Source organism: Pristiophorus japonicus, chromosome 8, assembly GCF_044704955.1.
Source record: "Pristiophorus japonicus isolate sPriJap1 chromosome 8, sPriJap1.hap1, whole genome shotgun sequence".
Taxonomy (NCBI): Eukaryota; Metazoa; Chordata; class Chondrichthyes; family Pristiophoridae; genus Pristiophorus; species Pristiophorus japonicus.
In genome coordinates, this window is record NC_091984.1 from 237,678,721 (window position 1) to 237,900,974 (window position 222,254).

The 222,254-nt window shown below is 49.7% G+C and overlaps 2 protein-coding genes and 1 pseudogene across 5 annotated transcripts in view; all 3 read right to left on the minus strand.

Annotated features, from left to right (window-relative positions):
• ulk1b (unc-51 like autophagy activating kinase 1) overlaps positions 1-14,889 on the minus strand; it is a 133,993-nt gene extending 119,104 nt beyond the window's left edge. For all 4 annotated transcript variants that reach the window (XM_070888138.1, XM_070888136.1, XM_070888139.1 and 1 more), the window contains exons 1-3: positions 14,140-14,889; positions 13,004-13,096; positions 12,822-12,863 (exon numbers count right to left, since the gene is read on the minus strand). In XM_070888138.1, the coding sequence (XP_070744239.1) occupies positions 12,822-12,863; positions 13,004-13,096; positions 14,140-14,229 (225 nt within the window). In that variant the 5' untranslated portion in view covers positions 14,230-14,889. The remainder of the gene's footprint in view (positions 1-12,821; positions 12,864-13,003; positions 13,097-14,139) is intronic.
• Positions 14,890-41,445: 26,556 nt separating this feature from the next.
• Positions 41,446-41,647, minus strand: LOC139270042 (U2 spliceosomal RNA; annotated as a pseudogene).
• Positions 41,648-44,777: 3,130 nt separating this feature from the next.
• Positions 44,778-160,569, minus strand: mmp17a (matrix metallopeptidase 17a). The gene is made up of 10 exons (XM_070886411.1): positions 160,487-160,569; positions 112,149-112,281; positions 107,071-107,200; positions 94,424-94,707; positions 83,096-83,272; positions 79,213-79,312; positions 76,245-76,327; positions 60,712-60,864; positions 50,606-50,863; positions 44,778-47,327 (listed from the first exon to the last, which is right to left on the minus strand). The coding sequence occupies exons 1-10, from the start codon at positions 160,562-160,564 to the stop codon at positions 47,008-47,010; spliced, it is 1,716 nt and encodes a 571-aa protein (XP_070742512.1). The 5' UTR covers positions 160,565-160,569; the 3' UTR covers positions 44,778-47,007.
• Positions 160,570-222,254: the final 61,685 nt, after the last annotated feature.

Consider the following 222,254-nt stretch of genomic DNA (forward strand, 5'->3'; position numbering starts at 1 on the left):
CCCTCCCTATCCCTGATTATAATCGCTCAACCATCGGTGGCCGTGACTTCAGCTGCCTGGGCCCCAAGCTCTGGAACTCCCTCCCTAAACCTCTCCACCTCTCTACCTCTCTCTCCTTCAAGACACTCCTTAAAACCTACCTTACCTGTCAGAATTTCTACTTTTGCTGCTCGGTGTCAAATGTTTTGTCTTGTAACACTCCTGTGAAACGCCTTGGGACATTTTACTCCGTTAAAGGGGCTATATAAATGCAAGTTGTTGTTGTTATTGTTATTGTTGAGCGACATCTTCATTCAAACTGTATTATTCTTTAAACCTAGAGGGTCAGCACCAATGGCCCCCACAACTATTTTTCGGTGTGGGGCACCTTTACCCGGCTGCAAGGGACCTCCACACCACTGCACGGCCGCTCAACACCGAGAGTTCTGGACACGTGTGAATATTATTTTTGTCTGGTTTAAATCAGGCATTGTGTGAATCATTGAGGGAGTAGGTGACACATTCTAGAATCTATTAATATAGGTCTTTACCATTATGGAGGGGTTCGATAAGGCAGAGGTACAGAAGATATTTCCATTTGTGAGAGAGAGTTCAAAACTAACGGTTATTAATATAAGACAGTCACTAATAAACCCAATAGGAAATTCAGGAGGAACTACTTTACCCAGAGAGTGGTGAGAATGTGGAACTCGCTGCCACAGGGAGGGGTTGAGGCGAATAGTATCGATGCATTTAAGGGGAGGCTGGACAAGCATATGGGGAGAAGGGAATAGAAGGATATTCCATTGAATATTTGAAGCTGCACTCCTGGCTGGCCTCCCACATTCTACCCGACGTAAACTAGAGGTGATCCAAAACTCAGCTGCCCGTGTCCTAACTCGCACCGAGTCCCGCTCACCCATCACCCCCTGTGCTCGCTGACCTACATTGGCTCCCAGTCTGGCAATGCCTCGATTTCAAAAATTCTCATTCTTGTTTTCAAAATCCCTCCATGGCCCTCGCCCCTCCCTATCTCTGTAATCTCCTCCAGCCCCACAACCGCCCGAGATGTCTGCACTGCTCTAATTCTGCCCTCTTGAGCATCCCTGATTATAATCACTCCACCATCGGTGGCCGTGCCTTCTGTTGCCTGGGCCCCAAGCTCTGGAACTCCCTCCCTAAACCTCTCCGCCTCTCTACCTCTTTCTGCTCCTTTAAGATGCTCCTTAAAACCGACCTCTTTGTCCAAGCTTTTGGTCATCTGTCCTAATATCTCCTTATGTGGCTCGGTGTCAAATTTTGTCTGGTAATCGCTGCTGGGAAGCACCTTGGGATGTTTACTACAGGGGTCATAGTCTAAGGATAAGGGGCAGGCCATTTAGGACCGAGATGAGGAGAAACTTCTTCACTCAGAGAGTTGTTAACCTGTGAAATTCCCTGCCGCAGACAGTTGTTGAGGCCAGTTCATTGGATATATTCAAGAGGGAGTTAGATGTGGCCCTTACGGCTAAAGGGGTCAAGGGATATGGAGAGAAAGCAGGAAAGGGGTACTGAGGGAATGATCAGCCATGATCTGATTGAATGGTGGTGCAGGCTTGACGGGCCGAATGGCCTACTCCTGTACCTATTTTCTATGTTTCTATGTAAAGGCGCTATATAAATGCAAGTTGCTATTGTAGGTCCGCTGAGGGGGTGAGATGAAGAGGGGTCAGAGGGGGCTGGTGTGGAGCATAAACACCGGCACGGAGCCATGGGGCCAAATGACCTGTTTCTGTGCTGTATGTTCTATGTCATTTATTTGGGGCTTTTAATTAAAGCATAGTCCTCTGATACACTCATTTAATCTGCATCCAGGTGGCAAAGCATATCACAGCTTGCAGCAAGACAAATACCGTACACATTGATTCCGCTCGATCAGCAAGACAGAAGCTCTGCCACTCCTGGCATAAGCTCCGCACGTTAATCCCCCGCTCCACACCCCTCATCAGCTTCCCGGGAGTGCACAGATGCTGACTGATGATCTGATTGGGGCCTTTAAAATCAAGGGATTCAATAGGGTAGTTAGGGAGGTACTTCTCCAGGTAGGGTGTGTCCAAAATAAAGGGGACACAATCTTACAATGAGACCTGGGCCGTTCATCATCATCATCATCATCATCATCATAGGCAGTCCCTCGGAATCGAGGAAGACTTGCTTCCACTCTAAAAGTGAGTTCTCAGGTGACTGAACAGTCCAATACAGGAATTACAGTCTGTCACAGGTGGGACAGACAGTGGTTGAGGGAAAGGGTGGGTGGGGAGTCTGGTTTGCCGCACGCTCCTTCCGCTGTCTGCGCTTGGTTTCTGCATGCTCTCGGCGACGAGACTCGAGGTGCTCAGCGCCCTCCCGGATTATCTTCCTCCACTTAGGGCGGTCTTTGGCCAGGGACTCCCAGGTGTCGGTGGGAATGTTGCACTTTATCAGGGAGGCTTTGAGGGTGTCCTTGAAACGTTTCCTCTGCCCACCTGGGGCTCGCTTGCCGTGTAGGAGTTCCGAGTAGAGCGCTTGCTTTGGGAGTCTTGTGTCGGGCATGCGGGCAACGTGACCCGCTCAACTGAGCTGGTCGAGTGTGGTCAGTGCTCCGATGCTGGGGATGTTGGCCTGATTGAGGCAGGAGGCCGTTCACACACAGGGTAGTGGAAATCGTGAACTCTCTCTCTCTCTAAGGGCTGTGGATGCTGGTTCAATTGGAGCTTTCAAGACTGAGAGCAATAGATTGTTGTTGGGTAAAGGTATTGAGGTGTACAGAGCAAAGGCAGGTAAATGGTGCTGAGGTGCAGCTCAGCCGTGATCTCACTGAATGGCGGAGCGGGCTGGAGGGGCTTCTCCCTGTTCCTAACGTTCCGATGTAACTGCTGTTCCATTGTGAACAATACCAGAACCTGTTCGACCCTGCACTGAGCTGCAAATCCCACATTCTCACCAACACCAAGACCATCCAATTACACCTCTGGTAATACTGCCCGGCTTTTGTTTTTACTCATTCTTGGGATGTGGGCGTTGCTGGCAAGGCCGGCATTTATTGCCCGTCCCTAATTACCCCGAGACAGTGGTGATGCTCCTTCAACTTGCACCGCTGGTTTGATACAAACTGAGTGTGTCACTGGGTCACTTCACAGGGGTATTAAGTCAACCACGTTGGTGTGGGACTGGAGTCACGTATCCCTCTCTTCTCTCTCTCTTCAGCAGTCCCCCGGAGTCGAGGAAGACTTGCTTCCACACTAAGATGAGTTCCCAGGTGACTGATGAGACCAATGCGGGACCTACAATCTCTCTGTCACAGGTGGGGCAGACGGTGGTTGGAGGGACGGGTGGGTGGGGGGCTTGGGATGTTGTGCGCTCCTTCCGCTGTTTGTGCTTGGTCTCCGCGTGCTCCCGGCGAAGAGACTCGAGGCGTTCGGTGCCTTCCCGGATGCTTCTCCTCCACTTTGGGCGGTCTTGGGACAGGGATTCCCAGGTGTCGGTGGGGATGTTGCATTTTTCGAGGAGGGTGTCCTTGAAACGTTTTCTCGGCCCCCCCCCGCCCCCTGGGGTTCGCCTGCCGTGACGTAGTTTGGATTAGAGCGCTTGTTTTGGGAGTCTAGTATCGGGCATGCAGACAATGTGGCCTGCCCATCGGAGCTGGTCGGGTGTGGGCAATGCCTCGATGCTGAGAATGTTGGCCTGAGAGAGAACGCTGACTTTGGTGCGCCTATCCTGCCAATGGATTTGCGGAGGCAGCGTTGTCTACTGTACACAGTCCACCTTCAGTGCACTAGCGCAGCCTTCGGCCGCCTGAGGAAGAGAGTGTTTGAAGACCAGGACCTCAAACCTGACACCAAGCTCATGGGCTACAGGGCAGTGGTGATACCCGCCCTCTGATATGTTTCAGTCACATATAGGCCCAGACCGGCTACGGTCAGCAGCTTTCCTTCCCCAAAGGGACATCGGGGAACCAGTTGGGTTTTTACGACAATCCGACAGCTTCTTGGTCACTTTTACTGACACCAGCTTTTTGATTTTTTATACTGAATTAAAATTCTCAAACTGCCCTGGTGAGATTTGAACTCATGTTCTCACGATTATTAGTCCAGGCCCCTGGATTACGACCTCATCGGCTCTCCCGCTGAAACTGACAGACGCACGTTTGTCATCTCCCGACCCAGCAATTCCAGAACACTCTCTGCCAACACAATTCTTATCCTGTGTAAAGTACAACTAAGAAAGAAAGACTTGCATTTCTGTAGCGCCTTCCATGACCACCGGATGTCCCAAAGCGCTTTACAGCCAATGAAGTACTTTCGAAGTGAGTCACTGTTGTAATGTGGGAAACATGGCAGTCAATTTCTGCACAGCAAGCTCCCACAAACAGCAATGTGATAATGACCAGATAATCTGTTTCAGTGATGTTGATTGAGGGATAAATATGACCCAGGACACCGGGAATAACAGCCCTGCTCTTCTTCAAAATAGTGCCATGGGATCTTTTATGTCCACCTGAGAGAGCAGACGGGGCCTCGGTTTAACGTCTCACCTGAAAGACAGCACCCCCGACAGTGCAGCGCTGCCTCAGTATTGCCCCTCCGACAGTGCAGCACTCCCTCAGTACTGCCTCTCCGAAAGTGCGGCACTCCCTCAGTGCTGCCCCTCCGACAGTGCGGCACTGCCTCAGTACTGCCCCTCCGACAGTGCAGCGCTCCCTCAGTACTGCCCCTCCGACAGTGCGGCACTCCCTCAGTACTGCCCCTCCGGCAGTACGGCACTCCCTCAGTACTGCCCCTCCGACAGTGCGACACTCCCTCAGTACTGCCCCTCCGACAGTGCGGTACTCCCTCAGTACTGCCCCTCCGACAGTGCAGTGCTCCCTCAGTACTGCCCCTCTGACAGTGCAGCACTCCCTCAGTACGGCACTGGAGTGTCAGCCTAGATTTTTGTGCTCAAGACCCTGGAGTGGGACTTGAACTCACAACCTTCTGACTCAGAGGCGAAGGAATGCCACCCACTGAGCCACAGCTGACACTGTGATATAGAGAGCCCTATATAACTCTGAGAGGGTGAGCATTCTCACATTCATCACATAAGCTTTAAATAAGGTATGGTGCAAGCTATTAACAGAGCCTTCTAGCATCTACTTGGAGTTTTCAATTAAAGAAAATTGCTCTCATGCCCTCAGTTAATGTGCTGTGTGTAATAAACACTGGGGTAAGGTGTCGAGAGTTGAACATAAGAAATAGGAGCAGGAGTAGGCCATACGGCCCCTCGAGCCTGCTCCGCCATTTAATACCATCATGGCTGATCTGATCATGAACTCAGCTCCACTTCCCCACCCGCTCCCCATAACCCCTTATTCCCTTATCGGTTAAGAAACTGTCTCTCTCTATCTTAAATTTATTCAATGTCCCAGCTTCCACAGCTCTCTGAGGCAGCCAATTCCACAGATTTACAACCCTCTGAGAGAAGAAATTTCTCCTCACTTCTGTTTTAAATGGGCGGCCCCTTATTCTAAGATTATGCCCTCTAGTTCTAGTCTCCCCCACCAGTGGAAACATCCTCTCTGCATCCACCTTGTCAAGCCCCCTCATAATTTTATACGTTTCGATAAGATCACCTCTCATTCTTCTGAATTCCAATGAGTAGAGGCCCAACCTACTCAACCTTTCCTTATAAGTCAACCCCCTCATCCCCGGAATCAAGCTAGTAAACCTTCTCTGAACTGCTTCCAATGCAAGTATATCCTTTCGTAAATATGGAAACCAAAACTGCACGCAGTATTCCAGGTGTGGCCTCACCAATACCTTATATAACTGTAGCAAAACTTCCCTGCTTTTATACTCCATCCCCTTTGCAATAAAGGCCAAGATTCCATTGGCCTTCCTGATCACTTGCTGTACCTGCATACTAACCTTTTGTGTTTCATGCACAAGTACCCCCAGGTCCCGCTGTACTGCGGCACTTTGCAATCTTTCTCCATTTAAATAATAACTTTCTCTTTGATTATTTCTGCCAAAGTGCATGACCTCACACTTTCCAACATTATACTCCATCTGCTAAATTTTTGCCCATTCACTTAGCCTGTCTATGTCCTTTTGCAGATTATTTGTGTCCTCCTCACTCATTGCTTTTCCTCCCATCTTTGTATCGTCAGCAAATTTGACTACGTTACACTCAGTCCCTTCTTCCAAGTCGTTAATATAGATTGTAAATAGTTGGGGTCCCAGCACTGATCCCTGTGGCAGCCCACTAGTTACTGGTTTCCAACCAGAGAATGAACCATTTATCCCGACTCTCTGTTTTCTGTTAGTTAGCCAATCCTCTATCCATGCTAATATATTACCCCCAATCCTGTGAATTTTTATCTTGTGCAGTAACCTTTTATGTGGCACCTTGTCAAATGCCTTTTGGAAGTCCAAATACACCACATCCACTGGTTCCCCTTTATCCACCCTGTTTGTTACATCCTCAAAGAATTGCAGCAAATTTGTCAAACATGACTTCCCCTTCATAAATCCATGCTGACTCTGCCTGACTGAATTTTGCTTTTCCAAATGTCTTGCTACTGCTTGTTTAATAATGGACTCCAACATGTTCCCAACCACGGATGTTAGGCTAACTGGTCTATAGTTTCCTGCTTTTTATCTGCCTCCTTTTTTAAAGAGGCAGACAAGGAACCTCAAACAAACTGATAGTACCAGGCTGCACTCAGCACGGGCCCCGCTCTATTAACAGTTATTAATAACAATAACTTTCACGCTTCACAACTGTGTTACAGACAAACAGATAAATTTGACACCGAGCCACAGAAGAATTTAAGGCAGGTGACCAAAAGCTGGTTTAAAGAGGTAGGTTTTAACGAGCGTCTTAAAGGAGGAGAGGTAGAGAGGCGGAGAGGTTTAGGGAGGGAGTTCCAGAGCTTGGGGCCCAGGCAGCTGAAGGCACGGCCACCAATGGTGGAGCGATTATAATCAGGGATGTTAAAGAGGGCAGAATTTGAGGAGCGCAGACATTTTGTGGGATAGTGAGGCTGTAAAAGATTACAGCGATAGTGAGGGGCAAGTCCATGGAGTGATTTGTAAACACGGATGAGAATTTTGAAATTGAGGTGTTTTTTAATTGGGAGCTAATGTAGGTCAGAAAGCACGGGGGTGATGGGTGATCATGGCTTGGTGCGGGTTGGTACACAGGTTGCTAAGTTTTGGATGACTTCGAGTTTACGTCGTGTGGTATGTTGTAAAACATAAAAACAGATAGTAAAAGCTTTTACAGATATATAAAAAGGAAAAGAGTGACTAAAGTAAATGTTGGTCCTTTAGAAGATGAGAAGGGGGATTTAATAATGGGAAATGTGGAAATGGCTGAGACCTTAAACAATTATTTTGCTTCGGTCTTCACAGTGGAAGACACAAAAACCATGTCAAAAATTGCTGGAAAGGGAGGACCTTGAGTCAATCACTATCACGAGGGGGGTAGTGCTGGACAGGCTAATGGGACTCAAGGTAGACAAGTCCTCTGGTCCTGATGAAATGCATCCCAGGGTATTAAAAGAGATGGCGGAAGTTATAGCAGATGCATTCGTTATAATCTACCAAAATTCTCTGAACTCTGGGGAGGTACCAGCGGATTGGAAAGCAGCTAATGTAACGCCTCTGTTTAAAAAAGGGGCAGACAAAAGGCAGGTAACTATAGGCCGGTTAGTTTAACATCTGTAGTGGGGAAAATGCTTGAAGCTATCATTAAGGAAGAAATAGCAGGACATCTAGATAGGAATAGTGCAATCAAGCAGACACAACATGGATTCATGAAGGGGAAATCATGTTTAACTAATTTACTGGAATTCTTTGAGGATATAACGAGCATGGTGGATAGAGGTGTACCGATGGATGTGGTGTATTTAGATTTCCAAAAGGCATTCGATAAGGTGCCACACAAAAGGTTACTGCAGAAGATAAAGGTACGCGGAGTCAGAGGAAATGTATTAGCATGGATAGAGAATTGGCTGGCTAACAGAAAGAGAGAGTTGGGATAAATGGGTCCTTTTCAGGTTGGAAATCGGTGGTTAGTGGTGTGCCACAGGGATCGGTGCTGGGACCACAACTGTTTACAATATACATAGATGACCTGGAGGAGGGGACAAAGTGTAGTGTAACAAAATTTGCAGATGACACAAAGATTAGTGGGAAAGCGGGTTGTGTAGAGGACACAGAGAGGCTGCAAAGAGATTTAGATAGATTAAGCGAATGGGCTAAGGTTTGGCAGATGGAATACAATGTCGGAAAATGTGAGGTCATTCACCTTGGAAAATAAAACAGTAAAAGGGAATATTATTTGAATGGGAAGCAATTACAACATGCTGTGGTGCAGAGGGACCTGGGGGTCCTTGTGCATGAATCCCAAAAAGTTAGTTTGCAGGTGCAACAGGTAATCAGGAAGGCAAATGGAATGTTGGCCTTCATTGCGAGAGGGATGGAGTACAAAAGCAGGGAGGTCCTGCTGCAACTGTACAGGGTATTGGTGAGGCCGCACCTGGAGTACTGCGTGCAGTTTTGGTCACCTTACTTAAGGAAGGATATATTAGATTTGGAGGGGGTACAGAGACGATTCACTAGGCTGATTCCGGAGATGAGGGGGTTACCTTATGATGATAGATTGAGTAGACTGGGTCTTTACTCGTTGGAGTTCAGAAGGATGAGGGGTGATCTTATAGAAACATTTAAAATAATGAAAGGGATAGACAAGATAGGCAGAGAGGCTGTTTCCACTAGTCGGGGAGACTAGAACTAGGGGGCACAGCCTCAAAATACGGGGGAGCCAATTTAAAACCGAGTTGAGAAGGAATTTCTTCTCCCAGAGGGTTGTGAATCTGTGGAATTCTCTGCCCAAGGAAGCAATTGAGGCTAGCTCATTGAATGTATTCAAATCACAGTTAGATAGATTTTTAACCAATAAGGGAATTAGGGTTATGGGGAGCGGGCGGGTAAGTGGAGCTGAGTCCACGGCCAGATCAGCCATGATCTTTTTGAATGGCGGAGCAGGCTCGAGGGGCTAGATGGCCTACTCCTGTTCCTAATTCTTATGTTCTTATGAATGTGGAAGGCCGGCCAGGAGTGAGTTGGAGTAGTCAGGTCTCGAGGTAACAAAGGCATGAATGAGGGTTTCAGCAGCAGAAGAGTTGAGGCAAGGGCGGAGGCAGGCAATGTTTCTGAGGTGGGAAAAGGCAGTTTTAATCGCCAGTAATATTGGTTGTATGTTATTTTTTAGCGGGTTTTGACGTGTAGGAAGCTCATACAATGAATGTTCCAGGCACATATAAGATATGTGTGAATTGATATCTTTCATTGAAGTCCGGCCGAGTAGGGAGAAACGCGGTCATCGTCATAGCAAGTGTTCTGATCGGGAACGCACTGCCTGAAAGGTCGATGGAAGCAGATTCAATCGTAACTTTCAAACTGGGAATTGGAAAAGGAAAAATTATCATGGCTGTGGGGAAAGAGCGGGAGGAGTGGGACTGATTGGATCGCTCGCTCACAGAGCCGGCACAGGCACGATGGGCCGTATGGCCTCCTGATGTGTTATAAGTAGAAAGAAATGCTTTCTGGTTGTGTGAAACAGGCCTCAATGAGTCATTTTCCCCTTGAGGACCCTCCTGGAAAACTGACAGCTCATCTCTGACAAGTGGCATAAACATTGCGAATATTTGGTTGGAGCTGTGAGTGTTCGCAAATGAGACAACATCATCTGAATTGCAGAGACCAGCAAAAAATAGTCTCTTTACAGGCAATGACTATCTCCAACAAGCAAGAGTCTAACCACCGCCCCTTGACATCCAACGGCATTACCATCGCCGAATCCCCCACCATCAACATCCTGGGGGTCACCATTGACCAGAAACTTAACTGGACCAGCCACATAAATACTGTGGCTACAAGAGCGGGTCAGAGGCTGGGTATTCTGCGGCGAGTGTCTCTCCTCCTGACTCACCAAAGCCTTTCCACCATCTACAAGGCACAAGTCAGGAGTGTGATGGAACACTCCCCACTTGCCTGGATGAGTGCAGCTCCAACAACACTCAAGAAGCTCGACACCATCCAGGACAAAGCAGCCACTTGATCGGCCCCCCATCCCCCACCTTCAACATTCACTCCCTCCACCACCGGCACACCGTGGCTGCAGTGTGTACCATCTACAAGATGCACTGCAGCAACTCGCCAAGGCTTCTTCGGCAGCACCTCCCAAACCCGCGACCTCTACCACCTAGAAGGACAAGGGCAGCAGGTGCATGGGAGCACCATCACCTCCAAGATACACACTATCCTGACATGGAAATATATCGCCGTTCCTTCAGCATCACTGGGTTAAAATCCTGGACCTCCCTCCCTAACAGCACTGTGGGAGCACCTTCACCACACGGACTGCAGCGGTTCAAGAAGGCGGCTCACCACCACCTTCTCAAGGGGCAATTAGGGATGGGCAGTAAATGTTGGCCTTGCCAGCGACTCTCACAACCAATGAACGAATAAAAAAAAAAGTATTTACAGCACAGAACCGGACCATTCGGCCCAACTGGTCTACGTCGGTATTTATGCTTCACACGAGCCTCCTCAACCCTACTTCATCTCACTCTATCTAGGCTGACCCTCCCAGTGCAGTACTGAGGGAGTGCTGCATTGTCGGAGGGGCAGTACTGAGGGAGCGCTACACTGTTGGAGAGGAAGTACCGAGGGAGTGCTGCACTGTCGGAGGGGCAGCACTGAGGGAGCTGCACTGTCGGAGGGGCAGCACTGAGGGAGTGCTGCACTGTTGGAGAGGAAGTACCGAGGGAGTGCTGCACTGTCGGAGGGGCAGTACTGAGGGAGCTGCACTGTCGGAGGGGCAGCACTGAGGGAGTGCTGCACTGTCGGAGGGGCAGTATTGAGGGAGTGCTGCACTGTCGGAGGGGCAGTATTGAGGGAGTGCTGCACTGTCGGAGGGGCAGTACTGAGGGAGTGCTGCACTGTCGGAGGGGCGGTACTGAGGGAGTGCCGCACTGTCGGAGGTGCAGTACTGAGGGAGTGCTGCACTGTCGGAGGGGCAGTACTGAGAGAGTGTTTTCGGATGAGACATTCAACCAAGCTCCACGTGCCCTCTCAAGCGGATGTTATAAATCGCATGGGACTGTTTCGAAGAGAAGGGGTGTTTTCCCCTATGTGTCCTGGCCAATATTTATCCGTCAATCAACATCACTAAAACAGATTATCTGGTCAATATCGCAGTTTATGGGAGCTCGCTGTGCGCAAATTGGCTGCCATGCTTCCTTCATTACAACAGTGACTACACTCCAAAAGTACCGTCATTGGCTGTAAAGTGCTTTCCCTGAGGTCATGAAAGCTGCTATATGCAAGTTATTTTTTCCTATCACCATATCCTTCTATTCCTTTCTCCCTCATGTGTTTATCCAGCTTCCCCTGAAATATATCGATACTATTCACCTCAACCTCTCCCTGTGGCAGCGAGTTCCACATTCTCACCACTCTCTGGGTAAAGAAGTTTCTCCTGAATATTCCCCATTGGATTTATTAGGGACTATCATATTTATGGCTCTTTGCAGGTTCCTTGGCTCTGTCCCAGTAAAGGAGCATAATGAAACGTCTCCTTATCCTGTTCAGGAGGCTACAAGCACTCCATGCAACTGATGCTTATTTTTGGTACTCCTGCAATGGGTTACATTACTCATGTTTCCCGCAGCCTGTCACATCGGGAGACCCTGCTTTGCCCAATCAACCCTTGCCCTGCCTGCAACAGCCCATCTTACGCGCTGTCCCTGGGTCGCGCAAAGCCCCGCTGGGCGCTGTAGTTTTGCGGGGGCCGCGAATGCAGGCGGCGGACGGGGCGGCGGACTACAACTCCCAGCGGCCTCTGCGAGCGCCGGGGGCGCAGAGAAACAATGTCAACAGAGGCTGGCCGCGCATGCGCGGGACTCACCTAGGTCCAAACAGCAGGAGGCTCAGATTCCCAGAGCAAAGGGGATAATGCCAATAAAACCAGGGCCGTTTTGCGGGGGCCGCGAATGCAGGCGGCGGACGGGGCGGCGGACTACAACTCCCAGCGGCCTCTGCGAGCGCCGGGGGCGCAGAGAAACAATGTCAACAGAGGCTGGCCGCGCATGCGCGGGACTCACCTAGGTCCAAACAGCAGGAGGCTCAGATTCCCAGAGCAAAGGGGATAATGCCAATAAAACCAGGGCCAGGGGTGAATAATCCCAATAACACCAGGGTCAGGGGGGCAAATATCCCAATAACACCAGGGCTTGGGGGACAAATACCCCAATAACAGTAGGGCCGGGGGGGCAAATATCCCAATAACACCAAGGTCAGGGGGTAATAATCCCAATAACACCAGGGTCAGGGGGGCAAATATCCCAATAACACCAGGGTCAGGGGGGAATAATCCCAATAACACCAGGGTCAGGGGGGCAAATATCCCAATAACACCAAGGTCAGGGGGAATAATCCCAATAACACCAGGGCCAGGGGGAAATAATCCCAATAACACCAGGGCCAGGGGGATAATCCTTCCCGCAAAAAGCAGCCTCTCAAAATCAACCATTAAAAATAGACACATCAAAGGTGTATTTATTTCTCTATATATATTTTTTTCTCAGTTATAATTTAGTGACTAATATAGGTCATCCATTATGGTGAATGAATTCAAAGTTAAATCATCTGTATGTGTGAGGGCCTTAACCTGCAAAAATCCTTCAAGTCGTCAATGAGAATAGCAACATGTCCCTAAAATAAATAAGAAAACATCGGCAAAATGGATGAGGAACACCACCAGAATCATGCTGTTACCTGAAAGTCGTACAGCGCCACAATATTGACATGTTTTAGTTCCTGAAAAAGAGGAAATATTATCAGCGGTGATAAAACCACAGAATTGAAGAGCTGAAATCCACACTCACAATTAAAGATCTCTGCACTTCTTGTTTAAAAACCGAGGAAATGAGAAAGGTCAACTGAAGCAACGCTCTTACCTTCAGTATTTTGATCTCCTTTCCCAGTAGTGTTTGAGATTTTGCTAGATTTTTCTTGTTGATGCATTTAATCGCAACTTCCCAATCGTGTTTCTGGAACAACATTGGAAATTGCTTGTATCATTTTGGATGGTTTTAAAAAAATTTTACCTCACCATGTTGGGAGTTACACTTCGACCATTGCATGCACGTTCATGTTAAATTATTTGGAGCCTGGATAGAGTGGATAGGGAAGGACCTAGTTCCCCCAGCAGACAGGTCAATAACCAGGGGACAAAGGTTTAAAGTCATTGATAGAAGGATTAGAGGGGAGTTGAGGAGAACTTTCTTCACCCAGAGGGTGGTGGGGGTCTGGAACTCACTGCCTGAAAGGGTGGTAGAGGCAGAAACCCTCACCACATTTAAAAAGTACTTTGGCGTGCACTTGAAGTGCCGTAACCTGCAGGGCTACGGACCGAGAGCTGGAAAGTGGGATTAGGCTGGATAGCTCTTTGTCGGCCGGCACGGACACGATGGGCCGAATGGCCTCCTTCCGTGCCGTAAACTTCTAGGATTCTAAGAGCTGGAAAGTGGGATTAGGCCGGATCGCTCTTTTTCAGCCGGCACGGACACGATGGCCTGAATGGCCTCCTTCTGTGCCCTAAACCTCTGTCAGTTAGACCCAGTTTTATTAAACAATTTGACCTGGGGTGCACACAACAGCCAAAACACTGCGGATGCTGGAAATCTGAAATAAAAAAACAGAAATTACTCAGTGGGTCAGATAGTCTCTGTGTTGATTAATCTGAAACTTGCTGATTTAAAAGAAAATCTGACCAGGTTCAGCTACATAACTTGAAAAAAATGAGTGAGGCACCAATCCATTAAGGGGACTTGTCCTGACATGCCCCCCGCGCTATCATGGAGACAGGTTGCATTCAACTCATTGAATAATGTGATCGCTCTCACCCACCCTCCCAGCAGCTAACCTCCACCACAATTTGCAAGAAATATTTGTCAGAGATAGAAACATCCGGTGCAAATAAAGCAGATGACTGCAGGCTGTGGCAGAAATAACCAGAGGTGTATTGCGGATGCACGTGAACTTGCAGTAATTGCCCACCCCCAACACTGACACTGACCAGCCTGAAATGTACCTCGATATATCGACCCTTGAAGACGACGGCAAAGGCTCCATGCCCGATCAAATCTTTCCTGTTGAACTCGAATTTCCCCACGCTCTCCATGTTTTTCCTCCTCCTGTTCCTTTTGTTGTGATGGTCGTAATTATTTATTTGTAATTAATTTAATTTTTGGTTTAAAATTCCGCCCTAGAGAGAGAGAGAGAGGCTGCGATTAGGGTTTGCCCAGAGCTGGCAGGCAGGCGATAATGTCCAGGCTGCTGTTCCTGCAGAAACAATCTTGTACCCTTGCCATTTCCCTGGGCTGCCGGCCTGTGCTCGCCGATCCCTTTTCGTTCATGTTGGCGAGAGGAGCAGGGTTTTTTTTTTGTGTCCTTGTTGCTGCTGTTGTTCCGGAGGGTAGTGTGGCTGGCGTTGTTCAGAGCTCTCCCCCCATGGTGGAGTTGCTGGCGGGGCTGCCTTGGTCCAGGGAGGTCTCGGTGATCTCTGTGTGTTGTGTGTATCTGTGCAGTATCCTATTTGTGTACAAAGGAAAGTTGCCAGCGACAGAGGGAAACAAAAGCGCTACTTTCCTCGCAACTGTTGCAAAAAATAATTCTGCTGCAGATCCGCGGCCAGGGTCGCAATGCCTCCCCTCCCTCCGCCCACAGTCACACACTTTGTACACAACCTCCTCGTCCTCCCTGGGCTCAGCAAGACTCAGCCCCTCGCTCTGATCACGCACAAAGGAGCCTGTTTGTTTTCTTTCTGCAGTTTGGCTGTGTGTGCGTCTGGAAACGCGCAGGCGCATTATTCTCGGGATATTTTTATATCTATCTTTACGCCAGCCCCCGGCTTTGTGCTGATGAGCGGAAACCCGGGCGGCAGCGAATGGGCAGACAGGAGCAGGCTGTGCTGCAGCCCGGCCGCCTGATCTTAACCCTTTCGCTGCACGCCGCCCCGGCTGGTGCAGTGTCTTGTCTCAGCACTTGCAGTTATCCCAGGCAGCAGACAAGTACCTGTAGAGCAACTTGTGTTTGTATAGCCACAGCTTGGACCTCCCTTGTCCGGGACTCCCTTATCCGGCACCACCCCTCGTCCGGCATGGTTCCGGCGACACGGAGGCACGCGCGCGGATCGTGGCCGATCTCCACCCTGACTTAGGGGCCCGCCGGCACTCGGCCTCCCGACAATCCCCCCCGACACACGGCCCCCCAACAATCCCACCTGACAATCCCCCCGACAATCCCCCCGACAATCCCCCCGACAATCCCCCCGACACACGGCCCCCCAACAATCCCACCTGACAATCCCCCCGACCCTCGGCCCCCCGACAATCCCCCCCCCGACAATCCCCCCGACACTCGGCCCCCCGACACACGGCCCCCCAACAATCCCACCTGACAATCCCCCCGACCCTCGGCCCCCCGACAATCCCCCCCCCGACAATCACCCCGACACTCGGCCCCCCGACAATCCCCCCCGACACACGGCCCCCCAACAATCCCACCTGACAATCCCCCCGACCCTCGGCCCCCCGACAATCCCCCCCCCGACAATCCCCCCGACACTCGGCCCCCCGACACTCGGCCCCCCGACACACGGCCCCCCAACAATCCCCCCGACACTCGGCCCCCCGACACTCGGCCCCCCGACAATCCCCCCGACAATCCCCCCGACACTCGCCCCCCCAACAATCCCCCCGACACACGGCCCCCCAACAATCCCCCCCGACAATCCCCCCGACAATCCCCCCGACACACAGCCCCCCGACAATCCCCCCGACACACAGCCCCCCGACAATCCCCCCGACACACAGCCCCCCGACAATCCCCCCGACACACAGCCCCCCGACAATCCCCCCGACACACAGCCCCCCGACAATCCCCCCGACACACAGCCCCCCGACAATCCCCCCGACACACAGCCCCCCGACAATCCCCCCGACACTCAGCCCCCCGAAAATCCCCCCGACACTCAGCCCCCCGAAAATCCCCCCGACACTCAGCCCCCCGAAAATCCCCCCGACACACGGCCCCCCAACAATCCCCCCGACACACGGCCCCCCAACAATCCCCCCGACACACAGCCCCCCAACAATCCCCCCGACACACGGCCCCCCGACAATCCCCCCGACAATCCCCCCGACAATCCCCCCGACAATCCCCCCGACAATCCCCCCGACACACGGCCCCCCGACAATCCCCCCGACAATCCCCCCGACAATCCCCCCGACAATCCCCCCGACAATCCCCCCGACAATCCCCCCGACACACGGCCCCCCAACAATCCCCCCAACAATCCCCCCGACACACGGCCCCCCAACAATCCCCCCGACACACGGCCCCCCAACAATCCCCCCGACACACGGCCCCCCAACAATCCCCCCAACAATCCCCCCGACACACGGCCCCCCAACAATCCCCCCGACAATCCCCCCGACACTCGGCCCCCCAACAATCCCCCCGACAATCCCCCCGACACTCGGCCCCCCAACAATCCCCCCGACACACGGCCCCCCAACAATCCCCCCGACACACGGCCCCCCAACAATCCCCCCGACACACGGCCCCCCAACAATCCCCCCGACACACGGCCCCCCAACAATCCCCCCGACAATCCCCCCGACACACGGCCCCCCAACAATCCCCCCGACACACGGCCCCCCAACAATCCCCCCGACACACGGCCCCCCAACAATCCCCCCAACAATCCCCCCGACACACGGCCCCCCAACAATCCCCCCGACACACGGCCCCCCAACAATCCCCCCGACACACGGCCCCCCAACAATCCCCCCGACACACGGCCCCCCAACAATCCCCCCAACAATCCCCCCGACACACGGCCCCCCAACAATCCCCCCAACAATCCCCCCGACACACGGCCCCCCAACAATCCCCCCGACACACGGCCCCCCAACAATCCCCCCAACAATCCCCCCGACACACGGCCCCCCAACAATCCCCCCAACAATCCCCCCGACACACGGCCCCCCAACAATCCCCCCGACACACGGCCCCCCAACAATCCCCCCGACACACGGCCCCCCAACAATCCCCCCGACACACGGCCCCCCAACAATCCCCCCGACAATCCCCCCGACACACGGCCCCCCAACAATCCCCCCGACACACGGCCCCCCAACAATCCCCCCAACAATCCCCCCGACACACGGCCCCCCAACAATCCCCCCGACACACGGCCCCCCAACAATCCCCCCGACACACGGCCCCCCAACAATCCCCCCGACACACGGCCCCCCAACAATCCCCCCGACACTCGGCCCCCCGACAATCCCCCCCGACACACGGCCCCCCGACAATCCCCCCGACACACGGCCCCCCAACAATCCCACCTGACAATCCCCCCGACACTCGGACCCCCGACAATCCCTCCGACACACGGCCCCCCGACAATCCCCCCGACACACGGCCCCCCGACAATCCCACCTGACAATCCCCCCGACACTCGGACCCCCGACAATCCCTCCGACACTCGGCCCGCCCGACACTGACCCCCCCTGATACTTCGGGCCCGCCTGGAGCACCGACCTCCTTCCCCCACCCCCCCACTCCCTGACCTCGGGCCGCCTGCAGCCCCCACCCCCCACCCCTCCCCGCGGGCGTGACATTCCTTTATCTGTCAAAATCCCTTATCCGGCACAGGCCAGGTCCTGAGGGAGATTCAACCTGTATATAAAATAAAAACAGAGAATGCTGGAAATACTCGGCGGGTCAGGCAGCATCAGTGGAGAGAGAAACAGAGTTAATGTTTCAGGTCGATGACCCTTCGTCAGAACTGGCGAATGTTCAGAATGAACAGATTCTTAAGGAGCACTGAATGGGGGAGGGGAGGGAAGAACAAAAGGGAAGGTCTGTGATAGGGTGGAAGGCAGGAGAGATTAGAGAGACAAATGGGGATGATGGGCCGAATTGAGATGTTAATGGCAGGAGTTAGAGAAAGATAGAAACATAGAAAATAGGTGCAGGAGTAGGCCATTCGGCCCTTCGAGCCTGCACCACCATTCAATAAGATCATGGCTGATCATTCACCTCAGTACCCCTTTCCTGCTTTCTCTCCATACCCCTTGATCCCTTTAGCCGTAAGGGCCATGTATAACTCCCTCTTGAATATATCAAATGAACTGGCATCAACAACTGTCTGCGGCAGGGAATTCCACAGGTTAACAACTCTCTGAGTGAAGAAGTTTCTCCTCATCTCAGTCCTCAATGGCCTACCCTTTATCCTAAGACTATGTCCCCTGGTTCTGGACTTCCCCAACATCGGGAACATTCTTCCCGCATCTAACCTGTTCAGTCCCTTCAGAACCTTATATGTTTCTATGGGATTCCCTCTCATCCTTCTAAATTCCAGTGAATAAAGGCCCATTTGATCCAGTCTCTCCTCATATGACAGTCCCACCATCCCTGGGAATCAGTCTGGTGAACCTTCGCTGCACTCCCTCAATAGCAAGAACATCCTTCCTCAGATTAGGAGACCAAAACTGAACACAATATTCCAGGTGAGGCCTCACTAAGGCCCTGTACAACTGCAGTAAGACCTCCCTGCTCCTATACTCAAATCCCCTAGCTATGAAGGCCAACATACCATTTGCCTTCTTCACCGCCTGCTGTACCTGCATGCCAACTTTCAGTGACTGATGAACCATGACACCCAGGTCTCATTGCACCTCCCCTTTTCCTAATCTGCTGCCATTCAGATAATATTCTGCCTCCAAAATGGATAACCTCACATTTATCCACATCTGCCATGCATTTGCCCACTCACCTAACCTATCCAAGTCACCCTGCAGCCTCTTAGCTCCTCCTCACAGCTCAAACCCCACCCAGTTTAGTGTCATCCACAAACTTGGAGATATTACACTCAATTCCTTCATCTAAATCGTTAATGTATATTGTAAAGAGCTGGGGTCCCAGCACTGAGCCCTGCGGCACCCCACTAGTCACTGCCTGCCATTCTGAAAAGGGCCTATTTATCCCGACTCTCTGCTTTCTGTCTGACAAGACTAGATAAGGCTAGATAGAGTGTGACTGGTGGAATAATTACCAGCGCTCCCTCAGCACTGCACTGGAGTGTCGGCCTACATTTTGTGCTCAAGTCTCTGGAGTGGGACTTGAACGCACAATCTTCTGGCTTAGAGGCAAGAGTGCTGCCCACTGAGCCACGGCTGACACTGAAAATATATGCTCTAGGTGAGGCACAAACTCGGCATTATAGTTGCCCTCGAGAAGGTGATGGTGAGTCCCCTTCTTGAACCGCTGCAGTCTGTGTGGTGAAGGTGCTCCCACAGTACTGGTAGGGAGTTCCAGGATTCGGAGCCAGAAACAATGACGGAACCATCGATATATTTCCAAATGTGTGACTTGGAGAGGGATTTGGATGTGATGGTGTTCCCATGACATCGCAGATCTTTTTTCTTGTTGGTAGAAATCACTAGAGCATCCAGATCTAGCAACGTGTAAAGTTAACAATTCTCATCCTTATTTTCAAATCCCTCCATGGGCTCGCCCCTCTCTATCTCTGTCATCTCCACCAGCTCTATACCCCTCCCTATCTCTGTAACCTCCTCCAACCCTCCAAGATCTCTGCGCTCCTCCAATTCTGGCCTCTTGAGCATCCCCGATTATAATCACTCCACCATCGGTGGCTGTGCCTTCAGCTGCCTGGGCCCCAAGCTCTGGTTCTCTCCATAAACCTCTCCGCCTCTCTCTTTCTGCTCCTTTAAGATGCTCCTTAACATCTTTCTCTTTTGTCACCTGTCCTAATATTTCCTTATGTGGCTCGGTGTCAAATTTTGTTCGATAACTCTCCTGCGAAGCGCCTTGGGACATTTTACAATATTAAAGGCGCTATATAAATGCAAGTTGTTGTTCCTGGTAGTTCGGTTGAAGTAAAGAGTCACAGTGACAGGAGCAACAATCAACCAATTCTCTCTGTCCTGTGTGGTGTCGGGCTTCATTATTGTGGCTGTTGCCGAAACTATCCCGAAACAAGCACTCTACTCTGAGCTAGGTCACGGCAGGTGAGCCCCGGGAGGGCAGGGGAAACACTTCAAGGACACCCTCAAAGCCTCCTTAAAAAAATGCAACATCCCTACCGACACCTGGGAATCCCTGGCCCAAGACTGCTCAAAGTGGAGGAGAAGCATCCATGGAGGGCGCCGAACACCTCGAATCTCCTCGCCGGGAGCACGCAGGAGCCAAACGCAGGCAGCGGAAGGAGCGTACGGCAAGCCAAGCCCCCCCCCACCCACCTGTCCCTCCAACCACCGTCTGCCCCACCTGTGACAGAGAGTCTGTAATTCCCACATAGGACTCATCAGTCACCTGAGAACTCGTATTAGTGTGGAAGCAAGTCATCCTCGACTCCAGGGGACTGTCGGAGAAGAGAGAGAGTGGAGCTTCACCCACCAGGAGCAATCACAGGCACGATCTCCAGGATAGTCAGTCCCAGAAAAACTGGGGTGTATACCTGTGCTTTCCTAAATGCACTCCGAGGAGTGTGGCTCCACGCTGGGGCTACACATGCGGACAATCGTCCTTCGGGCGGAGTAGCCCCCCACCCACACCACACCTCGCGCGTTCAGTGAGGCTCGAGATGTGGCGTTAAACCGAGGCCCCGTCTGCTCTCTCAGGTGAACGTAAAAGATCCCCCAGCACTATTTCGAAGAAGATCAGGGGGAAGTTCTCCCCGATGTCCTGGGGCCCATATTTATCCCTCAACCAACATCACTAAAAACAGGTTTTATCTGGCGAGTAATCACATCGCTGTTTGTGGGAGCTTGCTGTGCGTGAATTGGCTGCCGCGTTTCCTACATGACAACAGTGACTCCAAAAAGTGCTTCATTGGCTGTAAAGCGCTTTGAGATGTCCTGAGGTGGTGACAGGCGCTATATAAATGCAAGTTCTTTTTTTCTTTTGTACAACAACAACAACAACAACAATTAGCACTTATATAGCGCCTCTAACATAGTAAACCGTCCACAGGAGCTTAACTTAAGGAGATTTTAGGGCAGGTGGGCAAAAGCTTTGCCAAAGGGGCAGCAAAGTCCTGTCAGAATCTCCCTCACTATCGCTCCTTTCTCAGGGCACCCCGCTGGTCTCTGGCCTGAACACTGACTCCCGCCTCCCTCGTGTACACGACTGGCTCCCCTGTCCGCCCTCCATTTAATTCCCTCCCAATGTGGAGCGTTATTTTATCCGCTCCCCCATTAGTTCTACCTCTTCACCACCCGATTGCAACAAATCAGGTGATCTTTGTGTACCATCAGCACATTTTCACCTTTTCTTTAAACAGAAGCCCAGTTGACAGCCACCCGTCCAGAGGCCATAAACTCCATTAACCGCTCCATTGTGTGGCTGGCTACTATACTTGACTCTTGACCCTTCCCGCTTGTTCTCTGCACTTCTCTTCATTTTCTTCAGCCGTGGACAAAGAAACTTGTTTATCTCATGTTTCCACCCATTAACACTAATCCGTCTTTTCTCTGTTCAGATGTTATCTGTCCAGCTCAGCACTTCCAGCACTTTCTCTTTGCATTTCAGATTTCCAACATTTGCAGTTCCGTCTTCTCTTCCTTGCAAAGCGGTTCTGGAATCGATGGGCGTGGCAATTTATTCTCTCGCCCCCTCTCTATCTCTGTAACCTCCTCCAGCCACGGCACCCCACTCCCCGGGGGTCCAGAGGCCCCCCCGTCTACCCAACAGTGCTCCGCGTCCCACAGCAGTAAGCCCAATATAGCTCGTGGGCGGTAAGCCCCATATAGCTCATGGGACGGTAAGCCCAATATAGCTCACGGGACGGTAAGCCCAATATAGCTCGCGGGGCGGTAAGCCCAATATAGCTCACAGGGCGGTAAGCCCAATATAGCTCGCGGGGCGGTAAGCCCAATATAGCTCGTGGGCGGTAAGCCCAATATAGCTCACAGGGCGGTAAGCCCAATATAGCTCGCGGGGCGGTAAGCCCAATATAGTTTGTGGGGCGGTAAGCCCAATATAGCTCACGGGACGGTAAGCCCAATATAGCTCGCGGGGCGGTAAGCCCAATATAGCTCACGGGGCGGTAAGCCCAATATAGCTCGCAGGGCGGTAAGCCCAATATAGTTCGTGGGGCGGTAAGCCCAATATAGCTTGCGGGGCGGGACCTCCGTGCCTGGCACAGGAACTCCCATCTTGTGGCTGTTATTGCCCCCAAACCAACTTTCACCCCCGTAGAACCACAGAACGGTTGCAGCACGGAAGAAGGCCATTCAGCCCGTCGAACCCGTGCCTGCTCTCTGCCAGTCCCCCTGCCCCGCCTTTTCCCTGTACTCCTGCAACATTTTTTCCTTCAGGTACTTATCCAATTCCCTTTTGAAAGCCACGATGGAGTCTGCCTCCACCACCCTCTCAGGCAGCGCATTCCAGATCCTAACCACTCGCTGCGTAAAAAGAGTTTTTTCTTCAATCGCCTTTGGTTCTTCTGTCAATCACCTTAAATCCGTGTCCTCTGGTTCCTGACCCTTCCACCAATGGGAACAGTTTCTCTCTCTATCTACTCTGTCCAGACCCATTATGATTTTGAATCCCTCGATTAAATCTCCTCTCAACCTTCTCTGCTCCAAGGAGAACAACCCCAGCTTCTCCAGTCTATCCCCGTCACTGAAGTCCCTCATCCCTGGAAATCTTTTTTGCTCCCTCTCTAAGGCCTTCACATCCTTCCTAAAGAGCGGTGCCCAGAATTGGGGCCGGACCAGTGTTTTACACAGGTTCATCATAACTTCCTTGCTTTTGTACTCTATGCCTCTATTTCTGAAGCCCCCGAATCCCGTAAGCCTTCTTAACTGCTTTCTCAACCTGTGCTGCCACCTTCAATAATATGTGCACACATACCCCCAGGTCTCTCTGTTCATGCAACCCCTTCAGGATTGTACCCTTTAGTTTATATGTTCTCTTCGCTTTCTTTCTACCAAAATGCATCACTTCCCACTTTTCTGCGTTAAATTTCATCTGCCCCGTGTCCGCCCATTTCACCAGCCTGTCTATGTCTTCCTGAAGTCTATTCAGTTACTGAAGCTCATACATCTAACGAACCTTCGCTGCTAGTTCTGGTTTCCTATTATCTTTGAATTATGGTTATATTGCCACCAAACTTAATTATTTATTTTATAAACAGAAAAGGCTGGAAATACTCAGCAGGTTAGGCAGCATCTGTGATCTGATGAAGGGTCATCGACCTGAAACGTTAACTCTGTTTCTCTCTCCACAGACGCTGCCTGACCCGCGGAGTATTTCCAGCATTCTCTGTTTTTATTTCAGATTCCAGCATCCGCAGTACTTTGTTTACTTATTTGCTTAACCTGCCTTTGTTACCTCTAGACTTGACTATTCCAACACACTCCTGGCCAGCCTCCCACATTCTACCCCCGAGATGTCTGCGCTCCTTTAATTCTGCCCTCGAGTATCCCTAATTATATTCGCTCCACCATCGGTGGCCGTGCCTTCTGTTGCCTGGGCCCCAAGCTCTGGAACTACCTCCCTAAACCTCTCCGCCTCTCTCTCCTCCTTTAAGAGGCTCCTTAAAACCTGCCTCTTTTCTGCCTTAATTTCTCCTTATATGGCTCGGTGTCAAATTTTGTTTGATAATCACTCCTGTGAAATGCCACGAGACGATTTACTACATTAAAGGCGCTATATAAATACAATAAGAACATAAGAAATAGGAGCAGGAGTTGGCCATTCGGCCCCTCGAGCCTGCTCCGCCATTCAATAAGATCATGGCTGATCTGACCTTGGCCTCAACTCCTCTTCCCTGCCCACTCCCCATAACCCTTGACTCCCCTATTGTTCAAAAATCAAAAATCAAGTTGTTGTTCAGAAAATGCTGATGACTGAATTCTGTATTTTGAAGCAATGACTTAAGGTGTGGCTAAGGAAGGACTTGTGGAAGCTTTTGTTTCAGTGGAAAGCAACCCTCCGGGAGACTGATCCTTCAAATCATGGTGAGGAAAATGAAGCAACGTACGCTCCCTTGTCAAAGATTCGCGAGAAACCTATTCTGTAATACGCCGCACAGCACTGCCCCCAGTCATCAAGATTCACGGCATGGCCCTGGACAACGTGGACCATTTCCCATACCTTGGGAGCCTCTTGTCAACAAAGGCAGACATTGATGAGGAGATTCAACATCGCCTCCTAGTGCACCAGTGCAGCCTTCGGTCGCCTGAGGAAAGAGTGTTCGAAGACCAGGCCCTCAAACCTACCACCAAGCTCATGGTCTACAGGGCTGTAGTAATACCCGCCCTCCTGTATGGAACACAGGCGTGGACCATGTACAGTAGACACCTCAAGTCGCTGGAGATATATCACCAACGATGTGTCCGCAAGATCCTGCAAATCCCCTGGGAGGACAGACGCACCAACATCAGTGTCCTCGCTCAGGCCAACATCCCCAGTATTGAAGCACTGACCACACTAGCTCAGCTTCACTGGGCAGGCCACATAGTTTGTATGCCAGACACAAGACTCCCTAAGCAATTGCTCTATGCGGAGCTCCTTCACGGCAAATGAGCCAAAAGTGGGCAGCAGAAATGTTATAAGGACACCCTCAAAGCCTCCCTGGTAAAGTGCGACATCACCACTGACACCTGGGAGACCCTGGCCGAAGACCGCCCGAGGTGGAGAAAGTGCATCCGGGAGGGCGTTGAGCTCTTCGAATCTCAACGCCGAGAGCGTAAAGAGGTCAGGCGCAGGCAGCGGAAGGAGCGTGCGGCAAACCAGCCCCACCGACCCCTTCCCCCGACGACTATCTGTCCCACCTGTGACAGGGTCTGTGGCTCTCGTATTGGACTCTTCAGCCACCAAAGGACTCACTTCAGGAGTGGAAGCAAGTCTTCCTCGATTTTGAGGAACTGCCTATGATGATGAATATGGCGAACACTGAAGTCCTCAGAACTCGTTGGGACCCAACTGGAGTATTGTGTCCAATTCTGGGCACCGTACTTTAGGAAGAATGTCAAGGCCTTGGAGAGGGTGTGGAGGGGATTTACCAGAATGGTTCCAGGGATGGGATTGTATTTACAACTTGTATTTATATAGAAATTGCTCCAACCTCTCAGGACTTTCCAAATCGCTTGACAAGTGAGGGACCTCAGTGAGGGAGTGCAACGAAGGTTCACCAGACTGATTCCTGGGATGGAGGTATTGTCCTATGAGCAGAGATTGAGCAGACCAGGCCTATATTCTCCAGAGTTTAGAAGAATGAGAGGTGATCTCATTGAAACATATAAAATTCTTATAGGGCTTGACAGGGTAGATGCAGGGAGGATGTTTCCCCCTGGCTGGGGAGTCTAGAACCAGGGGTGGGTATTTAAGGTGGAGGAGGAGATGGGTGTTTAAGGTGAAGGAGGAGGTGGGTATTTAAGGTGGAGAAGGAGGTGGGTGTTTAAGGTGGAGAAGGAGGTGGGTGTTTAAGGTGGAGAAGGGGTGGGTATTTAAGGTGGAGGAGGAGGTGGGTATTTAAGGTGGAGAAGGAGGTGGGTGTTTAAGGTGGAGAAGGGGTGGGTATTTAAGGTGGAGGAGGAGGTGGGTATTTAAGGTGGAGGAGGAGGTGGGTATTTAAGGTGGAGAAGGAGGTGGGTGTTTAAGGTGGAGGAGGGGTGGGTATTTAAGGTGGAGAAGGAGGTGGGAGTTTAAGGTGGAGAAGGAGGTGGGTGTTTAAGGTGGAGGAGGGGTGGGTATTTAAGGTGGAGAAGGAGGTGGGTGTTTAAGGTGGAGGAGGGGTGGGTGTTTAAGGTGGAGGTGGGGTGGGTGTTTAAGGTGGAGGAGTAGGTGGGTATTCCAGAATAGATTGAAAGAGCAAACCAAAAGTTGATGACATATGTGGATACCGAAACTGAGAGCAGTGTGGCGTGTGACCACACCCAATGTGACTCCAGCTGGGAGCCGCACACACCCAGGTACACCTGGAGTGCTGACAACGCACGGTTGCAGGAGTCAGTCTTTGCAGAAATAGACAGCGAGGCAAAACAGCATCGTACGCAGGCAGCAGCATTGAGGCACAGCCCCTCAAGGCATGGCGGTTAAAATATTCAACGAGATAAAATAAATAGAAGAGACAGGGCGAAAGGGGGGGGGGGGGGAGATTAAGAAACTGATAAAACAGGATCGAGCAAGGTTCCCCCAACAGAAACGATTTCGCACAAGAAAAATCAATTCTTCAAGGAAGTGATGTGTGACTTATTATGTAAGTCAAGTATTATACAAGCAGACACATAAAGCAGAGAAGCTGTTTTGCATGGTTACTAACAAAAGCAGACACCCGGCAACCAGGGATGAATGGGCAAGTGAAGCCAAGTTTAATAGAAAGCCTGTAATCTATTAATAAGGGTCGAGATCAGAACCCCTAAGGCAGGAGATCAGGGACTAAAAGATTTGTGGAAAAATTTAAATTCCCTCAGCTAGAAAATCACAAATATTCCACAGCCTGGGCACCAATTGGCACTGAATTACAATTTCATTTCCAGCAACTGTAAAATTCTTATCTATAAATCTCAGTTCACTTTCACCATGATGAAAAAATTACTTGTGTCAGCCGGGGCTCAGTGGGCAGCACACTTGACTCTGAGTCAGAAGGTTGTGGGTTCAAATCCCACTCCAGGGACTTGAGCACATAAATCTAGGCTGACACTCCCAGGGGAGTGTTGCACTGTTGGAGGGGCAGTACTGAGGGAGGGCTGCACTGTTGGAGGGGGAGTGCTGCACTGTTGGAGGGGCAGTACTGAGGGAGTGCTGCACTGTTGGAGGCGCAGTACTGAGGGAGTGAGGAAGTGCTGCACTGTTGGAGGGGCAGTCCTGAGGGAGTGTTGCACTGTTGGAGGGGCAGTACTGAGGGACTGTTGCACTGTCGGAGGTGCTGTCTTTCAGATGAGACGTTAAACTGAGGCCACGTGTTCTCTTTCAGGTGGACTTAAAAGATCCAATGGCACTATTTTGAAGAAGAGCAGGGGAGTTATCCCTGCTGCCCTGGGGCCAATATTTATCCCTCAATCAAAATAACAAAAAAACAGATTATCCAGTCATTATCACATTGCTGTTTGTGGGAGCTTGCTGTGCACAAATTTACTGCTGTATTTCCCACATTACAACAGTGACTACACTCCAAAAGTAATTCATTGGCTGTAAAGTGTTTTGGAACATCCTTAGACCATTAAAGGTGCTATTTAAATGCAGGTCATCCCTTTTTGCCATTCAAGGTGTCAGCCGTGCCTCAGTGGGAAGCACAACATCACTAAAACAGATGATCAGGTCAGTATCACAGTGCTGTTTGTGGGAGCTTGCTGTGCGCAAAGTGGCTGCCACGTTTCCCACATTACAACAGTGACTCCACTTCAAGAAAAAAGTATTTAATTGGCTGTAAAACACTTTGGGCCGTCCTGAGGTTGTGAAAGGCGCTATATAAATGCAGGTCCATTCGCTAAAGAAAGTTACATTTTTGGCAGTGCAGCAATTGTACAGATGCTTTAGCGAGACCACTCCCCTAATTCCATCTCATCTCTCACAGACATGCATTGCACAGGCAGCAACCTTGCCCTTGCAAAGCACTCAAGTGCTGACGGGTTATCTGACCTTGTGAAGCATCGCGTGCAAACCCAATCTACGATTCACTTGACGTCCAACTTGCACGTCTGTGCGTGGTGTGATGGTGGAAAGTCACAGGATAGTGATCGGGGACACAACCCCTGGCCGATTCTGTCCTCTTTTAAAGGCCATCAACTCTACACCCCCCCTGGATTTGTTTTCTTCATTATTTGTTCTTGAGATGTGGCCATACTCCCATCCTAGTTTTTAAAAAATCATTCACGGCAAGGCCAGCGTTTATTGCCCATCCGTAATTGCCCTTGAGAAGGTGATGGTGAGCCGTCTTCATAACAACATAAGAATTAGGAGCAGGAGTCGGCCATTCGGCCCCTCGAGCCTGCTCCACCATTCAGTAAGATCATGGCTGATCTTCGACCTCAACTCCACTTTCCCACCCGATCCCATATCCCTTGATTCCCTAAATATCCAAAGATCTATTGATCTCTGTCTTGAATATACTCAACGACTGAGCCTCCACAGTCCTCTGGGGTACAGAATTCCAAAGATTAGCCACCCTTTAAGTGAAGAAATTCCTCCTCATCTCAGTCCTTTTTGAACCGCTGCAGTCCGTGTGGTGAAGGTGCTCCCACAGTGCTGTTAGGGAGGGAGTTCCAGGATTGTGACCCAGCGACGATGAAGGAACGGCCGATATATTTCCAAGTCGGAGGGGAACGTGGAGGTGGTGGTGTTCCCATGCGCCTGCTGCCCTTGTCCTTCTAGGGGGTAGAGGTCGCGGGTTTTGGAGGTGCTGCCGAAGAAGCCTTGGCGAGTTGCTGCAGTGCGTCTTGTAGATGGTGCACACTGCAGCCACGGTGCACACAGTTACACAACGCTTCTTGTCCTGAGCGCATTGAGAGTAAACATTGTAGGCCGGAGTGAGTAGGGCTGTCGGTGTCCCTTCACTGAAGGGCATTTTTACATCGCGCCCCCCATCAGTTGTAGTGCTCAGTCTTGCTGGTGTCAGCTCACCAATATCCAGATATCCCTTCATCACTTGCGATGTAGTGATCGCAGTGTCAGCCATGGCTCAGTGGGCAGCACTCTCACCTCGGAGCCATGAAGGTTGTGGGTTCAAGTCCCACTCCAAGGATGTGAGCACGTAATCCAGGCTGGTGGATAGAGGTGTACCGATGGATGTGGTGTATTTAGATTTCCAAAAGGCATTCAATAAGGTGCCACACAAAAGGTTACTGCAGAAGATAGATGATATGTCCTTCCTACACAGTATAAATGCACATGAGGCCCATGCTTGAGAGAAGGTCAGTCTGTGACCTGTCCTTTATTCCTTAGCACTCAAGTGATGGAAGTGGGTGGAGCTTCCCCTTTTATACCTGAAGGTCCAGGTTAGGAGTGTCTCCCACAGTGGTCAGTGTTCTCACGGTGTACAACTTAGGTCAGTTTATACATGGGTTACAATGCTGGTTGAATACATGACATCACCTCCCCCCCTCAAAGTCTTATTGGGATCACAGGTTGAGTCTCTCTGGTGGTTTACGCTCCCTTGTAGAGCGCCTGAGTTGGGGCTCCAGTTGTTGGGCGCTGGCCTGAGTGTCTGCTGTTTGCGGTGCCTCAGGCCTGTCCGGACTGCCCACAGTGACTGGACTCTCCTCCCTTTGGTTCCGGTGTCCGGTCACCTGTGGTGGAGTGAACTCTATATCGTGTTCTTCCTCTGCTTCTTCTATGGGGTTGCTGAACCTCCTTTTTGTTTGATCCACATGTTTGTGGCAGATTTGTCCATTGGTAAGTTTAACTACCAGAATCCTATTTCCTTCTTTGGCAACCACAGTGCCTGCGAGCCATTTGGGCCCTGCAGCGTAGTTGAGGACAAAAACAGGGTCATTTACATCAATACATCGCGCCCTCGCATTCCTGTCATGGTAGTCATATTGTGACTGGCGCCTGCTCTCGACAATTTCTTTCATGGTGGGTGTATAAGGGATAATCGGGTTTTGAGCGTCCTTTTCATTAGCAGCTCTGCGGGTGGAACCCCTGTGAGCGAGTGTGGTCGGGATCTATAGGCCAACAGAGGCGTGATAAGCGGCTTTGTAGGGAACCCCCTTGGAATCTGAGCATCCCCTGTTTGATTATCTGCACTGCTCGTTCTGCCTGGCCGTTTGAGGCCGGCTTGAACGGTGCCGTTCTAACATGGCTAATTCCATTGCCTGCCATGAAGTCCTGGAATTCAGTGCTTGTGAAGCACGGGCCATTGTCGCTGACCAAGATATCCGGTAGACCGTGGGCAGCGAACAATGTCCGTAGACTTTCTACCGTGGCAGAGGATGTGCTTGAATTTAAAATGTCACACTCGATCCATTTGGAGTAGGCGTCTGCTACAACCAAAAACATTTTTCCCATGAAAGGACCTGCGTAGTCCACATGGATGCGTGACCAAGGCTTGGTGGGCCATGGCCAGGGGCTAAGGGGGGCTTCCCTGGGCGCATGGCCCAGCTGGGCACACGTGTTGCACCTGCGAACACAAAGTTCCAGATCTGCGTCTATCCCTGGCCACCAACGTGTGACCTGGCAATTGCCTTCATTGTGACAATGCCCAGGTGCCCATTGTGGAGTTCTCTGATGAACACCTCTCTGCCCATCTGGGGCATGACTACGCGGTTTCCCCACAGTAGGCAATCGGCCTGAATCGAGAGTTCATCCTTGCGCCTGTGAAATGGTTTAAATTTCTCAGGGCATGCCCTGTACGTGGCTGCCCAGTCCCCATTCAGGACACATTTCTTGACTAGAGACAATAGCGGGTCTCTATTTGTCCAGACTTTAATCTGACGGGCTGTCACGGGTGAGCCTTTGCTTCCGAAAGCTTCAACAGCCATGACCATCTCAGCACCATGCTCGGTAGCCCCCTCAGTGGTGGCTAGTGGGAGCCTGCTGAGTGCATCGGCGCAGTTTTCGGTGCCTGGTCTGTGCCGAATTGTATAGTCATAGGCGGCTAATGTGAGTGCCCACCTCTGTATGCGGGCCGATGCGTTTGCATTTATGGTCTTGTTGTCGGCCAAAAGGGACGTTAGGGGTTTGTGATCTGTCTCCAGCTCAAATTTCCTGCCAAATAGGTACTGGTGCATTTTCTTTACCGCATATACACATGCAAGTGCCTCCTTTTCTACCATCCCATAGCCCCTTTCTGCCTGGGACAGACTCCTGGAGGCATAAGCTACCGGCTGTAATTGACCCTTGGCATTGACATGCTGCAACACACACCCGACACCATAGGACGACGCATCGCACGTTAACACAAGTTTCTTACATGGGTCATATAGCGTTAACAGATTATTGGAACATAACAAATTGCGTGCTCTATTAAAAGCCCTTTCCTGGCTGTCCCCCCAGACCCATTCGCGACCTTTGCGTAGGAGCACGTGTAGCGGCTCTAGCAGCGTGCTCAATTTGGGAAGAAAGTTACCAAAATAGTTCAGGAGCCCCAGGAATGAACGCAGCTCCGTCGTGTTACGGGGTCTGGGTGCTCTCTGGATCGCTTCCATCTTGGACGCAGTAGGGCTGATCCCGTCTGCTGCTACCCTCATCCCCAGGAATTCTACCTCTGGAGCTAGGAAGACGCACTTCGCCTTTTTCAGTCGCAGACCTACCCGGTTCAGTCTGCGTAGCACCTCCTCCAGGTTGTGGAGGTGTTCTTCAGTATCGTAACCCGTAATGAGGATGTCGTCCTGAAAAACCACCGTCCCTGGAATCGACTTGAGGAGGCTTTCCATATTTCGTTGGAAGATCGCGGCGGCCGAGCGAATCCTGAACGGACATCTGTTGTACTCAAACAACCCCTTGTGTGTCGTGATGGTGGTCAGCTTCTTCGACTCACTCGCCAGCTCCTGGGTCATGTAAGCTGAGGTCAGGTCCAATTTTGAAAAAAGTTTGCCACCGGATAGCGTCGCAAAGAGGTCCTCCGCTCTCGGTAGCGGGTACTGGTCTTGGAGTGACACCCGATTGATGGTGGCCTTGTAATCGCCACATATCCTGACCGACCCATCCGCCATGAGCACCGGCACAATCGGGCTCGCCCAGTCACTGAATTCGACTGGCGAGATGATGCCTTCCCTCAGCAGGCGGTCCAATTCGCCTTCTATCTTTTCCCGCATCACGTACGGCACCGCTCTGGCCTTGTGGTGTACTGGTCTGGCGTCCGGGTTTATGTGAATCACTACCTTGGCCCCCATGAAAGTGCCAATGTCGGGTTGAAATAATGAGTCAAATTTGTCCAGGACCTGTGAGCATGATACTCGCTCCACAGAGGAAATTGCATTGACATCGCCCCATTTCCAGTTCATGACAGCAAGCCAACTCCTCCCCAGTAGTGCGGGACCGTACCCTGGGACAACCCAGAGTGGCAACCTGTTCTCCGAATCTTTGTGGGTCATGACTACCGTGGCGCTGCCTAGCACCGGAATGATCTGCTTTGTGTATGTCCGTAGCTGTGCGTCAATCGGCGATAATTTTGGCCTCCTGGCCTTGGATGCCCACAACATTTCGAACTGTTTGATACCCATCAGGGACTGGCTGCCACCCGTGTCTAACTCCATTGATACTGGGATGCCATTGAGGAGCACTTTCATCATTATCGGTGGCGTCCTGGTGTATGAACTGTATACGTGCTCCACATGAACTCGCTGAACTTTAGCTTCCAACGATTTCCCCCAGTGTCCATTTCTGCAATTTCTGCAGGTATTTTGCTCATCTCTGCAAACTCCGGCTGAGTGTGTGCCTCCACGCCTCCAACATGAGCTGCGGTTTGAAACAAAAGGTCCCTTGCCAGTCGATCGTCCCTGACTGCCCCTGTTATTGTCCTTGAGTGCGCCATTAACAGGTGTTGATGGCCCCATTACTGGCCGCATTGTCCCTTGCAATGGCGTGAATCGCTGTTCAGCTTGTCATTGTCTCTGTCGAACTCCCCCTCTGGGTTCGACTACATGTTGGGGCATGCCTGACTGCCCTTGTCTGCCTGGAGAACTGTGTGCTGCTTTAACAATGTTGAATCTCTGTCCCAACCATTCCTTAACACAGTACCTCTCGTCTGTTCTGCTCGTGGCCATGCTCGCGTGGTTTAAATCCCAGTTTCTTGTCGCCATTGATACGTCCTTACTATACAGTATAAATGCACAAGTGGCCCATGCTTGAGAGGTCAGTCTGTGACCTGTCCTTTATTCCTTAGCACTCAAGTGATGAAGGTGGGTGGAGCTTCCCCTTTTATACCTGAAGGTCCAGGTTAGGAGTGTCTCCCACCTAGTGGTCAGTGTTCTCACAGTGTACAACTTAGGTCAGTTTATACATGCGTTACAATGCTGGTTGAATACATGACAATAGAGGTACGCGGAGTCAGAGGAAATGTATTAGCATAGATAGAGAATTGGCTGGCGAACATAAAGCAGAGAATCGGGATAAATGGGTCCTTTTCCGGTTAGAAATCAGTGGTTAGTGGAGTGCCACAGGGATCGATGCTGGGACCACAACTGTTTACAATATACATAGATGACCTGGAAGAGGGGACAGAGTGTAGTGTAACAAAATTTGCAGATGACACAAAGATTAGTGGGAAAGCGGGTTGTGTAGAGGACACAGAGAGGCTGCAAAGAGATTTGGATAGGTTAAGCGAATGGGCTAAGGTTTGGCAGATGGAATACAATGTTGGAAAGGGTGAGGTCATCCACCTTGGGGAAAAAAAAACAGTAAAAGGGAATATTATTTGAATGGGGAGAAATTACAACATGCTGTGGTGCAGAGGGACCTGGGGGTCCTTGTGCATGAATCCCAAAAAGTTAGTTTGCAGGTGCAGCAGGTAATCAGGAAGGCGAATGGAATGTTGGCCTTCATTGCGAGAGGGATGGAGTACAAAAGCAGGGAGGTCCTGCTGCAACTGTATAGGGTATTGGTGAGGCCGCACCTGGAGTACTGCGTGCAGTTTTGGTCACCTTACTTAAGGAAGGATATACGAGCTTTGGAGGGGGTACAGAGACGATTCACTAGGCTGATTCCGGAGATGACGGGGTTACCTTATGATGATAGATTGAGTAGACTGCGTCTTTACTCGTTGGAGTTTAGAAGGATGAGGGGTGATCTTATAGAAACATTTAAAATAATGAAAGGGATAGACAAGATACAGGCAGAGAGGTTGTTTCCACTGGTCGGGGAGACTAGAACTAGGGGGCACAGCCTCAAAATACGGGGGAGCCAATTTAAAACTGAGTTGAGAAGGAATTTCTGCTCCCAGAGGGTTGTGAATCTGTGGAATTCTCTGCCCAAGGAAGCAGTTGAGGCTAGCTCATTGAATGTATTCAAGTCACAGATAGATAGATTTTTAACCAATAAGGAAATTAAGGGTTATGGGGAGCGGGCGGGTAAGTGGAGCTAAGTCCACGGCCAGATCAGCCATGATCTTATTGAATGTCGGAGCAGGCTCGAGGGGCTAGATGGCCTACTCCTGTTCCTAATTCTTATGTTCTTATGTTCTTATGACACTCCCAGTGTAGTGCTGAGGGAGCGCCGCACTGTCATAACACACGCAATAGGAGCAGGAGTCAGCCACCTGGCCCCTCGAGCCTGCTCCGCCATTCAATAATATCATGGCTGATCTGATCATGGACTCAGTTCCACTTCCTCGCCTGCTCACCATAACCCTTTATTCCCTTATCACTTAAAAATCTGTCTATCTCCACCTTACGTATATTCAATGACCCACCCAGCCGCCATAGCTCTCTGGGACAGAGAATTCCACAGATTTACAGCCCTCTGAGAGAAGAAATTCCTCCTCAACTCAGTTGGAGGGGCAGTACTGAGGGAGCGCTGCACTGTCCGAGGGGCAGTACTGAGGGAGTGCTGCACTGTCGGAGGGGCAGTACTGAGGGAGTGCTGCACTGTCGGAGGGGCAGTACTGAGGGAGCGCCACACTGTCGGAGGGGCAGTACTGAGGGAGTGCCGTACTGTCAGAGGTGCTGTCTTTCAGATGAGACGTTAAACCAAGGCCCCGTCTGCTCTCTCAGGTGGATGTAAAAGATCCCATGGCACTATTTTGAAGAAGAGCAGGGGAGTTCTCCCGGGTGTCCTGGGGCCAATATTTATCCCTCGATCAACATAACAAAAAAACAGATTATCTGGTCATTATCACATTGCTGTTTGTGGGAGCTTGCTGTGCGCAAATTGTCTGCTGCGTTTCCTACATTACAACAGTGACTACACTCCAAAGTACTTCATTGGCTGTAAAGTGCTTTGAGACATCCGGTGGTCATGAAAGGCGCTATATAAATACAAGTCTTTCTTTTTTATGTTGGGTTTTCAACTCTGACCTTTAGTGTTGGCTATTGCTCTGTTATAACCAGTAAACCTCTGCATCCTTCTCCAGATCATTTCATGGCGAACAGACCAAGGATTAATCCTGGGAATTTCTGGCCGAGTGCAGCCTCACTGACCTTTGGCAACTGAGCCACTGAGGGAGCTGAGGGACTGATTGCACAGCTCGAGGGGGAGTAATTTGTCCCGGTCCGATTCCCGACTGAGTCGGGGTGAGCCCGACCGCACCTGGTCACATGGGTGGGGCAAGACCAGCACATTGGTCGGGCAGGCCCCTCATTACAATTAAATATCCGGGCAGCCTGCTTTTATTGCAAAGGCCTTTATTGCAAAGGGAATGGAGTATAAAAGCAGGGAAGTCTTGCTACAGTTGTACAGGGTATTGGTGAGGCCACACCTGGAATACTGCGTGCAGTTGATGTTTCCATATTTACAAAAGGATATACTTGCTTAAGAGGCAGTTCAGAGAAGGTTCACTCGGTTGATTCCTGGGATGAGGGGGTTGACTTATGAGGAAAGGTTGAGTAGGTTGGGCCTCTACTCATTGGAATTCAGAAGAATGAGAGGTGATCTTATCGAAACGTATAAGATTATGACAAGGTGGATGCAGAGAGGATGTTTCCACTGATGGGGGAGACTAGAACTAGAGGGCATGATCTTAGAATAAGGGGCCGCCCATTTAAAACTGAGATGAGGAGGAATTTCTTCTCTCAGAGGGTTGTAAATCTGTGGAATTCGCTGCCTCAGAGAGCTGTGGAAGCTGGGTCATTGAATAAATTTAAGACAGAAATAGACAGTTTCTTAAACGATAAGGGGATAAGGGGTTATGGGGAGCGAGCGGGGAAGTGGAGCTGAGTCCATGATCGGATCAGCCATGATCGTGTTAAATGGCGGAGCAGGCTCGAGGTGCCTTATGGCCGACTCCTGCTCCTATTTCTTATGTTCTTATGTTAAACCCGCTGCTGGTTGGCTGCTCGCCTGGTCGGGCCCTTCAATTTCCGGCATTCCTGCCGCTGTTCAAAGGTGGCCTGCACCTCTTAAAGGCGGACCCCGAGCTTCCGGCCGCTGGCCTCCATCCCCGCCCCCCCCCACCCCCACCCACTACACGGTTCCCACGGAGCTCAGCACAAGCCCGAGGAACGGCTCCCCGCCTTCCCACTCAATGTGGGCCGGGTGTTCTGGTGTTTCTGGAGATGGGCGAGGAGAGTGAGTGGGTGTTGGAGCTGGGGTTGGGGTACCCCTGAGTGTGGACCCTCACTCTCCCAATCTCCAGAACACTATGCTGGCCGGGATGGTCTCGATGGAGACCTGCTTTATTGCCTGCTGGGCTATTGGGACCTGCTTCAGTTTCCCGGTTTTCCTACTTAGCCATTGCCCCTTTGGCCTCAAGGAAGTCTTGGATTTAAATAGCGCCTTTCACCACCTCAGAACATCCCAAAGCACTTTACAGTCAATGACATGCATTTTGGAGTGTATTCACTGTTGTAATAAGAAAGAAGACTCGCATTTATATAGCGCCTTTCACAACCACCAGACGTCTCTAGGCGCTTTACAGCCAATGAAATACTTTTGGAGTGTAGTCACTGTTGTAATGTAGGAAATGCGGCAGCCAACTTGCGCACAGCAAGCTCCCACGAACAGCAATGTGATAATGACCAGAACATCTGTTTCTTTTATTATGTTGATTGAGGGATAAATATTGTCCCCAGGACACTGAGGATAACTTCCCTGCTTTTCTTTAAAATAGTGCCGTGGGATCTTTTACGTCCACTTGAGAGATCAGACGGGGCCTCATCCGAAACACGGCAGCTCCAACAGTGCAGTGCTCCCTCGGCCCTGCACTGGAGCGTTGGCTTAGATTTATCGTGAACAAGTCCGTGGAGTGGGGCTTGAACCCACAACCGTTTGACTCCGAGGCAAGTGTGCTGCCCACTGAGCCACAGCTGCCAATGTAGGAAACGCGGCAGCCAATTTGCGCACAGCAAGCTCCCACGAGCAGTAATGAGCTAAATGACCAGTGATGTTGGTTGAGGACTTCCCCTAGTGGCCTGGGCAACCTTCCTACCTCAACCAATATCACTGATCAGGATTACCTGGTCATTTTTCTCATTTACAGTTGGTGGGCCTTGCTGCTTCTACATTGGCCGTTGCGTTTGGCAACATTACATCATGCTAGACTCAGAGGGTGGTAAGCCTTTGGAATTCTTGGCCCCAGAGGGCTATGGAGGCTCAGTCGTTGAGTATATTTAAGACAGAGATCGAGACCGGCACAGACACAATGGGCCGAACAATGTCCTTCTGTGCCGTAAATCTTTCTATGAATCTATGATAGATTTTTGGATATTAAGGGAATTGAGGGATATGGGGATCGGGCGGGAAAGTGGAGTTGAGGTCGATGATCAGCCGTGATCTTATTGAATGGTGGAGCAGGCTCGAGGGGCTGAACGGCCAACTACTGCTCCTAATTCTCATGCTCTTATGTTGAAAAATAATTCACCAGGATGTAATAAGTTGCTATATAAATGCAAGTTCTTTAGCTTTCTCTCTGGGTGGGGTCAAGTCTATGTTACACAATACAACAACAACAACTTGCATTTATATAGCGCCTTTAACATAGTAAAATGTCCCAAGGCGCTTCACGGGCGCTTTATAAGACAAAAAGTGTAGCACTAACCTACAAAAGAAGATATTAGGACAGGTGACCAAAAATGTGATCGAAGAGGTAAGTTTGAAGGAGCCTCTTAAAAGGAGGAGAGAGGCGGAGAGGTTTAGCGATGGAATACCAGAGTTAGGGCCTCGGCAGCTGAAGGCACGGCCGCCGATGGTGGGGCGAAGAGAGTGGGGTTGCTGAGGCCAAACAGATTTCACTTGCTCTGTGTGCGTGGAGCAGGCTCAATGGGTTGAAAGGCCTTTCTCTTCTCACACGGACATCATTCATCATCACAGGCAGTCGCTCGGAATCGAGGAAGACTTGCTTCCACTCTAAAAGTGAGTTCTCAGGTGACTGAACAGTCCAATACAGGAATTACAGTCTCTGTCACAGGTGGGACAGACAGTGGTTGAGGGAAGGGGAGGGTGGGGAGTCTGGTTTGCCGCACGCTCCTTGCGTGCGCTTGGTTTCTGCATGCTCTCGGCGACGAGACTCGAGGTGCTCAGCGCCCTCCCGGATGCACTTCCTCCACTTAGGGCGGTCTTTGGCCAGGGACTCCCAGGTGTCGGTGGGAATGTTGCACTTTACCAGGGAGGCTTTGAGGGTGTCCCTGAAACGTTTCCTCTGCCCACCTGGGGCTCGCTTGCCATGAAGGAGTTCAGAGTAGAGCGCTTGCTTTGGGAGTCTCGCGTCGGGCATGCGGACAATGTGGCCCCGCCCAGCGGAGCTGGTCAGTGCTTCGATGCTGGGGATGTTGGCCTGATCGAGAACGCTGAACGTTGGTGCGTCTGTCCTCCCGGGGGATTTGCGGGATCTTGCGGAGACATCGCTGGTGGTATTTCTCCAGCGACTTGAGGTGTCTACTGTACATGGTCCATGTCTCTGAGCCATACAGGAGGCGGGTATTACTACAGCCCTGTAGACCATGAGCTTGGTGCCAGATTTGAGGGTCTGATCGTCGAACACCCGGTTCCTCTGGTGGCCGACGGTTGCGCTGGCGCACTGGAGGCGGTGTTGCACGCCATTGCTGATAATAGGTTCCCGAGGTATGAGAAGTGGTCCACGTTGTCGAAGGCTGCGCCGTGAATCTTGATGACCAGGGTCAGGTTGGTGGAGGACCTTTGTCTTACGGATGTTTAGTGATTAGGGAGAGTTTGATCCCGAACGTCTTCAGTGCCACCTAGTGGTGACTGCGTCAAACAGCAATCGGAGGGAGCCCAGAAATTCAGCAGAAATCTTGGGGCTGAATTTTCGGTTGTCTATAGCCTCAGTTAGCGCCCAGAGGGGGCGGTAATTCGAGCGTTAGAGCTTAGTGAACGGGCGCACAGCTTTTAGCGCCCCGACTGAAAATTAGTTAGAGATTTAGCAGGGGTGCAAACCATTAGTGCCCGGCTGCTGACGATCGCTCCGATCCTAACGTAAGCCCACGCTTCTTCGAAATAGTGCCATGGGATCTTTTACATCCGCCTGAGAGAGCAGACAGGGTCTCGGTTTAACGTCTCATCCAAAATCCAGCCCCTCCGACAGTGCGGCGCTCCCTCAGTACTGCCCCTCCTACAGTGCAGCACTCCCTCAGTACTGCCCCTCCGACAGTGCAGCACTCCCTCAGTACTGCCCCTCCGACAGTGCAGCACTCCCTCAGTACTGCCCCTCCAACAGTGCGGCACTCCCTCAGTACTGCCCCTCCGACAGTGCGGCACTCCCTCAGTACTGCCCCTCCGACAATGCGGCACTCCCTCAGTACTGCCCCTCCGCCAGTGCAGTGCTCCCTCAGTACTGCCCCTCCGACAGTGCAGCGCTCCCTCAGTACCGCACTGGGTCAGCCTAGATTATGTGCTGAAGTCTCGGGAATGGGACTTGAACCCATGACCTTCTCACTCAGAGGTGAGCCAGGGCTGACACGTAATATGATGCACATATTAGTCCGCTGGGTCAGTACTGGGTGAATCTCTCGAAAGCAGTCCCTCGAAATCGAGGAAGACTTGCTTCCACTCTAAAAGTGAGTTCTCAGGTGACTGAACAGTCCAATATGGGAATTACAGTCTCTGTCACAGGTGGGACAGACAGTGGTTGAAGGAAAGGGAGGGTGGGACTGGTTTGCCGCACGCTCCTTCCGCTGCCTGCACTTGGTTTCTGCATGCTCTCGGCGACGAGACTCGAGGTGCTCAGCGCCCTCCCGGATGCTCTTCCTCCACTTAGGGTGATCTTTGGCCAGGGACTCCCAGGTATCGGTGGGGATGTTACATTTTATCAAGGAGGCTTTGAGGGTGTCCTTGAAACGTTTCCTCTGCCCACCTGGAGTTCCGTGTAGAGCTCTTGCTTTGGGTGTCTCGTGTCGGGCATGCGAACAATGTGGCCCGCCCAACGGAGCTGGTCGAGTGTGGTCAGTGCTTCGATGCTGGGGATGTTGGCCTGGTCGAGGACGCTAACGTTGGTGCGTCTGTCCTCCCAGGAGATTTGTAGGATCTTGCGGAGACATCGTTGGTGGTATTTCTCCAGCGGTTTGAGTTGTCTACTGTACATGGTCCATGTCTCTGAACCATACAGAAGGGCAGTTACCACTACAGCCCTGTAGAGCTGATGCCTTGCTCACTCTGCCCATAATCAGCCGGCACTCCAGGCAATGAGGCGCCCACAGATAATGTTTTACTGTGTTTCGGTGGGGCCGGGGGGCAGCGGGAGTGACCCATAGAACCAGCCTGGGGCGCTCAGGGGTCCCCATTTACTCCGGAGATCGGACTTTGCCTCCTCCCCACCTCTCTCCCTCCCCCCAACACTGACCTACCACCTTCCAGCTCGGGGTTGCCAACTCTGCTTGCGACGTATTCCTGGAGGTTCCATCACAAGACCTCCCACCTGCTCCGCCCCCACACACCCACCATTGGTCGCCTGACACACCCATCCTCGCGGAGCCCCACCTCCCCACGGCCAATCAGAAAGCGAACAGACGCTCCTTTAACCCGATTGGATGATTCTTGCCCGTCACTCAAACAGCCTTGCCCTCTCCAATATTTTTGTAACTCCCATATTACAACAGTGACTACACTCCAAAAAGCTCTTCATTTGTTGCAAAGCGCGTGAGACGGTGGTCGTGAAAGGCGCTATAGAAATGCAGATCTTTCTTTTAGTAAAAAAGTGTTCGAAGAAAATGTAAAAAAAATATACATTTTGTTTGAGCGCCCTGTGAGTTTTCTCCCGGGGCTTGTGCTCACAGCCGTGCTCCGGAAATGAATCTTCAATTCCTCGTGACTCCAGGCCATTCCTTAAGGGGTTGGCAACTCCACGTCCAGGCTGGGCGGTCTGATATTCGGAGCGGGGTGGGGTCCTCGTTCCGCCCTCACACCCTGCCGGCCCAATGCTCAGAGGTCCAGCCCTGGGTATGAGGAATAGCCGCAGGGGTGAGGTCCCAGAGGAGAATCTGTGCCCAGGGAATGTCATCATCATCATAGGCAGTCCCTCGAAATCGAGGAAGACTTGCTTCCACTCTAAAAGTGAGTTCTCAGGTGACTGAACAGTCCAATACGGGAATTACAGTCTCTGTCACAGGTGGGACAGACAGTGGTTGAAGGAAAGGGTGGGTGGGACTGGTTTGCCGCACGCTCCTTCCGCTGCCTGCGCTTGGTTCTGCATTTTTTTTTCTTTTTCGTTGCCAATCTTTCCAATTCTTTGTCAAATCACAAACGCCAGAGGTCACCTTGCACACATCAAGGATCACTCTGCGCCAATGCTCTTAGCCAAAAGGCCTAGAGCCACTGCACTGTTCCTGGAAGTACTGCAATACCAGGTTCGTGCCATGGAGGTGGATGGGTCAGGCCCCCCACACACCTCCTATTTCCAAAAAGCATAGGAGAATCACCTTCCTGATCCAGGGAGAACCACGTTGGGGTCATGGTTACTCCCCTGTCAGGTCAGTTACGCATGATCTTAGCCAAAAGTGACGAGACTCGAGGTGCTCAGCGCCCTCCCGGATGCACTTCCTCCACTTAGGGCGGTCTTTGGCCAGGGACTCCCAGGTGTCGGTGGGGATGTTGCACTTTATCAGGGAGGCTTTGAGGGTGTCCTTGAAACGTTTCCTCTGCCCACCTGGGGCTCGCTTGCCGTGTAGGAGTTCCGAGTAGAGCGCTTGCTTTGGGAGTCTCGTGTTGGGCATGCAGACAATGTGGCCCTGCCCAGTGACAGTCAGCGCCTTCAAAAAAAGGGAGAAAATTGAGCAGAAGGAAACAGGAAACGGTTTTCAGCCTCTGGCTCAGGTCCCTGCAATGTTTAGGAAACTGTTTTTGCATTCCTTGAGAAAGCTGAGCAAAATTTAATGCTCAACGGCACCAAGAATCCATCTGTTATAGGCTGCAGTGATTCTTTAATCAAACACTTCTTTTTAAAAGCTGTGTCGTTGTAACAAGCAATCAAAGCTTCCACCAATTTCACAGCGCAATAGCAATCATGCAAGTAGTTAGTAATTCATAGAATGATATAGTGCAAGGGGTGGCCATTCGGCCCATCGCCCTGTGTCGGCTCTGTGACAGAGCGATCCAATTAGTCCCACTCCCCCGCTCTTTACATAAGTAACATAAGAATTAGGAGCAGGAGTCGGCCATTCGGCCCCTCGAGCCTGCTCCGCCATTCAATGAGATCATGGCTGATCTTCGACCTCAACTCCACTTTCCCCCAACATTTAAAAGTTTCTCAGCATTTAAAAGACATCTTGTTTGTCTATTTTTCCTACCAAAGTGGATAAGCTCACATTTTCCCACATTATACGCCATCTGCCACCTCACTGCCCACTCACTCAGTCTATCTATATCCCTTTGCAGACACTTTGTGTTCTCCTCACAGCTTACCGTCCCACCGAGCCCCCAGCCCTGCAATTTTTTCCTTTTATTAATTAGTGAGAAGCTCAACGCTCCAGTAAATCTAAATACTCCGTGCACATGTCACATCAGATCACTATTGGTTTATTTTAAGGATTAAACCCAGGATCCACAGGGCATCTCACATTATGCAATTTCAAGCTCGCTTAGATTCAGATTTAGATTCCTTCAGGAGTGCTGCTCGACTGTTACAGGAATCGAATGCATGTGTTTGTTTATTTTTTTAACAATCCCAACAAGAAAAATATATATTTACATCTGTGCAAACTTCCTGTCAGTTTGTAAACTCCTATGTCTACAATTGCAATGGAATTTAGCTACGTAAACAGGTCACGCTGCAATTACACCCTCCTACCAGTAGAGGTGCTGCACCTCCACCGCTGGCAAGAGGCTGCAATTACTTTAAGCACCGCCGATTAGGCCGTCTATAGACCTGGCAATCCTGGTTCGTCTTCCAAAACAGGGTCCTTTTTAAGATATTCAAGGGGCCGAATGCCTGTTTTAGGCAGCCCCCAGGAACCCGTGTTCAGCACCCAAACCAACATAGTGTCAGACATGTCTCTGACAATGTTCTATGATGAGAGATTGTGTAGAATGGACCGATACTCTCTGGAGGTTAGAAGAATGAGAGGTGATCACATTGAAACACAAGATTCTGAGGGGGATTGACAGGGTAGATGCAGGGAGGATGTTCCCCCCGGGCTGGGGAGTCTAGAACCAGGGGTCACAGTCTCAGGATAAGGGGTCGGACATTTAGGACTGAGATGAGGAGGAATTTCTTCACTCAGAGGGTGGTGAATCTTTCGAATTCTCTGCCCCAGAGGGCTGTGGAGGCTCAGTCTCTGAGTATATTCAAGGCTGAGATCAATAGATTTTTGGACTCTGGGGGAATCGAGGGATTTGGGGATTGGGCGGGGAAGTGGAGTTAAGAAAGAAAGAAAGATTGGGATTTATATAGCGCCTTTCATGACCACCGGACGTCACAAAGCGCTTTACAGCCAATGAAGTACTTTTTGGAGAGTAGTAATGTGGGAAACGCGGCAGCCAATTTGCGCACAAGGTAGGAGATCAGCCATGATCTTAGTGAATGGCCGACTCCTGCTCGTAATTCTTATGTTCTTATGGAAGGCTTGGTCTCCTATATTGGACCACTTTGCACCTGTTTTCCGCCTGGAAAATGTAGTTACCGAGGTCCAATTTCACTCTCCAAAGGGTGGCCTAGAGGGATACTGTCACCCGTGGAACTCTAACCCAGCGACACTCATTGTCGTACAGTCCGACAGTCCAAGTCAATCAAGTCACAAGGAATTCAGACCCAACAAAAAAAAAGAAACATTTGCATTTATAAAGCTCTTTAATTACATCTCTCAGACACATTCTAAAGCACTTCACAGACAATGTATTACCCTGAAGTGCAGTCACTGCAGGTAAATGGCGTTTTGCACGCAGCAAATCCCGCACACAGCAATGCGTTCATCTGTTTCCGCTGTCGTTGGTTGGAACAGTGCTGCGGGATCCAGTAACAAGGAGCTGGGTCGAGAGACCAGGCCCAACCTCTCGCCCCGAAGGCTGCAGAGACCTGCCAGCCCCGCAGTGAAAGGTCCAAGCAAGGTTCGCTGGTCCGCTGATACTGCAACCGTTGCAAATCGAGAATCTCTGCGACGTTGTTGGGTGCAGGAGAGAACGAGCGGGCGGTTTAAACAATCTGCAAGGTCAACCAAGTTTAACTCTACAGCCTCTCTCCTGGTACTGTCCCAATAGTAACTGGCGTTAAACTGGAATCATAGACATTTACAGCACAGGAGGCCATTCGGCCCATCGTGTCCGTGCCGGTCGACAAAGAGCTATCCAGCCAAATCCCACTTTCCAGCTCTCGGTCCGTAGCCCTGAAGGTTACGGCACTTCAGGTGCACATCCAAGTACTTTTTAAATGTGGTGAGGGTTTCTGCCTCTACCACCCTTTCAGGCCGTGAGTTCCAGACCCCCACCACCCTCAGGGTGAAGAAATTTCCCCTCAAATCCCCTCTAAACCTCCTACCGATTAAATCTATGCCCTCTGGGTGTTGACCCCTCTGCTAAGGTCAGATGCAAGGAGAGCAGGAGAGGCAACGACTGAAGTACAGCACCATCCCCCCAAGCCCCCTTCCTCCCCCCCCCACCCACGCCCCCTCCCCCCCTCCAATTCTCCCTCCCCCACCCTCAGCCGGCCATTATATGGAACCGGGATTGGGCTGGATGAATGGACGGAATGAAGAACTGTTAGCGTTATGCCTTCAGTTAAGGACAGGGGACAGACAGGTCATAGAACCATAGAACGGTTACAGCATGGAAGGAGGCCATTCGGCCCATCGAGCCCGTGCCGTCTCTCAGCCAGTGCCACTCCCCCGCCCTTTCCGCATAGCCTGGTAATTTTTTTTCCTTCAGGTACTTATCCAACTCCCTTTTGAAAGCCACGATTGAGTCTGCCTCCATTACCCTCTCAGGCAGCGCATTCCAGATCCTAACCACTCGCTGCGTAGAAATGTTTTCCCTTATGTCGCCTATGGTTCTTTTGCCAATCGCCTTAAATCTGTCTCCTCTGGTTCTTGACCCTTCCACCAATGGGAACAGTTTCTCTCGATCTACTCTGTCTGGACTCCTCACAATTTTGAACACCTCGATCAAATAACAACATAAGAGCATACATAAGAAATAGGAGCAGGAGTAGGCCATTTGACTCCACTCAATAAGATCATGGTTGATCTGATCTTGGCCTCAACTCCATTTTCCTGCCCGCTCCCCATAACCCTCAACTCCCCTGTAGTTCAAAAATCTTTCTATCTCCGCCTTGAATATACTCAACGACTCAGCCTCCACAGCTCTCTGGGGTAGAGAATTCCAAAGATTCACAACCCTTTGAAAGAAGAAATTCCTCCTCATCTCTGTCGTAACTGGGCGGCCCCTTATTAAATCTCCTCTCCACCTTCTCTGCTCCAAGGAGAACAACCCCAGCTTCTCCAGTCTATCCACATCACTGAAGTCCCTCGTTCCTGGAACCATTCTCGTAAATCTCCCTCTGCACCCTCTCTAAGGCCTTCACATTCTTCCCAAATCACTTGGATCCAGCGAATTCTCAAAGCTCTACATTTACACGTCAAGCTGCACCATTTCTACTTTGCGCCCTCTTTGCAAGGTTTCTCCTCCACCCCCCTCCCCCTCCCCGTCTTTGTTCTACTAACATCAATGCTCCACAATCGCAGCCAGCGCACAGTAGTGTAGTGAAATTGCTGGACAAGTTAATCCAGTCAGAACGGAAGCTGAAATCCTGATAACGGGTGGTTTGAGAATTTGAATTCAGTTTGAAAAAAAAGCTGGAAATAAAAAGCTGCAGTCAGTAAAAGTGAGCAGGAGTTAAATTGTCGTTTTAAAACCCCACACGAATGTCCTTGAGAGAATGAAAGCCACTGACCTTACCCGCTCTGGCCTGTACGTGACTCCAGACCCACACTAATATGGTTGACACCTAACTATCCTCTAGCCAGTATCAGACTGCTACAAAGAATAAAACCAGATGGAGCAGCACACGGACTGCAGCGGTTCAAGAAGGCTCACCTCTCCCTTCTCAGGGCAGTGAGGATGGGCAATAAATGTCACGTCCTGAGAATTCATTATTTTTAAAGAAAGCTTCTTGGCAATTTTATCCAGGGTCTCACCTATTCCCCATTATACATTTTTGACCCATATCAGTAATAAACAGCAGTGACCACTGACCAGATCACACTATAAATCAGTTATTTCATAATGGTCAATTATAAAATCAAGGCGTTGCCAATGTAGGTCAGCGAGCACAGGGGGGAGAGGGGTGGTGGGGTGATGGGTGAGTGGGACTTGGTGCAAGTTAGGGCATTCATCAAAGCTTCCCGATGGTAAAATCTCCTCGCAACTCACTCTCGCCTCCGGGTCACTGTGGCGAGAGCATGTTTGGGGCTTGCTGATATACCCGACTCGAACAACATTGCCTGAAGTCAACCTCCATGTCAAGTACCCGACGGGAAAGTAATGTGTTGCCTAGCGAGTGAAATATATATCTCAGGGCGGGTGTTTCAGTGCCAGTGGGAACCATGGCATGACATGGTATTGGGTATCAGGAATGCCAATTCTTGGTCACAATGGTCCTCGGACTCGAGTCTCGTTTCGTACTAAAAACACAAATTGTCCGAACTTTCGTTGATGATAAAGAACACTTGCAATGAATTCCTTCATTTCTCTTTTTTTTTAAGAAAAGGTCTTTTCATTGTGAATCCATCCAGCGTTGAACACTCCAGTCAGACCTGGCATTGCTCTTCGCTTTGACATCCTGCGTTCTTTATCTTCAGACTCTTCCTCGCAGGGCAGTGAAGGTGTACTATCACGCGGCCATTGCTGCATTGCAAAGCTGTCGGGATAGCATCGCTCGCGCCCGTTAATCCCGCCCGAGCCACAGCGACACCACAAACACAAGGGCGAGGTCCATGTTCCGCCTCGACGCGGCAACCAGTCCGGACGCCTCGGCTGCCGATGTGCAAGAGCAGTTCCTGCGCTCGTCGCCCGACCTGGTCTCGTCGTGGTGGTCCTGCCCCGTTCGGGGTCTGGGGCGGGCTCGGTCCGAAATAGAGGAATCGGCCTGCATCTCGCTGCAGGCCAGCCAATCCCTGGCCACCGACCGCGGGTACCCCGGGTCCACCTCCATGTTACTGTGCGTCACTTTCCAGTAATCCTTCCCCCGGAAGAAATAGGCCGCTCCTGACGGGGTGGCGTAAAAGGTAAAAACAGAAAATAAACACTGGTTAGGCCACAGCTGGAGTACTGCGTGCAATTCTGGTCACCACATGACAGGAGAGATGTGATTGCACTGGAGAGGGTACAGAGGAGATTTACCAGGATGTTGCCTGGACTGGAGAATTTTAGCGATGAGGAAAGATTGGATAGGCTGGGGTTGTTTTCTTTGGAACAGAGGAGACTGAGGGGGGATTTAATTGAGGCCCAGGCTAACATCCCCAGTATTGAAGCACTGACCACACTCGATCAGCTTCGCTGGGCAGGCCACATCGTCCGCATGCCAGACACGAGACTCCCTAAGCAATTGCTTTATGCGGAGCTCCTTCATGGCAAACGAGCCAAAGGTGGGCAGCGGAAACGTTACAAGGACACCCTCAAAGCCTCCCTGGTAAAGTGCGACATCACCACTGACACCTGGGAGACCCTGGCCATAGACTGCCCTAAGTGGAAGAAGTGCATCCGGGAGGGCGCTGAGCACCTCGAGTCTCGTCGCCACAAGCGTGAAGAGGTCAAGGGCAGGCAGCGGAAGGAGAGCGCAGCAAACCAGTCCCACCCACCCCTTCCCCCGACGAATGTCTGTCCCACCTGTGACAGGGTCTGTGGCTTTCGTATTGGACTGTTCAGCCATCAAATAACTCTCTTTAGGAGTGGAAGCAAGTCTTCCTCGATTCCGAGGGACTGCCTATGATGATGATAAAATTATGAGGTGCCTAGAGAGTGGATAGGAAGGACCTATTTCCCTTAGCAGAGAGGTCAATAACCAGGGGACATAAATTGAAAGTAATTGGGGGGAGGTTTAGAGGTGATTTGAGGGAAAATGTTTTCACCCAGAGGGTGGTGGGGGTCTGGAACTCACGGCCTGAAAGGGTGGTAGAGGCAGAAACCCTCACCACATTTAAAAAGTACTTGGATGTGTACCTGAAGTGCCGTAACCTACAGGGCTACAGACCAAGAGCTGGAAAGTGGGATTAGGCTGGGTAGCTCTTGGTCAGCCAGCGTGGACACGATGGGCCGAATGGCCTCCTTCCGTGCTGTAAATTTCTATGATTCTAAACTTACATTACATTGCATCTTATGCATTTTATTCATGCTGGTTCTATATCCAATGCCGTGAGCGCAGGTATCTGTTATGCCTGAAATTGTCGCACTTGAAAGTGTCACATGTTATGCATTTTATTAATTTATCCCAGTTGCACACATAATCCAGGCTGACACTCCCAGGACAGTACTGAGGGAGTGCGGCACTGTCGGAGGGGCCGTCTTTCAGATGAGACGCTAAACCGAGGCCCCGTCTGCTATCTCAGGTGGACGTAAAAGATTCCATGGCACTATTTTGAAGAGGAGCGAGGGAGTTATCCCCGGAGTCCTGGGGCCAATCAACACCTAAAAACTGGACATTATCTCAGTGCCTTTTGCAGGATCTTGCTGTGTGAGAATTGGCTGCTGTGTTTCCGACATGACAACAGTGGCCGCACTTCAATAATGTTTAATGGGCTGTAGAGCGCTTTGGAACGTCCTGAGGTGAAAGGCGCTATAGAAATGCAAGTTCTTTCTTCATGTGTCACACTTGCAGCTGATTGGCTTACGCCATTGCTAAAACAACAACCAATCATGGCATTTTAAAATAAAGATTTAAAACAAAGAGAATGTGCAACAACCTGCCACCTGAACACTGGGATGTACAAGCAGCCGGCAACCAACAAAATCTATTTGTAGAAACAGCGATTTGCCTCCAATTGACTTCAGGGTCTGCCATTTTAGACAGGGAGTGTGCACACAGTGGCCAGGTTAAACACAGCTCACTAGCTAAGCATCATAACCATGCCCGAGACTGCAGACTACCTTGAGCGATGTTACAGGAGACCAGCCCGTACGAAGCAATGATCTCTTACGTTTCAATATTTACTGGAGTTTCACAACTTTATTTTTTCGCCCGACACCGAAGAATGGGGAGTGAGAGTTGCTGAGTAATCGAAGTAGAGAGGAAGAAAAGTGTGAGGGGAAGAATTTTCAACAACAACTTGCATTTCTATAGCGCCTTTAACGTCGTAAAACGTCCCGAAGGTGCGTAAATGTAAGTCACATAAGGAGATATGAGGGCAGGTGACCAAAAGCTGGGTCAAAACTGATTATGATGTTCAGCTAGTGAGCTGTGTTTAACCTGGCTTGCCCCTTTAGGACCACTGCGCGCACACTCCCTGTCTAAAGCAATACATCCTGAAGTCAATTAGCAGCTAATCACTGTTTCTGCAAATAGATTTTGTAGGTTAGCGGTTGCTTGTAAACCCCAATGTTCAGGTGGCAGCACTGAGTAAATAAATGTTTTAAGGAGCATCTTAAAAGGAGGAGAGGTTTAGGGAGGGAGTTCCAGAGCTTGGGGCCCAGGCAGCTGAAGGCACGGCCACCGATGGTGGAGCAATTATAATCAGGGATGCACAGGAGGCTAGAACTGGTGGAGCGCAGAGATCGTGGAGGGTTGTGGGACTAGAGGGGGTTACAAAGATAGGGAGGGGTGAGGGCCATGGAGGGATTTAAAAACAAGGATGGGTTTGAGAGACGATTTTGCGAGACTTTATACCACTGATGGAAACCTCATGTTGTGCATATGTGGGTCATACAATCAGAATGACGGGTCTCTCTCAATGGAATTAAGGGTTCTAAATGATAGAGGATTAATGTGCTCCTCCTGGCTCCTTGACTATAGCACTAAACTTTCAAAACCCTGAGCAGACTGGCACTAAATCAGGAAGAGGAAGAGGCCACTCAGCCCCTCGATCCTGCTCCACTATGCTATTAGATCACAGCATTTACCCGCCTTTGCTCCATATCCTTTGACACCCTTACCCAACAAAGTTCTGTTGATCTGGGTCTTGCAAGCTCCAAGTGTCGCCCAGCCTCAACAGCCTCATTGGGGTGAGAGAGCTCCAGATTTCTAATACGGATTGGCAGGGTCTGAGAGAGGTCGTCAGGGTGGGAAATTGAAAACGCCAAGGGTTATGGGGAGCGGGCAGCAAAGTGGAGCTGAGGCCAAGACCGGATCAGCCCCATGATCTTATTGAATGGCGGAGCAGGCTCAAGGAACCCAATGGCCGACTCCTGCTCCTATTTCTTAAGTTCTTCTGGTCCTGCTCCACCAGCTGGGGTTAAGGCACGTTATTGGGAGAGAGCGGACATGGATCATCGCTCCTTTCACACGCCTTGACTAACGCTGATGCTCATTCCCCACTGTGACACTGACGTACCATCAGACCATTTCATCGCATCATCAACCTGGCTGGGCAATCCTTTCCACAGGAGCGTGTCCTTTGGGTACTCTGGGTCCATTCTGCGCTGGCGGTCGTCATATCGCCAGTACTGATTGTCCTTAAAGAAATAGGTCTTGTCATTGTGGGGGCAGACAAAGGCTGCGTCAATACTCCTTACCGACAGGCCGAAATCGCTGATGGAGCGTGGGTAACTTTCCTCCACATTGTTATCCTTGAACACCCAGTACCGGTCTCCTGTCAAACAGATTGGAGAGATGTGTTAACACAGAGGAAGACTTCTATAGCCCCTTTCACAACCTCAGGTTGTCCCAAAGCGCATTACAGCCAATGAAGTACTTTTTGGAGTGTAGTCGCTGTTGTAATGTGGGAAACGCGGCAGCTCAATTTGCGCGCAGCAAGCTCCCACACACAGCAATGGGCTTAAAATTTTGGCCTTGCCGGGTCCGTACGGAGTGTGTATGGACCTGGGGAGGCATCGCAAAAGCTGGCTTTTGGCGCGCAATGCCCATGCGCTGAAAACCGGCTTTTCCGATCTGTCACGTTCTGGCTTGACAGATCCTCCGTCTCTCGAGGAGAAGGACATTCCCGCGGCCCAGATTGTGGTCTTTGCCCATCTCTTGCCCAGCAAATGTCCTTCAAACTCTTGCGCCTACTAAAAGCAGACTCATAGCCTAATTTTACCAGCGTAAGAGTTTTAAAACATAAAAAACATATGAAAATAAAATTAAAAAAAACACATTTTTCTGTTAAAAGCCCTGTCCACTGAGGTAAGTTTATTTTAAACCCTAATTACAAAACTTTAAAAAAATCCAAAAAATATATATTTTTTCCAACACATTTATTAACTTTAATTTAAATTAATGTTAAATAGGTGAGGTGTGTTTTTTATTTTTTATGTTGTGCTTAGTGTGTTTGGGTGCTTTGCTCATTAATAGCAATGAGAACGGGTAGATACGGAGTTCCCATTGCTATTAATGAGAAGCTGTGGAATACTGTACCTGATTGGCTGAGCAGTCACACGTGACTGCACCGTCTCCGTGGGAACCTGGAGGACGGGAGCGCGCTACACAGCGGGGGAAGAGAAGGCCCCCCCCCACCGGAATCCCACACTCCTCCCGGACCAATAGGTAACTTCATAAAAAATTCTCGGGTCGGACGCATTCGTCCCAAAGAAGCCTCCGATCGGAATTTCAGTCCCAATATGATAATGGCCAGATAATCTGTTTTAGTGAAGTTGATTCAGCGATTAATATTGGCCCCATCATCATCATCAAAATCGAGGAAGACTTGCTTCCACTCTAAAAGTGAGTTCTCAGGTGGCTGAACAGTCCAATACGGGAATTACAGTCTCTGTCACAGGTGGGACAGACAGTGGTTGAGGGAAAGGGTGGGTGGGACTGGTTTGCCGCACGCTCCTTGCGCTGCCTGCGCTTGGTTTCTGCATGCTCTCGGCGACGAGACTCGAGGTGCTCAGCGCCCTCCCGGATGCTCTTCCTCCACTTAGGGCGGTCTTTGGCCAGGGACTCCCAGGTGTTGTGGGGATGTTACACTTTATCAGGGAGGCTTTGAGGGTGTCCTTGAAACATTTCCTCTGCCCACCGGGGATAACTCCCCTGCTTCGAAGTCGTGCCATGGGACCTTTTACATCCACCTGAGAGAGCAGACGGGACCTCGGTTTAACGTCTCATCCGAAAATCGGCATCTCCGACAGTGCGACACTCCCTCAGTACTGCCCCTCCGACAGTGCGACACTCCCTCAGTACTGCCCCTCCGACAGTGTGACACTCCCTCAGTACTGCCCCTCCGACAGTGCGACACTCCCTCAGAATTGCCCCTCCGACAGTGCGACACTCCCTCAGTACTGCCCCTCCGACAGTGCAGCGCTCCCTCAGTACTGCCCCTCCGACAGTGCGACACTCCCTCAGTACTGCCCCTCCGACAGTGCGGCGCTCCCTCAGAGTTGCCCCTCCGACAGTGCAGCACTCCCTCAGTACTGCCCCTCCGACGTGCAGCGCTCCCTCAGAATTGCCCCTCCGACAGTGTGGCGCCCCCTCAGTACTGCCCCCTGATAGTGCAGCAGTTCCTCAGTACTGCCCCTCCGTCCGTGCAGCGTTCCCTCAGTAACGCCCCGCCAACAGTGCGGCACTCCCTCAGTACTGCACTGAAGAGTCAATCTAGAGATCTGTGCTGACATCTTTGGAGTGGGACTTGAACCCACGACCTTCTGACTCAGGCAAGAGTGCTACCTACTGAGCCACGGCTGACACATTAAGAGTTAATGTACGTGGCCTTTATTGCAAGGGGGATGGAGTATAAAAGCAGGGAAGTCCTGCTGCAACTGTACAGGGTATTGGTGAGGCCACACCTGGAGTACTGCGTACAGTTTTGGTCTCCGTATTTAAAGAAGGATATACTTGCATTGGAGGCTGTTCAGAGAAGGTTCACTAGGTTGATTCCGGAGATGAGGGGGTTGACTTATGAAGATAGGTTGAGCAGGTTGGGCCTATACTTACTGGAGTTTAGAAGAATGAGAGGTGATCTTATTGAAAAATATAAGATAATGAGGGGCCTCGACAAGGTGGATGCAGAGAGGATGTTTCCTCTCATGGGAGAATCTAGAATTCATGGACATAGTCTCAGAATAAGGGGTCGCCCGTTTAAAACTGAGATGAGGAGGAATTTCTTCTCTCAGAGGGTTGTAGATCTGTGGAATTCTCTGCCCCAGAGAGCTGTGGAGGCTGGGTCATTAAATATATTTCAGGTGGAGATAGACAGATTTTCGAGCGATAAGGGAGTCAAGGGTTATGGGGAGCGGGCAGGGAAGTGGAGCTGAGACTATGATCAGATCAGCCATGATCGTATTAAATGGTGGAGCAGTCTCGAGGGGCCAAATGGCCGACTCCTGCTCCTATTTCTTATGTTCTATGTGTATATGTAAACCGGCCCGTATCTTATATTTGGCTAAGTTACCATTTATGTTCCAATAAAGTTTTGGAGTCCCCCACAATCATGGAATGATACAGAACAGAGGAGTCATTCAGCCGATTGTGTCTGTGCCGGCAAGTGGGAATATTTTCCCGACGTCTGAACACTAACTAATTTTGGCGAGGGCATTTAAAACAGGTGTTCGGCCCCTCATTTACACATGTAAGGGGCCTAATGCCTGTTTTAGGTGGCTTACCAGAATGCCGGCAAAGGGAGTCTTTACCAAGATGGCGACGCCTGTAACACAGCGCAGATCGGGCACGGGATGTTTTCGCCCCGAAAGCTGTACCTTTGGGCCCCGTTTTCCGGCATTACTACAACAAGGAGCAGTTTCAGCCCCGACATCCGTTAACTAAAGGATGGGGCTGGGGCTCGTGTCTGTAGAACAGAGGTGGTCGAGGGGTGAGCTGATAGAGGGTTTTGAAGATTATGAAGGGGTTCGATAGGATAGGCGTCGAGAAGATGTTTCCACTTGTGCGGGAGACCAGAACTAGGGAGCCATCAATATAAGATAGTCACTAATAAACCCAATGGGGAATTCAGGAGAAACCTCTTTTCTCGGAGAGTGGTGAGAATGTGGTTGTTGTGATCTAGAATGGATTGCCCGAAAGGGTGGAGGAAGCAAATTCAGTACCTCCCTTAAATCCGGGACTCCCTTGTCCGACACCATTCCCGGCCACGGCAGAACTCCAACCCCCCCAACCCCCCCCCCCCCCCAAGGTTTCCCATTCCCTTTTTAGGCACAATGGTGATACCTTTCCTTTATGATTTAATTAAATCATTCGCCGAAACAGAAAATCCCCGCACTTACCAGAAGGCCGCTGACCTCCCTCCCGCCCCAGGCCAATGACCTCCCCTCATCTGGCAAAATCCCTCATCCGGAACAGGTCAGGTCCCCAGCTTGCTGGATAAGAGAAGTTCAACCTGCAGTAACTTTCAGAAGAGAATTGGATAAATACTTGAAGGGGAAACGTTTGCCGGGCTGTGGGGAATGAGCGGAGGGAGTGGGATTGATTGGATCGCTCTACCACAGAGCCGGCACAGGCTCGATGGGTCGAATGGCCTGTTTCTGTGCTGTAAAATGCGATGTAACTAAGCTTGGAGGCAAAAAATGGTTCTTTATACACACTCTTGAAGGTTTATTTTAGGAAAAATTGTTCTACATTAAGCACTTTTGTCAAACTTTTCAGGATCTTGTAGATTGAGATCCAAGGCTGTTAATCATGAAACAGGCAGTGTATTATCATCAATGAGCTCCAACCTTGCTCCTAGATTAACTGCTGCTCTTTCTTTGACTTCCTGGCGTGACATTGAAGACAAGCGCTGTAAGACCCAATATTTACACATCAATGGCTTCTGCAATCTGCATCACACATCTGGAAAGTTGCTGGATTCAATATTTCGAGAAATTCTACTTGAGACGTGAGCGGGTAATGTAGGCTGACACTCCCAGTGTAACACCAACTCAGCATAGGGAAAGGTGGGCCTCTCTGGGGCCTCAATCATCCTCTTCCCAGGCAGTGCCCCAGAGTCCAGGATGACTTGCTTCCACACTAAAATCAGTTCTAAGGTGACCGATGAGTCCAATGCGGGCCAGATCCCGAACTACATGTTGAAGGGTGGAAGATGCCTGTGGGTGGATTGTTTTTACGTGGGGTGGTCGTTGCACACCAGCCACCGCACGGGCTTGACAGAGCGAGGTCTTGGTCCAGTGGCAAGGGTTAACCAACACACACACACACCAACATACACACACTCCTACTGACCCCCTCCCTCCCTCCCTTGGGTACTCGCTCCCTGGTTTTCAGAGGTGGGTGAGTGCATTAATTCCACAACCCACTTACTCTAAATTCCATGGAATTTACAACACAGAAACAGGACGATCGATGCAGCCAGAGTTAGTAGTTGAAGCAGAGACCATAGGAAAGGGGATAAAGGGGTTAGGACGATTGTTCATGTGGAGGGGCTGCACTGCTCAATGTGGCGTGGGCCATCCTGTAACACCCAGCTCTTTACTTCCACATCTTTAAAGACACAGGAGGAGGCCATTCAGCCCCTCGAGCCTGTTCCACTATTCAATGAGATCATGGCTGATCTGCGACCTAACTCCATACGCTCTCCTTGGCTGCAGCTCCCTTAATATCATTGTCTAACAAAAAATCTACCGCTCTCAGGATTAACTGACCCAGAATCTACTGCTTTTTTTGGGAGAGAGTCCCTCACTTTTACCAGCCTTTACCAAACTTCTCTCCTGAATGGCCTGGCTCTGAGTTTAAGGTTATGTCCCCTTGCCCTAGAACTCACGTGTACTGGACAAATTACCAAGCGACCAGCGATAGCCACACAGCTGGCTAGGTGCGTCCCAAGGAGGATTCCTTTTCCCAGAGAGCACAGTCCCCACCGTTTCTCGCGGTCACACGTGATTTTCCCGCATCACGCGATGGCAGTATAACGGGCTACAGTGAGAAACCGGTGGTTTTAGTCGGGCGACTGTCATTACAGGTGTGACATCCAAAATCCGGAAACCTTGGGACCGAGGCCGTTCCGGATTGAGGGTATTTCCAGGTTTCGGAACGTCTTTGCCTGGGCCGAGGTAGGTGGGGTCGGCAGGGTCACGGGGGAGGGTTGGGCAGGGTCGGGGGGCGATCGGCAGGGTCAGGGAAGGTCGGGCAGGGTCGGTGGGGTCAAGGGGGGTTGGGGGGAGTTGGGCGGGGTCAGGGGGAGTCGGGCGGGGTCAGGGGGGGTCGGGCAGTGTCGGGGGGTCAGGGGAGGGTCGGGGGGTTGGGCAGGGTTGGGGGGGGTCGGGCAGGGTCAGGGGGGTCAGGCAGGGTCAGAGGGGGTCGGGCAGGGTCGGGGGGGTCGTGCAGGGTCGGGGGGTCAGGGGGGGGTCGGGCAGGCTCGAGGGGGTCGGGGGGGGTCAAGCGAGGTCGGGGAGAGGATTGTGGGGGGTGAAACAGCCGAGGTAAGGGGGAGGAGGTGAGGTTGGGCCGCCGAGGCGGGGGGAGTCTGGGTTCTGGAACATTCCGGATTTCGGAGGCTCAGCCTGTATTACTATAAATGCTGGGAGAGACAGATCATCATCGGGATCACCGACTGACACAGTCCATAATACAGGAGATTGCAGGAGTGCGCGGGGAGATAGTCAATCCCAAGCGAGACCCCCAGTGAATGGGATGTTTATGGGGAGATTTGATAGAGGTGTTCAAAATCTTGGAACGGTTTTGATAGAACAAGGAAGGAGAGACTGTTCCCAGTGGCGGAAGGGTGGGTAACCAGGGGGACACAGATTGACGATAATCGTCGATGGAACCAGAGGGGGAGATGAGGAGAATGTTTTTACGCAGCGAGTTGTTGTGATCGGGAACGCGCTGCCTGAAAGGGCGGTGGGAGCAGATTCAATAGTAACTTTTAAATGGGAATTGGATAAATACTTCAAAAGGGAAATGTGTCGGGCTGCGGGGAAAGAGCGGGGGGAGTGGGACTGATTGGATCACTCTGTCACAGAGCCGGCACAGATGGGCTGAATGGCCTCAACAACAACAACTTGTATTTATATAGCACCTTTAACAAGTGAAACGTCCCAAGGCGCTTCACAGGAGTGTTATGAGATTAAAAACATTCAGCCAAATAAGTAGAAATTAGTGCAGGTGACCAAAAGCTTGGTCAAAGAGGTCAGTTTTAAGGAGCGTCTTGAAGGAGGAAAGAGAGGTAGAGAGGCGGAGAGGTTTAGGAGGGAGTTCCAGAGCTTGGGGCCCAGGCAACAGAAGGCACGGACACTGATGGTGGAGCGATTATAATCAGGGATGCTCAAGAGGGCAGAATTAGAGGAGCGCAGACATCTCGGGGGGTTGTGGGACTGGAGGAGATTACAGAGATAGGGAGGGGCGAGGCCATGGAGTGATCTGATATTAAGGCGTTGCCAATGTAGGTCAGCGAGCACAAGGGTGATCCACTAGGATAGACACACCAACGTCAGTGTTCTTCATCAGGCCAACATCCCCAGCATCGAAGCACTGACCTCACTCGACCAGCTCCGCTGGGCAGGCCACATTGTTCGCATGCCCGACGCAAGACTCCCAAAGCAAGCGAGACCCAGGTGGGCAGAGGAAATGTTTCAAGGGCACCCTCAAAGCCTCCCTGATAAAATGCAACATCCCCACCTGGGAGTCCCTGGCCCAAGACCACCCTAAGTGGAGGAAGAGCATCCAGGAGGGCGCTGAGCACCTCGAGTCTCGTCGCCGAGAGCATGCAGAAACCAAGCGCAAGCAGCGGAAGGAGCGTGCGGCAAACCAGACTCCCCACCCACCCTTTCCCTCAACCACTGTCTGTCCCACCTGTGACAGAGACTGTAATTCCCATATTGGACTGTACAGTCACCTGAGAACTCGCTTTTAGAGTGGGAGCAAGTCTTCCTCAATTTTGAGGGACTGCCTATGATGATGATGGGTGAGCGGGACTCGGTGTGAGTTATGACACGGGGCAGCCAAGTTTTGGATTGCCTCTAGTTTACAAAGGGTAGAATGTGGGAGGCCAGCCAGGAGTGCGATGGAATAGTCAAGTTTAGAGGTAATAAAGGCATGGATGAGGGCTTCAGCAGCGGATGAGCTGAGGCAAGGGGGGAGACAAATGATGTTACGGAGGTGGAAATAGGCGGTCTGAGTTATGCTGCGGATATGTGGTCAAAAGCTAATTTCAGGGTCAAACATGACACCGAGGTTGGGAACAGTCTGGTTCAACCGCAGGCAAGTTGGGGAGAGGGATGGAGTCAGTGGCTAGGGAACGGAGTTTGTGGCGGGGACCGAAAACAATGGCTTCGGACTTCCCAGTATTCAATTGGAGAAAATTTCTGCTCATCCAGAACTGGATGTGGGACAAGCAGTCTGACAATGTAGAGACCGAGGAGGGGTCGAGAGAAGTGGGGGTGAGGTAGAGCTGGGTGCCATCAGCCTACATGTGGAAACTGACGCTGTGTTTTCCGGATGATGTCACCAGGGGGCAACATGTTGATGAGAAACAGGAGAGGGCCAAGGACAGATCCTCGGGGAACACCAGAGGTAACGATGCGGGGGCGGGAAGAGAAGTCATTGCAGGTGATTCTGTGCTGTATCATCCTATGATTCTATGAAGTCACCTCACGTCCTCATGACCTGTTTAATGTACAGTTGGTGACTACTGAAGGAACCAAACATGACTGCACGCAATGTGACCACAGTTGCTTTACTACAATCATTTACTTGTGGTGGCTCTTACACCAACACACCACTGAGGTACCAAGGGACACACAAGTACAGTTTGTTTCTGGACACGATCAACAGAGGGCTAAAGATGTTCTAACTAGCAACTTTCAAATGGTTAATGGTCCATTTTTGGCCAATATTTTATTTTATTCATTCAGCGTGGGTATTTATTGCCCATCCATTGCTCAAGATGATGGTGAGCCGCCTTATACAACTGAGTATTTCGCCGGGCCATTTCAGAGGGCGATTCAGCATCAACCACAGTGGGTCTGGAGTCACATATAGGCCCAGACCGGGTAAGGGCGGCAGATTTCATTCCCTACAGGGCATCAGGGAACCAGGTGGGTTTTTGCAACAATCCGGTAGTTTCATGGTCGCCATTACTGACACACTGGCTTTTTATTAAATTCCAGATTTATTTAATTGAATTTAAATTCCCCAGCTGCTGTGGTGGGATTTGAACTTGTGTCACCAGATCATTGGTCCAGGCCTCAAGATCACTGGTCCAGTAACATAACCACTGTGCTATCGGACCCCATAACCCTAACGATAAAAGCGGGGGCCCCACTTTAAAAGGCAGATAACATAAGAACATAAGAATTAGGAGCAGGAGTCGGCCATTCGGCCCCTCGAGCCTGCTCCGCCATTCAATAAGATCCTGGTTGATCTTCTACCTCAACTCCACTTCCCTGCACTGTCCCCATATCCCTTGATTCCCTTAATATCCAAAAATCTATCGATCTCAGCCTTGAATATACTCAAAGACTGAGCCTCCCCAACCCTCTGGGGCAGAGAATTCCAAAGATTCACCACCCGCTGAGTGAAGAAGTTTCTCCTCATCTCAGCCCTAAATGGCCGACCCCTTATTCTGAAACTGTGACCCCTGGGTCTAGACTCCCCAGCCAGGGGGAAACATCCTCCCTGCATCTACCCTGTCAAGCACTGTAAGAATTTTGTATGTTTCAATGCGATCACCTCTCATTCTTCTAAACTCTAGAAAATCTTGGCCTAGTCTACTCAACCTCTCCCCATAGGACAATCCCCCATTCCAGGGATCAGTCTGGTGAAGCCTCATTGCACTCCCTCTATGGTAAGTGAAGGGGTTAAAAATCATTAGTATTTCTAAAACGTTTGTGGCTAAGCTTAAGTTGAGTGTGGGACCATAACGTATAACTTTCGAGAAGGGAGTATTTGGCAGATGTCCTAGCATAGACAGAATTACACGAGGTAACGATAAACATCCTAGCTTTGTCTGTCTATTAACAGAAGATTTAGTCGCGGTCAAATAGGTCTGGGAAAATGTACTTTCACTGGAATTTCTTAACCATAGAAAAGTAATGATGTAGCACGTAACTGATCAGATAAAAGGTGCACAGGGGGTGTAACAAAGCTTGCTGTCAATATAATTGTATTAACTAATTAATATTTATCATAGTAGGTAGCCAAAACTTTGTGACGCAGCAGGGAAACAACAAATGGAAAGCTTCCGCGAGGAACTTCATGATTTTGTATGTATTTTGACTGTATAAAGACAGCAGCCCGACGAGGCGAAGGGATGGTTTGGGTCACCGAGTTACTGAACTCGTGTAGAAGAGATGTCTCTCCCTCGAGTACTTTATAATAAATGATTCTTTTCTCCAAAACAGATTTGTGTTGAGTATCTTTGTAATACTCCACAACAGTAAATATATCCTTCCTTAGGTAAGGAGACCAAAACTGTGTACAATACTCCAGGTGCGGTCTCACCAGGGCGCTATATAATCGCAGTAAGAGATGTTAAGTGACGGGACCCGGATGTTGGATGTATCGAGTGAGGCGAGCAAACCTGACACCCGCCGGTTGACGTGGCCCAACACTTACCTTTGAAAAATACTATTTTGTGGTCCGCAGTTCGTTCATACGCGGAGTCCACGCTGTCCATGTTGCTGGGCAACCCACGCCAGAATCGCTGGATCTCCGCTGGTTGAAAGGAGACCAAGTGCCTGTTACGGGCCAGCCGCCAGAAATACTTCCCTGTTGGAGACAATGCAACACGTTACTGAGGGAGCCGCGCGCCCGCGCAGAAAGCCGAGAGCACGGCTTCTTGTTACATGGTGGGGTGACTCACGTCCCTCCAGGGCCTCGCCCATCTCTACCTCTGTGACCGCCTCCATTCCCCCCCGCCCCCCCCACCCCGAGATCTCTGCGCTCCTCCAATTCTGGCCTCATGACCATCCCCAATTTCCATCGCTCCACCATCGGTGGCCGTGCCTTCAGCTGCCTGGGCTCCAAGCTCTCTGCCTCTCTCTCCTCCTTTAAGTTGCTCCTTAGCATAAACTAAGACTGCCTATTTCCACCTCTATAACATCGACCGTCTCCACCCCTGCCTCAGCTCATCCGCTGCTGAAGCCCTCATCCGTGCCTTTGTTACCTCCAGACTTGGCTATTCCAACACACTCCTGGCTGGCCTCCCACATTCTACTCAACGTAAACTACGTAGAAGTGATCCAAAACTCAGCTGCCCCCGTGTCCTAACTGGCACCAAGTCCCGCTCACTCATCACCCCCTGTGCTCGCTGACCTACATTGGCTCCTGGTTAAGCAATGCCTCGATTTCCAAATTCTCATCCTTGCTTTCAAATCCCTCCATGGCCCTCGCCCCTCCCTATCTCTGTAATCTCCTCCAATCCCCCGAGATGTCTGCGCTCCTCTAATTCTGTCCTCCTGAGCATCCCTGATTATAATCGCTCCACCATCGGTGGCTGTGCCTTCTGTTGCCTGGGCCCCAAGTTCTGGAACTCCCTCCTTAAACCTCTCCTCTGCCTCTCTACCTCTCTTTCCTCCTTTAAGATGCTCCTTAAAATTTACCTCTTTGACCAAGCATTTGGTCACCTGTCCTAATATCTCCTTATGTGACCGGATTTTGTCTGATTATCGCTCCCGTGAAGTGCTTTGGGGTGTTTTTATTACGTTAAACTTGTTGTTTATAAACCCCATGGCCTCTATCGTGATCTGCTCCCCACCAGACTTATCTCATGGTCAGGGCCGGCACAGCAGGTGGGCCAGGGCAAAATACCGCGGGTGCTGGAAATCTGAAATAGAACAAAGAATGCCGGAAACACTCAGCGGGTTATGCAACATCCATGGAGAGAGAAACCGAGTTCATGGTTCAGGTCGACGACCTTTCGTCAGAACTGGGAAAAGTTAGAGGTGTAACAGGTTCTTAAGCAAGTGTAAGGGCAGAGAAAGGGGGGAGGGGAAAGAACAAAAGGGAAGGTCTGTGATAGGGTGGGGGGGCAGGAGAGATTAAATGACAAAAGGGATGATGGTGCAAGGCAGAAGGAGACGGCACTTGGACAAGTGAAGAAACAATAGATGGGTCCAGAGAGGATGTAAATGGGAATGGGAGAGTCATCAACAGTTGCCGTGGGAGAGAACACGGAAAAAAAGATGGCCAGAGGTTACGGTCTGAAATTGTTGAACTCGATGTTGAGTCCAGAGGCTGTAAAGGGCCTAAACGAAAGATGGGGTGCTGTTCCTCGAGCTTGCGTTGAGCTTCATTAGAACAGAGCAGGAGACCGAGGACGGAGAGGTCAGAGTGGGAGTGGAGCGGGGAATTAAAGTGACAGGTGACCGGAAGCTCAGGGTCACCTTACGGACTGAATGGAGGTGTTCCGCAAAGCGGTCACCCAATCTACACTTGGTCTCCCCAATGTAGAGGAGACCGCATTGTGAGCAGTGAATACAGTATACTGCATTGCAAGCAGTACAAGTAAATCGCTGTTTCACCTGGAAGGAGTGTTTGGGGCCCTGGACAGTGGGAAGGGAGGGGGTAAAAGGGCAGGGGTTGCATCTCCTGTGCTTGCACGGGAAGGTGCCGCGGGAAGGGGAGGGTCTGCTGGGGATGACTGCGGAATGGACCAGGGTTTCGCGGAGGGAGCGTTCCCCCAGAATTGGATTGTACTGTCGGGTGAGCTGTCTGTCGGGCGACAGACCCCGGCACCTCAGAGCCATCATTTACACCAGTCCCAGGGTCCAATTTTTCGTGATCGTTAGCGTTTCAAAACCGACCCAAACAAATTTCTAGGACATTTCTAGCAAATCCAATTTTCAACGGGCCTGATCTACCCCAATGCTTTCTGAATATGGCTCCAAGCGAGAGAGTGCCTGATCCCAACCACCTCAAGCCTGCTGTCTCCATACTCCTTTAAAGAAAGACTTGCATTTCTATAGCACCTTTTATGACCACCGGACGTCTCAAAGTGCTGACAGCCAATGAAGTACTTTTGAAGTGTAGTCACTGTTGTAATGTGGGAAACGCAGCAGTCAATTTGCGCACAGCAAGCTCCCACACACAGCAATGTGATAATGACCAGGTAATCGGTTCTTTAGTGATGTTGGCTGAGGGATAAATATTGGCTCAGGACTCTGGAGAGAACTCTCCTGCTCTTCTTCCAAATAGTGCCATGGGATCTTTTATGTTCACGTGAGAGAGCAGACAGGGCCTCGGTTTAACGTCTCATCCGAGCGCTCCCTCAACACTGCCCCTCCGACAGTGCGACACTCCCTCAGTACTGCCCCTCCGACAGTGCAGCGCTCCCTCAGTGCTACCCTTCCGACAGTGTGGTGCTCCCTCAACACTGCCCCTTCGACAGTGCGACACTCCCTCAGTACTGCCCCTCCGACAGTGCGGCACTCCCTCAGTGCTGCCCTTCCGACAGTGTGGTGCTCCCTCAGTACTGCCCCTCCGACAGTGCGACACTCCCTCAGTACTGCCCCTCCGACAGTGCAGCGCTCCCTCAGTGCTGCCCTTCCGACAGTGCGGCACTCCCTCAGTACTGCCCCTCCGACAGTGCGAAACTCCCTCAGTACTGCCCCTCCGACAGTGCAGCGCTCCCTTAGTGCTGCCCTTCCGACAGTGTGGTGCTCCCTCAGTACTGCCCTTCCGACAGTGCGGCACTCCCTCAGTACTGCCCTTCCGACAGTGCAGCGCTTCCTCAGTACTGCCCTTCCGACAGTGCGGCACTCCCTCAGTACGGCCCCTCCGACAGTGCAGCACTTCCTCAGTACTGCCCTTCCGACAGTGCGGCACTCCCTCAGTACGGCCCCTCCAACAGTGCGGCACTCCCTAAGTACTGCCCTTCCGACAGTGCGGCACTCCCTCAGTACGGCCCCTCCAACAGTGCGGCATTCCCTCAGTACTTCCCCTCCGACAGTGCGGCACTCCCTCAGTACTGCATTGGGAGTGTCAGCCTAGATTTTTTGTGCTTAAGTTCCTGGAGTGGGACTTAAACCCACAACCTGGTGACTGAGAGGCGAGAGTATGCCCACTGAGCCACAGCTGACACCTAAGGTAGTGTGGGAGGAGGCTCGTGTGGACCAACACAGGCCAGTTGGGCCGAATAGCCGATTTCTGTGCTGTACATTCACGTAGAACGTATCTGCATCCAAAAAATGGTCTCCATCTCTGCGAGTAGAGCCACTTGATCCCTGCAGTGATTGTTGGTTGCACCAGAGGGCGCTACTGCACCTAACAGGGCCTCTGCAATTTGCTCAGGCAACGGCTGCACAACATTCACTGAACTGATATCACTGCTTCCAGCTCTCACCTGCTCCGTATAATAGCTTCTTATTCCAGCCATTTATCAGGTCTTTCAATAACATTGTTTCACCTCCAGGCTTATTTCTCTGGAATTTATGGTTAAAAACACTTGTCTTTTTACCTGGATGGCGGCAGATTAGGAAAAGGGGAGGTGCAACGAGACCTGGGGGTCATGGTTCATCAGTCACTGAAAGTGGGCATGCAGGTACAGCAGGCGGTGAAGAAGGCAAATGGTATGTTGGGCCTTCATAGCTAGGGGATTTGAGTATAGGAGCAGGGAGGTCTTACTGCAGTTGTACAGGGCCTTGGTGAGGCCTCACCTGGAATATTGTGTTCAGTTTTGGTCTCCTAACTTGAGGAAGGACGTTCTTGCTATTGAGGGAGTGCAGCGAAGGTTCACCAGACTGATTCCAGGGATGGCTGGACTGACGTATGAGGAGAGACTGGATCAACTGGGCCTTTATTCACTGGAGTTCAGAAGGTTGAGAGGGGAATCTCATAGAAACGTATAAGATTCTGACGGGACTGGACAGGTTAGATGTGGGAAGAATGTTCCCGATGTTGGGGAAGTCCAGAACCAGGGGACATAGTCTTAGGATAAGGGGTAGGCCAATTAGGATTGAGATGAGGAGAAACCTCTTCACTCAGAGTGTTGTTAACCTGTGGAATTCCCTGCCGCAGAGAGTTGTTGATGCCAGTTCATTGGATATATTCAAAAGGGAGTTAGATATGGCCCTTACGGCTAAAGGGATCAAGGGGTATGGAGAGAAAGCAGGAAAGGGGTACTGAGGGAATGAACTCATTGAATGGTGGTGCAGGCTCGAAGGGCCGAATGGCCTACTCCTGCACCTATTTTCTATGTTTCTATGTTTCTATGTTTCACGGGATATGATGTGCAATCCACTCACGAACAGCTATTTGGGAGCTCACCCTTGGCTGGTATGTGAAAGGGTTGAAAGAATAGGGACACACACAGGACGAGGAGTGGGCCCTTTGGCCCACAGGAGCCTGATCTGCCATTTTGTTAGCCATGAAATAGCCATAGCTATGATTTGGTGGCCATTACAGAAACGTGGTTGCAGGGTGGCCAAGACTGGGAATTAAACATACAGGGGTATCTAACAATTCGGAAAGATAGACAAGAAGGGAAAGGAGGTGGGGTAGCTCTGTGAATAAAGGATGATATCAGGGCAGTTGTGAGAGACGATATTGGCTCTAATGAACAAAATGTTGAATCATTGTGGGTGGAGATTAGAGATAGTAAGGGGAAAAAGTTACTGGTGGGCGTAGTTTATAGGCTCCCAAATAATAACTTCACGGTGGGGCGGACAATAATCAAGGGAATAATGGAGGCATGTGAAAAAGGAACGGCAGTAATCATGGGGGATTTTAACCTACATATCGATTGGTCAAATCAAATCGCACGGGGTAGCCTTGAGGAGGAATTCATAGAATGCATATGGGATTGTTTCTTAGAACAGTATGTTACAGAACCTACAAGGGAGCAAGCTATCTTAGATCTGGTCCTGTGTAATGAGACAGGAATAATAAACGATCTCCTAGTAAAAGATCCTCTCGGAATGAGTGATCACAGTATGGTTGAATTTGTAATACAGATTGAGGGTGAGGAAGTAGTGTCTCAAACGAGCGTACTATGCTTAAACAAAGGGGACTACAGTGGGATGAGGGCAGAGTTGGCTAAAGTAGACTGGAAACACAGACTAAACGGTGGCACAACTGAGGAACAGTGGAGGACTTTTAAGGAGCTCTTTCATAGTGCTCAACAAAAATATATTCCAGTGAAAAAGGGCGGTAAGAGAAGGGATAACCAGCTGTGGATAACCAAGGAAATAAAGGAGAGTATCAAATTAAAAACCAATGCGTATAATGTGGCCAAGGTTGGTGGGAAACTAGAAGATTGGGAAAATGTTAAACTACAGCAAAGAATGACTAAGAAATCAATAAAGAAAGGAAAGATAGATTACGAAAGTAAACTTGCGCAAAACATAAAAACAGATAGTAAAAGCTTTTACCGATCTATAAAACGGAAAAGAGTGACTAAAGTAAATGTTGGTCCCTTAGAAGATGAGAAGGGGGATTTAATAATGGGAACTGTGGAAATAGCTGAGATCTTAAACAATTATTTTGCTTCGGTCTTCACAGTAGAAGACACAAAAACCATGCCAAAAATGGCTGGTCACGGGAATGTGGGAAGGGAGGACCTTGAGATAATCACTATCACTAGGGGGGTAGTGCTGGATAGGCTAATGCTGGATAGGCTAATGGGACTCAAGGTAGACAAGTCCCCTGGTCCGGATGAAATGCATCCCAGGGTATTAAAAGAGATGGCGGAAGTTATAGCAGATGCATTCGTTATAATCTACCAAAATTCTCTGGACTCTGGGGAGGTACCAGCGGATTATAAAGCAGCTAATGTAACGCCTCTGTTTAAAAAAGGGGGGCAGACAAAAGGCAGGTAACTATAGGCTGGTTAGTTTAACATCTGTAGTGGGGAAAATGCTTGAAACTATCATTAAGGAAGAAATAGCGGGACATCGAGATAGGAATAGTGCAATCAAGCAGACGCAACATGGATTCATGAAGGGGAAATCATGTTTAACTAATTTACTGGAATTCTTTGAGGATATAACGAGCATGGTGGATAGAGGTGTACCGATGGATGTGGTGTATTTAGATTTCTAAAAGGCATTCGATAAGGTGCCACACAAAAGGTTACTGCAGAAGATAAAGGTACGCGGAGTCAGATGAAATGTATTAGCATGGATCGAGAATTGGCTGACTAACAGAAAGCAGAGAGTCGGGATAAATGGGTCCTTTTCGGGTTGGAAATCGGTGGTTAGTGGTGTGCCACAGGGATCGGTGCTGGGGCCACAACTGTTTACAATATACATAGATGACCTGGAAGAGGGGACAGAGTGTAACGTATCAAAATTTGCAGATGACACAAAGATTAGTGGGAAAGCGGGTTGTGTAGAGGACACAGAGAGGCTGCAAAGAGATTTAGATAGGTTAAGCGAATGGGCTAAGGTTTGGTAGATGGAATACAATGTCGGAAAATGTGAGGTCATCCAGCTTGGAAAAAAAAACAGTAAAAAGGAATATTATTTGAATGGGGAGAAATTACAACATGCTGCGGTGCAAAGGGACCTGGGGGTCCTTGTGCATGAGTCCCAAAAAGTTACAGCAGGTAATCAGGAAGGTGAATGGAATGTTGGCCTTCATTGCGAGAGGGATGGAGTACAAAACCAGGGAGGTCCTGCTGCAACTGTATAGGGTATTGGTGAGGCCGCACCTGGAGTACTGCGTGCAGTTTTGATCACCTTACTTAAGGAAGGATATACTAGTTTTGGAGGGGGTACAGAGACGATTCACTAGGCTGATTCCAGAGATGAGGGGGTTACCTTATGATGATAGATTGAGTAGACTGGGTCTTTACTCGTTGGAGTTCAGAAGGATGAGGGGTGATCTTATAGAAACATTTAAAATAATGAAAGGGATAGACAAGATAGAGGCAGAGAGGTTGTTTCCACTGGTAGGGGAGGCTAGAACTAGGGGGAACAGCCTCAAAGTTTGCAGATGACATTAAGCTGGGTGGCAGTGTGAGCTGCGAGGAGGATGCTATGAGGCTGCAGAGCGACTTGGATAGGTTAGGTGAGTGGGCAAATGCATGGCAGATGAAGTATAATGTGGATAAATGTGAGGTTATCCACTTTGGTGTTAAAAACAGAGAGACAGACTATTATCTGAATGGTGACAGATTAGGAAAAGGGGAGGTGCAACGAGACCTGGGTGTCATGGTACATCAGTCATTGAAGGTTGGCATGCAGGTACAGCAGGCGGTTAAGAAAGCAAATGGCATGTTGGCTTTCATAGCGAGGGGATTTGAGTACAGGGACAGGAAGGTGTTGCTACAGTTGTACAGGGCCTTGGTGAGGCCACACCTGGAGTATTGTGTACAGTTTTGGTCTCCTAACCTGAGGAAGGACATTCTTGCTATTGAGGGAGTGCAGCGAAGGTTCGCCAGACTGATTCCCGGGATGGCGGGACTGACCTATCAATAAAGACTGGATCAACTGGGCTTGTATTCACTGGAGTTCAGAAGAATGAGAGGGGACCTCATAGAAACGTTTAAAATTCTGATGGGTTTAGACAGGTTAGATGCAGGAAGAATGTTCCCAATGTTGGGGAAGTCCAGAACCAGGGGTCACAGTCTAAGGATAAGAGTTAAGCCATTTAGGACCGAGATGAGGAGAAACTTCTTCACCCAGAGAGTGGTGAACCTGTGGAATTCTCTACCACAGAAAGTTGTTGAGGCCAATTCACTAAATATATTCAAAAATGAGTTAGATGTAGTTCTGACTACTAGGGGGATCAAGGGGTATGGTGAGAAAGCAGGAATGGGGTGCTGAAGTTGCATGTTCAGCCATGAACTCATTGAATGGCGGTGCAGGCTAGAAGGGCCGAATGGCCTACTCCTGCACCTATTTTCTATGTTTCTATGTTTCTATGATGATAGATTGAGTAGACTGGGTCTTTATTCGTTGGAGTTCAGAAGGATGAGGGGTGATCTTATAGAAACATTTAAAATAATGAAAGGGATAGACAAGATAGAGGCAGAGAGGTTGTTTCCACTGGTCGGGGAGACTAGAACTAGGGGGCACAGCCTCAAAATACGGGGAAGCCAATTTAAAACCGAGTTGAGAAGGAATTTCTTCTCCCAGAGGGTTGTGAATCTGTGGAATTCTCTGCCCAAGGAAGCAGTTGATGCTAGCTCATTGAATGTATTCAAATCACAGATAGGCCAGCGGGAGTCGAGCAGTTCGAGCAGTCAGTCGAGGAGGCGGGAGCTCGGAGCAGCGCGAGTCCGGGGTCGGCGAGAGGCCTATAAAGGCCAGCGGGAGTCGAGCAGTTCGAGCAGTCGGTCGAGGAGGCGGGAGCTCGGAGCAGCGCGAGTCCGGGGTCGGCGAGAGGCCTATAAAGGCCAGCGGGAGTCGAGCAGTTCGAGCAGTCGGTCGAGGAGGCGGGAGCTCGGAGCAGCGCGAGTCCGGGGTCGGCGAGAGGCCTATAAAGGCCAGCGGGAGTCGAGCAGTTCGAGCAGTCGGTCGAGGAGGCGGGAGCTCGGAGCAGCGCGAGTCCGGGGTTGGCGAGAGGCCTATAAAGGCCAGCGGGAGTCGAGCAGTTCGAGCAGTCAGTCGAGGAGGCGGGAGCTCGGAGCAGCGCGAGTCCGGGGTTGGCGAGAGGCGTGTCGGTGCAGCTACAGGGAGAAGGCAAAGAAAGAAACAAAGGTGACGTCACAGCCTAGGGGGTAAGTGATTGGCTGGTGATTGGTGAGTAGTTTTTCTTTTTCTTCTTATATTAGTCAGTAACTTTTAACATTGTTGTTGCCAATTTAAGTGTATCTAAGGGTTAAGTCATGGCAGGAGAGCTCGGTCGGGTGTTATGCTCCTCCTGTACCATGTGGGAACTCAGGGACACTTCCGGTGTCCCTGACAACTACATGTGCAGGAAGTGTATCCACCTCCAGCTCCTGACTGTCCGTGTTGCGGAGTTGGAGCTGAGGGTGGATTCGCTCTGGAGCATCCACGATGCTGAGAATGACGTGAGTATCACGTGTAGTGAGTTGGTCTTACCGCAGGGAAAGGGTCCACAGCCAGATAGGGAATGGAAGACCAGCAGGAAGAGTAGTGCAAGGAAGGTAGTGCAGGGGTCCCCTGTGGTCATCCCCCTGCAAAACAGATACACCGCTTTGGGTACTGTTGAGGGGGATGACTCATCAGGGGAGGGCAGCAGCAGCCAAGTTCATGGCACCGTGGCTGGCTCTGCTGCACAGGAGGGCAAGAAAAAGAGTGGGACAGCGATAGTGATAGGGGATTCAATGGTGAGGGGAATAGATAGGCGTTTCTGCGGCCGCGACCGAGACTCCAGGATGGTATGTTGCCTCCCTGGTGCAAGGGTCAAGGATGTCTCGGAGCGGGTGTAGGACATTCTGAAATGGGAGGGAGAACAGCCAGTTGTCGTGGTGCACATTGGTACCAACGACATAGGTAAAAAAAGGGATGAGGTCCTACGAAACGAATTTAAGGAGCTAGGAGCTAAATTAAAAAGTAGGACCTCAAAAGTAGTAATCTCGGGATTGCTACCAGTGCCACATGATAGTCAGAGTAGGAATCGCAGGATAGCGCAGATGAATACGTGGCTTGAGCAGTGGTGCAGCAGGGAGGGATTCAAATTCCTGGGGCATTGGGACCGGTTCTGGGGGAGGTGGGACCAGTACAAACCGGACGGTCTGCACCTGGGCAGGACTGGAACCAATGTCCTAGGGGGAGTGTTTGCTAGTGCTGTTGGGGAGGATTTAAACTAATATGGCAGGGGGATGGGAACCAATGCAGGGAGACAGAGGGAAACAAAAAGGAGGCAAAAGCAAAAGACAGAAAGGAGATGAGGAAAAGTGGAGGGCGGAGAAACCCAAGGCAAAGAACAAAAAGGGCCACTGTACAGCAAAATTCTAAAAGGACAAAGGGTGTTAAAAAAACAAGCCTGAAGGCTTTGTGTCTTAATGCAAGGAGTATCCGCAATAAGATGGATGAATTAATTGTGCAAATAGATGTTAATAAATATGATGTGATTGGGATTACGGAGACGTGGCTCCAGGATGATCAGGGCAGGGAACTCAACATTCAGGGGTATTCAACATTCAGGAAGGATAGAATAAAAGGAAAAGGAGGTAGGGTAGCATTGTTGGTTAAAGAGGAGATTAATGCAATAGTTAGGAAAGACATTAGCTTGGATGATGTGGAATCTATATGGGTAGAGCTGCAGAACACCAAAGGGCAAAAAACGTTAGTAGGAGTTGTGTACAGACCTCCAAACAGTAATAGGGATGTTGGGGAGGGCATCAAACAGGAAATTAGGGGTGCATGCAATAAAGGTGTAGCAGTTATAATGGGTGACTTTAATATGCACATAGATTGGGCTAGCCAAACTGGAAGCAATACGGTGGAGGAGGATTTCCTGGAGTGCATAAGGGATGGTTTTCTAGATCAATATGTTGAGGAACCAACTAGGGGGGAGGCCATCTTAGACTGGGTGTTGTGTAATGAGAGAGGATTAATTAGCAATCTCATTGTGCGAGGCCCCTTGGGGAAGAGTGACCATAATATGGTGGATTTCTGCATTAGGATGGAGAATGAAACAGTAAATTCAGAGACCATGGTCCAGAACTTAAAGAAGGGTAACTTTGAAGGTATGAGGCGTGAATTGGCTGGGATAGATTGGCGAATGATACTTAGGGGGTTGACTGTGGATGGGCAATGGCAGACATTTAGAGACCGCATGGATGAATTACAACAATTGTACATTCCTGTCTGGCGTAAAAATAAAAAAGGGAAGGTGGCTCAACCGTGGCTATCTAGGGAAATCAGGGATAGTATTAAAGCCAAGGAAGTGGCATACAAATTGGCCAGAAATAGCAGCGAACCTGGGGACTGGGAGAAATTTAGAACTCAGCAGAGGAGGACAAAGGGTTTGATTAGGGCAGGGAAAATGGAGTACGAGAAGAAGCTTGCAGGGAACATTAAGGTGGATTGCAAAAGTTTCTATAGGTATGTAAAGAGAAAAAGGTTAGTAAAGACAAACGTAGGTCCCCTGCAGTCAGAATCAGGGGAAGTCATAACGGGGAACAAAGAAATGGCAGACCAATTGAACAAGTACTTTGGTTCGGTATTCACTAAGGAGGATACAAACAACCTTCCGGATATAAAAGGGGTCAGAGGGTCTAGTAAGGAGGGGGAACTGAGGGAAATCTTTATTAGTCTGGAAATTGTGTTGGGGAAATTGATGGGATTGAAGGCCGATAAATCCCCAGGGCCTGATGGACTGCATCCCAGAGTACTTAAGGAGGTGGCCTTGGAAATAGCGGATGCATTGACAGTCATTTTCCAACATTCCATTGACTCTGGATCAGTTCCTATGGAGTGGAGGGTAGCCAATGTAACCCCACTTTTTAAAAAAGGAGGGAGAGAGAAAACAGGGAATTATAGACCGGTCAGTCTGACCTCAGTAGTGGGTAAAATGATGGAATCAATTATTAAGGATGTCATAGCAGTGCATCTGGAAAATGGTGACATGATAGGTCCAAGTCAGCATGGATTTGTGAAAGGGAAATCATGCTTGACAAATCTTCTGGAATTTTTTGAGGATGTTTCCAGTAGAGTGGACAAAGGAGAACCAGTTGATGTGGTATATTTGGACTTTCAGAAGGCTTTCGACAAGGTCCCACACAAGAGATTAATGTGCAAAGTTAAAGCACATGGGATTGGGGGTAGTGTGCTGACGTGGATTGAGAACTGGCTGTCAGACAGGAAGCAAAGAGTAGGAGTAAACGGGTACTTTTCAGAATGGCAGGCAGTGACTAGTGGGGTGCCGCAAGGTTCTGTGCTGGGGCCCCAGCTGTTTACATTGTACATTAATGATTTAGACGAGGGGATTAAATGCAGTATCTCCAAATTTGTGGATGACACTAAGTTGGGTGGCAGTGTGAGCTGCGAGGAGGATGCTATTAGGCTGCAGAGTGACTTGGATAGGTTAGGTGAGTGGGCAAATGCATGGCAGATGAAGTATAATGTGGATAAATGTGAGGTCATCCACTTTGGTGGTAAAAACAGAGAGACAGACTATTATCTGAATGGTGACAGATTAGGAAAAGGGAAGGTGCAACGAGACCTGGGTGTCATGGTACATCAGTCATTGAAGGTTAGCATGCAGGTACAGCAGGCGGTTAAGAAAGCAAATGGCATGTTGGCCTGCATAGCGAGGGGATTTGAATACAGGGGCAGGGAGGTGTTGCTACAGTTGTACAGGGCCTTGGTGAGGCCACACCTGGAGTATTGTGTACAGTTTTGGTCTCCTAACTTGAGGAAGGACATTCTTGCTATTGAGGGAGTGCAGCGAAGATTCACCAGACTGATTCCCGGGATGGCGGGACTGACCTATCAAGAAAGACTGGATCAACTGGGCTTGTATTCACTGGAGTTCAGAAGAATGAGACGGGACCTCATAGAAACGTTTAAAATTCTGACGGGTTTAGACAGGTTAGATGCAGGAAGAATGTTCCCAATGTTGGGGAAGTCCAGAACCAGGGGTCACAGTCTGAGGATAAGGGGTAAGCCATTTAGGACCGAGATGAGGAGAAACTTCTTCACCCAGAGAGTGGTGAACCTGTGGAATTCTCTACCACAGAAAGTAGTTGAGGCCAATTCACTAAATATATTCAAAAGGGAGTTAGATGAAGTCCTTACTGCTCGGGGGATCAAGGGTTATGGTGAGAAAGCAGGAATGGGGTACTGAAGTTTCATGTTCAGCCATGAACTCATTGAATGGCGGTGCAGGCTAGAAGGGCTGAATGGCCTGCTCCTGCACCTATTTTCTATGTTTCTATGTTTCTATAGATAGATTTTTAACCAATAAGACAATTAAGGGTTATGGGGAGAGGGCGGGTAAGTGGAGCTGAGTCCACGGCCAGATCAGCCATGATCTTGTTGAATGCCGGAGCAGGCTCGAGGGGCTAGATGGCCTACTCCTGTTCCTAATTCTTACGTTCTTATGTTCTTATGAAAAATGTATCTTTTCATCCTCATCCCTTGCCTTTTATAAAGCGTTACATCGAATGTACAGCCCAGAAACAGGCCATTGGGTCCCACCGCTCCGTGCCGGGGTTTATGCTCCACACCAGCCCCCTCCCACCCCTCTCCCTCTCACCCCATCACCATATCCTTCTCTTCCTTTCTCCCTCGTGTGAAGCACTTTGAGACCTCCGGATGTCATGAACGGTGCTATATAATTGCAAGATTGAACTGGATGGGCTCGTTTCTCTCGAAAAGAGAAGGCTGAGGGGTGATCTGATTATGAAGGGGTTTAAGGTTATGAAGGAGTTTGAGAGGGTAGATGTAGAGAGGATGTTTCCACTTGTGGGGGAGACCAGAACTAGGGGCCATCAATATCAGACAGTCACTAATAAACCCAATGGGGAATTCAGGAGAAATTTCTTTACCCAGAGAGCGGTGAGAATGTGGGACTCACTGCCACAGGGAGGGGTTGAGGTGAATAGTATCGATGCATTTAAGGGGAAGCTGGATAAACACATGGGGGAGAGAGGAATAGAAGGATATGGTGATGGGGTGAGATGGAGAGGGGTGGGAGGGGGCTGGTGTGGAGCATAAACCCCGGCACGAAGCGTGGGACCCAATGGCCTGTTTCTGGGCTGTATATCCGGTGTAATCCTGTGTAATTTAATAGAGGCATACAAAATCTTGAAGGGTTTTGATAGAGTAAATAAGAAGAAACGGTTTGCAGGGGCAGGAGGGTCGGGTAACCAGGGGGATACAGATTGACGATAATCGGCGATGGAACCAGAGGGGGAGATGGGGAGAATGTTTTTACGCAGCGAGTTGTTGTGATCGGGAACGCGCTGCCTGAAAGGGCGGTGGGAGCAGATTCAATAGTGACTTTCAAACGGGAATTGGATAAATACTGGAAGGGGAGAAAATTAGCAGGGATCTGGGGAAAGAGCGGGGGGAGTGGGACTGATTGGATCGCTCTGTCACAGAGCCGGCACAGGAACGATGGGCCAAATGGGATCCTCATGTGCTGTGAGACTCTGTGAGGGAGTAAGTGAGAGGCATTCGTGACATTTATCATTTCTTTCTCTAAACAGAGGCTAACGTTTTAATTATATTTCAGCCTCCATCAGAGGAAATCCTTCAGCTATTAAGTTAGAAGTGTACTGAGGGTTGTGTCGTGTTGGGATCTGGTCTGTACAATCAATCCATGCCCAGCAAAGGTGATTTTATATAACTGCAGTCTGAATCACCCATTGTCAAAGTCCTGACCACTGGAGCAGCTCCCTGCATTGAACGCATTCACTACAAACACTCACATAAATAGACAGGGAACACTGGAGAGATGGCCATCAGCATTCAGACCTTGAAAAGGATTAAAATTATACTCGAGGGCCAACAGAACAAAGTGCTGGCAGCAGATCTCACCCTGAGCATTTATAAAGGTGCCGCAATGTTCGAACTGCAAATGACGTGGTTGAATGTGCTGGTAACAAGCCCGGACACGATGGGATATCACACGAGTTGAGGGCACCACACAGTGCAAGGCAGAATTAAGTTTCTTCCTGAATATCACTTCCTCTAGCTGTTCCTCAAATAATTCCAAGCCTTTGGCCTCCACTACTCGGCATCCAATGTGCTGATTCGCTCTTTGCAGATCAGGAAGGTCAATGGAATGTTGGTCTTTATTGCAAGGGGGATAGAGTATAAAAGCAGGGAAGTCCTGCTATAACTGTACAGGGTATTGGTGAGGCCACACCTGGAGTACTGCGTACAGTTTTGGTCTCCATATTTAAGGAGGGATATACTTGCATTGGAGGCTGTTCAGAGAAGGTTGATTCCTGAGATGAAGGGTTGTCTTATGAAGAAAGGATGAGCAGGTTGGGTCTATACTCATTGGAGTTTAGAAGAATGAGAGGTGATCTTATTGAAACGTATAAGATTCTGAGGGGGCTTGATGGGATAAATGCAGAGAGGATGTTTCCCCTCATGGGAGAATCTAGAACTAGGGGGCATAGTTTCAGAATAAGGGGTCCCCATTTAAAACGGAGATGAGGAGGAATTTCTTCTCTCAGACTGTCGTGAATCTTTGGAATTCTCTGCCCCAGAGAGTTGTGGAGGCTGGGTCATTGAATATATACAGCAAGAGGGATGTATCTATGGAATTACAAACTGTACCTTTGAAGAAGAAAGCTTCTCCTCTGATCTGAGCCACAGCATCGAAGTTGGTATTGCATCTGTCAGGAACATCTGTTCTGGGTCTACAGGAGAAAAAAAAAATCAGATCAGAAATATCTTTCTTTTATCATCATCATGGGCGGTCCCTCGTATCGAGGATGACTTGCTTTCACACAAAAAAGGGACGAGTTCACAGATGTTTCAATGAAGAATCTGATATTCCAAATCCCGAACGACATGTTGATGCCTGTGGGTGGATTTTTTTAACGTGTGGCCGTTGCACACCAGCCATCACACGGGCTTGACAGAGCGAGGTCTCGGTCCAGTGGCAAGGATTGACCAAGACGAGTGGACCCAGTGCGCACACACATATCGCACAGTGTGGGCTGGCGGCAGTGCGGCGAATGTTTATGGCAGAGGAGCAACGAGGGATCGTGGCGGAGGCAAATGAGGGTACGGGGCCCAGAAGAGCCGAGGGCCCTGGGGCAGCACGGGCCAGCCCACACTGCTTTCTTTTCTGTACATACGCCAATCTGTGGGGCGCAAGTTCGGAACAGATTAGCTGACACTTTGTTGTCTCTGTAATTAGTTCTGATCCGATGGAGTGGGCCCATCTGGCAGGCAGCAGCTTGGGACTGACTCAGTGAATGGACAGAGAGTACCCGAGGGAGAAACAGTCTGTTCAGCCTCATCAAATCTGTGTCCCAGCAGTGACGATCCTGCCTGATATGTGACTGTGTAAGGAAGGGTGTTTATGCTGAGGTGCAGGATGTGAGTGATTGGGGACGGAAATGTCTTTCCATTGCAGCAATGCCCACATCCCGAGAATTAATTTAAAATATTGAAAATATAGCAACTTTAATGTAGCATAGAGTGGATAGCAGAGGGGGTCAACAACCAGGGGGCATGGATTTAAAGTAATTGGGGGGAGGTTTAGAGGGGATTTGAGGGGAAATTTCTTCACCCAGAGGGTGGTGGGGGTCTGGAACTCACTGCCTGAAAGGGTGGTAGAGGCAGAAACCCTCACCACATTTAAAAAGTACCTGGATGTGTACCTGAAGTGCCGTAACCTGCAGGGCTACGGACCGAGAGCTGGAAAGTGGGATTAGGCTGGGTAGCTCTTTGTCGGCCGGCGTGGACACGATGGGCCGAATGGCCTCCTTCCGTGCTGTAAATTTCTATGATTCTAAAACGTCCCAAGGCAAAAATCCACACAAGGAGATGATAGGGCAGATGACCAACAGCTCGGTTAACGAAGTAGGTTTGAAGGAGCACGTTAGAGAATCATAGAATGAAGGGAGGAGGCCATTCAGCCCATTGAGCCCGTGCCGACTCTCAGTCAGTCCCCCTCCCCCACACCTTCCCCGTAGCCCTGCGGTTTTATTTCCTTCAGACACTTATCCAACTCCCTTTTGAAAGATAAGATTGAGTCCTCCTCCAACACCCTCTCAGGCAGCGCATTCCAGATCCTAACCACTCGCTGCGTAAAAAAGCTTTTGCTTAAGTCGCCTTTGGTTCTTCTGCCAATCACCTTAAATCCGTGTCCTCTGGTTCTCGACCCTTCTGCCAATAGGAACAGTTTCTCGAAGGAGGAAAGAAAGGTAGAGAGGTTTAGGGAGGGAATTCCAGAGCTCAAGGCCCAGGCAGCTGAAAGCACGGCCCTGCTAAATAGAAAGACTTGCATTTATATAGCGCCTTTCACGGCCACCGGACGTCTCAAAGCGCTTTACTGCCAATGAAGTACTTTTGGAGTGTAGTCACTGTTGTAATGTGGGAAACGCGGCAGCCAATTTGCGTACAGCAAGCTCCCACAAACAGCAATGTGGTAATGACCAGATAATCTGTTTGAGTTATCGTGATTGAGGGATAAATATTGGCTCCAGGACACTGGGGAGAATGCCCCTGCTCTTCTTCGAAATAGTGCCATGGGATCTTTTACATCTTTTACACCTGAGAAAGTAGACGGTGCCTCGGTTTAACATCTCATCCGAAAGACGGCACCTCCGACAGTGCAGCGCTCCCTCAGCACTACCCCTCCGACAGTACAGCGATCCCTCAGCACTGCCCCTCCGACAGTGCGGCACTCCCTCAGTACTGCCCCTCCGACAGTGCGGCACTCCCTCAGTACTGCCCCTCCGACAGTGCAGCGCTCCCTCAGTACTGCTCCTCCGACAGTGCGGCGCTCCCTCAGTACTGCCCCTCCGACAGTGCGGCGCTCCCTCAGTACTGCCCCTCCGACAGTACAGCGATCCCTCAGCACTGCCCCTCCAACAGTACAGCGATCCCTCAGCACTGCCCCTCCGACAGTGCGGCACTCCCTCAGTACTGCCCCTCCGACAGTGTGGTGCTCCATCAGTACAGCCCCTCCGACAGTGCAGCGCTCCCTCAGTACTGCTCCTCCGACAGTGCAGCGCTTCCTCAGTACTGCCCCTCCGACAGTACAGCGCTCCCTCAGTACTGCCCCTCCGACAGTGCAGCACTCCCTCAGTACTGCCCCTCCGACAGTACAGCGCTCCCTCAGTACTGCCCCTCCGACAGTGCAGCACTCCCTCAGTACTGCCCCTCCGACAGTGCGGCGCTCCCTCAGTACTGCCCCTCCGACAGTGCAGCGCTTCCTCAGTACTGCCCCTCCGACAGTACAGCGCTCCCTCAGTACTGCCCCTCCGACAGTGCAGCACTCCCTCAGTACTGCCCCTCCGACAGTACAGCGCTCCCTCAGTACTGCCCCTCCGACAGTGCAGCACTCCCTCAGTACTGCCCCTCCGACAGTGCGGCGCTCCCTCAGTACTGCTCCTCCGACATTGCAGCACTCCCTCAGCACTGCACTAGAGAGTCAGCCTGGATTTTATTTTTGCGCTCCAAGTTGAGTGATGTTGGTTTCACAGTCTTCTCTTCCTTTAATTGGCTACAACGAGGGGTGGTTGGGGGAGCGGGGCAGGGTGGAACCGCCAGTCCAACCGATACTCACTGAGCTGTTGGCCGTTTTCCTGGTGGTTCTGGGAGCATCGGAGGGTCCGATGAATTTTCCATTTTGGTTTGGCTGGTGGGAAACAGCAGCTCTTTCACACCTGAATGTGGAGAGAAAGGGAAAAACAGACACACACTGAAACCGAATTGAATAAAATAATCTAACCAAGTTTGAAAGTGTAGTCACGTAATGTCTCCTGTGAAAGGTGTTAATTCTATCGCCTTGTTATCCCTGGCTAATGCAAGTGCTTTCCAACAGAGGGTCTCCACACAGCCACAACGAAATTGCTTCATTCCCATTTAGATCGGAGCAGTCTTCTCCATTGTGCTCATGCATTAAATCAACGAGTGACACTTCGAATTAGCAACATCCTTTCCAGTTCACTGACTATCCCATTTACTCTTTTACACCCAGTTAGTCAGTCAGCTGAGTACTCGTCAGACAGGAGGAACAGTGAGGAAGATTTGATGAAAGTCGACTAAACTACTTTGAATTAATTTAAAGCACTCCTTTTGCCATCCATTGGAAAACACTTTAACCCTTTGACAGCCTTGCCTTTGTGAACCGTTCATCTCATTTGATTGCATTTGAGCCAGTCATCTGTCAAAAGGTCGTGGGTTCAAGTTCCACTCCGGGGACTTGAGCACAAACATCTAGGCTGACATTCCCAGTGTAGTACTGAGGGAGCGCCGCACTGTCGGAGGGGCAGTACTGAGGGAGTGCTGCACTGTCGGAGGGGCAGTGCTGAGGGAGTGCTGCACTGTCGGAGGGGCAGTACTGAGGGAGCTCCGCACTGTCGGAGGGGCAGTACTGAGGAAGCGCCGCACTGTCGGAGGGGCAATACTGAGGGAGCGCCGCACTGTCGGAGGGGCAGTGCTGAGGGAGCGCCGCACTGTCTGAGGGGCAGTACTGAGGGAGCGCCGCACTGTCGGAGGGGCAGTGCGGAGGGAGCGTCGCACTGTCAGAGGGGCAATACTGAGGAAGTGTTGCACTGTTGGAGGGGCAGTACTGAGGGAATGTTGCACTGTCGGAGGGGCAATACTGAGGGAGTGCCGCACTGTCGGATGGGCAGTGCTGAGGAGCGCCGCACTGTCGGAGGGGCAGTTGAGGGAGTGCTGCACTGTCGGAGGGGCAGCACTGAGGGAGCGCCGCACTGTCGGAGGGGCAGTACTGAGGGAGTGCTGCACTGTTGGAGGGGCAGTACTGAGGGAGCGCCGCACTGTCGGATGGGCAGTGCTGAGGAGCGCCGCACTGTCGGAGGGGCAGTTGAGGGAGTGCTGCACTGTCGGAGGCAGTACTGAGGGAGTGCTGCACTGTCGGAGGGGCAGTACTGAGGGAGTGCTGCACTGTCGGAGGGGCAGTACTGAGGGAGTGCTGCACTGTCGGAGGGGCAGTACTGAGGGAGCTCCGCACTGTCGGAGGGGCAGTACTGAGGAAGCGCCGCACTGTCGGAGGGGCAATACTGAGGGAGCGCCGCACTGTCGGAGGGGCAGTGCTGAGGGAGCGCCGCACTGTCTGAGGGGCAGTACTGAGGGAGCGCCGCACTGTCGGAGGGGCAGTGCGGAGGGAGCGTCGCACTGTCAGAGGGGCAATACTGAGGAAGTGTTGCACTGTTGGAGGGGCAGTACTGAGGGAATGTTGCACTGTCGGAGGGGCAATACTGAGGGAGTGCCGCACTGTCGGATGGGCAGTGCTGAGGAGCGCCGCACTGTCGGAGGGGCAGTTGAGGGAGTGCTGCACTGTCGGAGGGGCAGCACTGAGGGAGCGCCGCACTGTCGGAGGGGCAGTACTGAGGGAGTGCTGCACTGTTGGAGGGGCAGTACTGAGGGAGCGCCGAACTGTCGGAGGGGCAATACTGAGGGAGCGCCGCACTGTCGGAGGGGCAGTGCGGAGGGAGCGCCGCACTGTCAGAGGGGCAATACTGAGGGAGTGCTGCACTGTCGGAGGGGCAGTACTGAGGGAGTGCTGCACTGTCGGAGGGGCAGCACTGAGGGAGCGCCGCACTGTCGGAGGGGCATTACTGCACTGGGATAATTGGCCCTGATCTTGTGCTCAAGTCCCTGGAGTGGTTTGATCTTTGGGTTAACTTATTACCCAACAATTACCGGCGGTTTTCAACAACCCTCCCATTCCCTCACCCACCCCTGCAATCGACCCCCCTCCCCTCCACCATAATCCCCCTCACCCCTCACCTCCGCCCCCACAATCCGCCCTCCCTCTCCCTCACAGTCCCCCCCTCCCCTCCCCCACAAATCCCCCTCCACTCCCCCCACAATCCCTCCTCCCCTTCCCTCTCAAAGTCCCCCCTCTCCCCCCCCACACAATCCCCCCTTCCCCCCACAGTTCCCCCTCACAGTGCCCCCCTCCCCTCCCCCACAATCCGCCCTCCCCTCCCCCTCACAGTCCCCCCTCCCCTCCACCTCGCAGTCTCCCCTCCCCCTCGTAGTCCCCCCTCCCCTCCCCCTCACAGTCCCCCCATCCCCTCTCCCCACACAATCCCCCCTCCCCCTTGTAGTTCCCCCCCCCCCCGCAATACCCCCCACCCAAAAAAGTTAACATTTGCCCTTTAGTCTTTAATAAAAGATGATTAGCACCTCGTGTTGGTCGCAGGGCCCAGGCCTGTGGCCAGTATCTGTGCGTTATGCAGATAGATCAATGCACCAATCCCCTGCTCATTTCCTCTTCGCTCAAAACAATAAAAACGGTTTAAGTTTAAGCTGTGAATATCTGGGGCGGTCACACTAATACATTTCTGTGGGACACAAGTGAAGGTTGTTCCTCCTGACCCACAATGCAGCTGGAAGTCGGCTATATATCCCTCCAGACCCTTCGATTTTTATTAAATTCTCACACTGATTGATTGGCCCAGAAAATTCATAAATCCTTAAGTACTCAGCTGGTGGACAAACTCGAGTACATCAAATTCAGGCTGGGCGTGAAATAGATGGCAACAGGGACAGGAGGGGAATGGCATTGAGAATATTTTTAGCTGGAATTATAGATTGTTTTTTTTATTGAGGAATTTTTCTTGAGGTCTGCGTGTGAGCAGTGTAACTGAAACTAGGAACGCAGGAATTACTAGACGGAGCAAGACCCAGGTTCATCGAGTTCACCTTCCCCACGGTCCAATGATAATAGACTTGTTGACTAATCGCAGCGATTAATATCTTATAAGAACATAAGAAATAGGAGCAGGGGGCAACCATTTGGCCCCTCTGGCCTGCTCCGCCATTCAATAGGATCATGGCTGATCTGATCTTGGCCTCAACTCCACTTCCCCGCCCACTCCCCATAACCCTTTGCTCCCTTATCGCTCAAAATTCTGTCTCTCTCCACCTTAAATATATTCAATGACCCAGCCTCCACAGATTTCTGGGGCAGAGAATTCCACAGATTCACGACCCCCTGAGAGAAGAAATTCCTCCTCATTTTCATTTTAAATGGGCGACCCCTTATTCTGAAACTATGCCCCCTAGATCTCGATTCCCCCCACGAGGGGAAACATCTTCTCTGCATCTACCCTGTCAAGCCCCCTCAGAATCTTACACATTTCAATAAGATCACCTCTCATTCTTCTAAACTCCAATGAGTACAGGCCCAACCTGCTCAACCTTTCCTCATAAGACATCAACAACGGGTCTACAACAGACCCAGACACGAGGTGAGGAATACCCCCAGTGGGGGAAGAGCTTTGGGAACCAGAGGCCCAAAGTCCCCTGTTCCCCCCGCCCCAGCTCGCCACACGGCACAGCTCACATTGCTCACATACTGGATCCCACAGTGTTATTTCTGAAAGGAATTTCTCTAAGTTGCATGTCATTGAGACCACTTCCCACCATTTCCCGAGATAATAAATAGAAGAAAAAAATGCACTCGTCCAAACCGTATATCTGCCAGATTCTCAGCCGGTCATGGTAAGGCAGGTGATACTGGAGAGGGTCACCCACAGGGCCCTGGTAGTAAGGTCTCATTATGGAGTCATTGGCTGAGCAATGAGACAGGCCAATGGCATGCCCAAATTCATGGACCGCGACAGCAAACAGGTCCATCTTCCGGGGATCTGAAACAAACAAAGACAACTTCTGAAACTGGCTCATAGATTGGTCGTCACTCTTTTCACTTCAAATCCTTGTTTTCGAATCCCTTCCGTGGCCCCTTCGCCCCTCCCTATCTCTGTAATCTCCTCCAGTGTTCTCGCTCAAGCCAACATCCCCAGCATCGAAGCACTGACCACACTCGACCAGCTCCGTTGGGCGGGCCACATAGTCACATGCCCGACACGAGACTCCCAAAGCAAGCGCTCTACTCGGAACTCCTACACGGCAAGCGAGTCCCAGGTGGGCAGAGGAAACGTTTCAAGGACACCCTCAAAGCCTCCTTGATAAAATGCAACATCCCCACCGACACCTGGGAGTCCCCGGCCAAAGACCACCCTAAGTGGAGGAAGTGCATCCGGGAGGGTGCTGAGCATCTCGAGTCTCGTCGCCGAGAGCATGCAGAAACCAAGCGCAGGCAGCGGAAGGAGCGTGCGGCAAACCAGTCCCACCCACCCCTTCCCTCAACCCACCTGTGACAGAGACTGTAATTCCCGTATTGGACTGTTCAGTCAGCTGAGAACTCACTCTTAGAGTGGAAGCAAGTCTTCCTCGATTCCGAGGGACTGCCGATGATGATGATGATGAATTTCCTCCAGCAACTGCCCCCTCCCCTCCCTCCCTGAGATCTCTGCGCTCCTCCAATTCTGGCCTCTTGACCATCCCCCGGTTTCCATCGCTCCACCATCGGTGGCCGTGCCTTCAGTTGCCTGGGCCCCTGGAACTCTCTCCCTAAACCTCTCCGCCTCTCTCTCCTCCTTAAAAAATACCTCTTTGACCAAATTTTTAGTCATCTGACCTAATATCGCCTTATGGGCTCGGTGTCAATTTTTGTTTGATAATCGCCGCTGCGAAGGCCAGTTACACAGGAACAGGAGGAGGCCATTCAGCCCCTCGAGCCTGCTCCACCATTCAATCAGATCATGGCTGATCTCTATCTTAACTCCATCTACCCGCCTTGGCTCCATATTCTGTTGTCTAGAAAAAATCTATTGATCTGAAATTTAAAATGATTAATTGAGCCAGCAGCAACTGCTTTCTGTGGGAGAGAGTCCCACACTGCCACCGCCCTTTGTGTGAAGAAGCGTTTACGAACTTCTCTCCTGAACGGCCTGGCTCTGATTTTAAGGTTAACCCTTTGCCCTAGCCACCCACCCCCCCGGCAGAAATAGTTTCTCTCTGTCGACCTTATTAATTCCTTTCAAAATTCTAAAACAGCACAATCAAATCACTCCTTAATTTTCTATAAGCCAGAGACTACAACGCTCTCCTCACAATCTAACCCTTGGAGCCCGGTAACATTCTGGTGAAATCTGCGCTGCCTCCTTCCAAGGCCGATATATCCGGTGCACAGTGCTCCCGGTGAGGTCTAACCAGGGCTTTGTACAGCTGCAGTAAAACTTCCTCCCCATTACATTCCAGCCCTCTAGTTATAAAGACCAAGATTGACCCTTTTTACAGCCCAGTTTTTGCCCGGGGGGGGAGGGGGGAAATTGCCCGGGGATTAGCGGAGGCGTTGCCTTGCTCGCGGTTCGCGCCCCAGGCCGCCGCGCTTGCCGAACCCTCACCGTCCCGTTTCGACCCCTTGCCCCGCGAGACCGGCAGACATCCGCTCTCGGGGCGGCGCTTAAAGGGAGGGGGGGCGGGCGCCATCTTTCTTTGCGTGCCGACTCTCAGGTCGGCTCGACCACGGTGCAGCTCGGTACTCTGTCTTGGGTGCCTGGCAGCCGGCCGGGTCTCAATCTGCCCTGGGGGGAGGCGCCCTGGGGGGAGGCCGTGTGGAGCGCGCGGCGACCCCGCCCCCTTCAGCGAGGGGGGAGGGGCATTGAAGCGCGTCAGCGCCAGGCGGAGGCGCCCATGTAGCGTTTCCCTGGTTACCGCCCCCCCCCGGGCGTGCGAGATTGGGGTCCGCTTCCATTGAGGGGAGCTGAACACAATTCAGCGGTGGGGGTGTGTGTGTGTGTGTGTGTGGGGGGGGGGGGGGGAGGATGGTTACCGCCCCCATTCGGGGCGCGAGGGGGGAATTTCGACCCCTAATGATCCATCGGTCTTTTTGATTACGTTGTAGAGCCCCGCGCGCCTTGCCAAACCCAGGGGGGGACAGATCACAGTCCCCACATGCCCCATTCGCGTCGGGTGCTGGGGTTTATAATCGGCCCCCCCGACTACCGATTAATAATGTTACACAGGAGAATGATGCAAACTGATAAAGAAGGCAAAGGGATAATTGAACTGCAAATCACACTGTCAGCATGTGGCAATAGGACCCTGTTGAAACATCCATCTTCGTTTGGTCTGTTTAAATGCTCCCTTTAGCCCGGGGCGCTTGCAGACGGATTTTATGTGTGTCTAATGCTTTTTCTTATTTTCCTGGCAATGCCTTTTAACAAAAGAGAAGCCAGCACCTGTGCTGTGGTCAAAGCTCGCTCCTCCTTACACAGTCAATGCATCAATATATTTCTGGCAATTGGAATCATTTTATGTGTGAAAGGCTAGATATGAAGAACTACTCGAATACATGCCCTGCATCAACCGGTCTTTCTGACAAAAGAATCGAGGGGAGAGGAGACATTTTTCTTTACGCCGCGAGTTGTTGTGATCGGGAACGCGCTGCCTGAAAGGGCGGTGGGAGCAGATTCAATAGTAACTTTCAAACCGGGAATTGGATTAATAATTGAAAGGGAAGAATTTACAGGGCTGTGGGGAAAGAGAGGGGGGAGTGGGACACATAGCCGGCACAGGCTCGATGGGTCGAATGGCCTCCTGCTGTGCTTCAAGATTCTATGTGCTTAGGGACAGGCATTTTGACACAGTCCCTGTCCTGTAATGGGACAGTCAGTGAGACGAGTTTCACAATATGTTGGCCATTTTAAGGCAATGAGGTGTCAGCCGTGGCTCAGTGGGCAGCACTCTCACCTCTGAGTCAGAAGGTCATGGGTTCAACTCCCACTCCAGGGACTTGAGCACAAAATCTAGGCTGACACTCCCAGTGCAGTACTGAGGGAGCGCCGCACTGTTGGAGGGGCAGTACTGAGGAAGTGCCGCACTGTCGGAGGGGCAGTACTGAGGGAATGCCGCACTGTCGGAGGGGCAGTACTGAGGGAGCGCCGCACTGTCGGAGGGGCAGTACTGAGGGAGCGCCGCACTGTTGGAGGGGCAGTACTGAGGAAGTGCCACACTGTCGGAGGGGCAGTACTGAGGGAATGCCGCACTGTCGGAGGGGCAGTACTGAGGGAATGCCGCACTGTTGGAGGGGCAGTACTGAGGAAGTGCCACACTGTCAGAGGGGCAGTACTGAGGGAATGCCGCACTGTTGGAGGGGCAGTACTGAGGAAGTGCCACACTGTCAGAGGGGCAGTACTGAGGGAATGCCGCACTGTTGGAGGGGCAGTACTGAGGAAGTGCCACACTGTCGGAGGGGCAGTACTGAGGGAGTGCCGCACTGTCGGAGGGGCAGTACTGAGGGAGCGCCGCACTGTCGGAGGGGCAGTACTGAGGGAGTGCTGCACTGTGGGAGGGGCAGTACTGAGGGAGCGCCGCACTGTCGGAGGGGCAGTACTGAGGGAATGCCGCACTGTCGGAGGGGCAGTACTGAGGGAGGGCAGTACTGAGGGAATGCCGCACTGTCGGAGGGGCAGTACTGAGGGAATGCCGCACTGTCGGAGGGGCAGTACTGAGGGAGTGCCGCACTGTCGGAGGGGCAGTACTGAGGGAATGCCGCACTGTTGGAGGGGCAGTACTGAGGAAGTGCCACACTGTCAGAGGGGCAGTACTGAGGGAATGCCGCACTGTCGGAGGGGCAGTACTGAGGGAGGGCAGTACTGAGGGAATGCCGCACTGTCGGAGGGGCAGTACTGAGGGAATGCCGCACTGTCGGAGGGGCAGTACTGAGGGAGTGCCGCACTGTCGGAGGGGCAGTACTGAGGGAATGCCGCACTGTTGGAGGGGCAGTACTGAGGAAGTGCCACACTGTCAGAGGGGCAGTACTGAGGGAATGCCGCACTGTTGGAGGGGCAGTACTGAGGAAGTGCCACACTGTCAGAGGGGCAGTACTGAGGGAATGCCGCACTGTTGGAGGGGCAGTACTGAGGAAGTGCCACACTGTCGGAGGGGCAGTACTGAGGGAGTGCCGCACTGTCGGAGGGGCAGTACTGAGGGAGCGCCGCACTGTCGGAGGGGCAGTACTGAGGGAGTGCTGCACTGTGGGAGGGGCAGTACTGAGGGAGCGCCGCACTGTCGGAGGGGCAGTACTGAGGGAGCGCCGCACTGTCGGAGGGGCAGTACTGAGGGAATGCCGCACTGTCGGAGGGGCAGTACTGAGGGAGTGCCACACTGTCGGAGGGGCAGTACTGAGGGAGCGCCGCACTGTCGGAGGGGCAGTACTGAGGGAATGCCGCACTGTCGGAGGGGCAGTACTGAGGGAGTGCCACACTGTCGGAGGGGCAGTACTGAGGGAGCGCCGCACTGTCGGAGGGGCAGTACTGAGGGAGTGCCGCACTGTCGGAGGTGCCGTCTTTCGGATGAGACGTTAAACCGAGGCCCTGTCTGCTCTCTCAGGTGGACGTAAAAGATCCCATGGCACTATTTCGAAGAAGAGCAGGGGAGTTCTCCCCGGTGTTCTCGGCCAATATTTATTCCTCAATCAGCATAACAAAAAAACAGATTATCTGGTCATTATCACGTTGCTGTGTGTGGGAGCTTGCTGTGCACAAATTGGCTGCTGTGTTTCCCATATTGCAACAGTGACTACACTCCAAAAGTACTTCATTGGCTGTAAAGTGCTTTGAGATGTCTGGTGGTCATGAAAGGTGCTATATAAATGCAAGTCTTTCTTTCTTTTCTTATGATCTCTCAGTGTTCAGATGCTGCCGATAATTCCCTGAGGCTTATTTTCCAGAGGCTGACAGGATCTGAACCCCTTCATTAGATTATGGTCTAGACATTGCTCCAGACGCCCACTGCTGATGGCACTTTGATAACCAATGTTTGGTGCAGCACCTGTGTAGGTAACCTTCCACAGATGCAATGGTTCAACTTGCCAATATTAAAAAGCGGTGGTGAGTATGGTGGTTATAGAATCAGAATCTCACAGCACAGGAGGCCATTCGGCCCATCGAGCCTGTGACAGAGCGATCCAATCAGTCCCACTCCCCCCGCTCTTTCCCCATAGTTCTGCATAATTTCTCCCCTCTCAGTATTTATCCAATTCCCGGTTTGAAAGTTACTATTGAATCTGCTCCCACCGCCCTTTCAGGCAGCGCGTTCCCGATCACTGCAACTCGCTGCGTAAAAACATTCTCCCCGTCTCCCCCTCTGGTTCCATCGCCGATTATCGTCAATCTGTGTCCCCCTGGTTACCCACCCTCTGCCAATGGGAACAGTTTCTCTCTCTCCATTCTGTCCAGATCCCTTTTGAGCACCTTGATCAAATCTCCTCTCAACCTTCTCTGCTCCAAGGAGAACAACTCCAGCTTCCCCAGCCTATTCACGGAACTGAAGTCCCTCATCCCTGGAACCATTCTCGTAAATCTCCCTCTGCACCCTCTCTAAGGCCTTCACATCCTTCCTAAAGTGTGGTGCCCAGAATTGGACACAATATTCCAGCTGGGGCCGAACCAATGTTTTATGTCACTGGACTAGGAATCTACAGGCCTGGACTGATAGAGCCACCATTGACAGCTTGAGATTCTGAAGTCGGTTTAATACAATCTGGTGTCAATGATACTGATTTGTGCAGGAGGACAGCCCCATGGATATTGGCTTCACTCTGACTCCCCAGCGTGTTGTCACTGATTTCCACCTCCGTAACATCGCCCGTCTCTGCCCCTGCCTCAGCTCATCCGCTGCTGAAGCCCTCATCCGTGCCTTGGTTAGCTCTAGACTCGACTATTCCAATGCACTCCTGCTTGGCCTCCCACATTCTATCCTACGTAAACTTGAGGTGATCCAAAACTCGGCTGCCTGTGTCCTAACTCGCACCAAGTCTCGCTCACCCAGCACCCCCTGTGCTCACTGACCTACATTGGCTCCCGGTTAAGCAAGGCCTCAATTTCAAGATTCTCATCCTTGTTTTCAAATCCCTCCATGGCCCACGCCCCTCCCTATCTCTGTAATCCCCTCCAGCTCCACAACCACCCCCCCCCCCCCCCCGAGATGTCTGCACTCCTCTAATTCTACCCTCGAGCTTCCCTGATTATAATCGCTCCACCATTGGTGGCCGTGCCTTCTGCTGCCTGGGCCCCAAGCTCTGGAACTCCCTCCCTAAACCTCTCCACCTCTCTACCTCTCTCTCCTCCTTTAACATGCTCCTTAAAACCAACCTCTTCGACCAAGCTTTTGGTCACCTGCCCTAACTTCTCCTGATGTGGGCTCGGTGTCAAATCCTTCATCTCATAACACTCCCGTGAAGCGCCTTGCAACGTTTCACTACATTAAAGGCGCTATATAAACCCAAGTTATTGTTGTTGATTATTTGTGAATCCCAGCAGGTTTTTGATCACCTGGGGAAGGAGATGGGTTACCGGCAAGCCTGAAGCTGACACACAATTGCCACCAGGAGTTAGCGGATGGTGATCAGGAGCACGGATCAGGGCTCACTCTGTCCTCTCCATCCCGGAGAATTGGTGGAATCCGTCGACCATTTCCGTCTTCCGAGATGGTGCCTCCACCCAGAGCCGCGCATGTACCGAAAACCGTCAGAACTCACCACGGTCCAAAGATCAAGAGGGACTAGGTAGAGCCAAGCAGTTAGAAGAGAGATACAGAGGCAAAGCCAAACAATACTTTCATCCCATCAAGTTAGGTTGGATTTGAAACCAGGGCTCGGACGTCAATGGATTCAAAGAAAGAAAGACTTGCATTTATATAGCGCATTTCACAACCTCAGGACGTCCCAAAGCGCTTTACAGCCAATGAAGTATTTTTTGGAGTGTAGTCACTGTTGCAATGTAGGAAACGCGGCAGACAATCTGCGCACAGCAAGCTCCCACAAACAGCAATGTGATAATGACCAGATAATCTGTTTCAGTGATGTTGATTGAGGGATAAATATTGGCCCCAGGACTCCGGGGATAACTCCCCTGCTCTTCTTCAAAATAGTGCCATGGGATCTTTTACATCCACCTGAGAGGGCAGACGGGGCCTCGGTTTAACGTCTCATCCGAAAGACGGCATCTCCGACAGTGCGGCACTCCCTCAGTACTGCCCCTCCGACAGTGTGGCACTCCCTCAGTACTACTCCTCCGACAGTGCGGCACTCCCTAAGTACTGCCCCTCCGACAGTGCGGCGCTCCCTCAGCACTGGCACTGGGAAAGTGTCAGTCTAGATTTTGTGCTCGAGTCTGTGGACTTGAACCCACGACCCTTCAGACTTGGAGATGGCCTTGGAAATAGCGGATGCATTGACAGTCATTTTCCAACATTCCATAGACACTGGATCAGTTCCTATCGAGTGGAGGGTAGCCAATGTAACCCCACTTTTTAAAAAAGGAGGGAGAGAGAAAACGGAATGATAGACCGGTCAGCCTGACATCGGTAGTGGGTAAAATGATGGAATCAATTATTAAGGATGTCATAGCAGTGCATTTGGAAAGAGGTGACATGATAGGTCCAAGTCAGCATGGATTTGTGAAAGGGAAATCATGCTTGACAAATCTCCTGGAATTTTTTGAGGATTTTTCCAGTAGAGTGGACAAGGGAGAACAGTTGATGTGGTATATTTGGACTTTCAGAAGGCTTTCGACAAGGTCCCACACAAGAGATTAATGTGCAAAGTTAAAGCACATGGGATTGGGGGTAGTTTGCTGACATGGATTGAGAACCCCTTATTCCCTTATCGGTTAAGAAACTGTCTATCTCCGTCTTAAATTTATTCAATGTCCCAGCTTCCACAGCTTCCTGAGACAGCGAATTCCACAGATTTACAACCCTCTGAGAGAAGAAATTCCTCCTCATCTCTGTTTAAAATGGGCGGCCCCTTATTCTAAGATCATGCCCCCTAGTTCTAGTTCTAGTCTCCCTCATCAGTGGAAACATCCTCTCTGCATCCAAGCCCCCTCATAATCTTACACGTTTTGATAAGATCACTTCTCATTCTTCTGAATTCCAATGAGTAGAGGCCCAACCTCCTCAACCTTTCCGCATAAGTCAACCCCCTCATCCCCGGAATCAATCTAATGAACCTTCTCTGAACTGTCTCCAAAGCAAGTATATCCTTTCGTAAATATGGAAACCAAAACTGCACGCAGTGTTCCAGGTGTGGCCTCACCAATACCCTGTATAACAGTAGCAAGACTTCCCTGCTTTTATATTCCATCCCCTTTGCAATAAAGGCCAAGATACCATTGGCCTTCCTGATCACTTGCTGTACCTGCATTCTATCCTTTTGTGTTTCATGCACAAGTACCCCAGGTCCCGCTGTACTGCAGCACTTTGCAATCTTTCGCCATTTAAATAATAACTTGCTCTTTGATTTTTTTCTGCCAAAGTGCATGACCTCACACTTTCCAACATTATATGCCATCTGCCAAATTTTTGCCCACTCACTTAGCCTGTGTATGAACTTTTGCAAATTTTTTGTGTCCTCCTCACACATTGCTTTTCCTCCCATCTTTGTATCATCAGCAAATTTGGCTACGTTACATTCAGTCCCTTCTTCCAAGTCGTTAATATAGATTGTAAATAGTTGGGGTCCCAGCACTGATCCCTGTGGCACCCCACTAGTTACTGATTGCCAATCAGAGAATGAACCATTTATCCCGACTCTCTGTTAGTTAGCCAATTCTCTATCCATGCTAATATATTACCCTCAACCCCGTGAACTTTTATCTTGTGCAATAACCTTTTATGTGGCACCTTGTCAAATGCCTTCTGGAAGTCCAAATACACCACATCCACTGGTTCGCCTTTATCTACCCTGTTCGTTACATCCTCAAAGAATTCCAGCAAATTTCTTTTTAAGGGAAGGTGGCTAAACCGTGGCTATCAAGGGAAATCAGGGATAGCATTAAAGCCAAGGAAGTGGCATACAAATTGGCCAGAAATTGGCCAGAAATAGCAGCGAACCCGGGGACTGGGAGAAATTTAGAACTCAGCAGAGGAGGACAAAGGGTTTGATTAAGGCAGGGAAAATGGAGTACGAGAAGAAGCTTGCAGGGAACATTAAGACGGATTGCAAAAGTTTCTATAGATATGTAAAGAGAAAAAGGTTAGTAAAGACAAACGTAGGTCCCCTGCAGTCAGAATCAGGGGAAGTCATAACAGGGAACAAAGAAATGGCGGACCAATTGAACAAGTACTTTGGTTCGGTATTCACTGAGGAGGACACAAACAACCTTCCGGATATAAAAGGGGTTGGAGGGTCTAGTAAGGAGGAGGAACTGAGGGAAATCCTTATTAGTCAGGAAATTGTGTTGGGGAAATTGATGGGATTGAAGGCCGATAAATCTCCAGGGCCTGATGGACTGCATCCCAGAGTAGGAGGTGGCCTTGGAAATAGTGGATGCATTGACAGTCATTTTCCAACATTCCATTGACTCTGGATCAGTTCCTATGGAGTGGAGGGTAACCAATGTAACCCCACTTTTTAAAAAAGGAGGGAGAGAGAAAACAGGGAATTATAGACCGGTCAGCCTGACATCGGTAGTGGGTAAAATGATGGAATCAATTATTAAGGATGTCATAGCAGTGCATTTGGAAAGAGGTAATATGATAGGTCCAAGTCAGCATGGATTTGTGAAAGGGAAATCATGCTTGACAAATCTTCTGGAATTTTTTGAGGATGTTTCCAGTAGAGTGGACAAGGGAGAACAGTTGATGTGGTATATTTGGACTTTCAGAAGGCTTTCGACAAGGTCCCACACAAGAGATTAATGTGCAAAGTTAAAGCACATGGGATTGGGGGTAGTGTGCTGACATGGATTGAGAACTGGTTGTCAGACAGGAAGAAAGAGTAGGAGTAAATGGGGACTTTTCAGAATGGCAGGCAGTGACTAGTGGGGTACCGCAAGGTTCTGTGCTGGGGCCCCAGCTGTTTACACTGTACATCAATGATTTAGACGAGGGGATTAAATGTAGTATCTCCAAATTTGCGGATGACACTAAGTTGGGTGGCAGTGTGAGCTGCAAGGAGGATGCTATGAGGCTGCAGAGCAACTTGGATAGGTTAGGTGAGTGGGCAAATGCATGGCAGATGAAGTATAATGTGGATAAATGTGAGGTTATCCACTTTGGTGGTAAAAACAGAGAGACAGACTATTATCTGAATGGTGACAGATTAGGAAAAGGGGAGGTGCAACGAGACCTGGGTGTCATGGTACATCAGTTATTGAAGGCTGGCATGCAGGTACAGCAGGCGGTTAAGAAAGCAAATGGCATGTTGGCCTCCATAGCGAGGGGATTTGAGTACAGGGGCAGGGAGGTGTTGCTACAGTTGTACAGGGCCTTGGTGAGGGCACACCTGGAGTATTGTGTACAGTTTTGGTCTCCTAACTTGAGGAAGGACATTCTTGCTATTGAGGGAGTGCAGCGAAGGTTCACCAGACTGATTCCCGGGATGGCGGGACTGACATATCAAGAAAGACTGGATCAACTGGGCTTGTATTCACTGGAGTTCAGAAGAATGAGAGGGGATTTCAAAGAAACATTTAAAATTCTGACGGGTTTAGACAGGTTAGATGCAGGAAGAATGTTCCCAATGTTGGGGAAGTCCAGAACCAGGGGTCACAGTCTAAGGATAAGGGGTAAGCCATTTAGGACCGAGATGAGGAGAAACTTCTTCACCCAGAGAGTGGTGAACCTGTGGAATTCTCTACCACAGAAAGTTGTTGAGGCCAATTCACTAAATATATTCAAAAAGGAGTTAGATGTAGTTCTGACTACTAGGGGGATCAAGGGGTATGGTGAGAAAGCAGGAAGGGGATACTGAAGTTGCATGTTCAGCTATGAACTCAGTGAATGGCGGTGCAGGTTCGAAGGGCCAAATGGCCTACTCCTGCACCTATTTTCTATGCTTCTATGTTTCTATGACTCAGAGCTGAGAGTGCTAGCCACTGAGCCACGGGCTGGCGCTTTAAAATGATTTCCCTCCTCGTGCCAACAGCTCTCACGTTTGACCATACCTGAAGATCGGAAAGCCCAGGCCTCATCTTCGTCGAAGTGGGCGTCTCCAGCGATCGCGTTGTCCCCGGGGAAGAAGGCGTGGGCAACAGCGCCCCCTGGCCCATCGAAGGGGTAGTGGTCGTTGTGGTGGGACTTGGCGAAGTCGATCAGAATATCCGCGTCATTGCCCGCCACCTCGTGGAAGTTCAGCGGCGCGACATCACCCCACACCTTCAGGGCGTAGTACATGAGAGCCCGGATCGTGTCGTGGCCCAAGTGGGAGTCCCGTGGAAAGGTTCGGACTCTGCAGGTAGTCAATGCAAGCCGTGTGCCTCGTTACTAATTACTGACCAAGAGTGTAATGAATCACTTGTTAACGTTAATGGAAACACACTTCACCACTTTGGTCCATTAGGCTTCAGATGAAAAATGGCAGCACTTTCAGAAACCGACATTTGCATTCAGATTAAAACGGCAATAACAGGTTGTCGGCTTACATTGATTGGAACCAGACAAGCTAATATTAATCATCTATCGCCGCCCACAGTAACCAACACTAAGTAATAACAATGAGCCAGATTTTTAGAAAACAACATTCAAATTATCATCGCACTAATGGAGCAGCCCCTTCATGTAGTTTTTCTCCCAATTTATATATCTGCATAAAAAGCTTCAGAAGGGGCTTGGAGAAGGTGCAGAGGAGCTTTACCAGAACGGTACCAGGGATAAGGGTCTCCAGTTATGTGGAGAGACTAGAGAAGCTGGGGTTCTGCTCACAGCAGAGAAGGTTAAGGGGAGATTTGATCGAGGTATTTAAAATTATGAAGGGTTTTGACAGAGTAAATAAGGAGCAACAGTTTCCAGGGGCAGGAGGGTCGGGAACCAGAGGGACACGGATTGATGATAATCGGCAAAAGAACCAGAGAGGGGCGAGGAAGAGAATTATTTTACGCAGCGAGTTGTTGTGATCGGGAACACGCTGCCTGAAAGGGCGGTGGGAGCAGATTCAATAGTAACTTTCAAACGGAGAATTGGATAAATACTTGAAGGAGAGAGAATTTCAGGGTTACGGGGGAAAGCGGGAGGGTGGGACTAATTGTATCGCTCTTTCACAGAGCCAGCACAGGAACGATGGGCCGAATGGGATCCTCCTGTGCTGTGAGATTCGATAAAATGGCTCAGTGGATTCAAGCACCATTTGATGTGGTACAAACTGAGTCTTCTCTCTTGCCGGTGTAGAATTAGCCGACCTTAATCGGGGCAGCGACTGGTGTTGATGCCATGGTCTGTGGAGATGAGGGAAGTCTGTCAGTGAGCCCCAATAGAAGAGGTGCAGGTATGGACATCCAACAAGGACAGATTGTGCTTGGCTGTGATCCTGTGCTTCAGTAGCCTGCCATGGCACACTCGCGTGAAGATTGTGTCCTTGCATGAGGTTCCAGGGAGTTCCCAGCACTTGAGGGGACCATAGGGGCAAAACTGGAAATATCTTTCTTCATACTATCAGATTATATAAATTGAGCCATCTCCTGACAGAAAGATGCACAAGAGAGTGCTCCTTCAATATGGTAGATAGAGAGTGTAATATAGAGCTCCCGCTAGTGGGCCATTGTGGTAATGCAACTGCTGATGTATATAATAAAAGGATCATGTGACAAGGTCACATGACAAGTTTCTGTCGAGCCATTTTGTGTGTGATGTCGTAAAGAATATATCACAGAGAGGAACTATTTCTCCAGCTGCGGGGGGGGGGGGGGGGGGGGGAGTCCAGAATAAAGGGGGCACAATCTTCAAATTCGAGCCAGGCTGTGCAGGGGTGATGTGGGGAAACAACCTTCACACAAAGGCCAGTGGGACTCTGGAACTCTCTCCCCGAAAATGCCACTGACACTGGGGGTCAGTTGAAACTGAGTGAGATGGACAGATTGTTGCTGGGTAAGGGTATCGCGGGATTTAGAGCAACGGCAGGTGGATGGATTTGAGGTACAGATCTGGCATGGTCTGATGGAATGGTGGGACAGGCTTGAAGGGCCGAATTAGAACATAGAACATAAGAAATAGGAGCAGGAGTAGGCCATACGGCCCCTTGAGCCTGCTCCGCCATTTAATACGATCATGGCTGATCTGATCATGGACTCAGCTCCACTTCCCCGCCCACTCCCCATAACCCCTTATCCTCTTATCGGTTAAGAAACTGTCTATCTCCGTCTTAAATTTATTCAATGTTCCAGCTTCCACAGCTCTCTGAGGCAGCGAATTCCACAGATTTACAACCCTCTGAGAGAAGAAATTTCTCCTCATCTCTGTTTTAAATGGGTGGCCCATTATTCTAAGATCGTGCCCCCTAGTTCTAGTCTCCCTCATCAGTGGAAACATCCTCTCTCCATCCACCTTGTCAAGCCCCCTCATAATCTTATACCTTTCGATAAGATCACCTCGCATTCTTCTGAATTCCAATGAGTAGAGGCCCAACCTACTCAACCTTTCCTCATAAGTCAATCCCCTCATCTCTGGAATCAACCGAGTGAACCTTCTCTGAACTGCCTCCAAAGCAAGTATATCCTTTCGTAAATATGGAAACCAAAACTGCACGCAGTATTCCAGGTGTGGCCTCACCAATACCCTGTATAACTGTAGCAAGACTTCCCTGCTTTTATACTCCATCCCCTTTGCAATAAAGATACCATTGGCCTTCCTGATCACTTGCTGTACCTCCATACTATCCTTTTGTGTTTCATGCACAAGTACCCCAGGTCCCGCTGTACTGCGGCACTTTGCAATCTTTCTCCATTTAAATAATAACTTGCTCTTTGATATTTTTTCTGCCAAAGTGCATGACCTCACACTTTCCAACATTATACGCCATCTACCAATTTTTGCCCACTCACTTAGCCTGTGTATGAACTTTTGTAATTTTTTGTGTCCTCCTCACACATTGCTTTTCCTCCCATCTTTGCATCATCAGCAAATTTGGCTACGTTACACTCAGTCCCTTCTTCCAAGTCGTTAATATAGATTGTAAATAGTTGGGGTCCCAGCACTGATCCCTGTGGCACCCCACTTGTTACTGTTTGCCAACCAGAGAATGAACCATTTATCCTGACTCTCTGTTCTCTGTTAGTTAGCCAATCCTCTATCAATGCTAATATATTACCCCCAACCCCGTGAACTTTTATCTTGTGCAGTAACCTTTTATGTGGCACCTTATCAAATGCCTTCTGGAAGTCCAAATACACCACATCCACTGGTTCCCCCTTATCCACCCTGTTCGTTACATCCTCAAAGAATTCCAGCAAATTTGTCAAACATGACTTCCCCTTCATAAATCCGTGCTGACTCTGTCTGACCAAATTTTGCTTTTCCAAATGTCCTGCTACTGCTTCTTTAATAATGGACTCCAGCATTTTCCCAACCACAGATGTTAGGCTAACTGATCTATAGTTTCCTGCTTTTTGTCTGCCTCCTTTTTTAAATATGGGCGTTACATTTGCAGTTTTCCAATCTGCTGGGACCTCCCCAGAATCCAGGGAATTTTGGTAAATTACAACCAATGCATCCACAATCCCTGCCGCTACTTCTCTTAAGACCCTAGGATGCAAGCCATCAGGTCCAGGGGATCTATCTGCCTTTAGTCCCATTATCTTACTGAGTACCACCTCCTTAGTGATTGTGTTAAGTTCCTCTCCCCCTATAGCCCCTTGACTATCCACTGTTGGGATATTGTTAGTGTCCTCTACTGTAAAGACTGATACAAAATATTTGTTCAGAATTTCTGCCACCTACATGTTCCCCATTACTAATTCCCCTGTCTCATCCTCTAAGGGACCAACATTTACTTTCGCCATGCTTTGCCTTTTTATATACCTATAGAAACTCTTGCTATCTGTTTTTATATTTTGTGCTAGTTAATGGCCTCCTCCTGTTCCTATTGTGCTGGAAAACAAAATGCTAAACTTGGATCAAACTCCAAGCTACAGAGCGGGGAAGATTTAATTGCATCTTTCTTCATCCTTCAGTTCACTCCAACGTCTTGACAGACACAAAGGCGAATTAGTATCTTGTGATATATTCGCTGGAGGTTTAATCAGCGAAAAACTGCAATTGCTAAAAGGGAATTCCTTGTTTATGTGTTGTAAAGTGGCCACTTATCAATATCTGCATAGAAAGCTTCAGAAGGGGCTTGGAGAAGGTGCAGAGGAGCTTTACCAGAACGATACCAGGGATAAGGATCTCCAGTTATGTGGAGAGACTGGAGAAGCTGGGGTTCTGCTCACAGCAGAGAAGGTTAAGGGGAGATTTGATCGAGGTATTTAAAATTATGAAGGGTTTTGACAGCGTAAATAAGGAGAAACAGTTTCCAGGGGCAGGAGGGTCGGGAACCAGAGGGACACGGGATTGACGATAATCGGCAAACGAACCAGAGGGGGCGAGGAAGAGAATTATTTTACGCAGCGAGTTGTTGTGATCGGGAACGCGCTGTTTGAAAGGGCGGTGGGAGCTGATTCAATAGTAACTTTCAAACCGGGGAATTAGATAAATAGATAAAAAGGGAAAATGTGGAAAGAGCGGGGGGAGTGGGACTGATTGGATTGCTCTGTCACAGAGCCAGCACAGGCACGATGGGCCGAATGGGATCCTCCTGTGCTGTGAGATTCGATAAAATGGCTCAGTGGATTCAAGCACCATTTGACGTGGTACAAACTGAGTCTTCTCTCTTGCCGGTGTAGAATTAGCCGACCTCAATCGGGGCAGCGACTGGTGTTGATGCCATGGTCTGTGGAGGTGAGGGAAGTCTGTCAGTGAGCCCCAATAGAAGAGGTGCAGGTATGGACATCCAACAAGGACAGATTGTGCTTGGCTGTGATCCTGTGCTTCAGTAGCCTGCCATGGCACACTCGCGTGAAGATTGTGTCCTTGCATGAGGTTCCAGGGAGTTCCCAGCACTTGAGGGGACCATAGGGGCAAAACTGGAAATATCTTTCTTCATACTATCAGATTATATAAATTGAGCCATCCCCTGACAGAAAGATGCACAAGAGAGTGCTCCTTCAATATGGTAGATAGAGAGTGTAATATAGAGCTCCCGCTAGTGGGCCATTGTGGTAATGCAACTGCTGATGTATATAATAAAAGGATCATGTGACAAGGTCACATGACAAGTTTCTGTCGAGCCATTTTGTGTGTGATGTCGTAAAGAATATATCACAGAGAGGAACTATTTCTCCTGCTGCGGGTGGGATTCCAGAATAAAGGGGGCACAATCTTCAAATTCGAGCCAGGCTGTTCAGGGGCGATGTGGGGAAACAACCTTCACACAAAGGCCAGTGGGACTCTGGAACTCTCTCCCCGAAAATACCACTGACACTGGGGGTCAGTTGAAACTGAGTGAGACGGACAGATTGTTGCTGGGTAAGGGTAGCGCGGGATATGGAGCAAAGGCAGGTGGATAGATTTGAGGTACAGATCTGGCATGGTCTGATGGAATGGTGGGACAGGCTTGAAGGGCCGAATTAGAACATAGAACATAAGAAATAGGAGCAGGAGTGGGCCATACGGCCCTTCGAGCCTGCTCCACCATTTAATAAGATCATGGCTGATCTGATCATGGACTCAGCTCCACTTCCCCGCCCACTCCCCATAACCCCTTATTCCCTTATCGGTTAAGAAACTGTCTATCTCCGTCTTAAATTTATTCAATGTCCCAGCTTCCACAGCTCTCTGAGGCAGCGAATTCCACAGATTTACAACCCTCTGAGAGAAGAAATTCCTCCTCATCTCAGTTTTAAATGGGCGGCCCCTTATTCTAAGATTATGCCCTCTAGTTCTAGTCTCCCTCATCAGTGGAAACATCCTCTCTGCATCCACCTTGTCAAGCCCCCTCATAATCTTATACGTTTTGATAAGATCACTTCTCATTCTTCTGAATTCCAATGAGTAGAGGCCCAACCTACTCAACCTTTCCTCATAAGTCAATCCCCTCATCCCCGGAATCAATCTAATGAACCTTCTCTGAACTGTCTCCAAAGCAAGTATATCCTTTCGTAAATATGGAAACCAAAACTGCACGCAGTATTCCAGGTGTGGCCTCACCAATACCCTGTATAACAGTAGCAAGACTTCCCTGCTTTTATACTCCATCCCCTTTGCAATAAAGGCCAAGATACCATTGGCCTTCCTGATCACTTGCTTTACCTGCATACTCTCCTTTTGTGTTTCATGCACAAGTACCCCCAGGTCCCGCTGTACTGCAGCACTTTGCAATCTTTCTCCATTTAAATAATAACTTGCTCTTTGATTTTTTTCTGCCAAAGTGCATGACCTCACACTTTCCAACATTATACGCCATCTGCCAAATTTTTGCCCACTCACTTAGCCTGTGTATGAACTTTTGCAAATTTTTTGTGTCCTCCTCACACATTGCTTTTCCTCCCATCTTTGTATCATCAGCAAATTTGGCTACGTTACACTCAGTCCCTTCTTCCAAGTCGTTAATATAGATTGTAAATAGTTGGGGTCCCAGCACTGATCCCTGCGGCACCCCACTTGTTACTGATTGCCAATCAGAGAATGAACCATTTATCCCGACTCTCTGTTCTCTGTTAGTTAGCCAATTCTCTATCCATACTAATATATTACCCTCAACCCCGTGAACTGTTATCTTGTGCAATAACCTTTCATGTGGGACCTTGTCAAATGCCTTCTGGAAGTCCAAATACACCACATCCACTGGTTCCGCTTTATCTACCCTGTTCGTTACATCCTCAAAGAATTCCAGCAAATTTGTCAAACATGACTTCCCCTTCATAAATCCATGCTGACTCTGCCTGACCAAATTTTGCTTTTCCAAATGTCCTGCTACTGCTTCTTTAATAATGGACTCCAACATTTTCCCAACCACAGATGTTAGGCTAACTGGTCTATAGTTTCCTGCTTTTTATCTGCCTCCTTTTTTAAATATGGGCGTTACATTTGCAGTTTTCCAATCTGCTGGGACCTCCCCAGAATCCAGGGAATTTTGGTAAATTACAACCAATGCATCCACAATCCCTGCTACTACTTCTCTTAAGACCCTAGGATGCAAGCCATCAGGTCCAGGGGATTTATCTGCCTTTAGTCCCATTATCTTACTGAGTATCACCTCCTTAGTGATTGTGTTAAGTTCCTCTCCCCCTATAGCCCCTTGACTATCCACTGTCGGAATATTGTTAGTGTCCTCTACTGTAAAGACTGATACCAAATATTTGTTCAGAGTTTCTGCCATCTCCATGTTCCCCATCACTAATTCCCCGGTTTCGTCCTCTAAGGGACCAACATTTACTTTCGCCATGCTTTGCCTTTTTATATACCTATAGAAACTCTTGCTATCTGTTTTTATATTTTGTGCTAGTTAATGGCCTCCTCCTGTTCCTATTGTGCTGGAAAACAAAATGCTAAACTTGGCTCAAACTCCAAGCTACAGAGCGGGGAATATTTAATTGCATCTTTCTTCATCCTTCAGTTCACTCCAACGTCTTGACAGACACAAAGGCGAATTAGTATCTTGTGATATATTCGCTGGAGGTTTAATCAGCGAAAAACTGCAATTGACTAAAAGGCAATTCCTTGTTTATGTGTTGTAAAGTGGCCACTTAGCAATATTTGGTGTACTGGAGCTGGATGTACCTCATAGGGTGAAGTGTAGTGCACGATATGGCCAACAGCATCCTGTTCTCAGTCCACACATCTCATAATAACTTCCTTTCTTTCGGGGAAGATGATAATTGGTTGTGTGCTACATTCTACCAGAAATAAAATCGAAGGACAAGTTAATGGCAGCTAGGATATGAGTGGGATTGGGTTAAGAATAAGAACATAAGAATTAGGAGCTGGAGTTGGCCATTCGGCCCCTCGAGCCTGCTCCGCCATTCAATAGGATCACGGCTGATCTGATCATGGACTCAGCTCCACTTTCCTGCCTGTTCCCCATAACCCTTGACTCCCCTGTAGTTCAAGAATCTGTCCGTCTCTGCCTTGAATATATTCAATGACCCAGCCTCCACAGCTCTCCAGGGTAGAGAATTCCAAAGATTCACAACCCTCAGAGAAGAAATTCCTCCTCATCTCGGTCTTAAATGGGGACATCTTATTCTGAAACTATGACCCCTAGTTCTAGATTCCCCCATGAGGGGAAACATCTTCTCAGCACATACCCTGTCAAATCCCCTCAGAATCTCAAACCAGTGTCCTGATCTTAAATAAAGGCGATTACAAAGGTATGAAGGCAGAGTTGGCTAAAGTGGACTGGGAAATAGATTAAAGTGGAAGACAGTTGATAAGCAGTGGCAGACATTTAAGAAGATATTTCATAACTCTCAACAAAAATATATTCCAGTGAGAAAGAAAGAATTTAAGAGAAGGGAGACCCATCCATGGTTAACCAGGGAAATAAGGGATGGTAGCAAATTGAAAACAAGGGCATACAATGAGACCAAGACTAGTGGGAGGCCAGAGGATTGGGAAACTTTTAGAAACCAGCAAAGGACGACTAAAAAAAAAATAAAGAGAAGGAAGATAGATTATGAAAGTAAACTAGCGAGAAATATAAAAACAAATGGTAAGAGCTTCTACAAGTATATAAAAAGGAAAAGAGTGGCTAAAGTAAATGTTGGTCCGTTAGAGGATGGGACTGGAGAATTAATAATGGGAAACGGGGAAATGGCAGAGACGATGAACAAATATTTTATATCGGTCTTCATGGTAGAAGACACTAAAAACATCCCAATAATAGATAATCAAGGGGCTGTAGGGAGGGGGGAACGTAATACAATCACTATCACTAAAGAAAAACTACTAGGTAAAATAATGGGACTAAAGGTGGACAGATCCCCTGGACCTGATGGCCTGCATCCTAGGGTCTTAAAATATGTGATTGCAGAGATAGTGGATGCAATCTACCAAAATTCCCTGGATTCTGGAGAGGTCCCACCGGATTGGAAAGACGCAAATGTAACACCCCTATTTAAAAAAGGAGGGAGACAGAAAGCAGGAAACTATAGATCAGTTAGCCAAACATCTGTCTTTAAAGCCTAAGATCTATTATCTAAACTCCAATGAGTACAGGTCCAACCTGCTCAACCTTTCCTCATAAGACAACTCACCTCTGAGTCAGAAGGTTGTGGGTTCAAGCCACATTCCAGGGATTTGAGCACAAAAAAAATCTAGGCTGACACTCCAGTGCAGTGCTGAGGGAGTGCTGCACTGTCGGAGGGGCAGTACTGAGGGAGTGCTGCACTGTTGGAGCGGCAGTACTGAAGGAGCACTGCACTGTCGGAGCGGCAGTACTGAGGGAGTGCTGCACTGTCGGAGGGGCAGTACTGAGGGAGCGCTGCACTGTCGGAGGGGCAGTACTGAGGGAGCGCTGCACTGTCGGAGGGGCAATACTGGGAGTGCCGCACTGTCGGAGGGGCAGTACTGAGGGAGTGCTGCACTGTCGGAGGGGCAGTACTGAGGGAGTGCTGCACTGTCGGAGATACCGTCTTTCAGTTGAGATGTTAAACCGAGGCCCTGTCTGCTCTCTCAAGTGATGTAAAAGATTCCATGGCACTATTTTGAAGAAGAGCAGTGGAGTTAACCCGGTGTCCTGGCCAATATTTATCCCTTAACCAACATAACCAAAAAGCTGATCATCTGGTCATTATCACAGTGCTGTGTGGGAGCTTGCTGTGCACAAATTGGCTGCCGCGTTTCCCACATTACAACAGTGACCACACTCCAAAAGTACTTCATTGGCTGTAAAGTGCTTTGAGACGTCCGGTGGTTGTCAAAGGTGCTATATAAATGCAAGCCTTTCTTTCTGTGTCTGCTGTAACCATTCAATGATTGTAGAAGAGTTTTTACTGCTGGTGGGCAGTGTTGCAGTGACCACTCTTTAACGACCCTCGGAATGCTTGCGGGGGAAAGGTTGACCATCCGGATGTGGGCAACGCGGGGATCCGAACAAAGAAATTCCACACTCTACCAGGGCCCCACCTCTGGAGGGAGGACCTTAAACTGTTGCTTCCAAACAACCTAGGGTCCTAACAGAAGTGGCTGCAGAGATAGTGGATGCATTGGTTGTAATCTTCCAAAATTCTGGAAAGGTCCCAGCGGATTGGAAAACTGCAAATGTAACGCCCCTATGCAAGAAAGGAGGCAGACAGAAAGCAGGAAACTATAGACCAGTTAGCCTAACATCTGTTGTTGGGAAAATGCTGGAGTCCATTATTAAGGAAGCAATAGCAGGACATTTGGAAAAGCATAATTCAATCAAGCAGAGTCAGCATGGATTTATGAAAGGGAAATCATGTTTGACAAATTGGCTGGAGTTCTTTGAGGATGTAACGAGCAGGGTGGATAAGGGGGAACCAGTGGATGTGATGTATTTGGATTTCCAGAAGGCATTCGATATGTTGCCACATAAAAGGTTACTGCACAAGATAAAAGCTCATGGTGTTAGGGGTAATATATTAGCATGGATAGAGGGGTAGCTAACTAACAGAAAACAGAGAGTCAGGGTAAATGGGTCATTTTCAGGGTGGCAAACAGTAACTGGTGGGGTGCCACAGGGATCGGTGCTGGGGCCTCAACTATTTACAATCTATATGAATGACTTGGATGAAGGGACCGAGTGTAATGTAGCCAAGTTTGCTGATGATACAAAGATGGGTGGGAGAGCAAATTGTGAGGAGGACACAATAAATCTGCAAAGGGATATAGACAGACTAAGTGAGTGGGCAAAAATGTGGCAGATGGAGGATAATGTGGGAAAATGTGAGGTTATACACTTTGGTAGGAAGAATAGAAAAGAAAAATATTATTTAAAAGGCCAGAGACTACAAAGTGCTTCAGTACAGAGGGACCTGGGGGTCCTTGTGAATGAAACACAAAAAGTTAGTGTGCAGGTACAGCAAGTGATCAGGAAGGGAAATGGAATGTTGGCCTTTATTGCAAGGGGGATAGAGTATAAAAGCAGAGAAGTCCTGCTACAACTGTACAGGGTATTGGTGAGGCCACACCTAGGGGCCAAAATCCAGGCACGCCGGAAAGCGAGTGCACCCACGGTTTTTTACCTATTTTTACTGCTGGGTGCGATGATGTGGCTTTCCGAACGATTTTCTCCACTTTAAACTTTTTTCCCCATCGAACCGGAAGTCGGTTATAATGGGGGCGGAAGTGCAGCGGTAAGTCCTGGTGTGGGGCGGAAGTTGGGGCGGTACCCAGTGTCGGCTGCTGTCACTCAGCGGCGGAGCGGAGATGACACAACGGCGCGTGTGCGTCACTTAAAGGGGAGAGCGTTCGGCGTTTTTAAACTTTGGCCCACTGGGCCAGCAGGGCGGGTTTCGGCCAGGCCAGTGGCCTGCCACCCAAGAGGGGATGCCAGGCTTCCTGTTGGCGGCCCGGCCAAACCCGGGGGCAATAAATGGCCGGCCCGCCAGGAAGTCGGGCGTCAACAATTCAACATGGCGGCCGCAGCAGTGCGCGGCCTCCCCTTGAAAGGCCGCGGCGCCACCGGGCCGCACACAGTCAGGAGACGGTGCACCGACAGAAAAAGCTGTCGGGGGCATCATCCAGCAGCTCGTGGATTTTTTAAACTAAATTTATGGCAGATTAAAATGTATGTGCGAGATAGCAGTGGCACGCGCTTTGATGACGCTCTTGCGGCGGTCCGCGGCAACGGGGCGCAAATGGCAACAGGCCGAAAAATCCCCGACCTGAATTTGAGTCGGGTGGCCAATGGACTGCAACATGGCAGCCACTTGATTCCGCCGCATGGCCGCCCCAAAACGGGGGTAACGGGCCTTATCCGGACCCTGAATTTCGGTCCCCACTAGAGTACTGCGCACAGTTTGGGTCTCCGTATTTAAGGATATACTTGTATTGGAGGCTGTTCAGAGAAGGTTCATGAGGTTGATTCCTGAGATGAAGGGGTTGTCTTATGAAGAAAGGTTGCGCAGGTTGGGCCAGTACTCATTGGAGTTTAGAAGAATGAGAGGTGATCTTATTGAAACGTGTAAGATTCTGAGGGGGCTTGACAGGGTATTTGCAGAGAGGATGTTTCCCCTCGTGGGGAAATCTAGAACTAGGGGGCATAGTTTCAGAATAAGGGGTCGCCCATTTAAGATGGAGATGAGAAATCTCTTCACTCAGAAGACGGTGAATCTTTGGAATTCTCTGCCCCAGAGAGCTGTGGATGCTCAGTGGTTGGGTATATTCAAGGCGGAGATAGACAGATCCTTGAACTAGAGGGGAGTCAAGGGTTATGGGGAACAGGCGGGGAAGTGGAGTTGAGGCCAAGATCAGATCAGCCATGATCTTATTGAATGGCGGAGCAGGCTTGAGGGGCCGAATGTCCGACTCCTGCTCCTATTTCTTATGTTCTTATGACTTTGAGGGAAAAATAGATCTGGTCAAGTGGTATGAACAATGGAATAAAAACACAGGTGGCAACTTGAGAAGCATCATTTGTAATAAGTAAGAGTGAAGTTATTGACGGCACTTAAAATATTACATTTCTCCGATCAAGTAGCCTTGTCCTAAAGTGCTAATGCCAATACAGTTCACATCTGATTAAGTGAAGTAGCTTTCAACTTGTCAGGACTTTCCATTAATAACCACAACTGTAAGGATTCAATTATAGGTTGATGATTACCTCCAGGATATATTTCTTTTATTCCATTTAGTCCCAAGACGAACAGATCTCCTCCTTCTGATTAATTCTGGCTCGGCGATATCGGGCAGTGAGCAACGCGGTGTTTTCATTAACGTCAGCGTGGCCTGATCTACAAGTCAAACAAGTCACAGCAATGCAATAAATGAACAGGGTAAGTGCACCAGGTTCCTTCACAAAATGGTTTCAATCTCTACTTCTCCCCCAAAGTGTTCACTAACAGAGGGGAAGGGGAGCGATGGCACAGGCACGATGGGCCGAATGGCCTCCTGTGCTGTAAGAGTCTAAGATGAAAAGGATGAGAAAAATGGAGTGCGAATGTAATGTATTTGTTTCATGGGTTCTTTGCTTAAGAATTCACAGCAACACATTGCTATTAAGAACGAGTTGGTTTATTAGCAAAGGTTTAATAATCACACGACACATTACCGGCTCATCCACCAGGCTCACAACCACCTGCCCCTTCGTGGATCCACCGAACCCAACTGGCTGGGGTTTTATTGAGTCACGTGGCTGGCGAAGCCACTCCCAAGTCAAACAGCTCTACAACTATTTTGTGTAACTTTAAATCAAGTGCCCCCTTTTGCTAAGGGCACTAGAGCCCCAAAATTTCCAAATAAAACTTTAAAGGAAACTTGAATCAAGTTAAAATTTGGTTGCCGGGGGTGATGATGCACTCCAGTCCCTCCGGCACCCAGCTCTGACGGAAGGCCGCGAGCGTACCGGTGGACACCGCGTGCTCCGACTCCAGGGACACCCTGGTGCGAAGCAACAGCTCTACAAACCTGTGAACGTATTCACAGCTGCATACATTACAGGGAGGGAGACTAGGGAGAGGGAGAAGAGGAAGGGGAAAAGGGAGGGGGAATGGGCGACGTGGAAATTGGAATAAAAGGGGATAGAGAAAGGAAAGGAAAAGGAAATGGGGAAGGAAAGAGTTGGCGGGGGAAACAAGGTTTCTGAAATGTGCTAAAATGTGCTATTGATTTGCATTATAATAATTTAACATAGAGATTAAAAGCAGTGCTGGAAAATACCCTCCCAATAGAAAGACTTTGGTAGGCTTTGCAAGAGTATTGGAAACACGCAGTATCATCCGACCAAACGGACTGAGGGAACGGTTTAAAGTATTGTAAATACCGACACACAGATCTCTAGAACATCGCAGCTTCGGGTTCTGTGCAGTAATAAAGCGAAGACTTCAAACTTCACAAGATAGATACATACGATATACTGCCAGAAACACACTACGCGCCCAACCAGTCTGTGCCGGTGTTCATGCTCCACACCAGTCTCCTCACATTCCATCGGCCTCATCTCAGCCTTCCAGAGCGTCTCACAATTCTCGATTCGCTCACGTAATGCTCTAGTTTTCTTTTGAAAGCATCGATGCTATTCAAGAAAGAAAGACTTGCACTTATATAGCGCCTCTCACGACCACTGGACCTCTGAAAGCAGTTTACAGCCAATGAAGTACTTTTGGAGTGTAGTCACTGTTGTAATGTGGGAAATGCGGCAGCCAATTTGCGCACAGCAAGCTCCCACAAACAGCAATGTGATAATGACCCAGATAATCTTTTTTTTTTTGTTATGTTGATTGAGGGATAAATATTGGCCCCGGGACACTGGGGATAACTCCCCTGCTCTTCTTCAAAATAGTGCCATGGGATCTTTTACGCCCGCCTGAGAGAGCAGGTGGGGCCTCAGTTTAACGTCTCATCCAAAAGACGGCACCTCCGACAGTGCAGCACTCCCTCAGTACTGCCCCTCCGACAGTGCAGCACTCCCTCAGTACTGTCCCTCCGACAGTGCGGCGCTCCCTCAATACTGCCCCTCCGACAATGCAGCACTCCCTCAGTACTGCCCCTCCGACAGTGCGGCGCTCCCTCAGTACTGCCCCTCCGACAGTGCAGCACTCCCTCAGTACTGCCCCTCCGACAGTGCGGCACTCCCTCAGTACTGCCCCTCCGACAGTGCGGCACTCCCTCAGTACTGCCCCTCCGACAGTGCGGTGCTCCCTCAGTACTGCCCCTCCGACAGTGCGGCACTCCCTCAGTACTGCCCCTCCGACAGTGCGGCGCTCCCTCAATACTGCCCCTCCGACAATGCAGCACTCCCTCAGTACTGCCCCTCCGACAGTGCGGCACTCCCTCAGTACTGCCCCTCCGACAGTGCAGCACTCCCTCAGTACTGCCCCTCCGACAGTGCGGCACTCCCTCAGTACTGCCCCTCCGACAGTGCGGCACTCCCTCAGTACTGCCCTCTGACAGTGCAGCACTCCCTCAGTACTGCCCCTCCGACAGTGCAGCACTCCCTCAGTTCTGACCCTCTGACAGTGCAGCGCTCCCTCAGTACTGCCCCTCCGACAGTGCAGCGCTCCCTCAGTACTGCCCCTCCGACAGTGCAGCACTCCCTCAGTTCTGACCCTCTGACAGTGCAGCGCTCCGTCAGTACTGCACTGGGAGGGTCAGTCTAGATTTTTCTGCTCCAGTCCCTGGAGTGGGACTTGAACCCACAACTTTCTGACTCAGAGGCGAGAGTGCTGCTCACTGAGCCACAGCTGACACACTTAACCACGTCCTGTGGTAGCGTGTTCCACATTCTCACCATTCTGAGTAAAGAAATCTCTCCTCATTTCCCTGTTGAATGTATCTGTAACTATCCTGTATTTATGGCCCTAGTGTTAGATTATCCCGCAAGTGGAAATATTCTCTCCACATCTACCCCGTCCAAACCATTCACCATTTTAAAGACCGATATCAGCTCACCTCTAAGTCTTCTCTTTTCGAAAGTAAAAAGCCCCAACCTGTTGAATCTTTTCCGATAGCTGGAATCAGATGGAGATGAGCAAGATCATTTGGCGTATCCAAGCTCCTGCATCCAGAGAGACACTTCAGACCCCCGTTACGGCAGTCGACTGTACCTTGAATCATTCCAGGGCTTTGCCTCCAATACCCTTCCACGTGGTGATCGATCTCTGTCATTCAAATTTGTCTTTTACCAATTTGAATCCTTGGACTAGCAATCGCGTGGCACCCCGCTTTGAGCGATAACATTTTGCGGGAGGCGAGAATATCGGCGGGCGTTAGCTGATTGCAACGAACACGAACTTCCGGTTTAGCGCTCCCACAGGGAAGTGGAGAGCTCAGTCAAGCATTACAATGTCCCTTGGAGGGCTAAAGCAGGCAGGAGGGGCGGTAGCGGGGCAGTGCGGCCCAATGTCCCATGCCGTACTGCCGGGATCACAGGCTCCTTCCCTCCCTGAAAGAGAAGAGCCATCGCTACCGGCCCTGCAATAAATCGACTTCCCTGCTCAGCGACAGCACCAGTGATCCGGGACCACCAGCCCCAAGCTCTCCAACAGAGCGCAGGGCTCATCAATCGCGGCAGCACAAAATTGAAAAAAAAAAAATTGCACAGAGGGATGTTAAAAATCCCTTGAACTGTCGCACCCCGAGCGGAGGGCCAACCTCTCAGCACCGCCGGCAGCTCCCGGTGCAGGGCGTGGAGCCGAAGGTCGCACGCGGGGCGGTAACTGCGCGCCGCGTACCGGATGACGTCACGATCCGGACCGGGGCGCAGGAGACAGCAGCATTAAGGTTTACCGCCGGCGCTAACCTGCGACCAAAGTTCGCCGGTGCTGGTTCCCCTCGCCGCGCCCGGTTGGAAATCCGTGAGCGCCCCGCTATCACCCCCTGGAGGCTCGAACGGGAGACGCAAAGGTGGCCAATTGTATCTCAACCCCTTTTTCCTTCAAAGCTCCCCAATCTAACCTGGAACGTCGACACAGTTTCTGCCTCAAGCACTGACCCAGGAAGTGAATCCCGCAGACTCTCGGCTCTCTCGGCTCTCTCCGCCGATAAAGTCTCTCCTGCCCTCTGCTATAAATCTTTTACAGAGCTCTTCCTCTAGTTGTCTGGCAGTAATTGCCTCCTGTGTTTGCAGGCATGGTTTATGTCGGTTTTGCGAGCATTCTGAAATGATTAATGGCCCAAGGCTGACGGGGAGTTTTCAAAAGCACAGATTGAGTTCTACAAAATAAGTTACAAAAGAACTTGTAACCTCCTTCTGCGTTTGTTGGTAAAATGGCAAGAGTGTTTGCTGATCTTGGAGTGCTTTACTTCCTTGGTTGCTGAATGAGTGTCGATGTTTGATCAGCATCATCTACAAGATGCACTGCAGCAACTCGCCAAGGCTTCTTCGGCAGCACCTCCCAAACCCGCGACCTCTACCCCCTAGAAGGACAAGGGCAGCAGGCGCATGGGAACACCACCACCTCCACGTTCCCCTCCCAGTCACACACCATCCTGACTTGGGAATATATCGGCCGTTCCTTCATCGTCGCTGGGTCACAATCCTGGAACTCCCTCCCTAACAGCACTGTGGGAGCACCTTCACCACACGGACTGCAGCGGTTCAAGAAGGCGGCTCACCACCACCTTCTCAAGGGGCAATTAGGGATGGGCAATAAATGCCGGCCTTGCCAGCGACTCCCACATCCCCCAGGAATGTAAAATAAAGTAAATACATTTATATGTATCATGTGCGAGTCGTTTTCCATTAAGATTACTGCACGGGCTAAAATAGGGTCTTCACAGTCACACCTGTAGCTAGTCAATGATTTCTGTTGGACAAGCCTGGTTAAGACTAGCCTCCTTGATATATTGCAACATTCCCACCGACACCTGGGAATCCCTCAAAGTGGAGGAGAAGCATCCGGGGAAGGTGCTGAGCACCTCGAGTCTCGTCGCCGGGAGCACGCGGAAGTCAAGCGCAGACAGCGGAAGGAGCGCACGACAACCCAAGCCCCCCACCCACCCGTCCCTCCAACCACCGTCTGCCCCACCTGTGACAGAGACTGTAGGTCCCACATTGGTCTCATCAGTCACCTGGGAACTCAGTGTGGAAGCAAGTCATCCTCGACTCCGGGGGACTGCCCAAGAGAGAGACCAACACTGCTCATTGTGTGTTGCTGTGACTGGGTCCACATTGCTGGTTGAAAAAGTAAGTAAAAATATATTTTTTTGAAATGTTAATTTGGCATAAATAATGGCACATACCTATCACTCCATTAATTTCAAGTCCACCGAATTCTTGCATGGCTCTAATGGCTTTTGTTAACGCCTCTTGGGTCTGAAGTTGTCCAGTAACAGGGTCTGGGGGGGGCAGGTAACCAAACTTTGTCAACCATTCCTGTGGAATAAAAGAGGGCGACAATTCAATATAGTCAAGATCTGAAGATTCATTAACCTGAAGTTATGATTAGCAATACATCCAATACTTGCAAATGCTCAGACTCGGCTAAATCCCACGAGCAGTGGAGAGATGAAATGGCTCTTACAGTCCAAAGGTATCCTCTGGACGGACTAGCAATGAGACTGAAAGCGTTGGAAACACTGAATATCCGCATGGCCAACACCAGTGCGTGTCGTAATGGACCAGCTCCACGCGGCTAACTGGGGATCCAGACATGGCTAATCGCATTTCTGATTATTGTGTATTATTTACCAGACACTGCCGTTGGTCATGTGATCTCAATACACAGCGCACGGTCAACGTATGTGAACTTTAACCTATTTGTGCGTTTGTTGGTAAAATGGTGAGACAAAAAGCAGACAGCGTGGGTGTTTATGATTAAATTTTTTAATTTTTTAACACTCCTGTGAAGCACCTTGGGACGTTTCACTACTTTAAAGGCGCTATATAAATACAAGTTGTTGTTGTTGGGAGAGCTTTACTCCCTGGATCCCGCACGGCGGGAGAGGTTTGTTCAGTAAATATATTGGCCTGGATTGTGAGTGAGGTGTTTTCAACCAAAATCAGTCCATGTGGCTAATGCGGCGTCGCCATAGCAACACCTGTGGCTGGTCAGCGATTCCGATTGGACAACACTGATCTAGACCAACACAGCTCATTATGTTGAAAGAAAAAAGATAGATTTATATAGCGCCTTTCACGACCACGGGATGTCTCAAAGCGCTTTGCAGCCAATTAAGTACTTTTGGAGTGTAGTCACTGTTGTAATGTGGGAAATGCGGCAGCCAATTTGCACACAGCAAGCTCCCACAAACAGCAATGTGATAATGACCAGTTAATCTGTTTTACTGATGTTGATTGAGGGATAAATATTGGCCAGGAAGATTAGTAAAGACAAACGTAGGTCCCTTGCAGTCGGATTCAGGTGAATTTATAATGGGGAACAAAGAAATGGCAGACCAATTGAACCAATACTTTGGTTCTGTCTTCACGAAGGAAGATACAAATAATCTTCCGAAGGTACTAGGGGACAGTGGGTCTAGTGAGAAGGAGGAACTGAAGGATATCCTTATTAGGCGGGAAATTGTGTTAGGGAAATTGATGGGATTGAAAGCTGATAAATCCCCGGGGACTGATAGTCTGCATCCCAGAGTGCTTAAGGAAGTGGCCCTAGAAATAGTGGATGCATTGGTGATCATTTTCCAATAGTCTATCGACTCTGGATCAGTCCCTATGGACTGGAGGGTAGCTAATGTAACACCACTTTTTTTAAAAAGGAGGGAGAGAGAAAACGGGTAATTATAGACCGGTTAGCCTGACATCAGTAGTGGGGAAAATGTTGGAATCAATCATGAAGGACGAAATAGCAGCGCATTTGGAAAGCAGTGACAGGATCGGATCATGTCAGCATGGATTTATGAAAGGGAATTCATGCTTGACGAATCTTCTGGAATTTTTTGAGGATGTAACGAGCAGAGTGGACAAGGGAGAACCAGTGGATGTGGTGTATTTGGACTTTCAGAAGGCTTTTGACAAGGTCCCGCACAAGAGATTGGTGTGCAAAATCAAAGCGCATGGTATTGGGGGTAATGTACTGATGTGGATAGAGAACTGGTTGGCAGACAGGAAGCAGAGAGTCGGGATAAACGGGTCCTTTTCAGAATGGCAGACAGTGACTAGTGGAGTGCCGCAGGGCTCAGTGCTGGGACCCCAGCTCTTTACAATGTACATTAATGATTTGGATGAAGGAATAGAGTGTAATATCTTCAAGTTTGCAGATGACACTAAACTGGGTGGGGGTGTGAGCTGTGAGGAGGATGCTAAGAGGCTGCAGGGTGACTTGGACAGGTTAGGTGAGTGGGCAAATGCATGGCAGATGCAGTATAATGTGGATAAATATGAGGTTATCCATTTTGGGGGCAAAAACACGAAGGCAGAATATTATCTGAATGGCAGCAGACTAGGAAAAGGGGAGGTGCAACGAGACCTGGGTGTCATGGTTCATCAGTCACTGAAAGTGGGCATGCAGGTACAGCAGGCGGTGAAGAAGGCAAATGGCATGTTGGCCTTCATAGCTAGTGGATTTGAATATAGAAGCAGGGAGGTCCTTGTTGTACAGGGCCTTAGTGAGGTCTCACCTGGAATATTGTGTTCAGTTTTGGTCTCCTAATCTGAGGAAGGATGTTCTTGCTATTGAGGGAGTGCAGCGAAGGTTCACCAGACTGATTCCAGGGATGGCAGGACTAACATATGAGAAGAGACTGGATCAACTGGGCCGTTATTGACTGGGGTTTAGAAGGATGTGAGGGGATCTCATAGAAACATATAAGATTCTGAAGGGACTGGACAGGTTAGATGCGGAAAGAATGTTCCCGATGTTGGGGAAGTCCAGAACCAGGGGACACAGTCTAAGGATAAGGGGTAGGGCATTTAGGACTGAGATGAGGAGAAACTTCTTCACTCAGAGAGTTGTTAACCTGTGGAATTCCCTGCCGCAGAGAGTTGTTGATGCCAGTTCACTGGATATATTCAAGAGGGAGTTAGATATGGCCCTTTCGGCTAAAGAGATCAAGGGGTATGGAGAGAAAGCTGGAAAGGGGTACTGAAGGAATGATCAGCCATGATCTTATTGAATGGCGGTGCAGGCTCGAAGGGCCGAATGGCCTACTCCTGCACCTATTTTCTATGTTTCTATGTTTCTAGGACACCGGGGAGAACTACCCTACTCTTCTTCAAAATAGTGCCCCGAGATCTTTTATGCCCACCTCAGAGAGCAGACAGGGCCTCGGTTTAACGTCTCATCTGAAAGACAGCACCTCCGACAGTGCAGCGCTCCCTCAGTATTGCCCCTCCAACAGTGCAGCACTCCCTCAGTACTGCCCTCCGACAGTGCAGCAGTCCCTCAGTACTGCCCTTCCGACAGAGCGGCACCCCCTCAGTACTGCCCCTCCGATGGTGGAACACTCCCTCAGTACTGCCCCTCCGACTGTACAGGGCGCCCTCAGTACTGCCCCTCCGACAGTGCGGCGCTCCCTCAGCACTGCCCCTCCGACAGCGCGTCACTCCCTCAGTACTGCCCCTCCGGCAATGCATCACTCCCTTAGTACTGCACTGGGTGTGTCAGCCTGGATTTTTGTGCTCAAGTCCCTGGAGTGGGATTTGAACCCACGACCTTCTGACTCCGAGGGCGAGAGTGCTGCCCACTGAGCCACGGCTGACACTGACTGGAACTGATTGAAGAAAGATCAATGCTGGTAGATGCTGTCTTAAGGTATTTAGATCACCTGGGAGAAGCAGTAATGTGGTAAACTGGGCATGTCTGCTTGACAAAAGACACATTTACACTGAAAGTTTGGTACAGATGTCAATCGATTGCAGATTGATTTGCTGAGTGTTTCCAGCATTTTCCGTACCGAGTGCACAGCCTGCGAATTTCCTCGGAGCTGATCTCACTCCACGGGCAGGAGCGTGGGCGAGCGTGGCTCCACGGGTTCAAAAATATGTCTCTCTCCGCCTTAAATAAACAGATTTTTGAAGGATAAGGGAGTAAAGGATTATGGGGAGCGGGCAGGGAAGTGGAGCTGAGTCCATGATCAGATCAGCCATGATCTTATTGAATGGCGGAGCAGGCTCGAGGGGCTGAATAGCCCTGTTCCTATTTCTTATGTTCTTATGTCTCCAGTGTCCTCGGGCAATATTTATCCCTCAATCAACATCACTAAAGCAGATTATCTGGTCGTTATCACATTGCTGTTTGTGGGAGCTTGCTGTGCGCAAATAGGCTGCCGCGTTTCCCGCATAGTAGGCCATTCGGCCCCTCGAGCCTGCTCCGCCATTCAATAAGATCATGGCTGATCTGATCATGGACTCAGCTCCACTTCCCTGCCCGCTCCCCATAACCCCTTATTCCTTTATTTCCGTCTTAAATTTATTCAATGCCAGCCTCCACAGCTCTCTGAGGCAACGAATTTCACAGATTTACAACCCTCTGAGAAGAAATTCTTCCTCATCTCAGTTTTAAATGGGCGGCCCCCTATTCTGAGACTATGTCCCCTAGTTCTAAATTCGCCCACGAGAGGAAACATCCTCTTAGTATCTACCCTGTCAACCCCCTCATTATCTTATAAGAACATAAGAACATAAGAATTAGGAACAGGAGTAGGCCATCTAGCCCCTCGAGCCTGCTCCGCCATTCAATAAGATCATGGCTGATCTGGCCGTGGACTCAGCTCCACTTACCCGCCCGCTCCCCTTAACCCTTAATTCCCTTATTGGTTAAAAATCTATCTATATGTGACTTGAATACATTCAATGAGCTAGCCTCAACTGCTTCCTTGGGCAGAGAATTCCACAGATTCACAACCCTCTGGGAGAAGAAATTCCTTCTCAACTCGGTTTTAAATTGGCTCCCCCGTATTTTGAGGCTGTGCTCCCTAGTTCTAGTCTCCCCTACCAGTGGAAACAACCTCTCTGCCTCTATCCTGTCTATCCCTTTCATGATTTTAAATGTTTCTATAAGATCACCCCTCATCCTTCTGAACTCCAACCCAGTCTATCATCATAAGGTAACCCCCTCATCTCCGGAATCAGCCTAGTGAATCGTCTCTGTACCCCCTCCAAAGCTAGTATATCCTTCCTTAAGTAAGGTGACCAAAACTGCACGCAGTACTCCAGGTGTGGCCTTACCAATACCCTATACAGTTGCAGCAGGACCTCCCTGCTTTTGTACTCCATCCCTCTCGCAATGAAGGACAACATTCCATTCGCCTTCCTGATTACCTGCTGCACCTGCAAACTAACTTTTTGGGATTCATGCACAAGGACCCCCAGGTCCCTCTGCACCTCAGCATGTTGTAATTTCTCCTCATTCAAATAATATTCCCTTTTATTGGTTTTTTTCCCAAGGTGGATGACCTCACACTTTCCGACATTGTATTCCATCTGCCAAACCTTAGCGTATTCGCTTAACCTATCCAAATCTCTTTGCAGCCTCTCTGTGTCCTCTACACAACCCGCTTTCCCATTAATCTTAGTGTCACCTGCAAATTTTGTTACACTACACTCTGTCCCCTCTTTCAGGTCATCTATCTATATTGTAAACAGTTGTGGTCCCAGCACCGATCCCTGTGGCACACCACTAACCACCGATTTCCAACCCGAAAAGGACCCATTTATCCCGACTCTCTGCTTTCTGTTAGCCAGCCAATTCTCGATCCATGCTAATACATTTCCTCTGACTCCGCGTACCTCTATCTTCTGCAGTAACCTTTTGTGTGGCACTTTATCGAATGCCTTTTGGAAATCTAAATACACCACATCCATCGGTACACCTCTATCCACCATGCTCATTATATGTTTCAATAAGATCACCTCTCATTCTTCTAAACTCCAATGAGTACAGGCCCAACCTTTACTCATAAGACAACCCCTTCATCCCAGGAACCAACCCCGTGAATCTTTCCTGAACTGCCTCCAATGCAAGTATATCTCTCCTTAAATAAGGAAACCAAAACTGTATGCAGTATTCCCCTGCTCTTCCTATAGTGCCTGTGGGATCTTTTACATCCACCTGGGAGGGGAGGCGGGGCCTCGGTTTAATGCCTCAGTAATCCTCAGCAATATTATTTGATTTTTGCATAATTGTATGAAAAGCTGAAAGATAGGCAAAGCGTATTATTGATTTGATTGCAATCCCCCCTTGCATTCCTTGCAGTGTCGGAATCGTTGACGTCTGATTAAACCACCAGGACCAGCGGATCTGATGCGTTGGAATTTCTGCTATACTCCGACACCAGCCCTGGCCCCACGGAACAATCCCACAAACAACAGGCCCGAACGGCACTGCGGCAAAACTGAGGGTTTTTTTGCCAGTATCTCTTAAAAAAAAAGAGGCCAATTGTTGGAGGGTTGGAAATAAAATCTCTCCTTTCGTGTACCATTTCAAAACCAGTGCAGCATTGCAATTAACTGATTACATTTCACACAGAACATCCTACACACAGTAACAATGGGTGATGGAAATTCAGGACATAATCTTGTCAAGTTTCAGCTCGGCATCCAATTTAATTATTAATTGCATTGATGAATTTTGATCTTGTTCAGTTTGGCTGGAAACCTGATTACAAAAGCCTTTAGCTGACGATGAACAAGAACAGACAAATCTTCAGCTTTGAATACTCGGTTCTGAGCCAGCAGGTGGACTCTGATCTATGACTTACACCGCATGCATGATGATTGGATTCCAAATGACAGAAACGAGAGAGAGAGAGAGAGAGAGAGAGAGAGTGAGGGAGTGATAGGAGTAATAGAGAGTGAGAGTGAGACAAGATTGAGACAGAGTGATAGAGAGAGACAGACAGGCAGACAGATGTGAGACAGAGAGAGAGAGAGAGAGAGAGACAGAGATATGGAGAGAGAGAGAAAGGATAGAGTGAAAGAGAGAGCGACAGACAGACAGAGAGAGGATGAGATGGAAAGACAGACAAACAGATAGAGAGAGAGAGACAAACAGAGACAGAGGTAGAGAGGTAGATAGAAAGAGAGACAAAGAGAGTGAGAGACAGAGAGCAAGAGACGGAGGGAGAGACAGACAGTGAGAGAGAGAGAGAGCAAGAGACGGAGAGAGAGACAGAGAGTGAGAGACAGAGAGCAAGAGACAGAGTGAGAAAGAGAGAGACTAAGAGGGACAAAGAGAGCGTGAAACAGAGAGACAGAGCAAGAGAGAGAAAACAGAGACAGACAGACAGAAAGAGGGACAGGGAGAGAGAGAAAGATAGACAGAGAGATTACATAGGATTCCATAAGTTATACAGCACAGAAACAGGCCAGTCGGCCCAATGCCAGCATTTATGCTCCAGTCTCCTCCCCCTCCCTTATGTGTTGGAGTGTCTCCAACTCGCCCTCCAGCTCAATGACACTGAGCCGGAGAGATTGAAGATGGAGACATCTCCTGCAGACGTGTTTGCTCAGGACAGTCTCGCTGTCCACATACTGCCGTTCCGACACATAGTCCAGAGACAGAAGTAAAAAACATCGCTGCGAAATTATTAAGAATTCTTATTCAAACAAAGAGGGGCCGAAAATGCCCGATTTTTAAGAGCAGTTACCGGCGGTAACGGGGCGAACTCTCCGACGATTGGGACATTGCGGTCGTAATGTTTTGAGGTGGAGACGGTATCTGCCCCGCTCCTGTGCAAATGGCGGTAATGACGCCGTTAGTTAGCGCGCGCACCGCTGGTCAGTGCCCTGGACAGCTTCGCGCTGCAGGGGAGCACGCACCGCTGGGGCCGCCATTTTATTATAATCGTTGGCCGACTCTGCAATCGGCCCGACAATGGCAGCCGCGGGTTGGGCCGGGCCTCCAACAGGGTGCCCCACACACCCCCCCCCCCCCCCCCGCTTGGGTGCCGGGTCGCTGGTCCGGCCGAAGCCCTCCCTGGGTGGCCCGGTGAGCCTGGCAGTGTCTCGCTCCTTGAAGTGAAGCGGGAGGGGCGCAGCTCAGTGTCAGCGCGGCACTGATAACACCGCCCGCCTTCCGCCCCGCTCCCACCCCAAACGCCAGCCCCGATGATTTTTCAAAAGAGGATAATTTTCCCCCCGATGCCCCGCCCCAGCGAGTCGGGTGGTAATTCACCAAAGAGTTCCAATTACCTGCCCCGTTTGGGCAATTTTGGCCCCAGAACCTACACAGTAGTTCTGGAGAAGACATTTGAAAAGGTAAATCAGCTCACGGTGGACTTTATTCAGCGTCCAGCCTGTGGCTCAGTGGTAACCTCGGGGTCAGAAAGTTCGGGGTTCGAGTCCCGCTCCCGACGGAACCCGATGAGTGTTGACTAGAATATGGTCCCGAAACACCAGGCTGACAATCCCACGGGATACTCCAGTGTGAAGGGAGGAGTGAGCACTGGTTCAAGGGATTGTATTCCTGTCTGGGAGTTGAGGATCTCCCTCACTCAGAGAGTTGTGAACCTGTGGAATTCTCTACCACAGAGAGTTGTTGAGGCCAGTTCATCAGATATATTCAAGAGGGAGTTAGATATGACCCTTACGGCTAAAGGGATCAAGGGGTATGGAGAGAAAGCAGGAATGGGGTTCTGAAGTTGCATGATCAGCCATGATCATATTGAATGGTGGTGCAGGCTCGAAGGGCCGAATGGTCTACTCCTGCAGCTATTTTCTGTGTTTCTATGTTTCTAGCGCAGCATGACTGGTGTCCAGTGTCCGATAGGTGTGGGTGGTCCCCATCCCCCATGTTAAAAAGTAGGTGCGGCTCTTTAGACTTGGGGTGCAGCGCAGCTCGGAGAAAGTCCTCCAAAGATGGAAACCGTGAGGAAGGCAACAAGAAACCATCTCAGCTGCTCTTCCCAAAGAATGATCTTGCATTTCTATAACGTCTTACACGATCTCAGGTCGTCCCAAAGTGTTTTACAGTCAATGAAGTGCTTTTGAAGTGTTGTAATGTAAGAAATGCAGGAGACAATTGCAAAAGTCCCACAAACAGCATTGTGATAATGACTAGATAATCTGTTTCAGTGATATTGCCTGAGGGATAAATATTGGCCCCAGGACACCGGGGAGAACTCGTCTGGCTCTTCTTCCAATAGTGCCGTGGGATCTTTTACGTCCACCTGAGAGAGCAGTTTAACGTCTCATCCGAAAGACGGCATCTCCGCCAGTTCAGCACTCCCTCAGTACTGCCCCTCCGACAGTGCAGCACTCCCTCAGTACTGCCCCTCCGATAGTGCAGCATTCCCTCAGTACTGTCTCTCCGACAGTGCGGCACTCCCTCAGTACTGCCCCTCCGACAGTGCGGCACTCCCTCAGTACTGCCCCTCCGACAGTGCAGCACTCCCTCAGTACTGCCTCAGTACTGCACTGGGAGTCTCAGCCGAGATTATGTGCTCAAGTAAGAGGCTGATGAATCACACGAGAGATGTGAGGTACGACCTGCGCTGGGGACAGGATACCACAGGCAAAGACTTTATTCACACGTTGCACCATTGTAACAAAATTCTGTTATGCTTCTTTCTTTCTCCCATATAATTGGAAATAAGATTTGGTTAACGGCCTGAAAAAGCTCTGATGCAACCTATTTCCATATCAAATCATTTTGGACGCAGTGTCTCTCATTCCTCTCAAGGCCAGATTGCAGGAAAGGAAGACCTTCCGGATCAGGGGGAATAATGTTGATTTGCAGAACACAGAGGAGAGATTAATAGTTTGATAAAAGCACAGAATTATTCAATATCACAGTGAGTCCCTGATCAATATGCACTCGTTAAAGGAAATGGGAAAATGAAATAAGAGATGAATGAAATAAATAAAATGCTCAAATTAATTAAGTTCATCTGGTGAATGCAGACATATCAGCGAAATTACCAGTGTTTATTATACTCCATAATTCTTTATTAAGAACATGTGGGTCGGTGCAATGGACGGAGTTGGTGGCACCAATTCATTATTCCTGCGCAGTTGAGGAGCTTATGTAGAATCACAGAAAATGTACGGCACAGAATCAGGCCATTCGGCCCCACAAGTCCGTGCCGGAGTTTATGCTCCAGACGAGCCTCTACCCATTCCATCGGCCTCATCCTGGCCTTTCGGTGTATCTCTTAACTCAATGAGCAAAGCTATCATTTAAAAAACCTCATGACTTGCGAACGCAGAACTTCTGGATAGTTTTCCGGAATCCCAGGAAAACATGGGGAGCACGGAGGGGGGCCTGATAGAGGTCTTAAACATTCTGAATGGGTTGGGCAGAGGAGATGTGGAGATAATGTTTCCACTTGTGAAAGAATCCAAAACTAGGGGCCACAAATACAGGATTGTTAACGATGTCGGGAAATGAGGGGAAATGTCCTTACTCGGAGAGTGCCGAGAATGTGGAACTCGCTGCCACAGGGAGGGGCTGAGGGGACATTTGCCGAACCACCAGGGGCCACTTACAAAAAACACCCAGGAAAGCTTTCAAATGATTCTGGTGAGTCAAGGAGGAGCAGATAGAGAGAGACAGAGAAAGAGAGATAATGAGAGAGAGAGAGAGAGAGAGACAGAGAGAGAGACGGTGAGATACTGAGAGAGAGAGAGAGAGAGAGAGACAGAGAAAGAGAGACAGAGACAGTGAGATACTGAGAGAGAGAGAGAGAGAGAGAGCGAGACGGTGAAATACTGAGAGAGAGAGAGAGAGAGAGAGACAGTGAGATAATGAGAGAGAGAGAGAGAGAGAGACGGTGAGATACTGAGAGAGAGAGAGAGAGAGAGACAGAGACAGTGAGATAATGAGAGAGAGAGAGAGAGAGAGAGAGAGAGAGACGGTGAGATACTGAGAGAGAGAGAGAGAGAGACAGAGATGGTGAGATAATGAGAGAGAGAGAGAGAGAGAGAGAGAGAGAGAGAGACGGTGAGATACTGAGAGAGAGAGAGAGAGAGAGAGAGAGACGGTGAGATACTGAGAGAGAGAGAGACAGAGACAGTGAGATAAGTGAGAGAGAGAGAGAGAGAGAGAGAGAGAGAGATAATGAAAGAGACAGAGAGATAATGAGAGAGAGACAGAGAGATAATGTGTTATGTCTTTAGATGTTCTGATAATGACTCCATGAGGCAAAGTATTGTACTTGAACTGTAGTGACCTTAGTCCATTGAATATAATTCCATGGTGGAATCCCTTTTATACCTGGGTACCTGCGGTGTACAGGTGACCCCTGGGCCTCCACCAGTTGCACCCTCTGGTGGTGCCAGCATAGTGTACACAGTGTGAACCTTGTTTATGGTACCTCCGGTAAACAAGTCTCCATCTTATGCAACTATACAGTGACTACACAGAGAGTATATCTATAGTATACATATATAACATCACTCTCCCCCAAGTCTTTTGTGCCAATACCATTGCATTATGTGCTCTGGCTTAGCTCTCCACAGACTTAAGTGCCAATAGGCCTTGCACCTTGGCTGTGCTTTGGCTTGGCTCTCTCCCTGTTAACCCCCAAGTCCTTTTGCCACAACGTTGGGTAGTGGTTACCAGTTGGGATGGTTCGATGATGCAGTGGGCCTTCAGTGGGTTCTGGGTGTGATCCATGTGTGTGCCCATGGCTACATGCATCCATTTACCCCCCCACATGTAGATCACGCTGGTGGCTCATCACATTCATATACATTCAAGTCCAAAAAAGGAAATTTGCATTTACATCATTGCATTTGTGGTACAGTTGTGAGGCAAGTACATTTGACTGGTGAGGTACATACTTGATACATACTTGGCCTCAGTGCTGGGGTCAGCACCGGTGCGTGAGCACAAACTAGTACCAGAGCTGCTGGATGGTGTCCAGGTAGTCTGGTGACGGCGCGGTGCCCGGTGCTGGCAGTGGGAACCCGGTTGGCTCGAGCTGCCTGCTCTCGGGGCCTTTGCCGTTGCTCCTAGCGTCGGGCAGGTTCACAGATGCCTGTGACCTCCCTGCCCTCTCCTTGTGCCCCGGGTCACTGTTGTTCCCTGAGGGGCAGTCGTCTGGCAGGGCACAGGGAACTGCTGACTCACTTGCCTGGGCGTTATTTGGTTTGGGATCCTGGCTGGTCCCGGTCCCATTTGGGAGAACCATTGCGGGTGACCCTTCGTCCCCGGGTGTAGCCTTGGTGGCGATGGGGTCTGGGGGCTGCGCCTTAGCGCAGTTTGCTCTTTCAGGCTCATGGCGGTTGGTGCCATCGGGTGCCTGAGAGGTGGAGCCGATCAGGGGCAGGGTATCGATACCAGTGCCGTTGCCCTCCTGAGATCGCTTGCTCTGCAGCTTGTCTATATTAGCTGCTTGTGGCACATTCCGTGTGCATCACTCTGGTCCCAGGGGCTCAGGCTACAGCATTGGGTAGCTCGCTGGACCTGTGTGCTTCCGATGGGTGTTTTCCCGCTACATTTTAAGAATACAGTTGAAATCCTGCATCGCACAACGTTTCATTGCTTATTGTACATAAACTGTAGCTCTGATCGCCCGACTTTTCTTTGCTTATTACATGTATAAAACTCTGATCATCAATTACACGCTTTACATTTAACTCACAATTACTATTACATTGATTGAGAATGTGGACCTGTCCCTTTAAGTGTGGTGGATTGCTGGCCTCCTTTAAGAGAGCCTTGCTATCTTTACCCCAATCCTCCTCTTCGCTTGGTACCACGTGTTGCTCCATCAGCGCTGCACCTCGTGGTCTGGCCGCCGCCATCTTTTCCTTCAGCGCTGCACCTCGTGGTTTGTGCGCCATCTTTCCTCCATCCACGATGTCGACTGCTGTGATCCTCTTCTCCCTGGGCTGCCACTGAAACTGGGAAGTCGCCTTTGGATCCGATTTTCTTCCTCCGGAATCCTGCCACTGGAGCCTGGAAGGTGCATTCGGGTCGTCCCAGCTGGATCATCTCCACGCAGTCGTGCTGAGCGGTCTGTGCCTCGGGTGCTGTGCTGGTCTGCTCTCTGGTGCCGGATCCAACCTCAGGTGGGGGCTTGCTTTGTCTCTGAGCGAGGGGGACATCGATCGCTGGAGGGATGAAATCTTCCCAGCTCCAATGGATCTTCTCCATCCACCTTCTTCCGAGTAGCGTTGGTCCATCACCTGCAACAATCCACAGGGGTAACTTGTGCACCGCACCATCATGGAGTACCTTTACATCCGCACTACCAACGACCGGGATAAGTTCATTGGTGTAGGTGAGCAGCTTTGCCTGAACCGGGACCAACTTGGGTCGTTCAGTCTGATTGTCCCATAGCCTCCCAAAGGCTTCTTGATTCATTACTGACTGGCTCGCCCCCGTGTCCACTTCCATGAAGACTGGAACACCATTTATCTCGACTTCCATCCTCAACAGGGAACATTCTGCGGTGCAGGTAAACATACTATATACCTCATCGTGGGGCTCTTCATTATCCGCGCTGGATTTATGGCCCTCTGCAGACTCTTCATCGACACAGTGAGTCCTATTTCTTTTACACATTCGCTGGAGGTGGCCCTTTGTGCTGCAGCCTTTACACACACAGTCCTTAAAGCGGCACTGGTGAGCCCTGTGATTCCCTCCACAACGCCAGCATGGAGCTACTCGATTAGCCCCCCTCGGCGGACTGAGTTAAGGGACTCGGGAGCCTGTTCTCTCTCTCCTGAGGAGTTTCTCGTTCTACAGATCTGCCTTTAAAAGGTGCCAGTCTGTATACAGTACTTGCCGGGTTTGAGTCCTGAGGATGAGTCATCTGCCTAGAGCCGCAGGTCGAGGTCATGAATGCCTGGCTCATGCTGATGGCCTTCTGCAGTGTGACTGTGGTATCCGCAGGTAGTAGGCTGTGAAGAAGGCCCTTGTGGCCGATTCCGATGACAAAGATATCCCGCAGCGCTTTGGTGAGGTGGTTGCTGAAATCACACAGTGTCGCCAGCCTGAGGTTTGCAGCATATTTCGCGATTTCCTGGTCTTTGGGCCGTTGGTGGGTTTAAAACCGGTGTCTGGCTGTGAGGATGCTCTCTTGGGGCTTGAGTTGTTCTTGGATCAGCGTTACAAGCTCCTCGTACGTCTTGGTCGTTGTCTTCGCTGGTGCCAGCAAGTCCCTGACGAGGCCAGAGACAGTGGGCCCACAACTGGTGAACAGGATAGCTCTGCGCTTATCAGCCAGTGTGGCTGTATTATCATCTGCCAGGTCGTTTGCTGTGAAGAAATGGTCAAACCTCTCCATAAAGGCTTCCCAATCATCACCATCACCGAACTGCTGCAATATACCAAGGTTAGCCATTATCGCGTGAATCTCGTTGCCAATTGTTATGTTTTTGATGCTCTGATAATGACTCCACAAGGCAAAGTATTGTACTTGAACTGTAGTGACCTTAGTCCATTTAATATAACTCCAGAGTGAGGATACCACATGGTGGAGTCCCTTTTATACCTGGGTACCTGTGGTGTACAGGTGACCCATGGGCCTCTACCAGTTGCGCCCTCTGGTGGTGCCAGCATAGTGTATACAGTGTGAACCTTGTTGATGATACCTCCAGTAAACAAGTCTCCATCTTATACAACTATATAGTGAGTATATCTAAAGTATACATATATAACATAATGAGAGACAGAGAGATAGAGACAGCAAGATAGCGAGAGAAAGAGAGATAATGAGAGAAAGAGAGACACGAGATAGCGAGAGAGACAGCGAGATAATGAGAGAGACAGCGAGATAATGAGAGAGAGAGACAGAGAGATAATGAGAGAGAGATAATGAGAGAGAGAGAGAGACAGAGACAATAAGAGAGACAGAGACAGCGAGATAGCGAGAGAGACAGAGACAGACAGAGAATGAGAGAGAGCAAAAGAGACAGCGAGATAATGAGAGAAAGAGAGAGATAGAGACAATGAGATAATGAGAGAGAGAGACAGAGATAGAGAGATAATGAGCGAGATAGCAAGAGAGTGAGAGAATGTGAGAGCGAGAGGGGAATAGAAGGATAGAGACAAGGCAGACAGATACCCAGAGCAGGATGTACTGACGGCAGAGACAGGAGGGCTTGTGGTGAGTTAGCAGCACGAAGCAGACAATGCAGTATAACGGGAAGCGAGTGACTCTGCTATGGATCAAGGTCAAGATGACATCAGCTTCAAACGTCTGGCTTGCTACTGAGTGCGGATATGGGAATTCAGGCTCAAAATCCCAAGTCCAGAGTTTTCCCGAGATAGCAAGTAGACTGTGGGAGCTTGCTCTGCACACATTGGCTTCTGTGTCTGTTATATTAGAGCAGTGACTATACTTTAAAATTACTTAATTGGCTGTGAAGCTCAAATGGACTCCCGAAGGTTGTGATAAAGCACTCTATAAATGAATGTCTTTTATTGATTCCCATTAGCAAGTAAAATTAACATTAATATTTCTGGATCTACAAAGTGCCTTTAGTTTAACAGGTTGCTTTTCTTCAACATAGAATCAGTTTGAGTTTAGAAGATCTGATTGAGGTGTTTAAGATGTTCGAGCCAGGCCATTCAGGAGTGAAATCAGGAAACACGTTTTCACACAAAGGGTGATGAGAACCTGGAACTCTCTGCCCCCAAAAGGCTGTGGGTGCCAGGGGTCAATTGGATCTTTCAAGACGGAGATCGACAGATGTTTGTTGGGTCAGGGGATCGACGGATACGGAGCAAAGGCGGGTAAATGGAGCTGTGGTGCATGACAGCGGTGATCCGATTGATGGTGCTCCCACAGTACTGAAGATTGAATTGGGGTCTCCTGTACCCAGCAACAAAAATTGTACAAAATCTCGATTACAGGCTGTCCCACATCGCCCAGATACAACGGGTCATCATTTGCTGTGGCAAGGCTATCGGGAAAGATTGAACAAGTTGGGGCTTTTATCTTCAGGGGAAAAAAAGAGAATAGTGCTGAAATTCCGATGTCCCGGGTCGGTACGAAGTTTCTATGGACTCGGGAGGCATCGGAAAAGTCAGTTTTCGGCGCGCAAGGCGCATGTGCTAAAAAACCAGCTTTTCCGATCTGTCAAGTTTCTGGCTTGACAGATATCGCGCTTATCGGGAGCGAGGACATTTGTACGGGCAAGATTTGCGATATTTACGCATACAAATGTCCTCAAAAATCTTGCGCCTGAAAAAGCAGGCCTATAGCCTACTTTTACAGGCGCGAGTGTTTAAAAATACACAAACATTTAAAAATAAAATTATGAAAACATATTTTATTGCTAAAAATCCTCCCCACAACGGTAAGATTATTTTAAGGCTTAATTTAAAAAACTTTTTTTTTAAATCGGGAAAATATTTTTTTTTATAAGATATTAATAACTTTAATTTAAATGAATCTTAAATATGTAGTGTATATTTTCAATTTTTTTATTAGTGTTTTGGGTGTTTCTCATTCATAATAATGAGTGTTGGACTTACGAAACTCCTATTACTATGAATGAGAATATACTATACCTGATTGGCTGCCCAGAGCCATGTGACTCCAGCTCCAGGCCTGCGTACGTCCCGACGTGCACGCGCTGCGATGCGCAGCAAGAGGAAAGTAGAGCGGCGCAGCACCTTCAGGTAGGTGCGTATTTTTTCTCTAAAATCTAGTCGAACGCCCGCGGGAAGGAGAAAGCGGAATTTCTGGGCCAATATTTGACCCAGAAATGAGCTTTCAACCCCATATCCGCAGCATAACTAAGACCTCCGTAACATCGTCCATCTCCGCCCCCTGCCTCAGCTCATCTGCTGCTGAAGTCCTCATCCATGCCTTTGTTACCTCTAGACCTGACTACTCCAACGCACTCCTGGCTGGCATCCCACATCCTACCCTACGTAAACTAGAGGTGATCCAAAACTCGGCTGCCCCCCTGTCCTAACTCGCACCAAGTCCCGCTCACCCATCATAAGAACATAAGAACATAATTTTAGGAACAGGAGTAGGCCATCTAGACCCTCGAGCCTGCTCCGCCATTCAACAAGATCATGGCTGATCTGGCCGTGGACTCAGCTCCACTTACCCGCCCTCTCCCCGTAACCCTTAATTCCCTTATTGGTTAAAAATCTATCTATCTGTGACTTGAATACATTCAATGAGCTAGCCTCCCTGAGCATCCCTGGTTATAATCACCCCCTGTGCTCACTGCTCCGTGTCCTAACTCGCATTGAGTCCCGCTCACCCATCACCCTCTGTGCTCGCTGCTCTGTGTCCTAACTCGCACCAAGTCCCGCTCACCCATTGCCCCCTGTGCTCACTGCTCCGTGTCCTAACTCGCACCGAGTCCCGCTCACCCATCATAAGAACATAAGAATTAGGAACAGGAGTAGGCCATCTAGCCCCTCGAGCCTGCTCCGCCATTCAATAAGATCATGGCTGATCTGGCCGTGGACTCAGCTCCACTTACCCGCCCTCTCCCCGTAACCCTTAATTCCCTTATTGGTTAAAAATCTATCTATCTGTGACTTGAATACATTCAATGAGCAATCCTCCCTGAGCATCCCTGGTTATAATCACCCCCTGTGCTCACTGCTCCGTGTCCTAACTCGCACCAAGTCCCGCTCACCCATCACCCCCTGTGCTCGCTGCCCTGTGTCCTAACTCGCACCGAGTCCCGCTCACCCATCGCCTCCTGTGCTCACTGCCCCGTGTCCTAACTCACACCGAGTCCCGCTCACCCATTACCCCCTGTGCTCACTGCTCCGTGTCCTAACTCGCACCGAGTCCCGCTCACCCATCATAAGAACATAAGAACATAAGAATTAGGAACAGGAGTAGGCCATCTAGCCCCTCGAGCCTGCTCCGCCATTCAATAAGATCATGGCTGATCTGGCCGTGGACTCAGCTCCACTTACCCGCCCTCTCCCCGTAACCCTTAATTCCCTTATTGGTTAAAAATCTATCTATCTGTGACTTGAATACATTCAATGAGCAATCCTCCCTGAGCATCCCTGGTTATAATCATCCCCTGTGCTCGCTGCCCCGTGTCCTAACTCGCACCAAGTCCCGCTCACCCATCGCCTCCTGTGCTCACTGCCCCGTGTCCTAACTCACACCGAGTCCCGCTCACCCATTACCCCCTGTGCTCGCTGCCCCGTGTCCTAACTCGCACCGAGTCCCGCTCACCCATCACCCCCTGTGCTCACTGCCCCGTGTCCTACCTCGCACCGAGTCCTGCTCACCCATTACCCCCTGTGCTCACTGCCCCGTGTCCTAACTCGCACCGAGTCCCACTCACCCATCACCCCCTGTGCTCGCTGCCCCGTGTCCTAACTCACACCCAGTCCCGCTCACCCATCACCCCCTGTGCTCACTGCCCCGTGTCCTAACTCACACCCAGTCCCACTCACCCATCACCCCCTGTGCTCACTGCCCCGTGTCCTAACTCGCACCGAGTCCCACTCACCCATCACCCCCTGTGCTCACTGCCCCGTGTCCTAACTCACCCAGTCCCGCTCACCCATCACCCCCTGTGCTCACTGCCCCGTGTCCTAACTTACACCAAGTCCCGCTCACCCATCACCCCCTGTGCTCACTGACCTACATTGGCTCTCGGTTAAGCAACGCCTCAATTTCAAAATTCTCATCCTTGTTTTCAAATCCCTCCATGGCCTCGCCCCTCCCCATCTCTAATCTGTTCCAGCCCCACAAACTCCCGCCCACCCCCCCATCCGCATGTCCTCCCCCAACCCCCGTCCCATCCCCATCCCGTCCCCACCCCCCCATCCCCATGTCCTCCCACCCCCCTCGCACACCCACACCCCCCACCCCACACATCCCCCCCCCCCCCCCCCACCCCGAGGTATCTAATTCGGCCCTCTTGACCATCCCTGATTATAATCGCTCCACCATCGGTGGCCGTGCCTTCTGTTGCCTGGGCCCCAAGCTCTGGAACTCCCTCCCTAAACCTCTCCGCCTCTCTTTCCTCCTTCTAGACACTCCTTAAAATCTATCTCTTCGACCAAGCACTTGGTCGCCTGCACTAATGTCTCCTTATGCGGCTCGGTGTCAAATTATTTATCTCGCATAATACTCCTGTGAAGCGCCTTGGGATGTTTCACTACATGAAAGGCGTTATATAAACACAAGTTGTTGTTGTTGTGTCAGAGGTTGTTGTTGGACAGGGTCGATGTGGAGAGAATGTTTCCACTTGCGGGAGGATCTACACCGAGGGGCCAAAAATACAGGATCGTTACCGAGAAAGAATGTCTTTACTCAGAGTGGAACACAGTACCCCAGGAAGTGGTCGAGGCTTTCAAATGGAAAATAGACGAGAACATGAGAGAAAAGGGAATGGAGAGAGATGCTGCAAGGCTGAGATAAGATCAATAGAACACCAGCACAGACTAGTTGGACGCAATGGACTATTTCTGTGCTGTACATTCTCTGTAACATTGAACATCGCCCGTTAGTTAGACTTGGCCTTGGACATTTAAGTTGTTAAGCGTTTTGCGTGGCACGTTGGTGAAAGTTTGAGCTGATAGTGTCGCAGCGAGGGGGAAACGGGGCATCTGGGACCTGGGGGGACAGGGCAAACAACAGGGCATCTCCTTAACCAATCAGATTGAAGGATGGTGACATGAATAAAGCAAGGGCTTAGAAGGCAGTGTAAGTTAGAGCGAGTGAGTTCGATGTCAAATCAGGTACAGAAAGAGAAATAAAAAGAGAGGGAAAGACAGATTGGATTAAGAGAGAAACAGAAAGGAAAAGTGTTTTTAAAAAAATTTAAATTTAAAATTTGACATTTTTAAAAATCTCCAACAACAATTAAAACCTGAAGGAAAGAGACTCCAGAGAGAGTGACTGGTAGTAATTAACACTTATCACGCTGTTAAAATACTGGAAAAGAAAGATTTGCATTTATATAGCGCCTTTCACGACCACCGGACATCTCAAAGCGCTTTACAGCCAATGAAGTACTTTTGGAGTGTAGTCACTGTTGTAATGTAGGAAATGCAGCAGCCAATTTGCGCACAGCAAGCTCCCACAAACAGCAATGTGATAATGACCAGATAATCTGGGGTTTTTTTGTTACGGTGATTGAGGGATAAATATTGGCCCCAGGACACCAGGGAGGACTCCCCTGCTCTTCTTTGAAATAGTGCCATGGGATCTTTTACATCCACCCGAGGAGGCAGACGGGGTCCCGGTTTAACGGCTCATCCGAAATAGGGCACCTCCGACAGTGCAGCACTCCCTCTGCACTGCCCCTCCGACAGTGCAGCACTCCCTCTGCACTGCAGTGGCGTGTCAGCCTGGAGTTTTTTTGACCAAGAGGCGAGAGTTTTACCTACTGAGCCTTCTTCGCAAACAGTGGGCAACCATCGACCGCCTCAGAACCGATCACGGTCGATGCTGCCACCTTCTCCATGGGTGGGAGATTAAAGCATCTCCATCATGTGACTGTGGAGCTCCTAATCAGACCCTGGAGCACATCATTGAGCACTGCCCTCAGAGGGAATTCACAGGCAGCCAACAGCGGGAGCTTTGGCCTAGATATCCGACCTGGGATACTGACGTTTGATTTACTTCGCTAGTAACATACCAGAGAAGCAGACCGAGCCACAGCGGACACTATAAAATATTCTTTCTGTGGCGAGTTTAGTTGGTATCCCCCCGCACAAATACTACAACGTTACAACGTTCAGTGCCTTCCAATGACGGGGCTGTCGGGGAGAGGCACAGCTCACACAGCAACTTTGGGATTTCCGTCTCTAATCGCACATCTGCTCATCACCTGAAGTTGCTGTGGCATTAACGCATAAATAACACCAAGCACTGTTAGTTTGACAGCGCATTATGGCGTAATGACCCGTGACTAAGAGGTACTTTGCTTCAGATGAAAGATGTATTGTGAGGCAAGGAAGCACAGACCGTGGAGGCACCGGGGAGTGTGGAGAAACTGCCGAGGTGGTGTGCAAGATTTCCAACGCGGTATTTTAATATTAATGAGTATGTGTAAAGTTAATATGGTACTCGGACTTGCGATGAAATACGTCCGGGGGTCGGGGTAGGCTCGGGGTGTGTGCGAGCGAGCGAAGAGAAGAGGTGTAAATGAACCCCAAGATATTTGCAGATATTGCACAAAGCATCGGAAAGGTCGGAAGAAGATATGGGAAGCCGTGAAAATGCCAGTGGGAACGGGGCAGTTAAAGACACCAGGGTTATTCACCCGCTGCAAAGCCGCCCGGACTTGCCGTTGTGAAATATAACTTGCTGTCAGGGCACCCGCCCAATCCCTCGCTATATACGCTCACCGGGTCCCAATGGCATCATTTAGAAGGACGCTGCTCAAGACATCGCCACAAGTCTCAATTTGAGGATTCTGATCAACTCAATTCAGCTCCCGCTGTAACAGCGTGGATATTCTGTAGGCTGCCTGTGAATTCCCTCTGAGGGCAGTGCTTGATGATGTGCCCCAGAGTCTGATTCGGAGCTCCACAGTCGCACGATGGTGAGGCTTTAATCTCCCACCCATGGAGAAGGTGGCAGTATCGACCGTGACCGGTTCTGAGGCGGTCGATGGTTGCCCACTGTTTGCGAGGAAGGCTCAGTGGGTAACACTCGCGCCTGTGAGTCAAATAAACAGATTGCTCGCTTTTTAAAGCACTTTACGATGGGATAACAGCCTGCATCACTTGTGGGCTTTAGTAACAAAAAGAAAGACTTGCATTTATATAGTGCCTTTCACAACCACTGGACGTCTCAAAGCGCTTTACAGCCAATGAAGTACTTTTGGAATGTAGTCGCTGTTGTAATGTGGGAAACGCGGCAGCCAGTTTGCGCACAGCAAGCTCCCACAAACAGCAATGCAATCATGGCCGGATAATCTGCTTTTTAGTTGATGTTGATTGAGGGATAAATATTGGCCCCAGGACACCGGGGAGAACTCCCCTGCTCTTCTTCAAAATCTTCAATCGTGCTTCTTGCAACTTTTGCCTCTTGCTCAAACGTTGAATACTTTCAGAGACTTGATTCTTTGCGATATTCTTTACTCTGATGTCGGCAGCATTACTGGGTGGGCTGAGCGGGGGCAATGGCTGAGAGTTCCCCCGCGGGGGGAGGACATGGGATTGAGGGCCCGGGGCAAGGGAGCCCCCCCCCCCAACAGCTGGGTCAGTTTAACTTTCCTTGTGGGGTCAGGAGGAGCAGGGGTGCCCCGCTGGGCCCCGCAGAGAGAGCGGGATTCTCCCCTGCCCCAGGCACCCCCACCCTCGCCTGCTCACTACCCTCCCCTCCCGCCAGACAGCTCCTGAAGCCAATCCCGCTGCCTTCCTGGTGCCTCCGGGTGATTTCACAACGGCTGCCCGCCCATTCCCGACTGGATCTAAAATGGGGCCCTGGGGTTATAATATCCCGAGCCTGATTTCTGGAGCAGTGTGGGGGGGTTCCAAATACACCTCGCTACCCACTCACCTGCCCGGAGTTAAAATCGGACTTTAGCCCAGGACTGCAATCTGTCTAATCTTCAAAAGGAAATAATGGAAGGAAGGAAAAGAAGAAAAGGAAAGAAGCAAAGTGTTATATATGTGGACTTGTATTTACTCTGCACAGCCACCAGAGGGCTCATCCCCCGGAGTCCCAAGGGATCCCATAATCCCTTGGGAGCACAGGTATTTAAGGAGGCCTCACAGGTTGGAGAGGCACTCTGGAGACCTGCAATAAAAGACTAAGGTCACACTTTACTTTGAGCTCACAGTGTTCAGTCTGACTCTTTCTTCATACACTACAGAAAGAAAGAAAGAAAGAAAGAAAGAAAGAAAGAAAGAAAGAAAGAAAGAAAGAAAAAAAGAAAGAAAGAAAGAAAGAGCAAAATGCTGGAAAGACTTAGCAGGTCAGGCAGCATCTGAGGAGAGAGAAACAGAGTTAACGTTTCAGGTCGATGATGAAAGGTCATCGGTCTTTCATTTCCCAACACTGTCACTGAGAATTCCTGTGTCAGCCATGGCCCAATGGGTGGCTCTCTCTCAGTGGGAGGGGCTCGGAGTGAGCAGGTGCTGCTGATTACTGCAGGGAGTTAGTGAATTTGCAAAAAGTCGATGTTTTATTTTCAGGATTTAGGGCCTTTTTGGGCCACAAACAGCAGCCGGAGAGCCGGACCCCTCAGAGGACAATATTCCCAGGATGAATTTAATCAGGGGAGAAAATGTCGGGGGAAGGGAGAATAAAAGGCCCAAAGATTTGGGCCGGGACCCCAGGAGGTTAGTAAAGAAAACACGGTGGTGGTTCAGTGCCAGGATGAGGAGATGCGAGCTTGGGAGATTATCCGGGCCGTACATGAGGACTGCGGGGAGGGAAGTTGCTTTGCCTGCCGACCAAAGCCGAATGTTGGGTTCGAAGTGACGGTCAGTGGCCGAGAGGAGATGGAAAGACCTTTACTGAGTTTGAAGGTTGGTGATCAGTTCCTGGATGTATCTGTGCTGTATTCTGGTGGTCTCATTCTTAAACCTGTCAGCTTATATTGAGGACAAGGTGCTTATACAAAAGTTGGAGTCGTGGGACATTAAACTTTGCTCGGTAATAAAGAAGAGATACTATGCTGGAACGCGGGTAGCCGATGGAACCCTAGTGGGGTGAAGCCATTACCGTTCAGCATTACATTCGAGACAATGGAAGGAGTGCAGTACTTCCAGGTTCTGCATGATAACCAGGTGAAGGTTTGCTATTACTGCCTTGGACACAACCATCTAGTAAGAAGCTGTCCAGACCTGTACTGTTAGAACTGAGGCAAGTCTGGACACATCGCTCGGAGCTGCAAGGGCAGAGAGCTGTGGGGTGTGTCACAAAGGCCCCACCCGCTGTGAGTGTGAGGCAGAAGGAAGCTCCTTGAGTGACGAGGAGATGGGAGAAGGAGCAGGAGGTGGGAGTGGAGTGGCCGGAGGAGCGGAGCAGGAGGAGGACACAGCCGCCGAACGGAATGAGGAAAGAGCGCAAGAAGAGGCAGAAAATTGTGGAGCAGGGAACAGGATGGGGATGGTGGAAAACGCACCAAGTACGGTGGAAAGGGATAAAGTCAGCGGAGGGTAGCATGGGTCAGGGGCAGAGTCGAGCCATAATACGGCTCAACTCTCCCTAAAGAATCGAGTGTCCGTGGGCGGAGTGAAGGCAGGAGTGGGGTGTGGGGTAAGTACTCCAAAGAAAGATGGGGAGCAGGAGGGGGCAAGACAAGGAAAGGGTGCAAGAGGCAGGAGCCTTAAAGGGGGCAGCTGGACGGGAGCGGGGAGCCAAAGTCGCCAAAAGGGAGCAAGCTGGGAGGTGAAAAAGAGCCGGAGGCTGCAGGAGACAGCAACAGCTGCCCAAAAAGTTGGGAATGGGGCATGGGAGGAGGGAAGAGCCGGAGATTAAATGACGGGGGGATTATCAGGCACATTTCCTTTATTAGAAGCCACGATTACATTGGCCGCGATTAATGTGAACGGACTGAGGGGGAAGAAGAAATTGCAGCAATTGTTGCAGTGTGTTTTAAAGGCACTGACCTGTTGTGTCTGCAAGAAACCTTTTGGGATGAGGAGATCCTGGAAAGAGTTCAGGTTATGATCAATTTCTAATGCACAATAGATTAATATATGTTACGAAGACAAATTAAAGTTCAGGCTATGATAATGTGTGTTGGAGGAACGGCTGTGCAGAGGGGTGGACAGGATTTGTATGGTACAATGGAATGATCACGGTGCTGCAAATACCTTTAATGTTGAATACATTATATATATCTTTTTTTTTTAAGTGTGTAGCACGCTCACTTCTGAGTCACAAGACTGTGAGAGTTCACGTCCCAGCACAAAATCCAGGCCGACGATCCAATGCGGTGCTGAGAGTGTGCTGCACTGATAGAGCTGCCGTCTTTCTGATGAGACGTTAAATCAAGGCCCCACGGCATTATTATTACGAGCAGGAGAATACTCCGCAGTGTTCAGGAGCCGATATTTATCCCTCAACCAACTTCACCAAAACAGTACTGAGGGAGCACCGCACTGTCGGAGGGGCAGTGCTGAGGGAGCACCGCACTGTTGGAGGGTCAGTACTGAGGGAGCGCCGCACTGTCGGAGGGGCAGTACTGAGGGAGCGCCGCACTGTCGGAGGGGCAGTACTGAGGGAGCGCCGCAGTGTCGGAGGGGCAGTACTGAGGGAGTGCCGCACTGTCGGAGGGGCGGTCTTTCAGATGAGACATTAAACCGATGCCCCGTCTGCTCTTAGGTGAACATAAAAGATCCCATAGCACTATTTCGAAGAAGAGCAGGGGAGTTATCCTCGGTGACCTGGGGCCAATATTTATCCCTCAATCAATAAAACAAAAACAGATTATCTGGCCATTATCACATTGCTGTTGTGAGAGCTTGCTGTGCACAAATTGGCTGCTGCATTTTGTACATTACAACAGTGACTACACTCCAAAAAAAGTACTTCATTGGCTGCGAAGCGGTTAGGGACATCCTGAGGTAGTGAAAGGTGCTGGAGACATGCAAGTCCTTCTTCTGTAAAATTCAAGACTTACTAAAAAAGCTCCAATTATAATAAGAGCTTATTGCACAATGCTGTACAAAACTGTAAATTATTCTATCCTTCTCAACATCGCCAAGGTTTTAAAAGCAGCAAATGTTAATTCCCATGCGGAACTGATCAGTTTAGTCAAACTGTTCAGTTATTAGCATGAATATTTATGATTCCACTCTGGAGATTACTGGATAAACAACGCTCAAGAATGTCTATATGCACGTGGCAAAATGATGAACTGCAAAAGCTTTCTGGATTCCATTTGTACATTTAATTGTCCTTTGTAGTAAATCATTAGAGTTTTGTGGAACAGTAACTATGGGAACAAACAGATAAGCACATTTTTCATCCACCACAGTTAGAATGGAACTTCAAAATGTCCCCAACACTTTCAAGCACAAAAGATATTCTGGAGAAATAAAACAGCAGTTTATAAATTCCCCACGACAGCTCACAGTGCCTCATGAGCAATAATTACTTTTCAAATGCAGTTGCAAAGCAAACACAGGCAGCCAATTTTGGGCGAAACAAGTTGCGACAAATGGCAAACGGTTAGATTTTTGGGCAGTGTTGGTTACGGGACAGTAGCGATCAGCCTTTCTTGAGGGGAAAATGCAAAGGGATGAGGACCAATTGAATGGCTCTTTTCAAAGAATCGGCACAGACATGATGGGCTGAATGGACTCCTTTTGTGCAGCATAATTCTTTGAACAGTGACCATTGCATCTTCAACGTCCACCTGAGGGGGAAGACTGGGTCCTCGGTTTAATGTGCTATCTGAAAGATGGCACCTCCGACAGTGCAGCGTTCCATCAGCACTGCCCCTGCGACAGTGCGGCGCTCCCTCAGTACTGCCCATGCGACAGTGCGGCGCTCCCTCAGTACTGCCCCTCCGACAGTGTGGCGCTCCCTCAGTACTGCCCCTCCGACAGTGCGGCGCTTCCTCAACACTGCCCCTCCGACAGTGCAGCACTCCCTCAGTACTGTCCCTCCGACAGTGCAGCGCTCCCTCAGTACTGCCCCTCTGACAGTGTCGCGTTCCATCAGTACTGCCCCTCTGACAGTGCAGCATTCCATCAGTACTGCTCCTCGGACAGTGCGGCGCTCCCTCAGCACTATCCCTCCAACAGTGCGGCGCTCTCTCAGCACTATCCCTCCAACAGTGCAGTGCTCCCTCAATGTGGTGCTGAGGGAGTGCCGCACTGTCGGAGGGGCAGTGCTGAGGGAGTGCCGCACTGTCAGAGGGACAGTACTGAGGGAGTGCTGCACTGTCGGAAGGGCAGTACTGAGGGAGTGCCGCACTGTCAGAGGGACAGTACTGAGGGAGTGCTGCACTGTCGGAAGGGCAGTACTGAGGGAGTGCTGCACTGTCGGAGGTGAAGCCCCGTCTGCTCTCAGGTTGATGTAAAAGATCCCTCGGCACTATTTCGAAGAAGAGCAGGGGAGTTATCGCTGATGTCCTGGGGCCAATATTCATCCCTCAGTCAACATAACAAAAACAGATTATCTGGTCATTATCATATTGCTGTTTATGGGAGCTTGCTGTGCGCAAATTGGCTACCGCATTTCCCACGTTACAACAGTGACTACACTCCACAAGTGCTTCATTGGCTGTAAAGCGCTTTGATGGTCGTGAAAGGCACTATATAAATGCCAGTCTTATTTTTAAAGTATTAACCAGTGTGGAGTGTAGCAGTTGTGAGCAGGCATCAGTATCACTGGAGGGGAAGAGGGATGGATATCTGGATCTCGTTCACCAAAAGCCTGTGGATGTTGGGGCTGCCATTGAAATTTTCTAGACTGATCAGAGTTTTTGTTGAGTAAGGGCATCAAGGGATATGGAACAAAGGTGGGTAAATGGGGTTAAGGTACAGATCAGTCGCGATCTAACTGAATGGCGGAACAGGATCAAGAGGCTGAATGGCCTCCTCTACTGCTGTTGCCATGTTCCTGTGGTGGGGAGAAAGTGACTGAGTTGGGACCCACGAATGCTGGGTGAATCAACATGCAAAATTCACAACTCACGGCCAATCAAGATTGGGGTCCAAACTCAAAATCCGCCCTGAATAAAATATAATGCTTGGCTGAGGATAGGAATACAAATCCATAGAGTACTCCGAGAGCGGGTGCCTTATTTATTACAATACAATCCCTTTTATTGAAGCTTATAGCATGTAATTCCACACAGTAACTCCAGCTTAAAGGTTTTCTTTGACTAGATTGATGCCAAGAGCTGCCCAAATCAGATTTCCCAAGGCTTCGATGGTGAAAACAAGACACTATCCCCGTTATGTATGTAAACCTGTAAATACCATGTCTAACCACCAGAGGGCTTATTCCCCTGGAGTCCCAAGAGATCCCACAATCCCTTGGGAGCACCTGTATATAAGGAGGCCTCACAGGCTGGAGAGGCACTCTGAGATCTGTACTAAAGGACTACGGTCACAACTTACTTTGAGCTCGCAGTATCTGGTCTGACTCTTTATTCAAGACATAACAATCCCCATTAAAGGTTCAGAGATAAGATTTCTTCCAATTGATTCTTCTTTAATTTCAATCAATTGAGGTATGGGTATTAAGGGAGAGAGACTATAATTGAGAACTTGATTAACTTACCACAGGTAACAGAGCAGCAAAGCTCCAGCCAAACAACACTGGCCAGTCCAACACTGGCAGAACTGGCTCAACAAGATGAACTTCAGGAGCCTGATAAACACCAGCTGTAGTGTATTTGCTTTATGGGTTCCTTGCTTAAGAATTCACAGCTACAACTCTTTTAGGGGGAGACAAATTAAATATTACATCGAGTGCCCCCCCGATCTGGGGGACACTCCAGACACTTTTAACTGCCCTCTTTTTTTTTTATTTTTGTTTTTTTTGGGGTTTTTTTGTGGGTTTTTTTGGGCATTAAAATCATATAATTTCACAGCTACACATTTGCTGTAAAGAACAAGCTGGCTTATTAGCAAAGGTTTAACAATTAAATTGAACACGACCAGTTCATCCATCAGGCTCACAACCACCTGCCTCATCGTCAAGAACCTCAACCCAACTGCGCCCCCTTGTAGCAGGCATTTGTTTAAAGTGCACCACTAAAATAGTTGAACCCAACTGGCTGGGGTTTTATTGAGTCTTGTGAACATCACGTGACTGGCTAAGCCACTCCCAGTGCCATAGCTCCACAACTATTTTGTTGAAACTTAAATCAAATGCCCTTTTTTGACAAGTGCACTAGAACCCACAAATTAACAATTTTAAACTTTAACGAAACCTTAAATCAAATTAACATGTGGTTGCCGGGGGTGATGATGCACTCCAGTCCCTCCGGCGCCCACCTCTCGCGGAAGGCCGCGAGCGTACCGGTGGACACCGCGTGCTCCATCTCCAGGCTCGGACAAGAACAAGCGGAAGAGAGGCAGGCAGTCGGGCTGAACGACCCCCTCGACCGCCCGCTGCCTGGACCGGTTAATGGGCAACAGCCCCACAAACCTGTGAGCATACACACAGGTCCATATATTACACCAGAAACATAGGTGGAGGAGGAGGCCATTCAGCCCCTCGAGCCTGATGGCTGATCTGTACCTCAACCCCATTCACCCGCCCGTAGCTCTGTATCCCTCGATACCCTTACCCAACGTACATCTACTGATCTCAGTATTAAAAGCTCCAGCTGACCCCCAGCACCCACAGCCTTTTTAGGGGCCAGAGTTCCAGATTCCCACCACCCTTTGTGTGAAGAAGCGTTTCCTGACATCAGCCCTGAACTGCCTGGCTCTAATTTTAAGGTTATGTTCCCGTGTTCTGGACTCTCCCCTTCACCCCCGCCGCCGAGGATACAGTCTTTATCTATCCTCTTGAATCCTTTACCTTTTCAAACACCTCAAATCAGAGCACCCCTCAACTTTCTACACGCAAGGAAATATAAGTCAAGTTTATGCAACCTGTCCTCATAACGTAACCGCTGAAATCCCGCGATCAGCCTGGGGAACCTGCGCTGCGCCCTGCCAAGGCGATATATCCTTCGATATATCTCCAGGCGGGGTCCGGCCAAGGCTCTGTACACCTGTAGAATAATGTAATCACATCGAGAGATAAGGGGAAAAAAATGATCAAACTTTTTTATAAAATCACCGACAAAAGGCAATTTAAACCATCTTCTCAATAAGAAATAGCATTAAAGAAAGAAGAAAGACTTGCAATTATATAACGCCTTCCATGACCTCAGGATGTCTCAAAGCACTTTACAGCCAATGAAGTACTTTTGGAGTGTAGTCACTGTTGTAATGTGGGAAACGCGGCAGCCAATTTGCGCACAGCAAGCTCCCACAAACAGCAATGTGATAATGACCAGATAATCTGTTTTTGTTATGTTGATTGATGGGTAAATATCAACCAGGACACCGGGGAGAACTCCCCTGCTCTTCTTCAAAATAGTGCCATGGGATCTTTTACGTCCCCCTGAGAGGGCAGACAGGCCCTCGGTTTAACGTCTCATCTGAAAGACAGCACCTCCGACAGTGCAGCGCTCCCTCAGTGCTGCCCCTCCGACAGTGCGGCACTCCCTCATTACTGCCCCTCCGACAGTGCAGCACTCCCTCAGTACTGCCCCTCTGACAGAGCAGCACTCCCTCAGTACTGCCCCTCCAACAGTGTGGTGCTCCCTCAGTACTGCCCCTCCGACAGTGTGGCGCTCCCTCAGTACTGCCCCTCTGACAGTGTGGCACTCCCTCAGTACTGCCCCTCCAACAGTGTGGCGCTCCCTCAGTACTGCCCCTCCGACAGAGCAGCACTCCCTCAGTACTGCCCCTCCAACAGTGTGGCGCTCCCTCAGTACTGCCCCTCCGACAGTGTGGCGCTCCCTCAGTACTGCCCCTCTGACAGTGTGGCACTCCCTCAGTACTGCCCCTACGACAGTGCGGCGCTCCCTCAGTACTGCTCCTCCGACAGAGCAGCACTCCCTCAATACTGCCCCTCCCACAGTGCAGCACTCCCTCAGTACTGCCCCTCCCACAGTGCAGCACTCCCTCAGTACTGCCCCTCCCACAGTGCGGCGCTCCCTCAGTACTGCCCCTCCGACAGTGCGGCGCTCCCTCAGTACTGCCCCTCCGACAGTGCAGCACTCCCTCAGTACTGCACCTCCGACAGTGCAGCACTCCCTCAGTACTGCACCTCCCACAGTGCAGCACTCCCTCAGTACTGCCCCTCCCACAGTGCGGCGCTCCCTCAGTACTGCCCCTCCGACAGTGCAGCACTCCCTCAGTACTGCACCTCCGACAGTGCAGCACTCCCTCAGTACTGCACCTCCGACAGTGCAGCACTCCCTCAGTGGGAATATCAGCCTAGCTCCAGGCTCTGGAGTGGAACTATGAACCCACAACCTTCTGAATCAGAAGTGGAGAGTCCCATCACCTGTCATGTATTCAACTAGCATTGTAACCCATGTATAAACTGACCTAAGTTGTACACTGTGAGAACACTGACCACTAGGTGGGAGACACTCCTAACCTGGACCTTCAGGTACAAAAGGGGAAGCTCCACCCACCTTCATCACTTGAGTGCTAAGGAATAAAGGACAGGTCACAGACTGACCTTCTCTCAGCAGGCGGTCCAATTCGCCTTCTATCTTTTCCCGCATCACGTACGGCACCGCTCTGGCCTTGTGGTGTACTGGCCTGGTGTCCGGGTTTATGTGAATCACTACCTTGGCCCCCATGAAAGTGCCAATGCCGGGTTGAAATAATGAGTCAAATTTGTCCAGGACCTGTGAGCATGATACTCGCTCCACAGAGGAAATTGCATTGACATCGCCCCATTTCCAGTTCATGACAGCAAGCCAACTCCTCCCCAGTAGTGCAGGACCGTACCCTGGGACAACCCAGAGTGGCAGTCTGTTCTCCGAATCTTTGTGGGTCACGACTACCGGGGCGCTGCCTAGCACCGCAATGATCTGCTTTGTGTAACTCCGTAGCTGTGTGTCAATCGGCGATAATTTTGGCTCCTGGCCTTGGACGCCCATAACTTTTCGAACTGTTTGATACCCATCAGGGACTGGCTTGCCCCCGTGTCTAGCTCCATTGATACTGGGATGCCATTGAGGAGCACTTTCATCATTATCGGTGGCGTCCTGGTGTATGAACTGTATACGTGCTCCACATGAACTCGCTGAACTTCAGCTTCCAGCAATTTCCCCCAGCATTCATTTCTGCAATTTCTGCAGGTATTTTGCTCATCTCTGCAAACTCCGGCTGAGTGTGTGCCTCCACTCCTCCAGCATGAGCTGCTGTTTGAAACAAAAGGTCCCTTGCCAGTCGATCGTCCCTGACTGCCCCTGTGACTGTCCTTGAATGCGCCATTAACAGGTGTTGATGGCCCCATTACTGGCCGCATTGTCTCTTGCAATGGCGTGAATTGCCGTTTAACTTGCCAAACCGAGCCCCACAGGGGCCTGATCGCACGCTCTCTTTATACAGCTGGACAGGAGCCTGGCTGCAGTGTCAGGTTAGGCAAAGCAAATGAAGTGGGGGGGGGCGGAGATCAAGATTGTAATGCAACCAATTAGCATACTTGTTATAAAGTTAAGTGGTTACTACGTTTAGTATTAGAGCTGTCAAACATGACTTCAGCTAATGGATGGAATGAAGGTCAGATAGCAGCAACATGCCTACCCTGTGCGGAGGGGAGCGGGCAGGTCGGAAGGCCTCCTCGTAGGACTGCTCCTGGGCATGGCCAAGGGGGCCATTAACCGGGCCAGGCAGCGGGCGGTCGAGGGGGTCGTTCAGCCCTCGGTTATATCCAAGCCAGGGTGCCCCTGGAGATGGATCACAGGGTGTCCACCGATACGCTCGCGGCCTTCCGCGAGAGGTGGGTGCTTGAGGGACTGGAGTGCGTCATCACCTCAAAATAGAATTTAAATTTAATTTGTTACAGTTCAGTTCAATTTTTTCCCGTTATTTTACAGGTTTTTATTGGTTGTGCCCCTTTAACAAGGGGGCACGTGGTTGACTTTTAATTGCCAGTAATGGGAGAGTCAGCAATAAGCCTGGAGTAGTGTTCACAATTAAGTTATCAGTAAACAGGAGTTCAACTCACATAAAGGTCCAGTAAATAGTAAATCGGGAACAGACCACTGGGTCCCCAATTGAGGGCAAGCGTGGTGGTTTTATTCTCAGTATTCTGTTGGAGAACATTTAGAATCATCAAAAGCTCGATAGGGTAATGAGCTGTGTCAATCTGAAAATGTCCCAGTTTTGATCAACGGTCGATACCTTTAACAGATCTCAGCCGATAGGAGCAGGCCTGGTCTGGTTAACTGAGCAGGGCGAGTTCAACTATCTGGCTCATAAGCTGACCAGTGACTTGTGTAGATGGCTGGGGCTAAGGATTGGCAATGATACGGTTACACATTGAACCGTAACACAGCCTGGCTCAACGCCCCCCGGATAGACAACTGAGGGGGCGGGAGGAGAGGGGGGAATGGGGACAGGCGTGGGAAATTCAAATGAATGAAATTAATATACTGGCATTGGAGGCTGTTCAGAGAAGGTTCACTAGGTTGATTCTGGAGATGAGGGGGCTGACTTATGAAGATAGGTTGAGTAGGTTGGGCCTATACACATTGGTGTTCAGAAGAATGAGAGGTGATCTTATCGAAACATATAAGATAATGAGGGGGCTCGACAAGGTGGATGCAGAGAGGATGTTTCCACTCATAGGGGAAACTAAAATGAGGGGACATAGTCTCAGAATAAGGGGCCACCCATTTAAAACTGAGATGAGGAGGAATTTCTTCTCTCAGAGGGTTGTAAATCGGTGGAATTCTCTGCCCCAGAGAGCTGTGGAGGCTGGGTCATTGAATATATTTAAGGTGGAGATAGTCAGATTTTTAAGCGATAAGGGAGTAAAGGGTTATGAGGAGCGGACAGGGAAGTGGAGCTGAGACCATGATCAGATCAGCTTTGATCTTATTGAATGGCGGAGCAGACTCGAGGGGCCGAATTTCTTATGTTCTTATGAAAGCAAGTTAGAGGACTGAAGTGGTATGTTGCTCCAGCTCTTCTATAGCCCGACCTGCGGAGCTGTTCTCTCGCAGGCCGGGGGGCCACGATGCTCCAGCGCGAGCTGCTCCAAGTGTACGACGATTTTGAGATGGGCGACTGGGTGACGTCATCAAAACCCTGGTCGCCATTTTGGAGCGTGGGCAGGAACATTGGTGGGGCCCTGGTACAGAGATGGGAAGGTCGGGGTGGATGAGCGGCGAGAGTTTGTGGCACAGGTGCGGCAAGAGATAGTGGCGTAGGAGTGCTGAGAGATCGTGGCGGAGATGCGGTAAATGTTTGTGGCCGAGGAGCGGCGAGAGATCGTGGCGAAGGTGCATCAAATGAGGGTACGGGGCCCAGAAGAGGCGAGGGCCCAGGGGCAGCACGGGCCCAGCCCACACTGCGATATGTGAGCGCACTAGGTCCGTGCAGCAGAGCAGGTCTCCCGTTGTCCTGGTTAACCCTTGCCACTGGATAAAGACCTAGCTCAAGCCCGTGTGGTGGCTGGTGTGCAACGGTCACCCCACGTTAAAAAAATCCACACACAGGCATCTTCCACCCCCTCAATTGAAGTTCAGGATCTGGAACATCGGGTCCTTCATCGAAACCCCTGTGAACACATGGAAGCAAGTCATCCTCGTTCGAGGGACCGCCTGTGATGATGAGAGGACTGAAACGCCTTGGGACACAGGAATAGGAGGAGGCCATTCAGCCCCTCGAGCCTGCTCCGTCATTCAATTAGATGACAACTGATCTGTATCTCAACCCCATTTACCCGCCCTTGACCCATATCCCTTGATGCCCTTACCCAACAAAAATCTATTGACCTCAATCTTGAAAATTTTCACTTGATCCCCAGCACAACCGACTTCTTGGATACGCCAAGATATCCGCCACGTTATATTCAAACGGGAGTTAGATATGGCCCTTATGGCTAAAGGGTTCAAGGGGCATGGGGAGAAAGCAGGAAAGGGGTACTGAGGTGAATGATCAGCCATGAGCTCATTGAATGGTGGTGCAGGCTCGAAGGGCCGAATGGCCTACTCCTGCACCTATTTTCTATGTTTCTATGTTTCTGGGGGAGAGAGTTCCAGATTCCCACTACACTCTGTGTGAAGAAGGGCTTCCTGTCATCACCCCTGAAGGGCCTGGCTTTACACAAGAACATAAGGAACAGGAGTCGGCCATTTGGCCCCTCGAGCCTGCTCCGCCATTCAATAAGATCATGGCTGATCTGATCTTGGCCTCAACTCCACTTCCCTACCCACTCCCCCATAACCCTTCACTCCCCTGAAATTCAAAAATCTGTCTATCTCCATCTTGAATATATTCAATGACTCAGCCTTCACAACTCTCTGGGGTAGAGAATTCCAAAGATTCACAACCCTCAGAGAGAAGAAATTCCTCCTCATCTCTGTTTTAAATGGGGACCCCTTATTATCAAACTATGCCCCCTAGTTCTAGATTCCCCCACGAGGGGAAACATCCTCTCTGCATCTACCCTGTCAAGCCCCCTTAAATTTCGATAAGATCACCTCTCATTCTTCTAAACTCCAATGAGTATAGGCCCAGACTGCTCAACCTTGGATAAGTCAACACCCTCATCTCCAGAATCAACCTAGTGAACCTTCTCTGAACTGCCTCCAATGCAAGTATATCCTTCCTTAAATACAGAGACCAAAACTGTACGCAGTATTCCAGGTGTGGCCTCACCAATACCCTGTACAGTTGGAGCAGGACTTCTCTGCTTTTATACTCCATCCCTCTTTGCCTCCCTGATCACTTGCTGTACCTGCAGACTCACTTTGTGTTAATTTTAAGATGATGTCACCTTGCTTGAGATTCCCCCATCAGAGGAAATCATTTCTCTCGAGCTACCCTATCAAATCGATTTATTATTTTAAACACTTTGAATAAATCACCCTTCAATCTTCTAAATTGAAGGCAATACAACTCGAGTGTCTGCATCGTGTCCCCATAATTTAATCCTTTTAACCCCGGCGTTAGTCTGGGGAATCGGCGTTGCTCCCAAGGTCGCAATATCCTTCCTGAGGGGCATTGCCAGAGCCAAGGCTCTGTATAACTGTGACATCAGTCCCATCCCTTGTATCCCAGCCTGCCGAAGTGAGAGGCCAACATTCCATTCGCCTCTTTGATTCTTTTTGTAGCTGTGTTCTAGCTTTTACTGATTTGTGTACCTGGACATCTAAATCCCTTTTGCTCTTTCACCGGTTCTAGTTTCTCAGCTTTGTTACGTTAAAGGCACCATATAAATGCAAGTTGTTGTTGTAGTATCAGAGAAATTTACAGCACAGAAGGAGGCCATTTCGGCCCATCGTGTCCGTGCCGGCCGACCAACAGCTACCCAGCCTAATCCCACTTTCCAGCTCTCGGTCCGTAGCCCTGTAGGTTACGGCACTTCAGGTACACATCCAAGTACTTTTTAAATGTGGTGAGGGTTTCTGCCTCTACCACCCTTTCAGGCCGTGAGTTCCAGACCCCCACCACCCTCTGGGTGAAATGAAGGTCCCCTTCGACTCCCCTCCAATCCTTCTACCAATTTCTTTGCTGTTGAGGTGTTGAACAGGAGAGATAATTTCTCCATACAGCAAGTCAACATGACTGGGCATTCCTCATAGGGAAGAACGTCTTTATCCATTTTCTACAAGATATACAGAATAAGGGGTTGTCCATTTACAACGGAAATGAAGAGAAATTTTGTCTGTCAGAGGGTTGTAATTCTGTGGAATTCTCTACCTCAGAGAGCTGTGGAGGCTGGGCCATCGAATATATTTAAGACGGAGATAGATTTTTGAATGATGAGAAAGTTGAGGGTCATGGAGAGAGGGCAGGGAAGTGGAGCTGAGTCCATGATCAGATCAGCCATGATCTTATTGAATGGCGGAGCAGGCTTGAAGGGCCGAATGGCCGACTCCTGCTCCTATTAGGTTATGTTCTTGTGTTGCCCCCTAAGGGGCGCGGCCACACATCAATCGGGAGGACCCCGTGTAGGGCGGCTCACCAGTTCCTGCCGCGGGAAGGGACAGCCCGTGGCAAATTTCAATTGACCGCGCATAAGGTAAAGTTCGAGAGAACATTGTTTCACAACCCCCATGCCATTTCATTGCCGGCATTACATTGACCATCCAATTCCTCCCAGCCCAAGTCTTGCATTACCCAGTCCGCTCAACAGGGGGCAGGAGCTCCTCAGCAAAGTAGCACATCCACTCCACTTTGGAAATTCCATCACCGGGACAGCCAGGGGGCAGTGGGTGTGATTCACCTGCAAACCAATCAAAAAATGGGCAAAGGAATGGAAAGAACCTGCCCCACCCCCCCGCCAAAGAAATAGTTTATCTTGACTACACCTATTACAACAACTTGTATTTATATAGTGCCTTTAACATTGTAAAACACCCCAAGGCACTATCGGACAAAAATTTGACACAGAGCCACATAAGGAGATATTAGGGCAGGTGACTGGTCACAGAGATAGGTTTTAAGGAGCGTCTTGAAGGAGGAGAGAGAGGTAGCGAGGCGGAGAAGTTTAGGGAGGGAGTTCCAGAGCTTGGGGCCCAGGCAGCTGAAGGCACGGCCACCGATGGTGGAGAGATTACAATCGGGGATGCTCAAGAGGGCAGAATTAGAGGAGAGCAGACGTCTCGGGGGGGTTGTGGGGCTGGAGGAGATTACAGAGATAGGGAGGGGCGAGGGCCATGGAGGGATTTGGAAACAAGGATGAGAATTTTGAAATCGAAGTGTTGCTTAACCGGGAGCCAATGTAGGTCAGCGAGCACAGGGGGTGATGGGTGAGCGGGACTCGGTGCGAGTTAGGACACGGGGCAGTGAGCACAGGGGGTGATGGGTGAGCGGGACTGGGTGCGAGTTAGGACACGGGGCAGCGAGCACAGGGGGTGATGGGTGAGCGGGACTCGGTGCGAGTTAGGACACAGGGCAGTGAGCACAGGGGGTGATGGGTGAGCGGGACTCGGTGCGAGTTAGGACACAGGGCAGTGAGCACAGGGGGTGATGGGTGAGCGGGACTCGGTGCGAGTTAGGACACAGGGCAGTGAGCACAGGGGGTGATGGGTGAGCGGGACTTGGTGCGAGTTAGGACACGGGCAGCCGAGTTTTGGATCATCTCTAGTTTACGTCAGGTAGAATGTGGGAGGCCAGCCAGGAGTGCGTTGGAATAGTCAAGTCTGGAGGTAACAAAGGCACGGATGAGGGTTTCAGCAGCGGATGAGCTGAGGCAAGGGCGGAGATGGTCGATGTTATAGAGGTGGAAATAGATGGTCTTAGTTTATGCTAAGGAGAAACTTAAAGGAGGAGAGAGAGGCAGAGAGGTTTAGGGAGGGAATTGCAGAGCTTGGGGCCCAGGTGGTTGAAGGCATGGCCCCCGATGGTGGAGCGACTAAACTGGGGATACACAAGAGGCCAGAATTGGAGGAGTGCAGTGATTGCGGAAGGCTGTAGGGTCGGAGGAGGTTACACAGCTGGCTACAGTAATAAACACGCCCACACACATGTTAAACTGCAACACTCTCTGGGTCTGCTCAAAGCAACTCTGAAAATGCCGTCTCTAATCAGTCGGCTCCAATTGCAGATTAAAACAGACATTGGAAGATTAATAAACGATGCCCTTTAATCCCTTGTGCGGAGAGATTATGGTCATGAGGAGTTAGAAACATATTAAAAGTATTAACTGTTGAATTGCCAACTGATATTAAGCAGGTCGTGCGGAGTGAATGATGGAGGATCAGCAACTTGCATTTAAAGAGAATGCAACAATTTTTAAGAGTACGGAAAGCCATTAGAGAGAGACCAAGTGAGCGAGAAATTACATGAAAGACTTGCATTTATATAGCGTCTTTCATGACCACCGGACGTCTCAAAGCACTTTACAGCAAATGAAGTACTTTTGGAGTGTAGTCACTGTTGTAATGTGGGAAACGCGGCAGACAACTTGTGCACAGCAAGCTCCCACAAACAGCAATGTGATAATGACCAGATAATCTGTTTTAGTGATGTTATTAGAGAGATAAATATTGGCCCCAGGGGATAACTCCCCTGCTCTTCTTCAATATAGTGCCCTGGGACCTTTTACCTCTGTCTGAGAGAGCATATGAGGCCTCGGTTTAACATCTCATCCGAAAGACGGCACCTCAGTACTGCCCTCCGACAGTACAGCACTCCTCAGTACTGCCCCTCCGACAGTGCTGCGCTCCTCCAGTACTGCCCTCCGACAGTACAGCACTCCTCAGTACTGCCCCTCCGACAGTGCTGCGCTCCTCCAGTACTGCCTCTCTGACAGTGGGGCACTCCCTCAGTACTGCCCCCTCCGACAATGCGGCACTCCCTCAGTACTGCCCTCCGACAGTGCGGCACTCCCTCAGTACTGCCCCCTCCGACAATGTGGCACTCCCTCAGTACTGCCATTCCAACAGTGCGGCACTCCCTCAGTACTGCCCCTCCAACAGTACGGCACTCCCTCAGTACTGCCCCTCCAACAGTGCGGCACTCCCTCAGTACTGCCCCTCCAACAGTGCGGCACTCCCTCAGTACTGCCCTCCGACAGTGCGGCTCTCCCTCAGTACTGCCCCTCTGACAGTGCGGCTCTCCCTCAGTACTGCCCCTCCAACAGTACGGGGCTCCAATTCTAGAGCGATACAACTGAAAAGCTTTGTTAGACTTGTATTGAACATTGGTCAGCGCACAGTTCTGGTCTCTATATTACAAAAAGGATGTAGACGCACTGGAGAGGGTGCAAAAAAGATTTACAAGGGTGATACCAGAACTGAGAGGTTATAACTATCAGGAAAGATCGAACAGACTAGGGCTCTTTTCTCTAGAAAAGACTGAGGGGGTGACCTGATAGAGGTCTGGAAGATTATGAAGGGGTTTGAGAGGGTACAGGTAGAGAGGATGTTTCCACTTGTGGGAGAGACTAGAACTAGGGGCCATCAATATACGACAGTCACTAATAAACCCAATGGGGAATTCAGGAGAAACTTCTTTACCCAGAGAGTGGTGAGAATGTGGAACTCGCTGCCACAGGGAGGGGTTGAGGTGAATAGTATCGATGTATTTAAGGGGAAGCTGGATAAACACAGGAGGGAGAAAGGAATAGAAGGATATGGTGAGATGGAGAGGGGTGGGAGGGGGCTGGTGTGGAGCATAAACATCGGCACGGAGCGGTGGGGCCCAATGGCCTGTTTCTGGGCTGTTAAATTCAATGTAATTCCTTATCGAGCAATGGGCGACTCTCCCCAGGATTGCAAAGCATCCTGTATTCGCTCACGAAATAGTACTTTTATACTCAGAGGCAAATCCCAGGCGTAGTGATTCACAGTCTGAAGCGGTCTTCCTCCCAATCTCAACAACTTGTATTTATATAGCGCCTTTAACGTAGTAAAACATCCCAAGGCGCTTCACAGGAGGGTTATGAGACAAAACAAATAAATTTGACACCGAGCCACATAAGGAGAAATTAGGCAGGTGACCAAAAGCTTGGTCAAAGAGGTAGGTTTTAAGGAGCGTCTTGAAGGAGGAGAGAGTTGGAGAGGTTTAGGGAGGGAGTTCCAGAGCTCGGGGCCCGGGCAACAGAAGGCACGGCCACCGATGGTGGAGCGATTATAATCAGGGATGCTCAGGAGAGCAGAATTAGAGGAGCGCAGAGATCTCGGGGGGTTGTAGGGTTGGAGGAGATTACAGAGATAGGGAGCGGCGAGGGCCATGGAGGGATCTGAAAACAAGGATGAGAATTTTGAAATCGAGGTGTTGCTTAACTGGGAGCCAATGTAGGTCAGTGAGCACAGGGGGTGATGGGTAACTGGGACTCTGTGCGAGTTAGGACATGGGGCAGTGAGCACAGGGGGTGATGGGTGAGCGGGACTTGGTGCGAGTTAGGACACGGGGCAGTGAGCACAGGGGGTGATGGGTGAGCGGGACTTGGTGCGAGTTAGGACACGGGGCAGTGAGCACAGGGGGTGATGGGTGAGCGGGACTTGGTGCGAGTTAGGACATGGGACAGCCGAGTTTTGGATCACCTCTAGTTTACGTAGGGTCGAATGTGGGAGCCCAGCCAGGAGTGCGTTGGAATAGTCACGTCTCCTTCAAAATAGTTGGGACCCGGCTGTCTGTAAACGTCCACAGAATCTCGCACTGGTCTTGCATTTGCCCATTCTAAGGCTGCTTAAGATTCAGTAACAGGAAAACCCATCGGTTGCAGTAGAAAGCAGGGAGACAAACATAAGAACATAAGAAATAGGAGCAGGAGTAGACCCTATGGCCCCTCGAGCCTGCTCCGCCATTCAATGAGATCATGGCTGATCATTGACCTCAACTCCACTTTCTCGCCCGATCCCCATATCCCTCAATTCCCCCAGAGTCCAAATATCTATCAATCTGAGCCTTGAATATATTCAGAGACTCAGCGTCCACAACCCTCTGGGGCAGAGAATTCCAAAGATTCACCACCCTCTGAGTGAAGAAATTCCTCCTCATCTCAGTCCTAAATGGTTGACCCCTTATCCTGAGACTGTGACCCCTGGTTCTAGACTCCCCAGACCGAGGGAAACATCCTCTCAGCATCTACCCTGTCAATCCCCCTCAGAATCTTGTTTGTTTCAATGAGATCACCTCTCATTCTGCTACAGAGTATAGACCCATTCTACACAATCTATCGCAAGACAGCCCTCTCATCCCAGGAATCAATCTAGTGAATTCCGTTGTACCCCTCCAAGGCAAGTGTATTCTTCCTTAGATAAGGAGACCAAAACTGTGCACAGTACTCCGGGTGTGGTCTCACCAAGGCCTTGTACTACTATAGCAAGACTTCCTTACTCTTGTACTCCAACCCCCTTGCAAACCATCCTCTTTGGAACTCAACAGGAGCGAGGGTGAAGTTGGAGTTGAGGTGTAGGTTCTGCAGTTAGTCTGCCGTTCAGATTTGCCAATTAATTGGATGGAGAGGACATTTCTGGAGTTTGCCAATGCTGTTTGATTTTCCAAATCTCCCTTGGCCATCATTCAAAATTCACCCAATTACTGATGGAGTGGAGCTCAGCTCGAAAGATTTCAAAACGAAGAATTGGTAATAAGTTGAAACTCCTCACAGACTTCTGTAGGCTTTCAAAGGGGAGAGACGCGGGGCATAGTCGAGGGAATGGGTCACAGCAGGCCAGAGTCATGTTGATTGTGCCGGATGTTCGGTAATATTTACAGACTAATTCTTTGTACAAGGTCACGGATAAGATTACACACCATGAAGCACTTGCTGATAAGAATAATCTTTATCTCCTGCGTTCGGTAAAGTATCCCACAACACAGCAATATTATCCTTCCAACATTGGATCTTACATCAGGAGGTAGCTTTAGAACACAAGATAATTATTAACCCATGCCCCACCCCGTCCCAGTGTCAGGTCTCGGTCTCGAAAGCAGCAATCTTAATCTGGAGACCGAACTCATTTTATTCCCTTCTGTATTACAGAGCAAGCTGATGTATTAAAATATTTGAAAGGAAGGGAATTTCATTACGTTTTTCCTTTGAGTACAATGTCAGAACAAATCAATCATGTGTCAGCTGTGGTTCAGTGGGTCGCACTCTCACCTCTGTGTCAGAAGGTCGTGGGTTCAAATCTCACCCCACAGACGTCAGCACATACTCTGAGCGGACACTCCCAGTGCAGTACTGAGGGAGTGCTGCACTGTCGGAGGGGCAGTGCTGAGGGAGCGCTGCACTGTCGGAGGGGCAGTACTGAGGGAGTGCTGCACTGTCGGAGGGGCAGTACTGAGGGAGCGCTGCACTGTCGGAGGGGCAGTACTGAGGGAGTGCTGCACTGTCGGAGGGGCAGTACTGAGGGAGTGCTGCACTGTCGGAGGGGCAGTACTGAGGGAGTGCTGCACTGTCGGAGGGGCAGTACTGAGGGAGTGCCGCACTGTCGGAGGGGCAGTACTGAGGGAGTGCCGCACTGTCGGAGGGGCAGTACTGAGGGAGTGCTGCACTGTCGGAGGGGTAGTACTGAGGGAGTGCTGCACTGTCGGAGGGGCAGTACTGAGGGAGCGCTGCACTGTCGGAGGGGCAGTACTGAGCAAACATAGAAACATAGAAAATAGGTGCAGGAGTAGGCCATTCAGCCCTTCTAGTCTGCACCGCCATTCAATGAGTTCATGGCTGAACATGCAACTTCAGTACCCCCTTCCTGCTTTCTCGTCATACCCCTTGATCCCCCTAATCAAACCCTCACTGTCAGAGGGGCAGTACTGAGGGAGCGCTGCACTGTCGGAGGGGCAGTACTGAGAGAGTGCCGCACTGTCGGAGGGGCAGTATTGAGGGAGTGCCGCACTATCGGAGGGGCAGTACTGAGGGAGTGCTGCACTGTCGGAGGGGCAGTACTGAGGGAGTGCTGCACTGTCGGAGGGGCAGTACTGAGGGAGTGCCGCACTGTCGGAGGGGCAGTACTGAGGGAGTGCCGCACTGTCGGAGGGGCAGTACTGAGGGAGTGCTGCACTGTCGGAGGGGCAGTACTGAGGGAGTGCTGCACTGTTGGAGGGGCAGTACTGAGGGAGCGCTGCACTGTCGGAGGTGTCGTCTTTCAGATGAGACCGAGGCTCTGTCTACCTACTTAGGTGTGTGGAAAAGGTCACTTTAATTGCTACACAGCCACTTTTAAACTCCACTGTCTTAGAAAAGCCGTGTAGAAATAGTTCAGAGGTTTTCTGCAATTTCTTTGTCGGCACAAGGAGGTGCTATTGAATCATTATTGCAGCACTCAATAAACCCGAGTTGATTTTTGCAAAATGTGCAGATGACATGCATCACACAGGGGCAGCGGTTAGTGTAACAGCATGGCGGCTTCCAAACACCCTGCTCAATTTATGCGGTCCAAATTTGAAAAGGAGAAATCAGAAAGTGGCTAAAACCTTTCTGTACGAGAGCAGAACACTTTGTGACCCACAATAAAGAGGGGCAAGGCTCTACAAAACACCCACAAACTGCAAATCATGTGAAGAGCCAGTTAGAATTTTAAATGCACAGCGTTGTAAGTTGCTATAGGTTTTGATATTTAAATCATGGAAGGAAAGGACTTGCATTTATCCACCATCTTTCACAACCTCAGGACGTCCCAAAGTGCTTTACGCTCAATGAAGTACTTTTTGAAGTGTAGTCAATGTGGGAAACAGGGCACGCAGTTTGTGCACAGCAAGCTCCCACAAACAGCAATGTGATAATGACCAGATCATCTGTTTTTGTTATGTTTATTGAGGGATAAATATTGGGGTTAACTCCCCTGCTCTTCCTCGAAATAGTACCATGGGATCTTTTATGTCCACCTGAGAGAGCAGATGGGGCTTCGGTTTAACTCTTATCTAAAAAATGACACCTCCAACAGTGCAACACTCCCTCAGTACTGCCCCTCCGACAGTGCGGCGCTCCCTCAGTACTGCCCCTCCGACAGTGCAGTGCTCCATCAGTACTGCCCCTCCGACAGTCCGGCGCTCTCTCAGTACTGCCCCTCCGACAGTGCAGTGCTCCCTCAATACTGCCCCTCCGACAGTGCGTCGCTCCCTCAGTACTGCCCCTCCGACAGTGCGGCGCTCCCTCAGTACTGCCCCTCCGACAGTGTGACGCTCCCTCAGTACTGCCCCTCCGACAGTGCGACGCTCCCTCAGTACTGCCCCTCCGACAGTGCAGCACTCCCTCAGTACTGCCCCTCCGACAGTGCGCCGCTCCCTCAGTACTGCCCCTCCGACAGTGCAGCACTCCCTCAGTACTCACACTGGGAGTGTCAGCCTGGATTATGGGCTCAAGTCTCTGAAGGGTGGGCTTGAACCCACAAGAATGCTACCCACTGAGCGACAGCTAACACATTATGGTAATTTAACTGTTGTCTCATTCACTAAATGCATTAGGCTAAATGGACTCGATAAAAATGTTAATTGAAAATTGACGTCCTGCCATTCTGAGCGTGATAGCCTGCCGATCGAGCTGTGACACATCCAATCACCACAGAAACTTCCAAAAAGATTTATCACTACATCTAATATATTAAATAATCTGTCTATATTTGTAAGTGATGAAAATGTAAGTAAAAGCTAATACAAATTTTATTGGAACTGAAGAAGCTGAACACAGAGCAAAGTTACTGGGAAACTCAGTGAATGGCAAAGAGCTCCCTCATCTCGGAAGGGTTTTAACATAAATAAAGCAATATGTGCAGACTGTAATGTATTTGCTTCATGGGTTCTTTGCTTAATAATTCACAGCAACACATTGCTATTAAGAACTGATTGGTTTATTGGCAAAGGTTTAACAATCACACGACACATTACCAGTTCATCCACCAGACTCACAACTGCATACCTCATCATGGATCCCTCGAACCCAACTGGCTGGGGTTTTATTGAGTCTTGTGAACATCACGTGACTGGCTAAGCCACTCACAGTGCAACAGCTCCACAAACTTGTGAGCATACTCACTGGTGCACACATTACACAGACTATTCTCCTTTGGGTATTCTCATCTGCCCTCTCCAGCTCCAAAGGCACCATTTGGCTGGGGTGCAGTTTCATGGATACTAGGAGCCCCCTCCATGGAGTTAACCTTTACGCTCGATTCACAACAGCAAGCGTCATTGGGCTGTTGGACTGTGGGTGTCGACCAAGGCAGGAAGGGACCACCAAGGCCTGTCTTGGTCTGATGTACATCCACAAAGTCAACCCGTCCGTCCTCCTCCTGAGGAACCTGCTGTGCATCTCCATGCGTTTCTCTTCCTGTTTCTGGCTAATATGCTTCCTCACGTTCTCTCTTGCACACTCACATAGAATCACAGAAATTTATGGCACAGAAGGAGGCCATTCGGCCCGTCGTGTTTGTGCCGACCGGAAAAAGGAGCCATCCAGCCTAATCCTACTGTCCAGCTCTTGGTCCATAAGAACATAAGAATTAGGAGCAGGAGTCGGCCATTCAGCCCCTTGAACGTCCACCGGCATTCAATAAGATCATAGCTGATCATTGACCTCAACTCCACTTTCCCACCCAATCCCCACATCCCTTGAGTCCCTTAATACCCAAAATACTTTTTAAATGCAGTAAGGGTTTCTGCCTCTGCCACACTTTCAGGCAGTGAGTTCCAGACCCCCAACACCCTCTGGGTGAAGAAATTTCCCCTCAAATCCCGTCTAAACCTCCTACAGGTACCAATAACTTTAAATCTATGCCCCCTGGCTGTTGAGCCCTCTGACAAGGGAAACAGGTCCGTCCTATCCAATCTATCCGGGCCCCTCATAATTTCATACACCTCAATAAGGTCTCCCTCAGCCTCCTCTGTTCCAAAGAAAATCACCCCAGCCTGTCCAAACTCTGACAGTCACACACGATGAGGAATGGCGGATTGCTCCCGAGCTTGGGGATGTGGAAGAGTCTCACTTTGCTCACACTCTGAGGGGGCTGTGCTGATCAGGTGAAGACCACTAGGGTGCCATTGCACATTGAGCCATCGGGGGGAGCTCTGCTCCACCTCCACCAACCCCAGTATTGGGATTGGCACCAAACAAGACCGTTGGTGCAAATAATGATGCTACTGTGCAGAGCAGAAACCGCTCTATCCACTTTAAAGGAACAAGGTGACAGACTGCAGTTCCTTTAGCCGGGCACTGGTGTGTCCCACTAACGTGTTGCCGGCTGCTGCTCAAATTTGGAGCACTTTTACCACCCAGTATCTTCAGCTTTGAAAGAGTTGGATTTATATAGCACCTTTCCCGACCACCGGACATCCCAAAGCGCTTTACAGCCAATGAAGTACTTTTGGAGTGTAGTCACTGTTGTAATGTGGGAAACGTGGCAGCTAATTTGCGCACAGCAAGCTCCCACAAACAGCAATATGATAATGACCCAGATAATCTGTTTTTGTTATGTTGATTGGGGGATAAATATTGGCCAGGACACCACCCCTGCTCTTCTACGAAATAGCGCCATGGGATCTTTTACGTCCACCTGAGGGGGCAAAGCGGGCCTTGGTTTAACGTCTCATCCAAAAGGCAGCACCTTCGACAGTGCAGCACTTCCTCAGTACTGCTCCTCCGACAGTGTGGCCCTCTCTCAGTACTGCCCCTCCGACGGTGCATCACTCCCTCAGTACTGCTCCTCCGACAGTGTGGCCCTCTCTCGGTACTGCCCCTCCGACGGTGCATCACTCCCTCAGTACTGCCCCTCCATCGGTGCAGCGTTCCCTCAGTACTGCCCCTCCGACGGTGCATCACTCCCTCAGTACTGCCCCTCTGTCGGTGCAGCACTCCCTCAGTACTGCCCCTCCGACAGTGCATCACTCCCTCAGTACTGCCCCTCCGACAGTGCGGTGCTCCCTCAGTACTGCCCCTCCGACAGTGCGGTGCTCCCTCAGTACTGCCCCTCCGACAGTGCATCACTCCCTCAGTACTGCCCCTCTGTCGGTGCGGTGCTCCCTCAGCAGTGCCCCTCCGACAGTGCATCACTCCCTCAGTACTGCCCCTCCGACGGTGCATCACTCCCTCAGTACTGCCCCTCTGTCGGTGCAGCACTCCCTCAGCACTGCACTGGAGTGTTAGCTTAGATTTTTGTGCTCAAGTCTCTGGCGTGGGACTTAAACCCACAACCTTCTGACTCGGAGATGACAGTGCTACTCACTGAGCCATGGCTGACACGTCATTCAAAAAACCAATTTCAAAAAATCAAAGTCTGAAAATGTATCCAGAGCCAATAAATGAAAGAAGGGGATGGGAGTCTGGCTACGGATGCAGCCAGCAAGCTCGGTGGACTGGGGTTGTGTTCCCATTGATGGGGAGGGTAGCTTGGGTGGGCAGGCTGGTCACCGAGAAGGCGCTCTACATTCTCTTTGGATGCCCCAGTGTTTTCTGGCTCACTTTCCACCTTGTGGTTTCAAGACATTTGTTAAAAAGGCACAAATTGTTTATAAAACAAAAAGTTGCCTTTTCAAATTGTGGTTTGCCAAATAGGTACCAAAAATATTCGAATTTATACAAATACTCGTTGTGGGGAGGGGGGATTTAATAACAGCACACAGCAAGCTGTCGCCTTCATCAGATATTGTGTGGCAAAGCTTCCAAATCCCTCTCCATCTGCAAAGGGCAGGCTTTAGAGGGTGAAGTGTAGTGTTTATTGCTGTGTGTGTGTGTGTGTGTGTCTGTCTGAATGTGTGTGTCTCTCTCTGTGTCTGTCTGTGTCTATGTGTGCGAGTGTGTGTCTGTGTGTGTATCTATGTCTCTGCCTGTGTGGGTATCTGAGAGTGTGTGTGGGTCTGTGTGTGTGTGTGTGTTTGTCTCTGTTTGTGTGGGGGGTGTCTGTGTGTGTCGTGAGTGTGTGGATGTGTCTATGTGTCTGTGTGTGTGTGTATGTCTCTGTTTGTGTGGGGGTGTCTGTGTGTGTCGTGAGTGTACCTGAGTGTGTGGATGTGTCTATGTGTCTGTGTGTGTGTGTATCTATGTCTCTGTCTGTGTGGATATCTGAGAGTGTGTGTGTGTTGGTCTGTCTGTGTGTGTGTGTTATCAATCTACCGGCCCTTCAGGAAAGCTCCACCTCACCCAAACAATGGGGACCAGCCACAGATTATCAGCACTGACCCGGAGCCCGGGGGTGGGGAAGGGATTGAATGGCTGAAAAATTCCCCTCTACACAGAGAGACAGAGTTTGATAACAGCTTCTCGCATCGATCAATATCTGCAGCGAGCCAGTTTAATCCAGGATTCTGCAATGGAGCCTGAATGCACATTAGAGAAATGCAAAAGTTGGCCCGGCAGCCCATGTATGTTCCAGCTCCAGTGAAACCGGCGTTTGCTACAAATCATCGTATTCTCTCTGTCTCTCTCTCCAATGCTCTGGGTAAACAATCTCAGTGGAGTTTATTTTGAAAGCTCTCTTCAGTCACCCTCTCCATAAACGATTCTGTATTTCAATGTTACAGTTTGACTGTGTATTTCTGGATCAGAAAATGCAGGAAAATACAGTGGGAATTACACCTGGAACACCACCGGGCAGATAGATGCCTCTGTGTGCAATAGTCTCACCTTGCGCATTGTACAAAGCACAACTGTAAGCGGGGCGTGTTGCTAACTGTCCCCCCCACCCACCCCACACACACCCTTTGCAAAGATATACTCACAATCCCGGTGTTCATTTCCTCGCTGGAGGCTGGCACCGAGCCTGTCCCGAGCAAACACAGCGTGAGGACGGCCAGCATCAGAAGCGACATGTCGACCCGGGTTAAATCCAACAGGTCCGTGGGGCTGGAGAGGCGAGCTGTCTCCGGCACGGTGCTGCTGCCCGAATGTTGCTCAAACTCTGCTCGTAGTCTCCATCACTCCCACACAGCTCCAGCAAAGACCAACAACACCGCCCATTGCATCGAGCAAAAAAACAGCAAAAGGAACTTTTTTTTTTTGGGGGGGGGAGGTTTATTTTGCTCCCATGCAAAGCGCCTGCGAGGCATCGACTGTGCACAGAGTCAGGACAGCCCCACTCCCACCCCAGTTCAGCGAGGGAGGGAGGGAGTGAGCCCCCGGGGTGGGGGGGGGGGGGGGGTTTGGGAGGGAGGAAGTGAGCCCCTGGGGTGGGGGGTTTGGGAGGGAGGAAGTGAGCCCCTGGGGTGGGGGGTTTGGGAGGGAGGAAGTGAGCCCCTGGGGTGGGGGGTTTGGGAGGGAGGGAGTGAGCCCCTGGGGTGGGGGGTTTGGGAGGGAGGGAGTGAGCCCCTGGGGTGGGGGGTTTGGGAGGGAGGAAGTGAGCCCCTGGGGTGGGGGGTTTGGGAGGGAGGGAGTGAGCCCCTGGGGTGGGGGGTTTGGGAGGGAGGGAGTGAGCCCCTGGGGTGGGGGGTTTGGGAGGGAGGAAGTGAGCCCCTGGGGTGGGGGGTTTGGGAGGGAAGGGTGAGCCCCCGGGGTGGGGGGGTTTGGGAGGGAGGGAGTGAGCCCCTGGAGTGGGGGGTTTGGGAGGGAGGGAGTGAGCCCCTGGGGTGGGGGGTTTGGGAGGGAAGGGTGAGCCCCCGGGGTGGGGGGTTTGGGTGGACGGGGGATGGTCCAGGGAACCAGAAAGCGCTCTAGCCACACACCCAACGCGTCGGTTCCATCTCTCTGTGTGTTTCTGCTCACAGTCTGTGTCTGCCGGCTGGCTCTGTGCCTGGGCTCCGGTCTCTGCAGGAGATCTTTGCTCTGTCTCTCTCTGTCTCTGTCTGTCTCTCAGGGAGGCTGTGTTTTGGCGAGTCTGCCCCCGCACCCACAGCAACAGCAGCGGCTCTGCGCGTCTGATCCAGGATATGAACCCCACCGCCCATCACATACTGCCCCCACAGCACAGACTGGTCGGCACAGCCCCCAGACACACACACACCGTGTTAGTATTAACAACAAACACACGCTGCATTTCTATAGCGCTTCTCACTCCCTCACGATTTCTCAAAGCGCTTTACAGTCAATGAAGTATTTTATTTTGGAGTGTAGTCACTGTTTTAATGTGGGAAACGCGGCAGCCAATTTGCGCACAGCAAGCTCCCACAAACAGCAATGTGATAATGACCAGATAATCTGTTTTAGTGATGTTGATTGAGGGATAAATATTGGCCCCAGGACACCGGGGATAACTCCCCTGCTCTTCTTCGAAATAGTGCCGTGGGATCTTTTACATCCACCTGAAAGAGCAGACGGGGCCTCGGTTTAATGTCTCATCCGAAAGACAGCACCTCCGACAGTGCAGCACTCCCTCAGTACTGCCCCTCCAATAGTGCAGCACTCCCTCAGTACTGCCCCTCCAATAGTGCAGCACTCCCTCAGTACTGCCCCTCCAATAGTGCAGCACTCCCTCAGTACTGCCCCTCCAATAGTGCAGCACTCCCTCAGTACTGCCCCTCCGACAGTGCGGCGCTCCCTCAGTACTGCCCCTCCGACAGTGCGGCACTCCCTCAGTACTGCCCCTCCAACAGTGCGGCACTCCCTCAGTACTTCCCCTCCAACAGTGCGGCATTCCCTCAGTACTGCCCCTCCAACAGTGCGGCATTCCCTCAGTACTGCCCCTCCGACAGAGCAGCGCTCCCTCACTGGGAGTGTCAGCCTGGATTTCTGTGCTCAAGTCCCTGGTGTGGGACTTGAACCCACGACCTGCTGACTCAGGTGAGCGATGTTGGGTTATCAATTAGTGAGAGCTGGATTGCCACACGTTGAGAACCTGTATTTATATAGCACCGTTATTGTAGTAAAACATCCCAAGCCGCTTCACAGGAGCGTAACCAGGCAAACTTTGACACCAAGCCAAAGAAGGAGATATTAGGGCATGGCTCCAAAGTTTGATCAAAGAGATAGATTTTAAGGAGGAGAGAGAGGTGGAGAGGTTTAGGAATAGAGTTCCAGAGCTTGGGGCCCATGAAACAGAAGGCACGGCCGCCAATGGTGGAGCGATGGAAATCGGGGATGCTCAAGAGGCCAGAATTGGAGGAGCGCAGATATCTTGGAGGGTCATAGAGCTGGAGGCGGGTTACAGAGATAGGGGAAGGGAGGAAAGGATTTGAACACGAGTCTGAGAATTTTAAAATCAAGGTGTTGCCAGCCCGGAGCCAATGTAGGTCAGCGAACACAGGGGGTGATGGGTGAGCGGTAGGGGGAATCAAGGGGTATGGCAAGAAAGCAGGAAGGGGGTACTGAAGTTGCATGTTCAGCCATGAACTCATTGAATGGCGGTGCAGGCTCGAAGGGCCGAATGGCCTACTCCTGCACCTATTTTCTATGTTTCTATGTTTCTATGAGTTAGGACACGGGACAGCGAGCACAGGGGGTAATGGGTGAGTGGGACTCGGTGCAAGTTAGGACACGGGGCAAAGAGCACAGGGGGCGATGGGTGAGTGGGACTCGGTGTGGGTTAGGACATGGGGTAGCGAGCACAGGGGGATGAAGGGTGAGTGGGACTCGGTGTGAGTTAGGACATGGGGCAGCGAGCACAGGGGGATGAAGGGTGAGTGGGACTCGGTGTGAGTTAGGACATGGGGCAGCGAGCACAGGGGGTGATGGGTGAGTGGGACTCGGTGCGAGTTAGGACACGGGGCAGCGAGCACAGGGGGTGATGGGTGAGTGGGACTCGGTGCGAGTTAGGACACGGGGCAGCGAGCACAGGGGGTGATGGGTGAGCGGGACTCGGTGCGAGTTAGGACACGGGGCAGCGAGCACAGGGGGTGATGGGTGAGTGGGACTCGGTGTGGGTTAGGTATGGGGCAGCACAGTTATAGATCAGCAGAGGGTTGGAAGATGGGTGGCCGGCCAGGAGAGTGTTGGAATGGAGAACTATTCGATATTTGATTCTCTCAATGCAGCAAGATCAGGTAAAATTGTTTTGCTTTTTCACATTGTTAAGATCGATATGAATAAATTGATGGTTTCCTTATAATCCATTTTCACATCAGTACTAGACATGGGATCCTTTCCTGGCCCGAGCCCTAATGGTATGTTGATGAAGTAATAGGGTGGGAGGGGGCTGGTGTGGAGCATAAACACCGGCACGGAGCGGTGGGGCCGAGTGGACTGTTTCTGTGCCGTATATTCTCCCACCCAGACCCCGCCCAGTGTATCTGTGTTCCGCCATTTCAATAATTCTGATGAAATCAAACTTTTTCAACCTACAGAAGGCAGATTTCATGTATATGACCAACAATGCCTTGACACATCACTCATTAAATTCACATATTATATTTATATATATTTCTAAATGTAAGAGAGACACATTTATCTCATTGAAACGTACACAATTCTTCAGGGCCTTGACAGGGTAGATGCAGGGAGGATGTTTCCCCCGGGCTGGAGAGTCTAGAACCAGGGGTCACAGTCTCAGGATAAGGGGTCGGCCATTTGGGACTGAGATGAGGAGATATTTCTTCTCTCAGAGGGGGGTGAATCTCTGGGATTCTCTGCCCCAGAGGGCTGTGGAGGCTCAGTCGTTGAGTAAAGATAGATAGACTTTTGGAGTCTATGGGGTAGCGAGGGATATGGGGATCGGGCGGGAAAGTGGAGTTGAGGTCGATGATCAGCCGTGATCTTATTGAATGGTGGAGCAGGCTCGAGGGGCCGAACGGCCGACTCCTGCTCCCAGTTCTTGTGTTCTATGTTTACTGTAACAGGGAAGTTCCTTCGGTTTAGAATTAGAGAGTTTTAAATTGAGCTGCAGCAGTTTGAAAGACTTTTATTCGAGAATTGCTGACGTGAATATGTCTGCCGGTCCCTGGCTGCTTCTGAAGAAATCGAACCTCCATCAGGACAGCCATTCAGAGAAGGTCAATATTCTATCAACAGGTCCACAGCTAAAGCACTGGCGAGCAGAACAATACTCCCATTAAATAACCGAAGGACAGAGTATTGACTGGCACGGAGTCACAAATGCAATTACATTGAAGTAAATGTTTAGCAAGCTGACTGATTCCAGTCCTCCCTTGCACCAGTTTCATATGCTTTGCAAACCCATCTGCATACTGACAGATGTTGATGTACCACGCAAGCCAGGAGTTACTGGGGTTAGAGCACTATGCAGCAGAGATTTAGCAGCAACTTAATGCTAGGCATTTGTATTTATTTTTAGAAATGACATGAAATCATTAAAAGACTCAAAACGGCTACAAAACAACTGCGCCAAGCCATTACTTATGGTTATTTGACAGCTCGCTAAGGAGAGCGAGTGAGGGTAGAGATGATTTGATCATCCAACTTGGAGCAAGCGTACTACCAAATGCAGTCAGTCCCTCCACAGCCAGTTCTCTCATTGCTGGATTTGGTTTGACATTCTTCCGTTTAGATCTTGCTTCAGCTGACAACCCGTGGCTCCCTCAGTACTGAGGGAGCGCCGCACTGTCGGAGGGGCGGTACTGAGGGAGCGCCGCACTGTCGGAGGGGCGGTACTGAGGGAGCGCCGCACTGTCGGAGGGGTGGTACTGAGGGAGCGCCGCACTGTCGGAGGGGCAGTACTGAGGGAGCGCCGCACTGTCGGAGGGGCAGTACTGAGGGAGCGGCGCACTGTCGGAGGGGCAGTACTGAGGGAGTGCCGCACTGTCGGAGGGGTAGTACTGAGGGAGTACCGCACTGTCGGAGGGGCGGTACTGAGGGAGCGCCGCACTGTCGGAGGGTCGGTACTGAGGGAGTGCTGCAATTGTCGGAGGTGCAGAGCTGAGGGAGTGCCGCACTGTCGGAGGGGCAGTGCTGCACTGCCGGAGGTGCTGTCTTTCAGATGAGACGTTAAACCGAGGCCCCGTCTGCTCTCTCAGGTGGACATAAAAGATCCCATGTCAATATTTCGAAGAAGAGCAGGGGGAGTTATCCCCGGTGTCCTGGGGCCAATATTTATCCCTCAATCAAGATAACAAAACAGATTATCCGGTTATTATCACATTGCTGTTTTTGGGAGCTTGCTGTGTGCAAATTGTTTACACTTTGGCTTGTCTCTAATCATCAAACATAATTTCTTTCAGCAAATACAATTACAATGAGATGAAGGAGGAATCCTACAGTGAAACAAACCGTATCCATCACTCCAGTCTAATTTGTATTCGAGCGGGTATCATGTCTCCATGATCCCATCATCATCAATTAAGATAATTAAACAAACGGAAAACATTTTACACCATTAACATTATTAGCATGTTTTGTAAAGTTGAATACACTTGCATTTACATGGCACCTTGCACAACCTCAGGACATTCAAATTCACTTTTAGCCAAGGAAGTACTTTTGGAGTGTAGTCACTGTTGTAATGTGGGAAACATGGCGGCCAATTTGCGCACAGCAAGCTCCCACAGACAGCAATGTGATATTGACCAGATAATCCGTATTAGTGGTGTTGGTTGAGCGATAAATAGTGCCGTGGGATCTTTTACGTTTACCTTAGAGGGCAGATTCTTTAAGAATCCTATTCCTATAATCTCAGCCAAGATGTCAAGTCATTCATCAATCTGAGTCTCAATTTTTCATCATTGTAAATATTCAATGCTCCTGGTCTGGCAGTAACCCTGCCCATGCAGTCCACAGCCAACTCCTTCGCTAAAAACCACTTGTGTTCAGAATGGCAGGCGGTGACTAGTGGGGTACCGCAAGGTTCTGTGCTGGGGCCCCAGCTGTTTACACTGTACATTAATGATTTAGACGAGGGGATTAAATGTAGTATCTCCAAATTTGCGGATGACACTAAGTTGGGTGGCAGTGTGAGCTGCGAGGAGGATGCTATGAGGCTGCAGAGTGACTTGGATAGGTTAGGTGAGTGGGCAAATGCATGGCAGATGAAGTATAATGTGGATAAATGTGAGGTTATCCACTTTGGTGGTAAAAACAGAGAGACTGACTATTATCTGAATGGTGACAGATTAGGAAAAGGGGAGGTGCAACGAGACCTGGGTGTTATGGTACATCAGTCATTGAAGGTTGGCATGCAGGTACAGCAGGCAGTGAAGAAAGCAAATGGCATGTTGGCCTTCATAGTGAGGGGATTTGAGTACAGGGGCAGGGAGGTGTTACTACAGTTGTACAGGGCCTTGGTGAGGCCACACCTGGAGTATTGTATACAGTTTTGGTCTCCTAACCTGAGGAAGGACATTCTTGCTATTGAGGGAGTGCAGCGAAGGTTCACCAGACTGATTCCCGGGATGGTGGGACTGACCTATCAAGAAAGACTGGATCAGCTGGGCTTGTATTCACCGGAGTTCAGAAGAATGAGAGAGGACCTCATAGAAACATTTAACATTCTGATGGGTTTAGACAGGTTAGATGCAGGAAGAATGTTCCCAATGTTGGGGAAGTCCAGAACCAGGAGTCACAGTCTAAGGATAAGGGGTAAGCCATTTAGGACCGAGATGAGGAGAAACTTCTTCACCCAGAGAGTGGTGAACCTGTGGAATTCTCTACCACAGAAAGTTGTTGAGGCCAATTCACTAAATATATTCAAAAAGGAGTTAGATGTAGTCCTTACTACTCGGGGGATCAAGGGGTATGGCGAGAAAGCAGGAATGGGGTACTGAAGTTGCATGTTCAGCCATGAACTCATTGAATGGCGGTGCAGGCTCGAAGGGCCGAATGGCCTGCTCCTGCACCTATTTTCTATGTTTCTATGTAACTCCGATGAAGTATTCATGCAACACCTTAGTCTAAACAAAAACACCCGTTTACCATCATAGTCCATCGACAATCGAATTTCCGCTTTCTTTAAGGCAGTCGTGTAGAAGGCAACCTCATTGTTCAGAAGCAAAATACTGCGGATGCTGGAAATCTGAATTAAGGGGGAGAAATCGCCCTGATCGGAGGGCAGAAACCTTCCGGGGCTGGGACTTTTATCGCCCGGCCCGGAAGTCCTGCCCCCGATGCAGAATTGGGCCATGCGCCCCTCAAAGGAGCTGTCTCCAGTGCCCCGCTTCTGTGGGGAGCGGTCCCGGGGCAGTAATGCGGGGCTCAGTGCAACTTTACGAGGATGTTCTGTGTAGCACGGACATGCGACAACGCCCCTCGCCTTCCGTTAAAGAGGAGGGTCGCTGAGCACGCTGCATGGTCCTCTGTTGGCCTCCAAGATGGAGTGGTGAGCTGCAGGATGGCGGCCTGGAATGCACTAGTGTCAACATCTGCCCACGACAGCCCCATGGCCCGCGGGGCAATTTCCCCCACGGGGCGTTGAGGGGGCCGCCATGCATGCCGATGACGTCATCGCCAGTGTGCGGCGGCCTAGGTCGCTAAAGCAAGGCAGCACCTGTCAAACCTCCGGGGCAATTTCTCGCAAGGCAGTAGCGCACCCCCTTCCCCAGGTGAAAACTGCCCAGCGCCGCCCCCCCCCATAACCTTCTGACTCGGGGACAAGTGCTACCCACCTTTTAAAAGTTATATATTCAACATTAAAGGCATTTGCAACATCGTGATCATTCCATTGTACTATACAAATCCTGTCCACCCCTCTGCACAGCCGTTCCTCCGACACACATTAACATCAAAACCTGAACTTTAATTTGACTCCTGTAAGATATATTAATTTATTGTACTTTAAAAATTGATCATAACCTGAACTCTTTCCAGGATCTCCTCATCCCAAAAGGTTTCTTGCGGACACAACAGGTCAGTGCCTTTAAAACACACTGCAACAATTGCTGCAATTTCTTCTTCCCCCTCAGTCCGTTCACATTAATCGAGGCCAATGTAATCATGGCTTCTAATAAAGGAAATGTGCCTGATAATCCCCCCGTCATTTAATCTCCGGCTCTTCCCTCCTCCCATGCTCCTTCCCAACTTTTTGGGCAGCTGTTGCTGTCTCCTGCAGCCTCCGGCTCTTTTTCACTTCCTGTTTGAACTTTCCCTCTTCCTTACATTAGGATTAGGCCGTAGAACTGCCCCTTCTCCCTCCCCCTGCCCCTCACTAACCTTTCCCTTTCCACATGATGCACCCCCACCCTCCAATTCCATGTCTCCACCCTCTGACTCCTCACTCTCGAGCCCTTCTGTAATCTCCCGTCCCTGTTCCCCGTCAGATACAGAATCTCCCTTAGAGAGTCCTCCTGCTAACCTGGTTTCTCCAACAGTGTCACTCCCTTTGGCCTCACCTCCGCCGCTGACCCTTGCTCCCCGTTTCTTCTCTCTCTGGGACAATGGAGCGTCTCTACCCATCTTGCTCCCTTTTGGCGTCTTTGTCTCCCCGCTCCTGTCCTGCTGCCCCTTTAAGGCTCCTGCCCTAACCCTCTCCTGGTCTTGCCCCCTCCTGCTCCCCAAGATGTCCAACTCCTCGTCTCTCTTTGGAGTACTTACACTTACCCCGGACCCGCTCCGCTTTATAGCTCGACTCTGTCTCTGACCCCTGATGTCTTCTGCTGACTTTATCCCTTTCCACCGTACTTGGTGCGTTTTCCACCATCCCCATCCTGTTCCCTGCTCCACAATTTTTTGCCTCTTCTTGCGCTCTTTCCTCATTCCGTTCGGCGGCTGTGTCCTCCTCCTGCTCCGCTCCTCCGGCCACTCCACTCCCACCTCCTGCTCCTTCTCCCATCTCCTCGTCACTCAAGGAGCTTCCTTCTGCCTCACACTCACAGCGGGTGGGGCCTTTGTGACACACCCCCCAGCTCTCTGCCCTTGCAGCTCCGAGCGATGTGTCCAGACTTGCCTCAGTTATAACAGTACAGGTCTGGACAGCTTCTTACTAGATGGTTGTGTCCAAGGCAGTAATAGCAAACCTTCACCTGGTTATCATGCAGAACCTGGAAGTACTGCACTCCTTCCATTGTCTCCAATTTCATGCTGTAGGGTAATGACACTAATACACTCATAATAAAGGATGAAACTGAGTACTGTGAACAATGAGTAAGTGTGACCTTAGCTCCTTTAATTAAACTCCAGAATGCAGGCACAGCATGGGAGGCCTGCTTATATACAGTGCTCCCTTGGGACTCCAACAGGTAGGCCCTCTGGTGGTGGTGTAATAGCTGTTACCAAGGGATAAATACATAACATCACTCCCCCGTAAAGTTAACAGTACACTGAGTTACAAGCTGAGACCATCTGGGGCTTTTCGCTCCCTTGTCGATCATCTCGGTACAAATGCAAGTGTGGGTGAGTTGGTTAGTTCTTCACTGGGCTGCTGGGGCTGGTGAGTTCGGCTTCGTGGTCAACTATGGTGTCGGTTGCCATATGTGTGTGTGTTGGAGGGTCAAAGTTGGTGGTGTCCTCTTCGGGTTGTTCATAACTGTTGGTGAACCGCAATTTGATTTGGTCCAAATGTTTTCTGCACATTAGTCCATTGGCCAATTTGACCTGAAACATCCTACTCCCCTCTTTGGCTGTGACCGTGCCAGCGAGCCATTTGGGACCATGTCCATAATTAAGTACAAACACAGGATCATTGACCTCAATATCGCGTGACAAATTTGCGGGTCATGGTACACACTTTGTTGATGCCGCCTGCCCTCCACGTGATCATGGAGATCAGGGTGGCCAAGAGAGAGCCTTGTTTTGAGCGCCCTTTTCATGAGCAGCTCGGCTGGAGGAACCCCGGTGAGCGAGTGGGGTCTGGTGCGGTAGCTGGGCAGTACTCGGGACAGGAAGGTCTGCAGGGAGCCTTCTGATACACGTATCAAGCTTTGCTTTGCTTGATAGTCTGAACTGTCCATTCTGCCTGGCCATTGGATGCGGGCTTGAGCGGGGCAGATGTGACGTGCTTGATCCCATTGTGGGTCATGAATTCCTTGAGTTCAGCACTGGTGCAACACGGCCCATTGTCGCTGACTAGGACATCAGGTAGGCCGCGTGTGGCAAACATGGCTCATAGGCTTTCGATACTGGCCGTGGATGTGCTTAGACATTATTGCACATTCAATCCATTTTGAATAAGCATCCACAACAACCAAGAACATTTTGCCTAGAAATGGGCCCGCATAGTCCACGTGGATCCTCGACCACGGTTTTGAGGGCCACGACCACAAACTTAGCGGTGCCTCTCTGGGTGCATTGCTCAGCTGAGAGCAAGTGTTGCACTGGCGCACGCATGACTCTAAATCTGAGTCGATGCCGGGCCACCTCACATGGGATCTGGCTCTGGTTTTCATCATTACAATGTCTGGGTGGGTGCTGTGTAGGTCACAAATGAACGTTTCTCTGCCTTTCTTGGGCAAGACCACACGATTACCCCACAACAGACAGTCCACCTGCAGGGACATTTCGTCTTTGCGCCTGTGGAACGGCTTAATCACTTCCTGCATCTCCACTGGGACACTGGACCAGCTCCCATGGAGGACACAGTTTTTTTACCAAGGACAGTAAAGGATCCTGGCTGGTCCAGGTCCTGATCTGGCGGGTCGTGACGGGTGACTTTTCATTTTCGAAAGCATCTGTTACCAAGAGCAAGTCCGCTGGCTGTGCCATTTCCACCCCGGTGGTGGGCAATGGTAGCCGACTGAGAGCATCAGCGCAGTTCTCTGTGCCCGGTCTGTGGCGGATTACATAGTTGTATGCCGACAGCGTGAGCGCCCATCTTTGGATGCGGATAGAGGCATTAGTGTTAATCCCTTTTGTCATGTATCTCACACTACTGTATATAACTGTATCTTAACATGCTATACATGACTGTAAACAGATATGACCTGTAACCACAAGCATATTTTACCACCAGGGGTGCACTTGCAGGAGACACTGCATACCTGTTCCACACAGGTATATAAAGGCAGGTCTCAGGCAAGTGTGGCACTCGAGAGCTGTGAAATAAAGGTGCAGGTCCAGAGTGACCTTGACTTCAGCATGTGCCTCGTGTAAGTCTGTACTGCAGGGTCAGGACTTTACACCTTTGCTCACAGAGAATAGTGATATGAGCAGCTTGTGGTCAATTTCAAGCTCAAACTTGAGGTCAAATAAGTACTGGTGCATTTTTTTCACCCCGTAAATGCACACCAGAGCCTCTTTTTCAATCATGCTGTAGGCCCTTTCGGCCTTGGACAGACTCCGGGATGCATAAGCGACCGGTTGCAAAATCTCCGATTCGTTAGCTTGTTGTAACACACACCTGACCCCGTATGACGACGCATCGCAAGCTGGCATTAATAGTTTACATGGGTTATACAAGACAAGCAGTTTGTTTGAACACAACAGATTTCTGGCTTTCTTAAAGGCAGCCTCTTGTGATTTCCCCCATACCCAGTTGTCTCCCTTGCACAGTAGCACATGTCGGGGTTCTAGCAAGGTGCTTAACCCGGGTAGGAAATTACCCAAATAGTTGAGGAGTCCCAGGAACGACCGCAGCTCCGTCACGTTCTGTGGTCTCGGCGCGTTCTCGATGGCCTCCGTCTTGGCATCGGTGGGTCTGATGCCGTCTGCTGCGATTCTTCTTCCCAAGAACTCGACCTCCGGCGCCACTTTGAGCATTTCAACCTGAGTCCCACGCGATCCAACCGACTAAGAACCTCTTCCAGATTCTTCAAATGCTCAATGGTGTCCTGACCTGTAACCAGTATGTCGTCCTGGAAAACCAAGGTGCGAGGGACCGAATTTAGCAGGCTCTTCATGTTCCGTTGGAAGATTGCCGAAGCCGACCGAATCCTGAACGGGCATGTGTTATAGATGAACAGACCTTTGTGCGTGTTGATGCAAGTGAGGCCTTTCGAAGGTTCCGCCAGCTCCTGCGTCATGTAGGCCGAGGTCAGGTCCAGCTTAGTGAACGTCTTCCCTCTAGCCAGAGTCGCAAATAGGTTGTCTGCCTTGGGTAGTGGGTACTGGTCCTGCAGTGAAAAATGGTTAATCGTTACTTTATAGTCTCCACAAATTCTGACTGTGCTGTCACCTTTAAGTACCGAGACAATCGGACTGGCCCACTCGTTGAATTCCACCGGCGCGATGATGCCTTCTCGCTGCAGCCTGTCCAGCTCAATTTCCAATTTCTCACGCATCATGTACGGTACCGCCCGTGCCTTGTGGTGGATGGGTCGCGTACCGGGAACCAAATGGATCTGCACTTTCGCCCCCGAGAAGCTTCCGATGCCTGGCTCAAACAACGATGGAAATCTGTTCAGAACCTGGGTACATGAGGCGTCGTCGATGGACGAGAGCGCTCGGATGTTGTCCCATTTCCAGCGGATTTTTCCCAGCCAGCTTCTGTCAAACAATGTGGGGCCATCCCCTGGCACAATCCACAGCGGGAGTTCGTGTACTGCTCCGTCATAGGAGACTTTGACTTCTGCACTGCCAATTACAGGGATTAGTTCCTTGGTGTAAGTCCTTAGTTTGGTGTGAATGGGGCTGAGCTTGGGCCTGTGTGCCTTGTTGCACCACAGCCTGTCGAAGGCCTTTTTGCTCATTATGGACTGACTCGCACCCATGTCCAGTTCCATGGATACCGGAATTCCGTTCAGTTCAACTTTCAACATTATTAGTGGACATTTTGTGAAGGTGTGTACCCCGTACACTTCTGCCTCCTCGGTTCGAGTCTGCAATTCAGCCTGATCCACTGTGAATTGATCTTCCTCTGCAACGTGGTGGTTTGCAGAGTTTGCAGCTCGCCTGCACACTCGTTGGAGGTGTCCCATTGTTCTGCAGCCGTTGCACACAAAGTGTTTGAAGCGGCATTGATGGGGCCGATGATCACCTCCACAGCACCAACAGGATGTTAACTGCCTCACATTAATGATTGAGGGCGGACTCTGGGTCATCTGAGGTCGTGCAGCCACCGGCGTGTACGTTCTGCTGTGTATATTCCTGTTACTTTGTGCACAGTACTGGCCGAAACCTCTTTATGCTGCAAAATCTGCTTGGTATTATCGCTGGTGGATATAAATGCCTGGGCTATCGTTATGGCTTTGCTCAGATTCGGAGTTTCAACAGTCAACTGTTTGTGAAGGATTATCTCATGGCCAAAGCCAAGCACAAAAAGTCTCTCAGCATTTGTTCCAGGAATCCATCAAATTCACAATGTCCTGCGAGGCGCCTTAGTTCGGCGACATAGCTCGCTACTTCCTCGCCCTCTGACCGTTGACATGTGTAGAACCGATACCTCGCCATCAAAACGCTTTCTTTAGGATTTAGGAGCTCCCGGACCAGCGTACACAATTCTTCATAGGATTTAGTTGTTGGTTTCACCAGAGCTAGAAGATTCTTCATGAGGCCATATGTTGTTGCCCCAGACAGTTAGGAGGATCGCCCTTCGTTTGACAGCATTCTCGTCCCCTTCCAGCTCATTGGCCACGAAGTATTAGTCGAGTCTCTCCACGAAGGCCTCCCAATTGTCCCCTTCTGAGAACTTCTCCAGGATACCAACTGTTCTTTACATTTTCCTGCGGTTGTTCATTATCTCGTCGCCAATTGATATGCTCATAATAAAGGATGAAACCGAGTACTGTGAACAATGAGCAAGTGTGACCTTAGCTCCTTTAATAAGACTTCAGAGTGCAGGTACCTCATCGGTGGCCTGCTTATATACTGTGCTCCCAAGGGACGCTGGGATCTCTTGGGACTCCAACAGGCAGGCCCTCTGGTGGTGGTTTGATATGGGTTGCTAAGGGTTAAATACATAACAACATATATGAATCTATTGTACTTTAAAAATTGATCATAACCTGAACTCTTTCCAGGATATCCTCATCCCAAAAGATTTCTTGCAGACACAATAGGTCAGTACCTTTAAAACACTGCAACAGTGCAAAGAGGAAATCAATGCAATAGTAAGGAAGGACATTAGCCTGGATGATGTGGAATCGCTTTGGGTAGAGCTACGGAATACCAAAGGGCAGAAAACGCTAATGGGAGTTGTGTACAAACAGTAGGAGCGAGGTTGGGGATAGCATCAAACAAGAAATAAGGGATGCGTGCAATAAAGGTACAGCAGTTATCATGGGCGACTTTAATCTACATATTGATTGGGCTAACCAAACTGGTAGCAATGCGGTGGAGGAGGATTTCCTGGAGTGTATTAGGGATGGTTTTCTAGACCAATATGTCGAGGAACCAACTAGAGAGCTTGCCATCCTAGACTGGGTGATGGGTAATGAGAAGGGACTAATTAGCAATCTTGTTGTGCGAGGTCCCTTGGGGAAGAGTGACCATAATATAGTAGAATTCCTTATTAAGATGGAGAGTGATAAAGTTATTCGGAAACTAGGGTCCTGAACTTAAGGAAAGGTAACTTCGACGGTATGAGGCGTGAATTGGCTAGAATAGACTGGCGAAGGATACTTAAAGGGTTGACAGTGGATAAGCAATGGCAAACATTTAAAGATCAGCAATTGTACATCCCTGTCTGGAGTAAAGATAAAACTGGGAAGATGGCTCAACCATGGCTAACAAGGGAAATTAAGAATCGTGTTAAAACCAAGGAAGAGGCATATAAATTGGCTAAAAAAAAGCAACAAACCTGAGGACTGGGAGAAATTTAGAATTCAACAGAGGAGGACTAAGGGTTTAATTAAGAGGGGGGAAAATAGAGTACGAGAGGAAGCTAGCAGGGAACATAAAAACTGACTGCAAAAGCTTCTATAACTATGTGAAGAGAAAAAGATTAGTGAAGACAAATATAGGTCCCTTGCAGTCGGATTCAGGTGAATTTATAATGGGGAACAAGGAAATGGCAGACCAATTGAACCAATACTTCGGTTCTGTCTTCACTAAGGAAGGCACAAATAACCTTCCGAATGTACTAGGGGACAGTGGGTCTAATGAGAAGGAGGAACTGAAGGATATCCTTATTAGGCGGGAAATTGTGTTAGGGAAATTGATGGGATTGAAGGCCGATAAATCCCCGGGGCCTGATAGTCTGCATCCCAGAGTACTTAAGGAAGTGGCCCTAGAAATAGTGGATGCATTGGTGATCATTTTCCAACAATCTATCGACTCGGGATCAGTTCCTATGGACTGGAGGATAGCTAATGTAACACCACTTTTTAAAAAAAGGAGGGAGAGAGAAAATGGGTAATTATAGACCGGTTAGCCTGACATCAGTAGTGGGGAAAATGTTGCAATCAATTATTAAAGATGAAATAACAGCACATTTGGAAAGCAGTGACAGGATCGGTCCAAGTCAGCATGGATTTATGAAAGGGAAATCATGCTTGACGAATCTTCTGGAATTTTTTGAGGATGTAGCTAGTAGAGTGGACAAGGGAGAACCAGTGGATGTGGTGTATTTGGACTTTCAAAAGGCTTTTGACAAGGTCCCGCACAAGAGATTGATGTGCAAAATCAAAGCGCATGATACTGGGGGTAATGTACTGACGTGGATAGAGAACTGGTTGGCAGACAGGAAGCAGAGAGTTCGGATAAACGGGTCCTTTTCAGAATGGCAGGCAGTGACTAGTGGAGTGCCGCAGGGCTCAGTGCTGGGACCCCAGCTCTTTGCAATTTACATTAACGATTTAGATGAAGGAATTGAGTGTAATATCTCCAAGTTTGCAGATGACACTAAACTGGGTAGCGGTGTGAGCTGCGAGGAGGATGCTAAGAGGCTGCAGGGTGACTTGAATAGGTTAGGTGAGTGGACAAATGCATGGCAGATGCAGTATAATGTGGATAAATGTGAGGTTATCCATTTTGGGGGCAAAAATATGAAGGCAGAATATTATCTGAAGGGGGCGGCAGATTAGGAAAAGGAGGTGCAACAAGACCTGGGTGTCATGGTTCATCAGTCATTGAAAGTTGGCATGCAGGTACAGCCGGCGGTGAAGGCGGCAAATGGGATGTTGGCCTTCATAGCTAGGAGATTTGAGTATAGGAGCAGGGAGGTCTTACTGCAGTTGTACAGGGCCTTAGTGAGGCCTCACCTGGAATATTGTGTTCAGTTTTGGTCTCCTAATCTGAGGAAGGACGTTCTTGCTATTGAGGAAGTGCAGCAAAGGTTCACCAGATTGATTCCAGGGATGGCTGGACTGTCATATAAGGAGAGACTGGATCAACTGGGCCTTTATTCATTGGAGTTTAGAAGGATGAGAGGGGATCTCATAGAAACATATAAGATTCTGACGGGACTGGACAGGTTAGATGCGGGAAGAATGTTCCCGACGTTGGGGAAGTCCAGAACCAGGGGACATAGCCTTAGGATAAGGGGTAAGCCATTTAGGACTGAGATGAGGAGAAACTTCTTCACTCAGAGAGTTGTTAACCTGTGGAATTCCCAACTGCAGAGAGTTGTTGAGGCCAGTTCATTGGATATATTCAAGAGGGAGTTAGATATGGCCCTTATGGCTAAAGGGATCAAGGGGTATGGAGAGAAAGCAGGAAAGGGGTACTGAGGTGAATGATCAGCCATGATCTTATTGAATGGCGGTGCGGGCTCGAAGGGCCAAATGGCCTACTCCTGCACCTATTTTCTATGTTTCTATGTAACAATTGCTGCAATTTCTTCTCCCTCCTCAGTCCGTTCACATTAATCAAGACCAATGTAATCATGGCTTCTAATAAAGTAAGTGTGCCTGATAATCCCCCCGTCATTTAATCTCTGGTTCTTCCCTCCTCCCATGCTCCTTCCCAACCTTTTGGGCAGCTGTTGCTTTCACCTGCAGCCTCCGGCTCTTTTTCACTTCCTGTTTGAACTTTCCCTGCCGTTTCAGCCTCTTCCTTACATTAGGATTAGGCCGTAGAACTGCCCCTTCTCCCTCCCCCTGCCCCTCACTAACCTTTCCCTTTCCACATGATGCACCCCCACCCCCCATTTCCATGTCTCCACCCTCTGACTCCTCACTCTCGAGCTCTTCTGTAATCTCCCGTCCCTGTTCCCCGTCAGATACATAATCTCCCTTAGAGAGTCCTCCTGCTAACCTGGTTTCTCCAACAGTGTCACTCCCTTTGGCCTCACCTCCGCCGCTGACCTTTGCTCCCTGTTTCTTCTCTCTCTGGGACAATGGCGTCTCCACCCATTTTGCTCCCTTTTGGCGACTTTGTCTCCCTGCTCCCGTCCTGCTGCCCCTTTAAGGCTCCTGCCCTAACCCTCTCCTGGTCTTGCCCCCTCCTGCTCCCCAAGATGTCCAACTCCCCGTCTCTCTTTGGAGTACTTACACTTACCCCGGACCCGCTCCGCTTTATAGCTCGACTCTGTCTCTGACCCCTGATGTCTTCTGCTGACTTTATCCCTTTCCACCGTACTTGGTGCGTTTTCCACCATCCCCATCCTGTTCCCTGCTCCACAATTTTTTGCCTCTTCTTGCGCTCTTTCCTCATTCCGTTCGGCGGCTGTGTCCTCCTCCTGCTCCGCTCCTCCGGCCACTCCACTCCCACCTCCTGCTCCTTCTCCCATCTCCTCGTCACTCAAGGAGCTTCCTTCTGCCTCACACTCACAGCGGGTGGGGCCTTTGTGACAAACCGCACAGCTCTCTGCCTTGCAGTTCCGAGCGATGTGTCCAGACTTGCCTCAGTTATAACAGTACAGGTCTGGACAGCTTCTTACTAGATGGTTGTGTCCAAGGCAGTAATAGCAAACCTTCACCTGGTTATCATGCAGAACCCGGAAGTACTGCACTCCTTCCATTGTCTCGAATGTAATGCCGAACGGTAATGACTTCATCCCCTCTAGGAACCGTGCCTTTACATAACGGGTTCCATCAGCCACCTGCGTTCCAGGATAATATCGCCTCTTTATTACCGAGCAAATTTAAATGTCCCACGACTCCAACTTTTGTATAAGCACCTTGTCCTCAATATAAGCTGACAGGTTTAAGAATGAGACCACCAGAATACAGCACAGATACATCCAGGAACTGATCACCAACCTTCAAACTCAGTAAAGGTCTTTCCATCTCCTCTCGGCCACTGACCGTCACCTCGAACCCAACATTCGGCTTTGGTCGGCAGGCAAAGCAACTTCCCTCCCCGCAATCCTCATGTACGGCCCGGATAATCTCCCAAGCTCGCATCTCCTCATCCTGGCACTGAACCACCACCGTGTTTTCTTTACCAACCTCCTGGGGTCCCAGCCCAAATCTTTGGGCCTTTTATTCTCCCTTCCCCCAACATTTTCTCCCCTGATTAAATTCATCCTGGGAATATTGTCCTCTGAGGGGTCCGGCTCTCCGGCTGCTGTTTGTGGCCCAAAAAGGCCCTAAATCCTGAAAATAAAACATCGACTTTTTACAAACTCACTAACTCCCTGCAGTAATCAGCAGCACCTGCTCACTCCAAGCCCCTCCCACTGAGAGAGAGCCACCCATTGGGCCATAGCTGACACAGGTAGCCAATGAACTGTAGTCACTACAAGCTGAGCCCCAGTACAGACCCCTGGGGAACAGCACTCGTCACATCCCCCAATCAGAGAACGCCCCCTTTATCCCAACCCTCCTAACCAGTTACCAACCTGTGTTATTGTCTGATGTAAAGGAAGAACGTATATATTTACACAGAACCTTTCACGGCGTCGGAATATCCCCAAATCCTTCTCAGCCAATGAATTATGTTTGAGCTGATGTCACTTGTTTTGTCGGCAAATGGAGAAACTAGGTCACGCACAACAAGATCCCATAAAGAGCAAATGACATGTCCACCCTCATTGAGCCCTGCCTTCCCACGGCCAATCGGAAAATGAATAGACATTTTGTTATCCGATTGGATGATTCTTGACTCTCAGTCAAGCAGCCTTTTCTTTTTTATTTATTCATTCACGGGATGTGGGCATCGCCAGCAAGGTCGGCATTTATTGCCCATCCCTAATTGCCCCTTGAGAAGGTGGGTGAGCCGCATTCTTGAACCGCTGCAGTCCGTGTGGTGAATCAGCAATTTCCCCAAGTCTGATATTTTTATATTCAGTAAACAAGTGTTCGAATACATTTTTTTTAAAAACAATTTTTTTTATTGCCTCTTCTGATTTTTCTCCTGGGTTTTTGCTCACAGCAGTGTCCTATAAATTAATCTTTCATTCCTGGAGAGTTCAAAAATAACTTGTATTTATATAGTACCTTTGGCACAGTAAAATGCCCCACGGGGCGTCACAGGGGCGATTATCACACACAATTTGATACCGAGCCACATAGGGAGATATTGGGGCAGATGACCAAAAGCTTGGTCAAAGAGGTAGGTTTTAAGGAGTGTCTGAAGAAGGAAAGAGATGTAGAGAGGTTTAGGGAGGGAGTTCCAGAGCTTGGGGCCCAGGCAGCTGAAGGCACGGCCACCGATGGTGGAGCGATTACGATTAGGGATGTGCAAGAGGCCGGATTTGGAGCAGCGCAGAGATCTTGGGGGGTTGTGGAACTGGAGGAGATTAGAGATAGGGAGGGGCGAGGACCATGGAGAGATTTGAACACAAAGATGAAAATGTTAAAATCCAGGGTTGCTTAACCAGGAGCTATTATAGGTCAGCAAGCAACAGGGATGATGGGTGAGCGGGACTTGGTGCGAGTTTGGACACAGGCAGCCGAGCTTTGGATAACCTCAAGTTTATGGAGGGTAGAACATGGGAGTCTCGAGATGACAAAGGCATGGATGAGAGTTTCAACAGTGGATGAGCTGAGGCAGGCGATATTCCAGGGGTGGAAATAGGCGGTCTTAGTTATGCTGCGGATATGCAGTTGGAAGCTCATTTGAGGGTCAAATATGACACCAAAGTTGCGAACAGTCTGGTTCTGCCTCAGACAGTTGCTAGGGTTCAGACTCAGACAGAAGTTGGGGAGAGGGATGGAGTTGCTGTCTAGGGAACGGAGTTCATGGCGGGGCCCGAAGACAATGGCTTCGGTCTTCACAATATTTAGTTGGTGGAAATTTCTGCTCATCCAGGACTGGATGTCGGACAAACAGTCTGATAATTTAGAGACCGTGGAGGGGCTGAGAGAAGTGGTGGTGAGGTAGATTAAAAGTTGATTAAAATGTAAGTCAGGTTACTCCCCTGGCACTGCTCCATGGGCACCACCAGCCCTCTGTTATCCTGGTCCCTTCGGCCGGTTAAATGCTGGTCCCAGAGTCTCTTCGGCCGGTTAAACGCCGGCCACGGAGTCCCTTCGGCCAGTTCGGAGCCGGCCTCGACAGCGACCCCGGAGTCCCAGCGGCCCAATCCTCGTGTTATTTCTGGGTCTGTTGTAGAGTAAGGATGTGGTCTCCTGTGTTGCCCTGGGGAGTCAGCAAGGCCCGGAGGTTGAGAGGTCGGCAAATCGGCAAGGCCCTGAGGTCAGCGAGGCCCCGAGGCTGGTGCAGGGTCCTTTCGGCCCGGGATAGGCACAAGCCAGTGCAGGGTCCTTTCGGCCTGGGATAAGTGCGAGCTGGTGCAAGGGTCCTTTTGGCCCAGGGTGGGTGTGATATTTTTAAACTTTTAAACAGCTTGGAAACCCTGGAGAAACTTTTAATAACTTTGGAAACTTTGGAAAAACTTTTTGGGACATCTCTCGGAACTTCGGCGGACAGCTGACCTTCCTAATGCCTGCCGCCCAGCCAAGCCTCGGGTCATCCACCATCAATGGTGCTACTCAGCGCCGAGCTTGTGGCCAACATCTCCCCGTAGGCAATTAGGCCCATGCAGCTGTGCCTGGTCTCCAGTTGTCTTGGACCCCCTTGCTACTGGACCAAGGCCTTGCTCAGCTAAGCCCGTGTGGTTGTCTGTGTGCAGCGGCCACCCCACTTTATAGAACTCACGCACAGGCATCTTCCACTCCGTTAATATGAAGTTCTGGACCTGGAACGTCAGGGCACTAATGGACAACTCCAACAGCAACAGGCCGGAACGCCGCATCACCATAGTTGTCCAGGAACGCGGACGTTTTGACATTGACATCGCCGCCCTAAGCGAGACCCGGCGGGCAGGGGAAGGCCAGCTCAAGGAACAAGATGGAGGTTACACGTTTTTCTGGAAAGAAAAACCAGAAGCAGAACGCCGCCTTCATGGAGTCGGCTTCACCGTCAAAAATGAGCTGGTTGACCGCCTCAAAGACACCCCCTGCGGGGCTAACGAATGCCTCATGACTCTTCGTCTTACCCTATCCCGGAACCAATGCACCACAGTCATCTGTGCGTACGTCCCAGCACTCAATGCAACGGACGAGGCTAAAGAGGGTTTTTATTCCCACCTCGAAACATCCCTGTCCCGCGTCCTCACGGGCGACAAATTGATCCTCCTCGGCGACTTCAATGCCAGGGTTGGCAAAGACACAGCCCTCTGGGGAGGCGTGATTGGCAGTGAGGGGGTAGGGAAAGCCAACTCCAGCAGTACCCTACTCCTGACAAAATGTCGAGAACATGAACTTGTCATCACCAACACCCTGTTCCGCCAGAGGGACAAATACAAGGCATTGTGGCAACACCCTCGCTCCAAACACTGGCACCTGCTCGACTATGTCATCTTCCGAGCCAGGAATCGCAAGGATGTGCGCATCACCTGCGCCTTGACAGGAGCTGATGACTGCTGGACGGACCATCAGCCATGAACTCATTGAATGGCGGTGCAGGCTCGAAGGGCCGAATGGCCTACTCCTGCATCTATTTTCTATGTTTCTATGTTTCTATGTAATCCGTTCCATCATCAACATTAACACAGCCCCAAAGCAGAGGGGACAGCAGAAGCAGTGCCACAAAAAAGTTAATACCGGGGCACTTAAAGACCCAGCTAAGAGAGCCCTATACAGCCAGCGCCTCACAGCCAATCTGGCGTGCCTTGATGACCCTGAGATGCTCAATGCCCACAGCGCTTGGTCTGTCCTCCAGGTCTCTATAACCAGTGTCTGTGAAGAGACACTTGGTCACTCAACCAGAAAACACCAGGACTGGTTTGATGAAAATGATCAGGAGATCCAAGAACTAATAGATCACAAGCGCAGAGCATTTCTGAGCCTCAAGCAACAATCTAACTCGGGAGCAGCAAAGCAACATTACAGACGGCTCAAGGCTGAGGTCCAACAAAAAACCCAGGACCTAAAGAACAGGTGGTGGATGGAGAAAGCACAGGTGATACAACAACTGGCTGACAGCCACGATATGCGAGGATTCTTCATCGCAGTCAAGGCCTCCTACGGTCCAAACTCCCAAGGCCTCACTCCACTCCTGGCCAAGAATGGGGAAACACTCATCAAGGAGCACTTTGAAGATCTCCTCAATCGAGACTCTGCCTTTGACTCGAGTGTTCTCGACTCCATCCCGCAGCATGCGACCCACCACCACCTCGGTGAAACCCCAGCACCGCACGAGGTAGGCAAAGCCATAAAACAGCTCAAGAACAACAAGGCTACGGGTGCGGATGGAATCCCTGCTGAGGCACTGAAGTATGGCGGAGAGGCGCTGTTGGTGCGGATACATGACCTCATCTCTCTCATCTGGAGGGAGGAGAGCATGCTGGGGGATCTCAGAGATGCAGTGATCGTGACCATCTTTAAAAAAGGAGACAAGTCCGACTGCGGCAACTACAGGGGAATCTCCCTGCTATCAGCCACTGGGAAAGTTGTCGCTAGATTTCTCCTCGACCATCTTCTCCCTGTGGCCGAGGAGCTCCTCCCGGAGTCGCAGTGTGGATTTCGTCTCCTATGGGGAACAACAGATATGATTTTTGCAGCACGACAGCTGCAGGAACAATGCAGGGAGCAGCGCCAGCCCTTATGCATGGCCTTCTTCAACCTTACAAAGGCCTGTGACACTGTCAACCGCGAGGGTCTATGGAGCGTCCTCCTCCGTTTCGGATGCCTCCAAAAGTTTGTCAACATCCTTCGCCTGCTCCACGACAACATGCAGGCCATGATCCTTACCAACGAATCCATTACAGACCCAATCCACGTCCAGACTGGCGTCAAACAGGGCTGCTTCATCGCTCCAACCCTCTTCTCAATCTTCCTCGCCGCCATGCTCCACCTCACAGTCAACAAGCTCCCCGCTGGAGTGGAACTAAACTACAGAACCAGCGGGAAGCAGTTTAACCTTCGCTGCCTCCAGGGCAGGCCTAAAATCACCCCAACCTCTGTTGTTGAGCTACAGTAAGCGGACAACGCCTGCATCTGTGCAAATTCTGAAGCTGAACTCCAGGACATAGTCAATGTATTCACTGAGGCATATGAAAGCATGGGCCTTACGCTAAACATCCGTAAGATAAAGGTCCTCCACCAGCCTGTCCTCACCGCACAGCACTGCCCCCCAGTCATCAAGATCCATGGCGCGGCCCTGGACAACGTGGACCATTTCCCATATCTCGGGAGCCTCTTATCAACAAAGGCAGACATTGATGCAGAGATTCAACACCGCCTCCAGTGCACCAGAGAGCCTTTGGCCGCCTGAGGAAAGGCGTGTTCAAAGACCAGGCCCTCAAACCTACCACCAAGCTCATGGTCTACAGGGCTGTAGTAATACCCACCCTCCTGTATGGATCAGAGGCATGGATGATGTACAGAAGTCACCTCAAGTCGCTGGAGATATATCACCAACAATGTCTCTGCAAGATCCTGCAAATCCCCTGGGAGGACAGGCGCACCAACATCAGTGTCCTCGTTCAAGCTAACATCCCCAGTATTGCAGCACTGCCCACACTCGATCGGCTTCACTGGGCAGGCCACATGGTTCGCATGCCAGACACGAGACTCCTGAAGCAATTGCTTTATGCAGAGCTCCTTCATGGCAAACGAGCCAAAGGTGGACAACGGAAACGATACAAGAACACCCTCAAAGCCTCCCTGGTAAAGTGCGACATCACCACTGACACCTGGGAGACCCTGGCCGAAGACCGCCCCGGGTGGAGAAAGTGCATCCGGGAGGGCACTGAGCTCTTCGAGTCTCAACGCTGCCAGTGTGAAGAGGTCAGGCGCAGGCAGCGGAAGGAGCGTGCGGCAAATCAGTCCCACCCACCCCTTCCCCCGACGAATGTCTGTCCCACCTGTGACAGGCTCTCGTATTGGACTGTTCAGCCACCAAAGAACAAGTCTTCCTCGAGGGACTGCCGATGGTGATGATGGTGTTGGTAGAGCCGGGTGTCAGCAGCGTACATTGGAAACTGATACTGCGCTGGAGGATGCTGTCGCCCAGGGGCAATATGTAGATGAGAAATAGGAGGGGGCCGAGGATAGATCCTCGGAGGTTGGCAATCCCACCCAGTGAAAACATTCTCAGAATAAACAAAAAGATAGGGAAATCTTCAGTCGGAAGGGTTATTGCAGTACATCTGTTGATGCAGTCACCCTGACCAATCGCAAAAGAACAAAAAAAGCAAGGACACAATAAGCAATTGATATGTTTGATTGATGACTGGGAGATGAATTCCAAAGATAGATGTGATCCCTGACTACTTCCAATTGCTCTCCACCTTCCCTCCTGTTTCACTTCAGGCCCTTCCTGGGTCACAGTTATTGACACGCAATGAAAGGCAAGGCGAATAAATGAATCAGTGAAAACAGGGCACATGTAGAGCATCAGTAAGAGGAAAGGTTAAAAAGAAAGGACTTGCATTTCAATAGCGCCTTTCACAACCACAGGACGTCCCGAAGCACTTTACAGCCAATCCAGTAATTTGAAATGCAGGAAACGCAGCAGCCAATTTGCCCACAGCAAGCTCCCACAAACAGCACTGTGGTAAATGACCAGATAATCTGCTTAAGATGTTGGTCAAAGGATAAATATTGGTCCAGGACACCGGGGATAATTCCCCTGCTCTTCTTCAAAATAGTGCCGTTTGCAATCACCCAAGAGGGACCTCGGGTTAACATCTCATCCGAAAGGCAGCACCTCTAACAGCACTGAAGGGTTAGTCTAGATTTTTGTACTCAACTCTCTGGAGACTGGAACTCGCAATGTTCTGGCACAGAGGTAAGAATGCTACCCACTCTCCCGACCAGCTTCCCATTCTCTAAAAATTTAAGCTCACCCAAAACTCTTCTATCCCACTTACTGTCCGTACCGTCTCCCTGTCCCCCAAATCTACAATTCTCATCCTGTGCTTCAACCCATTCTCCTGAATTCCCTATTGTATTTATTAATGACTATCTTGTATCGATGGCCCCTAGTTCTGGTCTCTCCCACAATTAGAAGCATCTTCTCTACGTCAACCCAATCGAACCCTTTCATTATCTTGAAAAACCTCGATCAGGTCACTGTTCACCCAGCCTGTTCAATTGGGCTCTTCAGCCTGGATAGGAAGTACCCTCATCGACAGATGCGAGATTGTACGCAGCATGGAAAATATATATTTGGGATCTTGCTTTAAATTACAGGAGCAGTAAAACTAGTACAATGTCAGTCCCAGGCATTTAAGGGGAAGCTGGATAAACACACGAGGGAGAAGGGAACAGAAGAATATGTTGATGGGGTGAGATGAAGTAGGGTGGGAGGAGGTGCGTGTGGAGCATAACCGTTACAGCACAGAAGGAGGCCATTCGGCCCGTCGAGCCCGTGCCGGCTCTCTGCAAGAGCACCTCAGCCAGTCCCACTCCCCCCGCCCTTTCCCCGTAGCCCAGTAAATTATTTTTCTTTCAGGTACTTAACTAATTCCATTTTGAAAGCCACGATGGAGTCTGCCTCCACCACCCTCTCAGGCAGCGCATTCCAGATCCTAACCACTCGCTGCATAAAAAAGCTTTTCCTCATGTCGCCTTTGGTTCTTACCTTAAATCTGTGTCCTCTGGTTCTCGACCCTTCCCCCGATGGGAACAGTTTCTCTCTATCTACTCTCTCTATCTACTCTTAACCGGTAAGGAAATAAGGGGTTATGGGGAGCGGACAGGGAAGTGGAGCTGAGTCCATGATCGGATCAGCCATGATCGTATTAAACGGCAGAGCAGGCTCGAGGGGTCATGTGGCCTACTCCTGCTCCTATTTCTTATGTTCTTATATCTAGACCCCTCATGATTGTGAACACCTCTATCAAATCTCCTTCTCTGCTCCAAGGAGAACAGCCCCAGCTTCTCCAGTCTATTCAATTAACTAAAGCCCCTCATCCCTGGAACCATTCTGGTAAATCTTTTCTGCCCCCTCCCTAAAGCCTTCACATCCTTCCTAAAGCGCGGAGCACAGGATTGGTCACAATACTCCAGTTATGGCCGAACCAGTGTTTTATAAAGATTCATCACAACTTCCTTGCATTTGTACTCTAGGTTCTTCGTGGAGAATGATTGACAGTTGGAATGGACTTCCCAATGAGGCGAAGACCCTGGATGGATTTATGGAACAATTGGATGACACCCTCGGGCTGATTGCTGGATGCTTTTGGTTGAACAAACTAATATTTGCCAAACAGTCTTACCTCATCTGTGTTTATATTGCCACGCATTGACGTCACAAGTGAAAAATGATACTGTCAATTCAAGGGAGTAATGACTGACCTGAGGTTTCTGCAGTCCCTGTAGCCTTGTAGAAGACGGGACCTTTCAAAATCAATTGCCACAACAATGGAAAGTGCATGGTTGACGGTTGTTGCTTTGATGCAAAGTGCAACAAATCTAGAAAATCCTTGGGGGTTGAAGGTTGTACTGTGACACCGCATCTGAAACTGTCATGTACCTTACATTATTATATATAACTGTATCCTAACATGCTATACATGACTGTAGTAAGATATGACCTGTAACCACCAGCATACCTTACCACCAGGGGTGCACTTGCAAGAGACAGGTATATAAGGACAGGTCTCAGGCAAGTGCAGCATTCCAGAGCTGTGAAATAAAGGTGTAGGTCCAGAGTGACCTGGACTTCACTACATGCCTCGTGTGAATCTGTACTGAGGGGACAGGACTTTACAGTGGCGACGAGTTACGGGATTACAGAATCCACAGAATGGCGAACAACGGATCAGATGAAAAGTACAATGCGGGAGACAATTGGGAGGACTTTATAGAAAGGCTCCAGCAAAGCTTTGTAACCAAAGACTGGTTAGGCGACGATACGGCAGACAAGAGAAGAGCCCTTCTCTTGACCAGCTGTGGCTCGAAAACATACGCTTTAATGAAGCATCTGTTGGCATCTGAGAAACCAGCAAGCAAGTCATTTGAAGAATTGAGCACACTGGAAGAGACCACCTGAAGCCAGCGAGCAGCCTACACATGGCCAGACACAGGTTCTACGACTACAGACGCTGTGTGGGCCAGAGCATACCCGACTTCGTGGCGGAACTTAGGAGGTTGGCTAGTTTATGTGAGTTCTCCGATGAACTGAGGAGAGAAATGCTGAGAGACTTTTTCATTGAAGGAATAGGCCACGCAGGCATATTCCGAACGCTCATAGAGACCAAGAACCTGACCTTAGAGGCAGCAGCACTGGTTGCACAGACATTCTTGGTAGGGGAAGAAGAAACGAGGTTGATTTACAATGCAGGTACGACAACTAACGAAATAATGGACAAGGAGTTCACAGCATTAGAAAAGCTGCTACCCCCACACACAGACAAAACCGGCAGAACAGGCTTTCGATAGCAAGCAGTGGCAACAGAAGCCATCAAGGGCCACAGGAACGGCCGTTCACACCTCATCAACTGCGAGCAATCAACTACAAACTGAGAGAAGCTCAAGAGAGATCAGCCAGACGCAGCTCATTCTTTGCAAGCAGTCTGTGCTGGAGGTGTGGGGGTGGGCACTCGTCAAGGGGATGTCGATTTCAGCAGGCTGTTTGCAGAAATTGTGAATATACAGGGCATTTGGCCCGCATGTGCAAAAAAACGGCAGCTCGGCTGGTATACGAATTGGATGGGTCAGAAAGTGGACCAGAAGACGGTGGGGAAAGTACCCGGGACACCGGTGTACAGCGGGTCAACACGATCAATGGCCGCTGCTCCTATGACAGGATGCCTCCGATAATGATGAGGATCCTGCTCAACTGGATATCTGACAACATGGAGCTGGATACGGGAGCGAGTCAATCTCTCATGGGCGCTCAACAATTTGAACAACTGTGGCCGCATAAAAGAGATAGACCAAAACTCACAAGGGTCAACTCCAAACTAAGCACTAATACCAAAGAAATCGTACCAGTCCTCGGCAGCGCCATGCTCTCTGTCACACACAAAGGGACAGTGAACTGACTTCCCCTGTGGATTGTCCCCGGAGACACCCCAGCACTGCTGGGGAGAAGCTGGCTGGCAAAACTAAACTGGAAATGGGATGGTGTCCATGCCATGTCATTAGAGGAACGGACCTCCTGCTCAACAGTTATAAAGCGATTTGAACATCTCTTTCAGCCAGGTGTGGGCACTTGCAAAGGGGCCAAAGTCAAAATCTACATCACACAGGATGCTAGACCGGTCCATCACAAGGCCAGAGCTGTACCCTATGTGATGAGGGAAAAGATTGAACACGAACTAGACAGGCTTCTGCGGGAAGGCATTATATCACCTGTGGAATTTAGCGACTGGGCAAGTCCCATCGTCCCAGTCATGAAGCCTGATGGATCCGTACGAATCTGTGGGGACTACAAATCTACCATAAACAGAGTCTCCCTACAGGACCAGTACCCGCTGCCCAGAGCGGAGGACTTATTTGCCACATTGGCTGGAGGTAAACTTTTCCTAAAATTAGATCTCACATCTGCGTATATGAGGCAAGAATTGACCGAGGAATCCAAGCTACTCATCACCATCAACACACATCGAGGCCTTTTCATGTACAATCGATGCCCATTCGGCATCAGGTCGGCAGCTGCCATATTCCAGCGCAACATGGAGAGTCTGCTCAAGTCCATCCCGGGGACGGTTGTATTTGAAGACGACATACTTATCACGGGCAGGGACACCGACTCCCATCTCCGTAATTTGGAGGAAGTACTAAAGCGGTTCAGTCGGGTAGGCCTACGAGTCAAGAAATCCAAGTGCCTGTTTCTTGCACCCGAGATTAAATTTTTGGGCAGAAGGATTGCCGCTGATGGAATCCGCCCAACAGAGTCCAAAACAGAAGCAATTCGCCTGGCACCCAGGCCCCGGAATGTCTCAGAATTGCGCGCCTTTCTCGGGCTACTCAATTACTTTGGGAACTTTATGCAGAACTTAAGCATGCTGCTGGAGCCTCTCCACGTGCTACTCAGGAAGGTGTGTTGGTTTTGGGGGGACACCCAGGAACGCGCCTTCAATAAGGCACGCAACCTTCTGTGTTCCAACAGTGTTTTGACTTTCTTTGACCCAGGTAAAAAGCTAGTTCTCACATGCGATGCGTCAGCATACGGGGTCGGGTGCGTTTTTCAACATGTCAATAGTGCGGGCAAATTACAACCCATAGCTTATGCCTCGAGGTCACTTTCGCGGGCGGAGCGCGGGTACGGAATGGTAGAGAAGGAGGCGCTCGCGTGCGTGTACGGTGTCAAAAAGATGCACCAATACCTTTTCGGGGCCAAGTTCGTGTTAGAAATCGACCACAAGCCCCTCACATCCCTACTATCCAAGAGCAAGGCAATAAACGCCAACGCCTCGGCGCGAATTCAATGGTGGCCACTCATGCTGGCGTCCTACGACTATACCATAAGGCACAGACCAGGCACAGACAACTGTGTCAACGCGCTCAGCAGGCTACCCCTGGCGACCAGGGAAGGGTCTTTCGAACAGGACTGTGAGATAGTCATGGCAATCAATGCCTTTGAGTCCACAGGTTCGCCCATGACGGCTCGCCAAATCAGAGCCTGGACGGCCAGCGACCCCACGTTATCCTTAGTAAAAAGATGTGTCCTAACTGGTGACTGGGCAGAGGCTCGCGATGCCTGCCCCGAGGAATTAAAACCCTTTCACAGGCGCATGCATGAGCTATCACTACAGGCAGACTGCCTGATGTGGGGCAGCCGAGTAGTCATGCCTCTGCGAGGCAGAGAGGCATTTGTCCGGGAGTTCCACCGCGAACACCCGGGGATCATTCTCATGAAGGCCATAGCCAGATCCCATGTCTGGTGGCCTGGCATTGACGTGGACTTGGAGCTCTGCGTCCAAAGGTGCACCATTTGTGCCCAATTCAGCAATGCCCCCAGAGAGGCTCCAGTGAGCCCCTGGCCCTGGCTTACCAAACCGTGGTCGCGGGTGCACGTAGACTATGCGGGCCCATTCATGGGCAAAATGTTCCTCGTAGTTGTAGATGCATTTTCAAAGTGGATCGAATGCACCATTTTAAACTGCAGCACAACCTCCACCACTGTGGAGAGCCTCGCAACCATGTTTGCAACGCACGGAATCCCTGGCATATTAGTCAGTGACAATGGTCCGTGCTTCACCAGCGCAGAATTCCAAGACTTTATAATTGACCACGGCATAAATCACGTCAAGACGGCACCGTTCAAGCCGGCCTCCAATGGCCAGGCGGAGAGAGCAGTGCAAATCATTAAACAAGGCATGCTTAAAATCCAAGGTCCCACACTGCAGGGTCGCCTGTCGCGACTGCTGCTGGCATACAGATCTCGTCCGCACTCATTGACTGGGATTCCCTCCGCGCAACTGTTGATGAAAAGGACTTTACAAACAAGGCTCTCATTAATCCTCCCAGACATGCACGAAATCGTTGAGGCAAAGCGCCGTAAGCTGACTGAGTACCATGACAGAAATTCGAGGGGGAGATGGAATGAGATAGGGGACAAAGTGTTTGTACTAAACTATGGCAGGGGTCTCAAATGGCTTGCAGGGACAGTAACGGGCAAGGAAGGAAACAGGCTACTGGGAGGCATGTAGACCAAGTCAAAAGCAGATTTACCAACAGCACTACGGAACCAGAGGCAGACTACAATGTGGAACTCGCACCACACCTGATGGACAGACAGAGGGAACAACCTGAGAAAGGGCAATCCCAACAGACAGCCCAGGCGAGTCAACAACAATCACACCAATCGAAACAGACAGCCCAGGCGAGATACCAGCAACCAGTAACCCTAACCCTAACCCTAACCCTAACCCAAAGAAAAACAGACACCAAGGCAAACAACTGAACCACAACTCAGACGCTCCACGCAAGAGCGTAGACCACCTGAGAGACTGAACTTATAAAGACAATAAGACCTTGGGGGAGGGTGATGTCATGTAACTTACATTATTATATATAACTGTATCCCAACATGCTATACATGACTGTAATAAGATATGACCTGTAACCACCAGCATACCTTACCACCAGGGGTGCACTTGCAAGAGACAGGTATATAAGCACAGGTCTCAGGCAAGTGCAGCATTCCAGAGCTGTGAAATAAAAGGTGCAGGTCCAGAGTGACCTTGACTTCACGACATGCCTCGTGTGAATCTGTACTGAGGGGACAGGACTTTACAAATCTGTACTGAGGGGACAGGACTTTACAGAAACTGTGCAGAAAACATGCAGCAAAAGTATCATCACAATTCTGAATACTGTTAGCCTCCAGTTAAATGCATTTCAATTGGGTAGACTTAAATTTATCTATCAGCACAACAAGCCAACTTGGGATTTACATAAAAGCATAGTCTGAAGCAATGAATTGTCAGGGATAATCTTAAATTGTCGTATTGGCGTGGTCCTCAGTCTCGCTGTGTGCACAATTTGAGATCCAAACCTTTAGTGGCCCCCACCGCTCTTAATTAAACCATTTGTGAAGTGTTCCCTTACAGTGTTGGCTTATAAAGTTCAGGATAACCCCCTTCAGAAAACAACATATATGAAGCATCTTTAATATAAAGAAACAAGGACTTGCATTTTATATAGCGCCTTTCACGTCCACCGGACGTCCCAAAACACTTTACAGCAATGAAGTATTTTTTGAAGTGTAGTCACTGTTGTAATGTAGGAAACGTGGCAGCCAATTTGCACACAGCAAGCTCCCACAAACAGCATGTGATAATGACCAGATAATGTGTTTTAGTGATGTTGATTGAGGGATAAATATTGGCCCCAGGACACCGGGGATAACTCCCAATAGTGGCATGTGATCTTTTACGCCCACTTGCGAGAACAGATGGGGCCTCGGTTTAACGTCTCATCCAAAAGACAGCACCTCCGACAGTGCAGCGCTCCCTCAGTACTGCCCCTCCGACAGTGCAGCGCTCCCTCCATTCTTCACTGGAGTATCAGCCTAGATTATGTGCTCAAGTCTTTGGTGTGGGACTTGAACTTCTGACTCAGAGGCGAAAGTGTTACCCACTGAGCCAAGGCTGACACTTCAACAGTTGATTGGTTTAGTTGATTCTGTTCTGCATTGGTTGAACATGTTGAATGTTGACTCTGTCTCTTCCACTTCATGTGTAACTACTTTAACATCAGACACAGAGTACGTGCATGGCTTATTCATCCATCCTGTGCCCATGGTATCCATGATTAAATTACTTCTTCAGGCTCATTTGTTCTTGTCAAGTTGTTTGCATCTTAAAGCAATCCATTTATCAACAACCATATTTTAAATTCAACAGGAGCCCTTCAATAGACAAACAGAGTTTAGAGGTAATAATGCTTAAGGGGCTGAGCATGGGCAGTTTGCCATCGAAAACTCGGCAGCCCGTGTCCTAACTTGCACCAAGTCCCGCCCTGTGCTCACTGACCTACCTTGGTTCCCGGGTCCGGCAACGCCTCGATTTCAAAATTCTCATCCTCTTGTTCAAATCCCTCTGCGGCCTCACCCCTCCCTATCTCTGTAATCCCCTCCAGCCCTACAATGCTCCCAGAGATGTCTGCGCTCCTCCAATTCTGCCCTCTTGAGCATCCCTGATTATAATCGCTCCACCACTGGTGGCCGTGTCTTCTGTTGCCTGGGCCCCAAGCTCTGGAACTCCCTGCCTAAACCTCTCCGCCTCTCTACCTCTCTTTCCTCCTTCAAGACGCTCCTTAAAACCTACCTCTTTGACCAAGCTTTTGGTCACCTGCCCTAATATCTCTTATGTGAGCTTGGTGTCAAAGTTTGTTGGATAATATTCCTGTGAAGTGCCTTGGCTGTTTCACTACGTTAAAGGCGCTATATAAATGCAAGCTGTTGTTGTTAGGTTGACCTTTAACCCCCATTGATCTATTTCCTATCCATGGAGCTAACGACCGATATGCTCTGGCCTGCTGGCGATAACTGAGCACTGGGAACAATCTCTGCGGCAGATTGAGGCGGCCCATGGCACACCCAGTGGGGCAACCTCAGAGCAACCCAATTTTGCAAAAGGGGCCTGAAGCTGGTGCTGGGGCTCCTCACTGTTTTCATATGCAAAGGGCTTAGCGCCTGCTCCGGACACGGATGCTGGACAGCTTTTTCTGCCTTTACCAACAGGGCGGGCAGCACACTTCAGGCGCCTAATGAGTTCTCGTGGCCCGCCCGCCCTATTTGATGCTTTAGTGCCCTTTACACACCTGAAAAACAGGCACGGCGCCATCGAGTCAACTCCCTTCATCGATTGCTGTTGTAACATAAATGGCGACATCTCTCAAACCTAGAATCAGAGAACGGTTACAGCACAGAAGGAAGCCATTCGGCCCGTGCCGGCTCTCTGCAAGAGCACCTCAGCCAGTCCCACTCCCCCACCCTTTCCCCGTAGCCCTGCCAATCTTTTTCCTTCAGATACTTATCAAACTCCCTTTTGAAAGCCACGATTGAGTCTGCCTCCACCACCCTCTCAGGCAGCGCATTCCAGATCCTAACCACTCGCTGCGTAAAAAAGCTTTTCCCTCATGACCCCTTTGGTTCTTCTGCCAATCGCCTTAAATCTGTGTCCCTCTGGTTCCCGACCCTTCCGCCAATGGGAACAGTTTCTCTCTCTCTACTCTGTCCAAACCCCTCATGATTTTGAGGCTCTGTATGGGAAATGTCCCTAAGAATATAAGAAATAAGAACAGGAGTGGGCCATACGGCCCCTCGAGCCTGCTCCGCCATTTAATAAGATCATGGCTGATCTGATCATGGACTCAGCTCCACTTCCCTGCCTGCTCCCCATAACCCCTTATCGCTCAAGAAACTGTCTATCTCTCTCTTAAATGTATTCAATGACCCAGCTTCCACAGCTCTCTGGGGCAGAGGGGGACAACCGCGGAGAATCGCAGCAGTCGCTTTGAGCAGCGAACGGTATTGATATCGGCTCCTCTGGCACATTGGTGAATGAGGAACGGCTGCAAATCCAATGGCAGGGCAAGAGGAGGGAGAGTGTGGAAGGAACAGGGTTGCCAAGGAAACCAGGGCCCCTGGAGTGAGAATAAAAAGGTGCAGATCGAATGGCATAGTAGTTACCCTTTTCTTAAATGTTACCACTCAATGCACCTTTAATAGAATAAGGAATACAGGACCAGACATCCCCAGAATAGATGTACCATCTATTTTAAAATTCATTCTCGTGATGTGTGTGTGTCTCTGGCAAGGCCGGCATTTATTGCCCATCCCTAGTTGTCCTGAACTGAGTGACTTACTTGGCCACCTTAAGGGTCAAGCACGTTGGGGTGGGACTGGTGTCACACGCAGGCCGGACCAGGTAAGGACGGCCGGTTTCCTTCCCTAAAGGGCATTGGTGAACCAGCTAGTTCTTTTTTTAAATAAAAGGATACCTTCATGGTCACTTTTACTGACACCAACTTTATATTTCCCAAATTCAAATTCTCAAACTGCCCACGGTGGGAGCTGAACTGACATATTCTCTGGAGTACTTGCCCAGTGACAGAACCACTGCACGCACAAAACATACCCGGGACGTTTCCAATGGGTTGCTGGAACGGCAGAAAATGATCCTTAGGGCTCCCTCTCTTGCAGACTGGAAATGAGTAAGCACAAAATCTAGTAGCTACTCACTGATTGACCTGCTCGGAAATCATTGATCAAATGTCCTTTTACTGACTGCACCACTTTTTTTAGTTTTCCTTAATTGTGCAATTTTTAAATTAACAAACGCTCAGTCCGGAAGGAATTAAGCTCATTCTGTGGCTAAACGTAGCACAGTGGTCATGTCACTGGACCAGTTAATCCCGAGACCTGGACTAATGATCCAGAGATACGAGTTCAAATCCCACCGCGGCAGCTGGGGAATTTAAATTCTGTTAATTAAATAAATCTGGAATAAAAAGCTAGTATCAGTGAACACTGACCATGAAACTACCGGATTGTCGGAAAAACTCATCTGGTTCACTGATGTTCCTTTAGGGAAGGAAATCTGCCGTCCTTACCCAGTCTGGGTCTATACGTGACTCCAGACCCACGGCAATGTGGTTGACTCTGAACTGCCCTCCGAAATAGCCCACCGAGACACTCAGTATCAAACTGCTACAAAGTTGTATCGTAGACTGCGGCGGTTTAAGAAGGCGGCTCACCACCACCTTCTCAAGAGCAATTAGGAATGGGCAATAAATGCCGGCCTTGCCAGTGATGCCCACATCCAGTGAATGAATTAAAAAAAGACTAATTTTATTAGAAAACAGCTCACACATAATTCAGGTAAATGTAGTGCACAGGTGTATATTTACTGAACAAACATCTTCCACGGGTGGGTGACCAGGGGAGTAAAACACTCAACACTCGTGCACTTTGCTTTTTGTTTCACCATTTTACCAACAAACGGACAAATAGGTTAAAGTTCACATGCATGAAAATGAGTACAACACTTGCATTTCTACAGGAAACGGGGCAGCTAATTTGCACACAGCAAGCTCCCACAAACAGTAATGCGACAATGATCGGATAATCTGTTTTAATGATGTTGAGATAAATATTGGCCCCAGGATACAAGGAGAACTCCGCTGCTCTTCTTCGAAATAGTGCCATGAGATCTTTTACATCCAACTGAGAGGGTTTAACGTCTGATCCGAAAGACAGACAGTGCGGCACTCCCTCAGTACTGCCCTCAGACAGTGCAGCACTCCCCCAGTACTGCCCCTCCGACAGTGCGGCGCTCCCTCAGCACTGCCCCTCAGACAGTGCAGCACTCCCCCAGTACTGCCCCTCCGACAGTGCGGCGCTCCCTCAGCACTGCCCCTCCGACAGTGCGGCGCTCCCTCATTTCTGCCCCTCCGACAATGTGGCGCTCCCTCAGTACCGCACTGGGAGTGTCAGCCTAGATTTCTGTGCTCCAGTTCCTGGAGTGGGACATGAACCCATAACCTTCTGACTCCGAGGCGAGAGTGCTGCCCACTGAGCCACGGCTGTCACTAAGTATCGAGATCATATGACTCATTATTTACTAATCAGAAATGTAATTAAGCACATCTACATCCCCAATTAGCCGCATAGGGCCAGTGGCTGAACGCGCGTTGGAGAGTATTGGCTTACGGAACACAGCCTTCCCACTTCACCAATCAACATTGATTAGTAAAATGTCAAAGTGCCCAGTTTCTCCCGATTCCCGATCTGCACAGGTCTGGAAAAGCAGATGGTTACTCCTTCGTTGCGGTTGTTTAATGGTGATGGATTGGTGTGTTGGTTAACCCAGCCCTACTTACGACTGACCTCAAGTTGCTAAGACAGAGCTCCGTGGAACTCTACGCTTTCCCTCAAATTGTTAAGAGCAAAACAGAACATTTTGTGCCAATTAAAAACTGCAAACCAGAAAGCTAATAACTGACAGCAGATACGTTATCTGGTGCGTTCAAACAAATACTCGGATAATTTCCCTGCCACACTATGCTCTGCGGGCGGACAGATTCAGTAGATCCTGGCCCCACAGACTCTAAATAAACACTCGTTACAAGCACCATAAACAGTTTAGCTGTTGTGTAATTGTATTTACTTCTTCCTCTTGTGAGGCAGACAGTGACTCATTGGCTGAAATTAAAAGTCGTGTTGCACTCGAAAGCTAGTCAGTATCTCGCTGTCATACACACGCCGATCGTCACTGCACAACTAAATAAATAAATGGCAAAACAGCAGCAATGATTTTTTGAAAACTGAGAAATTCAGCAATAATGAACAAGACACAAGTACATTGGAGCAGACATCGTCACAGAGAGGGGCAGACGAAATGCTTTAAAGACACAATAAAGGCCACACTTTTATCATGTCTGGTGTTAAAACCTGTTACCGGAGTGACAGTAGCTGGTGCTACCTGTGATTGGTCAACGCTAAGTCCCAGGTAGTGGTTAAGGAACCTGATTACCACAACCCACTCCAGCGATTTGAGCACATAAATCCAGGCTGACACTCCAGTGCAGAGGGAGCACCACTGTCGGAGGGGCAGTACTGAGGGAGTGCTGCACTGTCGGAGGGGTAGTACTGAGGGAGCGCCGCACTGTCGGAGGGGCAGTACTGAGGGAGTGCCGCATTGTCGGAGGGACTGAGGAAGTGCTGCACTGACGGAGGGGTAGTACTGAGGGAGCGCCGCACTGAGGGAGTGCTGCACTATCGGAGGGACTGAGGAAGTGCTGCACTGTTGGAGGGGCAGTACTGAGGGAGTGCTGCACTGTCGGAGGGGCAGTACTGAGGGAGTGCTGCACTGTCGGAGGGGCAGTACTGAGGAAGTGCTGTACTGTCGGAGGGGCAGTACTGAGGGAGCACTGCACAGTTGGAGGGGCAGTACTGAGGGAACGCTGCACTGTCGGAGGGGCAGTACTGAGGGAACGCTGCACTGTCGGAGGGGCAGTACTGAGGGAACGCTGCACTGTCGGAGGGGCAGTACTGAGGAAGTGCTGTACTGTCGGAGGGGCAGTACTGAGGGAGCATCGCACTGTCAGGGGGGCAGTACTGAGGGAGTACCGCACTGTCACAGGGGCAGTACTGAGAGAACGCTGCACTGTCACAGGGGCAGTACTGAGGGAGTCCTGCACTGTCAGAGGTGCCGTCTTTTGGATGAGACGTTAAACCGAGGCCCCGTCTGCTCTCTCAGGTGGATGTAAATGATCCCATGGCACTATTTCAAAAAAGAGCTGGGGAGTTATTCCCAGTGGCCTCGGGCCAATATTTAGCCCACAACCAACATCACTAAACCAGATTATGCGGGATCCTGCTGTGTGTAAATTGACTGCCGCGTTTACAACAATGACTACACTTCAAAAATATTGGCTGTAAAATGCTTTGGGACGGTTGGTGGTCGTGAAAGGCGCTATATAAATGCAAGTCTTTCTTATTTACAAGCTGTGACCCTCAGTATAGAACAGGTCAATGACAGAGTAACCGGACCACATAAAAGACTTGTTAGCAAAATTGAAGCCTTTGTGATTAAAGGGGCAGTGGCAACGGGTATACAAATTTGGCTAAGGGACAGAAAGCAGAGAGTAGTGGTTGTAATGTAAGCACCCGTGAGGATGCTCACCGGTTTGTAGGGTTGTTGACCATCTTGCCATCCAGAGGAGGCGGGGGTCCCCAATGGAGTGCACTCTACACGGGAGTCCTCCCTCTATTTACTGGGGACTTGGCCTGGAGGGTGTTGCACGGAGTAGTCCCGTGCAATAAGTTTTTAAATCGGTTCACTGACTCGCAGGCCTCCTGCAATTTCTGCAGTCTGGAAGAGTCCATGTTCCATGTCTATGTTAAATGTGAGAGGTTGCAGCCCCTCTTCCAATATTTGAAGGGGCTGCTTGTCAAATTCTGGTTGCACTTCAGTCCCACACTCCTGATCTTTGGGCATCCTGTGCGGAGGGGAGCGGGCAGGTCGGAGGGCCTCCTCGTAGGACTGCTCCTGGGCACGGCCAAGGGGACATTTAACCGGTCCAGGCAGCGGGTGGTCGAGGGGGTCGTTCAGCCTGACTGCCTGCCTCTCTTCCACGGTTACATCCGAGCCAGGGTGTCTCTGGAGATGGAGCACACGGTGTCCACAGGTACGCTCGCGGCCTTCCGCGAGAGGTAGGCGCCGGAGGGACTGGAATGCATTATCACCCCCGGCAACCAAATTTTAATTTGATTTAAATTTACTGTCCAAAGTTTAATTTGTTTAATTGTGTCGGTTTTAGCGCCCCCACCCTCACCGCCGTTTAGTCAGGGGGCACTTGTATTAATGTGATCAACTAAAATAGTTGCAGAGCTGTTGAGTTGGGAGTGGCTAGTAAACAGTGAGGAAGATAGACACAGACTTCAGGAGGACACAGACAGACTGGTGAAATGGGTAGACACATGGCAGATGAAATTGAATGCTGAGAATGGTGAAGTGATAGATTTTGGTAGGAAGAATGAAGACAGGCAATATGAACTAAATGGTACAATTTTAAAGGGGGTGCAGGAACAGAGAGACCTGGGGGTGTATATACACATGTCTTTGAAGGTGACAGGGCAGGTTGCGAAGGCTGTTAAAAAGCATGTGTGATCCTGGGCTTTATAAACAAAGGCAAGGCAGTTATGCTGGACCTTTATAAAACACTGGGTTCGGCTCCAACTGGAGTATTGTGTCCAATTCTGGGCACCACACTTTAGGAAGAATGTCAAGGCCTTGGAGAGGGTGTGGAGGAGATTTACCAGAATGGTTCCAGGGATGAGGGACTTCAGTTATTTGGAGAGACTGGAGAAGCTGGGGTTGTTCTCATTAGAGCAGAGCATGTTTAGGGGAGATTTGATCGAGGTGTTCAAAGTGATGAAAGGTTTTGACAGAGCAAATAAGGAGAAACTGTTGCCACTGGTGGGAGGGTCGGTAACCAGAGGACACAGATTTAAGATAATTGGCCAAAAAAAAACACAGGCGAGATGAGGAAAACATTTTTTACAGAGAGTCGTTGTGATCTGGAACGCGCTGCCTGAATTGCATTTGGAGAAAGAGTCAGACTGAACACTGTTAGCTCAAAGTAAAGTGTGACCTTAGTCTTTTATTGCAGGTCTCCAGAGTGCCTCTCCAACCTGTGAGGCCTCCTTAAATACCTGTGCTCCCAAGGGATTATGGGATCCCTTGGGACTCCAGGGGATGAGCCCTCTGGTGGCTGTACAGAGTAAATACAAGTCCACATATATAACAGGAAGCAGATTCAAAAGTAACTTTCAAAAAGAAATTGGATAACTATTTGAAAGGGAATAATTAGCAGGACTATGGGGAAAGAGTGGGGGAGTGCGACTAATGGAAAGCTCTGTCAAAAACTTGGCACAGGCACAATGGGCTGATTGGCCTTCTGTGTTGTATCACTCTGTGATTCTATCTACCTGACTGCTCTGCTTTTTAATGCAATATGTTTCAGTGAGGGGGTGGTCAATCTATGGAACAGGCTCCCGAGGGAGATGGTGGAAACGGCTGACTTTGACTCATTCAAAAGCAAATTAGACAAGATTTATTTCAGAAAATAACATTTTGGCATACAGTAATTTGGTCATTGTTGTGACGTAGGAAATGCAGCAGCCAAATTGAGTACAGCAAGATCCAACAAAGAGCAATAGGATACTGGCCAGATAATGTTTTTAGTGATTTGGGTTGAGGGATTAATATTGGCCAAGACACTGGCGATAACTCAGTTGCTCTTCTTCGAAAGAGTGTCTTGGGTTCTGTTACATCCACCGAAGAGGGCGGTGTTTAATATCGTAACTGAAATACTGTACATCTGACAAGACTATAATGAGGTCTGGAGCCGAGTGCTCCTGGTGGAAACCAAACTGAGCATCGGTGCGCGGGTTATTGGTGATCAAGTGCCGCTTGATAGAACTGTTGATGATTCCTCCCATCATTTTGCTGATGATTGAGAGTAGATTGACGGAACACTAATTGGCTGGGTTGGATTTGTCTTGCTTTCAGTGAACAGGACATTCCTGGGCAATTTTCCACATTGTCGGGTGGATGTCAGTGTTGTAGCTGTACTGGGACAGCTAAGCTAGAGTCACAGCTAATTCTGGAGCACAAGTCTTCACACTACAGCTGGCATATTGTTGGGGGCCATAATCTTTGATGCATCTGGAGTGCTCAGCCACTTGTTGATGTCACATAGGGACAGGAGGAGGTCATTCAACCCCTCAAGCCTGTTCTGCCATTCAAGGAAATCAAGGCTGATCTGCGACCTAACTCCATATATCTATCTTTGCCCCATTTCCCATCATAACTTTGGTTAACAAAGGTCTATCAATCTCCGATTTAAAATTAACAATTGATCTAGCATCAATTGCCATTTGCAAAAGAGTTTTCCAAACTTCTACCATCCTGTGTGTGTAGAAGTGTTTCCTCATTTCACTCCTGAAAGGACTGGCTCTAATTTTTAGGCAATAGCCCCTAGTCTTCAACTCCCCAACCAGCAGAAATAGTTTCTCTCTATTTATCCTATCTGATCCCCTTAATATCTTGAAATCAAAACACTCCTTAACCTTGTAAATTCCAGGAAATACAACTTGTTTGTGTAATCACTCCTCGTAATTTTAACCCTGGAGTCTGGGTATCGTTCCGGCAAACCTATGCTGCACTCACTCCAGGTCAATACATCATTCCTAAGGAGTGGCGCCCAAAATTGCTCAGTCTGTCCCTCCTTGAGCACTGTGTCCAGTTCTGGTCAGACTTACTTTGAACCCTGTGTCCAGTTCTGGTCAGACCCACCTTGAGCACTGTGTCCAGTTCTGGTCAGACCCACCTTGAGCTCTGTGTCCAGTTCTGGTCAGACCCACCTTGAGCTCTGTGTCCAGTTCTGGTCAGACCCACCTTGAGCAGTGGGTCCAGTTCTGGTCAGACCCACCTTGAGCACTGTGTCTAGTTCTGGTCAGTCCCACCTTGAGCACTGTGTCCAGCTCTGGTCAGTCCCACCTTGAGCACTGTGTCCAGTTCTGGTCAGACCCACCTTGAGCACTGTGTCCAGTTCTGGTCAGACCCACCTTGAGCACTGTGTCCAGCTCTAGTCAGTCCCACCTTGAGCACTGTGTCCAGTTCTGGTCAGACCCACCTTGAGCACTGTGTCCAGTTCTGATCAGACCCACCTTGAGCACTGTGTCCAGTTCTGGTCAAGCCCACCTTGAGCACTGTGTCCAGTTCTGATCAGACCCACCTTGAGCACTGTGTCCAGTTCTGGTCAGGCCCACCTTGAGCACTGTGTCCAGCTCTGGTCAGACCCACTTTGAGCCATGTCCAGTTCTGGTCAGGCCCACCTTGAGCACGGTGTCCAGTTCTGGTCAGGCCCACTTTGAGCCATGTCCAGTTCTGGTCAGACGCACCTTGAGCACTGTGTCCAGTTCTGGTCAGGCCCACTTTGAGCCATGTCCAGTTCTGGTCAGGCCCACCTTGAGCACTGTGTCCAGATCTGGTCAGACCCACCTTGAGCACTGTGTTCAGTTCTGGTCAGACGCACCTTGAGCACTGTGTCCAGATCTGGTCAGACCCACCTTGAGCACTGTGTCCAGTTCTGGTCAGGCCCACTTTGAGCCATGTCCAGTTCTGGTCAGGCCCACCTTGAGCATGGTGTCCAGTTCTGGTCAGACCTGCCTTGTACATTAATCCACAAAAACAAGGTAACCCTAACTGGGCCATTTGTCAGCCTCCTGCCAATTGTCAGTAAAATGACGGAAGGAGAAATGTTTAGTGGCATTCAGTGCCACATCCTCACCAAATTTGATTGTTACTGATTCTGTGCATCACCAGAACTACTTAGCTCCAGATCTCATCACAATCTTGATTCAGACATGAAAGTGCTGAATACCAGGAGATATGCTGGTATTTATGTTCCACATGAGCCTCCTCCCATCTTACGCTATTAACACATTCCTTTCTCCTCGTGTACTTATTGAGCTTCCCCTTAAATGCATCTATTTTCCTCAACTGCTCCAGCTAATGCCAAGTTCCACATTCTCTCCACTCTCTGGTGTAAAGAGGTTTCTTCTCAATTCCCTATTGGATTTATTTGTGCCTAAAATTTCTGTTCAGTGGGAGGTGCGCGCCCCCCCCACCCCCTCCCCTCCCCTCCACCCCCTCCCCTCCCACCGTGTGGCGACCAAGGCATCAGTCATCAGTTTGATACATTGGTGGACAGCAAGTTGGCTGATAATGTCCACGTCACTTTTGGATTGTTCTCAAAAGGGGGTAGGAAAGAAACAATGGGCCGAATGGTTACTCTAAACATCTATGGATCTGTGTTACTGTAACAGATGTACCGCCCCAGGCTATTCAACCACAATGTTATCAGACGAGCCAAATCCTGCTCTGACCCGACACCCACACGTGCTCATTCTCTGCCACTGGATGCTAAATGATGACGAGAAGCAGGAAACCTGGCTGATTGCCAGGGAAAAGGGGAGAGAGGGAACAGAAAACAAATTTAGCATTCCTATCAACAGTTTACTCAGCACTGGGCTGGGGGGTTAAGTTCGAATTCATTCCTTAATCTTTCAGTTGGTGCAGTCCCACGCTTTGCATCGGATTGAGGGACTGGGTCATCAGGGAACCCAGTTGCTCCATTTATTATAGAAATTGCCACTGATTGCTCAGTCCTTCAGTCACCCTCGCACATCTTAGAGGCCATGAGCCAATATTCAAAAGTCATCACATTTGCTCAAATGGAAGTGTTACAAAATAAGGTCATTCCAGAGTTCAGCTCCGTGCAAATGCACAGCTACCTCCACTTCCATCGTCAGTCTGGAAGAATTATTTTAAAGGATGAACCATTTAAGAACAAAGCCACAATAAGCTGTGTGTGACTCAGTCCTTCCTTCCTTCAATGTCTTTTTGTCTGGTATACCTTATTAGTCGGGAAATTATGTTAGGGAAATTGATGGCCGATAAATCCCCGGGCCTGATAGTCTGCATCCCAGAGTACTTAAGGAAGTAGCCCTAGAAATACTGGATGCATTGATGATCATTTTCCAACAGTCTATCGACTCTGGATCAGTTCCTATGGACTGGAGGGTAGCTAATGTAACACCACTTTTTAAAAAAGGAGGGAGAGAGAAAACAGGTAATTATAGACCGGTTAGCCTGACATCAGTAGTGGGAAAATGTTGGAATCAATTATTAAAGATGAAATAGCAGCGCATTTGGAAAAGCAGTGAGAGGATCGGTCCAAGTCAGCTTGGATTTATGAAAGGGAAATCATGCTTGACAAATCTTCTGGAATTTTTTGAGGATGTAACTAGCAGAGTGGACAAGGGAGAACCAGTGGATGTGGTGTATTTGGACTTTCAAAAGGCTTTTGACAAGGTCGCACACAAGAGATTGGTGTGCAAAATTAAAGCACATGGTATTGGGGGCAATGTACTGATGTGGATAGAGAACTGGTTGGCAGACAGGAAGCAGAGAGTCGGGATAAACGGGTCCTTTTCAGAATGGCAGGCAGTGACTTGTGGGATGCCGCAGCTATTTACAATATACAACAATGATTTAGATGAAGGAATTGAGTGTACTATCTCCAAGTTTGCAGATGACACGAAGCTGGGTGGCGGTGTGAGCTGTGAGGAGGATGCTAAGAGGCTGCAGGGTGACTTGGACAGATTAGGTGAGTGGGCAAATGCATGGCAGATGCAGTATAATGTAGATAAATGTGAGGTTATCCACTTTGGTGGCAAAAACACGAAGACAGAATATTATCTGAATGGCGGATTAGGAAAAGGGGAGGTGCAACGAGACCTGGGTGTCATGGTTATCAGTCATTGAAAGTTAGCATGCAGGTACAGCAGGCGGTGAAGGCAGCAAAGGGTATGTTGGCCTTCATAGCTAGGGGATTTGAGTATAGGAGCAGGGAGGTCTTACTGCAGTTGTACAGGACCTTGGTGAGGCCTCACCCGGAATATTGTGTTCAGTTTTAGTCTCCTAATCTAAGGAAGGATGTTCTTGCTATTGAGGGAGTGCAGCGAAGGTTCACCAGACTGATTCCCGGGATGGCAGGACTGACATATGAGGAGACTGGATCAACTGGGCCTGTATTCACTGGAGTTTAGAAGGATGTGAGGGGATCTCATAGAGACATATAAAATTCTGACAGGACTGGACAGGTTAGATGCAGGAAGAATGTTCCCGATATTGGGGAAGTCCCAAACCAGGGGACACGGTCTAACGATAAGGGGTAACCCATTTAGGACTGAGATGAGGAGAAACTGCTTCACTCAGAGTGTTGTTAACCTGTGTAATTCTCTACCACAGAGAGAGTTGTTGATGCCAGTTCATTGGATATATTCAAGAGGGAGTTAGATATGGCCCTTATGGCTAAAGGGATCAAGGGGTATGGAGAGAAAGCAGGAAAGGGGTACTGAGGTGAATGATCAGCCATGATCTTATTGAATGGTGGTGCAGGCTTGAAGGGCCGAATGGCCTACTCCTGCACCTATTTTCTATGTTTCTATGTTTCATTACACAGTTGAGGTTAGGGCTGGAGAATGGTACCCAGCATCAGCATCAAGCACTTCCAGGTGTGGTAAACCACAACCAAAGCTCCCTCTACGTTATCCCGAAGTACGTAACCCTTGGACTTCAGCACTGATCTCCCAGCATCCACTCTGACAGCAGTGTGACATCCACTTCCCACATCAGCTATCTGTGAGAGGTTTCAAAGCGAGTTTGAGGATTTAGGATGGTTTTGTTGTGTGGATACTTACTGAAAATGTCCAAGGTTTTTTCACAAAGGACCCCTAGAGAGAAAGAGATCCTCAACTTTATCAGCTTATATTTTAAACCCAGGTGCACCAGTTGTCGTTTCTGCTGAGGTGAATGACTCAGTCCACAGCCTTCACAGAAAAGAGGATTGTACAAAATATCTCCTCACAGGATGCCCCTTACCAACAGTTTCAAACCAGGAGCACAGGGGAGGAACACGCACTTATTTTAATGACTAACTCACTTTCCTGACACAGAGCTGAATTATGGATTTGCCATACGCTCAGACAATGCAATGACTTCTGGATGTTGGTACAGAGAATGTAATGTATATGTAGATAAACCTTTTAAAAATACAGTAAGTTATGATCTGGATTTCGTGCAGTGGAAGCAGATTTATTAATAACTTTCAAAAGAGAATTAGATAAATACTTGAAGAGCTGTAGGGAAAGAGCAGGGAAATGGGACTAATTTGATAGCTCTTCCAAAGAACTGACACAGGCACAATGGGCCAAATGGCCTCCTCCTGTGCAATAAGATTATTTTCTTGATTTACTCTGAACAAATTTGGAATCAGCTGTTTGATGTTAATTGGGACTCGGCTGCTTTTTGGTATTCTGGGCCACGCAGGCAAACAACCTCAACTACTGTTTCAATTATTCAATTGCCCCTGCTAGGATATTGCAGGCACATATCGACACTGCAAATGACTGAGCCAACAGGAGTGGTTTTATACTGCAAAAAAGCCTGCCAGATGCCATTTTATCTTATAGTTGAAGAACTGCAATCTTGAGCTGCTGCAAAACTTGAACTCAAAAAAAAAAAATCCAGTTCTCATGTCAGGGGATAAGGAGACATGAACTTTGGAATCACCAGAGGCAGTTTGATGGCCGTGATGGGCAATTATACGATGTGATGGAAGTACAGGGTCACGTCTGAAATTCGGAAACCTGGGGTTTGAGGCCATTTCGGATATTTCCGGAACGTCTTTGCCTGGGCCGAGGTAGGTGGGGTCGGGTCAGGGCGGGGAGGCAAGGTTGGGCCACCGAGGTAAGGGAGTCCGGATTTTGGAACATTTTCCAGACGACCCCGCCATGGATCGGCCTGGTGTCTGATTCCGGAACCTTCCGAATTTCGGAACTCCAGACTTTGGACGCTCAATCTGTATTCCCTAGATGGACTGAAAGGTTGGTGTTTATGCTCCACACCAGCCCCCTCTCAATCTCACCCCATCACCATATCCTTCTATTCCTTTCTCCCTCGTGTTTATATCCAGCTTCTCCTTAAATGCATCGATACTATTTGATCTACAGTCTAACTATTCTCCAGGTAAAGAGGTTTCTCCTGAATTCACTATTGGATTTATTCGTGACTACCTTATATTTACGGCCCTAATTTTGGACTCTCTGCAAATGGAAACATCTTTATGTATACCCTCTTGAACCCGGAGATGAGGGGGTTGACTTAAGATAGGTTGAGTAGGTTGGGTCTATAAACATTGGAGTTCAGAAGAATGAGAGGCGATCTTAGTGAAACATATAAGATAATGAGAGGGCTTGACAAGGTGGATGCAGAGAGGATATTTCCACTCACAGGGGAAACTAAAACTAGGGGGCATAGTCTCAGAATAAGGGGCCACCATTTAAAACTGAGTTGAGGAGAAATTTCTTCTCTGAGGTTTGTAAATCTGTGGAACACTCTGCCCCAGAGAGCCGAGGAGGCTGGGTCATTGAATATATTTAAAGGGGAGAGACAGATTTTTGAGCGATAAGTTAGTAAAGGGTTATGGGGAGCAGGCACGGAAGTAGAGCTGAGTCCATGACCAGATCAGCCACGATTGTATTAAATGGCAGAGCAGGCTCGAGGGGCCAAATTGGCTGACTCCTGCTCCTATTTCTTACGTTCTTATGTAATTAACCCCTCAATAATTTGAAATACCTCTAGCAGGTTACCTTTCAGTCTTCTCTTTTCTGAAGAAGAGTTCCAATATCAATATATCAATGACCAACCAGTGACTGTCTTGCTGGTTGGGGAATAGGAGTCTCTTTGCGGTCAAATAGTACCAAGGTGACACAGCTAACACTGGGAGATTGGAACCAAGTCAATCCTCTTTGGCAGTCTTAGCAAGCTAATGTATGAGCTGAGCTGATCCACAGAATTAAAGGCTGAATGACCAGGCAGCCTTACTCCTTAATAAGACCTGGAAGGTACCTCTGCCACTGGGGGCTGGTATTCTTCATACTTGGTTCTGATTAACCCTGTAAGCTACATGCATGCTAAAAAGCGGAAGCAGCACGCCATAGTCAGGGCTAAGCTCTGCAGTCCTTCCATATCCAGTCGTGAATGGTGGGGGACCATTAAACAACTAACGGGAGGAGGGGGCTCCATGAATATCCCCTTCCTCAATGATGGCAGAGCCCAGCACGCAAGTGCAAAAGACAAGGCTGAAGCATTTGCAACCATCTTCAGCCAGAAGTGGCGAGTGGATGATCCATATCGGCCTCCTCCTGAGGTCCCCACTATCACAGGAGCCAGTCTTCAGCCAATTCTATTAACTCCACATGATATCAGCTGAGCGCACTGGATACAGCAAAGGCTATGGGCCCCGACAACATCCCGATTGTCGCGCTGAAGACTTTGCTCCAGAACTAGCCGCGCCTCTAGCCAAGCTGTTCCAGTACAGCGACAACACTGGCATCTACTCAACAATATGGAAAACTGCCCAGGTAAGTCCTGTCCACATAAAGCAGGACAAATCCAATCCGGTCAATTACTGCCCAATCAGTCTACTCTCAATCATCAGCAAAGTGATGGAAGGTGTCGTCGAGAGTACTGTCAAATGGCTCACCAATAACCTGCTCACCGATGCTCAGTTTGGATTCCATCAGGACCACTCAGCTCCAGACCTCATTACAGCCTTGGTCCAAACATGGACAGAAGAGCTGAATTCCAGAGGTGAGGTGAGAGTGACTGCCCTTGACATCAAGGCAACATTTGACCGAGTGTGGCATCAAGGAGCCCTAGTAAAACTGAAGTCAGTGGGAATCAGGGGGAAAACTCTCCACCTAGCACAAAGGACGATGGGCATAATGTTTGGAGGTCAATCATCTCAGCCCCAGGTCATCGCTGCAGGAGTTCCTCAGAGCAGTGTCCTAGGCCCAACCATCTTCAGCTGCTTCATCAATGACCTTCCCTCCATCATAAGGTCAGAAGTGAGGAAGTTCGCTGATGACTGCACAGTGTTCAGTTTCACAACCCCTCAGATAATGGAGCAGTCCATGCCCACATGCAGCAAGACCTGGAAGACATTCAGGCTTGGGCTGATAAGTGGCAAGTAACATTCACGACACACAAGTGCCAGGCAATGACTATCTCCAACAAGCGAGAGTCTAACCACTGCCCTTTGGCATTCAATGACATTACCATCATCGAATCCCCCATCATCAACATCTTGAGGGTCACCATTGACCAGAAACTTAATGACCAGTCACATAAATATAATGGTAACGAGAGCGGGTCAGAGGCTGGGTATTCTGTGGCGAGTGTCTCACCTCCTGACTCCCCAAAGCCTTTCCATCATCTATAAAGGCACAAGTCAGGAGAGTACTGGAACACTCCCCACTTACCTGGATGAGTGCAGCTCCAACAACATGGAGCTCGACACCATTCAGGACAAAGCAGCCGCTTGATTGGCACCCCATCCACCATCTTCAACATTCACTCCCTCCACCACCGTGGCTGCAGTGTGTACCATCTACAAGATGCACTGCAGCAACTCGCCAAGGCTTCGTCGGCAGCACCTCCCAAACCCGCGACCTCTACCACCTAGAAGGACAAGGGCAGCAGGCGCATGGGAACACCACCACCTCCACGTTCCCCTCCAAGTTACACACCATCCTGACTTGGAAATATATCGGCCGTTCCTTCATTGTTGCTGGGTCAAAATCCTGGAACTCCCTCCCTAACAGCACTGTGGGAGCACCTTCACCACACGGACTGCAGCGGTTCAAGAAGGCAGCTCACCACCACCTTCTCGAGGGGCAATAAATGCCGGCCTTGTCAACGACACCCACGTCCCACGAACAAATACAAAAAAAAGCCAATGCCCCAACAGGGTGAACTTAACTGGACAACAACCAGGAGGGTTATTAACACGATGTGCTGGTTTAAACTCCAGGAGTGCACCTATGCACAAGCAAGGGTCACCAAGCCTTGGCTCTTTCCAAACATTGCCTGGTAGGATAGTCCAGGAGTCTCCCAGAATGGGGCACGAGTCTCTCGCCACTCCGAGCACAAAATTGTACGCAGACACTCGCAGTGCAGTTCGGAAGGTGACTGCTGCACTGTTGAAGGTGCGTCTTTCTGATGAGATGTTAAACCAAGACCCCATTCTGAACTCTCATAGATGTAAAGGATCTCATGGCACTATTTCGAAGAGGAGCAGGAGAGTTATCGCCGGTGTCCTGGTCAATATTTATCCCTCAATCAACATAACAAAAACAGATTGCTTGGTCATTATCACATTTCTGTTTGAGGGAGCTTGCTTGTGCGCAAATTGGCTGCTACATTTCTTACATTACAACAGTGACTACACTTCAAAAAGTACTTCATTGGCTGTAAAGCGCTTTGGGCCATCTGGTGGCCATGAAAGGCGCTGTAGAAATGCAAGCCTTTCTTTTCTCAGTCCGTGGCATCACCGGCTGCCATTGCAGAGAAGCCTCCGGCTCAGTGATTTCCTCAACACCCCTCCCCGCTACCATCCTGCAGAGAGCCACATATGGGTGAGCAGGAACAGGACGGTTGATGGGCAAACACCAAGGGAGAGATTGGTGGAGCAGGGAGAGGTATGGGTCTGGGTTGGAAGAGAATGAGCAGGGAATAGGGTGCAGGGCAAGGACTGGGTTGGGGTCCTGGGGATTGAGGCTTGGAAGAGTGACAGTCGACCAGGCTCACGAGGAGGAGGGGGAGAAGGGAGAGCGGTGGCGAGGGAAGAGAGGAAGCTGGAACTGGGGGGATGGGATATTGAGGTTTGGGCAGGGGTAGAGAGAGAATCTTGGGAACGGGATTGGGGGAGACTGTGGAACAGAAGTCGGGAGATTGGAAGGCGGGGTAGAGAGACGGATGCAATGACCTGTGGTCAGATCTCCAGGAATACCTCCAACAAGAGTTAGCAACCCTATTGCCTGGATCTCTGGGCTGAGAAAGGGGTAATGTGTTCTACAGGGATAGCATGTGAACAGAGAGTACTCATGGATTTTTCAGTCGCTTGACTTGGAGTCTTTTAATCACATTGATGAGCTTCCCACAGGCCAGACACTGACACACTAGAAGAAAGAGTATATGGTACTGAGATGGGATTAAGTTAAATCCCATCACTTAACGGATTGATTATGCCACTTAATTTGGGGAATGTAACATTTCACAATAGATTGATAATCTGCTTTATTCCCAACTTAATACCGACTGATCTCCTTCAGTCATGGTTACAGGTTCACTGCACTGAGCAGTTAATTGCACTGAGCAAAAAAGTTAAAAGATCAATGTATAAATCATTGTTTCATTTCATTCATAACACTGGATTCCAAAACCTTGTTATCCTTGATGTCTAAATTAACAATTCCTTATTAAAATACTTCATTTCACTAATAAAATAATTTTATCACGTGTTCATTTAAATTTCAAAATAGGAACAGAAGTCGGCCACTCAGCCCCTCGAGCCAGTTCCGCCATTCAATTGGCTGATCAGTACCTCAACTCCATTTTTCCTCAATTCCCATACCCAATGAAAAATCTATCGATCTCAGTCTTGAAACTTTCAATTGACCCAGAAAGAAAATAAATCGACTTGAGCATTTTGAAAAGCATAACAGGATCAGATTGACTTTCGTGGTGGTATGTTTAATGTTGCACATCAATTGAATTTGTTAATATAGACAGATTTGCATTTCTACAGTGCATTTCATGACCTCGGGAAGTCCCAAAGCAGTTTACAACCAATAAAGTACTTTTGAAATGTAGTACTGCTGTAATGTAGGAAACACGGCAGCTCATTTGCACACTACAAAGTCCCACAAACAGCAATGTGATAATGACCAGATCATTTGTTTTAATGATGCTGGTTGAATGAAAAATGTCGACTCCCTGCTCCTTCGAATAGTGCTGTGGGATTTTTCACATCCACGTGAGAGCAGACGAGGCCTCAGTTTAACATCTCATCGAAAAGACGGCACCTCTGACAGTGCTGCGCTACCTCAGAACTGCATTGTCAAAGGCTCAATTTTGCCCAAGCTTGTTAGCTGGCATATTGTCAGAGTTTCGCTTGTTTTTCTAGGCCAGAAATATTTTGGCAAAGTTTCCCTGATGTATAATTCAAATTTGGCGCCGGGCAGCGTGTCCAGTCGCCTCGGGGGGGGGGGGGGGGGGGGGGGTGGAGCCTGCTGTCTGCACCGAAAACGATGTCGCACCTTCTGCGCATGTGCAACAAAAAAAAAGTGAAGTTTTTGACGTAATTTAACAATGGCACACATGCACAGTACAGCTCCAGGTTGGCAATTGGCCATTTTTAAAGTGCCAGTTGTGTGTGTGAGAAGGAGTGCTGTGTAAGAGCATTGGAAAAATTAAATCTGCAACAATACAAGATACAACACGGTGCAAGGACCAAGAATTTCTTCTTACAGGATGAAGTGGAGGCACTAGTTACTAAGATTGAGACCAGATATCAGGAGCTGAACACCAGCAGAGGTCACATAAAAGTTCCACCCAAAGAAAAGAAGAAACACTGGAACCAACTTGCAGAAGATTACTGCGCAGTGGTGACCACCATACGATCTGGAGGCCAGTGTAAAAAGTGGCAGAACCTTGGTCAAGTATTAAGTGTAAATAATATTTTTATTTATTCAATAGAATTGCAATTGTAAATTTGACCAGCTGTGTATGTCCCACCCAGCAGAAAGACACCCTCTCTAAAAAGTTGCATTTTCATCTTTGCAGAGGAAAGTAGCACACAACAAACGAGAAAGAACTCGAACAGGAGGCCCGGCAAATCTGTAGCCACTGACACCCTTGGAAGAGAGGGTTGCTGCTTTGATGGGTCCTGTCTGGAGAAAAGCAACCATCACTACACAAGCTGGGCCCACACTCAAAGGAGAGGGCAAATCCTGCAAATTCCAGAGCCTGGCTTTGCTAAGTGTTAAGTACTGCGCGGGCTAGTCATGCTTCAGTTCATAGGGATGTCTCCGTCAGTTACGCTTCGATTGATGCAATGTGCATTCATTCATCGTGGTCCTTCAATTAGCCTGCTGCCTGCTCTGTGTGTGCCTACTCATGCCACCCTGCCCCCTTCCTCTGCTGCTAACCATTCGTCTGTTCTGTTATATTTTGCAGAACGTAAGGCCTACCCTGAAAATGCAGGAGATTCAGACGTGGACGAGCCTGAAGAGAACATCTTCCAATCCCACCTTCCAGACCAAGAGCATGGGAGTGAGGTGCCGCCCATTGAGGTGCCAGCCCCTTCCATGACTAGTGGTTTGAGCATTGGTGGTATATTCCATGGTTTCCCAACGTCCGAGGCTGCGGATCCCAGAGGTGTGATGCAGCGAAGTACACTCTGGGCCTCATCTTCCAAGGCTGCAGGTCCTAGTGGAGGGGGGGGGGGGGGGGGGGGTGCAGGCAGGGTGCAGCGAGATATACCCAAGGCTCCACCATCCCAGGCTGCGGGTCCCAATGGGGGGTGGGGGGGTGTGCAGCGAGGCAGACCCAGGGCCCCACCTTCCGAGGTTGCGGGTCCCAGTGGAGTGCAGCAGGGCACACCCAGGGCCCCACCGTCCCAGGCTGCGGGTCCCACTGGTGGGGTGCAGTGAGGCACACCCAGGACTCCACCTTCTGAGGCTGCGGGTTCCAGTGGTGGGTAGAGCAGGGCACATCCAGGGCCCCACCTTCCGAGGCTGCGGGTCCCAGTGGTGAGGTGCGAACCACACCCGTAGGGAGGAGGGGAAGGAGCGCTCAACCGCGCTCTCCAGAGATGCAGGATCTAACAGAGTGGTTCAGATGATGGCAATGAGTGGGGAGAGCATTGACCTTACGCGATCACTCCAGGACACTATCAGTGGGGTGGGTGATGAGATAGCGGGACTGTCGGGAGAAGTAACAGCAACCTCACGAGAAATGGGAATGATGTCTGGGAGCATGAGTGAGGGAATATCTCAGTCAGCTGAAATCATGTCAGTGACCATGAGGGAGGGAATGTCACAGGTGGGTGATGTGCTGTCAGTGAACATCAGGGAGGGAATGTTGCAGGTAGTTGACACTGTCAGGACATGAGGGAGGGAATGTTGGAGGTAGTTGACACGGTCAGGGCACGAGGGAGGGAATGTCGGAGTTAGCTGCTGCAATAAGGGAACACGCCCAGACCCCGCAGCCATTGACAGAATCAACTCCCTCCCACTCCAATCCCCAGACCAGCCTCTGAAGAGCCCCAAGCTGCCTCATGATGGCTAAATTATGCAGCATGCAGCACACAGCACACAACAGTGAACTGACCGACAATCTCAGGAGAGTAGCAAGTAGCCTCCTGAATGGTCCAGGCATCGGAAACGCGGTTTCAAGATGCCAATGGTCCTCTCTATGATGCTGCACGTCGCAATGTGCAACATGTTGCATTGACTGTCAGCTTCCGTCTGGGTTACACATAGGGGCGTACCCTTTGTCTCCCAGTAGCCAGCTCTGCCCGTCTGGCTGCTGCTGAAACATGGCATCATGGGTGCTCCCAGGGTATCTTGCATCAACTGACATGATGCAATGCAATAACCTAGAAAAATCATAACTAAAGCAGTTACGCCGGCACAGATTGCAGGGGGAAACTTTGAATTAAATAATTACGCCAGAAAAAAATGGCACAAATGACCCGGGAAAATTGAGCCCTTTCTCAGTATAGATTACGTGCTCAAGACTCAGGAGTGGCGTTTGAAGCTATGATCTTTTAATTGAGGCGTGCTACCCACTGATCCACAGTTGACACCTGCATATAGTTTACAACTATGAAATTAATGACCAAATTTACAATAAAATGCAAGTTATTGAACCCATGACATTCTGACATCAAGTGACAAGCGTGCTGCCCACTGGGCTAGTGACAAACATGAATAGGAGCTGCAAATCCTTTCGATTTGCATTCCTAATTGGATGATGCTTTGACTGGGAGGTAAGTAAACAGCATCTATTGATCCAGGCTGACATCTAGTCAGTGGCTCTGCAGCTAATGGCAGTAATAAATATTTTGAACGATTGAAGGTTTACAGTGAGGCAATGAGGGAAAAGACCATAAAAATAAAAATCAGGATTCAGGGAAGCAATGCAGAAGAGAATTATGGTAAAAGCTTCGCCAAAGTGAATTTATCAAAGCTTCTCTTCCCAAAACTTTAAATTCAACTGTTTTTGTTCGACTAGTTCCCACAGGACTTAATTCTGATTCAGTGAAAACAGGTCTGCTTATAGACTGAAATCACATTTACTGCTCCCAATTGCATAAATTGGGTTTGTATGCTCAGATATCATGTCACTTTCACTGAAAGCCCTAAAGTGAGATTCATTCAAGCAATACACCAGTGTGGGTTTCACTCGTTGTTAGCAATATGTCAATATACAGAAGACTGGATTAAAAAAAATAATTGTCAAGAAAAGCAGGGAGTGGTAAGCACACAGCAGGAAACCCTCAGCCACATGTAGAAAACACACACTAAACCCCTCAACGTCAAAAGGCTGCAATTCGCATTGACTTACAAAGGAAAATTGAGGAGTGTCATAATTGCCTGCCTAAATGGAAAGATCCTGTTTCATCATCCTGTGTATTCTATTCTGCTTTGGAGACCCACATAGCAGAGATTTTCACAACTTCATCTGTTCAATTATGCGTTTCCACTCCGCAGCAGGAACTCCGGAGCAGAGACACTCAAAGACTTCAGCTGATGAGAAAAGGATGCTATGGCTTTATGCACTCTCTTACTTTTGGACCTGTTTGTGCAAGGTAAGCATTTGTATTGCTGATTATCCTGTTGCATTCCGGTTTCTTGCTGGTACATTTGTTCCTAGGCTTAAATGGTAGCTATTGCGCCTTCTGTTTGGTCATTGCTGCTTTTGTTTGCCCCATAGGCTCAACCGTGCCTTTCTCGGTGTCAGTCGTGGCTTAGTGGGTAGCACATTCGCCTCGGAATTAGAAGGTTGTGAGTTCAAGTCCCACTTCAGAGACTCGAGCACATAAATCTAGGCAGACACTCCAGTGCAGTGCTGAGGGAGCGTCTTTTGGATGAGATGTTAAACTTAGACCCCATCTGCTACCTCAAGAGGATGTAAAAGATCCCATGGCACGATTTTGAAAAGAGCAGGAGTTATCCCTGGTGTCCTGGGCCAATATTTATTCCTCAATCCAATATAAAAAAATTATCCGGTCATTATCACATTGCTGTTTGTGGGAGCTTGCTGTGTGCAAATTGGCTGTCGTGTTTCCTACATTACAACAGTGACTACACTCCAAAAGTACTTCATTGGCTGTAAAGCACTTTGAAACGTTCGGTGATTGCAAAAGGTGCTATCTAAATCCAAGTCTTTCTTTTTATTCCTGCTGCTGGTTCTGACCCCGTGGCCTCACTGCTGGTTCTGACCCCGTGGCCTCACTGCTGGTTCTGACCCCGTGGCCTCACTGCTGTGTCCCAGTCAGTGGTATTGCCAATACTGATCCTGGGTGAAAGGAGAAAATAGGGACACAGAGGCAAATGTAAAAAGCAGTAGAATGCCCAATTTTTAAATTATCTATCATTATTTTTCACAAGATTATAAAGCAAATGAAAAAAATCTCTTCCCCAAAGTTACGATCTAAAACTCCCCAACTGCCTAGAACTTCAGCCTTCCATTCGCCACCATTCTTCTGCAGCTTCTCCCCCACCCTCCTCCTTTGGTGCCCTCGTGATAAAATGATACAGCACAGGAGGCCGTTCTGCTCATCGTGCCTGTACTGGTTCTTTGAAATTAATCCTAACCGCCCTACCCTTTCCCCATAGCCTTGTAAATGTTTCTCCTTCAAGTATTTATCCAATTCCCGGTTTGAAAGTTACCATTGAATCGGCTCCCACCGCCCTTTCAGGCAGCGCGTTCCAGATCACAACTCGTTGCGTAAAACAATTTCTCCTCATCTCGCCTCTTCCTTGGGACATTTTTGCTACAACAAAGGCGCTATATAAATACAAGTTGTTATCCTTAGTAAAACCATCACATTTTCCCTCCTGGTACGATCCCATCTTTGCCCCCTCAAGTTCATGGCGCAGGCCTGTGCGCATCTTACGCACAGTTGCTTTGGCCATCCATCACAAAATCTAGTGGGATCACATCAAGGACTATGGGGCATCACTCCCCTCCTGCCTACTACTCTACCATCATCTGGAGAGCAAAGACAACCGTGGCTTCTTTTCTCCATTACCATTCATCTCTATAATCCCCTCTACCTTGCTCTCACCGCCAAAAATCACAAGTTCATGGACCAAGGCAAACCTCATCTCAGGCTCTCGCCCCGCTCTAGCCTGATTCCGCATCTTTGTCTAAATTTCCCCCCCCACCCCCATCTCCCCTCCCAGAGATCATTTGGCGAAGGGACTTGCCTGCGCCAAATGAACACTTGACATTGTGCTTCCCTTCCTCACCCTATGCAGGCAGACATTGCGGAAACATGGCTCCCTTAAAAATGGTCCCCATTATTACCTCTATAAAAAAACTACTCTTGACCACTCTTGTCCTTGCAAACTGCTGCCTATTTCCAAAGTCCTTTTGCACGTGGCCCTCTCACATTTATGCCAAGCTGCCCTCCAACTCTAGGGGAATCAAGGGATATGAGGATCGGGCGGGAAAGTGGAGTTGAGGTCAAAGATCAGCCATGATCGTAATGAATGGCGGAGCAGGCTCGAGGGGCCGAATGGCTGACTCCTGCTCCTATTTCTTATGTTCAAATTCTATGTTTGAATCTTCCCAATCAAGTTTCCACCTCTGCCAGTGTTGAAACAGCCACAAATGACTGATCATTGTGTATATTGCCTCCTCATGCTCTCCAACCTCTTTGTGCCATCCTCCTCCAACGCCTCCCCTCTGTCGTCCAGCTTGGTGGGACGACTCGTGCTTGGATCCACTCTTACCTCTCTAATTGTGGCCCAAGCATCGGCAGTAATAGCTTCTCTTCCTACTCCCGCGCTGTTATCACTGGGGTCCCCCAAGGATCTATCCAAAAAAAGAGCATAAATTCTCTAAAATAAATACATACACGTGTAGAATGATCAACTAAGTCTCAGTTTCATATTGTTGCAAATCTTTAATGTTCACAAATGTCAGTTCCTGCTGTGAAGAATGTCTCTGCAGTGTCTAGGGAGCAGAACATGAGGCATTTTCTTGCCATTTATTATAAAATGATTAGAGATGTAGTACAGGCAGGAGAGTACTTTGTAGGAAACACACAGATTAAATATAACTAACTTTTTTCCACAAGATCAATTACAGACTCACACGAAAAAAGACGTGGCAATTTGTGGTTGATAACGAAGAAAGTTGCAGACTGCAGGAAGATATCAATGAACTGGTCAGGTGGGCAGAACAGTGGCAAATGGAATTTAATCCAGAGAAGTGTGAGGTAATGCATTTGGGGAGGGCTAACAAGGCAAGGGAATACATATTAAATGGTAGGACAATAAAAAGGAACAAAGGGACCTGGCTGTGCATTTTCACAGATCCCTGGAGTACTGCGTGCAGTTCTGGTCACCGCATTCAAGGAAGGACGCAATTGCACTGGAGAGGGTAGAGGAGATTTACGAGGATGTTGCCGGGAGTGGAGAATCTTGGCTATGAGGACAGATTGGATAGACTGGGTTTATTTTCTTTGGAGGTTCAGGGGAGACCTCATTGAGGTGTATAAAATTATGAGGGGTCTAGATAGAGTGGATAAAAAGGGCCTATTTCCCTTAGCAGAGGGGTCAACAACCAGGTGGCATAAATTTAAAGTAATTGGTAGACGGTTTAGAGGGGATTCGAGGGGAAATTTCTTCATGCAGAGGGTTGTGGGAGTCTGGAACTTTCTGCCTGAAAAGGTGGTAGAGGCAGAAACCCTCACCACATTTAAAAAGTACTTGGATGTGCACTTGAAGTGCCGTAGCCTGCAGGGTTACGGACCTCGAGCTGGAAACTGGGATTAGGCTGGGTAGGCTCTTGTTGGCCGGCGCGGGCACGACGGGCCGAAATGGCCTCCTTCCGTGCTGTAAACTTCTGTGATTCTATGAAGGCACTGAAAACCATGCAGTTTCAAAATCTGCTGCTCAGGCACTATAGAAATCCTTTATATATGGGCATTTTTCCCTCTCTCTTGCTCAAATTATTGGAACTTAATTACCCTTACAATAAGTGATCCGACTGTGATGCTTCTGGATATAGCAAATAGACTGCAAGGAATATGACACTGATATTAGCTTGATATTGTGCTCAACTCAATGAAATTAGGCTGCATACAAGCACTCCAAGTTGTTTGGAAGCCCCCTCAGTACAATGAGGTTCGTTTCATGGCACATTACAGTTCACAAGTTACACTGGTTCAGGATTCTGATATCTTTGAAGTTAACCAATGGTGGTTTATATGTTGGTTCAATGCACAATGGGTGAAATACACAAAATCAATAGCTTCAGATAGGTCCCTCACCTAGAGATACTCACTTTGCCGTATCGCAAGATAATTACGGATCAGGAAGACCATTTGGCTCATCTTAATTCATCCAGCCATGTTAGCCCCCATATTCTCTAGTCTCCTGGACTAGTTTTGATTGCCTGGATGGATCGGAAAGGAATTTTCCCAGATTCTCCCCCCCACCCACCCAAATTGGCCTGGGTTTTTAATCTGGTTTTTGCCTCCCCCAGGAGATCACATGGCTCCGGTTGGGGTGGAGTGCAACAAAGGTTCACTAGGTAGATCCCTGGGATGAGAGGATTGTCCCATGGGGAGAAATTGAGCCTATACTTTCTGGAGTTTAGAATGAGAGGTGATCTTATTGAAACATAAGATTCTGAGGGGGATTGACAGGTTGTTTCTCCGGGCTGGAGACATTTGGACTCTAGGGGAATCAAGGGATATGACCTTACACGTTCCAACATTATATTCCACCTGCCAAATTTTTGCCCACTCACTTAGCCTGTCTATGTCCTTTTGCAAATTTTGTGTCCTCCTCACACATTGCTTTTCCTCCCATCTTTGTATCGTCAGCAAACTTGGCTACGTTACATTCAGTCCCTTCTTCCAAGTCGTTAATATAGATTGTAAATAGTTGGGGTCCCAGTACTGATCCCTGCAGCACCCCATTACTTACTGATTGCCAACCCAAGAATACCATTTATCCCAACTCTGTTTTGTTAGTTGGCCAATCCTCTATCCATGCTAATATATTACCCCCAACCCCGTGAACTTTTATACCCGGTAGCATTGTGGTTATGCTACTGGATTAGTAATCCAGAGGCCTGGACTAATGATCCAGTGACGTGAGTTCAAATCCCACTACGGCAACTGGGATATTTAAATTCAGTTAATTAAATAAATCGGGAATAAAAAGCTAGCATCAGTAATTGTAACCATTAAACTATCAGACTGTTTAAAAACCCATCTGGTTCACTGATGTCCTTCAGTGACAGAAATCTGCTGCCCTCACCTGTGTGTGACTCCAGACCTACAGCGATGTGGTTGACTCTTAATTGCCCTCTGAAATGGCCCAGCGAGATACTCAATTCTACCAAACCACTATGACAAAGTCACTATGGGAGCACCTTCACCACACGGACTGCAGCGGTTCAAGGCAGCGGCTCACCATCACCACCTCAAGGACAATTAGGGATGGGCAATAAATGCTGGCCAGCAATGCCCACATCCAGAGAATGAATTTTTAAAAAAATGAGCGATTGATAAACCCGAGTGAGCATAGAAGAGCAATCATATTTTAGGGGATAAAAATGCTGTGTAAGGAACATTGATCATTCTATTTTCTGGCTCTGTACTGAACTAAACTCAATTACTCACTAACGGCGAAGGCAAGGAAATGCAACTTGATTTTGAAGAAAGCTGCAATTAGTAAAACATTAATTCACCCACCTACAAAACGTTTTGAAGTAACCAGGGACTACAGCCAATTGGCATATCAATTGGTTAATAAAAAATAAACATTTGGAAGAATGGGAGCAACATCAGAACCAGGTATTGGAGTTTAAAAGAATAAGAGGTTACCTTATTGAAACACAAGGTTCTGAGGGGGCTGGACAGGGTAGATGCAGAGAGGATGTTTCTCCTCGTGGAGGAATGTAGAACTCGGGGGCATAGTTTCAGAATAAGGGGTCGCCCATTTAAAACGGAGACAAGGAGGAATTTCTTCTCTCAGCGGGTCGTGAATCTGTGAAATTCTCTGCCCCAGAGAGCTGGGGAGGCTGGGTCATTGACTATATTTAAGGTGGAGATAAGTCAGATTTTTGAATGATAAGGGAGTCAAGGGTTACGGGGAGTGGGCAGGGAGGTGACGTTGAGGCCAAGATCAGATCAGCCATGATCTTATTGAATGGCGGTGCAGGCTCAAGGGGCCAAAGGGCCCACTCCCGCTCCTATTTTTTATGTTAAGGAAAAAAGTGCTGGAAAAGACAACAGAATTAAGCTGTTGGAAAAAAATCAACTTGTGAACTGAGCAGTGGACCACCAGTGCCCTGACTTTATTGGGATGGGATCCAGCTCGCCATTACAAATGGCTGCCTGCACCGCTGTAAAAAGAGGAACATTGCTTCCCAGCGTTGGTGGGAGCGAAGGACTATAAAGTCAGGAACAGTTATGATCTGCCATGCTAAGGACGGCTTCTCCAGTCATCCTGAATGAGAGGGAGAGGGGATGTGGAATCACTTGTCCCACGAGGCAGTGTATAAATTTTCAGGTAACATTGGCCTTGACGAGGACCAATTTGCAGACGCACTAAATTTGTACATGTAGTTTCACCCTTGGTCATCACGGGGGAGAAAGGCTAAAGCGGTTGTTTGTGAAACCCGTATCCACCAATTCACTGTCAAGCACCAGGCAGCAGATTAAGGTTTCTCCATCATGAATGGAAGTGCACTCAATTCAAAAATCTGGTAATGTAAAATATTCACTGACCGCATTAAATTTCATAGCTCAGCAAGGTTAATAATTTATATTGTCCAATTTTGTTTTTAAATTTACAACTTAAAAAAAAAATCACTCATGGTTCAGAACATCCACTCAA

What these genes read in the sequence shown, in the direction of transcription:
- mmp17a (XM_070886411.1), bottom strand. Translation starts at nt 160,564, where the DNA reads ATGCTGGCCGTCCTCACGCTGTGTTTGCTCGGGACAGGCTCGGTGCCA. An exon ending in AGGAAATGAACACCGGGATT is followed by an intron (nt 112,282 to 160,486) that starts GTGAGTATATCT and finishes TTTATTCCACAG; the next exon opens with GAATGGTTGACAAAGTTTGG. An exon ending in AAAAGAAATATATCCTGGAG is followed by an intron (nt 94,708 to 107,070) that starts GTAATCATCAAC and finishes GACTACCTGCAG; the next exon opens with AGTCCGAACCTTTCCACGGG.